This window comes from Cornus florida, unplaced genomic scaffold (assembly GCF_030987335.1).
Source record: "Cornus florida cultivar Cherokee Brave unplaced genomic scaffold, ASM3098733v1 CherokeeBrave_3.0.0_Hap2_Chr06, whole genome shotgun sequence".
NCBI lineage: Eukaryota > Viridiplantae > Streptophyta > Magnoliopsida > Cornales > Cornaceae > Cornus > Cornus florida.
This window is the reverse complement of record NW_026775576.1, coordinates 14,335,041-14,623,398: the sequence shown is the minus strand read 5'-3', so window position 1 is coordinate 14,623,398 and position 288,358 is coordinate 14,335,041. Positions and strand designations below refer to the sequence as shown.

The following is a 288,358-nucleotide window of genomic DNA, read 5'->3' as shown; positions in this document are numbered from 1 at the left end:
GAGCATGTGTCGTGTGGTTACAACCTACTTGTGTATGAAGGTAGTTTTGTGTACTGTTTAATACGTATATAAGTTGTTAACTTAATTATTTTGGAGTCTTGGGACATTGTTACTGTGATATGGCTAAAGTTCGGCTTTAGTACGGGAGGTATGAGTTCTCCCCAATTGAGATAGTGCGTACTAGGGTGGTCTTCCCAGCGAGTTAATGCCCGGAATAACCAATTTGTTCTTGGTTTAGTCCGAGACGTGATGTCCAAGTCTTCCACTATTTGATTTCGCATTCAATTCCAAGTTGACAAACAATGTTTAATTGTGACTTGTGGTTTTGGTAATTGGCGATTTGATGTTGTTAAGTACATCCATACTAAATTGATATATTTAGTTGATTTCACACTTTTAGATTGCTAGTTGATAACCTAGAGAATTTATGTCTTGATGTGTGGTATTAGATATTTTAATTGTGCTAAATTGTTATATTTAGTTGATGTTGCATTTTAGACTTCAAGTTGATAACCTTGAGAACCACTATATTGTTGCTTTGTGTAAGCATGTTCCTATGTTGTTGCTTTGTGTAAGTATGACCCTATATTGTTAAAATTGCATGAATGAGGTGATTGATGCTAAAAATGATCTTAGGTAGCTAGGATGCTCCCTGAGTCTCACCTTGACATAGACGTTAGGTGGAATGAACCACAATAATTAAATCATGCTACTTGTAAAACTTTAGGTCGATGCATGCTCATTTCCTACGAGTAGCTTTATGTTACTCACCCCTACGATACTAGGGCATATTTCAGGTGCAGGATACAAGATTGGAGATTGCAATTGCTTGGGTGATTTGCTGAGTTGAGCTTCTTTAGAAACATTCTTGTTCACATGCAAGTGTTAGCATGTTCATGATTTGTCTATGAAATGTAAATTTTCTAACTTGGAGGTTTGACATGTCAAATGTCGTAAATGTATTGCAATGAGGCCATAGGCCATTGTAGCACATCTATTTTATCATATTACATACACTTGCATGCTCACTTTGGTAAACAATACCTTCCTTGATGAAACAAAAACTCGAAGTAGCATTTTTAGGGAGTTTTACCCTATTCTGTTCCAGGGCATTTCGGGTATTTCACAATGCATTTTTTTTCTTTTTTTCCTACAAATCACGTAGAAAACTCAATTTTGAGGGGGGTTCCTTCTTTGTGTTTTTCTAGAAAACATCATCTTGGCCCTCAAAAATCAATATTTTTCCGAAAAATTCTTGCTGCCAGGTTTTGCAAATTTTTAGTACAAATGTTGTTGGTACTATTCATCGACTTTTTTTTGAAAATCGTCACGACTGATCCGAAACTTCCGGAGGTCTTGTGGGTGTATTTTAAGATTGAATTTTCAATTTAGGCAATTTAAAAACCTCCCGAAGCCCTATTTCCAAAACTTGGGCTGTAGCTCGGATTAGTTTTTTTCCTCTTGACCTGATTTTCTTGGGGCCATTCTGGGCATTTTACAATGCATATTTTTTGTTTCTGTTTACAATCGGGGTAGGAAACTTGATTTTAGGGGGATTTTCTTCTTTGAGTTTTTCCAAAAAAGTCCGTTTAGATGCCCATTTTTACTCTCTGTTGTAGCAGTGGTGCGTTGTCCTTGTCTGGCTGCCACGACATCATTTTTGTTTTTGACCTTTCTTCCCCGTCCGGACTCCAAATTGAGTAAATATTTTTTTGAACTTGACTAATTTGTCATTGTCTTTCCAGCGGTGTGCTCGATAGCACCTGAATCCACTTTTTGTAAAATGACCATTTTGCCCCTAGGTTCTTTTTGTCCGTTTTTGAAATGACACTTCTGCATTTTTTTCCTTTGGGTTCGGTGACCTCATTTAGGGTCACATTGGTGTCTTAGAGACGCATTATATCTTTAGAGACTGTTGTTTCACCTTTCACTTCCGCATTTTGGATCCATTGTCGGGTCATCTTTTGGTTATCACTAACGCACCGGGTTTACAAAACTTGGGCCGTCACAAAAACGCATAATTTTTCATATATTCTCATTAAGGTAAGATTTAACATCCATGACATATATGCAATTCCAAAAGAAGTTTAGCCCTTGGCCTTATGTTATATACATAAAATGAGAATAAAAAAGTGTGTTTAGGCATGCACTACAAGTTTAGAATCAAATATACACATTTGACAAATAAGGTTACAAGCGGCATTTCAAGTCAACCTACACAAGAATTGAACCCTTTAAGTCCTCAAATCATCCAAGCATAATAAATATCTCGAATCTAGTCTTCGTACCTGAAACAAATCCCCAACAACTTCGGGGTGAGTAACATAAAGCTACTCGTGGGAAATGAGCATGCGTCAACCTAGCATTTTACAATTTTATCACCTTAAAGTGAAACATGTTAAAGGGCTCATGCCACCTAATGTCTATGTCAAGGGTGAAACTTAAGGAGCATCCTAAGCTACCTTTGATCATTTCTAGCACAAAATCACATCATCTATGCAATTCAAACAACATGGAAGCATGCTATATAAAGCCACAAGATATAGTCATCAACTTGAAATCTAAAATGAAAAAACAACCAAAGTGGGTCATGCCACCTAACGTCTATGTTCCAAATGAATCTATAGGATCATTCTTAAGTCACATTTGAACAATATAGCATAGATGCACTTAACAACATCAAAACCTGCAATGATTAATTAGAAATCATAAAACATGAATGTACTTAACAGCATTAAAGGCATGCTATGATTCATTCAAAATCATAATGCATAAATATACTTAACAACATTAAATCGCCAATAACCAAAACCACAAGTCACAATTAAACATTGGTTGTCAACTTGGAATTGAATGCGAAAACAAATAGTGGAAGACTTGGACATCAAATCTCGGAGTACCAAGACCTAAATGGTTATTCCGGGCATTAACCCGCTGGGAAGACCACCCTAGTGCATATTATTTGAACGGGGAGAACTCATACCTCCCGTACTAGAGCCAAACTCTAGCCATATCACAGTAACAATGTCTTAAGTGACTCCAAAATAAATAAGCTAACAACTTATACACATATTAAATAGTACACGAAACTACCTTCATGCACAAGTAGGTTGAAACCACACAATACATGCTCTAAATCCACAATTACTAAAGGATGACAATGTCGAATCTTTAGAGTGCGATTCGTTACACGCTATAATAACATCACATGTCGAATCTTCAGTGTGCGATTCGTTACACACTATAATAATATAATCCAATATTGAAAACATAAACTCATAGATCCATTACAAGTCTAAAATCATGATTAAAACATAATACCAATGTCAACCACATGATTTAATCAATAATGCAATAGAAACGGAAATTAATTAAGTAAAACAATCAATTTATCTAAGTTTCAAATCTTAATCAAATGGTCCATAATTAATACATGTTATACAACATAGCTTGATCATTACATATATCAATTCAAAAACTTGATTAGGCCATTTGAACAATAATAGAATTTAATTAAATCACGATAATCAAATCCCTAAATTATAAAACAACATCAGATGGTCTCAAATTAACATATGTTAGTACACAAGCCCTAATCATCACAAATATCAAGTTAAAAACTTAATTAGGCCAATGGAACCTTTAAAATAGATTTTAATTAATCATTTTGATTAAAATCTCTAGATTTTCATACTCATCCAAATGTTCTCAAATTAAAGTATGTTAAAAAACATGCCAAGACTTAATTTAAAAGCATATCACAAGTTAATTTCATGCAAGGTACATTTATGAGAATTAAACTTTCACAAAAGATAATTATTAAATAAAAAGTGCAATTCTTATTTAAATAATTCCAATTTAATATATGTTAACAAACATATCAAATCATAATTTATCATCATGCCACAATTCAATTCTAAGCTATATACATCCTTGTAAATTAAATCTTATACAAAGAAATAAATATTACTAATTTTCTAGATTTGAAACAAGGCATGTAAACAAGTTGTATAATCATGGAAAACACTCAATACAACACATATAAAATCCTAAAACACCCCCTACCTCAATTTGAGATGAAAGTCTCAAAAGCCACCAAAATGAAACTGCTCCGAATTCGACGATACTTCGAGGTTTCGTCGGGGACAACACGGTGTACAAGAACCCCAGGAAGCCCCATCAAAATCACAAATTGACTTCAAACCTAAACTCAAGAAATGACCAAAACAAGATTCCAATCAGTGGAATCAAAGGCCTCGCCAAGACGAACATAAAACACTAAGGCAGTACGGTGTTTCACTAAGGAGAAGAAGCTCAAAAGAGGAGAGAGAAGGTGACAGCCATGGAATCCGGCCAAGAGAGAGGAGAAAGAGAGAAAAATCCAATTTTTCTTTCTAAGACCCTTTATTTATAGAAAAACTCAAAAAGTGCTCTAACGGGCCCCACTGGGTCCGGAAAAGTAGAATTCACGCAGACGTGCTCAAACGGCAAAACTGTGTGAACAAAAAAGAACCAAAATGAGAAAATATGAATAACAAAAGAAATGGCATCGAAAACCGAGTCCCGTGTAGAGAAATATACCCCGAACAAGTTCAGCGGCAACTAGGGCCAAAAACCCTGAAACTGGAGAAAAACAACCAGAAGGAAATTCTAAGAGCTCATGACTCAACAAAAAGTGAAAATGAATCCCGTACAAGGATCCAGGCTCAAAACGAAATATTTAGCAATAACTTTCATTAATTACACAATGGCCCTATAAAAAGTGAAAACTGCACTAATGACCCAGAATGAAAATATCTTCCAAAAATATTTTCTTATAAACCACTGAAATAAAATATCTTCAAAAGGTATTTATGAAAAACACCCCAAGAAAAGAAAATGTTTCTGAAGAGTTGTGCATCCATGCCCCTATGGACACCGGGAGCAACCAGAGTACTTTACTGCAAAAGTAAAAATACGTATTTCGTGGAAACCACTTAGAATGAAGATACATGAAGTCCAAAACCAACTCCGGACACAAAAAGTGTGGTTATGCCAACAAAGTGACAAACGGGGAAAAGACAAAATAGGGAAAAGGACAAAAAGTGAATAGTGTTTGAAAAATGAAAATGTGAAAATGACACAGTCCTCAAAGGAAGTTGTCAATCCAAAGAAAAGAGTCTCGAAAATCATTCCAGAGCACTCGAGACGACACTAAGTGACGAGAAACTGAACTCAGAAAGGAAAAGATCAACGGAAAAAAAAAAATTCGAGAAAATCTGAGAAAAAGGAAAGGAAGGAAAATGATTGGGTCATTACAACCTACTCTCCTTAAAGGGATTTCATCCCCGAAATGAGGAACAAACAAAAGAGAACCGAACAAGATCAAAGCAAGATCAAACCAAAGGAAAAACCATAAGGTACGAAAGGACAACTTTAAAAGCCTGAAGGTCATCCGAAGGAACGCAAAAACCAAGAACTTAGTGACACTCCCCAAACGAATTGGCATATTAACTCAATGTCAATCACCGAGAGAATCCCAAGACAACGAAAAGTCGAATCAAAATAGATGGCTAAGAATGATATGGTAGTAAGAACAATGACTAAAACCCCCCCACATTTACCCGTCAGTAAGGAAGCATGACAGTATAAGGCACTAGTTCATAACATGCCCTTATCAGATCAACCCAAAAAGAAACTTTTTGATACAAATGACATCAATGTCAAAAATAATCATTACCAAAAGCACTACGGGAACTAAGCATCTGTGAGAGTTGGGGTAGCTAATCCCAAAACTTCAACAACAATGTCACTGACACCGTTACGCTTAAGGCCTTAAATCACTAACGCTGACGTACTAATGACTCCCATATCTGAAAATGCCATAACAACAACAATAGTCCCGAATCCATAGCCTGACAAGTCTATGCCCTTAAGCCAATGGATAGAACCCACAAAACCAAAAACCTAAGCACAAATCTGAAGTAGACCTACCGTAAGACTACATACAGAAGACAAAACACTGGGTCAAAATCCCTATAATGGATAACTAAAATCCTCAAAACACAAGTCAACTATATAGCTCACATATCTCTATCCCAACAATTATGGTCACAAAACCCTAACATAAGTGTAGGAAAGATGAAACAGTATAAACCAAATACTCACATAGTGCATACTCGCAAAATGAAATGACATAAATCAAATAATATTATAGTACTAAACACACAGTACACATAAGGTAACCAAATAAACCACGTATCACATAAATAGCAAAATGCTATACATTACCAACGGCACTAACATGGTAAACATATACAGTATATGAAAACGTATCATATATATCCTCATATGAATTACCATATAGTCATATATCCTAAACATGTTTCTAAGGCATACCCGAAAACAATGGGGCTCATAAACATGTAAACGTGATTATACAAACGACAAGTTCGTAAAATCAACAGAAATGAATGGAATGCCTCTCAAAAGACACTATGTAGAAAACATAAAACTGAACCTAGATGAGTCCAATCTCTCATTACGAGGAAAGGAATCATCCCCTAAACTAAGATGCCAACAACTTTGATAGGAACTCTACAAGATTCTATCAGAACCCTAACACAATGCCCCCAAGTCTCCAATGACAAGGTAGAGAAATTAATTGCACTAACGCAATTAATTACACAAAATCGCTCATATCCCAACTGTAACTCATAAGAGCTAACCAAGGCAACACAAAAAGGATCCTAGGTCAACACACCTATCCAAATCCCGAAACCATCATTGTGATGACCCTGTTTTTTAGGCCAGCGCGTCCTGTGATGAACCGAAGATTGACCCGATAACGGATCCGAATGCGGAAGCGAAAACAGAAAACAAGACTCTAAGAAGTCAAAGTAACCTTCCATGAGGTCGTGGAACTCAATGAGAACTGATGCGGAAGCAGCAGATAAAAAATATAACGAATAAGCCCCGAGGGGCAAAATGGTCTTTTTACATGGAAATAACGTCCCTAGAATGTATATCATTCCCAAAACACATCCGTGACTTCCTATGAAGTTACGGAATTTAAAAGAAAGTAGCGGAAGCAAATTACAAGAAAACTGGACAAAAATAGCCTCAAGGGCAAAATGGTCATTTCTGAAAATATGGATTCGGGTGCCACTGAGCACACCGCTGGAAAGACAACAAAAAAATAATCAAGATGGACTCAAAAATCAGATGATTTGGAGTTCGGACAAAGGAGAAACGACATGACGAAGAAAAATGAGCACTTAAGGCTAAAAGGGTAAACTGGTAATTATCTAGGAAGAACCGGGTGCAACCGAGTACACTATTGGAAAGACAGCGAAAAATTAGTCAAGTACAAAAAGAAGTTGACTCGATTTTGAGTCCGAACGAGGGAAAAACGAGTGTTTGAAGTTGCGACGTCGCGGCGGCCCGACGAAGGCCATGGCATGCCCTAAGCGCTCGGCGCCCATGCCGGCGCCCCATTCGGCGTCCAATGACATGCTAGGAAAGAGAAAAATTCAGCCAGAACTGAGAGCTGAAACGAGGTCCGAAACGGATTTTTCTGGAAAAATACGAAAAAGAAACCCCCCTTAAAATCGAATTTTCTACTTGACCACGAGAAAGGAAAAGAAAAAAACTCACTGTAACCCAAAATGCCCCTAGATCAGAACTGGACATGAGGGCAAAAAGTTGCTACAGGATCTGAGATTGAAAACGAGCTTCTAAACGAATTTTTCTGGAAAAACACAAAGAAGAAACTACTCCCGAAATCAAATTTTCTACCTAGTCACGCGAGAGAAAATGAAAAAAACTTACTAAAAAATGGTAAAAATGCCCTCCCAAGAAATTTGGTCAAGAGAGCTAAAAAGCTGCTAAAATGAAAACTGGAAGCTGAAACTTCGCGAGGGATTTCCGGTACCAAAACGACATTTTTTGGAAAAACACAAAGAAAAAACCCACTCTAAAATCACGTTTTCTAAGTGACCGTGTGAAAACTAGAAATTATTTCCCGAATGAAAACCCCAGAATGCCCTAAAATCAGATTATGCAAGAAAATTGAAAAATGATTCCATTGGAGGCTGAAATCACAAAGGAAAGAGTTTTTCTTGAAAACAATCATGCACGCAAACATAATTTACCTATTAGGAGGCGCTACAATGGTCCATGGCTTAAAAATACCACCGATGCATAATTCGACCCCCCAATGGCCAAAAAGGCAAAAATGAACTTGAAATGAAAAATATGGAAACCAAAATTAGGAAATGGTTTCAAATGACCATTTGGCCCTTGGCCACACTTCATACAAGATAAATGAGACCTAGTGGAGGTGCTGGAACATACTTTACACCACCTGATTTGAAAATGAACCCTTATAAGCTCGGTTTATACTATTTAACCCAAAAATGCAATATGTCAACTAAAATGCAAAAATGAACACTAAATGGTGTTTGGCCCTTGGCCACACCTCACATATGGCAAATGAATGTTAAAGGATGAATTACATACACGATGCACACACCGGTGCAAAAATGACATATTGAAACCCAAGTTTTCATGCTTTTCCCATTAAAGGCAAAATTCTACATTTTTCAATATACATGGATTACAAATGAAGTTTGGTCCTTGGTCACATATCATATATATAGAATGAATACCAAAAAGTGTGCTTAAGCACATAATACAAGTTTGGAATCAAATATACATATTTGACAAAATGGCTACAAATGGCATTTCAAGCTAACCTTCACGAGAATGAAAATCTTTAAGTCCACAAATCATCCAAGCATAATGAGAATCTCAACATTGATTCCTGTACTTGAAAAATGTCCCCACTATGTGCGTGAGTAATATAAAGCTACTCGTAGGAGATGAGCATGCATCGATCTAGCATTTTACAATTTTATCACCTTATGGTGAAACATGTTAAAAAGGTTCATGCCACCTAACGTCTATATCAAAATGAGATTCAGGAAGCATCCTAAGCTACCTTAGAGTATTTCTAGCATAAATCACGTCATTCATACAGTTCAACAACATAGAAACATGTTATACAAACCAACCATGTAATGACCTGGTCATTTTCTTCCTTTTCCTTTTTCCTCAAATTTTGCGGATAATTTTTTTTCCGTTGTCTTTTCTTTTATGTGGATGGTTTTTCGTCACTTAATGTCGTCTTGAGTGCTCGGAAATAGTTTCTGAGACTCTTTTCTGTAGATTGACAACTTCCTTTGAGGACCGAGTCATTTCCACAATTTTCGTTTTTTGACACTATTCACTTTTTCGTCCTTATTCCTATTTCGTCCTTTTCCCTATTTCGTCTTTTTCCCGTTTGTCACTTTGTTGGCAAAACCTCACTTCTTGTGCTCAGAGTTGGTTTTTGACTTCACGTATCTTTATCGTGAGTGGTTTCCACGAAATACGTATCTTTACTTTTGCAAGAAAGTACTCTGGTTGCTCTCGGTGTCCATAAGGGCATGAATGCATAATTCTTTGAAATTAATTTCTTTTCTTGGGGTGTTTTTCTTAAATATCTTTTGAAGATATTTTATTTCAGGGGTATCTAAGAAAATATCTTTGGAAGATATTTTCATTCTGGGGCAGTTTTGCAGTTAACCCTTTTTGTGGGGGCCATTGTGCAATTAATGAAAGTTGTTACAAATTATCTTGTTTTGAGCCTAGATCCTCGTACGGGATTCAATTTCACTTTTCGTTGAGTCGTAAACTCTTAGAAGTCCCTTCTGGTCGATGTTTTCCAGTTTCAGGGTTTCTGGCCCTAGTTTGCGCCAAACTTGTTTAGGGTATAACTTTCTTCTCGGGACTCAGGTTTTGACGCCGTTTCTTCTGTTATTCTTATTTTCTCATTTTGAATCTTTTTTGTTCACAGAATTTTTCCATTTGAGCGCGTCTGCTCGAATTTCACTTTTTCGGACCTGGAGGGGTCCGTTCGGGGCATTTTTTGGATTTTCCTATAAAAGGGGGATGAGATATTTTGATTTTCATCTTCCCCACTCATCTTGCACGACCAGAACTCCCATGGCAGCCCAAGGGAGGCTGCCATCTCCTCTCTCCTCTTTTGAACTTCATTTATTTGTTAAAAAGTTGAAGTACCTTTACGTTTTGTGTTCGTGTTGACTACGCGCTTTTTTCACCCTTATTAGAACCCATTTCTGGACAAATTTTGGAGTTTGGGTTTGAGGTCAAGTTGTGTTTTTCATGGGTCCTCTTTGGAGTTTATCGTCCATGGCGTTATCCCCGACAAAACCCCGAAGTATCGTCGGATTCGGAGCCGTTTCATTTTAATGGCTTTTGAGATTTTCATCTAAAATTGAGGTAGGGGGTGTCTTAGGATTATATTTATGTTGTATTGATTGATATATAAGCATATATAACTTGTGAGCATGCCTTTGTTTAAGATTTAAAATTTAATTTAATTAATTTCTATATTTGGGATTTAATTCATATGTTAGTGTATATAACTTGGAATTAAATTGTGGTTTACTAGTAAATTAGGCCTTGGTATGTTGAATAACATATATTAAATTTGGAGCATTTGATTAAGAATTGCAAAACTTATTTAATATTTATTTTTGGTGAAAGTTTAATTCACATGGTCTTAGCAAGCATGAAATCAAGTTATGATGTGATATTTGGATATGTCTTGGCATGCTCTCTAACATATATTAAATTGGGAACATTTGGAGTTGATTGAAAATCTAGAGAAAAATTAATTAATGAGCTTAATTAATTTTATTTTAAGTGTATTGGCCACTTAAATTGTTGTTGGATGTAATAGGTTGATAATCCCATGAAATGTAGTCCATTTAATCACCTTGTGAGCATGTTACTAATTTGATGTAGAATTAATACTTGAGACATCTTGAAATGGTAATTGGACTTAGCATGATATAAAATATCATTGACTTGCATAGCTTGTTTAGATATATCTTGTGTAGGTGTATAGCTTGTTAGAATATTACAATTGTTTACCTTGAAAGCTAGTTACTAAATTGGGACTTATTTAGTACTTGTGGCTCAGTGTGGTAATGTGGTTCAATTGTTGTAAAATATTCTTGTTTTGGTTTATAAATTGCATATTGGAGGCTTGACATGTCATATGCTATCTAGACTTGAATTCTAGGACATGGTTTGTGTGGATTTAACCTTATTTGTGCATGAAAGATGGTTTTATGCATTAGTGGATTTGGTATAAGTTTGGTCTAACTTATTGATTTTTGTATAAGTTTTTGACTTATTGACTTTGGAAAGCTTGTAAGTACATATTTCATGTGATGGCTAGGGTTTGGCTCTAGTACGGAGACAAGAGTCTTCTAAGTCATAAGTGCGCACTAGGTAGTACCTTGTGGGTCGTACTTGCCTGGAATAACTTATGCATGTGCGCACTAGGTAGTGCCTTGTGGGTCATAATTACCTGGAAACACTTGCTTGGTCTAGTGACCACATGTCATAGTCTTTCTACTTTGATTTGGCATTCAATTTCAAGTTATTAATCATGGATTACTTGTAACTTGAGAATTGGTGCTTGCCTATGTATTTTGATCTCATTTAGTATACTTGAAACTGTATACTTGAACTTGTATCCTTGTTGGTGTATCTAAACTCTATCTAGTGTACTTACGCTTAGTATGCTTGTCTTGTGTGTGCGGATTTCATTTTTGTATACTTGTGCCATGTATACTTATCTTATGCGTATTTTGCTTTACTTAGTATACTTGTGCTTGTATACTTGATTTGTGAGTACTCTATTAGCATATCGAATACTTGTGTAGGTATGTTGGATATTGCTCTTCTTGTCTAACATGATTAGTGTACTTGAGCATGTATACTTGTATGTCATTGTTCATTTCAGTTGCATGAGTAGCTTAGGATGATCCCTAAGTCTCACTTTGACATAGACGCTAGGTGGCATGAGCCCCTTTAACATGTTTCACCATAAGGTGATAATTTGTAAAATGCTAGGTTGATGCATGCTCACTTCCTACGAGTAGCTTTATGTTACTCACCCACGTAGTGGGGACATTTTTTAGGTATGAAGACTTGGTTCGTGGTGCTCATTGCTCCTTGGGTGGCTTATAGTTTCTAAGTTTCCATTTTATGCAAGTGTTAGCATAAAATGCCTTTTTGTAGCCTTATTTGTCTAAATTTGTATTATTTGAATCCATGTATGTAAAGTGTACATAATTGAACTCTTTTCAATGTATTTAACATGTATGAGATGAGGCCAGAAGCCAATGACATGTATCTTGCTTTCTATGCACTTTCGTTTTCAAGGCTTAATATGAAAATGTTGAAAAATGCTTAGACATTGTGTCATAACTTTTGCATCGGGTGTGGGAATTTTATTTTTATTTTTTCGTAGGGTCTCATTAATCATGTATGAAGTGTGGCAAAGGGCCAAACGGCAATTTGAAATCATTTGTTAATTTTGGTTTTCAAATTTCCCAATTCTTGTGTATTTTCGCCTATTTGGCCGTTGGGGGGTCGGATTTTGCATCGGGTCTTCTCGGGAGCCGCAGACCATTCCCGCGCGCTTAAAAACACTAAATACACTTGCGTGCACATTCGTTTCAACCTAGAAATGCATTTAGGGCCAAATGCATACTTGGTGCAAAGTTGCATTTTTTTTGAGTTTTTGACCCCTTACTGAGCTAGGGGCATTTTGGGCATTTTACAGTGAGTTTTTTTTTGAATTCTCTAGCGATTCATGTAGAAAACTCAATTTTGAGGGGGGTTTCTTCTTTGTTTTTTTCCAGAAAAATTCATCTACTAGCCCGTTTTTACTCTCTGTTCTGGCTATTTCTGGAAAAAAAATGCTTGTAGCAGCTTTTTGGGTCCCTCTTGACCTACTCTGTTCTAGGGGCATTTTAGGAATTTTATAGCGTGTTTTTTTTTGTTTCTTCCACATAACCGGGTAGGAAACGTGATTTTAAGGGGGGTTTCTTCTTCGTGTTTTTGCAGAAAAATTCGTTTAAGGGCCCGTTTCTAGTCTCAGTTCTAGAAAAAAAATTGAAAAGTTGCTTCCTGTCAAAACACTATTCTTTCCCAGATTTTCGTACCCAGAAAAGTTGGTTTTTTTTGAAACTTTGAGGCTTCATATCTCCTTCGTCCCGACTCCAAATCAAGTGATTTTTGAGTCTAAGTTTATTAACTTTTGCTTGTATATCCAACGGTATGAATGGTTGTATCCAATTTTATCTGAAAAGACCATTTTACCCATTGCAAAGTACCCTTGCCACATTGATTTGAACCCAGAAGTCTATTTTTTTGAAACTTTGAGGCTTCATATCTTCTTTGCCCGGACTCCGAATCAAGTGATTATTGAGTCTAGATTTATTAAATTTTCCTTTTCTATCTAATGGTATGCTCAGTTGCATCTAGTTTTATCTTAATAGACTATTTTACCCCTTATAAAGTACCCTTGCCGCATTGATTTTAACTCAAAAGTTTGATTTTATGAAACTTTGGAGTTTCATATCTTCTTCATCCGGACCCCGAATCAAGTGATTCTTGGGTTTAACTTGGTTAATTTTTTGCTTTCTTCCCAGTGGTGTGCTTGGTAGCACCCGATTCTATATTTTCAGAAATGACTATTTTGACCCCTGGGGGCTTAATCGTTATTTTTCCGATCTCTTGCTTCCGCACTTTATTTCATTGAGTTCCACGACCTCATGGAAGGTCATCAAAGTGTTTTAGAGGTGTGTTGTGCCTTGGGAGATCATTGTCTTGTTTCTTGCTTCCGCATTTCGGATCCGTTACCGGATCATCCTTTCGGTTCATCCCTGACGCACTCGCTTAAAAACCAGGGTCGTCACAAACAAGATATAGATTCTCAAAGTCATCAACTTGAAACCTAAAATACGAAAACAATAAGAGTGGGTCATGCCACCTAACATCTATGTTCAAAATGAATCTATAGGATCATTCCTAAATTACATTTGAACATCAAAACACAAATCATGATATCGATACAATTTAATCAACATTGAAACTTCCAATACAACGCATAAAGCATGATTTCTCAAAGTTAACATCTTGCATCTTAAAATGGTAAATCAAACAAAGAACAACAAGTTACGATATTATCTAGTTATCAACTTGAAAAGAAATGCGAAATCAACCAAAGTAGATACTTGGACGTAATGCTGGATCAGACCGACACTGTAGTTACTTTAGGGTTACTAGCCCACGAGTAACCTCCCTATGTGTGCACTAGACTATATAAAGGGACAATCCCCCGTACTAGAACCAAGTCCTAGCCGTAGCCAAACAACGACATCCCCAAGTTTCCAAAATCAATAAGTTATGCAACAACGTATATATCAACATGTATATACAAGATATCAACTATTTACCAAGCACAACCAAATTTGGAAACACATACAATACATATACTAAGTCCACAACTACTATGGCATGACAAATGTCGAATCTTCAGTGTGCGATTCATTATACGCTATAACAATATCTTTCAACATTGAAAACATAAGCTCATGAATTTAAATATAACAACAATGTTATTAAATGCTTAAATATAACCAAGTGAATACACATCAAGTCCAAGTCCATGATTTAAACATAGAAACAACTTCCAAGAAGCAATTAAATCAATGGAGCAATTAGATATAATTTAATTAAATAAACACAATTAAATTCTCTAGATTCCAATTCAATTCCAAATAACCTCAAATTAATACATATTAAAGGACATAGCATGGTCATCACCTATATCTATTCTAAAACTTAATTAGGTTGTTGGAGCAATAAAGTGAAAATTTAATTAAATCATGCTAATTTAAATCCCAAGGTTCTAAAGCAACTTCAAATGGTCCCAAATTACTATATGCTAGTAAACAAGTCATGGTCATTACAAATATCAAGTTAAAAACTTAATTAAGCCAAGGGAACCATTAAATAGATTTTAATTAATCATTTTAATTAAAATCTCTAGATTTTCAAACTCATCAAAATGTTCTCAAATTAACATATGTTAGGGAACATGCCAAGGCCTATTGTAATATCACATTACAAGCTTATTTCATACAAGTTACATCTATGTAAATTTAACTTTCACCAAAGATAAATATTAAATGAAAGTTGCAATTCTCATTCAAATGATTCCAATTTAATATATGTTAACAAGTATACCAAGGCCTAAATTACTAGCATGTGCCACACTTTAATTCCAAGTTGTATATCATCATGAGGATTAAATCTCAAACAAAGAAATTAATTAAATGAAAGGTTTCAAAATCTAATCAAATATTCTAGATTTAATATATGTGAAAGTATATGGCATGCACATCAAGAATATCAAGTCGGAATTTCAAAGAAATAAATAGTGCACTTGGAGAAAATTAATTAATAATTACCAGATTTCAAAACATCTCCGATTACTTTCAATTTCACATATGTTGAAGAGTCTATTAAAGCCTAATATAATATGCTAACACGTATTGATTTCAAGCTAGATAAGGCCACAAGAATTAAATATTTACTCAAGAAAAATATTAAATAAAATCTTCATTACTTGTCCAAAAATTCTCAATTTAATATATGTCAATGACCATATCAAGGGGTAATATAATTCAATGCCACATGTTTAAACAAAGCTATAATCAACCGGGAAAATCAAATCCTTCATAAGAAAAATAAATAATAAAATCTCCAGATTTGTTACCAAAGCATGTAAATAAGTTGCATAAATATCACTAGCATGCAATATAACAAGAATAATAACCTATAACACCCCCTACCTCAATTTGAGATGAAAATCTCAAATCCCCACCGAAACAAAACGGCTCCGAATCCGACAATACTTCCTGGTTTTGTCGGGGACAACACGGTAAATGTAATGACCCGGTCATTTGCCTCCTTTTCCTTTTTCTTGAAATTTTACGAATGAATTTTTTTCGTTTAATTTTCTTTTCTGAGTTCTCTTTCGTGTCACTTAGTGTCATCTCGAGTGCTCGGAATTGGTTTCTGAGACTCTTTCATGTGAATTGACAACTTCCTTTGAGGACTGAGTCATTTTCGCATTTTCACTTTTCGGACCCTATGCGCCTTTCGTCCTTTTCCCTGTTTCATCTTTTTCCCTATTCTGTCTTTTCCCCGTTTGTCACATTGTTGGCACAGCCTCATTTCTCATGCTCGAAGTTGGTTCTTGACTTCATGTGCCTTCATCTTGAGTGGTTTCCTTGAAATACGTATCTTCACTTTTACAAGAAAGTACTTTAGTTGCTCCCGGTGTCCATAGGGGCGTAGATGCACAATTCTTCAGAATCTTTTTCTTTTCTTGGGGTGTTTTTCGTAAATATCTTTTGAAAATATTTTATTTTAGGGGTATCTAAGAAAATATCTTTTGGAAGATATTTTCATTATGGGGCAGTTTAGCAGTTAACCCTTTTTGTAGGGCCATTGTGCAATTAACGAAAGTTATTACAAAATATCTCGTCTGGAGCCTGGATCCTCGTACGGGATTCATTTTCACTTTTCGTTAACTTGTAAATTCATAGAATTTCCTTCTGGTCGTTTTTCTCCAGTTTCAGAGTTTCTGGACCCGGTTGCCGCCGAACTTGTTCGGGGCATAACTTTCTGTTCGGGACTCAGTTTTTGATGCCGTTTCTTCCGTTGTTTATATTTTCTCATTTTGAATCTTTTTCATTCATGGAGTTTTGCCATTTGAGCGGGTTTGCTCAAATTCCACTTTTCCGGACCCGGCGGGGCCCGTTCGGGGCACTTTTTGAGATTTCTATAAAAGGGGGGTGAAATATTTTATTTTTCATCTTCCCCACTGTCCTTGCACGACCTAAAGTAGCGATAGATGCCCATAGAGCTGCCACCTTCTCTCTCCTTCTTTGATTTACTTTTCCTAAGTAAAAAGTCTTCAGCCTTCACAGTTTTTGTTCCTCTTGACGTGTTCTACCATTCCACCTTATTAGAATTCATTTTTAACCATTTCTTGAGTTTGGGTTTGAGGTCAAGTTGTGATTTTCATGGGGCTTTCTTTGGATTCATGTAGATCGTGTTGTCCCCGACAAAACCCTTCGGTTTCGGCGGATTCGGAACACTTTTTTTTCGGTGGACCTTTGAGGTTTTCATTTCAAATTGAGGTAGGGGATGTTCTAGATTTAAATTCTTGTTATATAGCATGCTTGTGATGCTTATACTACTTGTTTGCATGATTAAATATAAAATCTAGAGATTTTATTATTTATTTTTCTTGTACGGGATCTGATTTTCCCGGTTGCTCGTGACTTGGTTTAAACATGTAGCATGATATTATATTGCCCCATGATATGCTCATTGTCATGTATTAAAATTAGAGCATTTAAATAAGTACTAAAACTTTTATTTAATATTTATCTTAGGTGAAAGATTAATTCACATGGCCTTAACTAGCTTAAAATTAATATGTGTTAGCATATTATATTAGGCCCTAGCATGCTCTTCAACATAGATTAAATTGAGAGAAATCGGAATTGTTTTGAAATCTAGTAATATTTAATTAATTTGATTAATTAATTTATTCCGGGTGTACTATTCATCCCATTGGAATTCCGACTTGACATTCTTGGTATGCATGCTATATGGTTTCACATATATTAAATCTAGAATATTTGGTTAGGTTTTGAAATCTATCATTTATTATTTTTCTAGTATTAAAGTTTAATGCTCATGGCCATTCATTGCATGGAATTCACTTGTGTCGTGTTTTTAAATCATGTCTTGGTATGTTGTATAACATATTTAAAATTGAGATCATTTGGAAGACTTTCAAAAACTAGAGATTTTAATTAATGGAATTAATTAAAATCCATTCAATGGTTCCATGGACTTAACTCACATAGTGGTGTCTTGTATGCAATGAACTTGTAATTTGACATTAAATTCGTCCATGATATGATCCTTGACTTGCCTTGTAATCTTGATAATTTAATCCCTTAAGTAGATTAAATTCCCTTGTATGCTTCCATCGAGTTAATCATGCCTTGTTATTGAATTCTTATTAAGCTTGTGAATTTGACTTCCATTTCAAGAACTTGTACCATTTATCAAGCATCGTGATCCTTTGTATCTTGGTTTCATTAATGTATTTAATGACCTTGCTCATTTGTCTTGGAATGGTTTACTTACACATGTGTTGCTTAGTGAGTACTTGAATCATGTATCTTATACTTGTGGTATATCTACTTCAATGGAATCCTTATGCTATGTACCTTGGTTATAATGTATATAGATGCATGCTATGATTTCTTGACATTTCACATGCCATCATAGTTGAGTACTTAGGGCATAACTTGTATGTTCCAAAATCTTGGTTGTGCATGAAATGTGGTTAATGCATTTCTTGTATTTGATACAATCTTGACTTGCACAACTTGTTGATTTTGGGACTTAGGATATCAATCAAGAATTGTCATGGCTAGGACTTGGTTCTAGTACGGGGGAATGTCCTCTTACAACTATAGTGCGCACTAGGGGAAAGGTACCCATGGGTTAGTAGCCCTAAAGTGATCTCAAGAGTACGGTTTTAATCCGAACGATATCCGAGTTTCCACATTGGTTGATTTCACTCTTTAAATTTCAAGTTGCTCCAATCTTGTTTCATTGCATAGATATTATGCCCCATTCGTGATTTCAAGTATACTCATTTTCATGTCAATTGTATCGATAATGTAATTCTTGTTAACATATGTCCGAGCATACTTATTGTCATGTTATATGGAATGTTCCATCCTTGTATACTTGCATAGATATTGTACCTTGTTCTTGATTCTGTGTATAATTCTTATCTTGTTAATTGGTTTAATTCCAATCATGTAAATTGCATTGATAATGTGATCCTTATATTCCATTATTTTCATGTCGTGTTGTATGGATTGTCCTTAACCTTGTTCAATTGCATAGATAATATGATTCATGGAAGATGGTAAACTTGTCATGTTGATCTGTATTCAAGTATCTTTCTTATCGTGTTCTTTGGATTATCCCAAACTTGACTTGTTTCATATGTGTATATGTATCATGATTCTTGTTGCTTATGCTCCATGATAGCTTAGGATGCGCCTTGAGTCTCATGTTGACACAGACGTTAGGTGCATGAGCCCCTTTGACGTGTTTCACCATAAGGTGATAAAATTGTAAAATGCTAAGTCGATGCATGCTCATCTCCTACGAGTAGCTTTATGTTGCTTACCCCTACGTTACTGGGGCATATTTCAGGTAAGAAGACTTGGTTCGTGATGCTTAGCACTTGTCGGATGTCGTGTATCTTCAAGTTTCCGTTTCATGCAAATGTTAGCATGAAATGTCATTTTGTAGACTTATATGTAACACTTGTATTCTTTGATTCCATGTATGTAATATGTACTTAAGTGCACTCCTTTCAATGTATTCAACACATATGAGATGAGGCTGGAGGCCATTGACATGTATATTGGATTTTTTGTAACTTCTAACTTCTTGAAATATTAGGAAAATATTGAAAAACGCCAAGTCATTGTCTCACCATGGTTGCATCGGGTGTGGGAATTCCATTTTCATTCTTTCATAGGGTCTTATAAATCATGTTTGAAGTGTGGCCAATGGCCAAACGGTCATTTGACCCCATTTTGTATTTTTGGATTCCGAGTTTTCATTCCAAGTTCCATTTTTGCCTTTTGCCCGTTAGGGGGTCGGATTTTGCATCAGTTGTATTTTTAAGTTGTGGACCATTGTAGCACGTTCTAATAAGTAAGATACATTTGCATGCATGGTCGTTTCAGGGTAAAACCTCTTCCTTAGTGATTTGAGCGTCTTGTGAATTCGTTTCGCATTTTTTTTTTTGCATAATCTGACCTAGGGGCATTCTAGACCTTTTACATCAATTTTATTTTCTTCTTTTGACATGGTCGCTTAGAAAACATGATTTTAAGGGGGGTTTATTTTTTGTGTTTTTCTAGAAAATGTCGTCTTGGTGCCATAAATTGATCGCAAAGTTCAGCTTTTTGTTTTTTTTTAGCAGCTTTTTGGACCTCCATGACCAGATTTCATGGAGGGGCATTTCGGGCATTCTACATTGTGTTTTTTTTGAATTGTCTTGAGAGTTATGTAGAAAACTCAATTTTGAAGGGGGTTTCTTCTTTGTGTTTTTCCAAAAAAATTAATCTTCTAGCCCGTTTTTGCTCTCTGTTGTGGGCAGATTCTGAAAAAACTCATGTAGCAGCTTTTTGGGTCCATCTTGACCTATGCTGTTCAAGGGGCATTTTAGGGACTTTACATCGTGTTTTTTTTTGGTTTCTTTCACTATGTCGGGTAGAAAACATGATTTTAAGGGGGGTTTCTTTTTCATGTTTTTCTAGAAAAACTTGTTTAAGGGTCCGTTCATAGCCTCAGTTCTGGAAAAAAAAAATCAAATATGGCTTCCTGTTACAACACTATTCATGCCCAGATTTTTGACCCGGAAAGTGAGTCTATTTTTTTAAAACTTTGAGGCTTCATATCTTCATCATCCGGACTCCAAATCAAGTGATTTTTGAGTCTAAGTTTATTAACTTTTGCTTGTCTATCCAACGGTATGCACGGTTGCATCCAATTCGATTTGAAAAGACCATTTTACCCCTTGTCAAATACCCATGCCGCACTGTTTTTAAACCCAAAAGTTGGATTTTTTGAAACTTTGACGTTTCATATCTTCCTCGTCCGAACTTCGAATCAAGTGATTCTTGAGTCTAGATTCATTAATTTTTCCCGGTCTATCTAATGGTATGCCCGGTTGCATTTTGGTTGGTCTGAAAGGACCATTTCAACCCATGTAAAGTACCCTTGTCGCATTGATTTCAAAAACCCAAAAGTTTGATTTTATGAAACTATAGAGTTTCATATCTTCTTCAACCGGACCCAGAATCATGTGATTCTTGAGTTCGCCTTCATTAGTTTTTCGTTGTCTTTCCAACAATGAGCTCAGTGGCACCCGAATCCATAGTTTCAGAAATGACCATTTTGCCCCTGGGGGCTTAATTGTTATTTTTCTAATCTTTTGCTTCCACGTTAGTTCTCATTGAGTTGCACGACCTCATGGAAGGCCACTTTGACTTCTTAGAGTCTTATTTCTTACTTCTACATCTGGATCCATTATCGGGTCAATCTTTGGTTCATCACAGGACACACTAGCCTAAAAACCAGGGTCGTCACAATGAACAAGAATCCCAAGGAAGCCCCATGAAAATCACAACTTGACTTCAAACCCGAACTCAAGAAATGGTCCGAAATGGATTCTAATAAGGGGGAAAGGTAGAGCACGTCAAGGCGAACAATAAATGTTAAGGCCAAAGATTTTCTACCAAGGAAATCAAGTGGAGGAGAAGAAAGAGTGAAGGCAGCCCCTTGGGCTCCCATGGCTGCCGGCCAAGAAGAGAAAGAAGGTCTAAAAACCTGATTTTAAAAATTAGGGCAACCTATTTATAGAAATCTCAAAAAGTGCCCTGAAATGGCCCCGCCGGTCCAGAAAATTAGAATTTGAGCAAACACGCTCAAACAACAAAACTCCATGAACAAAAAAGATTCAAAATGAGAAAAGATGAACAATGGAAGAAACAATGTCAAAAACTGAGTCCCGAGTAGAGAGATATGCCCCGAACAAGTTCGGCGGCAATTGGGTCCAAAAACTCTGAAACTGGAGAAAAACGACCAGAAAGAAATTCTAAGAGTACACGACTCAACAAAATGTGAAAATGAATCCCGTACGAGGATCCAGGCTCCAGACGAGGCATTTTGCAATAACTTTCGTTAATTGCACAATGGCCCCTACAAAAAGGGTTAACTGCGAAACTGCCCCAGAGTGAAAATATCTTCCAAAAGATATTTTCTTAGATGCCCCTAAAATAAAATATCTTGAAAAGATATTTACAAAAAATACCCCAAGAAAAGAAAAAGATTCTGAAGAATTGTGCATTCATGCCCCTATGGACACCGAGAGCAACCAGAGTACTTTCTTGCAAAAGTAAAGATACGTATTTCGAGAAAACCACTCAAGATGAAGGCACATGAAGTCAAAAACTAACTCTGAGCACGAAAAGTGAGGTTGTGCCAAAAACTAACAAACGGAGATAAGACAGAATAGGTAAAAGGACGAAATAGGGAAAAGGACAAAAAGTGAATAGTGTCTGAAAAGTGAAAATGTGGAAATGACTCAGTCCTTAAAGGAAGTTGTTAATCCATACAAAAGAGTCTCAGAAATCAATTCCAAGCACTCGAGATGACACTAAGCGACGAGAAACCGAACTGAGAAAGGAAAATTAAACGGAAAAAATTTATCCGTAAAATTTCAGAAAAAAGGGAAAGGAAGGAAAATAACCAGGTCGATACAATCATCCTCAGAAAATAAGACAAGAGAACCTCACCCTGCGGCTCCCAAAATAACTCCCGACTCCTCAAGGAAGAACTTAAGTAAGTCATGACTCATCGTCCCACGACGCTAGAAACAAAGACCTCAATGACATCATGACGTCAAGGCCACTATGAAGTCCTAAGAGATGACACCGACACCGACACCTCCAATGCCACCATGACACATCACAAAAGACAAAGAAAATGAGACAAAACGGTGCCTCTGTGGCCTACGTCTCATCTCGCCAGACGGATACTACAACCCTACGCTCACTTGAGCCTTAACGAGAAAACTCTTCGCGAATCAAGACTATGACGCTATGTGCATAAAAAGCAAACAAGATCAATAATAACACGAGTTATTATGATCGAATGCAACTCACACTATGAATGCATGAAACAAATAACATGTCAATGTATGCATCATATAGTCATACTAAAACAGTCAAAGAAAGCTTTTTAGACAGTTAAGCACTTAAGCAAATAAGCATACATGTCGAATAAGAATAATTTTAAACATATAAGCATCTAAGCAATGAGACATGTCATAATACCAAACGTGTTATCAAGAAACACATAAACATGTTATAGCACCAAAACATGTTATCTAAAAGTATGTGAACATATCAAAGCAAATCAACAAAAGTATGAAATGCACCCAAAATCCGTCGTCCAAGGTATTCAAACCTAGGAGCTCTAATACCACCTGTGACGGCCCTGGTTTTTAGGCCAGTGCAACCTGTGATGAACTGAACGTAGATTCGATGATGAATCAGAATGCGAAAGCCAAAGATGAAATAACGGTCTTTAGAGATACAACGCGTCTCTAAGATACCAATGTGACACTCAATGAGGTCACGGAACCCAAGAAAAATAAATGCGGAAGCGGCGTTTAAAAAAGGGACAGGAATGAACCTAGGAAAAAAATGGTCATTTCCAATATGAAAGTGGGTGCCACTATGCATACCATTGGAAAGAAAACAAAAAATCAATAAACTTAGAATCAAGAATCACTTGATTCGGAGTCCGGATGAAGAAGATACGGCTAACGGAAGAAAGAGGGGTAAAAATGTCAAAATAGTCAACCCAAGACCATCTAACTGGGTAGGAGACCTTCCTAACCGGTTAGGAGGCAAAAACAGAAGGTTCGCATTCTACCCCAACTCATCTAACCGGTTATGAGAAGTCTACTACTCGTACACTTGTACTGAAAGTCAGCAAAAAGCTGACAGTAGGGGTTTTTCGGTAAAAAATGGGTTTTTGAGGGCCGAGATGAGATTTTCTGGAAAAACACAAATAAAAAACCCCCCTCAAAATTGAGTTTTCTACTCGACAAAGCAAAAGGAAATGAAAAAAACTAGTTGTGAAGTACCCGAAATGCCCCTCCATGAAATCAGGTCATGAGGGTCAAAAAGCTGCTAAATGAAAAACAGAAGACTGAACTTTACGATGGATTTCCGGTACCAAGACGACATTTTCTGGAAAAATACAAAGAAGAAACCCCCCCATAAAATCACATTTCCTAGGTGACCATTTTAAGACTGGAATTTATTTCCTGAAGGAAAACCCCAAAAGGCCCCTAGACCAGATTATGCAATAAAAATGCAAAATGAGTCCATAGGAGGCTCATTTCACCAAAGAAGAAGTTTTTTATGAAAAAGATCATGCACACAAATGTAACTTACCTAATAGGATGTGCTACAATGGTTCATGGCTTAAAAATATCGCCGATGCAAAATACGACCCCCCGACGGCCAAAATGACAAAAATGAAGCTTGGAATGAAAATTTGGAACTCAAATTATGAAATGGTTACAAAATACTATTTGGGCCTTGGCCACACTTCATACATGATTAATGAATGCTAATGAATGAATTTCATACACAATACATGCTCCGGTGCAAAATAGTATACTAAAACGTATGATTTTTCATATATTCTCATTAAAGGCAAGATTTAACATCCATGATATATATGTAATTCCAAAAGAAGTTTGGCCCTCGGCCTTATGTCATATATATAAAATGAGAATAAAAAAGTGTGCTTAGGCACACACTATAAGTTTATAATCAAATATACACATTTGACAAATAAGGTTACAAGCGGCATTTCAAGCCAACCTACACAAGAATTGAACCCTTCAAGTCCTCAAATCATCCAAGCATAATGAGAATCTCGAACCTAGCCTTTGTACCTGAAACAAATTCCCAGTAATTTCGGGGCGAGTAACAAAAAGCTACTCGTAGGAAATGAGCATGCGTCGACCTAGCATTTTACAATTTTATCACCTTAAGGTGAAATATGTTAAAGGGCTCACACCACGTTACGTCTATGTCAAGGGTTAGACTCAGGGAGCATCCTAAGCTACCCTAAATCATTTCTAGCATAAATCACATCATCCATGCAATTCAAACAACATGGAAGCATGCTATACAAAACAACAAGATATAGATTCTCAAAGTCATCAACTTAAAATCTAAAATATGAAAACAACCAAAGTGGGTAATGTCACCTGATGTCTATGTTCTAAATGAATCTATAGGATCATTCATAAGTCACATTTGAATAATATAGCATAGATGTACTTAACAACATCAAAACCTGCAATGATTCATTAGAAATCATAAAACATGAATGTTCTTAACAACATTAAAGGCATGCTATGATTCATTCAAAATCATAATGCATAACTGTACTTAACAACATTAAATTACCAATAACCAAAACCACAAGTCACAATTAAACATTGGTTGTCAACTTGGAATTGAATGGAAAAACAAATAGTGGAAGACTTGGATATCAAATCTCGGAGTACCAAGACCTAAATGGTTATTCCGGGCATTAACCCGCTGGGAAGATCACCCTAGTGAGCATTATCTGAACGGGGAGAACTCATACCTCCCGCACTAGAGCCAAACTCTAGCCATATTACAGTAACAATGTCCCAAGTGACTCCAAAATAAATAAGCTAGAGCCAAACTCATGCACAAGTAGTTTGAAACCACACAATACATGCTCTAAATCCACAACTACTATAGGATGACAATGTCGAATCTTTAGAGTACGATTCGTTACACGCTATAGTAACATCACATGTTGAATCTTCAGTGTGCGATTCGTTACACGCTATAACAATATAATCCAATATTGAAAACATAAACTCATAGATCCATTACAAGTCTAAAATCATGCATGCTTCAAACATAATACCAATGTCAACCACATGATTTAATCAGTAATGCAATAGAAATGGAAATTAATTAAGTAAAACAATCAATTTCTCTAAGTTTCAAATCTCAATCAAATGGTCCCTAAATAATACATGTTATACAACATAGCTTGATTATTACATATATCAATTCAAAAACTTGATTAGGCCATTTGAACAATAAAAATGGAATTTAATTAAATATCGATAATCAAATCCCTAAATTCTAAAACAACATCAAATGGTTCCAAATTAACATATGCTAGTATACAAGCCTTAGTCATCACAAATATCAAGTTAAAAACTTAATTAGGCCAATGAAACCTTTAAAATATATTTTAATTAATCATTTTAATTAAAATTTCTAGATTTTCAAAACTCATCCAAATACTCTCAAATTAAAGTATGTTAGAGAACATGACAAGACTTAATTTAAAAGCATATCACAAATTAATTTCATGCAAGGTACATCAATAGAATTAAACTTTCACAAAAGATAATTATTAAATAAAAAGTGCAATTATTTTTCAAATAATTCCAATTTAATATATGTTAACAAACATATTAAAGCATAATTTATCATTATGCCACAATTCAATTCTAAGTTATATACATCCTTGTAAATTAAATCATATACAAAGAAATAAATATTACTAATTTTCTGGATTTGATCCAGGACATGCAAACAAGTTTTATAATCATGGAAAACACTCAATACAATACATACAAAATCCTAAAACACCCCCTACCTCAATTTGAGATGAAAATATCAAAAGCCACCAAAATGAAACCACTTCGAATTCAACGATAGTTAGAGGTTTTGTTGAGGACAACATGGTGAACAAGAACCCCAAGGAAGCCCCATCAAAATTATAACTTGACTTCAAACCCAAACTTAAGAAATGGCTAAAACAAGTTCCAATCGGTGGAATCAAAGGTCTCGCCAAGACGAACATAAAACACTAAGGCACTATGGCGTTTCACTAAGGAGAAGAAGCTCAAAAGAGGAGAGAGAAGGTGGCAGCCATGGCTGCCATAGAATCTGGCCAAGAGAGAGGAGAGAGAGAGAAAAATCTGATTTTTCTTTCTAAGGCCCCCTATTTCTAGAAAAACTCAAAAAGTGCCTCGAACGGGCCCCCCCGGGTTCGAAAAAGTGAAATTCATGTAGACGCGCTCAAATGGCAAAACTCTGTGAACAAAAAAGAATGAAAATGAGAAAATATGAATAACAAAAGAAATGGCATCGAAAACCGAGTCCCGTGTAGAGAGATATGCCTCGAACAAGTTCGGCGACAACTAGGGCGAGAAACCCTAAAACTGGAGAAAAACAACCAGAAGGAAATTCTAAGAGCTCGTGACTCTACGAAAAGTGAAAATGAATCCCGTACAAGGATCCAGGCTCAAAACGAGACATTCAGCAATAACTTTCATTAATTGCACAATGGCCCCTCCAAAAAGTGAAAACTATACTAATGACCCAGAATGAAAATATCTTCCACAAATATTTTCTTATAAACCCCTGATATAAAATATCTTCAAAAGATATTTATGAAAAGCACCCCAAGAAAAGAAAATGTTTCTAAAGAATTGTGCATTCATGCCCCTATGGACACCGGGAGCAACCAGAGTACTTTACTGCAAAAGTAAAGATACATATTTCATTGAAACCACTTAAAATAAAGATACATGAAGTTAAAAACCAACTCCAAACACAAAAAGTGTGGTTATGCCAACAAAGTGACAAACAGGGAAAAGACAAAATAGGGAAAATGACGAAAAGTGAAGAGTGTCTGAAAAATAAAAATATGGAAATGACGCGGTCCTCAAAGGAAGTTGTCAATCCAAGGAAAAGAGTTTCGAAAATCATTCTAGAGCACTCGAGATGACACTAAGTGACGAGAAACTGAACTCAGAAAGGAAAAGATCAACGGAAAAAAAAATATTCGAGAAAATCTGAGGAAAAGGAAAGGAAGGAAAATGACCAGGTCATTACAGGAGCCATCATTCTTCTCGAATGAAAATTTTCAAATTTCCCTTCAGTTTTTTGCCTCATTTGCTTAATTTTGGAGCCATCATTCTTCTGCAGTGAAAATTTTCAAGAATACCTTTGCCAACAACTATTCATTTTCCCCCTAAAATTGTTCTACTGTTTCAAATTGAAAATTCTAAGGTTTGAACCATTCTCTTCATCATCATAGCTGTGTCCTTTTCCTTCCTATTTGCCTCTCCAATGTTGAGAAAAAACTCATTATGACAGCCCGAATTTCAAAGAACCCGGTACATTAACCCAAAAATTGACCTGATAACGAGTTTGAAACACGGAAGTAATGAAAATAGAAGAGGTCTCTAGTGATGGACACCACCTCTAAGACAACAAAGTGACCTTCTAAGAAGTCACAAAACTCAAAAAAGAAACGAAAGCAGAAGGTAAGGTTAAAACAAACCAAATAGGGAACTAGGGGTAAAATGGTCATTATACCCTAAAAGAAGGAAATTGGACTCCCAGCAAGTAAAATGAGATCAAAATAACCCAGTGATATCCTTTGGTAACCTTATATAAAGTCCTAAGGTCATTGGAAGTGAAATTCCACGAAAACCTTATCCCGATTCGAACAAAATCCCGACACTATTCCACTAAAATGATCATATCTCTCAGTAGAAATTGAATCTAAAAATGGGATTCATACCATTGGAAATCCAAAAAAATATCGATAAATTTAGGCTCAAGAATCACCTAATTTGGACTTAAAATGAATGAGATATGTAAGTTCAAAGTTTGAGTTAAAAGTTGCCAATAAAGAACCCTATGTGCCCAGGTGCTGTGACGACCCTGGATTTTTCAACCTAGTGTGTCCTGTGATGACCCGAAGCAGATCCAAAATGTGACAGCAAGACAAAACCAAGTCCTTAGAGATGTACATCATCCCTAAGACACAAGAATGGCCCTTCAAGGAATTTTGAGACTCAGCGGAAGCAAAACGAAGACAAGGGTATCCAAACCCTACGAAGGAGGGACCAAGGGGTAAAATGATCATTTTACCCTAAGAAGAAGAAATTTAACTTCCAACAAGTCAAATGAGGTCAAAAACATCCAAAAACATCCTTTAGTAACTTCACATGATGTCCCAAGGCCAAAGGAAGTGAAATCCTAAATGAATCCTATCCCTGTTCGAACTAAATCCGATACCCTCTCATGATATCTTAAGCTAGGAGAAGAATATGAATCTAAAATTGGTACCATTGGAAAGCTTCTTTTGACACGGTCAATTTAGACTTAAGAACGGACCAATTCGGGATTAAAATAAAGAAGTTACATCAGTTTGAAGTTGGAAGGCCAAAGTTGAAATCTCTGGAGAACTTGAACCGGTTCAGCCTCCTTAAACCAGTTCAACATGTGCAGTACGCCCATGCTGGACCAAAAGACACATCTTGAACCGGTTCAACCTTCTTGAACCGGTTCAACTTGACCAGAGTTGAACTTAAATAGCAGAAACAGTAGAATAGTAGAAAATTAAGTTTGGAGTGCGGTTTTCGAGATCAAGATGACATTTTTTGAAAAAATGTCGTGAAGAAACTCCCCTTAAAATCAAATTTTCTATGTCACAAAGTCGAGAACGGAATTTATTTCCCAAAAGAAATCCCCAAAATGCCCTTAAGCCAAATTTTTCAACAAAAAAGTGAAATGATTCCATAGGAGGCACAAAACACAAATGAAAGGGTTTTTTTTCTTCATGAAAACAATCATGCACGCAAACATAAATAGTGATTTTGAGCATGCGGGAATGGTCTGCAGCTCCTGGAAATGGCCGAGTCAAAATCCGACCCCCCAATGGCCAAAAAGGCGAAAATGAACTTAAAATGGAAACTTTGAAAACCAAAATCAACAAATGACTTCAAATAACCGTTTGGCCCTTGGCCACACTTCATACATGATTAACGAGACCTTATGAAAGAATCAAAATGGAATTCGCACACCCGATGCAAACATGGTGAAACAATAACTTGACATTTTTCAATATTTTCATACTATTCCATGAAAGTAAAAGTTACATAGGATACAAGATACATGTTATTGGCCTCCGACCTCATCTCATACATGTTAAATACATTGAAAAGAGTGTACTCATGTACACAATACATGTTTAGAATCATATATACACATTTTAACAAATAAGGCTACAAGTGGCATCTCAAGCCAACCTTTACAAGAATAAAAGCCTTCAAGTCCACAATCATCCAAGCAATGATGATCATCACGAACCAAGTCTTCGTACCTGAATAATACCCCCAGTAACTTTGGGGTGAGTAAACAAGTTTACTCGTAGGGAATGAGCATGCATAGACTCGATTTCTTACAGATTTTTAGACTAACATGAAACAATTCAAAAGGGTCATGCCACCTAACGTCTATGTCAAAGGGTAGACTCAGGGAGCATCCTAAGCTACCTTAGCTCATTTCTAGCATAATTCACATCATGCATGCAATTCCAAAAAATATAAGAACATGCTATACAAAGCAACAAGATATAGATTCTTAAGGTTATCAACTTGAAACCTAAAATACGAAAACAACTAAGTATAACAATTTAGTATAATTAGAATTTCTAACATAACGCATCAAGACATAGATTCTCAAAGCCATCGATTTGAAATCTAAAAGTGCGAAAAATAACTAAATATAACAATTTAGCATGGATGTACTTAACAACATCAATTCGCCAATAGCTAAAACCACAAGTCACAATTAAACATGATTGTCAACTTGGAATTGAATGCGAAATCAAATAGTGGAAGACTTGGACATCACGTCTCAGAATGAACCAAGAACAATACGGTTATTCCGGGCATTAACCCACTGGAAAGACCACCCTAGTGCGCACTATCTCAATTGGGGATAACTCATACCTCCCGCACTAGAGCCAAACTCTAGCCATGTCACTTGTAATAACAATGTTCCAAGACTCCAAAATAAACCAAATAAGTTCACAACTTATACATAATTTATATAATTCATGAAATCACCTTCCATGCACAAGTAGGTTGAAACCACACAATCCATGCCTTAGAGTTTAAATTCTAAAATGGCATATATAATGTCAATTACAAAGTGTGCATTCATTACACAAGGCGACAATATATTCCATAAAGAAAACATGTTCTCATGAAAATAAATATAACAATAATGTTATCAAATGTTCAAAACACAACCAAGTGAATACACAACAAGTCTAAGTCCATGATTTGAATATAGAAACAACTTCTAAAACACAAATAGATCCATGGAGCCATTAGGTAGAATGTAATTAAACAAAAATAATTAAATTCTCTAGATTTCAAATCAATTCCAAATAACCTCAAATTAATATATATTAAACAAACATAGCATGCTCATTACATATATCAAATCAAAAGAGCAAAATGAGCAAGATATCATCATATAGAATTTAATTAATTTAAATCAATTAAATCTTTATATTTCTAAAGTTATTCAAATGATCTCAAATTGATATATATCAAGCACTAAATCATGGTTATACCATATATCAAGTCTAAAATGGAATACAAACAAAACACAATTTACTAGAATTTAAATCAAATTAAATCCATTTAATTTCTAGATTTGAAAACTCATTTAAATCATACCAATTTAATATACAACAAGATCAAGTCATGGCCATGCCATATACCAAGTCCAAAATGAGTTATAAGCACTACCATTAATCATTAATTTCTCAAATTAATACAACACATGCATACAACTTATATTTCATACAAAAGCAAGTAAAATCACTTGGAAAAATAAATTATAACACCCCCTACCTCACTAGAGAAGAGTCTTTCTAGAATTCAAGGCAAATCAACACAAAATGGCAAACCCTTCAAGGATTATGTAGAGGAGGATGAGGGGAACAAAAAGTGTTCCAAGCTTCATGGTCTAAGGTGAGTGGAAGGCCCTCAAAATCAGGGTCAAAGCTTAAGGCTTTAAGCTTGTCTAATGGTGGCTAGGGTTTTCTTTACAAGAGAGGGAAGAGATAGAAATTAAGTGTGAAAGAATGTGAGTGGAGGAAATAGAAATCCTCCACTCACTATGTGATCTTACACCAAGGTCAACACACATAAGTCTTGGTCAATTGCACAAAAACCCTCCTTAACAACATAATTCCAAAGTGGCTCAAAAATAATTGCAAAACTAAATTGTGAGCCTACACTTGTCATAAATCCAAGGCTCCTTCCTAGGCTTGATCTCAAGCCTACACTTATCAACCATCCAAGCCAATAAGTGCACCAATCCTAGGCCAACAAGTGGGTGAATCGCCACCCTCCACATGTCATCATCCTAGGCATTAAAGTGTCCCCACACAAATGTCAAAAAGTGGACCAATAAGAGTGTGACAATTGTCACACTTTTTTGAAAATTGTAAAAAGGTCATTTTTGAAAATATCTTCCAAATTAAATTACAAAATGGTCCTTAAGACGAAAAATAATTACTTTACAGTAATTACATAAATGACCCCAAAAGAAAGAAAAATTCTAAAAAAGTGTGCATCCACACCCCTAAGGAAGAAAGTACACAACTAACATGCTTTTTTTAAAAAAGTAAAAATACACAGAGCATGTAATTTAAATATCATGGATGCATGCAAAACCGGAATCTAATCCGAACACGAAAAGTGAGGTTGTGCCAACAAAGTGAGAAACGAAAAAAAGACAAAAAGTGAATAGTGTCACAAAGTGAAAATGTGAAAACGACTCGGTCCTCAAAGGAAGTCAACAACCCAAAGGAAAGATCATCGGAAACCATTCCCGAACACTCAAGATGACACTAAGTGATGAGAAGCCGAACTCAGAAAGGAAAAGATCAATGGAAAAAAAATATCTATGAAAATCTGAGAAAAAAGAAAGGGAGGAAAATGACCGGGTTATTACAGGTGTGATCGATCGTAAATAAGTTACGATCGATCATAATCGGGTTACGATTGATCATAAATGATGAAAAATAGGTACAAAAAATGATGCTCAGGTGCGATTGACTGTAAATAGGTTACGATTGATCGTAAATGGCTAGGCCGCAAGCTGTGATTTTTTGAAAATGTTTGAATTTCAATGCAAAAATGGGGCTTTTTAGAAAAAGTTTGTGAAGCAAGCCCCCCTCAAAATTGGTTCTAAGGTCACCTATGGTCCAAACCAAGAATAAAAAGCAAAGTGAAATGGGGGAAATGGCCCCCCGAGTGCATGATATGTCAAAGCAATAAAAACATGATACAAAACAACTTAATTCACATACATTGAAAGTCTTTGGCCCTTGGCCTCATTATATACAAGTTAAGTTGCATCAAAAGAGTGCTTGAGTACATATTACACATACAAAAGAAAGCTATGCAATCTTCAAAATAGGTTATACATTATTAACCTTAAAAGAGACATAAAACATGCTAACACTTGCATGCTTAAAATATATAAAAGATGTCCAAATGAAATAGAAGCCGAGCTGTGGATGTTGTGCATCCAAGAAGAGAACTTCCTTACCTGAAAAATAATAATCAACTAGGGTGAGTAATCAAATTACTCAGTAGGACAATGCGTATGCATATACATTAAAGTTTTGAAGGTTTTTGTAAGTGTAATATAAACAATTCATGTGGATCATACTCCTTAACGTCTAATTTCAAGGGGAAGCTAAGGGATCATCCTAAAGCTATCTTTGAAACATTTTGAAAGAAATCCACAATAAGCAACACAATTAAACAATATTGGAACTTCCAATGCCAATAACAAGTTATAACTACTTAGCATTGTCAACTTGAAATAAAATGCGAAATCAAACAATAGGGATGTACTTGTAAGAACAACTACTACAAAGCTAGAAGGATATCAAAGTTTACACCACTCTAAGAACTACAACTCAGCCCACACATAGACTCCGCTATGATGTAACTCACATACATGACTTTATGATGCAATGTGATGTTATGCCAGATTTCTTATATATTTAAAATGACTGGTGCACTTCCGCACCCTACTGGCCGAGTGTGAATAGGGAATTTCAGCCCTTAGACTCGATGTCCACTTTTCAAGTTTGGACAGCTTCTATCCTTCAATCATATTATGTATATCGTATACACAAAACTTATAACCTCATGAACTTTATGAACAAAATGATGACCACTATGCTTCTAAGGCCAAAGTGGCACAAACACACCATGATTCACTCACATGGAAAAATATATCAATAAGTTTATAATACTAAAACAATGTAGACTACTCAAAAGTCATTTAATCAAGTCCTCAATTTGTACACACTTATACTAACATTATGTTATTCATATAAATGATTTAATCCTGCTAGTATTGTAAGCATTAAACATGTAACTACACAATCCATACTCTGTCTTCAAAACTACAATAGCCTTTATAATTCATTTAGCTAGTGAAAAAGTTAGAAATTTGCTTTGTCTTCCTCACATCTCACCTAAGCCACCATTGAAGCTTGAAACCCTAGCCTTGGAAGCTTATTTCCTACCTTCTTCCACTAAACTTTTGGTCTTGCACTTGGAAGATAAAAGCTTCCCCTCACCTTCCTCTACCACACCTTGTTCTTGGATTCCCATTTTACTCTCATTTTCCTTAAGTTATAGAGATACAATTCTCTAGTGAGGTCAGGGGTGTCTTATGTTTATACCCTTAGTGTTTTAATGTGTTATTTGTGGTTAATATACATTGTATACATGCTATTTAAATTCTAGGGTTGCATATAGATGAATATTGTATGTAACTAACCTAGCGTTTCATTTTGTTCAAGGTTTGTATGTGATATACTTCTTGTATATTTGATCTCCTTCGAAAAATAAGCGTTTCCAAAATTTCACGAAGGCAGCCAAACCAATTTTCGATCGATCGCACCTGTGACCATTATTTATTTATTTATTTTGTAAAACTTCCGAAATTTATATCTTCTTTGTTCTAATTACAAATAAAGTGATTTTTGAGTCTAAGTTTACTAATTTTTTGTTATCTATCCAATGGTATGCACAATAGCATCCATTTTTGTTTGAAATGACCATTTTACCCCTAATTCAATACCTTGTCCATTTTAAAACCCTAGCTTCGGCATTTATTTCTTTTGAGCCTCGTGGCTTCTCAGGAAGTCACTTTGGTGTCTTAGAGATGATGTTGATCTCCAGAGACCCCCTTTTATTCTTATTGCTTCCGCATACGGGATCCATTTTCGGGTCAATTTTGGGTTACTCGCTAACCGAGTTCTTTGAAATTCACACTCATAATGGTCATAATGCCTCATATAAAGGTAAACATGTCTTGTGAATGATTCTGACACTGATATAGAGGATGAGGTATATTGTCCTTCCGACCCTATGTCTTCTTCTCTAAAAGATGAAAGTTAGATGAAGAATATGTTGATGAAAGAGTTAGGAGCCCTAAAAAATAGACTGAGGGAGATGTTTCAACATCAACAACAAAGCGTAAGCGAAAATAGTCCGCTTCAACCACAAAGCTCAACCATAAGGTTAGCAAAAAGCGAGACACTTCCCCACAGCCCGCAGGAGCCTTTTAGATTTAGCTCTTTGTCAATGTCACTTTCACTTTCAATTATTTTACCCTGGTTTGATTGTTCAAGAATAAAACAATTATTTGATGAAATGAATAAAGTTGTAATTTAGGATGTTCGTTTTCTATTTTCAAGTTTATGGTTTATAATACTCTATGACATATTTTATTTTATGAATCCGATTCAGTAAAATAACCTAATATGTGTAATTTGTTTAAGAATAGAACAATTTGATGAAATGAATGAAGTTGTAATTTAGGATGGCCGTTTCCTATTTTCAAGTTTAATATTTCCAATACTTTGCGACATATTTTATTTTATGAATCCGATTTAGTAAAATAACCTAATTTATGCAATTTGTATCGTTCATACAATTAAGTCTAAATATGCTAACAACTGGTATTGGTTTATATGCTATTTATCAGGTTTGAATGTTTTAAGAAACACGACGTGAAAAGGAATCAGGAAAAGCATGATTTTTTTTTTTTTTGCGTTGGGATTAGAAAGGCTTAGGATAGTATAGAGCCGGGTGAGAAGAAGCAATATGAGGATGCATTCAAAACTAAAATGGAACAATATAAGCTTGCTCATCCCAAAACAAAGCAAACCAAACAAAAGGTACACGAATTACTTTTTTTTTTGTAGAATTGGTACACTAATATATCATTGAAACAATTCATGGTTAAATTTCTAGAAAAGTAAAACAAATAAGTAAATCATTGTACTAAAGATCTCTACAATGATTTGTGCTTATTTCCACCATTGTTACATTAAATGGAGAGGCACGTTATACACCCCGATACATATAAATGTTGATCCACATGTCTTCATTTAATGTAACAAAGTTTGACATGAGAATGAGAATGAGAATGAGATATGTTATTGTATTACATTTATCATTCAAAATGAGTGCATCATGTTAGACTTTGGGTTTCGAACCTTTTAAATTTCAGCCTTATTTCAATTAAACTTCCACCTAAATATATAAGTACAAATGTTAACCTTTAAATGTTGGGGTCAGTAGGTCTCTTAAATAATATCTCAATTAATATAAAATTTATACAAAGTATGTGTATTACATTTATCATTGACTTCTAAAATATGTACACAATTTAACCTTTAAATGTCAATATTGTTAATCTAAAACACTAATCCTTGGGTTATCGCTAATACTTGTGTTATAAGTTTTTGGTACAATAGCTCAATTGCCATAAAACGTATATAAATTGATAAATATCATCTTTCATTATAGTTCTTACATGTATGAGATATTACTATAAAAGTGAAGCAGGATCTAACTTTAACTTCCACCCAAACATGTTTGGTGCGTGTCATCGATGTACTACCAAATTTGTGCAAAATAGTGTGGCCAAGTTTTAAATTTATAAATGCCACTACTACCTTGAACTAAAAATATAGCTAGGGTGAGTAGGGATCGTCCCAAGGGATTGTAGGTGCACTAGCAATGGAAACAATATATAGGTTAGTAGGTTGAGTGATCAAAAGTGGATTGTTTGGTTGATTAGACTACAAACTAAACTAAACAAGTTCAATGTAAAATAAGCAATTTAAATGAAATTTAGAGAAAACAAGAGAGTGAGGTCTTGGGGTCTAGAGGTCACCACTAACCATCACCATTCTAGACATTCAATGTATAATTAATAAGGGGAAACATGTGTTGCAATTTGAGAGTGTGTGATTGATTGTTTCAACAAGCATGGATGACCAATTAAGCATATATTGTCTAAGCAACCTAGTGAATAGCACAATATATCAAACTAAGCCCTTAATCCTTCCTTTAAGTTCATAATCCAAACACATCACACGGTTAAAGAATAATACTACTTGCATTCATAAGCATGGAACATCAAACAACAAGCATGGATTGTCCTCCCATCTAGCAACTAAGGCAACTACACTATAACTAAGCTAAGGGTATGAAAATTAAACTAAATAAACTAAGGGAGAGGCACAATCCATCAAGATATGAGTATGAACCATCAAATAAACCTCAATAGTATTCTATTAAGCACCATGGCTTGACAATCTCAAGATCCATAGCATCAACGCAGATAGACATGCATCAATAACACAAAAACTAAAGATAAAAACATGAACATCTATTTTAACATACATAGACATATGGATAGAATGAAATGATCAATTGGAAGTACTAAACCACACAAGTCATTGAATAAACAAGATTTATTTATAAAATAAGTGTCAAAACAAGATTACAACACAAATCCCCTCAAAATACAAAGCATTAGAGTCTAGAAGGCATGCTTAGGGCTAACTCTAGCCCCAAGAAGATGTTTAGCCACTCATTAAAGTAGCCATCCAACCCTCAAGGGATAACTCCATGGTAGGTATGACCTCCTTCTTGATGGAAACTGTGATACACCTCGAATCTAAGACACGAGTTGATCAGGCCCAGGCCCAAACCTGAGGGAAATATCAAACAATTAATATATAAACAAACATAGATTACAAAATGAATTAAGAAATAAATAAAAGCTGAATGAATTCTAAAATAAAAACCTTTCAAATTAAATACTTAGAAAATCCAATAATCCAAAACCTCCAATAGTTTAAATAACTCGAGAATCCATCTTTAGTGGACCCCTAATTAAAACCAAACTGAAATGAAAGTAAACTGAAAGAACATCCAAAGTTCAACCATAGAGAGAAGTCCTACATTGTTGGAAGAGTGAGTGATAGTCTCTGCTCAACACGATCAAGCTTACGACTAGAACTGTCGAACACCTGAAAAATAGAAGTGGGTCAGACCCACGAACAAGTTCTATCCTACTACAATCCAAGCAGAGACTCGATACGCATATACATCCTAACCAACTCAACAATAACTATGTAGGCCGTACATATATATATATATATATATATATATATATATATATATCCACACTATGGGACTCTGACTGGACTATGATGAGGGTCTCAACCTGAGTAGAAGGCAATATACAAAATGCATTTGAGTGGGCATGACTACCTAAGCCTGACAGGGTATACCTCAACCAACATAGCCAGCTACGCATCCTACTACATATACGCTCCCTAACCGTTGACTCTGAGACTCAAGCTCAAATCGCAGTACCATAAAAATATATTTAAAGTCTTATCCTCTCCATCCATAAGAAATCCAGTAAGCCGTTTAGCTTGTTCAGCTGCTCTGACTTACATATCCATAGCAAGTAATATAGTTAGTCATTCAACTTTGTTTCAGCTGATCTGACTTAAATATAAGTAACATTTATTTTATAATCCATTCCCATATTTCGTATAGGCAGGATTTAGTATTTTGGAACTAATTCATCCCTAGTATGCCACCGTCCCATACCTATGCATACAATTCATCCATCTAGCAATTGATAATACAGATAATAAAAGTAAATATCAACTAATCCATGCATCCAACAATTGATAATTAAAATATTAAATATAAACATCAATTGTTCCATACTATTCATGATAAAATTTTGTAATTTAAAAGGCTTATTTGACACAACTCCGCACAGTCCAATAATTGATAATATAGATCTTACATGTAAACATCAATTAATTCCAAGTAAGCATAATAGAATATATAAATTCACATGCTTATTTTACAACACTGGAACATGATTTAACTATATAACCATTCTTAAAAAGTTTGTTAAAATCATATTGAACAATTTAAATTCTCTGCATCTAGAATAGTATACCAATCCGTGTAAGAATTGTATATTGTTTAAGCTATAATCCAAGGTGGTTTATTATGCATTAACAAGGCTCTTGGGAGTTTTAATTAAGCTTAGGACACCTTTGAGAACCTCCAGTATAGCTTCTAATTAAACTGGAACATCAAAATCCAAGTACAGGAGTAAAATCCATCGCTGAAATTAAAAACAAATTGAAAATCCACAAAGGAGCAGGCTCCAATTTAAGGTAGAGGAGGCTCAACATTTAGGTAGAGGAGGCTTAACTTAGGTAGAGGAGGCTCAACTTTTGGGTAGAGGAGGCTCAACTTTTGGGTAGAGCAGGCTCAACTCCCTTGGAGCAGCCTCTACATCATGTGGAGCCGGCTCCACTTCAATGGAGCCAACTCCATTGAAGGTTGAAGCCACCTCTACTCTTCCCAGCCTTCGTCTTCCTTAACGCTGGCTATTTTCTGACTTTCTGTTTGTCCTTGCTAGGGTTCCTAACCCTCTGTTCTAGGTTCCAGACAGTCCCAACAATTTATTAAATTCATTATGCATTAATTAACGTTAATTAAAACATGAATTATGCAAGGAAATTTACAAACAAGCAAACACCAATTCATGTAAAGGCATACTGTTATAATTGAAATTAATATGCGAACCAGATTAATCTTTAATGTCTATTTACTCCTGGAGTTGTGTTAGGCATGTAAAGAACATAAGTCAAAGAGAGTGAGTTTGGAATAGAACTTACCTGCGAGATTTTGAATTAAAATCTATACACCGTCTTCCTAAGTTTTCCGGCGATTCCTACTGTTCCTGACTCCTCTGTTGCCCTTGGTTCCAACCATGAACAACACTCATTTCGTCTCACCCTGGTCTGTCCTTTAATCCATGGCCGAAGCACTAACAAGTTCTCTCTGTTTTCTCTCAAGTCCCTCTCTATTTTCCCCACAATTCTCACTGTTAAGTCTTTCTACCTATACGTAAGTAAGGTTTTTGATTTCTAAACCCTAAGCTGACATCTAATGATATATTTATATAGGCTTAAAGAAACCTAATTCCAATCTTAAGAAGAGACTAAGTCGGCTAACCGTGAAGAAGAAAAATAAAACCCTAAAGTTATCCATTATACCATTTAACCTAAATACACAATATATGAAAAACAATAATTCCACGTAAGCATACACGCATTCAATTACGACAAATTAATCATTTTAAAATTAAAACAAACAAAGCAAATATAAACAAATAATTAGATAATTTGCCAATTAACAAATAGCCAAATAGAACGAAAAACCAAACAAACACATCAAGAATGTAAAAATTACAATAAAACCCTAAAATAAACTACCGAGACTATCCTTTTAAAATTAGGGGTATTACATTCTTCCCCCTTAACAAAAGGAATTCCGTCCTCAGAATTCGCTCTTACCTTCTTTCAATATTTCAGGAAACTGCGAGGGAATAAAATCCTCTTGTTCCCAAGTAGACTCAGCCTCATTGTGGTTACCCCACTGAATACGTACTAAAGGGATAACCTTGTTGCGAAGAATTTGATCCCGACGGTCGACAATACGACATGGTGGCTCCAAATATGTTGCATCCGGCTGTAACTCAATCTCCCCAACATCGATATGCTGATATCGATCCTCAGCTCGCAGAAATTTTTGCAACATAGAAACATGGAATATATTGTGTACGCGATCTAAATTATCCGGAAGTGCCAACCGATAAGTGACAGCTCCAACGCGATCCGTATTCATGAATGAACCGACAAACTGTGATGACAACTTCCTTTCTTCCCAAAGCGCACCACTCCTTTCATAGGAGACACTTTGAGTAGAACTTGATTCCCAACCTGAGACTCCAACGCACGAGTACGATGATCTGCATAACTTTTTTGCCTACTTTGGGCAGTACGCATGCGATCCCGAATAAGAGCGATCTTCTCTGAAGTATCCTTAATGAACTTAGGACCCAAGAATCTACTCTCGCCAACCTCCAACCAATAAATAGGAGATCGACATGGTCGGCCATATAATGCCTCAAATGGTGCCATACCAATAGTCTTCTGGAAACTAGTGTTATACGCGAACTCCACAAGTGGCAAATAATCCTCCCAGTGGCCCTTGAAATCAAGAACATACCACCGAAGCATATCTTCCATGATCTGATTAACCCTCTCAGTCTGTCCATCAGCCTGAGGATGATAAGCAGTGCTAAGATGCAAATTTATACCTAAAACCTGCTGAAAACTCTTCCAAAATCCTGACACACAGCTCGAATCCTTGTCCAAGATAATTGACAACGGAATTCCATGCAACTTCACAATCCCTGTAATGTAAAGTCTCGCCAACTGCTCCGATGTGAAGTCAATGCGAATAGGCAAAAAATGAGCTGATTTAGTCAATCTGTCCACGATGACCCAAATAGAATTATGATCCTTGAAGGAATTAGGCAATCCCTCCACAAAATCCATAGAAATGCTCTCCTATTTCCATTCCGGTATAGGTAATGGCTATAGAGCTCCTGGCGCCTCTGATGATCAATCTTGACCATCTGACAAGTACTACATCGAGAGACAAAAATAGCAATGTCCTTTTTCATACCTGCCCACCAAAACTGCCGCTTTATATCCTGATACATCTTATCGCCTCTTGGATGAACAGAAACCTCAGAGTGGTGAGTCTCAGTCATCACATCCTTCCTTAAATCATCAGCAGAAGGTACCACCAACCATCCCTTGTACCTCAAACCTCCATCAGTCCCAACATATTAAAATGGAACCTCCCCAGAAGCTATCTCTGCAACTCTGTCAATGCACTGCTGATTGCGAGTTGTGCTTTCAAAACCTTGTGAATGATAGAAGGTGTAACTACCATGCAAGCCATGACAACATCTGATAACTCATCCACCGTCTTTAAAGCGTTCCACTCAGTGGTGAATAAAGTAGAAAGACTAGCATCAGGTCTGCGACTGAGTACATTTGCCACCACATTCGCTTTCCCTAGATGGTACTGGATAGAGAATTAATAATCTTTCACAAACTCTAACCATCGACGTTGCCTCATATTTAGCCACCACTAAGTGAACAAATACTACAAACTCTTGTGGTCACTAAATAATTTGAAGGACTCGCCCAACAGATAATGCCTCCAAATACATAAGGCAAAGACCACTGCTGCCAACTCCAAATCATGTGTTGGATAATTAAGCTCATGAGGCTTAAGCTTTCGAGACCCATATGAAATCGATTGCTCCTTCTGCATTAAAACACATCCAAGACCTTGCAAAGAAGCATCTGTGTAGACAAGATACTCTTTCCCGCTCTGTGGAGTAGACAGAACTGGTATAGAAGTCAACTTAGTCTTTAGCTCATCAAAAGCTTTCTGACAGTGTTCATCCCACATGAACCTTATACCCTTTTTAGTCAGATGAGTGAGTGGTCCCGCTATCTTGGAGAACCCCTGGATGAACCTCCAATAATATCTTCCCAATCCGAGAAAACTTCGGATCTCGGTAGGTGAAATAGGTTGTCCCCACTCAACCACTGCTAAAACCTTGGCTAGATCTATTGCTATTCCCCTTTCTGACACTACGTGACCCAGAAACTTCACTTCTCGTTGCCAAAATTCACACTTCTCGAACTTGGCATACAACTGGTGTTCACGAAGTGTCTGCAACACTATGCGAAGATGTCTAGCATGATCATCCTCTGGCTTAGAATAGATCAAGATATCATCAATAAAGACAATGACAAATTGATCCAAATAAGCCCTTAGAAGACCCTATTCATTAAGTCTATGAAGACTGCCGGTGCATTAGTTAGCCCGAATGGTATCACACGAAACTTATAAGATCCATATCTAGTGAGAAACACTGTCCTAGGAACAGCCTACTCCTTAACCCAAAGTTGATAATATCCAGAACGCAGATCAATCTTAGAGAAGTACGTAGCTCCCTTCAATTGATCAAAAAGATCATCAATCCTGGGTAGAGGATACTTGTTACGAATAGTAACCTTGTTCAACTCCTTATAATCTATACATAGGTGAAGCGAACCATCCTTCTTCTTCATAAACAACACTGGTGCTCCCCAAGGTGAAGTACTTCTATGAATAAAACCCTGGCTAAGTAATTACTGAATTTGATCCCTCAGCTCTCGCATCTCCACTAGTGCCATCCTATACGGTGCCTTAGTAATAGGCGTAGTGCCTGGAGCTAAGTCAATCACAAAGTCGATCTCGCGACTAGGTGGCAATCCTGAAATCTCCTGAAATACATTCGAAAAATCCTGTACGATCGGTATGCTATCCAAAGATACCGTAATCCCTTCCTCTGTTTCCTCCTCCATATGGAACAAATAAGTGCTAGTGACCTTACTAGAACGTGGCATAGCGACGACGTACATATCCTGACCAGGTATGGTAAATACAACAGAGCTATCAAAATAATTATCTTGGGCGTGGTAGTGCGATAAACAGTCCATCCCAAGTATCACACTATAAGTGTGCATGTCCAGGACCACTAGATTGGCTAGAAATATGAGCTTGCAAATATCTAGTGTCACTAACTAAACTATCCAAACCAGAATGCTGAATACACCGGAGAGCAAAACATAAAAGGTAACCAAAAAACTCCGAAGCTACTCCCTTTTAGATTATCGTGCTATCTTGGGAATTCCTCCTTTGAAAACCAACCTACCATATCAACTTACACAAATTTGTTTATAAAATCCTTGGTAATTGTCCTATCTCAACACAATGTACCCCAAACAAATATTTGTTTGTCTGTCCAAAAACCAAATCACTCCACTATGATAATCATTTATTATCGCAACATACACATTCCAATATAGTTTAATAAGACCATAAGTGTATAAATCATAAAAATACTATCACAAAACACAATAAAAATAGCCAAAACCGCTAGTTTACTTTATTAAGAACTTTTCTAAACCATAAACTGTCAAACAAATAATCGTAAGATATTCCTTAACAAAATACTAGTGCATGTAATTAAATCCATACTATGCTTTTAGTAATATCTCCACTACTACTAGTAATTAAAATTACTCCTAGAAGAGCATTCATCCTTGAACACCGGTGCCCTCTATCTTGGATGCTCCGGTATCTCCTCCATCCAGATCTTCTTCGGGGTCTTCCTCTCCGCTTGGCTCAGCTTCGAGTACCACCGAAGTTGTGTTAGGTCCACAGTATGGTGGCTAATCTCGCACACCAGAAACCTTCCTTGACTTATACTCTGAAGCAACACCTATTGCAACCAATTCCTTGGTCTCCAATTCCGCCTTCTTGGTTGGCCTTCGCAGGGGAATCGTCGGAGTAACCTTCTTTTTCCTTAGGTCCTTCTTTGCTTTCATTGTGGACCACATCCTTTCCCTAGTGCCAAACATTCTAAAATTATAGAATAAGACTGACATCAGTACGTTCTAAGCGAACCGTAAAGGAATACAATGAATCCTAAACTAAAGCTCTAATCAAGAGAAAACGCTACGTGAAAGTCTTAATACGCAACACCCTAGAGCCACTTGAACCTGGAGTGCTCTGATACCAACTGTGATACCCCTCGGATCCGAGACACGGGTTGATCAGGCCCAGGCCCAAACCCGAGAGAAATATCAAACAATTAATATATAAACGAACACAGATTATAAAATGAATTAAGAAATAAATAAAAGATGAATGAATTCTAAAATAAAAACCTTTCAAATTAAATACTTAGAAAATCCAATAATCCAAAACCTCCAATAGTTTAAACAACTCAGGAATCCATCTCCAGTGGACCCTTAATTAAAACCAAACTGAAATGAAAGTAAACTGGAAGAACATCCAAAGTTCAACCACGGAGAGAAGTCCTACATCCTCGTAAGAGTGAGTGATAGTCTCTACTTATCACGATCAAGCCTACGACTGGAACTGTCGAACACCTGAAAAATAGAAGTGGGTCAGGCCCACGAACAAGTTCTATCCTACTACAATCCAAGCAGAGACTCGATACGCATATACATCCTAACCAACTCAACAATAACTATGTAGGCCGTACATATATATATATATATACATATATATATATATATATATCCACACTATGGGACTCTCACTGGACTATGATGAGGGTCTTAACCTGAGTAGAAGGCAACATACAAAATGCACCTGAGTGGGCATGACTACCTAAGCCTAACAGGGTATACCTAAACCAACATAGTCAGCTACGCATCCTACTGCATATACACTCCCTAACCGTTGACTCTAAGACTCAAGCTCAAATCGCTGTACCATAAAAATATATTTAAAATCCTATCCTATCCATCCATAAGAAATCCAGTAAGCCGTTCAGCTTGTTCAACTGCTCTGACTTACATATCCATAGCAAGTAATCCAGTTAGTCATTCAACTTTGTCTCAGCTGATCTGACTTAAATATAAGTAAGATTTATTTTATAATCCATTCCCTTATTCCGTATAGGTAGGATTTAGTATTTTGAAACTAACCCGTCCCTAGTATGCCACCGTCCCATACCGATGCATATAATCCATCCATCCAGTAGTTGATAATACAGATAATAAAAGTAAATATCAACTAATCCATATATCCAACAATTGATAATTAAAATATTAAATATAAACATCAATTGTTCCATACTAAGAATGATAAAATTTTGTAATTTAACAGGCTTATTTGATACAACTCCACACAGTCCAATAATGGATAATACAGATCCTACATGTAAACATCAATTTATTCCAAGTAAGCATAATAGAATATATAAATTCACATGCTCATTTTACAACACTGGAACATGATTTAACTATATAACCATTCTTAAAAAGTTTGTTAAAATCATGTTGAACAATTTAAATTCTCTACATCCGAAACAGTATACCAATCCGTATAAGAATTGTATATTGTTCAAGCTATAATCCAAGGTGGTTTATTATGCATTAACAAGGCTCTTGGGAGTTTTAATTAAGCTCAGGACACCTTTGAGAACCTCCAGTATAGCTTCTAATTAAACTGGAACATCAAAATCCAAGTACAGGAGTAAAATCCATCACTAAAATTCAAAACAAATTGAAAATGCACAAAGGAATAGGGTCCAAAAAGATATAGAGCAGGCTCCAATTTAAGGTAGATGAGGCTCAACTTTTAGGTAGAGGAGGCTCAACTTAGGTAGAGGAGGCTCAACTTTTGGGTAGAGGAGTCTCAACTTTTGGGTAGAGCAGGCTCAACTCCCTTGGAGCCGCCTCTACATTATGTGGAGCCGACTCCAGTTCAATGGAGCCACCTCCATTGAAGGGTGAATCTGCCTCCACTCTTCCCAGCCTTCGTCTTCCCCGACGCCGGCTGTTTTTTGACTTTCTGATTGTCCTTGCTAAGGTTCTTAACCCTCTATTCTAGGTTTTAAACAGTCCCAACAATTTATTAAATTCATTATGCATCAATTAGCACCAATTAAAACATGAATTATGTAAGGAAATTTACAAACAAGCAAACACCAATTAATGTAAAGGCATACTATTATAATTGAAATTAACATGCGAACCAGATTAATCTTTAATGTCTATTTACTCCTGGAGTTGTGTTAGGCATGTAAAGAACACGAGTTAAAGAGAGAGAGTTAGGAATAGAACTTGCCTGCGAGATTTTGAATTAAAATCTCTACGCCGTCTTCCTAAGTTTTTCGGTGATTCCTACTATTCCCGACTCCTCTGTTGCCCTTGGTTCCAATCACGAACAACACTCCTTCACCCTGGCTTGACCTTTAATGCATGGCCGAAACACTAACCAGTTCTTTCTGTATTCCCTCAAGTGCCTCTCTGTTTTCCTTACAATTCTCATTGTTATGTTTTTCTACCAATACGCGAGTAAGGTTTTTGATTTCTAAACCCTAAGCCGACGTCTAATGATATATTTATATAGGCTTAAGGAAACCTAATTCCAATCTTAAGAGGAGACTAAATCGGCTAACCGTGAAGAAGAAAACTAAAACCCTAAAGTTGTCCATTATACTGTTTAACCTAAATACACAATATATGAAAAACAATAATTCCACATAAGCATACACGCATTCAATTACAACAAATTAATTATTTTAAAATTAAAACAAACAAAGCAAATATAAACAAATAATTAGACAATTTACTAATTAACAAATAGCCAAATAGAACAAAAACCAAACAAACACATAAAGAATGCAAAAATTACAATAAAACCCTAAAATAAACTACCGAGACTATCCTTTTAAAATTAGGGGTATTACAAAAACCCTAGAAGAATGGAAGAACTCCCAAGAATGTATCTCTTGCCTCTCCTCCTTTCTTTTCTTCCTCTCTAAGAATGTTTCTATGTATATCTCTTTGTATATGTGTAAAAAGTAGCTCAAATCTTTATATAGGTAGCTCAAGTGTCACACCCAATGGTCTGGACTTGTGCACAAGGGACCTTCCAATGATTGCACCATGAGACAACTTTTAATGAGCTAGAACTTACTTTTTTTTCGGACTTGAGGAGGTTCGATCGATCGAACTGTAGTGAGATCGATCGAACTTAGGTGAGATCCATCGAATGCTGTAGAGATAGATCATCCTTGGCGGTGCCTTTTTGAATAAAGATAATTCTCTGAGATATTTTGGGAAAGAGACAAAAGTGGTAGGTGGGGTGGTGGTGTGGATAAGATCGAATATTTTCGATCGATTGAAGAACGGTTGGATCGATCGAACATGGTGGAATCTTTTGGATAAGGACAAAAGCTTGGATTTATCTTGAAGTGTCCAGATCAATGTTGCTCTGATTGATCGAAGGAATGTTGAAATCGATCGAACTTGCTGATTTCCACACTTTGCTTCATTTTGCTTCCACTTTGCTCATTTCTTCCATCCAGCTTGAGTTAGCTTCTTTAATGCTCTTATTTGGTTGAATTAGCTTATTTTTGGGATAAGCACCTGAAAGGGGCAATAACATGAAATTAGTCTAAGACGGGAAAATAAGATAGATAAAGGTCCTAGAATATCTAAGCTTAAGGGGTTTAAATGGGCACTTTTCAGCGCTCATCAATGTTCAATATGTACACAATTTAAATTGACAAATATCACCTCCACTATAAGCCTTACATGTAAGAGATACTAATCCTTCAATATGAGCCAGGATCTAACTTGAACTTCCATCTAAACATGTTCAATGTGTACACAATTCAACCTTTAAATGTTAACCATGATTATCAATATCACCTGTTTAGAACCTTCCGCTGTTCAGATTCACTATTTGTCCATTTGGTTCATCTTCAAATTCACTATTTGTCTATCTAGTCCCCTCTTTGAGGAAACTTTCTGAAATGGATTGCAAAATATTTTCCTTCCCATATTTTGTTTCTTAAACTTTTGAATTACTAAAAATTGATTTTTCCCCGATATCACCTCCACTATAGGCCTTACATGTATTATGAGATACTGCTATAAAATTCAACATCCACCTAAATATGTTCAATATGTACACAATTTAACCTTCAAAGGTCAACCATGATTATCATGTATGAGATACTATTATAATGCATCACAGAGGCGGGATAATCTCTTCCCAAAACAAAAGTATACCCCAAAATATTTTCCTTCCCATATTTTGTTTCTTATACTTTTGAATTACAAAAAAATTGATTTGTTCCCAATATCACTTCCTCTATAGGGTTTACTTGTATTATGAGATACTATTATAACATTTAGCTTCCACCTAAATATATTCAATATGTACACTTTTTAACCTTTAACTGTCAACCATGTTAATTGAAAACATTGATCCTTGGTTGATGAGTTGGTGGTGTCGGCAGGTCCTTGAATCAATAGCTCAATAAATATGGCATATATGAAGTACTATACAAGAAATATGTCACTTTCTTCTCTTTTCCTTTTCATGAATTGGGAGGATGAGAGTTACCGGGGACTAAAAGCTTACTGGCTTGGTTCGTGGAGATTGTTGCCCAATTTGACGAAGATAAGAGAAAGGCAGTCCAAGATCATGGCTTTGGGAATCTCCTCAAGTTGAAATGTACTTATCTAGATAAGGATTTGCTAAGATTTTTAATACCTCGATTTGACAGTCATGCATGTCGGCTTGTACTTGGTAAAGGCAAGTTAATTGAACTCTCTGCACTTAATGTTCACTATGTATTAGACATGCCTTGTGGAATGAACAAAGTCCCAACCCAAAGGAAATGGTGTGATGCGGCTTGGGCACGTGAAGGTTCATACCTTAGAAAACGAGACTTGCATGTACATACTTTGGCTCATAAGGTGACGAATCTTAAACCTAGCGATGATTTCAAGTGAGCCTTTGTTTTATTTGCTTGTGGTACCCTCTTATTTCCAAATGGCCGATATTGCTGCCATTAACGTTTGTTGAAAGTTGTCGATAATGTCAATGCAATTAAAACTTACAACTGGTGTGCTTATGTTCTAGAATACATGCGCAAATCTTTGCAAGTACATAAATCCGACCAACAGAAAATTTAGTTTAATTGTTGTCTCATTTTCTTGCAATTATAAACCCATTTTTTATGTGATTATATTAATTTTTATAATAATCAATTACTCTTCTACGTAACATTATGTAGTGAATCCCAAATTAAATATAATTTTCCTTTTATTCTGAATAAAGTCTTTGTATTTGATGCGAGTCAAGGTGGAATTTCCTCTATGGGAGGGAATTGTACAACTTATCAGTTTTTGGACTGATGACCATGTGAGGAAACACGTAAAATATGGGCTTCTTATTGGTGGTCTTGGTAAAGGACAGGTAAAATATCTCATTGGTAAGCTTGTTTAATATGATAATGATTCCCCCTTTCTTGATTTAATTTAATTATTTGATTCTCCTTGTAAATAGTTAATTGACAGAGGAAACGAATTTTTCTCGTCAACTTCTGCCCTACCTATGCCATTTGTTATGCATGGCTGCCATTTGTTGAGAAGTAATTAACATTTTAAACAAGGTTCTTGGTGACAAAGTCGTACCAAACAATAGTTCCGACATGCCATCGAATAATGGTACATTGTTGCAGGACAATAATCTTCATGACACTTTTTAACCAGGAAATAGTCTTGTCCATGTTGACGATGGTTGTGACCCCTTCAAGCAAGACAAACATTACGATGCTTCTGATAGAGGAATGGATTTAGAAATTGGTAGTGACATTGATAATACTGTGGATACTATTGTTTATGGAGCTTCCAACTCAGTAAACAGACGTCAGCAAATATAGAATGTTGTTCATATAGGTTCCCAGTCCAAAAACACAGATGACCAAACTAGAATGAAGAACATTAGGGTAGTCTTAATGGTAATTTATAGTCATAAGCCTTCAGCACTAAACCATTTGAAAATAATGGTGAGATACAAAAAATAACGAGGGAAGGTCCTCCTCAAAGAGTCATTGAACAACACATTGTTGGTGACCAACTACGGTTAGAAAAAGTTCAAACCGGTGTTGATGCGAGATTTGAGTCTCAATCTCATTCTAAAGCTGCTAAAACTCAGTTATGTTGTAGTGATTTACAATTGGAAAATAATGAAACTGAACCCCTGTAGGCTCAGCATCGAAGCAAAACTGAGGATGAGTTACGGAACAACGATAATAAACAACATCAAATCGTAGATGTGAATGACCAAACTATTGAAGACAATGAAGGTGTCCCTGTTCTGCCTCGTAATCGAACGATTTCGTATAGGATAACTTTACATAAAGAGGATGTCGAACCCACAGGGAGATGAGATTTGCATTAGTCTTTACTTTAGTCCTAATGGTTTACAGGTAACTTGGTTGGAAAGTTTGTTGGTTGTCACGATTTAACAAACTAAAATTAAAATAAAATATTTACCTAGAGCAAATTAAACAAAATTAAATGATTAGAGAGAGAGATCTTAGGGTTTTGACTTCACCACAACCATCTTATTATGGTTAATTATACTAACTCTAGGAATTTAACAATGATATTTTTCAAATGAATTGAACTCAATAACATTCGTTTAATTCGGGTTTTAAAGAAATATTTTTTACAAAATTAGCTAACTATAACCTATCTGCGGTTAGCGTGGACTATCCGCCTACCTACTCTACCTACTTTAACTACTTTGCAAACGAACCACCTTTCCTAAGCATAGATTATAAAAACATTCTTTTGTAAAAAACATTAGAATACCATTATATGACCTCTATTCTTATGGCCGGCAAGGCTCTGCCAGATACCGTCCAATAAGATAGGTTGAGAATAGAACATAAACTGTTACTATTACATCTAAGACAAGGGAATAATAGTTTTTATTCTACTAAAGCATAAAAACCACTTGATTTGTCTCAAGTTCTCATAGTCATATAATCAAGAAAACATCATATATTAAAATAAACATAGAGTTAAAAAAGAGGGGAATTAGCTACTCATGACGAGGTTAGATATCATCTGTGTTGGAGTTGTCTCCATCGTTACGGACGACACTTCTCTTGTTAGGATCTTCACTTCTAAGGTTATAGGAACCTTAAAAGTCACCACGCTACCAGCCTTCTGAATAACACCATAAAAAGCAATTGAAATTTTGGACCTCTTCTATCAAGGTTTATGCCTTCTTTTATAGAAGAAAATAAGGATCTGGTGGGCTTTTAGGTCTTCTGGCCCATCTGGGATGAGATACAGATAATAAAGAGAGCAATCCCGTACTTTAAATCTGATATGTCATGGAAGGCTCGAGCTTTGGGAACAAAGGCTCGAGCTTTAGGGTTTAGGCTCGAGCTTTAGGAACAAGGCTCGAGCTTCTCTAGATTGATGCTCGAGCTTCAAGAATTTGTGCTCGATCTTCACTTTGACACTTAGCCAATTTTCTTCAACTATTTTTCAAAGAGTCTTTTTCTTCAATACTTAGAATATTTTTGGGATTGAAATCTTTTAACATTGCTCAATCCAAGCTTCGTGGGCTCGAGCACTAAGTACCAGGCTCGAGCATTTGCTGCTCATGGCTCGAGCATCAGTGGATAGTGCTCAATCCTGGAGGTGAGGCACAAGACCTGGGAGCATTGCCTTTCAATTAAAATCAACTCTTTAATTTCTGATGCCTCATGCTCGAGCTTGAGGGTCAAGGCTTGAGCACCCTATGTTAGGGCTCGAGCACCAAGGTACAAGGCTCGAGCTTTTGGGCCTTGTTGACTTTTCTTCTCTTTTTTTGTTATGATGCTCGAGTCTGAACATTTGGGCTCGAGCTCTAGGGCTTGATTGTCTTCAAACTTCACCATTTACGCTCTGAATGACCAGCAACGACTCTGTAAGTTTCGATATCATTATAAAGTTCCGGTTTTAACCATTTCTCTAGGGAAGTACCTACAAACACATATTAAACATAAATTAGTCTAACTATGGATAGAAGTATCACTTCAGGTCTTAACATATACGTATTTAGGGGCTCGAATATGCATATATTTAGTGCTCATCACACCTCCAAACTTACATATTGCAAGTCTCTTAGTAATACAGGACTAAAAAGTCACTTTCGTGAGAATCACGGTTGCATTTAGCTTCTACAACAAGCCTTTAAACCCCTAGGTTACCCCTAGCACTCAAGTTATAGTCTCGTGAGGGTTTCCAGTGAAGATACTGTAATGACCCAGTCATGTTAATTCCTTTCCCTTTTCTCAGATTTTCACGGATATTTTTTTTTTTTTTTTTTTTTTTTTTTCCGTTGATCTTTTCCTTTCTGAGTTCAGTTCTTCATCGCTTAGTGTCATCTCGAGTGCTCTAGAATGATTTTCAAGACTATTTTCTTTGAATTGACAACTTCCTTTGAGGACCGAGTCATTTCCACATTTTTCGTTTTTCGACACTATTCACTTTTTGTTCTTTTCCCTATTTCGTCCTTTTTCGTATTTTGTCTTTTCCCCGTTTGTCACTTTGTTGGCATAACCTCACTTCTTGTGTTCGGAGTTGGTCTTTGACTTCACATAACTTCATTCTAAGTGGTTTCCACGAAATACGTATCTTTACTTTTGTAAGAAAGTACTCTAGTTGCTCCCGGTGTCCATAGGGGCATGGATGCATAGTTTTTCAAATTTTTTTTCTTTTCTCGGGATGTTTTTCGTAAATATCTTTTGAATATATTTTATTTCAGGGGTTTTTAAGAAAATATTTTTGGAAGATATTTTCATTCTAGGGCATTAGTGCAGTTTTCACTTTTTGGAGGGGCCATTGTGCAATTAACGAAAGTTATTGCAAAAATACCTCATCTGGAGCCTGGATCCTCCTACGGGATTCATTTTCACATTTCGTCGAATCGTGTACTCTTAGAATTCTGTTCTGGTCGTTTTTCTCCAGTTTCAGAGTTTCTGACCTTGGTTGCTGCCAAACATGTTCGGGGCATATCTCTTTGCTCGGGAGTAGGTTTTCGACGCCATTTCTTCTGTTGTTCATGTTTTCTTATTTTGAATCTTTTTCGTTCACAGATTTTTTAAAATTTGAGCGCGTCTGCTCAAATTCCACTTTTCCAGACCCGGCGGGGCCCTTTGGGGGCAGTTTTTGAGATTTTCTATAAATAGGTGACTTAAAGAAGAAAAATCAGATTTTGATCATCTTCCTCCCCCTCTTGGCCGGCAGCCATGGGAGATCCTTGGGCTGCCACCTTTTCTTCTTCTCCTTCACTTGATTTCCTAAGTGAAAAGTCTACGGCCTTAACGTTTGTTGTTCCCCTTGTCGTGCTCTACCTTTCACCCGTATTAGAACCCATTTCTTACCATTTTTCAAGTTTGGGTTTGGAGTCAAGTTGTGATTTTGATGGGGCTTCTTGCGGATTCTTGTTCACGGCGTTGTCCCCGACAAAACCCTTCGGTATCGTCGGATTCAGAGCACTTTTTTTTCGGTGGGCTTTTGAGATTTTCATCTCCAATTGAGGTAGGGGATGTTTTAGGATTGTTTATATGTTGTACTAAGTATTTCCCATGATTATACAACTTGTATGCATACTTTTGTTTAAAATCTAAAATTTAATTTAATTAATTTCTATGGGTAAGATTTAATTCTCATGATGTTATATGACTTAGAATTAAATTGTGGCATTCTAGAAAATTAAGTTTTGATATGTTTGTTAACATATATTAAATTAGAATTATTTGAATAAGAATTGCACTTTTTATTTAATAATTATCTTTTGTGAAAGTTTAATTATCATGGACGTACCTTGCATGAAATTAACTGGTAGCATGCGTTTAAATTAAGTCTTGGTATGTTGTTTAACATACTTTAATTTGAGAGCATTTGGTTAAATATGGAAATATAGAGATTTTAATTAAAATGATTAATTAAAATCTATTTAATGGTTCCGTTGGCTTAATTAAGTTTTTAACTTAATATTTGTGATGACTAGGGCTTGTATACTAGCATATATTTATTCGGGATCATTTGATGTTGTTTTTGAATTTTGGGATTTAATTATCATATTTTAATTAAATTCCATCTTATTGATCCAATTACCTAAGTAAGCTTTTGATTTGATTCATGTAATGAATAGGTTATGTTGTTTAACATGTGTTAATTAGGATTCATTTGATTAAGATATGAAACTTAGAGAAATTAATTAGGTTATATAATTAATTTATGTTTCTATTGCATTATTGATTAAATCATGTGTTTAACATTGATATTATGTTTGAAGTATGATTTTAGACCTGTAATGGATTTAGGAGACTACGTTTCAATATTGAATTATATTGTTATAGCATGTAATGAATCGCACACTGAAGATTCGACATGTGATGTTATTATAGCACGTAATGAATCGCGCTCTGAAGATTCGACATTGTCATCCTATAGTAGTTGTGGATTTAGAGCACGTATTGTGTGGTTTCGACCTACTTGTGCATGGAATGTAGTTTCGTGCTGTATATATATTTTTTCTATGTAAGTTGTTAACTTATTTATTTTAGAGCTACTTGGAACATGGTTACTATAACATGGCTAGAGTTTGGCTCTAGTGCGGGAGGTATGAGTTCTCCCTATCGAGATAATGCGCACTAGAGGTGGTATTACCAGTGGGTTAGTCCCCGTAATAGCCGTTGAGGTCTCGGCAGAATTCCGAACTTAGATGTAATGACCCAGTCATTTACCTTCCTTTCCTTTTTCCAGAAATTTTATGAATGAATTTTTTTCGTTCAATTTTCTTTTTTAAGCTCTGTCTCGTGTCGCTTAGTGTCATCTCAAGTGCTCAGAATTGGTTCCTGAGACTCTTTTCCGTGGATTGACAACTTCCTTTGAGGACCGAGTCATTTTCACATTTTTCGTTTTTTGACACTATGCGCTACTCCGTCCTTTTCCCTATTCTGTCTTATCTCCGTTTGTTAGTTTTTGGCACAACCTTACTTCTCATGCTCAGAGTTGGTTTTTGACTTCACGTGCCTTCATCTTGAGTGGTTTTCTCGAAATACGTATCTTTACTTTTGTAAGAAAGTACTCTGGTTGCTCCCGGTGCCCACAGGGGCATGGATGCACAATTCTTTAGAATCTTTTTCATTTCTTGGGGTTTTTTTCATAAATATCTTTTGAAGATATTTTATTTCAGGGGTATCTAAGAAAATATCTTTTGGAAGATATTTTCATTTTGGGGCAGTTTCGCAGTTAACCCTTTTTGTAGGGGTCATTATGCAATTAACGAAAGTTATTGCAAAATGTCTCGTCTAGAGCCTGGATCCTTGTATAGGATTCATTTTCACACTTTTGTCAAGTCGTGGACTCTTAGAATTCTAATCTGGTCATTTTTCTCTAGTTTCAGAGTTTCTGGACCTAGTTGCCACCGAACTTGTTCGGGGCATAACTTTCTGGTCGGGACTCAGTTTTTGATGCTGTTTCTTCCGTTGTTCATATTTTCTCATTTTGAATCTTTTTTGTTCATGGAGTTTTGCCTATTGAGCGCGTCTGCTCAAAATCCACTTTTCCAGACCTGGCAAGCCCCTTTCGGGGCACTTTTTGTGATTTTCTATAAATAGGGGGTTTGAAAAATTAAAATAGAAATTTTCACTTTCCCCACACGTTCTGGACCAGATCTCACAGCCTTCCATGGCTGCCATCTTCTCTCTCCTCTTTTGGTTCACTTTTCTTTGATGAAAGGTCTTTGGCCTTAACATTTAATGTTTGTCTTGACGCCGCACATCTATGCCCTTATTAGAATCCATTTTCGACGATTTTTCGAGTTCGGGTTCGGAGTCAAGTTGAGATTTTCATGGGGCTTCTTGCGAATTCTTGTTCCCGGGGTAGTCCCCGACAAAACCTCTCGGTATTGTCGGATTCGGAGCACTTTCGTTTCGGTGGGGATTTGAGATTTTCATCTTAAATTGAGGTAGGGGATGTTCTAGGTTTAAATTCTTGTTATATAGCATGCTTGTGATGCTTATATTACTTGTTTGCATGATTAAATATAAAATCTAGAGATTTTATATTTATTTTTCTTGTACTGGATTTAATTTTCCCGGTTGCTCATGACTTGGTTTAAACATATAGCATGATTTTATATTGCCCCTTGATATGCTCATTGTCGTGTATTAAAATTGGAACATTTGAATAAGTATTAAAGATTTTATTTAATATTTGTCTTAGGTGAAAGATTAATTCACATGACCTTAACTAGTTTGAAATCAATACGTGTTAGCATATTAAATTAGGCCTTAGCATGCTCTCCAACATAGTTGAATTTGAAAGTAATTGGAGGTGTTTTGAAAATTAGTAATTATTAATTAATTTGCCTCGAGTGCACTATTCACTCTATTTGAATTCCGACTTGATATTCTTGATTTACATGCCATATAGCTTCACATATATTTGATTTAAAATATTCGGTTAGGTTTTGAAACCTTTTATTTAATTAAATTCCATGTTTAAGATTTAATCCTCATGGTGATACACAACTTGGAATTGTATTGTGGCATGCTAGAAAATTAAGTTTTGGTATGGTTGTTCACATGTATTAAATTGGGATTTCTTGCATTAGAGTTGAAACTTTTGTTTTATATTTAACTTTAGTGAAAGTTTAATTCGCATGGTCATAAATTGAATGAAATAAACTTGTAATGTGATATTACATTAGTCCCTGGCATGTTTTCCAATATAGGTTAATTTGAGAGCATTTGGTGAAGTTTGAAAATCTAGAGATTTTAATTAAAAGAATTAATTAAAATCTATTTTGTGGTCCCATTAGCTTAATTAAGGTTTTAACTTGATGTTTGTATTGGCCATGACTTATTTACTAGTATATATTAATTTGGGACTATTTGAAGTTGTTTTAGAACCTTGGGATTTAAATTAGCATGATTTAATTAAAGTTCTACCTTGTTGCTGTATTTAAACACACGAGCTTATGTTTTCAATATTGTATATATTATTATCTTGCGTAATGATTTGCACACTTCATATTTAACATCATTCATGCATAGCTTGTAACAAATCGCACACTGAAGATTCGACATTTATCATATCATATTAGTTGTGGACTTAGAGCATGTATTGTATAGGTTTCCAAATTTGGTTGTGCTTGGAAGATAGTTGATTATCTTGCATATTCCTGTTGATATATGCGTTGTTGCACAACTTGTTGATTTTGGAAACTTGGGGATGTTGTTGTTTGGCTATGGCTAGGACGTGGTTCTAGTATGGGGATAGTCCCTTTATGTTGTCTAGTTCGCACATAGGGAGGTTACCCATGGGCTAGTAACCCTAAAGTAGCTATGTTGTCAGTCTGATCCGGTGTGACGTCCGAGTATCCACTTTGTTTGATTTCGTATTTCATTTTCAAGTTGATAACTAGATGATGTTATAACTTGTTGTTTCTTATTTGTCGTTCCATTTTAAGTTACATGATGTCAACTTTGCAAAATTGTGCTTTATGCGTTCTATTGGAAGTTCCAATGTTAGTTAAATTGTATCGATATTGAAAATTGTGTTTTGACGTTCTAACAAAGCTTAGGATTGATCCTATTGATTCATTTATAACTTAGACGTTAGGTGGCGTGACCCACTTCTATTGTTTTCGTGCTTTAGATTTCAAGCTGATAGATTTAAGAAATTGTATTTTGTTGCCTTGTATAATATGCTTTTATGTGGTTAGATTGGATTGCAGTTGTAAATTGCGTTTTGATTGTTCAGCATGGCCTAGGATGATTCCATAGACTTATTTAGAATATAGACGTTTGGTGACATGATCACTTTAATCGTTTCTGTATTCGAGATTGCAAATTAATACCTTTAAGAACCTATATCTTGTTGCTTTGTATAACGTGCTTCCATATTATTTAAATGGCATAGATGATGTGATTTATGCTAGAAACACTCTAAGGTAGCTTAGGATGTTCCCTGAGTCACATTTCGATATAGACGTTAGGTGGCATGAACCCCTTTAACATGTTTCACCTTAAGGTGATAAATTTGTAAAATGTTAGGTCGATGCATGCTCATCTCCTACGAGTAGCTTTATGTTACTCACCCCTACGATACTGGAGCATATTTCAAGTACGAAGACTTGGTTCGTGATGCCTAGCATTCCTTGGATGTCGTGTAGCTTTCAAGTTTCCATTTCATGCAAATGTTAGCATGAAATGTCATTTTGTAGACTTATATGTCAAAATATGTGAATTTGATTCCATGTATGTAATGTGTACTTAAGTACATTCCTTTCAATGTATTTGATATGTATGAGATGAGGCCGGAGGCCAATGACCATTATATTGTATTCTCTGTACTTTTGAACTTCATGAAATATTATGAAAATCTTGAAAAATTGCAAGTCAATGTTTGACTATGGTTGCATCGGATGTGGGAATTCTATTCTTATTCTTTCAAAGGGTCTTATTAATCTTGTATGAAGTGTGGCCAAGAGTGAAACGGTCATTTGACTCTATTTTATATTTTTGGATTGCATGTTTTTTATTCCACGTTCATTTTTACCTTTTTGCCCATTGGGGGGTGGGATTTTGCATCGGCTATATTTTTAAGCCATGGACTATTGTAGCGCGTCTAAATAGGTAAGTTACGTTTGCGTGCATGGTCATTTTTGGGCAAAACCTTATCGTTTGTGTTTTGAGCCTCTTGCGAATTCATTTTGCGTTTTTGTTACATATTCTGATCTAGAGGCATTCTAGACTTTTTAATTCAGTTTTATTTCCTTCTTTAACTAGGTTGAATAGAAAACGTGATTTTAGGGGGGGTTTCTTTTTTGTGTTTTTCCAGAAAATGTTGTCTTGGTGCCGGAAATCGATCGCAAAGTTCAGCTTTCTTTTTTTTTTTAGCAGCTTTTTGGATCTCCAAGACCAGATTTCATGGAGGGGCATTTCGGGCATTCTACATTACGTTTTTTTTTAATTCTCTTGCCAGTCACGTAGAAAACTCAATTTTGAGGAGGGTTTCTTCTTTTTGTTTTTCCAGAAAAATTCATCTACTAGCCCGTTTTTACTCTCTGTTCTGGCTGTTTCTGGAAAAAAATGCTTGTAGCAGCTTTTTGGGTCCATCTTGACCTTGGCTGTTCAAGGGGCATTTTAAGGACTTTACATCATATTTTTTTTTGGTTTCTTCTGCCTAGTCCGGTAGAAAACATGATTTTAAGGGGAGTTTATTCTTTGTATTTTTCCAGAAAAACTCGTTTAAGGGTCCGTTTTTAGCCTCGGTTCTGGAAAAAAAAAATTTCATTGGTGCTTGCTGTTAAAACACTATTCCTGCCCAGATTTCTTACCCGGAAAATAAGTCTAATTTTTTTGAAACTTTGAGGCTTCATATCTTCTTCGTCCCGACTCCAAATCAAGTGAGTTTTGAGTCTAAGTTTATTAGTTTTTGCTTATCCATCCAACCGCATTCACGGTTGCATCTATTTCTATCTGAAAAGACTATTTTACCCTTTGTAAAGTACCCTTGCCGCACTGATTTTAAACTCAAAGGTTGGTTTTTTTAAAACTTTGACGTTTCATATTTTCTTCATCTGGACTCCGAATCAAGTGATTCTTGAGTCTAGATTCATTAATTTTTCCTAGTCTATCTATCGGTATGCTCAGTTGCATCCAATTTTGTCTAAAAGACCATTTTATCCCTTGTCAATTACCCTTGCCGCACTGTTTTGAAACCCGAAAGTTGGTTTTTGTGAAACTTTGGAATTTCATATCTTCTTCATTCGGACTCTGAATCAAGTGATTCTCGAGTCTAGATTTATTAATTTTTCACTATCTTTCCAGCGGTGTACTCGGTGGCATCCGAATCCACACTTTTTAAAAATAACTATTTTGCCCCTGGGGCTTATTTATCATATTCTTGACCTTTTGCTTCCGCATCAGTTCTCATTGAGTTCCACGACCTCAAGGAAGATCACTTTGACTTATTAGAGTCTTGTTTTCTGTGTTCGATTTCGCTTATCGGATCCCTTATCGGGTCAACCATCGGTTCATCACAGGACACGCTGGCTTAAAAACCAGGGTCGTCACAGATGGTATCAGAGCCTCCGTGTTCGAATACCTTGGACGATGCGTTTTTGGTGCATACCATGCTTACGTTGTTTTGCTTTGATGTGTCATTTATATCTTGATAACATGCCTTCTTTGATAACATGTCTTGTATGATAACATATTCACATGCTTAGGTGTTTTGAGACATCTATTATTTGTTAAGCATACTTTATGTGTATATATGATTTTGATAACATGTTTTGATTTGATAACATGTCTGTTTGCTTATGTGGCACCTTGAGTAGATAGTCCATTGCTATGTTGCATGCTAACTACTTCCTTTATGTCAGGTTTTGACATTGTCTCATAGGATTTGTCGTATTCCTTAGATGCATTCTTTTTTCACGAGTTTTTTCCTTGGATAGGAGAAATTCATTCTGTAAGGACCCATGTCGGGAGCCTTTTTGTCTGTTTTATTGATGCGAGTAAGGCTCATGTGAGCGTGGAATCGCAATCCTTGTCTGGTGGAGTAAGACGTGTGCCAGGGAGACACCGTTTTATTTCTTTTCCTTTGCGGCTTCTAGATCTAAGGCCTTAAGCGTAGCGGTGCGTAGGACGTTGTTGTCAGAGTTTTGGGATTGGCCAAGATGGTCTGGCCAGACATTATTGGACTATACCCCACTTTCGCAAATGCCTGGTTCTAGTAGTGCTTTTAGTAATGATCATTCTGACATTGATGTGATTCGTATCAAAATTTTTCTCAGAGTTTACCTGGTTTGGGGTATGTTATGGACTAGTGCCTTATACCGTCATGCTACCTTCCTGACGAGTAAGTGTGGGCGGGTTCTGGTTGCTATTCGTACTACCTTGTCACTCTCTCCTTTCATCATGAGTCAACGTTCCTTTGTCTTGGGATTCTCTCGATGGTTGACGTTGAGTTAACGTGCCGGTTCGTATGAGGTGTTGTCTCAGTTCATGGTTTCGTGTTCCTTCAGTTGATCTTTAGACTTCAGGATTTGTCCTTCAGTGCGTTGTGAGCTGTCCTTTGATTTGACCTTTTGTTCGGTCATTATTCTATTCTCTCTGATATGTTCCTAATTTCAGGGACAAAATTCCTTTAAGGAGGGTAGGTTGTAACGGCCTAGTCATTTGCTTTCCTTTCATTTTTTCGGAAATTTTACGAATGAATTTTTTTCGTTTAATTTTCTTTTCTGATCTCTGTTTCGTGTCGCTTAGTGTCATCTCAAGTGCTCGGAATTGGTTCTTGAGTCTCTTTTTCGTGGATTGACAACTTCCTTTGAGGACCGAGTCATTTTCACATTTTTCGTTTTTCGACACTATGCGCTATTTCGTCCTTTTCCTTATCTGTCTTATCTCCGTTTGTTAATTCTTGGCACAACCTCACTTCTCATGCTTGGAGTTTGTTTTTGACTTCACGTGCCTTCATCTTGAGTGGTTTCCTCAAAATACGTATCTTTACTTTTGCAAGAAAGTACTTTGGTTGCTCCCGGTGCCCACAGGGGCATCGATGCACAATTCTTTAGAATCTTTTTCATTTCTTGGGGTGTTTTTCGTAAATATCTTTTGAAGATATTTTATTTCAGGGGTATCTTAGAAAATATCTTTTGGAAGATATTTTCGTTCTTGGGCAATTTTGTAGTTAACCCTTTTTGTAGGGGGTCGTTGTGTAATTAACGAAAGTTATTGTAAAATGTCTCGTCTGGAGCTTGGATCCTCCTACGGGTTTCATTTTCACATTTCATCAAGTCGTGAACTCTTAGAATTCCGTTCTGGTCATTTTTCTCTAGTTTTAGAGTTTCTGGACCCGGTTGCCGCCGAAGTTGTTCGAGGCATAATTTTCTGCTCGAGACTCAGTTTTCGACGCCGTTTCTTCCGTTATTCATATTTTCTCATTTTGAATCTGGTTCATTCATGGAGTTTTGCCGTTTGAGTGCATCTGCTCAAAATCCACTTTTCCAGACCCGGCGGGGCCCTTTCAGGGGCACTTTTTGTGATTTTGTATAAATAGGGGGTTTGAAAAATTAAAACAGAATTTTCCTCTTCTTCCCCACACATTCTGGACCAGATCTCATAGCCTTCCATGGTAGCCATCTTCTCTCTCCTCTTTTGGTTCACTTTTCTTTGATGAAAAGTCTTCGGCCTTAACGTTTAATGTTTGTGTTGACGCCGCGCATCTTATGCCCTTATTAGAATCCATTTCCAACGATTTTTTGAGCTTGGGTTTGGAGTCAAGTTGAGATTTTCTTGTGGCTTCTTGCGGATTCTTGTTCCCGGGGTAGTCCTCGACAAAACCTCTCGGTATTATCGGATTCGGAGCACTTTCGTTTTGGTAGGGATTTGAGATTTTCATCTCAAATTGAGGTAGGGGATGTTCTAGGTTTAAATTCATGTTAAATAGCATGCTTGTGATGCTTATACTACTTGTTTGCATGATTAAATATAAAATCTAGAGATTTTATTATTTATTTTTCTTGTACTGGATCTAATTTTCCCGGTTACTCATGACTTGGTTTAAACATGTAGCATGATTTTATATTGCCCCTTGATATGCTCATTGTCGTGTATTAAAATTAGAACATTTGAATAAGTATTAAAGATTTTATTTAATATTTATCTTAGGTGAAAGATTAATTCACATGGCCTTAACTAGCTTGAAATCAATACGTGTTAGCAAATTAAATTAGGCCTTAGCATGCTCTTCGACATAGTTGAATTTGAAAGTAATTGGAGGTGTTTTGAAAATTATTAATTAATTTGCCCCAAGTGCACTATTCACTCTATTTGAATTCTGACTTGATATTCTTGCTTTACATGCCATATAACTTCACATATATTTGATTTAGAATATTCAGTTAGGTTTTGAAACCTTTTATTTAATTAAATTCCATGTTTAAGATTTAATCCTCATGGTGATATACAACTTGGAATTGTATTGTGGCATGTTAGAAAATTAAGTTTTGGTATGGTTGTTCACATATATATAATTGGGATTTATTGCATGAGAATTGCAACTTTTGTTTTATATTTAACTTTAGTGAAAGTTTAATTCGCATGGTCGTAAATTGAATGAAATAAACTTGTAATGTGATATTACATTAGTCCTTGGCATGTTTTTCAACATAGGTTAATTTGAGAGCATTTGGTTAAGTTTGAAAATCTAGAGATTTTAAGTAAAAGAATTAATTAAAATCTATTTTGTGGTCCCATTAGCTTAATTAAGGTTTTAACTTGATATTTGTATTGGCCATGACTTGTTTACTAGTATATATTAATTTGGGACTATTTGAAGTTGTTTTAGAACCTTGGGATTTAAATTAGCATGATTTAATTAAAGTTCTACCTTGTTGCTGTATTTAAAATAATGAGCTTATGTTTTCAATCGTGAATATATTGTTATCTTGCGTAATGATTTGCACACTTCATATTTAACATCATTCATGCATTGCGTGTAACGAATCACACGCTGAAGATTCGACATTTATCATATCGTATTAGTTGTGGACTTAGAGCATGTATTGTATAGGTTTCCAAATTTGGTTGTGCTTGGTAGATAGTTGATTATTTTGCATATTCCTATTGATATATGCGTTGTTGCACAACTTGTTGATTTTGGAAATTTGGGGATGTCGTTGTTTGGTTATGGCTAGGACGCGGTTCTAGTGTGGGGGATAGTCCCTCTATGTAGTCTAGTGCGCACATAGGGAGGTTACCCTTGGGCTGGTAACCCTAAAGTATCCATGTTGTCAGTTTGATACGGTGTGACATCTGAGTATCCACTTTGTTTGATTTCGCATTTCATTTTCAAGTTGATAACTAGATGATGTTGTAACTTTTTGTTTCTTATTTGTCGTTCCATTTTAAGTTACATGATTTTAACTTTGCGAAATTGTGCTTTATGCGTTGTATTGGAAGTTCCAATGTTAGTTAAATTGCATCGATATTGAAAATTGTGTTTTGATGTTCTAACGAAGCTTAGGATTGATCCTATTGATTCATTTATAACTTAGATGTTAGGTGGCATGACCCACTTCTGTTGTTTTCGTGCTTTAGATATCAAGCTGATAGATTTAAGAAATTGTATTTTGTTGCCTTGTATAATATGCTTTTATGTGGTTAGATTGCATTGAAGCTGTAAATTGCGTTTTGATTGTTCAGTATGGCCTAGGATGATTCCTTAGACATATTTAGAACATAGACGTTAGGTGACATGATCACTTTAGTTGTTTCTGTATTCGAGATTGCAAGTTAATGCCTTTAAGAACCTATATCTTGTTGCTTTGTATAACGTGCATCTATATTATTTAAATGGCATAGATGATGTGATTTATGCTAGAAACACTCTAAGGTAGCTTAGGATGCTCCCTGAGTCTCATTTCGATATAGACGTTAGCTGGCATGAACCCCTTTAACATGTTTCACCTTAAGGTGATAAATTTGTAAAATGCTAGGTTGATGCATGCTCAACTCCTATGAGTAGCTTTATGTTACTCACCCGTATGATACTGGGGCATATTTCAAGTACGAAGACTTGGTTCGTGACGCCTAGCATTCCTTGGATGTCGTGTAGCTTTCAAGTTTCCATTTCATGCAAATGTTAGCAGGAAATGTCATTTGGTAGACTTATATGTCAAAATATGTATATTTGATTCTATGTATGTAAAGTGTACTTAAGTACACTCCTTTCAATGTATTTGATATGTATGAGATGAGGCCGGAGGCCAATGACCATTATATTGTATTCTATGTACCTTTGAACTTCATGAAATATTATGAAAATCTTGAAAAATCGCAAGTCAATGCTTCACCATGGTTGCATCGGGTGTGGGAATTCTATTCTCATTCTTTCATAGGGTCTTATTAATCTTGTATGATGTCTTGCCAAGGGCGAAACGGTCATTTGACTTTATTTTATTTTTTTGGATTCCATGTTTTTCATTCCACATTCATTTTTGCCTTTTTGCCTTTTTGCCCGTTGGGGGGTCGAATTTTGCATCGGCTATATTTTTAAGCCATGGACTATTGTAGCGCATCTAAATAGGTAAGTTACGTTTGCGTGTATGGTCGTTTTCGGGCAAAACCTTACCGTTTGTGTTTTGAGCCTCTTGCGAATTCATTTTGCGTTTTTGTTGCATATTCTGATCTAGGGGCATTCTAAACTTTTTAATTCAGTTTTATTTCCTTATTTCAACATAGTTGAATAGAAAACGTGATTTTAGGGGGGGTTTCTTTTTCGTGTTTTTCCAGAAAATGTGTTCTTGGTGCCGGAAATCGATCGTAAAGTTTAGCTTTCTGTTTTTTTTTTAGTAGCTTTTTGGACCTCCATGACCAGGTTACATGGAGGGGCACTTCGGGCATTCTACATTGTATTTTTTTTTTTTAATTCTAGTCACGTAGAAAACTCAATTTTGAGGGGGGTTTCTTCTTTGTGTTTTTCCAAAAAAATTCATCTACTAGCCCGTTTTTACTCTCTGTTCTGGCTGTTTTTGGAAAAAAATGCTTGGAGCAGCTTTTTGGGTCCATCTTGACCTAGACTGTTCAAGGGGCATTGTAAGGACTTTACATCGTATTTTTTTTGGTTTCTTCTACATAGTCGAGTAGAAAACGTGATTTTAAGAGGAGTTTCTTCTTCATGTTTTTCCAGAAAACTCGTTCAAGGGTCCGTTTTTAGCCTCGGTTCTGGGAAAAAAAAATTTAATTGGTGCTTGCTGTTAAAACACTATTCCTGCCCAGATTTCTCACCCAGAAAATAAGTCTAATTTTTTTGTAACTTTGAGGCTTCATATCTTCTTCGTCCTGACTCCAAATCAAGTGATTTTTGAGTCTAAGTTTATTAGTTTTTGCTTGTCTATCCAACCGTATTCACGGTTGCATCTAATTATATTTGAAAAGACTATTTTACCCTTTGTAAAGTACCCTTGCCGCACTGATTTTAAACTCAAAGGTTGGTTTTTTTGAAACTTTGACATTTCATATCTTCTTCATCCGGACTCCGAATCAAGTGATTCTTGAGTCTAGATTCATTAATTTTTCCTAGTCTATATATCGGTATGCTTAGTTGTATCCAATTTTATATAAAAGACCATTTTACCCCTTGTCAATTACCCTTGCCGCACTGTTTTGAAACCCGAAGTTAGTTTTCATGAAACTTTGGAGTTTCATATCTTCTTTATCCGAACTCTGAATCAAGTTATTCTTGAGTCCAAATTTGTTAATTTTTTGCTGTCTTCTCATCGGTGTGCTTGGTGGCACCCGAATCCACATTTTAAAAAATGACTATTTTGCCCCTGGGGGCTTATTTGTCATATTTTTGACCTTTTGCTTTCGCATCAATTCTCATTGAGTTCCACGACCTCATGGAAGATCACTTTGACTTATTAGAGTCTTGTTTACTGCGTTCGCTCTCGCTTATCGGATCCGTTATCGGGTCAACCTTCGGTTCATCACAGGACACGCTGGCCAAAAAACCAGGGTCGTCACAGGTGGTATCAGAGCCTCCGGGTTCGAATACCTTGGATGACGGGTTTTTGGTGCATATCATGCTCACGTTGTTTTGCTTTGATATGTCATTTATATCTTGATAACATGCCTTCTTTGATAACATGTCTTGTGTGATAACATGTTCACATGCTTAGGTGTTTTGAGACATCTATTATTTGTTAAGCATACTTTATGTGTATATATGCTCTTGATAACATGTTTTGATTTGATAACATGTCTGTTTGCTTATGTGGCACCTTGAGTAGATAGTCCATTGCTATGTTGCATGCTAGCTACTTCCTTTATGTCAGGTTTTGACATTGTCTCATAGGATTTGTCGTATTCCTTGGATGCATTCTTTTTTCACGAGTTTCTTCCTTGGATAGGAGAAATTCATTCTGTAAGGACCCATGTCGGGAACCTTCTTATCTGTTTTGTTGATGCGAGTAAGGCTCATGTGAGCGTGGAATCTCAATCCTTGTCTGGTGGAGTGAGACGTGTGCCAGAGGGACACCATTTCATTTCCTTTTCCTTTGTGGCTTCTAGATTTAAGGCCTTCAGCGTAGCGGTGCCTAGGGCGTTGTTGTCAGAGTTTTGGGATTGGCCAAGATGGTCTGGCCAGACATTATTGGACCATACCCCACTCTTGCAGATGCCTGGTTCTCGCAGTGCTTTTGGTAATGATCATTCTGACATTGGTGTCATCCCTATCAAAAGTTTTCTCAGAGTTAACCTGGTTTGGGGTATGTTATGGACTAGTGCCTTATACCGTCATGCTACCTTGCTGAGGATTAAGTGTGGGCGGGTTCTGGTTGCTGTTCGTACTGCCTTGTCACTCTCTCCTTTCATCTTGATTCAACGTTCCTTTATCTTGGGATTCTCTCGGTGGTTGGCGTTGAGTTAACGTGCCGGTTCGTATGAGGTGTTGTCTCAGTTCATGGTTTCGCGTTCCTTCAGTTGATCTTTAGACTTCACGGTTTGTCCTTCAGTGCATTGTGAGCTGTCCTTTGATTTGACCTTTTGTTCGGTCATTATTCTATTCTCTCTGGTGTGTTCCTAATTTCGGGGACGAAATTCCTTTAAGGAGGGTAGGTTGTAACGACCCAATCATTTACCTTCCTTTCCTTTTTTCTTGAAATTTTACGAATGAATTTTTTTCATTTAATTTTCTTTTCTGAGCTCTGTTTCGTGTAACTTAGTGTCATCTCGAGTGCTCGGAATTGTTTCTTAAGACTCTTTTTCGTGGATTGAAAACTTCCTTTGAGGACCGAGTCATTTTCACATTTTTCGTTTTTCGACATTATGCGTAATTTTGTCCTTTTCCTTATTCTGTCTTATCTCTGTTTCTTAGTTTTTGGGACAACCTCACTTCTCATGCTCAGAGTTGGTTTTTGACTTCACATGCCTTCATCTTGAGTGGTTTTCTCGAAATACGTATATTTACTTTTGCAAGAAAGTATTCTGGTTGCTCCCGGTGCCCACAGGGGCATGGATGCACAATTCTTTAGAATCTTTTCCATTTCTTGGGATTTTTTTCGTAAATATCTTTTGAAGATATTTTATTTCAGGGGTATCTAAGAAAATATCTTTTGGAAGATATTTTCATTCTGGGCAGTTTCGCAGTAAACGCTTTTTGTAGGGGTCAGTGTGCAATTAACGAAAGTTATTGCAAAATGTCTCGTTTGGAGCCTGGATCCTTGTACGGGATTCATTATCACATTTTGTCAAGTCGTGGACTCTTAGAATTCTGTTCTGGTCGTTTTTCTCCAGTTTCAGAGTTTTTGGACCTGGTTGCCGCCAAACTTGTTTGGGGAATAACTTTCTGCTCGGGACTCAGTTTTTTACGCCGTTTCTTCCGTTGTTCATATTTTCTTATTTTGAATCTTTTTTGTTCATGGAGTTTTGCCATTTGAGTGCGTCTACTCAAAATCCACTTTTCCAGACCTAGCGGGGTCCTTTTGGGGCACTTTTTGTGATTTTCTATAAATTGGGGGTTTAAAAAATTAAAACAGAATTTTTCACTTCTTCCCCACACATTCTGGACCAGATCTCATAGCCTTCCATGGCTTCCATCTTCTCTCTCCTCTTTCGATTCACTTTTCTTTGACGAAAAGTCTTCGGCCTTAACGTTTAATGTTTGTCTTTACGCTGTGCATCTTATGCCCTTATTAGAATCCATTTCTGACGATTTTTCGAGTTTGGGTTTGGAGTCAAGTTGAGATTTTCATGGGGCTTCTTGCGGATTCTTGTTCTCGAGGTAGTCCCCGACAAAACCTCTCGATATTGTCGGATTCAGAGTACTTTCGTTTCGGTGGGGATTTGAGATTTTCAACTTAAATTGAGGTAGGGGATGTTCTAGGTTTAAATTCTTGTTATATAGCATGCTTGTGATGCTCATACTACTTGTTTGCATGATTAAATATAAAATCTAGAGATTTTATTATTTATTTTTCTATTACTGGATCTAATTTTTTCGGTTCCTCATGACTTGGTTTAAACATGTAGCATGATTTTATATTGCCCCTTGATATGCACATTGTCGTGTATTAAAATTGGAACATTTGAATAAGTATTAAAGATTTTATATAATATTTATCTTAGGTCAAAGATTAATTCACATGGCCTTAACTAGTTTGAAATCAATACATGTTAGCATATTAAATTAGGCCTTAGCATGCTCTCCAACATAGTTGAATTTGAAAGTAATTGGAGGTGTTTTGAAAATTAGTAATTATTAATTAATTTGCCCCGAGTGCACTATTCACTCTATTTGAATCTGACTTGATATTCTTGATTTACATGCCATATAGCTTCACATATATTTGATTTAGAATATTCAGTTAGGTTTTGAAACCTTTTATTTAATTAAATTCCATGTTTAAGATTTAATCCTCATGGTGATATACAACTTGGAATTGTATTATGGCATATTAGAAAATTAAGTTTTGGTATGGTTGTTCACATGTATTAAATTGGGATTTATTGCATGAGAATTGCAACTTTTGTTTTGTATTTAACTTTAGTCAAAGTTTAAATCGCATGGTCGTAAATTGAATGAAATAAACTTGTAATGTGATATTACATTAGTCCTTGGCATGTTTTCCAATATAGGTTAATTTGAGAGCATGTGGTTAAGTTTGAAAATCTAGAGATTTTAATTAAAAGAATTAATTAAAATCCATTTTGTGGTCCCATTAGCTTAATTAAGGTTTTAACTTGATGTTTGTATTGGCTATGACTTGTTTACTAGTATATATTAATTTGGGACTATTTGAAGTTGTTTTAGAACCTTGGGATTTAAATTAGCATGATTCAATTAAAGTTCTACCTTGTTGCTGTATTTAAAATAACGAGCTTATGTTTTCAATATTGAATATATTGTTATCTTGCGTAATGATTTGCACACTTCATATTTAACATCATTCATGCATAGCATGTAACGAATAGCACACTGAAGATTCGACATTTATCATATCATATTAGTTGTGGACTTAGAGCATGTATTGTATAGGTTTCCAAATTTGGTTGTGCTTGGTAGATAGTTGATTATCTTGCATATTCCTGTTGATATATGCGTTGTTGCACAACTTGTTGATTTTGGAAACTTAGGGATGTCGTTGTTTGGCTATGGCTAGGATGTGGTTCTAGTATGGAGGATAGTCCCTCTATGTAGTCTAGTGCGCACATAGGGAGGTTATCCATGGGTTAGTAACCCTAAAGTAACTATGTTGTCAGTCTGATCCGGTGTGACGTCCGAGTATCCACTTTGTTTAATTTCGCATTTCATTTTCAAGTTGATAACTAGATGATGTTGTAACTTGTTGTTTCTTATTTGTCGTTCCTTTTTAAGTTACATGATGTTAACTTTGCGAAATTGTGCATTATGCGTTGTATTAGAAGTTCCAATGTTAGTTAAATTGCATCGATATTGAAAATTGTGTTTTGACGTTCTAACAAAGCTTAGGATTGATCTTATTGATTCATTTATAACTTAGACGTTAGGTCGCATGACCCACTTCTATTGTTTTCGTGCTTTAGATTTCAAGCTGATAGCTTTAAGAAATTGTATTTTGTTGCCTTGTATAATATGCTTTTATGTGGTTAGATTGCATTGAAGTTGTAAATTGCGTTTTGATTGTTCAGCATGGCCTTGGATGATTCCTTAGACTTATTTAGAATATAGACGTTAGGTGACATGATCACTTTAGTTGTTTCTGTATTCGAGATTGCAAGTTAATACCTTTAAGAACCTATATCTTGTTACTTTGTATAACGTGCTTCCATATTCTATAAATGGTATAGACGATGTGATTTACGCTAGAAACACTCTAAGGTAGCTTAGGAAGCTACCTGAGTGTCATTTCGATATAGACGTTAGGTGGCATGAACCCCTTTAACATGTTTCACCTTAAGGTGATAAATTTGTAAAATGCTAGGTCGATGCATGCTCATCTCTTACGAGTAGCTTTATATTACTTACCCCTACGATACTGGGGAATATTTTAGATACGAAGACTTGGTTCGTGACACCTTGCATTCCTTGGATGTCGTGTAGCTTTCAAGTTTCCATTTCATGCAAATGTTAGCAGGAAATGTCATTTTGTAGACTTATATGTCAAAATATGTTTATTTGATTCCATGTATGTAATGTGTACTTAAGTACACTCCTTTCAATGTATTTGATATGTATGAGATGAGGCCGGAGGCCAATGACCATTATATTGTATTCTATGTACCTTTGAACTTCATGAAATATTATGAAAATCTTGTAAAATCGCAAGTCAATGCTTCACCATGGTTGCATCGGGTGTGGGAATTCTATTCTCATTCTTTCATAGGGTCTTATTAATCTTGTATGAAGTGTGGCCAAGGGCCAAACGGTCATTTGGCTCTATTTTATATTTTTGGATTCCATGTTTTTCATTCCACGTTTATTTTTGCCTTTTTGCCCGTTGGGGGGTCAAATTTTGCATCAGCTATATAATTAAGCCATGGACTATTGTAGCGCGTCTAAATAGGTAAGTTACGTTTGTGTGTATGGTCGTTTCCGGGCAAAACCTTATCGTTTGTGTTTTGAGCCTCTTGCGAATTCATTTTGCATTTTTGTTGCATATTCTGATCTAGGGGCATTCTAGACTTTTTAATTCAGTTTTATTTCCTTCTTTCAACATAGTTGAATAGAAAACGTTATTTTAGAGGGGGTGTCTTTTTCATGTTTTTCCAGAAAATGTCGTCTTGGTGTCGAAAATCGATCGCAAAGTTCAGCTTTTTGTTTTTTTTTTTTTGTAGCTTTTTGGACCTCCATGACCAGATTTCATGGAGGGGCATTTTGGGCATTCTGCATTGCGGTTTTTCTTGAATTCTCTCATGTGTTACATAGAAACTCAATTCTGAGGGGGGTTCCTTCTTTGTGTTTTTCCAGAAAAGTTCATCTACTAGCCCGTTTTTACTCTCTGTTCTGGCTATTTCTGGAAAAAAATGCTTGTAGCAGCTTTTTGGGTCCATCTTGACCTACGCTGTTCAAGGGGCATTTTAGGGACTTTACATCATAATTTTTTTGGTTTCTTCTATATAGTCGGGTAGAAAATGTGATTTTAAGGGGGGTTTCTTCTTCGTGTTTTTCCAGAAAAACTCGTTTGATGGTCCGTTTTTAGCCTTGGTTCTGGAAAAAAAAAAATTTATTGGTGCTTGCTGTTAAAACACTATTCCTGCTGAGATTTCTTACCCGGTAATTTTTTTGAAACTTTGAGGCTTCATATCTTCTTCGTCCTGATTCCAAATCAAGTCATTTTTGAGTCTAAGTTTATTAGTTTTTGCTTGTCTATCCAACCGTATTTACGGTTGCATCTAATTTTATTTGAAAAGACTATTTTACCCTTTGTAAAGTACTCTTGCCGCACTGATTTTAAACTCAAAGGTTGGTTTTTTTGAAACTTTGACATTTCATATCTTCTTCATCCGGACTCCGAATCAAGTGATTCTTGAGTCTAGATTCATTAATTTTTCCTAGTCTATATATCGGTATGCTCAGTTGTATCCAATTTTATATAAAAAGACCATTTTACCCCTTGTCAATTACCCTTACCCGCACTGTTTTGAAACCCGAAAGTTGGTTTTTATGAAACTTTGGAGTTTCATATCTTTTTCATTCGGACTCTGAATCAAGTGAATCTTAAGTCTAGATTTATTAATTTTTCACTGTCTTTCTAGCGGTGTGCTCGGTGGTACCCGAATCCATATTTTTTAAAAATGACTATTTTGCCCCTGGGGGCTTGTTTGTCATATTTTTGACCTTTTGCTTCCGCATCAGTTTTCATTGAGTTCCACGACCTCATGGAAGATCACTTTGACTTCTTAGAGTCTTGTTTTCTGTGTTCGCTTTCGCTTATCGGATCCGTTATCGGGTCAACCTTCGGTTCATCACAGGACACGCTGGCCTAAAAACCAGGGTCGTCACATTAGATGTCCAAGTATTCCACTATTTGATTTCGCACTTTTAGATTTCTAGTTGATAACCTAGAGAATCTATGTCTTGGTGTGTGGTATTAGAAATTCTAATTGTACTAAATTGCTATATTTAGTTGATTCTGTATTTTAGATTTCAAGTTGATAATTTTGAGAATCTATATCTAGTTGCTTTGTATAGCATGCATCTATGTTGGTTAAATTGCATAGATATTGTGATTTGCGTCTTGTTGTTCAAATGTAGCTTAGGAATGATCCTATAGATTCATTTAGAACATAGATGTTAGGTGGCATGACCTACTTTGTCATTTTTGTATATTAGATTTCAAGTTGATAACTTTGAGAATCTATATCTTGTTGCTTTGTATAACATGCTCCTATGTTGTTTGAATTGCATGAATGATGTGTTTTATGCTAAAAATGATCTTAGGCAGATTAGGATGCTCCTTGAGTCTCACCTTTGACATAGACGCTAGGTGGAATGAACCACGATGTTTAAATCATGCAAACATGTAAAACGTTAGGTCAATGCATGCTTATTTCCTACGAGTAGCTTTATGTTGCTCACCCCAAAGTTACTGGGGCATATTTTAGGTACAGATACAAGATTGGATATTTGCACTTGCTTTGGTGATTTGTAGAATTGAAGTTTCTTTAGAAGCATTCTTGTTCATATGCAAGTGTTAGCATTTTTAAGTTTTGCCTATGAAATGTAATTTTTCCAACTTAGAGGTTTGGCATGTTAAATGTTGTAAATGAACTGTAATAAGGCCATGGACCATTTCAACATGTTTAAAATGTTATTTTACACTTGCGTGTATGTTCACATCATTACACACTTGCATATAATTAAGTTTGATCATACAATGGGGGATTCAAGCTTTTTCAGTTTTGGTGTACGTGGTCTAGTTTGAACTAGATTTTGTCCCTTTGGTTGTCATTGGTGCCACAGGGTACCATTTGACCCTTTTCATGTTAGTTTTCAATTCCGGTTATTTCTTTGAGCTCCGTGATTTCATGGAAGGTCACATTGGTGTCTTGGGGATGGTTTATATCTCTATAGACTTTGGTTTTATCTGTCGCTTCCGCATTTCGGATCCATTATTGGGTCAACTTTTGGTTCATCACTGACGCACTGGGTTAAAAAACTTGGGCCGTCACAGGTGGTATCCGAGCTCCTAGGTTTGAATACCTTGGACGACGGGTTTGGGTGCATATCATGCTTATGTTGCCATGCTCTATGTGTTTATATGCTTCCTGATAACATATTGTGGTTTAATAACATGTTTATGTGCTTATGTGGTATATATAGTATGCAGTTTGTTTAAGCATAATTTTAATTCTTACGTAAAGAGCATGACATATGATGTATGCTAGATCTGATTTGTATATGCATGATTGTTTTGCATATTTGACAGGACTTAGGATTAGTCATGAGATGTTTGAGTTGAGATTGAGTCGTTTGGTGAGTTTTCACTTAGTACGATGGTTGATGTGTTTGGTTTTGTTTAGGCACTCTTCCTTGAGGTTGTTGGTGATTGTCCACATGGTTTTATGGTAGTGTAGGTGGTGAGACACCTTTTGTTTAGGCTCTCATGAGGTGAGTCATTTGGCATTGTTATAGTGCTGGATTTGTTGGTTTTGAGCCATGATGAGGTTATGGGCCTCTTAGGATCCTTGATTGTTCAAGATGATTCCTGTGGGATTATAATTTTTCGTGGGCGGGTACATTCTGGGCAGGTGCATGGCATTGTCATACTACCATACTGGCTAGCTACAAGTGCAGTTCGGATGGAATCAGTGTCGGTTTTGTTTTGATAGGCGTTGTCCTTATGATAGATGATGATGATGGTTGTTTTAGGGGTCAATCGTAGTGATTGATTTGGTTGTTGTTGATATGGTTATAGTTGCCATTTCTTTGAGTTCTCATTGCGTGATGACGTTTTTGGGATCAAGTTGATTGATTGATGCTTCGGGTAGAGAGAGTATTGCACAGTTAGTGTCACTTGTAGTGTCACCCTTAGATTCGAAGATGGATTGATAGAGTCTTACCATTGTGGTAAGGGCTCACATTTGTTTTGAGATAAGTTGTAGTCGCGTTGGTTTTTGGAGTCAGTTTATGGCTAGGACTGGTCCTTCCTTTCACCTAGACACTCTAGGACACGATGTTCATAGGGTTTATTGTTGCATCATTTTTATTTTCTGCAGTTTCGTTTACTATCATGTTAGTAGTTTGATATATGATATTGCGATGCATGAGTAGGTGGAGGTACGTCCACATTTGCTTTCTCATTGCATGGCATTAGCATGCCTTCCTTATATTGTTACTGTATTTTAGTGACATGATTTTGTGCTTATGCGGAGACGTGCCACATATACCCTTGATTTTATCTATATGAGTAGATTTACTTTCTTAGTAGTTGCATTTCCTTATTATTTGCATGACTTCCATGTTCAGTTTTTCCTTTTTGTTCCCCCCTCGGTCGCACGTAGTGTGTATGTTGGTTTCCGTAAGGGTTTTGTTGTGAGATTCCTTGTAGAGGGGTTGTCACATTTGTTTTGTCTTGAGCTACCCACTTCCTTAAAGTGGGAAGAATGCTCCCCTTTCTCGTTTGTCGTGTTGACACTTGTGGGAGGGAATAGGGTTTCTCCTCTTTTCTTGGTTTGAGTAAGGGGCTTCACAAGGAGTGAGTCTCTTTTCTTCGTTGCGTTGTGCACAACTTTGGGGTTGGATGGTCCGTAAGGACCACTATCGTTGTCTTGAGTCCTTGGTGAGGATTTGGTGGATTTTGGTCGACTTACTTCCATGTAGGGGGTGAAGTCTTTGACATTATTGTCTTTCACTTCAGAGATGAAGTCTTGGTGTTGTCCTTCTTAGGACTAGTGGTTTCCTTTCCTTCGTATCTTCCCTTGGGTGTTTTTGCCGTGGTTGTTGATGGGTTGTGGTGCTCAAAGTGAGTGGGTTGGTGTGAGATCATTTACGGGGACTTGTGTGCATATCATTGAGGAATTGTTTGATTCGTGAGGTGAGCTAGATGCTCTTTTGAGGATGTCTTTTGGAGACTTGCTTTGGTTTTGGAGATCTAGATGTGGTTTACTCTTAGGAGATATTTTGGAGGATCGCTGTTGGATATGGCTTGTTTGTGGAGTTTTCTCGTCCTAGTTATGACTAGGTATTGTTTTGAGGAATCTTAGTTCCAGTGATTGTTTATGGATGGAATTGAGGAATTTTGACTTAACTTGGTGTTGCTAAGTACAGTTTTGAGAGACTCATTTTGAGATTTTGATTGTTGTCAGAATTTTGATATGTGTGCCACTTGGTGGACTTGTGTTTTGAGGATTTAGTTATCCATGATAGGGATGTGGATTCGAAGTTTGATTTCAGTGTAGCCTTGTGGTTGATATGTTTCAAGGAGATGTGTAGGACTGTCGATGAAATGTCTTATGATGGGGTTCATTTTGGTTTTTGGAGGTTTTGATTCGCTTGTCGGGCTTTGAATTCTTTATTGATGTTGTTAATAGGAGTATTTTGAGACATTGGAGTTGTTGATTTTGTTGTATTGAGGATTTAAGGCCTTAAGCGTAGCGGTACCTATGGCATTATTGTCAGAGTTTGGGATTGGCCAGGATGGTTCAGCCAGATGTCCTTGGACCATATCTTAACTCTCACAAAATGTCTGGCCTCCATGGTGCTTTTGGTAATGATCATTTTTAACATTGATGTCATTTGTATCGAGAGGTTTTATGGGTAGACCTAGTGGGGGGCAGGTTATGAACTAGTGCCTTATACTGTCATGCTACCGTATAAAGTTGTGTGTTGTGGGCGAGTGCTAGTTGCCGTCGATGCTACCTTACTGATGAGTAAGTGTGGGCGGGTACTAGGTACTGTCATTGCTACCACACATTTGAGTACGTCGTGGGAGGGTCCTGGTCGCTATTTGTACTGCCATGTCGTCTTTATTCGGTACCTTGATTTGATACGTGGATATTTTGGAGTTCCTTTGGTGGTTGTTTTTGGATCAGTATGATGGTTCGTCAGGAGGGATGCTTATGGTGATTGTCTTCTGTTCCCTCGTCTGACCTCGGATTCTGTATGTGAGTCTTGACTTGTTGTGTGGCCGTGTGGTCACTTTTCTTTTGAGAGTTTGTTTTGTCATGAGCACGTGAGTGCGAATGACATTTGCTTGTACGTTGTCTTTCAGTTTTGGGGATTGCTTTTGTAGCATGTTTAGTGGGATACTCAGAGATGTACTCCGTAGTTATCCTTGTTTCACCTTTTTGTTTTCTTGGGGCTGGATTTCGGGGACGAAATCCCTTTAAGGTGGAAAGGTTGTAATAACCCGGTCATTTTCATTCCTTTCCCTTTTCTCAGATTTTCACGAATATATATATATATATTTTTCCGTTGATCTTTTCCTTTCTGAGTTTAGTTCCTCGTCGCTTAGTGTCATCTCGAGTGCTCTGCAATGATTTCTGAGACTCTTTTCTTTGGATTGACAATTTCCTTTGTGGACCGAGTCATTTCCACATTTTTTGTTTTTTGACACTATTCACTTTTCGTACTTTTTCCTATTTCGTCCTTTTCCCTATTTTGTCTTTTCCCCGTTTGTCACTTTGTTGGCATAACCTCACTTCTTGTGTTCGGAGTTGGTCTTTAACTACACATATCTTCATTCTAAGTGGTTTCCACGGAATACGTATCTTTACTTTTGTAAGAAAGTACCCTGGTTGCTCCCGGTGTCCATAAGGGCATGGATGTATAGTTTTTCAGAATTTTTTTCTTTTCTTCGGGTGTTTTTCATAAATATCTTTTGAAGATATTTTATTTCAGGGGTTTTTAAGAAAATATTTTTGGAAGATATTTCATTCTGGGGCATTAGTGCATTTTTCACTTTTTAGAGGGGCCATTGTGCAATTAACGAAAGTTATTGCAAAAATACCTCGTCTGGAGCCTGGATCCTCGTAAGGGATTCATTTTCACATTTCGTCAAATCATGTACTCTTAGAATTCCGTTCTGGTCATTTTTCTTCAGTTTAAAATTTTTTGACTCCGGTTGCCGCCGAACTTGTTCGGGACATATCTCGCTGCTTAGGACTCAATTTTCGACGCCATTTCTTTTGTTGTTCATTTTTTCTCATTTTGAATCTTTTTTATTCACGGAGTTTTGCCATTTGAGTGCGTCTGCTCAAATTCCACTTTTCCAGACCCAGCGGGGCCTTTTGTGGCACTTTTTAAGATTTTCTATAACTAGGGGACTGAAAGAAGAAAAGTCAGATTTTGATCATCTTCCTCCCCCTCTTGGCTAGCAGCCATGGGAGCTCCTTAGGCTGCCACCTTTTCTTCTTCTCCTCCACTTGATTTCCTAAGTGAAAAGTCTTCGGCCTTAACGTTTGTTGTTCCCCTCGTCGTGCTCTACCTTTCACACTTATTAGAACCCATTTCTGACCATTTTTCGAGTTTGGGTTTGGAGTCAAGTTGTGATTTTGATTGAAGTTGTGATTTTGATTGGGCTTCTTGGGGATTCTTGTTTACGGCGTTGTCCCCCACAAAACCCTTCAGTATCGTTAGATTCGGAGCACTTTTTTTTCGGTAGGCTTTTGAGATTTTCATCTCAAATTGAGATAGGGGATGTTTTAGGATTGTTTATGTGTTGTATTAAGTGTTTTCCATGATTATACAACTTGTATGCATGCTTTTATTTAAAATCTAGAATTTAATTTAATTAATTTCTATGGGTAAGATTTAATTCTCACGATGTTATATGACTTAGAATTAAATTGTGGTATGCTAGAAAATTAAGTTTTGATATGTTTGTTAGCATATATTAAATTGGAATTATTTGAATAAGAATTGCACTTTTTATTTAATAATTATCTTTTGTGATAGTTTAATTATCATAGACGTACCTTGCATGAAATTAACTTGTAGCATGCTTTTAAATTAAGTCTTGGCATGTTGTTTAACATACTTTAATTTGAGAGCATTTTGTTAAGTATGAAAATTTAGAGATTTTAATTAAAATGATTAATTAAAATCTATTTAATGGTTCCGTTGGCTTAATTAAGTTTTTAACTTAATATTTGTGATGACTAGGGCTTGTATACTACCATATATTAATTTGGGACTATTTGATATTGTTTTAGAATTTAGGGATTTAATTATCATGTTTTAATTAAATTCCATCCTATTGATCCAATGACCTAAGTAAGCTTTTGATTTGATTCATGTAATGAATAAGTTATGTTGTTTAATATGTGTTAATTAGGGTTCATTTGATTGAGATATGAAACTTAGAGAAATTAATTAGGTTATATAATTAATTTCTGTTTCTATTGTATTATTGATTAAATCATGTGTTTAACATTGATATTATGTGTGAAGCATGATTTTAGACTTGTAATGGATTTAGACGATTATGTTTCAATATTGAATTATATTGTTATAGTGTGTAACGAATCGCACACTGAAGATTCGACATGTGATGTTATTATAGCGCGTAACGAATCGTGCTCTGAAGATTCGACATTGTCATCCTATAGTAGTTGTGGATTGAGATCACGTATTGTGTGGTTTCGACCTACTTGTGCATGGAATGTAGTTTCGTGCTGTATATATATTTTTCGTATATAAGTTGTTAAGTTATTTATTTTGGAGTCACTTGGGGACATGGTTACTATAACATGGCTAGAGTTAGGCTCTAGTGCGGGAGGTATGAGTTCTCCCCGTCGAGATAGTGTGCACTAGGGGTGGTATTACCAGCGGGTTAGTCCCCGTAATAGGCGTTGAGGTCTCGGTAGAATTCCGAGCTTAGATATCCAAGTATTCCCCTATTTGATTTCACACTTTTAGATTTCTAGTTGATAACCTAGAGGGTCTAAGTCGAGGATACACAACTTAAGTAACTGGAAGCATGAGATGAAGAAGATGCCTATAACTAAAAGATTTCATAGCCCATCTAGTGCGAGGATCATTAATAAATGCCTGATAATCAAAAGTAATTCCATAAGAAATTAGAATGTCTTTCCAAGCACTTGGCAACACATCTTTCATTCCTTTAGCGCACTTAGCAGGAGTAGGATGAACCATTCTTTTCTTCAATGAATGGTATCTTGCACTTAAAATCCCAAAAATCACCCAAAATCCCCAAAATTCTGCAATCTGGAAATTAGTGCTTGAGCTCGAGCTTCCAGGCTCGAGCTTTAACCAATGCTCGAGCTTTGAATATCAAGGCTCGAGCTTCACCTGAACTTTATCAAAGGAATTCTCATAAATCAACGTGCAAATCAATCATCAACAACTTTTTAATTGAATCAAGCAATTATTATAGGCCAAAGATGTATTCGCATTAAAGAATCATTCATCCAAATTTTGTTTAACTCATGCTATTCTCTCTGGATCTAGAAATTCATGCATTCATAGAAGAAACAATGGAAAAAGGAGGAAAAGAATGTTACCTCAATGTATGTTTCTTGCAGATCTGTGACTAGAATATCAAAATTCACCGGACACAAATATGGAGAGAGTGGGGAAGGATCTTATAAGGGGAATGTGGCCTTCATATGTTAGGAGTTGGAGTACCTAGTTTCCTTATTTTAAACTTATAGATCTTAAGGCTTGAGCATGAAGGATTCGAGCTCGAGCATGATGACACAAATCCTTACAATTCACTATGATGGAAGGCTCGAGCTTAAGGTACTGATGCTCAAGCCCCAACTTTTAGGCTCGAGCAATGAGACATATTTTTGGATTTTTCTAAATTTTTCAATTTTATTCAAACCTAAATTAACCTAAACCTAAATGAAGACTAAAATAAACCTAAAATCTAGAAAAGCAAATAATGAAATCAAAACTAAAATAACGAAATAAAAAATCAAAATAAATTATGGTACAACATACAAATGCTAAGTTTAACGTCGATAGCTCGACAAAAACCTGACTTCTCTAGTCTAAGTAAATAGGATCATGAAGTTCTATTGACTTCATTGTGCCTCTCTGCACACTACCCTCTATGTAGGGCTTTAATCTCTGTCCATTGACTTTAGACAATATTCCAGTCTTACAATCTTGTATCTCAATTACATCGTAAGGTGTAACAGAAATAACCATATATAGACCTTCCCAACGTGACTTTAACTTTCCAGGAAAAAATTTCAGTTATGTATTAAACAACCAAACCTTCTTCCCAAGCTCAAAAGTCTTACGCAAGATATGCTTGTCATAAAATGCCTTAGTTTTAGATTTATAAACCTTAGTACTCTCATAAGCATCATTACGTAATTCTTTAGGCTCAGTTAGTTGAATCTTCCTATTAGAACTAGAAGGTATCATATCAAAGTTGAGCTTTGTTATAGCCCAGAAAGCTCTATGTTCTAACTCTACAGGAAGATGGCACCCTTTACCATAGACGAGACGGTAAGGTGACATACCAATCGGAGTCTTATATGATGTTCAGTAAGCCCACAAAACATCGTTCAGTCTAAAAGACCAATCTTTACGATTTGGCTTAACCGTTTTCTTAAGAATTCTCTTAATTTCACGATTGAATAGCTGAACTTGGCTATTTGTTTGGGGATGATAGGGAGAAACAACTTTATGAGTGACGGAATATCTTTGTACCAAAGTATGGAAATACCTATTATAGAAGTGCGCACCCCCATCACTAATAATAGCTCGTGGCATACCAAACCGACTAAAAATATTCATTTGAATGAACTCAATCACGACTGCGTGATCGGCAGTTTTAGTAGCTACTTCTTCAACCCATTTAGACATATAATCAATAGCCACAAGAATGTATTCATTTTTATTGGACTGAACAAAAGAACCAATAAAATCAATACCCCAAACATCAAAAACCTCAATAATTAAGATTGGAGTAAAGGGCATCATATTTGTTCTAGAAATTGATCCCAGCTGCTAACATCTAAGGCATTACCTACAGAATAAGTATGCATCTCAAAAGAGCGAAGGCCAAAAGAAACCACATTGAAGAATTTTAGCTGCAGTTTTCTTTGCACTGAAATGACCTCCACATGCCAAACTGTGATAGAAGGTCAGAATATTATGAAACTCACTGTCAGAAACACATCTATGAATGATTTGATCAGCACAATATTTGAAAAGCTGGGGATTTTCCCAATAATATATCCTAATTTGGGAGAAGAAACGATTTTTTTCTTGCTTTAACCAAGACAAAGGAATTTTGCCTATTGCGAGGTAATTCACAATATCAACAAACCAAGGCAAATCCTTATGAGAAACCTCAAACAGTTGTTCATCTGGAAAGGAATCACAAACTGGAAGTGAAGTTGAGGTATTCTCAATTAGAATTCTGGAAAGATGGTCAGCTACCACATTCTCTGACCCTTTCTTATCCCGGATTTCATAATCAAACTCTTGAAGCAAGAGGATCCATCGAATCAAACGAGGTTTGGTTTCGTTTTTGGAAAGAAGATGTTCAAACGCAAAATAATTAGAATAAACTACAACTTTGGAACCCAATAGATATGATCTGAATTTGTCCAAAGCAAAGACAGCTAAAAACAACTCTTTTTCAGTTGTGGTATAATTTAATTGTGCATCTGAAAGAGTTTTGCTCGCACAGTAAATAACATGAGGAAGTTTATCTACTCATTGTCCCAAGACAACACCCTTAGCATAATCGGATACGTCACACATAATCTCAAATGGAAGAGCCCAGTCCGGAGGATTCATTATAGGAGCTGAAGAAAGAAGTGAGTGAAGCTTTTGAAAAGCTTTAAGGCACGATTCATCAAAGACAAAAGGAGCGTCCTTTGCAAGTAGATTACACAAAGGACGGGAAATTTTGCTGAAATCTTTAATGAAGTGTCGATAGAACCCAGCGTGCCCAAGAAATGATCACACTCCCCTTATGGAGGTAGGAGGAGACAATTTAGAGATCAAATCTACTTTAGCTCTATCAACTTCAATACCTCTCTCTGAAATGATATGTCCTAAAACAATACCCTCTTGAATCATAAAATGGCTCTTCTCCCAACTAAGAATAAGATTGGTTTCCCTATAACACTAAAGCACTAGGGAAAGATTTTAGAGACAGTTTTCGAATGTCGATCCGAAAATAGAGAAGTTATCCATAAAGACTTCAAGAAACTTTTCGACCATGTCCGAAAAGATAGACATTATACACCTCTGGAATGTTACTGGCGCATTACACAATCTGAAAGGCATCCGTCTATATGTAAACATACTGAATAGACAAGTGTAAGTAGTTTTCTCTTAATCCTTAGGATCAATGGCCACCTGATTATAGCCGGAATATCCGTCTAAAAAGCAATAATAACTCTGGCTAGCCAATCGCTCTAGAATCTGATCAATGAATGGAAGTGGAAAATGATCTTTTCTAATAATGGAGTTGAGTTTCCGGTAATCAATACACACATGCCATCCAGTAGTGGTGTGCTGTGGAACTAATTCTCCCTCAGAATTCTCAACTACTGTAATAATTGTCTTTTTAGGTACTACCTGAGTAAGACTCACCCACTTGTTATTTGAGATGGGGTAAATTATTCCCGCATCTAGCAACTTCACAACTTCCTTCAAAACTACCTCATTCATATTAGGATTCAATCTTCATTGGAGTTCCCGAGATGTTCGAGAATCCTCCTCCAAATGAATCTGATACATGCAAATTATGGGACTAATTCCTTTCAAATCAGCCACACTCCACCCAATAGCCTCTTTATTTTGGTCAAGAACTTTTAAGAGGCTACTTTCTTGGGAACTTGTAAAATTAGAAGCAATGATCATCCGGAGGGTGTCATTTAAACCTAAGAAAGCATACTTGAGCTTTTCCGGTAGTGGCTTAAGCTCAAGCTTAGGTGGAGACTCTAAAGAAGGAATAGGTGGAGTACTAAAAAGTGGTGGAAGAGGCTCTAAACTAGATTTCCATGGTGGAAAATCTGTGATAGGAGTGGAATTAAGCAAAAAAATTCACTTTAGCTATTGAAGAATCAATATCAAAATCTTCATAATTGAAGTGATTCAGACAAGCTTCTAAAGGATCCTTGGATAAAATATTTGGGAGTAATTCCTCAACCAACTCATTAATAACATCAAGGAAGAAGCATTCACTATCATCATGGGGGTGATGAATAGCATTAAAGATGTTTAACTTGACTTTCATATTTCCAAAAGATAAATCCATGGCTCCAGTCTTACAGTTAATGCAAGCATTCGTTGTGGCTAGAAAAGGTTGCCCAAGAATGATTGGAATATACTTTTTGGAATCGTGGACCGGTTCTGTATTAAGAACTAGAAAGTCGACCGAAAAATATAACTTATCCACTTTTATGAGTACATCTTCAATAATACCTCATGGTTGTCTGACAGAATAGTCAGCAAGCTGTAGAATAACTGAGGTAGTTTTAACTCTCCCAAACCTAACTTTTCATACACCGAGTAAGGAATAAGATTCACACTTGCTCTAAGGTCAAGAAGTGCTCGTTCTATCACATTATTTCTAATGATGGAAGAAATTGTAAGAGCACCAGGATCTTTAACCTTGAGAGGAGTGTTATACTTAAGAATAACACTGACTTGCTTGGTGAGACAAACTTTCTTTGGAACTTGGCTTCTGGATTTTCTCTTAAAGGTGCACAAGTCCTTTAAAAATTTGAAGTAGGCTGGAATTTGCTTTATAGCATCGAGCAGAGGAAGATTGATTTTGACCTATTTAAAGACCTCCATCATATCTTAAATTTTCACCCCTTGTTTACCAAAGTGAGAGGGTTCTTTGAGACGTTCAGGATAAGGCACTTTTGGCTCATAAGCTATCTTAAGGTTAGGAGTAGATGAATAAGTAACTCCACCTTCAATTTCTCTTGTAGATTGTGGAATAGAATTTGAGGAAACATCCCTGGATGTGGATTATAAATGATAGGAACAATAGGAATCCTAAGCCTTTCTTTTTTCTCCTGTTCTTTTTCAACTTAGTTATCAACCACTCTACCACTCCTCAATGTAGTGATAACCTAAACTTGCTTATGATGAATACTTGAGGAATTGGTTTCATCAATCATGTAAGTCTACCCTTTCAGGTTGCCTATTGGCTAACTTGGCAGCTTTCCATCCTCTCTTCGAGATAGAGTACTCACTATTTGCCCAATTTGTGCCTCTAGCTTTGCTATGGCCTGAGAATGAGTATTAAGAAGTTGGGTATTGGCTTGAATCTAAACAAGAGCATTGAGTACTTGTTCCTCAAAAGCAGAATTTCTAGAAGGAGGTGGAAGATTAGGAGCTTGAGTGGGTTAATTCCTAAACTGAGGTGGACGGTAAATACCAGATTGGTTGAAAGAATTATTTTATGGCATAGGATTGGATGAATTTTGGTACTGCCCCTGAGATTGGGAAGCAGTGTTTCCTTGACTTTGGTTACGCTATGACAGATTGGGATGATCTCTCTAGACAGGATTATATGTAGAATAATATGGATTATAAGTTGGTCTAGAGAATGCAGCATTCACTTACTCTTGTGGGATCTTAGATGATTGTTCCAGTATAGGGCAAGTGTCAACAAAATGATTGGGATTAAGACAGATTGAACAAACCTCCTTTGGCAAGGCAGTTTGTGGATTAACAACAGGAGTGAAGCCAGATGATAAGATTTGATCGAACCTACGGTTCAAGGCTTCTATTTAAGCGGCTAACTCACTAGATTTATCTACCTCATAAAGTTTTTCAACCGTATGCACTCTAAGTGAAGACCTAGACCAAGAGAAAGAAGGGCGTTGCACTGAATTTTCACTTAGGACCTCAAACAGTTCCCAAGTGTCAGTCGGACTCTTACGTAGAAAAGCTCCATTAGTGGAAGCATCAACCATATTTCTATACGAGTTTGTAAGACTAGCATAAAAGATCTGTATTAAGTGCTATTGAGCAATATCATGGTGTGGACACGTTCTTAGAAGATCATTACATCTCTCCCATGCATCGTGGAGCTGTTCTCCAGGGATTTGGGAAAATGCTATGATTTCTCTTCTCATTTGTGTTGTTTTACCGACAGTATAGTATCTCTTTAAGAACTTCTATTGCAACATGTCCCATGTAGATATGGAATTTGTTGGAAGGGACTATAACCAAGTTCTTGCTTTGTCCTTAAGAGAGAATTAGAAAAGACGCATTCTGAATGAATCACTGGTAAGAGTGTTCAACTTGGTAGTTAAACACAGTTCCAAGAATACATCCAAATGCTTATAGGGATCTTCTGTAGCATACCCATGGAAGGTAGGAAGCATTTGGATCATAGCAGGCTTGATCTCAAAATGGGTTGCATCAGCATCCGAAAAAATAAAGCACGAAGGGGAAGTATAAGTGGTAGGAATGAAATGGTCCCTCAATTGTGGTTATGGGGGAGGAACAGGTGGATCCCATTCTCCATTACCATTACCATTATTACCTGGTTTATTACGTTGTTCAGCCATATTATCAGAGGAACTATCTATATTATTCAAATGTTTTTTAAGTTTTCTTAACTAACTCAAAGTTCTCTCTATTTCAGGATTATGCACTAAAGGTTTTGACCTAGTTTGGCGAGTTAACATGCATTGGTTCCACTAATCTTAACAGTAACAAAAATAAAGTATTCCAAGTAACAGAAAACAGTAAAAACTCACAAAAGGTTTAATAAATCGAAGCTTTTTCTCCCTTAAGCATCTTTGTCCTCATTGCTAAATTGTACCTGAAAAGAAAAAGAATTAAGGTGAGATATTAGAAAGTCCGAAGACTCGTAAACCAAAATAAACTAATTAAAATCTAAACTAAAACTAATCTCCCCAGCAACGGCGCCAAAAATTGTTGTGTCTCGCAATAGAATGATTCCGTGTAGGATAACTCTACGTAAAGATGATATTGAACCCATAGGGAGATGAGATTTGCATTAAGCTTTACTTTAGTCCTAATGGTTTACAGGTTACTTGGTTGGAAAGTTTGTTGGTTGTCACGATTTAACAAACTAAAATTAAATCAAAATATTTAACTAGAGTAATTTAAACTAAAGTAAATGATTAGAGAGTGAGATCTTAGGGCTTTAACTTCACCACAACCATCATATTATGGTTAATTATACTAACTCTGGGAATTTAACAATGATATTTTTCAAATGAATTGAACTCAATAATATTCGTTCAATTCGGGTTTTAAAGAAAGATATTTTACAAAATTACCTAACTATAACCTATCTGCGGTTAATGAGGACTATCCGCCTACCTACTTGACCTACTTTAACTACTTTGCAAATGAACTACCTTTCCTAAGCATAGATTATGAAAACAATCTTTTGTAAAAAACATTGGAATACCATTATATGACCTCTATTCTTATGGCCTGCAGGGCTCCGCCAGATACCGTCCAATAAGATATGTTGAGAATAGAACATAAACTATTACATCTAAGATAAGGGAATAACAGTTTATATTCTACTAAAGCATGAAAACCACTTGAGTTGTCTCAAGTGCTAATAGTCATATAATCAAGAAAACATCATATATTAAAATAAACCCAGAGTTAAAACAATCAAACCATAATATTAGATTGGGTTACATTAGTGCCCTAAGAGGGGAATAAGCTACTCATGACGAGGTTGGATATCATCTGTGTTGGAGTTGTCTCCATCGTCACGGATGTCACTTCTCTTCTTAGGATCTTCATTTCTAAGGTTGTAGGAACCCTAAAAGTCACCACACTACCAGCCTTCTGAATAACACCGTAAAAATGAATTGAAATTTTGGACCTCTTCTATCAAGGCTTACACCTTCTTTTATAAAGGGAAATAAGGATCTTCTGGGATAAGATACGGCTGATAAAGAGAGAAATCCGGTACTTTAAATCTGACATGTCATGGAAGGCTCAAGCTTTAGGAATAGAGGCTCGAGCTTTAGGGTTCAGACTCGAGCTTTAGGAACAAGGCTCAAGCTTCTCTGGATTGATGTTTGAGCTTCAAAAATTGGTGCTCGATCTTTATTTTGACACTTAGCCAATTTTCTTTAACTATTTTTCGAAGCGTCTTTTTCTTCAACACTTGGAATATTTTTGGGATTGAAATCTTTTAACATTACTCAATCTAAGCTTGATGGGCTCGAGCACTAGGTACCTGGCTTAAGCATTTGAGGCTTAAGGCTCGAGCATCAGTGGATAGTGCTCGTTCTTGGAGGTGAGGCACGAGACCTGGGAGCATTGCCTTTCAATTAAAATCAACTCTTTAATTTCTGACGCCTTATGCTCGAGCTTGAGGGTCAAGGCTCGAGCACCCTTAGGTAAGGCTCAATTACCCTATGTTAGGGCTCGAGCACCAAGGTACAAGGCTCGAGCTTTTGGGCCTTGTTTACTTTTCTTCTCTTCTTTGTTGTGATGCTCTAGTCTCAATATCTGGGCTCGAGCTCTAGGGCTTGAATGTCTTCGAACTTCACCAAAAAAAATATAATTTGTTCATTTATTAAAGATTTTGAAATATATTCATTACTTTATATTTTTGTAATGGAAATTATCTCATGGATGGTACTCGGTAATAGAAACTCAAAGTTATCTGATGTTTATTTGGAGGACCTCATGTACTTTACTTGTGCATGCTGATTTATTGGTATGAAAATGATAATTAAATATGAATATTAACATGCAACAGACTGTGAAGACGTGGCCAATTGCAAACCTACACGTTTAAAAAAAGACATTCCAATACTTTAGGTCTCCATGGAAATTTCCTGATCATCATAAGACAAAACTTACCGTGGCATAGAGATGTAGGGAAACGTGCTAGTTTTAAAAACTTTTCGAGGGATTTAAATTCATAGATCTTGATTCATTACATAGAGACAAGTTTTATGCAAAAATAAAACATGATGTATCATTCAATTAAAAGATTGAATACTTACATCAAGGTTTGAGTAAACCTTAGATCTCTCCTCTAAAGTGAATGTTCTCACTTATTGTAGATCCCTTAGCAATATGCATTCTCCTTGGATCTCCATCTTCTTAGTAATTGTTTTGCCTTTAGAAATCACTCATATGCCTCCATGAATGACCTTGGAAAACTAGGCTTGTGGGAGCCTCCATTAGATGAGAACATAAACCTTAATTTTCTAGAGAGAGAAAATTTATTCCTTTTTCCTTCTTTCCAAAAATCACACCCAAAATATACATAGACCATGTATATTTATAGGCAACATAAAAATAAAGAAAAGGAAACCACAAATTCTTCTCAATCTCTAATTCATATGTCTCAAATCTAATATGATTCCAATATCAAGTTGGGCTATGAGTGAGAATCCATTGGGCCTATTATTTTATTGGCTACAATGAATTAATAATTGGCCCGGTCCATGGACCCAATTAAATTAATTCATAAATTAATTTCTACTCCACTAAAAGAAATTAATTGAACTCCAATTAAATAATAAATAACCTCTAAGTCAATATTGCACTTTGACCCCTCTATTCTTAATTAGTTATCGGATAAATAAAGCCATCAATCCGACTACTTAATTAATATATTTATTTTGGTACCATTGATTATTTCTGGCTCGATCATAATAAAATATTTGTTTGACAAAAATAATAATTTAAATAAATAAATATATAATAAATCATTTTGTCTAAAAACACACGAACCTTCGAATTTACTTTGTGATCAACCATAATCAATACAAAATAAATACAAGTAACAATGATACAAATATTGAAAATATAACCCTCTAACTATTAATTACATAACTACCCAAAGTGTCGGTCTAAGGATCCCAAAAAATCCGCCGAACAAATCAAAGTAATTATTAATTAATAAAAGAGTCTATAATTTTCTCATGCTTAAGAGTCAAATGCCATGACGATGATAGGGAGCAATTGCATAAGACGGCTCTCACAATATATCTCAACCTAACGCGGATCCAGTTCAAGTCTTAATTAATTATGAGTCCATCTATAATTACCGACTATGAACAATTTATAATTACTATTTATATATTATGCATTGATTGCCATCACTTACATATATATATAAATATTTCTTGTAATCACAGGGACACTATCAATTTCATAATGAATCGAAACATAATACACTGAATTCACCAATTGTATAAAAACATAAATATTTCATAAACGTCAGGAACATATGTCACTTTAATCCAAACAGGAATTTGCTATGCCAGGGCATATAAATCCCAACAGCTCCCACTTACCCTCTAGCCAATTCAAATTGCACCTAACTCCAATGTTATCCAGATGATTATCAAAATTATTGATCAATAACACCTTTGATAATGGATCAACAAAGTTGTATTCCAATGCAATGTCCTAGCCACAAGTACATTTTCCTCATAGCCAATTCAAATTGCATCTAACTCCAATGTTATTTAGGTGTTGATCAAAACTATTGATCGACGACACCTTTGTTAATGGATCAACAAAGTTGTGTTCCAATGCAATGTTCTAGCCATAAGTACATTTTCTTGCCGGACAATATCATGTAGAACATGATACTTCCTATCAGTGTATTTTGTTCATCTATGGAACCTTGGGTCATTGGTTTGGACTACTTTTACACTATTGTCGCAATATAGCTCGATAGGCAAGCTAGCATGCTCCACAACCTCTAAATCAGTGAGATCAAACCAATAGGCTTCCTTTGCCGCCTTTAAGGCTGCAATATATTCCACTTGTAGGTTTGAGTCAGCAGTTGAAATCTGCTTAACAATCTACCAACTGATTTCCCTTTCATTAAGTGAACATACACTAAGTCATGAACCTCATAGTATCTACTTCTGATTGAAAATCAGAATTAGCATACCTGACTAGGACCATATCATCACATCCATAAATGAGTATGATATCATTGGTTCTACTTAGGTACTTAATGATATTTTTCACAATAGACCAGTTATCAAGTCCAGAATTGAACTGATATCTACTGACTATCCCTACTATGTAGCAGATGTCCTGTTTGGTATAGACCATGGCATATATGAGACTCCCATATGCCAAAGCATATAGTTCCAGTCTCATTTGCTCAATCTCCTATGCTAGTCTTGGAAAACTACATACTAGAGAGAGCAATCCATATTAATAAAGCAAGAACTCATTCTTTGAGTTATACATATCAAACCTGGTCAACACTTTATCAATGTAGGATTATTAAGATAAGCCAGTTTTCCTTTTAACCTGATCTTACAAAAGCTTGATCCTTGGAATATAGCTTACATCTTGAAAATCCTTCATTTAAAAGTAATTGAACAACTACCTTTTTATTGATGACAAAACTTCCACGTCATTATAAATGAGTAGGATGTCATCAATATATAGATTAAGAAAAATAATGACATTCCCTTGTACACTGATGATTTATTCACTAAGAAATCTTCTGGTATCTTTTTGTAGATTAACTTGCCTTCCATAGGTATCACCCTACTAGAAAGTTCTACAAGATCCCAGAATTTATTAGAATACATAGATTCCAACTCTGATTTCATAGTAACTCGTCAAAACGATCTGTATCCATATCGGTTCACGCTTCCGTGTAGCTTACTGGGTCTAACTCATGTTTAACAGGGATGTCCATAACGGTCTCACCTAAAAATATAATTCTGTCGGATTGGATAATTATTTTCCCACTACATCAATGTACCGATGAAGGAATCTATGTACTAGATGATGCTGACGCATCAATAGGGAATTCATCTATAATTCTAAATCTCTATGCTAAGTGTGTTCATATGTGGTACATCTGGTACTCATACCATATTCTCTAACACTATGCTACTAGGTATGTGATTCATAATATGATTCTCCTATAGATAAACAGTGAGTGTAAAAAATCAACTTTTATCATTGAGATCATAAAATAATCCGTCCTAGTGACTTTTAGAGTAGCTATCAAATCTATCATTCGTATGATCTGTTTCCAACTTACTTGTCTATATCAAGCGCATATGTGCAAGACTACCCCATATGTGCATGTGATTTAAACTAAGATTTAGTAAAAAACATAGCTCAACGGTATCTTTGAGACAGACTAAGATGGAATGCAGTTCATAATGCGCATCGATGTCATTAACGCTAAACTCTTAAATGAAAGAGATAATGTTGCATAACTGATCTAGATCTAACCATGTTAAGTGGAATTCTGTTATTCCTATTTGACACCTAAATGCATTTAGCGTCAATTGTGAAAAACTGGTACATAACACCCTCATTGACCATATAGTCTTTGCACTATCCCAAGAAATACTCATATCCTCGATCAGATCGAAGTGTCTTGATAAGTTTACCTAATATGTGCTCCACATCAGTCTTAACCTTCTTAGAATATACCAAGAGTTTAAGACTTGTGTTGCATCAGATAAACTTATCCAAAACGTGAGTAATCTTGCTTAGATGTTCATAAGACCACACGTGTCAGTGTGTACCGACTCCAATTGTCCTTTATGTCTATTTCATCTGGCTGATTAAGCCCTTAGAGTTATCTATCCTTCAAAACAGGGTTCACAAGTTTGGTTTAGGCTTCTCTGCCTCACTAGGTAATTAACCTTCTTTGACCAATCTTTGAATCTCATTTTGACTGATTATAACCCAAAAATAGACACTAAAAATACAATGAGTCAGGAATAACAATTTTTCTCTTAACATTCAATCTAGAAAATGCAACATTAGTTTCTACATTCTGCAAATCTTAAGAGCTTGTAATTATAGTATATTAACCATCTTTCAATACACCAGAAGTAATCGCATATCTATTCAATTTTATAAAACCAGTTTTACAAAATAATAACACAGTTTTTATAAACCACAAGTGAAACAAAAATTAGATTGCGTCTAACTTCTGTGCATAAAGATAGTTCTCTAATACTAATATCCTCACACTCTCTAATTTCAGATGTAATACTCCCACTGACCTAACTACAACCTTGGCATCAGGTCAAAAGATAAATATATATCCATATCATCAAGGCTTCTGAATTCCTGAAATCCTTACGATGAATTGCAAACATGTTTAGTGGCTCTAGAATCTATCCATCAGGAATTAATAGATGCAACCACATAACATGGCTCAATGATTAAATATATATTTTCCTATGCCACGTCATTGCTTAGACAATTCGTCCTATAGTGTTTTAGTTAACGGCAAAAGAAACAGTTTTATTCGCCCTCAACATACACTGCCTTATTCCCTTTAACCTTTTAGATACCTATGTTTTGTGCTAGCCTAGTCCTATTATCATCCTTCTTCTTTACTTTGCCTGTCCACTTGGGCCTAGAAGAAGATGGTATAGACTAGGTTAGATTGATAGGAACGCCCAAACTCTTGATTATCCCTTCATCTGTTACCAATTCTATAAGAATATCAGCGAGTGTGAATTCAAACTGATTCCTTATTTAGTTCACTCTAACAGAGTCGAACGAGTTTGGTAACAAGGCAATAATCATGTCAACTTGAAACTTAGCACCCAAGTCAGCCCTATTGATCTCCAGCTAATTTTAAATAATAAACAATCATTTTCCAAAATTCAATTTCATACTGGAGTTCCTTAGGCTATCTTGATACTATTCAAGTTTGATATAGTACTTTAGCATACTCTCTATCTAATCTCACCAAAACATCTTATTGACATTTAACATGATGCTTGAAGAAAATAAAATAATGTAAATGTTAGCTTTGAAGCGTATTCGAGGTAAACTCTAGAATATTGCAGCAATTCATCTCATTTGCCTTATTTCACTTATTCAAAGCATTAATGTTCTCTTGCGTATCTTAAAGTAAAAGGATTAGGTTTTAGGAGTAGCAAATACATTTGTACCACCACGTTGTGAATAAAATATCTAAATTCCTTTTCTAGTCATTATAAATGAAGTCCACATACATTGAAATTAGCAAGCAGATAAAATGGATTAGACATAATTAGTCTGAATATAAATGCATTCATACAATATGCAAGGTGAATTATTAATACTGTCATGCATATTTAAAATTAAAATGAGCTTGTTAACCACATAATACAATAAATCTCAATCGAACAAGAGATCATTATCATTATTGGTGAACAATCCCTTTTAATTAATGCGGGTCCCTTAACTCTGTAGCATAATAAATCAACCAATCAATATGTGAATAACTTATCCTATTGGAGGAGTTCATTATTACTATTGTTGAGATTCATTTACTATTAAGCGAGCACTTCCATTAAAATAGTATGTGGGTCCCTTAACCACTGCATGAAAAATCGAATAACCAATACGCCAATAACTTATTCGGCTAGCGAAGTTCATTATTGCTATTGGCGGGCAAATCCCATCGTTTCCATATCTCTTAAGACAATGCCTTGTCTATCTATATGAAATGATTCCCGATTATGTTTAGTCTTTCTAAAATCACCTAGTATAGACTACTCCGTTGGGGAGCTGACATTATTGATTTTAGATTGAGTGTATAACGTTATTAAAGCTCTAATGAAAAATAAAATATTAAATATCTTGTCATTATAATCTAGACTCTTTAAATCATGCGTAGGGCCTTATTTTTAAAGATCTAATTATAATGAACATTTAATATTATTATTTTCATGAGATAACCATTCTTGTAAAATTAAGACTCTTCAAATCATGCGTGGGGCCTTATTTTTGAAGACCTAATTACAATGGTGTTAATAACGAAGGTCATGGGGCAATGTATAAAAATCCCCGCTCCCACTCAATTTTTAATCATTCATAATTAGGGTTTTCATTTTATTCATTTACATGATATAATGCATGCAAAACGTCTTGATTTTAATCCAATTAAATTTAGAAAATATTTGGACTTTAAATGATTCACTAATATTTAATTTGAGGCACACTTTTTTAAATAATTTACAAAAATAATTTTTCGTTTCCCAATAAGTGCCCTCTAATTAATTAGTAATCAAATCCAATTAATTTTCATAATTTAACTAATATAAATCAAACCATTTAAATAAATATCATGGATTCAATGCATGAACAATAATAATTAGCAATTAATTATTTCATGCATCACATACAACAATAAATGATAGATAAAGCAAATTAAATGGCCAATGGATTCAGCTTTTAACATTTAATTGCTCTAAGTATTGCGCGACGGCCCATCATTAGCCGCGTCACATGGGATTATTTCCCATCAATCCCTCTTGATCTCTGGCCAAAACCTTGCCGCCGACAACTCTCCGGTCGCCGAAAAATCGCCGAAAAATTCCAGAAATTAAATTAAGCCTCCAAAAATTCTAGAAAAATTTCAAAAAATTCGAAAAAATTCCAGAAAATTACTGAAGCATAATTTAACCCTTTTGGACCTTCTTGAAACTTCATAGCATTCTTTGATGAATATTACATGGTTTTAAAAATATTTACAACTTGAAATACAATGGAAAAAATAAATTACATCATTGAACTTTCAAACGGCTAAATCAAAGCCTTAATTACATTCATCCAAAGATAAAATTACATTAATTTAACCTATAAGCTTCATCCATGGCCCAATCATACATCATCATTCATTCATAATTATTCATACATCATCATGTATCAATATATATCAACATATTAAATCATACATCAACATACATCAATAAAAATATATATGAATATAATTTTGGATCCATGAATGATGATTTTCATAAAATCATGATCTCTAGTAATGAATCAAACCATGCTCTGATACCACTGTAGGGAAACGTGCTAGTTTTAAAAACTTTTCGAGGGATTTAAATTCATAGATCTTGATTCATTACATAGAGACAAGTTTTATGCAAAAATAAAACATGATATATCATTCAATTAAAAGATTGAATACTTACATCAAGGTTTGAGTAAACCTTAGATCTCTCCTCTAAAGTGAATGTTCTCACTTATTGTAGATCCCTTAGCAAGATGCATTCTCCTTTGATCTCCATCTTCTTGGTAATTGTTTTGCCTTTATAAATCACTCATATGCCTCCATGAATGACCTTGGAAAACTAGGCTTGTTGGAGCCTCCATTAGATGAGAACATAAACCCTAATTTTCTAGAGAGAGAAAATTTATTCCTTTTTCCTTCTTTCCAAAAATCACACCCAAAATATACATAGACCATGTATATTTATAGGCAACATAAAAATAAAGAAAAGGAAATCACAAATCCTTCTCAATCTCTAATTCATATGTCTCAAATCTAATATGATTCCAATATCAAGTTGGGCTATGTGTGAGAATCCATTGGGCCTATTATTTTATTGGCTACAATGAATTAATAATTTGCCCGGTCCATGGACCCAATTAAATTAATTCATAAATTAATTTCTACTCCACTAAAAGAAATTAATTGAACTCCAATTAAATAATAAATAACCTCTAAGTCAATATTGCACTTTGACCCCTCTATTCTTAATTAGTTATCGGATAAATAAAGCCATCAATCCGACTACTTAATTAATATATTTATTTTGGTACCATTGATTATTTCTGACTCGATCACAATAAAGCATTTGTTTGACAAAAATAATAATTTAAATAAATAAATATATAATAAATCATTTTGTCTAAAAACACACGAAGGCCTTCGAATTTACTTTGTGATCAACCATAATCAATACAAAATAAATACAAGTAACAATGATGCAAATATTGAAAATATAACCCTCTAACTATTAATTACATAACTACCCAAAGTGTCGGTCTAAGGATCCCGAAAAATCCGCCGAACAAATCAAAGTAATTATTAATTAATAAAAGAGTCTATAATTTTCTCATGCTTAAGAGTCAAATGCCATGACGATGATAGGGAGCAATTGCATACGACGGCTCTCGCAATATATCTCAACCTAACGCGGATCCAGTTCAAGTCTTAATTAATTATGAGTCCATCCATAATTACCGACTATGAACAATTTATAATTACTATTTATATATTATGCATTGATTGCTATCACTTACATATATATATAAATATTTCTTGTAATCATAGGGACACTATCAATTTCATAATAAATCGAAACATAATACATTGAATTCACCAATTGTATAAAAACATAAATATTTCATAAACGTCAGGAACATATGTCACTTTAATCCAAACAGGAATTTGCTATGCCAGGGCATATAAATCCCAACAAAAGAAACATACTTGCATATGTTGCTGTTGAAGGTGGCAATCCTTTGTAAGTCAAATTTTAGTTTTTTTTCAATCTTTCTTGTTTACTATATTGGTTTTGGGCAGTACATATGAACTTATATTGGTAAAATATACGACAATTTTGTCCGTGAGACGATAATTTCCACTGCCGGTGAGGAATTATAGAGCAGAGAACTAAATTGTTTGGTTCACAATAACTGGGTCTCGTTTGGAGTAAGATTCCTTTTTTCAACATGATAAATTTATGGGATGTTTTACCATATCTAACTTTATAAAAAAAATAGGTTGTTAATGTTTTGTGAAACTTATGGACGTAAAGCAAAAAGGAAGAAAGCCAGCCATCTATTTCTCATCCCAAGTCATTCTATGGATAGTGGAAGCTAATGTTGCAAATGCGAGGGGAAGGAAACGTCAAAATTTGATGCTAAACGTTTGTGAGAGATACAAATGCAAAACAAATAATGCGCTCCCTGACCTTTGTAATTTCAAATTGGTTAGTGTGCTTGGTTGGATTTATCCTTTATGCTCCATGTAGTATGGTTTAGATCACCTCCCTGCTTGGAGTTTTTCTCACCTCTTTTATATTATATTTTATTATACTTAACTACTTATGTTTTCCCGACTCTTATAGATAAGCATTGGCTACTGTTCGTTGTGAATCGTGATGAGGCTAGGGTTGACTACATTTGTTCATTCGGACCTCCATTCACTCATTCATCTTACCCAAATCTTGTGGTACTTTTATCTGACCAATACTATTGTAATATTAGATTTATTAAATCCATTATTAAATATGATTACCTTTACTTCCAATTGCTTTTATTATAGAAATTGTTCCTCGTGGTTGCTTTGAATGGAGTGTGGCCGAGTTACACAATTGTGAAGCATACCAATTTACCTCGGCAGAAGGATGGGTATGTTTATTTTATTTTCTTTCATGATGAAATTCATCGATCTGTGGGATGGGGACAAGTTATCCTATCAATTCACGGTTAGTTTAATTTATTCTATATGCACATGTCACTTGTTTCACCTTTCTACAAACACGTTATTTATACTAATCCAACCATTCAATTTATATGTTATTACTGCAGACAAAACATGTTATTTGTACTAATCCAACCATTCAATCTACATGTTGTTACTGCAGACAGAACCATCGATTATGCGTGCTCAACTTGTGGTCCAACTTTTGGACTCCGACAGGAATGAATTAAGGAATGCCTTATGCAAGAAAGTTTCTGCTTCTGCTGAACCTAACAAAATTAATTGAGGATATGGGTTATTGTTAAATATTTTGCCAAGTTTTACTTTGGATTAGATTTTTTTTTTTTTCTTTGAGTTCCCCATTTTTTGGCAGATGTATTTATATTAGGTTATATAAGGTCATACCTGTTCAAATTTGGGTGTTGCTTAGCGCTGTTTTAAAATTTTGGTGTACCTTAGGGCCTCTTTTTGTCAACTAAAGGAACATAATCTGAGCACTCCATTTAAGTATTTGTAAATGCAGCCGATTCGTATTTTCATGTTCTAACTAACATACATTGTGAAATTATCTTACCAATTATAATACTTCAATTTGCATCCATCCGGATTTGCTATCCCATTTATTTTTTATAAGTTGTACATGTTCTACTCACTACACATAAAATAACCATAAAACTGGAAGAACCAAATGTTTATATTGGCTTAAACATGTTCTTCTTGATTATTTTGTAGTAAAATGATAGGTCGTTCGGACCTTGGTTTAATATCCAATACTCATCTGATGACAACAATTACACCTGCAAATAAAACACACATCGGTCGCATGTAAGGTTTACGTCTCCAGTATGATGTGGAGCCCAATCATTGCACATTGGGATATAATACAGAAGTAGTGATTTTTCTCTAATAACCGGTGAATGGGAGAATATCAACTTCATTTTTAAACGACTATTCCACATGAATTTTTTTAAGCCACTTCTCTTCATCAAAGTTAAGATTGACAGACCTTTTGCCCTTCGTTCTCCAACGCCCAAAAGCAATCCAATACCGTAAGCAAATAACAAATCAACATGACCCCGTTTAAGATTTTTAGTAATTAATTTCCACCCACTCAAGCCATGTGGATGATGAATGAAATCCACAAAGTACCACACCTAACATTAACGGTTTTGATTTTATCAGTAAATCCAAACTTTTCAAACATTAATATCTAAGCAAATCCATCCTCAAAACAATTAGTATGTGTAAGTTAGATTTGCTCATTAATCCTTGGAAAAATATGGTCTCAGTATTTTCACTTCGAAGACACCTGAGAATTAAGGTAATGCCCTTTGGATGGCATATATTTTATTCAGTGCCTCAAAAGTAAACCGCGGAAGGACTAAGCTTGAAGCTGTGAAATTGTAATACATAAACATTTAGTCCATAATTTTAAGTTTACATAATTGAAGTACCAATGTAAATGTCTGAGTATCCAACGACATACCATTGTAAAAGTCTGAGAAGATCATGGTATGAAGAAGCAACCATGCCCAGCTATATCTGCCAGTAACACATCTGAAAGTCGATTAATTATCTTATACACCGATTGTGTAATGACTCAGTCATTTTCCTCCCTTTTCTTTTTTTCAAATTTTACGGATAAATTTTTTCCGTTTAATTTTCTTTTCTGAGCTTTGTTTCTCGTCACTGGGTGTCGTGTTGAGTGCTTAGAAATGGTTTCCGAGACTCTTTCGTTTGGATTGACAACTTCCTTTGAGGATCAAGTCATTTTCACATTTTTGTTTTTCGACGCTATTCACATTTCGTCTTTTTCTTGGTTGTCACTTTGTTGGCACAACCTTACTTTTCATGCTCGGAGTTGGTTTCTGACTTTACGTATCTTCATTCTATATGGTTTCCATGAAGTACGCATCTTTACTTTTGCAGTAAAGTACTCTGGTTGCTCCCGGTGTCCATAGGGACATGGATGTATAGTTCTTCAGAATCTTTTTCTTTTCTTGGGGAGTTTTCATAAATATCTTTTGAAAATATTTTATTTCAGGAGTTTTTAAGAAAATATCTTTTGGAAGATATTTTCATTCTAGACAGTTTTGCAGTTATCCCCTTTTGTAGGGGCCATTGTGCAATTAACGAAAGTTATTACAAAATACCTCATTTTGAGCCTAGATCCTTGTACGGGATTTATTTTCACATTTCGTTGAGTCGTGTACCCTTAGAATTCCCTCTCGGTCGTTTTCTCCAGTTTTAGGGATTTTTGACCCCGGTTGCCGCCGAACTTGTTCGGGGCATATCTCTCTACTCGGGACTCAGTTTTTGACGCTATTTTTTCTGTTGTTTATATTTTCTCATTTCAGTTCTTTTTCTTTCATAGAGTTTTGCCATTTGAGCGCATCTGTTCAAATTCCACTTTTTCGGACCCAAAGGGACCCGTTCGGGGCACTTTTAGGGTTTTTCTATAAATAGGGTGACTTAAAGTGAAAAATCACTTTTCACCATCTTCTTCCCCTCTCTTTGGCCAGTAGCCATGGTAGCCTAAGGGGCTACCACCTTCTCTTCTTTTTCGGCCACTTCCCTTGCATAAAACGCCGTAGTACCTTAGTATTTATTGCTCGCCTTGACAACGCGCACCTTTCCCCCTTATTAGAATCCATTTCTAACTAGTTTTAAGTTCGGGTTTCAAGTTCAAGTTTGGATTTTCATGGTACCTCCTTGGTGTTTAATGTTCCTCTTGTTGTTCCTGACATAACTTAGGAGTGTCTTCGGATTCGGAGCATTTTTCTTTCGGTGGGGATTTGAAATTTCATCTCAAATGGAGGTAGGGGGTGTTATAATTTATATTATTGATGTATTGCATGCTATTGATGCTTATACAATTCATTTACATGTCTTTGTATTAAATCTAGAGATTTTATTTAATATTTTTCTAGTACGAGATTTGATTTTCCAGATTGGTTGTAGCTTGGTTTAAACATGTGGCATGATAGAATATTACTCCTTGATATGTTCATTGACATATATTAAATTGAGAGCATTTGGACAAGTATTAAAGATTTTAATTAATATTTTTCTTGAATGAAAATTTAATTCATGTGGCCTTATCTAGCTTGAAATTGATATGTGATGTCATATTATATTAGGCCTTAGTATACTCTTTAACATAGGTGAATTTGAGAGTAATCAGAGGTGTTTTAAAATCTAGAGACAATTGATTAATTTGATTAATTAATTTATTCCAAGTGCACTATTCATTCCATTGGATTTCCGACTTGACATTCTTGATGCGCATGCCATATACTCTCACATATATTATTTTGAGAATTTTTGAACAACTTTGATTTCTAGAGAAAGTAACTAATTAGGTTAATTAATTTATACTTAGTGTTCTAATGAGTTAAACTTGTATTTCATGGGGCTTTTGTCTTTTTATCATGTATCTTAACTTGTTGCAACTTAGCTTCATTAATGTAGTTGATGAACTTTCACCCTTACATTGGAATGATTTAATTGTTCAAGTGTTGTTAAACAAATCATTAAATCATTAATCTTATATTAGTGGTATGTTTAAATCAATGGATTCTATGTGCTCTATATCCTAGTTTATAGTCTTTGTAAATGCATACTATGATTCGTTGACATTTCACATGCCATAATAGTTGAGAACTTAGGGCATGACTTGTGTGTTTCCAAAATCTTGATTGTGCATGAAATGTGTTCAATGCATTACTTGTATCTTGATGCCATCTTAACTTGCACAACTTGTTGATTTTGGAAACTCGGGGATATCAATCAAGAAGTGACATGGCTAGGACTTAGTTCTAGTACGGGAGATAGAGAGCTCCCTACATTATTGTGCACACTAGGGGAAGGTACCCTTAGGTTAGTAGCCCTAAAGTGATCCCAAGAGAATGATTTTCTATTGTGCGCACTAGGGGAAGGTACCCATGGGTTAGTAGCCCTAAAGTAATCCCAAGAGTACGGTTTTAATCCGGACGATATCCATGTTTCCACATTGTTTGATTTCACTCTTTCAATTTCAAGCACTGCATTCCTTGAATATTTAAAACTCTTTTCATGCTATTAGAAATGTTCCATCCTTATTTAAACGCATAGATATTATGCCTTGTTCTTGATTTCATGTATAACTCTTGTCGTGTTAATTGGTATGTCCCAATCATGTAAATTGCATTGATAATGTGATCCTTGTATTCTAGTATCCTCTTGTTGTGTTGTATGGATTATCTTAACCTTGCTTAATTGTATTGATAATGCAATTCATGTTGATCTTTATTCAAGTGTCCTTCTTGTCATGTTCTTTGGATTATCCCAACCTTGTTCAGTTTCATTGACATCGTGATTCATGTTGCGTCATGTTGATATGATTTAGGAATGATCCTATATAAGCATCTTGACTTAGATTCTAAGTGGCGTGGACCATACGTAATGATTTATATCAACAAGCAAAATCTCTAAACTCTTAGATTTCAAGTGTTAGCTCTTAAAGATCTAAGAACCTTGCCGTGTTATATGGAGTATTTCTCACCTTGTTTAATTGCATAGACATTATGCTTACTTCGTGTATTTAGATCTCATTTAGTATATTTGAAACTGTGCACTTGCTTCTAGTATCTAGATTCCATTTAGTATACACGTGTCTTGTATACTTGCCTTGTGTGTTTCCGATCTCGTTTAGTATACCTATGTTTTGTATACTTGCCTTGCATGTTTTCATCTTTGTTTAGTACACTTGTAACCGGTATGCTTGTATGTCGTGTATCTCACTTTAATTGTATGAGTAGCTTAGGATGATCCCTGGGTCTCACTTTAACATAGATGTTAAGTGGCATGTCCCTTTTTCAATTGTTTCAAGTTAATGTAAAAATCTCTAAAGAAATCGAGTCTATGCATGCTCATTCTCTATAAGTAAACTTGTTTACTCACCCCAAAGTTACTGGAGATTTTGTTCAGGTACGAAAACTTGGTTCGTGATGCACATCATTCTGTGGATGACTTGTAGCTTTTAAGTTTCCATTTCATGCAAATGTTAGTATGAAATGTCATTTTGTAGCTTTATATGTCAAAACATGTAGCTTCGATTCTATATATGTAATGTGTACATAAGTACACCCTTTGTATTGTATTTGACATGTATGAGATGAGACCGGAGGCCAATAACATGTATCTTGTATCCTATGCAACTTTTAACTTTATGAAATATTATGAAAATATTGAAAAATGTCTAGTATTTTTTTTCACCATGGGTGCATTGGGTGTGGGAATTCTATTTTCATTCTTTCACAGGGTCTCATTAATCATGTATGAAGTGTGGCCAAGGGCCAAACGGTTATTTAACTCTGTTTTATAATTTTAGAATTCAAAATTTCCATTTCAAGTTCATTTTTGCCTTTTTGGCCGTCGGGGGGTCGGATTTTGACTCGGCCATTTCTAGGAGCTGCGGACCATTTCCGCACGCTCAAAATCACTATTTACATTTACGTGCATAATCATTTTCATAAAAAAACTCTTCCTTGGTGAAATGAGCCTCTAGTGGACTCATTTCATATTTTTCATACATGTTTTGGTTTAAGGGCATTTTGGGGATTTTCTTCAGGAAATAAATTCCATTCTTGACTTTTTCACATAGAAAATGTGATTTTAGGGGGAGTTTCTTTATGACATTTTCCGAACAATGTCATCTTGGTCTCGAAAACTGTGCTCCAAAGTTAATTTTCTGCCTTTTTTACTGTTTCTGTTGCATTTACTGTTTCTGCTGCAGTTGAACTGGTTCAAGAATGTTGAACCGGTTCAAGGTGTCAAACTTGGTCCAATATGGACATTCTATCCATGTTCCAGTTCAAGAATGTTGAACCAGTTCAAGTCCTCCAGATCCTATTTGAAGGTCCAGCTTTGGTCTTCCAACTTTGAACTGATGTAACTTTTTTGTTTCAACTCCGAATTAGTCCATTCTTGAGTCTAAATTGACCGCGTCGAAGTAAGCTTTCTAATGGTACCAATTTCAGTTTCAGCTAGCTCAAGATATCATTGTTTTAGTGAGAGGGTGTCCGTTTTGGTTCGAACCAGGATAGGGTTCACTTGGGATTTCTCTTCCTTTGGCCTTGGAACTTCATGTGAAGTTACCAAAGGATATTTTTGGACGTTTTTGATTTTATTTGACTTGTTGGAAGTCGAATTCCTTCCTTTTAGGGTAAAATGACCATTTTACCCTTGGTCCTTCTTTCGGTAAGATTTTGATACGTTTGTCTTCGTTTTGCTTCTTTTGAGCCTCGAATCTCTTCGAAAGTCCATTCTTGTGTCCTTGGGATAACGTACATCCCTATGGACTTGTTTTCGTTTTGCTTCTGCATTCTGGATCCGCTTCGGGTCATCACAGAACACACTGGGTTAAAAAATCCAGGGTTGTAAGATACTTCAACTGCTATGTTGTTAAAATATCTACCATCTTTGATATTCCTCATCGATCTTCATTTATGTTGCTCACTTTCTCATATTCAACTACATTGCTTTAATTTTACATTAAATTGGTAGGTTAGTCCTAAATATGTTTGACACTAAACTCCTCAGCCACCTTACTTCATTGAATTCATATGACATCCTTTACTGGGAGTTGGGCTTCATGGTGAATTCCATGTACAATATGTTACTTCAATCTACAGTCCCAATAATAAATTAAGTCTTCCATAAACTTGGCACATCTTAATTGCCATAACTGCAATGAAAGCCTCATAAACCCTGATAGGTGATGACTAAGTCCTTCATTATTTCGATTGGACCTAAAGGCTATTTGTGTACAGAACTACAGTGGTCAAATCAATTCATTGCTCTGCAAGCAACCTCTTCAAGTTATTTGTTACATCAATTATTACTTCCTGTCCCCATATAAAGTCTTCCACTCATACTTCTTCTTAATATTGTTCAGACCAGAAAGTCATAATTGGAAAGTCATAATTACAGCTACTGTAACTTACTTTTCCCCGGTCAAGTCCTTCACTCTTACTTCCTCTCCCAATTATTGTTCTGCAATCAGTCTTGTGATACCCCCTAATTTTAGAGACATGGGTTCATCAAGTCCATGCTGATAAAACCAGGGGATGTCAAAACAATTAATATTTAGTAAGCAAAAAATATAAAGATGAATAAATAAAATAAATAAAACGCTGAAGAAAACTAATAAATAATAATTCCATTAAATATTAAATCTCCAAAGGTTACAACTCAGGAATCCTATTATTCAAGGACCCCTTAACTAACATCCATTATCCAGAAATCCATAAATAAAACTAAAGTCAAATGACATAATTAACATCCTACTTTGAAATAAATAAGAGTAGATGATAGATAAGCCTCCAAGCTGCGGATCCTCAACCTCGAGACTTGAACTTCTATGAACTTGAAAGATAAAAATAAGGTAGGTCAAAACCTATGAACAAGTCCTTTCTAACAAATCCCTGAAAACCGATGAATAATACATCTCTAACCGCAACCATCCTAAATTTTTGCCTTTATTATATAGTGATAAATAATAATACATAACATCACCAATAACAATTAATACCTCCATAATCCCAAATTGTGGATTAATAAATATATATATAGATTTATATATATACATATGACCATCCCTAACATAAACCGTTCCCATCACATGGAACTCCTCTTTCTCAAAATTAATCCAAATAATTAATTAACCATTAATAATACCATGCTCAATCCTATGAGCATTTTATTTCCTCCTATTCACATAACCATAGCCAAAGATGTTTATTTAATCATCTAATTCATATAGCATTTTATTCATACTTTGGCAACTCATCCATGCCTCCACAAGTATAATATTTATCTATACTTAGCCAATTGACATTCCAATTATATCCTGGTAATTAATCCATCCTTTCAAAGTATGTTTTTGTCCGATACTTAGTTAATGACAACTTATTCATATCTTTGGCAAATAATCCATGCCTCCTGAAGTATGTTTTCTACATACAAAATTAATAACAATATATTTATATCTTGGCAAATAATTGATGCCTCCAAATCAAGCATATCCCATAAGTATAAATTAAAAGCACAATAAAACATACAATAAGTAACATAGGTACAATACAAGAATACACAAAAAGATATAAAATAATATTCTACGCTTTCGATTCCAAATACAGCATGTCAACATATGATAAATATCATAGAACAATTTAATAAATTGTTTAAACCTGCTTCCAAAACAAATAGCCATATAAGCATCCAAACTTTCCTTTAAATGAATTTATGAATTAATTTACTCATTCCTTTGTCAATCCATTTAGTGTTCTTAATATTTATACGCAATCCAATATTTAATTAGGTCTATTGGAACCCTAGAACTCCATTAAAACACCTGGCAACAAGTTTGGAATCTTTAAACCTCGAATCCAAGTAGTAGGGCAACTGAGTCGACTTAGTTACCAACTAAGTCAGCTCTCTGGCCAAATGAGTCGGCTCGGTTAATAACCGAGTTGGCTCAATTGCCAACCGAGTTAGCTCAGTTATAATTGAGTCAGCTCGGTTGAGCCTGGGTCGTCTTCTTCCTCGCGACAACAGCTTTCGGCCTTTATAAATTGTTCGTTTCGCCTTCAATTTGTGTAAGAACAGTCCTAATTAATTCTAGGATGATCTAATGTATCATTATGCATCTATATACATATTATAAACATGATATAACATGATTTCATCCAAATCAAAACAACCAAAAATAATTCATACAAATACATATATACATACACATGCACCCAGTTTCCTTCAATACTTTTAACCCTGTGTTTAGGTGATTAACATGCAATTACTGTCTAGATTATGATACCCAAGGTGTAGAACTCATGGGTTCTAAGAGGAGAGGTAGGGAAGAACTTTCCTAAAGTTTCAAAACGCAACCGATGCACCGTAAGCTTCTCAATTTTGATCTGCAACTCCGGCTTCTCTTTTATGTGGCCATCGTCTCCCCTCTAGTTCGGCCTTCCCCTCTTCTTCTCTCATTCTCTTTCTTCCTTCTCTTTCCTTGGCAACTCTCTCTCTTTTCTCTTTCTCGGCAGACCCTCTTTTAACCTCCTCATTTCTCACGTAAAACCCTCTCCAAGGGTTACATAATAGATATATATATAAATCTATAAACATACACCTAGTCTCCTAACCCTAATCTGACTATTTGTTATATACATACATAAATATGTATATTCTAGAGCATATACATATATATATATATATATATATAACTATTTAAATCCTTCTTAAATAATAGTTTAAAGATACGTATATATAATATATATATATATATATATATAAATAGGAAAGCTCTCATGCGGTCCAAAATAACGGACTTTTCAACGGACCAAAACTCAATTAATCAATTACATTTTATTACCTTATCAGACTTAACCATAATTAATAATGTTAAGTTTAATAGTTAATCTACCATAGTTAGCGAATACCTTTATTCAATCTCTCCCCTCCTTAATTTCTTCCATCTTCCTTGCAATTTCAACCACTACCGCCATATCCACACTATCATTGCCACCATCTTCACCACTACATTCACAACACAACTACCATATTCATTCTCCAACATATGAGAATTAAAAAACAAAAAATATATAAATTAAGAATATTATTTTTTTCTACATAAAAAATAAATACGTGATTTTTTTATGTCTAAAGGTTTCATGATGTTATATTGTAATTATAAAATTAATGGGAGGGTAAAGTAAAGCTTTTGGTTGTTTACAAAAGATTAAAAATGTGACGGCTTAGGTTTTTCAACCTAGTGCGTCCTATGATGAACCGGAGATTGACCTGATAATAGATCCAGATGCAGAAGAAAAAAATAAAACAACGGTCTCCCAAGGCACAACATGCCTCTAAGACACTTTGATGACCTTCCATGAGGTCGTAGAACTCAATGAGAACTGACACGAAAACAAAAGATCAGAAATATGACAAATAAGCCCCCAGGGGCAAAATAGTCATTTTGTAAACAAATTGGATTTGGGTGCTACCGAGCATACCGCTAAAAAGAAAATGAAAAACTAATCATGATGGACTTAAGAATCGCATGATTCAGAGTCCGGATGAAGGAGAAACGGCAAAACAAAGAAATAAAGACATACAAAGCAAAAAGGGTAAACTGGTAATTATTCAGAAATATCTGGGTGTAACCAAGCACACCGTTGAATAGACGACAAAAAATTAGTCAAGTTAAAAAAAACAAATTTACTCGATTTGGAGTCCGAACGTGGGACAAAAGTCAAAAACAAAAACAATGTCGCGGCGGCCCGACTTTTACAGTGCTGCCGATCCACTACTGCTGCAACTGAGTAAAAACGGGCATCTAAACGGACTTTTTTTAGAAAAACTCGAAGAAACCCCCCCCCCCCCCTAAAAAAAATCAAGTTTTCTACATGGTAGCGTGGACGGAAACAAAAAAAAAAAATGCATTGTGAAATGCCCAAAATGCCCTCAAGAAGATTAGGTCAAGAGGGTAAAAATCCATCTGAGCTGCTGCCAAAGGAAAGGAAATGGGGCTTCGGGAGGTTTTTAAATTGTCTAAATTGAAAATAAAATCTTAAAATACACCCACAAGACCCCCAGAAGTTTCGGATCCATCAACACATTTAAAAAAAAAAAAAAAAAGTTGATGAATAGTACCAAGTACTAAAATCTTAAGTTTTAAAACATATTTGTAAACTTTAGAATTAATGGCCCTTGGCCTCATGTCATACATACCAAATAAGCATCCAAAAAGTGTACTTAGGTACACATTACATATTTCTAGGCAAAAATAACATTTTACAACTAAAAGATGCTACTTGCTAACACTTGCATGTGTTCCAAAATACATTAAAATACTTCAAGGTATCAAGGTAACTTAGGGATGTGATGCATCCTAAAACAAAGTTTCTTTACCTGCAAAATAACCCAAAAAACTAGGGTGAGTAATCAAGTTACTCGTAGGATGTGGTGAATGCGCATACCCTATAGTTTCAAGTATAATGTAAACTAAACATAGACCATCACAAGGATGCATTCTACCTAACGTCTATGTTTCCATGGTACTCTAAGGGATCATCTCAAGCTATATAAATGTTTGAAATGATAAACACATAGCATCCAAGTATACATAAACAAGTACACTAACCACATTTAAACTAAGATTACCAAATCACAAGCTACAAGAAATCCATGATTTACAACTTGGAAAGTAATGCGAAATCAAATAATGGAAAGACTAGGATATGTGGTCACGAGACCATACAAGTTATTTCGGGTAATTACGACCCACAAGGTATAATCTAATACGCACTATAACTTAGGAGAATTCTTACCCTCCGTACTAGAGCCAAACCCTAGCCATCAAACATTTCATATCCTTACAAGCTTCCAAAAATCAACAAGTCCATGACATTTATATAATCTCAATGCATGAAACTACCTACCAAGCACAAGTAGGGTGAAACCACACAAACCATGCCCTAAGGTTGCATGTCTAAAGTGGCAAGCTAATGATACTACACATTATGTTGTATGAATTTAATATTAATGTAGGCCATAATTACTAACCATGAAATATAATAATTTACCTACAAGTAATTACAAGTGCTACATACAAGATTTTCATACTAGACTTTCAATGAAATTTTCATTACTTAACACATGAGTGCAATTTCAAGATATTCATAAAACCCTCAATGAAATCACAAGTACTAGGCAAATCATTAAACAATAACTTACCTATACAGTTTAATAGTCATATGCATGCTTTAATCCACGAATCCTACGTTAAGCATATAAAATCTCTATTTATATGCAAGTATAAGAATTTAAAAGTCTTGTAATCAATATATATTAAGCTCCAATATATATAAAACCTAAAGAGGATAAACATACAATCACCCCTACCTTAATAGAGAATTGAATCTCTATAATCCAAAGCAACCAAGCTTAAAATGGTAAACCAATCTAGGGTTTTGTAGATGAGAGTGAGAGGAAGCTAGAGTACTCCAAGCTTTAGGTTCTAAGGTGAGTGGAATAAGGCTAAAATGAAGCTTAAAGCTCCAAACTAAGTTTTGCTTCAATGGTGGCTAGGTTGGGGTTTGAGAGGAAAGAGATAAAATGAAATAAAAACACAAACCCTAAACTAAATGTGGTGGAATTCTCCACTCACTATGTGCTCTTGCACTACCTCTCACACACACACAAATGCAAGACAAAATATGGTGCCTACACTTGTCACAATCCTAAGTAATCATCCAAAGCTTGATATTAAGCCTACACTTGTCAACCATCCATGCCAACAAGTGCTCCTATCCTAGGCCAACAAATGGGCAAATCTCCACCCTCCATGTGTCATCAAACTAAGCCTCTAAGTGGTTCCACCACAATGCCAACAAGTGGCTCCATGGGAGTCCGACACTTGTTAAACTTTCTAAAAATTGCAAAAAGGTCATTTTCTAAAATATATCCCAAATTAAATTGTGAAATGATCCCTAAGATGAAAAATAATTACTTTACATAATTACACTAAAACCCCAAAAGTTAAGAATATTTCCAAGAAGTTATGCATCCATACCCTGTATAAGAAAAATAAACATCTACCATGCTTTTCTACAAAAGTAAAAATGTAGATATCATTGAAATTAAATATCATGGACGCATGCAAGGCCAGAATCAAATCCGAGCACAAAAAGTGAGGTTATGCAAGGAAAAACGATAAACGAGAAAAAGACAAATAGGGAAAAAGACGAAAAAAAAAGTAATTACCAAAAAATGAAAAGAAGGAAAATGACTAGGTCATTACAACCTACCCTCCTTAAATGGATTTCATCCTCGAAATCAAGTCGTACTTGAAAGAGAGAATAAATAGGGATACCGAGAGCAGACCTCCTCGTCGAGCTCCCAGGTAGCCTCCTCTACGCCGTGATGTCTCCACAAGACCTTAACCAATGGAATGGTCTTGGTCCTAAGACCTACTCCCATGAATCAAGAATCTGGACCAAACCTTCCTCGTAGGTCACGTCCTCATCAACAACTACATCAGTCCACCGCAAAACATGTGATGGATCTGGCTCGTACTTCCTCAGCATAGAGACATGAAAGACATTGTGAACCCTATCCTGGTTTAGCGGTAACGCCAAATGATAAGTAACCTCACCGACGCGCTACAAAATCTCAAATGGTCTAATGAACCTTGGAGACAACTTGCTAGTTTGTTAAAATCTCAGAAGCCCCTTGCACAGAGAAATCTTAAGAAAGACATGGTCTCATACCTCAAAAGATAATGATCGTCTCCTCCTGTCAGTGTAACTCTTCTGTCTGCTCTGTACAGTAGCCAACCACTGCCGAATCAACTTGATTTTCTCTATAATCTTAATGACAATGTCAGGAGCTAGGGCAATAGTATCACCGACCTTGGTCCAATAAACTGGAGATCTATAAGGTCTGCCATACAATGCCTTAAATGGTGCCATGCCAATACTGGTCTAGTAACTGTTGTTGTAGGTAAACTTAACCAAAGACAAGTAGTCCTCCCAACTACCTCTGAAATCCAAGATACAAGCCCATAACATATCCTCCAATATCTGGATGGTGCGCTCCGACTGACCATCAGTCTGAGGATGGAATGCCATGCTAAAATGAAGCCTCATATCAAGAGCCTACTGAAAGCCCTGCCAAAAGTGAGATGTGAACTTGGGATCCCTATCCGAAACAATGGATACCGGAACCCCATGAAGCCTGACGATCTGCCTTACATACAGTCCACTCAGTCTCTCTGCACTGTCTATCACTGCCATGGGCAAAAAGTGTGCCGTCTTAGTCAACCTGTCAACTATGACCCAAATGGCATCATTCCCTGCTTAAGACCTCGGAAGTCTCGTTACGAAATCCATAATGATATGCTCCCATTTCCACTCAGCTACTGGTAATGTGTACAACAATCCTGCCGGTCATTGATGCTCTGCCTTCACTTGTTGACAAGTAAGACATCGACCCACAAACTTTGAAACATCCCGTTTCATGCCCCACCACCAAAACTGTCGTCATAGATTGTGATAAATCTTCATACCACCAGGATGAACTACGAGCCGAGAGTGGTGAAAGTCCCAAAGAATGTCTTCACCATAAGACAAAGGAATAAATATCATCCCCTTGTACCTGAGACCACCGTCTGAATGTAAGGTCCAACCCTCTGTATTCTCGCCACCTGAAATCCGAACATAGATGGCCTTCATCTCCCCATCCTCCAACTGTACCTCAATAACTCTTCTAACAAGAGCCGGTCGAGCCACAAGGATAAATAAAATAGCCGATGAAACATCCTTATAAGACTGTAAACCAAGATCTGTAAGCTCTTCTAGCATCTTTCACCTGTGAACGGAAATGCTAGCAAGAGTTCCCCGTGACTTCGTACTCAATGCATCGGCCACTACGTTAGCCTTACCCGGATGGTACTATAACTCAAAGTCATAGTCCTCCATGAACTTGACCAATCTGCGCTATCTCAAGTTCAAATCCTTCTGAGAGAAGAGATACTTGAGACTCTTGTGATCGGAGAAAACCTCAAACTTCTCCCCGTACAAATAGTGTCTCCATCCTTTCAGGGCAAAGATAACTGTTGCTAACTCTAAATCATGTGTCGGATAGTTCAACTCATGAGTCTTCAACTGTCGAAACCCATAAGCAACCACCCGCTCTGTCTGCATCAAGACGCAACCCAAACCTTCCCGCAAAGCATCACAAAAGATCACATAACCTAAACCACATTCAAGAATGATCAAAACTGGAGCTGATATCAACCTGACCTTCAACTCCTGAAAAGCAAACTCACATGCTTCATTCCATACGAACTTGACCCCCTTGCGGGTAAGTCGAGTCATAGGTGCTACTAAACGAGAGAAATCCCGAACAAATCTCCGGTAATAGCTGGCTAGGCCAAGGAAACTCCGAATCTCAAACACTGTCTTCAGATGCTCCCAATCCATCACCGACTCAATCTTTGACGAATCCACAGCAACACCACCCCTTGACACAACATGTCCAAGGAACTTCACTTCCGGTAGCTAAAATTCGCATTTCTCGAACTTGGTGTATAACTGATTATCCCTAAGAATCTGCAATACTGTCCTCAAATGATACTCATGTTCCTTTACTAAAGCTGAGTATACGAGAATGTCGTTGACAAAAACCACAACGAACTGATCAAGATGGTCACTGAATACACGGTTTATCAAGTCTATAAAAGCTGCTGGAGTATTGGTCAAACCAAATAGCATCACCAGAAACTCGTAATGGCCATACCGTATATGGAAAACGGTCTTAGATATATCCTCATCCTTAACACTCAACTGATAGTAACCCGATCTCAAATCAATCTTTCAAAAACAAGTGGCCCTATTCAATTGATCAAACAAGTCATCAATCCTAGGCAAATGATACCAGTTCTTGATCGTAGCATGGTTCAGTTTGCGGTAATCAATGCAAAGTCTTAAAGACCCATCATTCTTTTTCGCAAAAAGAACCAGTGCTCCACAGGGTAAAGCACTAGGATGAATAAAGCCTTTAGCTTTCAAATCATCTAATTGAGCTTTCAGCTCATCAAGCTTTGTCGGTGCTATGCGGTACGGTGCCAAAGAGATAGGTATAGTACCGGGAATGACATCAATGGCAAAGACAACTTCCCAAAGAGGAGGAAGCTCCATCAACTCTTTTAGAAAGACATCCAAAAACTCTTCTACAACTGCCAAAAAAACACGGTCCAAGCTGCTGTCCTCCTCAACTAGTAGGCTAGCCAAGTAAGACCTGTGACGACTCCATTCACCAATACTAAAAACAATCACCAGATGGGAATTGCTCTGATCTCCCGCGAAGTGAAAATAGTCTCCCTCAGGAGTGCAAATAGTGACCCTCCCACAGAAGTAATCGATCGTAGCACGAAAGAAGGATAAATAATCCATCCCGAGAATGACGTCAAAGCCCGTCATATCGAAAACAACAAAATTGAACTCTAAGGTCCGTCTAACTATCTCGATAGCACAACCCCGATAAACATGGTCCAAAAACACTGGACCCCTACTAATGCGTCAACACAAAGGAAACCATCCCGTAGTGTGACTTCTAACCCCAAGGAATGTACAAATGATACAGATATGAATGAATACAATGTACTTGTGTCAACAAAAACTCTAGCCCAAGAACTAAAAACTGGAAAGATACCTCGAACCATAGAAGTTCCTGTAGAGGTATCGGTCTGTAGCAATGCGTAGACTCTTCCCTGAGCCCCTGACTACTGAGAACTGCCCTAGTGACCCGACTGATGTCCGGAAGCAGTAAGTGTAGAGCCTCTGACAGGATATGAACCAACTAGTGGCGCAGCTGATTGCGGTGCCTGAGGTATCCTGAAACCTGACTACACAACTACTGACTGTACCGGTGTGGCCTGTGAACCTATGCCACTCTGTGTCCCGCCTTGCAATTTCGGACACTCTTTCCTGAAGTGACCTGGTTGCTTGTAATAGTGACAAGCTCCACGAACCCTTCTCATTGAAGCTGTAGGCTTGCTAGCCTGAGACTGACTGGCCTGTGGCTGAAGTTATGTACAGTGAGGCTTGATATGCCCTGGCTGCTGACAGTGGTGACAAATCACTCCCTGGGCTGACCCCGAAGATACTGGAGCTGTAGGTACAGATCGAGCCTACTATAACTATCCCTGAGCACGTGAACTATCCTCTGCCTTAGCCTTCTTCCACTGGCCCCTAATAGATACTGATGAAGCCTCTCCACGAGACTGCTATATATGAACCCTTAATCCTGAGCTAATCTCGGTCCTCTACCTCAACCAACATAGCTTTCTGCACTACCTCCCTGTAGGTCCTCAAATCCAACACTGAGATCGTTAGCCTAATATCAAGATGTAACCCACCCTGAAATTTCCTTGCCCTAAGCTCATCGGTAGCTACCATCTCCGGTGCATAGCGGGAAAGAGAAGTGAAACGTGTCTCATACTCAATGACACTTATCCTACCCTGATAGAGACCTGTGAACTGCACTCTCCTGTCCTGCCTCATAGCCCTCGGAAAGAAGCGGTCGAAGAACAATGTCCTGAACTCCTCCCAAGTCATCACCTCCACATCGTGGATGTTGGTCATAGACCTCCACCAGATATTGACATCTCCCACGAACATAGAGGCTGTCAAGGAAATCCTTAATCGGTCAGTAGGTACTGCCATGCTATCGAGCTTGCATACTATAAGATCAAGCGATGCCTCTGAAGTAAGCAGATCCATACTCCCTGCAAATTGGTCGATCTTAACCCTTTTTAACTTCATAAAGTAGTCCAATGCCTCATTAGAAACTAGTGCCGGTGCTGGTACTGGTACAGGAATCTGCATCCCTACCATATGCTGACGAAACATCTGCTGAATGGACTTTGACATCCATAAAGCCACTCCCTATGCAATCTACTCCTCATAAGTCGGCGCTCATGGTGGATTAGGATCCATGCCACGAGGTCGAGCCCTCGGCCTCCCTGGACCCCGTGCGAGCCCGGTGTCTATAACCTGCTCCTCAACCTGCTCATCCACTCTGATGTGATGAGAAGACTCTCCGCGAGTCAAAACCATGGTGCTACAGACATAAGGGACAAGGTCAACAACAACGCAAGTCGGTAAGACCTAATGCAACTCACGCCATGAATGCACGAAGCAAGTAGCAAATAATACAAGAAAGAAATGTATGCAACATACAATCATGCTAAATAAACAAGTATATACAACATGCTAACACCCAATAAGCATATACAAAATGCTAAGGCATACAAGCATATAGAACATACTAAAACAGTTAAGGAAAACTCGTAAACTTACTACCATATAAGCACGTAAACATGTTACTAAATCAAAACATATTATCAAGAAAAACTTATACATATCAAAGTAAGTCAATAAAAGTATGATATGCACCCAAAACCTATCATCCTAAGGTTTTCGAACCTAAGAGCTCTGATGCCACCTATGACGGCCCTGGTTTTTCAAGCTAGTGCATCCAGTAATGAACCGAAGATTAACCTAATAACGAATCCAGATACAGAAGCAAGAAATAAAACAACGGTCTCCCAAGGCACAACATGCCTCTAAGACATTTGATGACCTTCCATGAGGTCGTGGAACTCAATGAGAACTGACACGGAAACAAAAGATCAGAAAAATGACAAATAAGCCCCCAGGGGCAAAATAGTTAGTTTGTAAAAAAATGGATTCGGGTGCTACCAAGTACACTGTTAGAAAGACAATGAAAAACTAAACATGATGGACTCAAGAATCGCATGATTCGGAGTCTGGACGAATGAGAAACGGCAAAACAAAGAAAAACGGACATATAAAGAAGAAAGGGTAAATTGGTAATTATTTAGAAATATCCAGGCATAACTGAGCACACCGTTGAATAGACGACAAAAAATTAGTCAAGTTCAAAAATTTTTTTACTCGATTTGGAGTCCGGACGTAGGAGAAAGGTCAAAAACAAAAACAATGTCGCGACGGCCTAACGAGGGTCATGACAGTGCTGCCGACCCACTATTGCTATAACTGAGAGTAAAAACGGGCATCTAAATGGACTTTTTTGGAAAAATTCGAAGAAGAAATGATGAGCGCTGAAAAGTGCGTATTTAAACCCCTTAAGCTTAGGCATTCTAGCACATTTATCTATCTTTCTTTACCGTTTTAGATTGATTTCATATTATTTTCATTTTCAGGCACTTATCCAGAAAATAAGCTAACTCGGCCAAATAAGAGCTTAATTGAGGCAATTCTAGGATTAAACAAAGAAAGGAGCAAAGTGGAGAAGGAAAGAAGCAAATGAAGCTAAAGGTGGCAACCAGCAAAGTTCGTTCGTTCCAAGTTAAAGGTTCGATTGATCAAACCATGATCGATCTCAGCACTTCAAGATAGATCCAAGCCGTAATGACCCGGTCATTTTTCTTCTTTTTCTTTTTCTCAGATTTTAACAGATATGTTTTTTTCCGTTGTCTTTTCCTTTTTGGGTTCGGTTTTTCATCACTTGATGTCGTTCCGAGTACTCTGGAATGATTTCCGAGACTTTTTTCCTTAGATTTACAACTTCCTTTGGGGATTGTGTCATTTCTATATTTTATTTTTCCGAACACTATTTACATTTTGTCTTTTTCATTTATCCTTTTTCCTTGCACAACCTCACTTTTTGTGCTCGGATTTGATTCTGGTTTTGCATGTATTCATGATATTTGATTTCCATGATAGTGGTATTTTTACTTTTCTACAAAAGCATGTTGATTGCTTACTTCTTTCATAAAGGGGCATTAATGCATACTTTAGTGTAATTATTCTTAATGATGGGGTTTTAGTGTAATTAAATAAAGTAATTCTTTTTCATCTTGGGGACCATTTTGCAATTAAATTTGGAAGATATTTTCAAAAAGGACCTTTTTGTAATTTTTGAAAAGTGTGACAAGTGTCACACTCCCATTGGTCCACTTGTTGACATTTGTGTGGAAACACTTTAATGCATTGGATGATAATATTTGGAGGGTGAGGATTCACCCACTTGTTGGCCTAGGATTGGTGCACTTATTGGCTTGGATGGTTGACAAGTGTAGGTGTGGGATTAAGCCTAGGAAGGAGCCATGGATTAGTGACAAGTGTAGGTTCACAATTTGGTCTTGCAAATATCTTTGGGCCACTTTGGGATTATGGTTTTAAAGGAGGGTTTTTGTGCAATTGACCATAGATGTGTGTGTTGACCATGGTGTAAGAGCACATAGTGAGTGGAGGACTTCTATTTCCTCCACTCACACTTAACTACATTATTTCATTCTCTTCCTTACAAGAAAACCCTAGCCTCCATGGATGGAGCTTGAAGCCTTAGGCATTGACCTTGATCTTTGAGGCCCTTCCACTTACTTTAAACCATAAAGCTTGGAATACTTTTTGTTCCCCTCATCCTCCTGTTCAAAACTCTTGAAGGATCAAGCCTAACTCCTAGTTTTTCTTTGGTATCTAGAGATTCAATTCTCTAGTGAGGTATTGATCTATTATTTTGAAGTATTTTTATGTCATTATTGAGTGTTTTACATTCATGGAAGAGAATGACTTGTATTTTGCCATTAAACTGTTTTAACTTAAAATTAATCTTATCAAATTAAATATAGAATATGAAAATATACTCAATAAGCTTTCATTTAATTTTAGTTTCATGTAATTTGGATTTAAAATGAATTAGTTATGAAATTTTGAAGTTGCAAGCTAGTTACTGGAAATTTGAAGCTTTTCCTTTTCGGTTCGGAAATGAATTTTTATATGGAGCTGTGGTGCTTCAACTGCCTTGAAATTTTTACTAGAACTTCCCCCGTGTTTTACACTACCCAGAATTTTTTCACGATTTTAGAGCATTTCTAAATTTTTTTTAAACATCCGAAACTATTTGATGTCCATGTTTTTATTGCAGCGGGAAAACATATTTTTAGATAATTTATTTCACTAACCTTTTGGCATTGGATCATGGCTTAAATTTCTAGTTTTACACTCTCATATGTTTGTTTCCAAAATAAATTAGGTTTGCCTAATTTGGATGTCAAATGAATTTTTCATGAATTTTCAAAGTTGGAAGCTACAGGCTGAAAATGTGTTTTCTGGGCAGAATTTGTTTCAAAGTTGTGGGTCAAAACTGTTTCAATTGGGAAAATATTTTGTTAAACTAAATTGATATTATCAAATTACAGTGTTTAATATTTCATTGGGCTTTGGATTCGTTCAATTTGGGTTAGAATTGAATTTTTTATCAATTTTACAAGTTAAAGGTAGCAAGCTGAAAAATCTGTTTTGCGGACCGAAAATTTGGGGCGATTTCATTTCGGTGGTAATTGGGATTTTCATTCCAATTGAGGTAGGGAATGTTTTAGCATTATTTGTGTGTTGTATTGTGTGTTTGACTTGATTATACAACATATATGTATGCCTTGTATCAAATCTAGAAAGTTAGTAATTTTTATTTCTTTGTATAAGATTTAAAATTTATGATGATGTATAACTTTGATTTGAATTGTAACATGCTAGGAAATTATGCTTAGATATATTAGTTAACATATATTAAATTTGGATGATTTGATTAAGAATTACAACTTTTATTTAGTATTTATCTTTAGTGAAAGTTTAATTCACATGGTTGTATCAAGCATTAAATCAAGTTGTAATGTGGTATTGAAATAGGCCTTGGCATGTTCTCTAACATAGATTAAATTGAGGGCGTTTGGAATTATTTAAAAATCTAGAGGAAATTAATTAATTAGTTTGATTAATTTTGTTTTAAGTGTTTTAATCACTTAACTTGTCATTTGATGTTATACATATGATGACCATGACATGTCTTTCAATATATATTAAATTGAGGTTATTTAGATTAACTTGGAATTTAGAGAATTTAACTATTTATGTTTAATTGAATTCTACTTTATTACTCTATGGATTTAATTGCATTTTGGAAGTTGTTTCTATATTTAAATCAAGGATTTGGATTTGTTGTATGTTCACTTGATTACTTTTGAGCATTGGATAACATAGTTGTTACTTTTATATTCATGAGAATATGTTTTTCCTTATTGAATATATTGTTGCTATGTGTAAGGAATTGCACACTTTATATTTGACATCTTACATGCCATAGTAGTTGTGAATTTTGAGCATGTATTGTATAAGTTTCCAAAATTTAGATTGTGCTTGGTAAATAGTTGATATCTTGTATATACATGTTGATATATATACGTTGTTGCACAATTTGTTGATTTTGGAAACTTGGGGATGTCGTTGTTTGGTTACGGCTAGGACTTGGTTCTAGTATAGGGGATTGTCCCTCTATACAGTCTAGTGCGCACATAGGGAGGTTACCCATGGGCTAGTAACCCTAAAGTAACTATGTTGTCGGTCTGATCCGGCTTGACGTCCGAGTATCTACCTTGTTTGATTTCGTATTTCATTTCAAGTTGATAACTAGATGATATTGTAACTTGTTGTTCCTTATTTGATTTCCTATTTTGAGCTTAAGATGTAGCTTTGTGAAAGCATGCTTCATGCGTTGTATTGGAAGTTCCATTGTTGGTTAAATTGCATCGATATCATAAATTGTGTTTTGATGTTCAAACGTAGTTTAGGAATGACCTTATAGATTCATTTTGAATATAAACGTTAGGTGGCATGACCCACACTTGTTGTTTTCGTATTTTGGATTTCAAGTTGAAGACTTTGAGAATCTATATCTTGTTGCCTTATATAACATGTTTCCATGTTGTTTGAATTGCATGAACAATGTGATTATGATATAAATGATCTAGGTAGCTTAGGATGCTCCCTGGGTCTCATCTTGACATAGACGTTAAGTGGCATGAGCCCCTTTAACATGTTTCACCATAAGGTGATAAAATTGTAAAATGCTAGGTCGATGCATGCTCATCTCCTACGAGTAACTTTATGTTACTCACCCCTACGATACTGGGGCATATTTCAGGTACAGGACTCAGGATTTGAAGATTCCATTGCTCCTTGGATGGCTTACAGTTTCTAAGTTTCTATTTTATGCAAGTTTTAGCATAAGATGCCTCTTTGTAGCCCTATTTGTTTAAACTTGTATTCGTTGATTCGTATATGTAAAGTGTACGTAAGTGCACTCTTTTCAATATATTTAACACGTATGAGATGAGGCCGGAGGCTAATGACATGTATCTCATTTTCTATGCACTTTTGTTTTCAAAGTTTATTACGAAAATATTGGAAAATGTTAAGTCATTGCTTCTTAACTTTCGCATCGGGTGTTGGAATTTCATATCTTTTCTACCCAGACTCAGAATCAGACGATTCTTGAGTCTAATTTTGTTTATTTTTCGTTGTCCTTCCAATGGTGTGCACGGTGGCACCCTTTTCAGTGAGAAATGACCATTTTGCCCTTAGTTCATCTCTTTTCGGGTTAGGCATTCTTGCTTCATTTGCTTGGCTCATTTAAGTTCCGTGGCTTCATGGAGAGTCATTTTAGGGCCTTAGGGATGACGTACATCTCTTGAGGTCATTTGGCTTCTTTCGCTTCCGCATTTCGGGTCCGTTATCGGGTCAACTTCCGGTTCATCACTAACGCACTAGGTTGAGAAATCCGGGTCGTTACAGGTGGTATCAGAGCTCCTAGGTTTGAATACCTTGGACGATGGGTTTTAGGTGCATATCATGCTTATGTTGCCATGCTCTATGTGTTTATATGCTTCATAATAACATGTTTTGGTTTGATAACATGTTTATTTGCTTACGTGCTACATGTGGTATGTCGTTTATTTAGCATGATTTAATTATTATGTAAAGAGCATGATATATGATGTATTCTAGATCAGATTTGTATATGCATAATTATGTTGCATATTTGGCATGACTCGAGATTGGTCATTGAGACTCGAGTTGAGGTTGATGGTCATTGTAGTCACGGTTGTATTGTAGTTTAGGTTGTTGTTGACCTAGAGTTGGCTTTGAGGTAGGTGGAGAGACACTTTTTGTTTAGGCTCTCGTGGGGTGAGCCATTAGGCACAACTGTAGTACTGGATTTGTTGATTTTAGGCCATGGTTAGGTTTTGGACCTTTGGGATCCTTGGTTGTTTTGGAAGGTTCCTCTGAGATTACAATTTTCGTGGGCGGGTACGTTGTGGGCGGGTGCATGGCATTGTCATACTACCGTACTGGCAAGTTACGAGTGTAGTTCGGATGGAATCAGCGTTAGGTTTTGTTCCGATAGGTGTAGTCCTTTTGATCGATAATGATGATGGTTGTTTTGGGGATCAGTCATAGTGATCAATTTGGTTGTCTGATTATATGGCTAGAGTTGCCATTTTCTTTGAGTTCTCCTTGCGCGATGACGCTTTTGGGGTCAAGTCAGTTGATAGATGCTTTGGGTAGAGAGAGCATTACATTGTTAGTGTCACTTGTAATGTCACCCTTAGATTCAGAGATGGATTGTAAGAGTCTTACCATTGTGGTAAGGGCTCACGTTTGTTTTAAGACTGGTTATTGTTGCATTAGTTTTTGGAGTCAGTGTATGGCTAGGACTGGTCCTTCCTTTTTACCTAGGCACTCTAGGACACGATGTCCATAGGGTTCATTGTTGCGTCACTTTTGTTTTCTGCAGTTTCATTTACTACCATGTTAGTAGTATGATTTATGATATTGTGATGCATGAGTAGGTGGAGGTTTATCCACGTTTGCCTTCTTGTTGTGTGGTAATAGCATGCCTTTCTTATATGCTTCGAGATGCCATGTTGTTACTGCGCTTTAATGACATGCTTTTGTGTTTATGTGGAGACGTGCAGCATGTGCTTTTGATTTTCATCTATGTAAGTAGATTTTCTTTCTGGTAGTTACATTCCTTGTCATATGCATGACTTTCAGGTTTGGTTTTTCTATTCGTTTCCCTTGGTTGCACGTAGTCTGTATGCGGGTTTCCATAATGGTTTTGTGCTAGTTCGTGTTAGGGACTTCACAAGGAGTGAGTCTCTTCCCTCCGTTGCGTTGTATACTGTTTTGGGGTTGGTTGGTTCATGAGGATCATCGTTGTTGTCTTGAGTTCTTGGTGAGGATTTGATAGATTTTGGTCGACTTACTTCCATATAGGGGGTGAAGTCGTTGACTTTGTTATCTTTCATTTCAGAGATGGAGTCGTGGTGTTGTCCTTTTTATGACTGGTGGTCCCCTTTATTTCGTGTCTTCCCTTGGGGAGTTCCTACCATGGTTGTTGACGGTTGTGGTGCTCAAGTGAGTTGATTGGTGTGAGATCATTTTACGGAGACTTATGTCCATATCTTTGAGGATTGTTTGATTCGTGAGGTGAGCTCGATGCTCTTTTAAGAATGTCTTTTGGAGACTTGTTCCAGTTTTAGAGGCCTGGATATGGTTGACTCTTAGGAGGAGTTTTGGAAGATCATTGTTGGATATGGCTTGCTTGTGGAGTTTTCTCGTCCTAGTTATGACTAGGCATGGCCTTGAGGAATCGTAGTTCCAGTGGTTGTTTATAGATGGATCGAAATTGAGGAATTTTGATTTAGCTTGGTGTTGTTAAGTACGATTTTGAGAGACTTGTTCTATGACCTTGGTTGTCAAGATTTTGATGTGTGTGCCACTTCGTGGACTTGTATTTCGAGGATCTAGTTATCTGTGATAGGGATTTTGATCCGATGTTTGATTACAGTGAGTAGTCTGATAGTTGATCTATTTTAGGATGATATCTGGGATTTTGGATATGCTGTTTTGCTTGTCAAACTTTGGATTCGTAATTGATGTTGTTAATAGTAGTGTTTTGAGATGTTAAAATTGTTGGTCTTTTTGTATTGAGGATTTAAGGCCTTAAGCATAGCGGTACCTATGGCATTGTTGTCAGAGTTTTGGGATTGGCCAAGATGGTCCGACCGGATATCTTTGGACCATATCTCAACTCTCACAAAATGTTGGTTTCCGTAGTGCTTTTGGTAATGATCATTTTTGACATTGAAGTCATTTGTATCGAGAGGTTTCATGGGTAGACCTAGTGGGGGCAGGTTATGAATTGGTGCCTTATACTGTCATGCTATCGTAGAAGTTGTGTGCTGTGGGCGGGTGCTAGTTGCCGTCGATGCAACCTTACTGACGAGTAAGTGTGGGCGGACACTAGGAATTGTCATTGCTACCACACGTTTGAGTACGTCGTGGGCAGGTTCTGGTTGCTATTCGTACTGCCATGTCATCTTTGTTTAGTACTTTGATTTGATTCATGGATATCTTAGAGTTCTGTTGGTGGTTGTTTTTGGTTCCTTATGATGGTTCGTCAAGAGGGGTGCTTTCGATTATTGTCTTCCGTTCCCTCGTCTGGCCTTAAGTTCTGTGTGTGAGTTTCGACTTGTGGTATGGCCATGTGATCACTTTTCTTTTAAGGGTTATCCTGTCGTGAGCACGTGGGTGCGAATGACATGGGGTTGTACGTTGTCTTCAGTTTTGGGATTGCTTTCGTAGCATGTGTGAGGGATACTCAGATATGTACTCCGTAATTATCCTGGTTTCGCCTTTTTGTTTTGTTGGGGCTAGATTTCGGGAACGAAATCCTTTTAAGGTGGGAAGGTTGTAATGACCCGGTCATTTTTCTTCCTTTTCTTTTTCTCAGATTTTAATGGATATTTTTTTTTTCCGTTGTCTTTTCCTTTTTGGATTCGGTTTTTCATCACTTGATGTCGTCTTGAGTGCTCTGAAATGATTTTCAAGACTCTTTTCCTTAGATTGACAACTTCCTTTGGGGATTGTATCATTTCTATATTTTATTTTTTCGAACACTATTCACATTTTGTCATTTTCTCGTTTATCCTTTTTCCTTGCACAACCTCACATTTTGTACTCGGATTTGATTCCGGTTTTGCATGCATTCATGATAATTGATTTCCATGATAGTGGTATTTTTACTTTTCTACAAAAGCATGTTGATTGCTTACTTCTTTCATAAAGGGGCATTAATGCATACTTTAGTGTAATTATTCTTAACTTGTGGGGTTTTAGTGTAATTAAATAAAGTAATTATTTTTCATCTTGAGGACTATTTTGCAATTAAATTTGGAAGATATTTTCAAAAAAGGACCTTTTTGCAATTTTTGAAAAGTGTGACAAGTGTCACACTCTCATTGGTCCACTTGTTGACATTTGTGTGGAAATACTTTAATGCATTGGGTGATGACATTTGGAGGGTGAGGATTCACCCACTTATTGGCCTAGGATTGGTGCACTTGTTGGCTTGGATGGTTGACAAGTGTAGGTGTGGGATTAAGCCAAGGAAGGAGCCATGGATTGGTGACAAGTGTAGGTTCACAATTTAGTCTTGCAAATATCTTTGGGCCACTTTGGGATTAGGGTTTTAAAGGAGGGTTTTTGTGCAATTGACCATAGATATGTGTCTTGACCATGGTGTAAGAGCACATAATGAGTGGAGGATTTCTATTTCCTCCACTCACACTTAACCACATTATTTCATTCTCTTCTTTACAAGAAAATCCTAGCCTCCATGGATGGAGATTGAAGCCTTAGGCATTGACCTTGATCTTTGACGCCCATCTACTTACTTTAGACCATAAAGCTTAGAATACTTTTTGTTCCCCTTATCCTCCTCTTCAAAACCCTTGACGGATCTAGCATAACTCCTAGTTTTGATTTGGTATCTAGAGATTCAATTCTCTAGTGAGGTATTGATCTCTTATTTTGAAGTATTTTTATGTCATTATTGAGTGTTTTACATGTATGGAAGCGAATGACTTGTATTTTGCCCTTAAACTGTTTTAACTTAAAATTAATCTTGTCAAAATAAATATAGAATATGAAAATATACTCAATGAGCTTTCATTTAGTTTTGGTGTCATGTAATTTGGATTTAAAATGAATTAGTTATGAATTTTTGAAGTTGCAAGCTAGTTGCTGGAAATTTGAAGCTTTTCCTTTTTGGTCCGGAAATGAATTTTTATATGGAGCTGTGGTGCTTCAATTGCCTTGAAATTTTTACTGGAACTTCCCCCATGGGTTTACACAACCCAGAATTTTTTCAGGATTTTAGAGTATTTCTAAATTTTTTTTAAAAAACCAAAACTGTCTATTGTCCATGTTTTTATTGCAGCTGGAAAACATATTTTTAGATGATTTATTTCACTAACCTTTTGACATTGGATCATGGCTTAAATTTTCAGTTTTATACCCTCATATGTTTGCTTCCAAAATAAATTAGGTTTGCCCAATTTGGATGTCAAATGAATTTTTCATGAATTTTCAAAGTTGGAAGCGACAGGCTGAAAATGTGTTTTCTGGGCAGAATTTGTTTCAAAGTTGTGGGTCAAAACTATTTTAATTGGGAAAATATTTTGTTAAACTAAATTGATATTTTGAAATTACAGTGTTTAAGATTTCATTGGGCTTTGGATTCATTCAATTTGGGTTAGAATTGAATTTTTTATCAATTTTACAAGTTGAAGGTAGCAAGCTGAAAAATCTGTTTTGCGGACCAAAAATTTAGGGCGATTGCATTTCGGTGGTAATTGGGATTTTCATTCCAATTGAGGTAGGGAATGTTTTAGGATTATTTGTGTGTTTGCCTTGATTATACAACATATATGTATGCCTTGTATCAAATCTAGAAAGTTAGTAATTTTTATTTCTTTGTATAAGATTTAAAATTTATGATGATGTATAACTTTGATTTGAATGGTAACATGCTAGGAAATTATACTTAGATATGTTGGTTAACATATATTAAATTTGGATGATTTGATTAAGAATTACAACTTTTATTTAGTATTTATCTTTAGTGAAAGTTTAATTCACATGGTTGTATCAAGCATTAAATCAAGTTGTAATGTGGTATTGAAATAGGCCTTGGCATGTTCTCTAACATAGATTAAATTGAGGGCGTTTGGAATTATTTAAAAATCTAGAGGAAATTAATTAATTAGTTTGATTAATTTTGTTTTAAGTGTTTTAATCACTTAACTTGTCATTTGATGTTATACATATGATGACCATGACATGTCTTTCAATATATATTAAATTGAGGTTATTTAAATTAACTTGGAATTTAGAGAATTTAACTATTTATGTTTAATTGAATTCTACTTTATTACTCCATGGATTTAATTACATTTTGGAAGTTTTTTCTATATTTAAATCAAGGATTTGGATTTGTTGTATGTTCACTTGATTACTTTTGAGCATTGAATAACATAGTTGTTACTTTATATTCATGAGAATATGTTTTTCCTTATTGAATATATTGTTGCTATGTGTAAGGAATTGCACACTTTGTATTTGACATCTTACTTGCCATAGTAGCTGTGAATTTTAAGCATGTATTTTAAAAGTTTCCAAAATTTGGATTGTGCTTGGTAAATAGTTGATATCTTGTATATACATGTTGATATATATACGTTGTTGCACAATTTATTGATTTTGGAAACTTGGGGATGTCGTTGTTTGGCTACGGCTAGGACTTGGTTCTAGTAAGGGGGATTGTCCCTCTATACAGTCTAGTGCGCACATTGGGAGGTTACCCATGGGTTAGTAACCCTAAGGTAACTATGTTGTCGGTCTGATCCAGCGTGACGTCTGAGTATCCACTTTGTTTGATTTCGTATTTCATTTCAAGTTGATAACTAGATGATATCGTAACTTGTTGTTCCTTATTTGATTTCCTATTTTGTGCTTAAGATGTAGCTTTGTGAAAGCATGCTTCATGCGTTGTATTGGAAGTTCCATTGTTGGTTAAATTGCATCGATATCGTAAATTGTGTTTTGATGTTCAAATGTAGTTTTGGAATGACCTTATAGATTCATTTTGAACATAAACGTTAGGTGGCATGACCCACACTTGTTGTTTTCGTATTTTGGATTTCAAGTTGAAGACTTCGAGAATCTATATCTTGTTACCTTATATAACATGTTTCCATGTTGTTTGAATTGCATGAACAATATGATTATGATATAAATGATCTAGGTAGCTTAGGATGCTCCCTGGGTCTCATCTTGATATAGACGTTAAGTGGCATGAGCCCCTTTAACATGTTTCACCATAAGGTGATAAAATTGTAAAATGCTAGGTCGATGCATGCTCATCTCCTACGAGTAGCTTTATGTTACTCACCCCTATGATACTGGGGCATATTTCAGGTACAGGACTCAGGATTTGAAGATTCCATTGCTCCTTGGATGGCTTACAGTTTCTAAGTTTATATTTTATACAAGTTTTAGCATAAGATGCCTCTTTGTAGCCCTATTTGTTTAAACTTGTATTCGTTGATTCGTATATGTAAAGTGTACGTAAGTGCACTCTTTTCAATGTATTTAACATGTATGAGATGAGGCCGGAGGCCAATGGCATGTATCTCATTTTCTATGCACTTTTGTTTTCAAAGTTTATTATGAAAATATTGGAAAATGTTAAGTCGGTGCTTTTTTACTTTCGCATCGTGTGTTGGAATTTCATATCTTTTCTGCCCGGACTCAGAATTAGACGATTCTTGAGTCTAATTTAGTTCATTTTTTGTTATCCTTCCAATGGTGTGTACGATGGCACCCTTTTCAGTGAGAAATGACCATTTTGCCCTTAGTTCATCTCTTTTCGGGTTAAGCATTCTTGCTTCATTTACTTGGCTCATTTGAGTTCCGTGGTTTCATGGAGAGTCATTTTGGGGCCTTAGGGGTGACGTGCATCTCTTGAGGTCATTTGGGTTCTTTTGTTTCCACATTTTGGGTCCATTATCGGGTTAACTTTCGGTTCATCACTAACGCACTGGGTTGAGAAATCCGGGACGTTACACATGCCTTGGCCCAAAAGCATAAAGTCCAAAAGTTCGATGTATCCAACACCACCCTTCGATCGATCAAACACTTTTGTCCTTATTCAAATGATTGATCCTATGCACAACATTACCACCCACTAACCACATATGTCCTTTTCCCAAAAATATCTCTCAAAATATCTCGCATTTGTCTTTTCCTAAAAAGCTCAACTAGTTAGATCAATCCAGCCTAAGTTCGATGGATCTCAGCAAGTTCGATAGATCCAAGTCCAAGGTTCGATCGATCGAACTTCCTCCAGTGCGAAAAAGTTAAATTTCTATCTCATTGAAAGTTGTTCTTTATCCAATCATTTGGGAATATTGTGTGCATGACCCCAGCTCATTTTGGGTGTCATTTTAACCTACCTATATAAGGATAAGGATTGCTTTTTACAAGGGGAACGAATATCATTTTTTTATATCATCTCTTGGAGGGGAAGTTTAGAGGAGGAAGAGGCTAGAAACACCATTGGAGTTCTTCATTAACAAGGAGCAAATCTCTTCCATGGAGTTAGCCCTTGAAGGTTGGAGCAACATCACCATGAGTGGCTAGACATCTTCTTGGGGCTAGAGTTAGCCCCAAGCATGTTTTCTATATCTTAATCTTGTGTATTATTGAGGGATTAGTGTTGTAAATAATGTTTTGACACTTTTATATATATATATCTTGTTTATTTAATGATTTAGGTGGTTTAATACTTCCAATTGATCATTTCATTCTATCCATATGTCTATATATGCTAGAATAGATGTTCATGTGTTTGTCTCTAGATGTTGTGTTATTGATGCATGTCTATGTGTATTGATGCTATAGATTTGTAGATTGTCAAATCATAGTGCTTAAAGTAATGCTCTTGTGATTTTCTTGATGGTTCATGCTTATTCCTTAATGGATTGTGCCTCTCCCCTAGTTTATTTTCATGCTAGTAGTGTAGTTATAGTGTAGTGTTAAATTGGAGGATAATATATGCTTGTTGTTTGATGATCCAAGCTTTTGAATGCAAGTGGCATATGTCTCTAACCTTGTGTTGTATTTGGATTGTGAGCTTAATGGAAGGATTCGTGACTTGTTTTGATCTATTGCGCCTTTCACATGTTATTTATACAATATATGATTCATTGCTTAGATATATTGTGCCTTTTACATGATGTTTAGACAATACATTCTTAACTAGTCATCCTTGCTTGTTGAATCAACCAAACACACACACACCAATATTGCAACACACCATTTGCCCTCATTAATCACTTATCAATGGTATAGAAATGCATTGCTTGGTGGTGATCTCTAAACCCCAAGATCTCTCTCTCTATTACTTACTCTTAATTGAATTCTTTGTTATCACTTAGTTTAATTTAGTTGTTCTCTAATCAACCAACCAACCAATTGTTTGATCGCTCGACCTACTAGCCCTAATAACAATTCCACGACATTGCTCGATCCTCCAAATCCCTTGGGATGATCCCTACTCGTCCTAGCTATATTTATAGTGAAAGGTTGTAGTGGCTTCTATAAATGTAAAACTCTTAGTCCTCGCCTTAAAATCCATACACTCTTTAAGCTTGATGATGTGGCGGTGCGGCACGCCGCACATCAGTTTTTGGCGCCGTTGCCGGGGATTTGATTGATTTGATTTGGCAACGTCGGATTTGTGGAATCAATTAAGATTGGTACTCTTTTGATCGTATCTTTACTTTATTTTTATTTTTCTTTTTGGTTACTTATTGTGTTATTCTTACTTAAGTAGGTGCATTGTTGGAGAGGAAGCAAGCAAAGGAGCATTCAAGCTAAGTAAGCAAGGAAAAGTGCTGAAAAATTCTAAAAATTTGCTAAGCTAAGCTATAAATTTGGAGTTGAAGTGCTGAAGGACCTTTGTGAGACTTTCTTTACTTAGTCCCTTAGTTAAATCATTGGCCCGCGTGGAGGCTTGTTTTTAATTGTTCTTTGCATCATTATTGTTAAAGCATGGGAGTATGAATTAAGTGTTTGTGGAAGAAGTCTAATTGCATTGTTGTGAAGGCATAATGTTTGTCATTCTTTGTATTTGTTGTGTTTTGCATTGTGTATGCATGGACGTCGTTCATTGAGATTAACTCTTGTCCCTTTTGATTTACATCTTGAATCTATCGTTAGAAATCCTAGGGGAAGAGGAAGTTCAAATAGAGCCAATCTATCAATGGATGACCATAATAATGATCATGTTGAGGACCTTGGTCACATAGACCAACAAGGTATCATTCATCCCAATGTGCACAATGAGAACATACAAGTACCATTAGGCATGCCTAAGCCATTCATTCACCAACCACCACAATAACAAGGCCAAGTTCCATATGGAATGCCAAGGCCAATGTATGCTCCACAACCTCCCATCATCAATCAAGGAATTCAAAACCAAGGTGTTCATGTTGCACCTCAAGTAGCTAATCCACCTCTCGCTTTAAGAGACCATTATGTGCCTAACGAGTATAATGCACCTACATGCATCCAATTGCCTCCATTTAGAACACATCATTATGAAATTAAGTCACAAACCATTCAAATGCATCCTAACTATCATGGACTTCCAAGTGCAGAACCTTACAAGCAATTGGATGAGTTTCTTGAAGTATGCTCCACCGTAAAATATACGGACATGCCGGAAGAGGTTTTAAGACTCAAACTTTTTCCATTCACCTTAAAAGACAAGGCAAAGTATTGGTTTAACAATCTTAGGCCTTTTTCAATCACTTCTTGGGCAGAAATGCAACAAGAATTCTTGAAGAAGTACTATCCGGTTTCTAAGACCAATGCCATGAGAACCTCAATTCGAGAATTTTCACATGGGGATGGAGAAATGTTTCATGAGGCATGGGAACACTTCAATGAATTGCTTAGGAAGTGTCCACATCATGACATGCCCAAATGGAAATTAGGTCAATATTTCTTTGAGAGCTTATCGGACAACTATAAGGGTATGGTTGATGCTTCCATGGGTGGCTCATACATTGATAGGCATGAGGATGACGTGTGGCGTCTTTATGAGAGCATGAGTGAAAATTCTTTGCATAGAATACTATCATCCAAGAATATTAGGAATTCACAAGGTAGGAAGAGTGTTGGCTTACATCAAGTCGACCATTCAAATGAAATAGCCGCTGAAATGAAGTCTTTATCTCAAAGGTTTGAACAATTTTTGATTAACCAAAACTCAGCGAACCAAATATCTTCCTTCCCTAACCATTCTCATCGTGCATCAAATGAAACATATATGACTTGTTCTAGTATTCTTCATTCTACTTCTTACTGTCCTCACAGACAAGTGCAAAATGAACCTAATGAACAAGTCAATGCAGCTTTTGTGAACCAAGGGAACAATCCTTATGGTACTCACTATAATCCAAGTTGGAGGAATCATCTGAATTTCTTTTGGAAAAACCAAGGAGAGGGCTCAAACCCTTCCCAAGGTGGTTTTCAAGGGAAGTACATTCCACCTCCACTTCAAAACCAAGGGAAGTACATTCCACCTCCACTTCAAAACTAAGGGAATCAATTTGCTAATTCTCATTTTCCCAACCAATCTTATTCCCAAGGTAATACTAGAAGTCCCGCTTTTGAAGAAAAAGTTTTGAATGCTTTGGGCACTTTAGAGGCTAACACGCAATTGCTTCATTCTCACTGTCAATCTATTATGAAGCTAGAAACCCAAGTAGGGCAAATAGCAGGCACTCTCAATGTAAGAGAGAAGGGAAAAATGCCTATTAATGCCCCACCTAAGCAATAATGTATTATGGAAACCCATTCCTCATCGAAAGGCCACACCATTGAACATGTTAATGCGGTGACTACCTTATGGAGTGGTAGGATTATAGACAATTAAGTTGGAATGTCCAACGAAGAGAGTGAACCAGTGCAACCTCAAGTTATCACCCATTCCGTTTCACATCCCATTCCTCCTTCATTGCATATTCCTAATCTTGTGAATGAGGAAGTCTTGAAAAATGTGTTTGAAAAAGAAGTTTTGAAAAATGATGTCGAAAAGGTTTTTTTGAAAAATGATTTGGAACACAATGATTTGAAAACTTCTTGTGTTGAAGCGAGTTCAAAAGAAAATTTTGAAAAAGTGTTTGAACTAAAAATTCCATTTCCAGATACCTTAAAAGAATCCATTTCAAAAGACAAGCAAAAGGAAAAAACCAATGAAATCATGGAAATGTTTAGGCAAGTGAAAGTTAATCTTCCACTATTGGATGCAATCAAGCAAATTCTGACTTATGCCAAATTCTTGAAAGACTTGTGCACCCAAAAGCAGAAGAGCAAGAGCCAAGCACCAAGAAAAGTGGTTTGACGAGCAAGTAAGCTCAATTTTGCAACATAACACTCTTCCAAAGTTTAAGGACCCTGGTTCACCCACTACATCATGCATTATTGGTGATCATATTATTAATCGGGCACTTCTTGACTTAGGAGCAAGTGTTAACCTTCTTCCATTCTCGGTTTATGTCAAATTAGGCCTAGTTGAATTGAAACCGACGTCGGTAGTTTTATAACTTGCCGACCGATCCATTAAAAAGCCTAGGGGTATAATTGAGGATGTTTTGATTAAGATTGACAAATTATTCTTCCTGGTTGATTTCATTGTCATAGACACGGAACCGGTTCCCAATCGTAAGAGCCAAATTCCCGTTATCCTTGGCCGTCCTTTCTTGGCAACCACTAATGCCAACATCAATTGTAGGACGGGGATAATGAAGATCTCATTTGGCCACAAGAAGGTGAAGTTGAATATATTTTATCCCATACCCAATTCATTTGACAAATATGAAGGAGAGGTTAATGTTGTAGATAAATGTCATGATCTTCAATGTCAAGGAAATGAGCTTTTGTGTAAGACCAAAACTTCCAAAGAATCATCTTCAACCTTGCATTCTCAAAGTCTTGTTTCAAATTCTTGCTTTGAAAGGGCATGGAAGCCCAAAGGTTGTAATTGCATAGACAAAGGAACAAAAGTTTCTTTTGAGCTTAACCCAACAAGTTCTTCAAAGAACCATTTGTTGGGTGGAGTTTAAAGCATCTATCACCCCAATAAGGAGGGGATGCATTATATGATCTTCGATCCAGGCTAAAAGAGCCCAATGTCTTGCTAGAGACGTTAAAGACTAGTAAAAGCATTCGTAGGGTGTCAAAACCCTATTCCTCCCCCATTTCTATCTTAAATTTCATTTCTTGCGAAGTCTAGATACTTGTTTTTGGTTCATATGCATTTCAAAGAACTGTGATAAGGATTGCATGAGCTTTCATGTCATTATTGAGCATTCTGCATAGTTCGATCGATCTCAAACCTGAGTTCGATCGATCGAACTTCATTCTGCATCCAACACTTAGAAAAATTTTCGACCTACAGAAACCTGCATCCAAATCACCTCTCTGTCCCATCGTTTGAACTAACTCTTAGATCGATCAGGAGACCTTTGATCAATCCAACTTCAAAGTTCGATCGATCTCATGATTCAACACTTAGAAAAATTCCAAGATCGAAACATTCCAAGATCGATCTGAAAGTTCTTCGATTGATCCAACTTCCAAGTTTGATCGATCTTCAAGTTCTAACACTTAGCCAATCTTTTGAACCAAAAACCTGCATATTTTTGCTCTTTGTCTGATCGATCGAACTCTTATTTCGATCGATCTCAATTCTTCATTTCATTATTTTGACTTTGTTTTAACTTTTCAAATTTTCAAAAATCCAAATATATTTTTATTTCTATTTTATTTTATTTTCATTTCATTTCATTTTTATTTTATTTTTCAAAAAGTTTTCAAAAAATTAAAAAATATTTTATTTTAATTAGTTTTTAATTATTATTGTTTATTATATAAAATAAAAAAAAAACCAAAAATATTTTATTTTATTTTATTTTCCAATTTTTAATTTTAATTCCAATTTTTAATTTTAATTTTGCAATTTTCAAAAATCCAAAAAAACTTTGAAGAGAGTTCATCAAAGTTCGATCGATCTCAGTTAAAGTTCGATCGATCGAACTCTGTCGGGAATGTTTTTAAAAATAAAATCGAGTGTTCTCAAGATTAATCATGTAGATCGATCTCAGCCTCTCTTCAAACCTAGCATCCCCTCTCTGCGCCACTGTGCATCCATCTTCGTCATCGTCTCCGGCGAACCTCCGGCGTCATCAAGCTCACCCCGAATCACTCTCTCTCTCTCTGTTGCATCTCGGATCTCATCTTCTTCGCATCATTTCCACTTCTCTCCTTCGTTGAGGTAAGATCCGAGGCACCATGATTGATTTTTGGCTAAGATTTCATGTATCCATGCTTTAGATGTTGAATCCATGCTTATTACATGATCAAATCCACCATTGTTGAGCTTCGAAGCATTGTATTTCTCTATATATATATATGTGTGTTGCTTCGTGTATATATTTTGCATATTTTCGGATTTTGATCTCATATTAGGAGTTTGGGCCTCGTTCAGTAATGGGTATTGTTGATTTGATGTGTTGTTGGGCCCACGAACACGTTCGTGTGGGCCCCGAGCATTTCCAGTCACAGATCGGTGACTTTTCGTTTTTCACAAAGCACAGTTCGATTGATCGAACTTGTGTCTCCGATCAATCGAAGTTGTGAGATCGATCTCACTTATTTTCGATCAATCCAACTTTTGTGATCGATCTCACTTTTTATTATGATCGATCGAACTTCACAGATCTCACACACACACTTCATTCATCCTATCTTATGTTCATGCTATCATATCTATGCCCAATGTCTGTGATATTCCACATTGGATGCATTTCATACTTACATTGTTTAGCATGTTTCATATTCTACCACTTGCATAGATTCATGTCATATTTGTTTTGTCTAGTTTACTTGACATACCTGTTTCTATATCGTGCTTAAAATTTCTTATTCTGGCACTAACTCCCATTGCAAGTTTTTCTTTTTCTTTTTGCAGGCCATGGTTAAGAGGAAGACCGTTGCCAACAGGCAACACGGGCCCACCCGACATATTAGGCCACGGACAGAGGAGCCAACAGAGCCCTCTTATGCATAGCAGGAGCCAGCACAGGCTACCCCACCTAAATCACCATCTCATGAGGCTGAGGATGACCACATACCATCCACCTCTGCGGCTCATCCTGCATTCACTCCATCACCATCTCCACCGCGTACTAGAGCTGAGCATTAACCTATACCAACTTAGCCTGCTCAGCCAGCTCATCTGGACCGTGATAGGCCCACGCCTCGATATGCGCATATGACGATCGACCATGAGTCAGAGTTTGACACGGCCTTTTTCTCTAGATCGGTACTGACCCGATCTGCCTACCATGACATCATTCAGAGGGGTTTGGCCGCTATTCTTGCCCCCGTCATAGAGCCGTTCTACCCACGGCTGGTACGGTTATTCTACCAGAACCCCCGACCATCGCCGCGTACCACCTCCGAGATGGTCACTTCTATCGATGGCCATCCGATCACCATCATAGTGGACTCTTTAGCCCGCTCTTGCCGTTGTCCACACAGATGTCCTCCGTAGCTTCAGGACACATATCCGAGGCTATACAGGCCTTCATATGCTGACATGGTAGTTTTTCTCACAGGTCACTATGCCAGTGGCAAGACCTTCGCCACCCGGACATTCCTTCTAGATGACCTTTGGTTTACCGATTCTGTTCTCTATCGGAATATATACATGGCAGGGCACAAGATTCAGAGGAGGGGCGATTATCTGATAGCCCTCTACTCCTTCTGGACCAGGCACTGGGTGTCCATTCCTGCGCTTATCTAGAGCGTGATGAGGAAGCTATATAACGAGTACATTTACAAGGAGACGCCCGGACGGGCTAAGTCTCTTCCTTTCAGCCACCTCATCACCCAAATTCTTATAAACCAGCGTTACCCCATCCATCCTCAAGAGCACCCTAAGAGAGGTTCCTGTCACTTCCTGAAGAAGGACAGGGACAAGAGCTACCAATCCATCATTACTCACCTGCAGGACCACGCAGTAGTGGCTGCAGTGGAGTTAGAGGAGGAGGAGGCACAGGTACAGCCCAGGTAGAGGTAGAGGCAACAGCAGCAGGTCCTGCAGCGGATGATGCACCAGTCGATCCAGCTGCCAAGCATATAGATATAGACTTAGAGCGCCCTGCAGACGACGCAGAGCAGGACTCTCCAGCTAGGTCGCCTATTCATGAGCAGAAGCAGACTCAGGAGCTTTCTTCGAATTCATCTATGCCTGAGGCTCTAGATCTGACCCACGGCTTTGGAGTATGTCTGCAGACGCTTGAGGATGCTATTGTCGCCATCCGAGCTGATCTCATAGCCCACAGAGCTGATTTTACTGCCTTCTGCAAGGATGTCGGGACTATGTTCTGAGATCTATCTCGAGATATCCGCGAAGCCTGACCTGCCCATCCTACCTCATCCTCCTGAGTCCCAGTCCTTTCTATCTCATGATCCCTCTCTCCTATTGATACTTTACTTTTGTCATTGTACATTATTATTTTTACAGCCGGTCTGTCGGCTTTGATATTTTTATTGTACTTGTACTTTATCTGTTTTATATATATCTGTTTTTACACTTGCATGTCCACTGTGCACTGATTATCCCATTTTGTTATCTAATAAGTTTATCCAAGTGCCAATTTTCAGGACCACAGTTAATCCCAAGTTTGGGGGGGCCATGCCACCCACTTCGGATACTTCAGTCCCAATCATTCTTGCTTAGTTGCACTGGTATACTCTTTCCTTTGTTCTCTTTGCACATTAAGGACATTATGCCATTTAAGTTTGGGGAGAATGATGCTTTGCGTTGTTAGTTCTAAATTTTAAATTTTGGGCATGACTTGTGTATTTGAGGGATATTTCTATGATTGGTCCATATCTAGATATGATTTTGATCTTTTGAGGACTATATTGCTTAAAATTTAAAAATTGCTTGACTTGAGAGTCCAATACTCCTTGTATGCCTTGTGAATGCCATTAAGGAGTAAATTTTTCAAAAGATTGATATCTTGCTTACACTTGTGGTCCACATCATCTTGATTTTGTGATTATTTTGAGATTCATTCTAGGATTCTACACTAGCACAGGCGTACACTAGCATTTATTTGTGGGGTACATGCTTTGTTGATTATTGAATTGGTTATATCCCAATTGGACTAGTTGTGCATTGAAGGATTTCATTCTTGATAAAGGTGGAGAACAACCCCTTTTCATTAAGTAGCCGGGATTCTAGCCTCATCAGGCACTGAACTTATCACGCCAAAAGGTGGAGGGCCTAAACTCTAGGTTAATAATTGAACTTGTTTATTCAAAAAAAAAAAAAAAAGAAGTGAGGACTTCTCCCAAAATGTGAGAAGTGGGAAACGATTAGATGGAGGTTATCTTGATTTGTAGCCTAGTTGATTTGAGCTTGTAAGTCCGTAGGGGTGTTTAAACGCTTAATGCCCTAAAGCCGTCTGGTTTGGGAGTCATTAACCTAACGCTCGACCTCATGAATCGCTAGAAAGCTTAATAGATCAACACATTGCACCATGCTTCCATCTTTGATCCTAAAAAAAAAAAAAAAAATATGACTGAAAAGAATAAGCGCACCTAGAACAATGAAGCTTTAATAAAAGGTCCACTTTTTGTCTTGATGATCGGTACTAGATTTGTGTATTAGTTTGAGGGTGAGGATGTGATTAATTCTTTAGTTGGCTAAGATAGCAACACATTTGATGCCGGTCCACTCAAAAGGATTCTAGAGTTGTTTTGATTTGCATGATCATTTTCTTGATGTGTGGAGGATCATACTTGCTTGCTTGATATTAAAATTTTAGGAGATTGCTTGGAAATGTTTGAAACATTACATACTTGAAGTAGTTTTCTCCCAATGCTTGTTTGCAAAATTGGTGCCTCTTTTGAAAGAATGAGCTTAATGTTTGTGGGTATCATTTCTGGAAACCCTCACAAGACTTCACTCGTCCACTAGGGGTAACCTAGGGGTTTAAAAGGCTTGTTGCATATGCTAAGTGCAATCATGTTCCCTACGAAAGTGGCGTTATCCATTTATTGTTTTCTAGGTCATAATTGTATAGTTGTTCATTTCATACCTTTACTTCCTAGTTCATTGCTAGGGACTAGCAATATTTAAGTTTGGGGGTGTAATGAGCGCTGAAAAGTGCATATTTAAACCCCTTAAGTTTAGTCATTCTAGCACCTTTATCTATCTTACTTTACCATTTTAGATTGATTTCATATTATTTCCATTTTCAGGCACTTATCCCGAAAATAAGCTAACTCGGCCAAATAAGAGCTTAATTGAGGCAATTCTGGGATTAAACAAAGAAAGGAACAAAGTGGAGAAGGAAATAAGCAAATGAAGCCAAAGGTGGCAAGCAGCAAAGTTTGATCGATCCAAGTTCAAGGTTTGATCGATCGAACAATTATCGATCTCAGCACTTCAAGATAGATCCAAGCGTTGGCCCAAAAGCATAAAGTCCAAAAGTTTGATTGATCCAACACCACCCTTCGATCGATCGTACATTTTTATCCTTATTAAAATGATTGATCATATCCACAGCTATACCACCCACTAACCACTTTTGTCCTTTACCCAAAAATATCTTTTAAAATATCTTGCATTTGCCTTTTCCTAAAAAGCTCAACCAGTTGGATCGATGCAGCCAAAGTTCGATGGATCCAGCAAGTTCGATTGATCCAAGTCCAAGGTTCGATCGATCGAACTTCCTCCAGTTCAAAAAAGTTAAATTTCCATCTCATTGAAAGTTGTCATTTATCCAATCATTAGGGAATATTGTGTGCACGACCCCAGCTCATTTTGGGTGTCATTTTGACCAACCTATATAAGGATAAGGATTGTTTTTTACAAGGGGAGCGAATATCATTTTTTTATATCATCTCTTGGAGGGGAAGTTTAGAGGAGGAAGAGGCTAGAAACACCATTGGAGTTCTTCATCAACAAGGAGCAAATCTCTTCCATGGAGTTAGTCCTTGAAGGTTGGAGCAACATCACCATGAGTGGCTAGACATCTTCTTGGGGCTAAAGTTAGCCCCAAGCATGCTTTCTATATCTTAATCTTGTGTATTATTGAGGGATTAGTGTTGTAATTAATGTTTTGACACTTTGATATATATAGATCTTGTTTATTTAATGATTTAGGTGGTTTAATACTTCCAATTGATCATTTCATTCAATCCATATGTCTATGTATGCTAGAATAGATGTTCATGTGCTTGTCTCTAGATGTTGTGTTATTGATGCATGTCTATGTGTATTGATGCTATAGATTTGGAGATTGTCAAATCATAGTGCTTAAAGGAATGCTCTTGTGATTCTCTTGATGGTTCATGCTTATTCCTTGATGGATTATGCCTCTCCCCTAGTTTATTTTCATGCTAGTAGTGTAGATGTAGTGTAGTTGTAGTGTAGTGTTAAATGGGAGGATAATCTATGCTTGTTGTTTGATGATCCAAGCTTTTGATTGCAAGTAGCATATGTCTCTAACCTTGTGTTATATTTGGATTGTGAGCTTAATAAAAGGATTCATGACTTGTTTTGATCTATTGTGCCTTTCACATGTTGTTTAGACAATACATGCTTCATTGCTTATATATATTATGCCTTTCACATGATGTTTAGACAATACATGCTTAACTAGTCATCCTTACTTGTTGAATCAACCAAACACACACATACCAATATTGTAACACACCATTTGCCTTCATTAATCACTTGTCAATGGTATAGAAATGCATTGCTTGGTGGTGATCTCTAAACCCCAAGATCTCTCTCTCTATTACTTACTCTTAATTGCATTCTTTGTTATCACTTAGTTTAATTTAGTTGTTCTCTAATCAACCAACCAACCAATTGTTTGATCCCTCGACCTACTAGCCCTAATAACAATTTCACGACATTGCTCGATCCTCCAAATCCCTTGGGATAATCCCTACTCGCCGCGCATCAACAAACCCCCCTCCCCCCCCTAAAATCAAGTTTTCTACCTAGTAGCGTGGATGGAAACAAAAAAAAAAATGCATTGTGAAATGCCCAAAATGCCCCAAAGAAAATCAGGCCAAGAGGGTAAAAATCCGTCCGAGCTGCTGCCAAAGGAAAGGAAATGGGGCCTCGGGAGGTTTTCAAATTGTCTAAATTGAAAATAAAATCTTAAAATACACCCACAAGATCCCCGGAAGTTTCAGATCGGTCGACACATTTTTCTTTAAAAAAAAAAGTCAATGAATAGTACCAAGTACTAAAATCTCAAGTTTTAAAACATATTTGTAGACTTTAGAATTAATGGCCCTTGGCCTCATGTCATACATACCAAATAAGCATCCAAAAAGTGTACTTAGGTACACATTACATATTTCTAGGTAAAAATAACATTTTACAACTAAAAGATGCTACATGCTAACACTTGCATGTTTTCCAAAACACATCAAAATACTTCAAGGTAACTTAGGGATGTGATGCATCCCAAAACAAAGTTTCTTTACCTGCAAAGTAACCCAAAAAACTAGGGTGAGTAATCAAGTTACTCGTAGGATGTGGTGCATGCGCATACCCTATAGTTTCAAGTATAATGTAAACTAAACATAGACCATCACAAGGGTTCATTCTACCTAACGTCTATGTTTCCATGGAACTCGAAGGGATCATCTCAAGCTATAAAAATGTTTGAAATGATAAACACATAGCATCCAAGTATACATAAACAAGTACACTAACCGCATTTAAACTAAGATTACCAAATCACAAGCTACAAGGAATCCATGATTTACAACTTGGAAAGTATTGCGAAATCAAATAATAGAAAGACTAGGATATGTGGCAACGAGACCATACAAGTTATTTCGGGTAATTATGACCCACAAGGTACAATCTAGTGTGCACTATAACTTAGGAGAATTCTTACCCTCCGTACTAGAGCCAAACCCTAGCCATCAAACATTTTATATCCTTCCAAGCTTCCAAAAATCAACAAGTCCATGACATTTATATAATCTCAATGCGTGAAACTACCTACTAAGCACAAGTAGGGTGAAACCACATAAACCATGCCCTAAGGTTGCATGTCTAAAGTGGCAAGCTAATGATACTACACATTATGCTATATGAATTTAATATTAATGTAGGCCACAATTACTAACCATGCAATATAATAATTTACCTACAAGTAATTACAAGTGCTACATACAAGATTTTCATACTAGACTTTCAATGAAATTTTCATTACTTAACACATAAGTGCAATTTCAAGATATTCATAATAAACCCTCAATGAAATCACAAGCATTAATCAAATCATTAAACAATAACCTACACATACAGTTTAATAGTCATATGCATGCTTTAATCCACGAATCCTAAGTCAAGCATATAAAATCTCTATTTACATGCAAGTACAAGAATTTGAAAGTCATGTAATCAATATATATTAAGCTCCAATATATATAAAACCCAAAGAGGATAAACATACAACCACCCCTACCTCAATAGAGAATTGAATCTCTATAATCCAAAGCAACCAAGCTTAAAATGGTAAACCAATCTAGGGTTTTGTTGGGGAGAGTGAGAGGAAGCTGAAGGACTACAAACTTTAGGTTCCAAGGTGAGTGGAAGGAGGCCAAAATGAAGCTTAAAGCTCTAAACTAAGCTTTGCTTCAATGGTGGCTAGGTTGGGGTTTGAGAGGAAAGAGATAAAATGAAATAAAAACACAAACCCTAAACTAAATGTGGTGGGATTCTCCACTCACTATGTGCTCTTGCATTACCTCTCACACACACACAAATGCATGACAAAATATGGTGCCTACACTTGTCACTATCCTAAGTAATCATCCAAGGCTTGATATTAAGCCTACACTTGTCAACCATCCATGCCAACAAGTGCTCCTATCCCAGGCCAACAAATGGGTGAATCTCCACCCTTCATGTGTCATCAAACTAAGCCTCCAAGTGGTTCCACCACACTGCCAACAAGTGGCTCCATGGGAGTGTGACACTTGTCACACTTTCTAAAAATTGCAAAAAGGTCATTTTTCAAAATATCTCCCAAATTAAATTACAAAATGGTCCCTCAAATGAAAAATAATTACTTTATATAATTACACTAAAACCCCAAAAGTCAAGAATATTTCTAAGAAGTTATGCATCCATGCCCGTTACAAGAAAAGTAAACATCTAGCATGTTTTTCTACAGAAGTAAAAATGTAGATATCATGGAAATTAAATATCATGGATGCATGCAAGGCCGGAATCAAATCCGAGCACAAAAAGTGAGGTTATGCAAGGAAAAATGATAACCGAGAAAAAGACGAAATAGGGAAAAAGACGAAAAAAAGAAATTACCGAAAAAATGAAAAGAAGGAAAATGACCGGGTCATTACAAAAACAAAAAAAAAACAAAAAAAGTTGAACAGGTTCCATACTATTTGAGTCTCGTGTTTATGTTTCCCATATGCCACCTTGCTATGGGGAAAACAAAAGAAATGGATGAAGAAGACTCTTATTAAATATATATTCAGATCTAGAATAAATTATTACCTCGACTCTATATATTTGTTTTTTTCTCACTTCTTTCCTTCCTTTTCACTAGTCTAGAAAAATGGCAGATGTCACAAAAATCAATTCATGTGTCAATATCAAAACTATAAAAAATCGTTTTGAATTGGCGACGAATCTGACCTATGTTATAGAATAAATTGACTATTAAAGTTAAAATTATTAACTATTGTTAAGCTTCATAATATAATAAAATATAATTAACTAATTGAGTTTTGGTCCATTTAAAATTTCATTGTTTTGGACCATATGAGAGCCATCCTGTATATTTATAATGTATATTGTAATACCCCTAGTTTTAAAAGGATAGTCTCAGTATTTATTTAATTGATTTAATTATATTTTTATTAAATTATATGATTATTTGGCTTTTTTTTTTTATATGTTTATTTGACTTACTTGTTTAAATTGAATTGTGTGATTTATGTGATTTAATTGCGAATTGATTTGTTATTATGTGGTAGTGAAATGTTTTAGTTATGCGTGTTATTTTATTTTATTTAGATTAAACGACATAGATTTGGACAGTAGTAATGGACCAAATAATTAGGTCACATGCACTACTTGGATAGGAGGTTAATGGGTACGGATATTTACCCATGGATGGATGTAAATATATATATGGGTATATATGTATATAGGAATTTTATATTTATTATTATTAAAAATAATATTAATATAACTATCGTCAGATATATATATTTTATATATAATGTAAATAGTAATTTATATATAGTTATTAAGGTTTTATTAATATATATATGTATATCAGGTTTGACAGACTAAGCTTATATATATATATATATACACACACACACGCGCGCGATGTTATATAGGTAAAATATAAATTGACTATATTAGTTTGATGTTCCTTTTCTTTTCCTTCACGGCTGTTTTAGAGTTGGGGTATGATTAAGTGTAGCGTTTAGTAGTAGGCTATATATATATGTGTGTGTTTGTGTCTGGGTAAGGATTAGAAACCCATTATGCTGACATGTGAGAGGAGGCAAGGAGCAAAAGTTTTAGAGAGAAAGAGAGGTGAGGAAAGAGAAGGTGTGGCCAAAGGAAAAGGCCGAACCCAAGGAGGAAGGAAGGAAGGTTGCTCGTGGGTCTAGCACGGAGCAACAAAGAGGTTTGACGGCAACACAAGAGTCGACAGAAAATAAGAGAAGAAGAAGATTTGAGGTTTTCAATCCGAAACCTTAAAAGATAAGTTTTACTTCTATCTCTTTCCCTTTAGTCTGTGTTCTATACATACCTAGGACAATTCTAGGATCATTAATCAGTAAAATTAATTATGTATGCATGCTTAAAAGATGAATTATAGTATATTACTTGTATGTGTATATGTTTGATTTTTGTTGAATTATATTGCATGATTTTTTTAATATAATTTATTTAAATTATGCATAAGAGGTTCCAATATTGTTTAGGGTTATTCTGGACTTAATACAGTACCCTTAGAACCCTTAACGGAGGAGGATGGAGTCAGCGGAGCTGGAGAAGATGAACAACCCAGTTTCATATCGACCGGTTTAGGGCACACGTCGACTGGTATGCATGAATCGCTCAACGTCTACACACTTTATGTTGACCGGTTTACATGAACCAGTCGACATCTACGATTTTATGTTGATATCTAAGATTTTATGCTGACATCTACAATTTTTATGTTGACATCTACGATTTTATGTTGACAATGATACTTTCCCATCGACATCTATGATTTCCCGTCAATGCCTTGGAGAAAACCGTCAACCGGTTTGGCCCAAAGCAGGGATGTTGGGTTTGCGCTTAGGACGTGTTTGGGTCTAAAATTGTATAAATTGACTTAAATAGAGACTGGAATGCATAATATTCAATAGTATGCTAAGTTTGAAATTTAATTAACTTAAGGGTTAATTTTTGAAAGAATATTTATATTAAACTGTTTTAATCAAATATTTGGCTTTAAATAGTTTAATCATGTTAAGGAGGTTTAAACAATCTATTTGAGATGCATGTTAATTTCTTATAATGTAAATTAAATGCATGCTACTTAGGATTGTTATTGTTGCTTAAATTTATGCAAGGATTGTATATGGTTTTTATCATGTCTTATCTCTAGATTTATTTGATGCATTACTTTATTTGTTGCATCATTTATGGATTGTATGTATTATATGCACCAGTATGGGATGGTGGGATATTAGGGACGGATTAACTAAAAACGTTAAGTCCTACCTATTCATGTATAACGGAATGGATTAACTAAAATGTTAAATCCTACATATTTTCATGTCAGGTCAACTGAATTAGTTAGATGACATACCAGATATTTTATTTTATGTTTTAGAATAGATTATATATATATATATATATATATATATATATATATATATATATATATAGTTATGAGCCATGATATGAGCTTGAGTCTCAGGATCTATGGTTAGGGTGCATATATTGCTAGGGATGTATAGCTAGATATAGTGTAGTTGTGTGCCCTGGTAGGTCTAGGTACTCTTGCCCAATACAAATGCGTTTTGCATGTGGCTTACTATTCAGGTTGAGGCAACCCTATAGTCTAGTGAGGTTCCTTTAATATGTATTTATATATATATATATATATATATATATATATATATATATACGGACTATTAGATATTATTGACTAGGATGTATACGTGTATTTGATCTCTACTTGGATTGTAGTAGAGTAAAACTTGTTTATGGGCTTGACCCACCATTATTTTTTAGGTGTTCATCAGGTATAGAGATGGTTCGTGCTGAGCAAAGACTAGCCTACTTCATTTTTTCGTTTTTACATAGGAGATTCTTTTCTGTTTCATTATTCGGTCAGCTGTAGACAGTTATTATTTTCTAGGGGTCTACAGAGTATGGATTTCCGAGTTGTATTATTTGGAGGATTAGTTGTATCAAAATGATTTTATTATTAATGGAAATTTATTCTGAGGTTTAGTTATTGGATTATTATTTTAGTTTTCTTTCAGCAAATTATTTATTCCTATTTATTCTTTTGTACTCTGTGTTTATTTATTGCCGATTTATTTTTGATATCCCTGGGCATTCGGGCATGGGCCTGGCCAACCCGCATTCGAAAATCCGGAGGTATCACACACACACACACACACACACACACACACACACACACATATATATATACACATTCCATTTAATATGTATATAATAAATTCCAAAATAATGATATTTATATATATTTACGTCATATATATATAATATATATATATTATGTATATTAAATGGATTATATAAGTATATATATATTCATGCATAAATCCATGGGCCTTTAAACCTTCCAAATCCACCAAGGCTTCCCATTATTGTAATGGCCTAAGTTTTTGTAAACCCGGTGCGTTAGCGATGACCAAAAGATGACCCGATAATGGATCTGAAATGCGAAAGCGAAAGGTGAAACAACGGTCTTTAGAGATACAATGCATCTCTAAGACACCAATGTGACCCTCAATAAGGTCACGGAACCCAAAGGAAACAAATGCAGAAGTGTCGTTTCAAAAACGAACAAAAAGAGCCTAGGGGTAAAATGGTCATTTTGTAAAAAGTGGATTTAGGAGCTATCGAGCACACCACTGGAAAGACAATGACAAATTAGTCAAGTTCAAGAAAAACTTTACTCAATTTGGAGTCCGGACGGGGGAGAAAGGTCAAAAACAAAAATGATGTCGTGACGGCCCGACGAGGACAACCCACCATTGCTGCAACTGAGAGTAAAAATGGGAATCTAAATGAAATTTTTTGGAAAAACTCAAAGAAGAAGCCCCCCCTAAAATCAAGTTTCCTACCCCAAACACAAACGGAAACAAAAAAAATGCATTGTAAAATGCCCAGAATGCCCCCAAGAAAATTAGGTCAAGAGGAAAAAAATGAATCCGAGCTACTGCCCAAGTTTTGGAAATAGGGCTTTGGGAGGTTTTTAAATTGCCTAAATTGATAATGCATTCTTAAAATACACCCACAAGACCTCCGGAACTTTTGGATCGATCGTGACGATTTTCAAAAAAAAGTCGATGAATAGTACCAACTACATTTGTACTAAAAATTTGCAAAACCTAGCAGTAAGGATTTTCTAGAAAAATATGGATTTTTAAGGGCCAAGATAACGTTTTCTGGAAAAACACAAAAAAAAAAAAGAAACCCGCCTTAAAAACAAGTTTTCTATGTGAATCGCAAGGAAAAATGAAAAAAAAAACTCATTGTGAAATACCCGAAATGCCTCTGTAACAGAATAGGGTCAAAACTCAAAAATATGCAACTTCAGGTTTTTGTTTCATCAAGGATGGTATTGTTTGCCAAAGTGAGTATGTAAATGCATGCAATATGATAAAATAGATATACCAACATGGCCTAAATCCTCTTTACATTCCATTAACAAGTTTAGCATACAAAGCCTACATTTCTCACAAATAAGCTATAATGGCAATACTTGAATTTTAAAGAGAACATGCTTGTAATCTTTCAAGTTAATGGTTCTTGGCCTCATGCTACACATACTAAACAAGTATAAAAAAGAGTACTTAGATACACATTACATGAAGGAAGCCATCTTAGCTTCTAAAATACCATACATCCATGGTATACAAAAGTATTACATCCAAAAGATAAAACATGCTAAACAAGTGCATGCTAATATACAAAAATGCTTCAATTAGCTCAAAAGCTTCTAAGGATGATGAGCATCCATGTACAAGGTCTCTTTACCTAAAAAACAACCCAAACCACTAGGGTGAGTAATCAAGTTACTCGTAGGAGAAGCATATGCGTATACCCTAAAGTTTCAATATCATTGTGAGATCAATATAGACGAATACAAGGAAGCATTCCACTTAACGTCTATGTTCAAGGTGTGCTAAGGGATCATCTTAAGCTAACTTAAATGATTTTTCAACAACACATAACAATGTTAATGTACTTAACAACATCAATTCGCAATCAACCAAAAATTACAAGTTACAATTAAACATTGGTTGTCAACTTGAAATTTAATGCGAAATCACATAATGGAAAACTTGGACATCTCATCCTGGACTAAACCAAGATCAATATGGTTATTCCGAGCATTAACCTGCTGGGAAGACCATCCTAGTGCGCACTATCTCAAATGGGAAGAACTCATACCTCCCGCACTAAAGCCAAACTTTGGCCATGTCACTTGTAACACAATGTCCCAAGAGAATCCAAAATATATCAAGTTCAAAACTTATATATCATAATTTAAGGCATATAAACCACCTTCCATGCACAAGTATTTTTGAAACCACACAAACCATGTCTTAGGGGTCCAAATCTAGAATGGCATAATAAATGACAAGTTCTTAACATGATATAATGTGCAATATAATACCACAAACTCATCAATTTAAACCATGTCTCAACAATAAGCTTTATATATTAGATTACAACATTTATAGTATTAAGCTTCTAAAATAATTACAATCACCAATAGTAATCAACTTGAATGTAGAATTATCATCACAATAGTATAATAATTCAAATCAATAAGAGTTATATACAACATCAATAATCCTACACAAGATACATACACAATATACATGCTTAAATCAAATAAACCCTAAGTCAATCATAAGGATTTCCTATAATATGCAAGACTATCATATTAGAAGCATGTACATAATATATATTAAACCCCAAATGATTATAAAACACTTAAAATATAAACATACTAGCACCCCTACCTCAATAGAGAATCAAATCTCTATAATCCAAGCAACCAAGCACTAAATGGAAAACAAGCTTATGGTTAATGAAGAGGAGAATGAGAGAAACTTTTACTAGTTAAGGTTCTTAGTCTAAGATAAATGGAAGGGCACCAAAATTGAAGAAGAAAGCTATTAACCAAGCTTTTCTCCAATGGTGGCTAGGTTAGAACTTTGAAGAATTAAGGAAAATGAAGAAGAAAAGTGAAAAATGGTGAGTGAAAGGGCTAGAGATTCTCCACTCACTATGTGCTCTTATACTACCTCTTACACACACTCTTGCAAGACTAAATCTTGATCCTACACTTGTCACAAATCAAAGGCTCTATCCTTAGGCTTAATCTCAAGCCTACACTTGTGAATAATCAATGGTTACATGTGCACCAATCTAAGGCCAACACATGGATGAATCTTCACCCACCAAATGTCAAGAAGTCATGGTGCCAAGTCTCTTCACCTAAATGCCAACAAATGGCTCCATGAGAGTGTGACACTTGTCACACTTTCTAAAAATTACAAAATGGTCCTTTTTCAAAATATCCTCCAAAATAAATTGCAAAAAGGTCCCCAAAATAAAAAATAATTATTTTACAGAATTACACTAAAACCTCAAAAGTTATAAATAATTACACTAAAGTATGCATTCATGCACTTTACAAGAAAAGTACTAATCTAGCATGCTTTTTAAGAAAAGTAAGAATACCAATGTCATGGAAATCAAATATCTTGAATGCATGCAAAATCGGAATCAAATCCGAGCACAACATGTAAGGTTATGCACGGAAAAATGAAAAATGACTAAAAGACGAAATAAGGAAAAGACAAAATAGGAAAAAGACAAAAAAAGAAAATCGCCGAAAATGGAAAAGGAGGAAAAAGACCGGGTAATTACAACCTACCCTCCTTAAAAGGATTTCGTCCTCAAAATCGAGTCGTACCTGAAAGAGAGACCAAATGGGGATACCGAGAGCGAACCTCCTGTTCGAGCTCCCAAGTAGCCTCCTCAATGTCGTGATATCTCCAGAAGACCTTAACCAATGGAATGGTCTTGGTCCGCAAAACCTGCTCCCGTGAATCAAGAATCTGGACTGGACCCTCCTCGTAGGTCACTTCCTCATCAACAACAACATCTGTCCACCGTAAAACATGCGATGGATCCGGCTTGTACTTCCTCAACATAGGTACATAAAAGACGTCGTGAACCCTATCCAGGTCTGGCGGTAATGCCAAATGATAAGCAACTTCACCAACGCGCTTTAAAATCTGAAATGGCCCAATGAACCTAGGAGACAACTTGCCTGTCTGTCTAAATCTCAAAAGTCCCTTCCGTAGAGAAATCTTGAGAAAGACATGGTCCCCTACCTCCAAATATAAGGATCTCCGTCTCTTATTAGCATAACTCTTCTGTCTGCTCTGAGCTGTAGCCAACCGCTGCCGAATCAACTTAATCTTCTCTGTAGTTTCAAAGACAATATCGGGACCTAAGGCAACTGTATCACCTACCTCAGTCCAAAAAATTGGAGATCTGCAAGGTCTGCCATACAATGCCTCAAAAGGTGCCATGCCAATACTGGTCTAGTAACTGTTGTTGTAGGCAAACTCAACCAAGGGTAAGTAGTCTTCCCAACTACCCCTAAAATCCAAAAATGCAAGCCCGTAGTATATCCACCAATATCTGAATGGTACGCTCTGACTGACCATCAGTGTGAGGATGGAATGCCGTGCTGAAATGAAGCCCCGTGTCAAGAGCCTCCTGAAAACTCTGCCAAAAGTGAGACATGAACCTGGATCCCTATCCGAAACAATGGATACCGGAACCCCGTGAAGCCTGACAGTCTGCCCCACATATAGTCCACTAAGCCTCTCTGCGTCATCTGTCACTGCCATAGGCAAAAAGTGAGCCGCCTTAGTCAATCTATCAATAATGACCCAAACGACATCATTCCCTACCTCGGATCTCGGAAGTCCTGTCACGAAATCCATAGTGATGTTCTCCCACTTCCACTCTGCCACTGGTAGTGGTTGCAACAAACCTACAGGTCTCTGATGCTCTGCCTTCACTTGCTGACAAGTAAGGCATTTAGCCACGAACTGAGAAACATCCTGTTTCATACCCTTCCACTAAAACTGTCTCCGCAAATTATGATATATCTTCGTACCACCTGGATGAACTGCGAGTCGAGAATGGTGAAAATCCCGAAGAACATCGTCACGACAAGACAAAGGGACAAACATCCTCCCTGTGTACCTGAGACCATTGTTTAAATGTAAGCCCCAACCCTCTACATTCCCGCCGCCTGAAATCTGATCGTGGATGGACTTCATCTCCCCATCCTCCTATTGTGCCTCAATAACTCTGCTAACAAGAACCGGTTGAGCCACAAGTCTAAACAAAATAGCCGGTGAAACATCCTCATACAACTGTAAACCAAGATCTGCAAACTCTTCTAGCATCTTCTATCTGTGAATGGAAATGCTAGCAAGAGTACCTCGTGACTTCCTACTCAATGCATCAGCCACCACATTGGCCTTCCCTGGATGATACTGCAACATAAAGTCATAGTCCTCCATGAACTCAACCCATCTGCGTTGTCTTAAATTCAAATCCTTCTGAGAGAAGAGATATTTAAGACTCTTGTGATCGAAGAAAACTTCAAACTTCTCCCCATACAAATAATGTCTCCACCCCTTCAGGGCAAAGATAACCACTGCCAACTCCAAATCATGTGTCGGATAGTTTAACTCGTGAGTCTTCAACTGTCAAGACCCATAAGCAACTACCCGTTCTGTCTGCATCAAGACACAACCCAAACCTTCTCGCGAAGCATCACAATAGACCACGTAACCCAAACCACGTTCAGGTATGATCAAAACTGGAGTTGATGTCAACCTGACCTTCAACTCCTGAAAAGCAAAATCACAAGCCTCATTCCATATGAACTTGACCCCTTTGCGAGTAAGTCGAGTCATAAGTGCCACTAAACGAGAGAAATCCCGAACAAATCTCTTATAATAGCCGGCTAGGCCAAGAAAACTCCGAACTTCAAACACTATCTTCGGATGCTCCCAATCCATCACAGACTCAATCTTCGACGGATCCACTGCAACACCACCCCCTGACACAACGTGTCTAAGGAACTTCACCTCTGGTAGCCAAAATTCACATTTCTCGAACTTGGCATACAATTGGTTATCCCTAAGGATCTGTAAAACTGCTCTCAGGTGATACTCATGCTCCTCTCTCGAAGCTGAGTATACGAGAATGTCATCAACGAACACCACCACAAATTTGTCAAGATAGTCACTGAATACACGGTTTATCAAATCCATAAAAGCTGCTGGAGCATTGGTCCAACCAAATGGCATCACCGGAAACTCATAATGGCCATACTGTGTACGAAAAGTAGTCTTGGATATATCCTCATCCTTAACCCTCAACTGATAGTAACCTGATCTTAAATCAATATTTGAAAAGTATGTCGCTCCCTTCAACTGATCAAACAAGTCATCAATCCTAGGCAAAGGATACCTGTTCTTGATCGTAGCTTGATTCAACTTGAGATAATCGATGCAAAGTCTCAAAGACCCATCCTTCTTCTTCGCAAAAAGAATTGGTGCTCCCCATGGTGAAGCATTAGGACGAATAAAGCCCTTAGCTTTCAAATCATCCAGCTGACCTTTTAACTCATCAAGCCCTGCTGGTGCCATATGGTACGGTGCCATAGAGATAGGTGCCGTGCTGGGAATGACATCGATGGCAAAAACAACTTCCCTTAAAGGAGGTAACTCTATTAGCTCCTCTGGAAAGACATCAACAAAATCCTCAACAACTGCCGGAAAAACACGGCCTAAACTACTATCCTCGTCAACTAGCAAACTAGCCAAGTAGGATCTGTGGCGACTCCAGTCACCAATGCTGAAAACCATAGCCGGGTGCGAATCACTCCGATCTCCCACAAAATCGAAACAATCTCCCTCGGGAGTACAAATGGTCACCCTCCAGCGGAAGCAATCGATCGTAGCCCGAAAGAATGACAACCAATCCATCCTAAGAATGACATCAAAACCCATCATGTCAAGAACAACGAAATCAAACTCCAAAGTCCGTCCAGCTATCTCAATAGCACAACCCCGATAAACACGATCCAAAGACACTGGACCCCCTACTGGTGTGTCAACACGGAGAAAACTGTCACAAAGTGTAACCTCCAGACCCAATGAATGTGCAAATGATGCAAAAATGAAAGAGTGTGATGCACCCGTGTCAACAAGAACTCGTGCCCAAGAACTGAAAAATAGAAAGATACCTCGAACTGAAGCGGTGCCTGTGGAAGCATCCGCCTGTGGAAGAGCGTAGGCTCGTCCCTGAGTCCCTGAGCCCTGCTGTGAACTGCCATGATAGCCTAACTGATGTGTAGAAACAGTAGGTGTAGAACCCCTGGCTGGATAAGTGCCAATCGGCGCCACTGACTGTGGTGCCTGAGGAATTCTGAAACCAGACTGAACCCCTATAGACTATGCCGGTACCATTTGTGAATCTGTGCCACTACGTGGCTTATTCAACAATCTTGGACAATCCTTCTTGATATGACTTGGTTTCCTGCAATAGAAGCAAGCTCCCTGCCCTGTCTTCGTAGAAACTGAAGTCTGACTGGCCTGTGGATGAAGCTGTGGGCAACGAGGCTTGATGTGCCTCGGCTGCTGACAATGGTAACAAACCACTCCCTGGGCTGATCCCGAAGATACAGGAACTGTGGGTGTGGAACGATTCTGCTGTGATGCCCCCTGTGAGTGAGTATTGTTCCCTGCCCTAGCCTTCTTCCACTGACTCCCGGAAGATGATGGATTATCTTCACGAGGCTGCTTATGTGAACCCCTGATCCGTAACTGATCCCATTCCTCTACTTCAGCTAGCATAGCCCTCTGAACCACTTCTCTGTAAGTCCTCAAATCAAAAATTGCGACCCGTGGCCTAATGTCAAGATGTAACCCATCCTGAAACTTCATTGCCCTGGCCTCGTCTGTCGCTACCATATCCTCAGCATAACATGAGAGAGAAGTAAATCGTGTCTCATACTCAAAGACACTCATAGTGCCCTGATAAAGACCTACGAACTGTGTCCTCATCTCCCGCCTCATAGCCCTAGCAAAGAAGCGCTCGAAGAACAAATCTCTGAACTCGTTCCAAGTCATCAACTCAACATTGTGGACATTGGTCATAGACCTCCACTAGATATCTGCATCCCCCATGAACAAAGAAACAGTCAAAGAAATCCTCAACCTGTCCGTGGGTACCGCCATACTGTCTAACTTGCGAACTATAAGGTCCAACCAAGCTTCTGAGAGTAGCGGATCTGAACTCCCGTCAAATGGATAAATCTTTACCCTTTGTAGTTGTATGAAGTACTCCAGTGCCTCATTGACTATCGGTGCCGGTGCCGGTGCTGGTGCTGGAATCTGTACTCCTGCCACCTGCCTACGTATCAACTCCTGTAGAGATTCAGCGATCCCCTAATTGATTCCCTGAGCCATTCGCACCTCATAAGTCGGTACCCGTGGTGGATTAACATCCCCGCCACGAACTCGAATCTTTGGCCTTCCTGGACCCCGTGTGAACTCGGTGTCAGCCACCTGCTCCTCAGTGCCCTCACGTGAAGACTCTCTACGCGTGACCACCATGGTGCTAAACGTGTAAAAGAAAGGAGGTCAATAATGACACAAGTTATTATGACCAAGTGTAACTCACACTATGAATGCACAAGACACGAAGTAAGACAAGATATGCAACATACTGTCATGCTAAAGCAATCAAAGAAAGCTCTTAAAATAGTTAAGCACTTAAAGAAAATAAGCATACATGTCAAACTAAAATGCTCTTAACCACATAGGCATATAAGCACAAAGGCATGTCATACTACCAAACGTGTAATCAAGAAACACTTAAACATGTTATAAAGATAAAACATGTTATCAAAAGCATGTAAATATGTCAAAGTAGATCAACAAAAGCATGATATGCACCTAAAACCCGTCGTCCTAAGGTGTTCAAACCTAGGAGCTCTGATACCACTTGTCACGGCCCAAGTTTTTGTAAACCCGGTGCGTTAGTGATGACCAAAAGATGACCCGATAATGGATCCGAAATGCGGAAGCAAAAGGTGAAACAACGGTCTCTAGAGATACAATGCGTCTTTAAGACACCAATGTGACTCTCAATGAGGTCACGGAACCCAAAGGAAATAAATGCAGAAGTGTCGTTTCAAAAATGGACAAAAAGAACCTAGGGGCAAAATGGTCATTTTGCAAAAAGTGGATTCAGGTGATATCGAGCACACCACTGGAAAGAAAATGACAAATTAGTCAAGTTTAAAATTTTTTTTACTCAATTTGGAGTCCGGACGTGGGAGAAAGTCAAAAACAAAATGATGTCGTGGCGGCCCGACGAGGACAACCCACCACTGCTGCAACTGAGAGTAAAAACAGGCATCGAAATGGACTTTTTTTAAAAAAAATCAAAGAAGAAACCCCCCCTAAAATCAAGTTTCCTACCCCATTTAAGGACAAAAAAAAAAAAATGCATTGTAAAATGCCCAGAATGCCCCCAAGAAAATCAGGTCAAGAGGAAAAAAACGAATCCGAGCTACTGCCCAAGTTTTGGAAATAGGGCTTTGGGAGGTTTTTAAATTGCCTAAATTGAAAATGCAATCTTCAAATACACCCACAAGATCTCCGGAAGTTTCGGATCGGTCGTGACGATTTAAAAAAAAAAAGTCGATGAATAGTACCAACTACATTTGTACTAAAAATTCGCAAAACCTGGCAGCAAGGATTTTCTGGAAAAATATGGATTTTTGAGGGCCAAGATAACGTTTTCTGAAAAAACACAAAAAAGAAACCCCACTCAAAAACAAGTTTTCTACATGTCTTAAGAGAAAAAATGAAAAAAAACTCATTGTGAAATACCCGAAATGCCCCTGTAACATAATAGGGTCAAAACTCAAAAATATGCAACTTTCGGTTTTTGTTTCATCAAGGAAGGTATTGTTTGCCAAAGTGAGTATGCAAGTGCATGCAATGTGATAAAGTATATGTACCAACATGGCCTAAATCCTCTTTACATTCCATTAACAAGTTTAGCATACAAAGCCTACATTTCTCACAAATAAGCTACAATGGCAATACTTGAGTTTGAAAGAGAACATGCTTGTAATCTTTCATGTTAATGGCTCTTGGCCTCATGCTACACATACAAAACAAGCATCAAAAAGAGTACTTAGATACACAATACATGAAGGAAGCCATCTTAGCTTCTAAAATACCATACATCCATGGTATACTAAAGTATTACATCCAAAAGCTAAAACATGCTAAACAAGTGCATACTAATATACAAAAATGCTTCAACTAGCTCAAAAGCTTCTAAGGATGATGACCATCCATGTACATGGTCTCTTTACCTGAAAAACAACCCAAACCACTAGGGTGAGTAATCAAGTTACTCGTAGGAGAAGCATATGCGTATACCCTAAAGTTTCAATATCATTGCGAGATCAATATAGACGAATACAAGGGAGCATTCTACTTAACGTCTATGTTCAAGGTGTGCTAAGGGATCATCTTAAGCTAACTTAAATGATTTTTCAACAACACATAACAATGTCAATGTACTTAACAACATCAATTCGCAATCAACCAAAAATTACAAGTTACAATTAAACATTGGTTGTCAACTTGAAATTTAATGCGAAATCACATAATGGAAAACTTAGACATCTCGTCTTGGACTAAACCAAGATCAATATGGTTATTCCGGGCATTAACCCGCTGGGAAGGCCACCCTAGTGTGCACTATCTCAATTGGGGAGAACTCATACCTCCCGCACTAAAGCCAAACTTTAGCCATGTCACTTGTAACACAATGTCCTAAGAGAATCCAAAATATATCAAGTTCAAAACTTATATATCATAATTTAAGGCATATAAACCACCTTCCATCACAAGTATTTTTGAAACCACATAAACCATGTCTTAGGGTTCCAAATCTAGAATGGCATAATAAATGACAAGTTCTTAACATGATATAATGTGCAATATAATACCACAAACTCATCAATTTAAACCATGTCTCAACAATAAGCTTTATATACTAGATCACAACATTTATAGTATTAAGCTTCTAAAATAATTACAATCACCAATAGTAATCAACTTGAATGTAGAATTATCATCACAATAGTATAGTAATTCAAATCAATAAGAGTTATATACAACATCAATTATCCTACAAAAGATACATACACAATATACATGTTTAAATCAAATAAACCCTAAGTCAATCATAAGGATTTCCTATAATATGCAAGACTATCATATTAGAAGCATGTACACAATATATATTAAACCCCAAATGATTATAAAATACTTAAAATATAAACATACCACCACCCCTACCTTAATAGAGAATTGAATCTCTATAATCCAAGCAACCAAGTACTAAATGGAAAACAAGTTTAGGGTTAATGAAGAGGAGAATAAGAGGAAACTTTTACTAGTTAAGGTTCTTAGTCTAAGATAAATGGAAGGGCACTAAAATTGAAGAAGAAAGCTGTTAACCAAGCTTTTCTCCAATGGTGGCTAGATTAGAACTTTGAAGAACTAAGGAAAATGAAGAGGATAAGTGAAAAATGGTGAGTGGAAAGGCTAGAGATCCTCTACTCACTATGTGCTCTTACACTACCTCTCACACACACACTTGCAAGACTAAATCTTGATCTACACTTGTCACAAATCAAAGGCTCTATCCTTAGGCTTAATCTCAAGCCTACACTTGTCAATAATCAATGGTTACATGTGAACCAATCTAAGGCCAACACATGGATGAATCTCCACCCACCAAATGTCAAGAAGTCATGGTGCCAAGTCTCTTCACCTAAATGCCAACAAATGGCTTCATGAGAGTGTGACACTTGTCACACTTTTCAAAAATCTCAAAATGGTCCTTTTCAAAATATTCTCCAAAATAAATTGCAAAAAGGTCCCCAAAATGAAAAATAATTATTTTACATAATTACACTAAAACCCCAAAAGTTATAAATAATTACACTAAAGTATGCATTAATGCACTTTACAAGAAAAGTACTAATCTAGCATGTTTTTCAAGAAAAGTAAAAATATCAATGTCATGGAAATCAAATATCATGAATGCATGCAAAATTGGAATCAAATCCGAGCACAACAAGTGAGGTTATGCATGGAAAAATGAAAAATGACTAAAAGACGAAATAAGAAAAGACAAAATAGGAAAAAGGCGAAAAAAGGAAATCGCCGAAAATGGAAAAGGAGGAAAAAGACCGGGTCGTTACAATTATAACCCAATACCAAATCCTTTAATCCATCTCCAAATCCAGTCCATTTAATAGAAATAAATAAAAATAAAATAATTAAACAACTAATTACACATAACACATACTCAACAAGAATTACAACAGCAAAGGCGTGTCATACAAACAAAGTCAACACACCAATAAATCAATTAACAATCAAGCACATAAACACCCACACAATCATTATACCAATAAATCAAATAAACATTTAATTAATTTAAACAAATAATCCATTAAATCGATGTAGAGACAATTAATTTAATTAAATAATTCTTCCAAAATTTAGGGATATTACAAGTCTCTTCTACTTATTTACAACTTCCTATCCCTATTTAAATTCTTACACTCATATATACTTTCTCTTACTATAGTTTAGACTTGAAAGCCATAAATGAAAAGTCATAATTACGGCTATTGTAATTGAGTCTCCCCAAATAAAGTCCTCCACTCTCTCTTACTTCCCCCATCTATTGGAACTTACTCTCCCCCAATAAATTCCACCACTTTACATCTCTCTATTAAGTGCCACTAAATATAAGACGAAGTAAAACAGAATTTAATATTACATATTTGATATATTTCTTCACTAAATATAAGATGAAGTAAACTGAATTTTATATTACATATTATATATATTTCTCATAAGTAATTGGTTGGGCATAAAACAAAGCAAATAAATTTTACTATATATGGGTTTAGGGTTTAAGATAATCATTAAAACAGTCCACTATATTGTACCATTTATGAATTTTTTTAATTAAATGATATAAATTGTTACTTACAGTAGTTGTTGTAGCCTCAAAATAAAGTAAAGAGAACCATTTATGAATGTATTTGTTACAATTTGTGTCTCAAATTCCTATTCTCATTATGTTTCTTGATGTGTGTCAATAATAAATTAACCACTCAAAATAGAACGAATCCTTGTAGGATAGGGCTATGTTGAGGGTGTCGAACCTCAAGGACTATGGTGGTTTATCGAGTCTTCAATTAATACTATTTTATTTTAAAAGGAAGATTTATTGTGTGTTGTGATTAAAAAAAATATATATAAACAAAAAATAAACAAAATAAAGGAATTGAGATCAAGAGAAGAAATACTTAGGGATTGACTTCACCACAAACCTCATACTATGGTCAACTGTTTAACCTTGGAATTTCAATAATTATGTATCATATGGAGTTAAACTAAATAACATTAATTTAATTTGGTTTTAAAGAAATATGTTTCATGAATTTCAATTAATAATAACCTATCTTCGGTTGGCACGAATTATCTACCTACCTACTTCTAACTAATTTTGCAGTATAACTCGTCTTCCCTAGGCATAGACTATGAAAACATTCATTAATGATAACCATTTGAATACCATTGCATGATCTCCATTTTTATATCCGACAGGGCTCCGCCAGATATCGTCCAATAAGAATGGGTTGAGAATAATTTAAGAGCGGTTATATCTACGACAAGGTAATAACTAGTCAAAAACTATTAATTCATTAAACAACAATTAAGTTGGCTCAATTGCCCAAAATCATGCAATCAAAATACATAATATATTAAATTCCCAAAGTATAGAACAATCAAACCATAGAATTCAGATTCGGGCTACATCAATGCCCTAAGATAGGAATTAGCTACTCATGAAGATGCAAGATATCATCTGGGCTTCATCACTATGGACCGCCAAAACTCCTTTTGGATCTTCTTCTTCAAAACCCTAAAAGCCGCCATGAGAGAGAGATATGAGACAACAGATAATGGATCCCCTTTTCTGTAGCTTTCTCCTCTTCCTTTATTGTGGAGAACAAGTCCCAATCCCCTTTAGATTTGTTTTCTAGCATTTGGTAACAATTGGGCCCATAAGGAAATAAAGAAATATGATTTTTTTTTATCATTCCAACATGTATTTACGACTTCCAGGATGTCCAAGCTCGAGCTCTAGAGTCCCAGGCTCGAGCTTTGAGGTTCAGGCTCGAGCATTTGGGTTTAGGCTCAAGCATCACCTGCCATCAAATTGTTCCGACTTTGTAATGCAATTTTGACCCATTAAAAGTGTGAATTTGGAGATGGCTATTAGAGACAAAAACATCAGGTTTCGAGTCTTCTTTCCGGAGCTTTTACGTTTGCTCAATTTAAAGCTCAGGCTCGAGCTCTGGGAGCAAAATTTGTTTGGAACGTCTTTTTATTGATGGTAATCAATCCTCTCTTCATGGTGCTCGATCCTAAGGTGTTGGGCTTGAGCTTTGAGGTCTGGCACGAGGTCTGGGAGCTTGGAAATCAATTCCTTCAAATTCCAACACCTTGTGCTCGAGCTTAAGGGTCAAGGCTCGAGCACCCTATGGTCAGGCTCGAGCACCCTTTATTCAAGCTCAAGCCTGAATATGCAAGGCTTGAGCTTCAATGCCTTGTTGACTTTTCTTTTGACTAGAAAGGCTCGAGCCTCAAGCCTTAGGCTCGAGCTTTAAATTCTGAATTCTTCCAAACTTCACCATTTAAGCTCTCGGCTTGTTCAGGATGACCGACAACGAAACGGTAAACTTCATTATCATTCTTTTCATCATAAAAGCCCAGTTTTAACTATTTCTTTGTGAAAACACCTAAAAATATGAAATAAACATAAATCAATATAAAACAGGATAGATATACAACTTTAGGTCTTAACATATGCGTATTTAGGGGCTCGAATATGCAATATTCAGCGCTCATCACACCCCTAAACTTACATATTGCTAGTCCCTTAGTAATACAGAACTAAAAAACCGCTTTCATGGGTATCACGGCGGCATTTAGCTTATGTAACAAGTCGTTAAACCTCTAAGTTATCCCTAGTGGACAAGTTATAGTCTCGTGAGGGTTTTCAATGAAGATACCCACAAACTTCTCAAATCAGTGCCTTAATTGCACGATAATCTCATTCAAACCTGTTTTCATATCATAATGTCCCATCAATGCATCAATTAGTCAACTATAACAAGTATAAAGAACTATATTAAATAGGAAAAATCTTCAACTCTCAATATCATATTAGCAGCCATGGTCCCCATATGTCAATTTAATCACATGTTTAACAATCTCGATCCCCAAAATCCTTTTTAATAATGAACAGCTTAGAGGAATGAAATCAGCACCTCACCCCCAAACTTAGTCCTTTGTACCTGACAAAATAATCATAGTCCATAGCACACGTCAGAATATCAAGTATATGGAGTAAAACAGATATATATCATTATGCACAAGTCAATCAAAATTTATTTTTTATTTTTTATTTTTTAAATCAAAACAAAATAAAACAAACCTAATCTAAAAAAAAAAAAAAATACACAAATAAACTAAACTAATTTTTATTTTTATTTTTTTTTTATCAAAACAAACCTAAACTAACCTAATTTAAAAATAAAAGAAAAATAAACAAAAAAAAAAAAAAAAACTGAAAACCTAGAAAAACTAAAAAGAATAAAAATAAACTATGGTATAAACATACAAATGCTAAGTTTAACGTCGATAGCTTGACAACATGCTAAGTTTAACATTGCTAGCTCGACTGTACACCACTCATTAGCCTGTATCCAATAACTCAACTACCTCCCTCATCCCAAAATCAATCCTATGGGTGATTATGAAATTCGATACAAGAGGAATCACTGTGGTTCCATCAAGACCCATAAAAGAATACTCAAGCTTATCCGGTGGTGGCTTAGGCTCAAGTTTGTGAGAAGACTCACAAGATGGACAAGGAATGTTTGAAATCAAAGGAGGAGGATCTTTTGTCAGAAAGATGGTGACTGAATCCTCATCAATAACATCAATAAAGAAGCACTCATCTTTCTCTGAGGAATCTGGAATGGTATTGAAAATGTTTAATTTGAGCTTCATGTTCCCAAAAGATATATCCATAGCCCCAGTCCTACAGTTAATGTTGGCATTCGTTGTAGCTAAGAATGGACGACCAAGGATCATAGGAATATATCTATTTGGATCATAGACAGGTTCTGATACCACGTGGTTGCTTTATAGATCGATCAAAAAATTGCAACACCATTGACGTAGGTTTAAGCTCTTCCAAGCCTAATTGCTCATGTAATGACCCGGTCATTTCCTTTGTTTCCCTTTTTCCTTAGAATTTTACAGATGAATTTTTTTCATTGAAATTTCTTTTTTGATTTCAGTTTCTCTTTGCTTAGTATCATCTTGAGTGCTCGAAAATGGTTTCTGAGACTCTTTCCTTTGGATTGACAACTTCCTTTGAGGATCGAGTCATTTCCACAATTTTCGTTTTTCGACACTATTCACTTTTCGTCTTTTTCCCTGTTTTGTCATTTTCCCTATTTTGTCTTTTCCCCGTTTGTCACTTTGTTGGCATAACCTTACTTCTTGTGTTTGGAGTTGGTTTTTGACTTCACATATCATCATTCTAAGTGGTTTCCACGAAATACATATCTTTACTTTTGTAAGAAAGTACTCCCGGTGTCCATAGGAGTATGGATGCATAGTTTTTCAGAATCTTTTTCCTTTCTTGAGGTGTTTTTCGTAAATATCTTTTGAAGATATTTTATTTTAGGGGTTTTTAAGAAAATATTTTTGGAAGATATTTTCATTCTGGGGCATTAGTGCAATTAACCCTTTTTGGAGGAGCCATTTTGCAATTAATGAAAGTTATTGTAAAATACTTCGTCTGGAGCCTGGATCCTCGTACAAGATTCATTTTCACTTTTTGTTGACTCATAAATTCTTGGAATTTCCTTCTGGTCATTTTTCTTCAATTTTAAGGTTTCTGGCCCTAGTTGCCGCCGAACTTGTTCGGGGCATATCTTTCTGCTCGGAACTCAGTTTTTAACGCCGTTTCTTCCATTGTTCATATTTTCTCATTTTGAATCTTTTTTGTTCATGTAGTTTTGCCATTTGAGCATGTTTACTTAAATTCCACTTTTCCGGACCTAGCGGGGCCCGTTCGGGGATACTTTTTGAGATTTCTTTAAAAGGGGGGTGAAATATTTCAGTTTTCATCTTCCCTACTCACCTTACACCACCAGATCTCCCATGGCAGCCCAAGGGAGGCTTCCACCACCTCTCTCCTCTTTTGAACGTCATTCCTTTGTTAAAAAGTTGAAGTGCCTTTACGTTTTGTGTTCATGTTGACTACGCGCACCATTACCCCTTATTAGAACCCATTTTTGGCCAAATTTTGAGTTCAGGTTTCAAGTCAAGTTGTGATTTTGATGGGACTTCTTGTGGGTTCATGTAGATCATGTTGTCCCCGATAAAACCCTTCGGTATCGTCGGATTCGGAACACTTTTTTTTTCGGTGGGCTTTTGAGATTTTCATCTCAAATTAAGGTAGGGGATGTTTTAGGGTTATATTAATGTTGTATTGGTTTTTATATGAGCATATACAACTTGTGAGCATGCCTTGTTCAAGTTATAGAATTTAATTTAATTATTTTATTTGTTTAAGATTTAATTCTCATGATGCTAGGCAACTTAGAATTAAATTGTGGCATGCTAGAAATTTAGGCCTTGGTATGGTGGTTGATATATATAAAATTGGGGTTATTTGAATAAGAATTGCAAATTTTATTTAATATTTATCTTTTGTGAAAGTTTAATTCACCTAGTTGTGTCAAACATGGAATCAACTTGTAATGTAATATTAAAGTAGGCCTTGGTGAGTTCTTTAACATATATTAAATTGAGGACATTTGGATATGTTTGAAAATCTAGAGAAAAATTAATTAATGAGCTTAATTTATTTTATTTGAAGTGTGTTGGTCACTTAAATTGATATCGGAGGTAATAGGTTATTAATCCCTTGAAACGTAGTCCGTTAAATCACCTTGTGAGCATATTACAAATTTGATGTAGAATTAGTACTTGAGGCATCTTGAAATGGTAATTGGACTTAGCATGATATATAATATCATTGACTTGCATAGCTTGTTTAGATATATCTTGTGTGGGTGTATAGCTTGTTAGAATATTACAATTGTTTACCTTGGAAGCTAGTTACTAAATTGGGACTTATTTATTACTTGTGGCTTAGTGTGGTAATGTGGTTCAATTGTTATAAAATATTCTTGTTTTGGTGTATAAATTGCATATTGGAGGTTTGACATGTCATATGCTATCTAGACTTGAATTCTAGGACATGGTTTGTGTGGATTCAACCTTATTTGTGCATGGAAGATGGCTTTATGCATTAGTGGATTTGCTATAAGTTTGGTCTAACTTATTGATTTTTGTATAAGTTTTGGACTTATTGATTTTGGAAAGCTTATAATGACATATTTCACGTGATGGCTAGGGTTTGGCTCTAGTACGGAGATAAGAGTCTTCTAAGTCATAAGTGCGCACTAGGTAGTACCTTGTGGGTCGTAATTACCCAGAATAACTTATGCATGTGCGCACAAGGTAGTGCCTTGTGGGTCGTAATTACCCGGAAACACTTGCTTGGTCTAGTGACCACATCTCCTAGTCTTTCTACTTTGATTTCGCATTCAATTTCAAGTTGTTAATCATGGATTACTTGTAGCTTAAGAATTAATGCTTGCTTTGAATATTTGAATCTTACTTAGTATACTTGAAACTATATACTTGTTTTGTGCATTTAGATCTCATATAGTGTACTTGAACTTGTATGCTTTCTCTGTGAGTTTAGATTTCATTTAGTATGCTTGTGCCATGTATACTTGTTTTAGGCGTATCTCTTTTAGCTTAGTATACTTGTGTTCATATACTTGATTTACGACATTTTCATATAAAATGCATACTTGTGTAAATATGCTTAGACATTGCATGACTTGTCTTAATGTGGTTTAGTATGCTTGGAAATGTATGCTTGTATGTTGTATATCGTGTTTAACATTGTTTAGTATACTTGAGCATGTATACTTGTATGCCGTTGTTCACTTTAAATTGCATGAGTAGCTTAGGATGCTCCCTGAGTCTCATTTTGATATAGACGTTAGGTGGCATGAGCCCCTTTGACATGTTTCACCTTAAGGTGATATAATTATAAAATGCTAGGTCGATGCATGCTCATCTCCTATGAGTAGCTTTATGTTACTCACCCACGTAGTGGGGACATTTTTCAAGTACCGAGATCAAGTTTTGGGATTCACATCATGCTTGGATGATTTGTAGACTTGAAGTTCTCATTTCATGTAAATATTGGCTTGAAATGCCATTTATAACTTTATATGTCAAAATGTGTAAATTTGATTCTATTTTTATAATGTGTACATAAGTACACTCTTTACAACATATTTGACATGTATGAGATGAGGCCATAGGCCAATGACCTAATTTGTATCCTATGTAACTTTTAACTTCATGAAATATTATGAAAATATTGAAAAACGCCACGTCATTGTCTCACCATGGTTGCATCGGGTGTGGGAATTCCGTTTTCATTCTTTCATAGGGTCTTATAAATCATGTTTGAAGTGTGGCCAAGGGCCAAACGGTAAATTGAAATCATTTGATAATTTTGGTTTTCAAATTTCCCTTTTCTTGTTAATTTTTGCCTTTTTGCCCGTTGGGGGGTCGGATTTTGTAGCAGTGGTATTTTTAAGCCATGGATCATTGTAGTACGTCCAAATAGGTAAGTTATGTTTGTGTGCATGGTCGTTTCCAGGCAAACCTTCTTCTTTGGTGAAATGAGCCTCTTATGGACTCATTTTGAAATTTTGTTGCATAATCTAATCTAGGGGTATTCTAGACCTTTCACATCAGTTTTAATTTCTTCTTTCGATAGAGTTGAATAGAAAATGTGATTTTAGGGGGGGTTTCTTCTTCGTATTTTTCTAGAAAATGTCGTCTTGGTACCGTAAATCCCTCGTGAAGTTTCAGCTTCCAGTTTGCATTTTAGCAGCTTTTTGCCCCTCTTGACCAGTTATGATCTAGGGGCATTTTGGGCATTTTATAGTGAGTTTGTTTTGAATTCTCTTAATAGTCACGTAGAAAACTCAATTTTAGGGGGGGTTTCTTCTTCATGTTTTTCCAGAAAAATTCGTCTTGACCTCCGTTTCAAGCCTCAGTTCTGGACACTCTTTTTTTTTTTTTCTTTCTGTCAACATGTGCATGCCACTGGACGCCGACATGGGCGCCGGCATGGGCGCCAGGCGCGCATGGGGCATGTCATGGCCTTCATTAGGCCGCCGTGACGTCAAAATAACAAACACTCGTTTCTCCCTCATCTGGACTCCAAATTGAGTGAACTTTTTTTTGAACTTGATTAATTTTTCGCTATCTTTCCAACGATATGCTCAGTTACACCCAGATCTTCCTGGATAATTACCAGTTTACCCTTTTAGCTTTAAGTGCTCATTTTTCTTCGTCATGCCATTTCTCTTTCGTCCGAACTCTGAATCGTACGATTTTTGAGTCCATCTTGATTAGTTTTTTGTTGTCCTTCCAGCGGTGTGCTCGGTAACACCCGAGTCCATAGTTTTCAGAAATAACTATTTTGCCCCTGAGGGCTTATTTGTCATATTTTTGATCTTTTGCTTTCGCATCAGTTCTCATTGAGTTCCACGACTTCATAGAAGGTCACTTTGACTTCTTAAAGTCTTGTTTTATGTTTTCGCTTCCGCAATTCAGATCCGTTATCGGGTCAATCTTCAGTTCATCACATGACGCACTGGCTTGGAAAACCAGGGCCATCACAGCTCATACACCACGTAAGGAAGAAGATTAACACTCACTCTAAGATTAAGAAGTGCTCTACCTATCACATTGTTTCCAATGATGCAAGATATGGTAAGAGCACCATGATCTTTGAACTTAGAAGGAGTGCTATGCTGAATAATTGCACTGACTTGCTCAGTGAGATAGATTTTCTTAGAGGCTTGGCTTTTTGATTTGCTTTTTTGAGTGCATAAGTGTAATGACCCAATCATTTTTCTTCTTTCTTTTTTTTCGGTAATTTCTTTTTCGTCCTTTTCCCCATTTCGTCTTTTTCTCGTTTATCATTTTTCCTAGCATAACCTCACTTTTTGTGCTCGGATTTGATTCCGGCTTTGCACACATCCATGATATTTAATTTCCATGATGTCTACATTTTCACTTTTACAGAAAAGCAAGCTAAATGTTTACTTTTCTTGTAAAGGGCATAGATGCATAACTTTTGGGGTTTTAGTATAATTATGCAAAGTAATTATTTTTCGTCTTAGGGACCATTTTGTAATTTAATTTGAAAGATATTTTCAAAAAGGACTTTTTCGTAATTTTTAGAAAATGTGACAAGTGTCACACTCTTATGGTGCCACTTGTCGATCTTGTGGCGGAACCACTTGGAAGCGTTGTTTAATGACACATGGAAGGTGGAGATTCAGCCATTTTTTGGCCTAGGATAGGAGCACTTGTTGGCATGGATGGTTGACCAGTGTAGGCTTGATACTAAATCTTGGAAGTTTGCTTAGATTCATAACAAATGTAGGACTCACCTTTAGTCTTGCAAGTGTATGTGTGAGAGGTAGTGCAAGAGCACCTAGTGAGTGAAGAATCCAACTACATTTAACTTAGGGTTTCATCTCATTTTATTCATTTTTATCTCTTTCCTTTCAAACCCTAACTTGGCCACCATTGGAGCAAAACTTGATTCAAGGTTTTAAGCTTCATTTTGGTGCCTTTCCACTCACCTAAGACCTTTTAGCTTGGAATAACTTATATTTCTCTCACTCTCCTCTATAAAACCCTAGCTTGGTTTCCCATTTTAAGCTTGGTTTCTTTGGTTTATAGAGATGCAATTCTCTATTGAGGTTGGGGGTGTTCTAAACTACGTTTTTGATGCTTTATATGTTTTATAACTTGGTACAAATGAACTACATGTCTTTAATCTAAATCTTTAAATTGATAGTCAATGATACCGTGCATGAAATTAAGTTAAGATATGATTTTTGGAAACGCCATTACTTGATCCTTATTTTGTATTGATTTGGTATAATTTAAATGAGCTTTTAAATCTAGATGATTAATTAATTTAAGTTGACTTAAATTCTAATTATTTGTACCATGCTTGTATTTCATTTTTGACTTGATATATAACATGGTCATGAATTACTCTTTATCATATATTTAATTGGAATCATTTGAAAAACTCTTGAAATCTAGAGAAATTACTTAGTTGGTCTACTTAATTTTTATCATATTGATCTAATGATTTAGTCATGCAATTCATGGAACTTATTGTGTTTTATCACATATTATAACTTGTTGCTCTACTTGTTGATTTTGGAAACTTAGGATATCATCAAGAACTTGACATGGCTAGGACTTGGTTCTAGTACAGGAGATAGAGAGCTTCCTATACTATAGTGTGCAATAGGAGAAGGTACCCATGGGTTAATAGCCCTAAAGTGATCTCAAGAGTATGGTTTTAGTTTGGGCGACATCCAAGTATCCACTTTAGTTTGATTTCACTCTTTAATTTTCAAACTTGATAACCTTGTGATATTGCATCTCATTGTGCTATGTTAAAAGATCTAATGTCATTTTAATAGCACGGACTAAGTTTTATTGAATTGTAAAATTTGTAATAAATTGAACTTATGCATGCTCATTCCATACGAGTAAACTTGTTTACTCACCCCAAAGTTACCGGGTGTTTTTCAGGAAAAAAAGCTTTATTGTGGGATGCACAACACTTTTAGACTTGCTAGATTTCTTGGAGTATTTTTGGTGACATTGAATATGCACTTGTTAGCATATCATGATCCTTTTTGGTGTATTGTATAAAAACGTGTATTTATTGTTCAAGCCATGTAATGTGCACTTAAGTGCACCTTTTGTTACTTTTTAGATGTGTCTATAATAAGGCCAAGGGCCAAAGAGACTCATATGCCATGTATGCTATTTTATTTTCATAGTTTATTTATGGAATACATAGGATTTCATGTCTTGAAGGATCATATTTTGCATATGACATACCATGAGGCCGTAGGCTATTCTAGCGTGTCTAATTCGTCATTTTATATATGCGAGCATGATTACTTCTCAAGGAATACATGGATTTCAACTTTTGAATTATTTTGGGAAGATTTTATAAATTTTCGTGAAAAATTCATGCATTGGACATCATTCAAAGTTTTTTTTTCAATTTATCATGTTATGGACGTTCATGTGAGGCTTAATGATGTTTTGAAAATTGTGTGGATCAAATAGGAAGCATGCATAGCCTTAGGATCGAGCCAAGCATCTTCCCCATGAGTTGCAGCAACTTTTTCTACTGCAGCAGGATGCATCTGCCGGCTGATAACAGAGATCGGTCGGCTGACACATATCGAGTTTGCATTCTAATAGCCTTTTGGGATTTTTGGTGTTTTGGATGACAGATGATTGGGGTTTGGTAGGTTGATGAATGGGTTTTAGTCAGCTAATGATGGGGGTTCAGCCGGCTGATCCTCCCCGAAACCTTTCCCTTTTGATTTTCTTGGACAACTTTGTTGTATCAACTTCAGAGAGTCATAACTCCTTTATTTCTAATCCAAATTAGGTCGTTCTTGAGTCTAAACTCAAGAGCTTAAAGTTATCTTTCCAATGATACCAACCGCATATAAAAAATTTAACCATATTGAGAGTTATTGCAGTTTTAGTGAGATATGGTCGTGGTAACTCCTAAACGGAGAAGGCCATTTTGTTCTAAATTCATATCTTTTCCATTTGGACTCTAAATCAGGTGATTCTTGTGTCTAAGTTCATTAATTTTTCATTTTATTTCCAATGGTATGCTTGGTAGTACCCACTTCTATTTTGCAAAAGACCGTTTTGCCCTTAGGCTCATTCTTGTCCGTTTTTGAAATGTCGCTTCCGCAATTGTTTTCTTTGGGTTCTGTGACCTCGTTGAGGGTTACATTGGTGTCTTATAGACATTTAGTATCTATAGAGACCATTTAACTTGGGTCATTACAAGTGTTATCAGAGCTCCTAGGTTTAAAAACCTTAGGACGATGGGTTTCGGGTGCATATCATGCTTTTGTTGATCTACTTTGATGTATTCACATGCTTTTTGATAATATGTTTGCATGCCTTTTGAAAACATACATAGTATGATGACATGTCTTTTGTACTTATATGCTTATGTGTTTAAAAAGTATCCTTATCCGACATGCATACTTATTCGCTTAAGTATTTAGCCCTTTAAACAACTTTCTTTGACTGCTTTAGCATGACAGTATATTGCACGGCTTGTCTTGCTTCGTGTTTCATGCTTTCATGGTATGAGTCGTATTCGGTCATGATAGCTTGTGTTATTGTTGACCTCTTTCTTTGTGTATGTTTAGCATTATGGTAGTCACGTGTGGGGAGTCTTCACGTCAGGGCACTGAGGAGCAGGTTGACAACACTGAGTTTACAAGGGGTTCGGGAAGGCCTAGGATTCCAGTTCGTGGCATGGGTCCTAATCCACCACAAGCACCGACTTATGAGGAGCAGATCGTACAGGGAGTGACTCTGGGAATGTTAGAGTCTTTTCAGCAGATGTTTTGTCAGCATATTACAGGGATGCAGATTCCGGTACCAGTACCAGCACCGGCACCAGTTGTTAATGAGGCATTGGACTACTTCATGAAGTTTCAACGGGTTAAGATCGACCAGTTTGCAGGAAGTATGAATCCGGTTGCTTCAGAGGCATGGTTTGACCTCATGGTACGGAAGCTTGATAGTATAGCAGTGCCTACAAACCGATTGAGGATCTCCTTGACAGCCTATATGTTTATGGGAGATGCCGATATTTGGTGGAGGTCTATAACCAATATCCATGACATGGAGATGACTTGGGAGGAGTTCAAGACATTATTCTTCGACCGCTTCTTTCCTAGGGCTATGAGGCGGGAGATGAGGATACAGTTCACAGGTCTTTATCAGGGCACTATGAGTGTCATTGAGTATGAGACATGATTTACTTCTCCCTCTCGTTATGCCGAGGACATGGTGGCGACAAATGAGGCTAGGGCAATGAAATTTCAAGATGGACTACATCTTGACATCAGGCCACGGGTCTGAATTCTTGATTTAAGGACTTACAGAGAGGTAGTCCAAAGGGCTATGCTAGCTGAGGCAGAGGAACGGGATCAGTTACGGATTAGAGGTTCACACAAGTAGCCTTGCAGTGACACTCCATCATTGTTTGGGAGTCAATGGAAGAAGGCTAAGGCCGGGGATAGTTCACGCACTCAAGGACAGTCACAGCAGGTTCGATCTGCATCTGTAATCTCAGTATTTTTGGGGTCAGCCCGGGGAGTGATTTGTCACCATTGTCAGTAGCCATGGCATATCAAGCCTCGCTACCCATAGCTTCAGTCACAGACCAGTCAATCACAGGCTAGTACGCCTGCAGCTTCGATGAAGAGGTTTCAGGGGACTTGCAACTACTGCAAGCAACCTGGTCATATGAGGAAGGATTACCCTCATCCACGGAGCAAGGCACAGAGTGGCACAGGTTCACAGGCTACACCGACATAGTCAACAGTTATGCAATCAGGTTTCAGGGTGCCTCAGGCACCACAGCCAGTAGCACCGCCAGTTGGTTCTTATTTGGGTAGAAGTTCTACGCTTACTGCTTCCGGACATCAGTAGGGCCACCAGGGCAGTTCTTAGTAGTCAAGGGCTTAGGGATGAGCTTACGCATTGCCATAGGCCAATACCTCCGCTGGGACTTCTATAGTTTGAGGTATCTTTCCAGTTTTCAGTTCCTAGCCTAAAGTTCTTGTTGACACAGGTGCATCACATTCATTCATATGTGTTTCATTTGCACATTCTTTGGGTCTAGAGGTCACGCAGAGGGATAGTTTCCTTCGTGTTGACACACCAGTTGGGGTCTAGTGTTTTTAGACCGTGTTTGTCAGGGTTGTGCTATTGAGATAGTTGGGCGGACTTTAGAGTTTGATTTCATCGTTTTTGACATGACAGGCTTTGACATCATTCTCGGGATAGACTAGTTGTCTTTCTTTCGTGCTACATTAGATTGCTTCCGTGGGCGAGTATCTATTGGCACTTCCACAGGAGATTGTTTTCAGTTCATGGGAGATCAGAACGATTCCCACTCGAAGATGATTTTTAGTATTGGTGATTGGAGTCGCCACAAGTCTTACTTGGCTAGCCTGTTAGCTGATGAGGACAGTAGTTTGGGCTATGTTTATCCAGCAGTTGTTGTAGAGTTTCTGGATGTTTTTCCAAAGGAGTTAACAGAATTTTCTTCTCTTCGGGAAGTTGTCTTTGCCATCGACGTCATTCCCGATACTGCGCCAATGTGACGACCCTAGATTTTTCAACCTAGTGTCCCTTGTGACAACCAAAACCAGATCCAGAAATACGGAAGCAGAAGAAACCAAATGGCCTTGAGAGATATACATCATCCCTAAGGCATCAAGATGACTCTCCATGAAGCCATAGAACTTAAGGATAACAAGTGCGGAAGCAACGGTTCACAAACGGACAAGAATAAACCAAAGGGCAAAATGGTCATTTCCAAAATGAAATGGGCGCTATCAAGCACACCATTGGAAAGACAATGACAAAAGAATGAAGTTAGGCTCAAGACTCGCCTGATTCTGAGTCCGGACGGAAAAGATATGAATTTAAAACAAAGTGGCCTTCGCCGTTTAAAGGTTACGACGAACCTATCTCACTAAAACTGGAATAACTTCCATTACCGGTGGAGTTCTGATGAGTGGTTGGTACCATTGGAAAGCTGACTTCGAGCTCTTAAACTTAGAATTAAGAACAACCAGATTTGGATTAAAAATGAATAAGATATGATCTCCCAAATTTGGAACAATAAAGCTGTCTAAGAAAATTAGAAGGAGAAGGTTCCAGGGAGGATCGGTCATCCGACGGCAAGGGTTAGCTGACTGAAAGTGCATCATCAGCCGACCGAACCCCAAGGATCAGCCAGCCAAAATAGTCTTTTTCACAAAAAGGCTACTGGAATTGGGTCTCGAGGTTCATCGGTCGACCAGTGGAGCTTCATCAGCTGGCCGACACATCTGTTACAGCTCAGAAAAGCTACTACAATGTGTGTGTGTGTGATGTATAGTCCGTCTTTAAGGCTCTCTAAGCTTTCTACATGATCTGGACATGTTTCAAAACATTTTCTAGCATCATTGAAGCATTTAAAACATACCGAAACAAGGAGGAACTCAAATGACACATATATGGATGAATTTTTCATAAAAATTCATAAAATCGCCTCAAAATAAGTCAAAAGTTAAAACTTAAGAGTTTTGTGAAATGTGGACATGCATGTGAACGTAAAAAGACATTTAAGATGCGTTCCAATGGTCCGTGGCTTTAGAATGTCAAGAATGCAAAATATGACCTCTTAACGGCCAAAAATGCCTAAAAATGGAATAAATGGAACCTCAATGCAAAACCTAGAATGAATGGTGTTTAGCCCTTTTGCCACACCTCATACACGATCACAAATACCCTATGAAAAAGAAAGAATGGAATTCCCACACCCAATGCAAAAGTTATGAAGAAAAACTAGTGATTTTTCAATGTTTTCACAATGTTCTTGAAGTTAAAAAGTGCAATGAATACATAATACATGTCATTGGCCTCCGGCCTCATTTTATATATGTTGAATACAATGAAAAGAGTGTACTTATGCACACTTTACATATTTAGAATCAAAGAATACAAGTTACATACATAAGGCTACGAAATGATAGTTCATGCTAACATTTGCATGAAATAGAAACTGAAAAGCTAGAAGCCATCCCACTGAACAGCAAGCATCACGAACCAAGTCTTCATACCTGATCAAATCCCCCAGTAACTTCGGGGTGAGTAAACAAGTTTACTCGTAGAGAATGAGCATGCATGACTCGATTTCTTTAAGATTTTTAGATAACATGAATCATTTCAAAAGGGATCATGTCACCTAACGTCTATGTCAAAGGTTAAACTCAGGGAGCATCCTAAGCTACCATGGAGCAATATCAACAAGAATCATGATACATATACAGATATGAAACGAATCAAGAATGGAACAATCCACTGAATACAACAAGTTTACAGTTAACATGAATCACGCTATTAATGTAATTAAACAAGGTTTACTATAATCTGTATAACATGATAAGGAGGATACTTAAATACAAGTTAACAAGAATTACATTATCAATGCAATTAACATGATTAGTACATACCAATTAACACGACGGAAATAACACACGAAACCAAGAGCAAGGCATAAAATCTATGCAACTTAACATGATTGGAACATTCCAATTAACACGATAGGAATAGTACATGAAGTCAAGAACAAGACATAATATCTATGTGATTAAACAAGATTGGAGCATTCCAACTTACAAGATATGAATTATACATAGAATTAAGAACAAAGCATAAAATCTATGCGATTTAACAAGATTAGTGCATTTTACATAACATGATAAGTTTAAATCTTCAAGGAATAGCAACATGAAATTTAAAGAGCGAAATCAACCAATGTGGAAACTCGGATATCGCCCAGATTAAAACCGTACTCTTGAGATCACTTTAGTGCTACTAACCTATGGGTACCTTTCCCCTAGTGCGCACTATAGTGTAGGAGGACAATCCCCCGTACTAGAACTAAGTCCTAGATATGACAATTCTTGATTGATATCCCAAGTCCCAAAATCAACAAGTTGTGCACCCAAGATTGTATCAAATACAATAAATGCATTAACCATGTTTCATGCACAACCAAGATTTTGGAACACACAAGTCATGCCCTAAGTTCAACTATCATGGCATGTGAAATGTCAAGAAATTATAATGTGCAACTATATAGACAACAACCAAGATACATATCACATGGAGTTCATTGAAGTAAATATGCCACAAGTATAAGATACATGCTTTAATTACTTTCTAAGCAACACATGTGTAATTAAACCATTCCAAGACAAATGTGTATGTTCATTAAGTACATTAATGAGTTCAAGATACAAGTGTTCACGATACTTGATAAAAAGAATAAAGTCCATGGAATTCAAGTCAAATTCACAAGTCTAACAAGAATTCACTAACAAGGCATGATTAACTCGATGGAAGCATATAAGGAAATTTAATCTACTCAAGGATTAAATTATCAAGATTTCAAGGTGAGTCAAAATGTTCTACGAATAAGTTATTTCAAGGATCATGTCAAGGCCAAGTTCATTGTCAAGTTACAAGTCCATTACGTATAAGATGCAACCATGTGAATTAAATTCCATACAAGGGAATTAATTAAATATAAGTTTGAAGACTTATCCGAATATTCTTGATTTGATACACGTGAAGGAACTTGCCAAGGAAATCATGAATACAAGGTTAGAAACTTAATCTAGCTCATGAAACTATTGAATGGATTTTAATTAATTCATTTAATTAAAATCTCAAGATTTTAAAAGTCATCCAAATGACCTCAAATTAAAGTATGTTATACAACATGTCAAGACTTGTTTTAAAACCATGATACAAGTAAGTTCTAAGCAAGATACTACTTTGAGTATTAAACTTTAATACTAGAAATATAATAATTGAAAAGTTCCAAAACCTAATCAAATATTCTAAATTTAATATATGTGAAGCTATATGGCATGTAAATCATGAATGTCAAGTCGGAATTCTAATGGGGTGAATAGTACACCCAGAATAAATTAATTAATCAAATAATTAATTATTCTCTAGATTATAAAACATCACCGTTTACTCTCAAATTTACATATGTTGAAGAGTGTATTTAGGCCTAATATAATATGCTAAAACATATTGATTTCAAGCTAGTTAAGGCCACAAGATTTAATTATTTACTCAAGATAAATAATAAATAAAATCTTTGTTACTTATCCAAATGATCTAGATTTAATATATGTCAATGACCATATCAAGGGGTAATATATTATCATACCACAAGTTTAAAACATGCTATAATCCACCGGGAAAATTAAATCTCACATATGAAATTTAAATAAATAAAAATTCTAGATTTGATATCCAAGCATGTAAACAAGTAGTACAAGCATCCATAGCATGTTATATAGCAAGAAAGTAAATTATAACACCCCCTACCTCAATTTGAGATGAAAACCTCAAATCCCTACCGAAAAAAATAAGTGTTTTGAATCCGTCGAAACTCCTAGGTTTTGTCAGGGACAACACGATCTACATGAATCTGAAGGAAGCCCCATGAAAAACACAACTTGACCTCAAACCCAAACTCAAGAAATGGTCAGAAATGAATTCTAATAAGGGGGAATGGTAGAACACGTCGAGGGGAACAAAAAACATGAAGGCTGAAGACTTTTCACTTAGGAAAAGTAAATCAAAGGAGGAGAGAGAAGGTAGCAGCTCCATGGACATCCATGGCTGCTTCAGGTCGTGCAAGGGGAGTGGGGAAGATGAAAAATGAAATATCTCATCCCCCTTTTATAGAAATCTCAAAAAGTTCCCCGAAAGGGCCCCGTCGGGTCCGGAAAAGTGGAATTTGAGCAAACGCGCTCAAACAGCAAAACTCTGTGAACAAAAAAGATTCAAAATGAGAAAATATGAACAACGGAAAAAACGGCATCCAAAATTGAGTCCCGAGCAGAGAGATATGCCCCGAACAAGTTTGGCAGCAATCGGGTCCAGAAACCCTGAAACTGGAGAAAAACGACCAAACAAGATATTTTGCAATAACTTTCGTTAATTGTACAAAGGCCCCTATAAAGAGGGTTAACCGCGAAACTGCCCTAGAATGAAAATATCTTCCAAAAGATATTTTCTTAGATACCCTTAAAATAAGATATCTTCAAAATATATTTATGAAAAACACCCCAAGAAAAGAAAATAATTCCAAAGAATTGTGCATCCATGCCCCTATGGACACCGGGAGCAACCAGAGTACTTTCTTACAAAAGTAAAGATACGTATTTTGAGAAAACCACTGAAGATGAAGACACGTGAAGTCAAAAACCAACTCCGAGCACAAAAAGTTAGATTGTGCCAAAAACTGGCAAACGAGGAAAAGACAGAATAGGGAAAAGGACGAAATTAGGAAAAAGACAAAAGTGAATAGTGTCCCGAAAAGTGAAAACGCGAAAATGACTCGGTCCTCAAAGGAAGTTGTCAATCCACATGAAAGAGTCTCAGAAGCCAATTCTGAGCACTCGAGATGATGCTAAACGACGAGAAACAGATCTCAGAAAAGAGAATTAAACGGAAAAAATTTATCCGTAAAATTTCAGGAAAAAGGAAAGGAAGGCAAATGACCGGGTCATTACAACCAATCTCTATGGCACCGTATCGTATGGCACCGGCAGAATTGGATGATCTGAAAGCTCAATTGGATGATTTGAAAGCTAAGGGCTTTATTCATCCTAGTGCTTCACCTTGGGAGCGCCGGTTCTTTTTGCGAATAAGAAGGATGGGTCTTTGAGACTTTGTATCGATTCTCGTAAGCTGAACCATGCTACGATTAAGAACAAGTATCCTTTGCCTAGGATTGAAAACTTGTTTGATTAGTTGAAAGGAGCCACTTATTTTTTGAAGATTGATCTGAGATCGGGTTACTATCAATTAAGGGTTAAGGATGAGGATATATCCAAGACCATTTTCCGCACACGGTATGGCCATTATAAGTTTCTGGTGATGCCATTTGGTTTGACCAATGCTCCAGCAGCTTTTATGGACTTAATGAACCATGTATTCAGTGACCGTCTTGATCAGTTCGTTATTGTTTTGGTCAACGACATTCTCGTATACTCAGCTTCGGTAGAAGAGCATGAATATCATTTGAAGACAGTGTTGCAGATCCTTAGGGATAATCGGTTGTAAGCCAAGTTCGAGAAATGTGAATTTTGGCTACTAGAAGTGAAGTTCCTTGGACATGTTGTGTCAAGGGGCGATGTTGCAGTGGATCAGTCGAAGATTGAGTCGGTGATGGATTGGGAGTGTCCAAAGACAGTGTTTGAGATTCTGGGTTTTCTTGGCCTAGCTGGCTACTACTGGAGATTTGTTCGGGATTTCTCTCGTTTGGTGGCTCCTATGACTCAAATTACCCGCAAGGGGGTCAAGTTCGTATCGAGCGAGGCATGTGAGTTTGCTTTTCAAGAGTTGAATGTCAGGTTGACATTGGCTCCAGTTTTGATCATTCCTGAATGTGATTTGGGTTATGTGATCTTCTGTGATGCTTTACGGGAAGGTTTGGGTTATGTCTTGATGCAGACAGAGCGGGTGGTTGCTTATGGGTCTCGACAGTTGAAGACTCATGAGTTGAACTATCTGACACATGATTTAGAGTTGGTAACAGTTATCTTTGCCCTGAAAGGGTGGAGACACTATTTGTACAGGGAAAAGTTTGAAGTTTTCTCCAACCACAAGTGTCTCAAGTATCTCTTCTCTCAGAAGGATTTGAACTTGAGACAGCGAAGATGGGTTGAGTTCATGGAGGACTATGACTTTGAGTTACAGTACCATCTGGGTAAGGCCAATGTGGTGGCCGATGCACTGAGTACGAAGTCATGAGGGACTCTTGCTAACATCTCCATTCATAGATGGAAGATGCTAGAAGAGCTTGCAGATCTTGGTCTACAATCTTATAAGGATGTTTCATCGGCTATTTTGTTTAGCCTTGTGGCCCAATCGGCTCTTATTGGTAGAGTTATTGAGGTACAGTTGGAGGATGGGGAGATGAGGCCATCCATGTTTAGATTTCAGGCGATGAGAATGTAGAGGGTTGGACCTTACAGTCAGACGGTAGTCTTAGGTACAAGGGGATGATGTTTGTTCCCTTATCTTGTCGTGAAGACGTTCTTCAGGATTTTCACCACTCTCAACTCGCAGTTCATCCTAGTGGTACGAAGATGTATCATAATCTACGGCGACAGTTTTGGTGGCAGGGTATGAAATGGGATGTTTTATAATTTGTGGCTCGATGCCTTACTTGTCAGTAAGTGAAGGTAGAACATCAGCGACCGGCAGGATTGTTGCAACCATTACCAGTAGCTGAGTGGAAATAGGAGGATATCACTATGGATTTCGTAACAGGACTTCCGAGGTCTCAGGCAGGGAATGATACCATTTGGGTCATAGTTGATAGGTTTATTAAGACGGCTCACTTCTTGCCCATGGCAGTGACAGATAGTGCAGAGAGACTAAGTGGACTGTATATGAGATAGATTGTCAAGCTTTACAGGGTTCTTGTATCCATTGTTTTAGATAGGGATCCGCAGTTCGCGTCTTATTTTTGGTAGAGTTTTCAGGAGGCTCTTGATACGGGGCTTCATTTTAGTACGGTATTCCATCCTCAGAATAATGGTCAGTCAGAACGCACCATTCAGGTATTGGAGGATATGTTACGGGCTTGTATCTTGGATTTCGGTGGTAGTTAGGAGGACTATTTGCCTTTGGTTGAGTTTACCTACAACAATAGTTACCAGACTAGTATTAGCATGGCACCTTTTGAGGCGTTGTATGGTAGGCCTTGCAGATCTCCAGTTTATTGGACCGAGGTCAGTGATACCGTTGCCTTGGGTCCTACCATTATCATCGAGACTACAGAGAAAATCAAGTTGATTCAGCAGCGGTTAGCTACCGCACAGAGCAGACAGAAGAGTTACGTTGATAAGAGGAGGCGATCCTTATCTTTTGAGGTAGGGGACCATTTCTTTCTTAAGATTTCTCCGCGCAAGGGACTTTTGAGATTTTGACAGACTAGCAAGTTGTCTCCTAGGTTCATTAGACCATTTGAGATATTGGAGCGCATCAGTGAAGTTACTTATCGTTTCGTGTTGCCGCCAGACCTGGATAGGGTTCACGATATTCTGCGATCGACTAAGGTGGTTGTTGATAAGGACCTGACCTACGAGGAAGGTCCAGTCCAGATTCTTGATTCACAGGAGCAGGTCTTGCGGACTAAGACCATTCCATTGGTCAAGGTCTTGTGGAGACACTATGGCATTGAGGAGGCAAGCTGGGAGCTCAAGCAGGACGTTCGCTCTCGGTATCCCTATTTGTTCTCTCTTTCAGGTACGATTCGATTTTGGGGACGAAATCCTTTTAAGGAGGGTAGGTTGTAATGAGCCGGTCATTTTCCTTCTTTTTTTTCGGTAATTTCTTTTTCTTCCTTTTCCCTATTTTGTCTCTTTCTCGTTTATTATTTTTCCTTGCATAACCTCACTTTTTGTGCTCGGATTTGATTCTGACTATGCACACGTCCATGATATTTAATTTCCATGATGTCTACATTTTTACTTTTGTAGAAAAGCATACTAAATGTTTACTTTTCTTGTAAAGGGCATGGATGCATAACTTTTGGTAATTTTTTTAACTTTTGGGGTTTTAGTGTAATTATGCAAAGTAAATATTTTTCGTCTTAGGGGCCATTTGGAAGATATTGTCAAAAAGGATTTTTTTGCAATTTCTGAAAAATGTCACAAGTGTTACACTCTCATGGTGCCACTTGTCGATTTTGTGGTGGAACCACTTGGAAGCCTTCTTTGATGACACATGGAGGGTGGAGATTCATCCATTTGTTAGCCTAGGATAGGAGCACTTGTTGGTATGGATGGTTAACAAATGTAGGCTTGATATTAACTTTTAAAAGTTTGCTTAGATTCATGACAAGTGTAGGACTCACCTTTAGTCTTGCAAGTGTATGTGTAAGAGGTAGTGCAAGAGTACCTAGTGAGTGGAGAATCCCACCATATTTAACTTAGGGTTTCATCTCATTTTATTCATTTTCATTTCTTTCCTTTCAAACCCTAACTTGGCCACTATTGGAGCAAAGCCTGATTCAAGGTTTTAAGCTTCATTTTGGTGCCCTTCCACTCACCTAAGACCTTTTAGCTTGGTATACCTTATATTCCCGCTCACTTTCCTCTATAAAACCCTAGCTTGGTTTCCCATTTTGAGTTTGGTTGCTTCGGTTTATAGAGAATCAATTCTCTATTGAGGTAGGGGGTATTCTAAACTATGTTTTTGATGTTTTATATGTTTTATAACTTGGCACAAATGAACTACATGTCTTTAATCTAAATCTTTAAATTGATAGTCAATGATACCTTGCATGAAATTAAGTTAAGACATGATTTTTGGAAAGGCCATGACTTGATCCTTGTTTTGTATTGATTTGGTATAATTTAAATGAGCTTTTAAATCTAGAGGATTAATTAATTTAAGTTGATTTAAATTCTAATTATTTGTACCATGCTTGTATTTCATTTTGACTTGATATATGACATGGTCATGAATTACTCCTTATCATATATTAAATTGGAATCATTCGGATAACTTTTGAAATCTAGAGAAATTACTTAGTTGGTTTACTTAATTTCTACCATATTGATCTAATGATTTAGTCATGTAATTCATGGAACTTATTGTGTTTTATCACATATTATGACTTGTTGCTCTACTTCTTGATTTTGGAAACTTGGGATATCATCAAGAACTTGACATGGCTTTGACTTGGTTCTAGTACAGGAGATAGAGAGCAACCTATACTATAGTGCGCACTAGGAGAAGGTACCCATGGGTTAATAGCCCTAAAGTGATCTCAAGAGTACGATTTTGGTCCGGGTGATATCCAAGTATCCACTTTAGTTTCATTTCACTATTTAATTTTCAAAATTGATAACCTTGCGATATTGCATCTCATTGTGCTATGTTAAAAGTTCCAATGTCTTTTTAATAGCATGGACTAAATTTTATTGAATTGTAAACTTTGTAATAAATTGAACTTATGCATACTCATTCCCTACGAGTAAACTTGTTTACTCACCCCAAAGTTACCGGGTGTTTTTCAGGAAAAAAAGCTTTATTGTGGGGTGCACAACACTCTTAGACTTGCTAGATTTCTTAGAGTATTTTTGGTGACATTGAATATGTACTTGTTAGCATATCATGATCCTTTTTGGTGTATTGTATAAAAACTTGTATTTATTGTTCAAGCCATGTAATGTGCACTTAAGTGCACCTTTTGTTACTTTTTAGATGTGTATGTAATGAGGCCAAGGGCCAAAGACACTCATATGCCATGTATGTTATTTTATTTTCATAGTTTGTTTATGGAATACATAGGATTTCATGCATTGAAGGGTCATAATTTGCATATGACATGCCATGAGGCTGTAGGCTATTTTAGCGCATCTAATTCATCATTTTAAACATGCGAGCATGATTACATCTTAAGGAATACATGGATTTCAACTTTTGAATTATTTTTGGAAGATTTTATGAATTTTCATGAAAAATTCATGCATTGGACATCATTTAAAGTTTTCTTTCGATTTAGCATGTTATGGACGTTCATGTAAGGCTTAATGATGTTTTAAAACTTGTCCAGATCAAATGGGAAGCCTGCATAGCCTTAAGATTAAGCCAAACATCTTCCTCATGAGTTGCAGTAGCTTTTTCTGCTGCAGCAGGATGTATCGGCTGGTTGATAACAAAGATCAGTCAGCTGACACATATCGAGTTTGCATTCCAGTAGCCTTTTTGGGATTTTTGGTGTTTCGGTTAACTGATGATTGGGGTTTGGCTAGCTGATGATTGGGTTTTGGTCAGCTAATGATGGGGGTTCAGCCGGCTAATCCTCCCTGTAACCTTTCCCTTTTGATTTTCTTGGACAACTTTGTTGTGTCAACTTCAAAGAGCCATAAATCCTTCATTTCTAATCCAAATCAGGTCGTTCTTGAGTCTAGACTCAAGAAATTGGAGTTAGCTTTCCAGTGGCACCAACCGTGCATCAAAAATCCAACCATAGTGAGACTTATTGTAGTTTTAGTGAGATAGGGTTGTGGTAACTCCTAAACGGAGAAGGCCATTTTGTTCGAAATTCATATCTTTTCCTTCTGGACTCCGAATCAGGTGATTCTTGAGTCTAAATTTATTAACTTTTTGTTATCTTTCTAATGGTATACTTGATAGCACCCACTTCCATTTTGGAAAAGACCGTTTTGCCCCTAGGCTCATTCTTGTTCATTTTTGAAATGTCGTTTCCGCAATTGTTTTCTTTGGGTTCTGTGACCTCGTTGAGGGTCACGTTGGTGTCTTATAGACATTTAGTATCTCTAGAGACCATTATTTTACCTTTTGTATCCATATTCTGATTCATTGTTGGATTTACGTTTGGGTTACCGCTGACGCACCGGGTTGAATAAAAATTTGGGTTGTTACAATAAGTCTTTCAGAAATTTAGCATAAGCAGTGATTTTATTGATAGCATCTAGGAGAGAAATATTAACTTTTACCTTTTTGAAGACATCCATCATGTCTTGGATTTTCTCTTCTTGCTTACCAAAGTAAGAGGGTCCTTGAGACATTCATGAAAAGGCGCTCTTGGCTCATAAGCTATATCAAGGTTGGGAGTAGATAAAGAAGTGACTTCACCTTTAACTCCTTTGGAGCTTGATAGAATAGGATGTGAGGGAACATCTGTGGGATGTGAATTTGGAAGACTATGATTGATAGTAATTGTATGCTTCTTTTTTTCTACCACTTTTTCCTCAACTTTATTATCAATGATCTTTCCACTCCTGAAGGTAGTGATGGCATTAACTTGCTTATGACGAGTACTTAAAGGATTAGTCTCATCAATCCTGTAAATTTGCCTTTTTGGATTTGCAATTGGCTGACCTGGCATTGTTCCTTTATCTCTTTGAGTCAACACTTTAATTATTTACCCAACTTAAGTCTTTATCTTCACTATAGATTGGGAATGGGAATGTATCAACTGAGTGGTGGACTTAAAATCATTAATTGTAGCCAAAACCTTCTCTTTAAATCCAGACGAGTACCTAAGAGGAGGAGGATCAAGATTACCTTGGTTCCTAAATTGAGGAGGAGAGTAGATGGAAGATTGATTGAAAGAATTATTATGTAGAGGATTGGGTGAATTATGGTACTGTCCCTAAGATTGGGGAATAGTATTGCCTTGGCTTTGATTCTGCCATGATATATTGGAATGATCTCTCCAGCTAGGGTTATAAGTATTGGAATTTGGATTATAACACGAACTGGAAAATGCAGCATTGATTTCTGCTTGTGGATTTTCAAAAGAGTGGCCTAAGAGAGGACAACTGTTAGCATAATGAGATGGACTAACGTAGACAAAACACACCTCTTTTGGCAAAGAGGAATGCTGAGAAGAACTAATAGTATTGACAGTTAACAAAACTTGGTCAAACTTTCGATTCAACACTTCCATTTTGAGTGGCAAGCTCTCTAAATCTTTCTACTTCATACAAACTTTTAACTTGATGGATAGCAGGAGTGGACCTAGACTTAGAGGAAGAAGCATGTTGAATAGAATTTTCACTTAGGGCCTCAAACAGTTCCCAAGCGTTATCTGGGCTCTTATGCAGAAAACCACCATTACTAGAAGCATCTACCATGTTCCTATGTGGATTATATAATCCATCATAGAAGATTTGCACCAAATGCCATTTAGGAATATCATGGTATGGACACTTTCTCAGAAGATCATTGTATCTCTCCAAAGCATCATGAAGTTGTTCACCCGAGATTTGGGAGAATGCCATGATTTCTCTTCTCATTTGTGTGGTTTTACCCATAGTGTAGTATTTTTTTTAAGAACTCTTGTTGCAACTTATCCCATGTGCTTATGGAATTATGAGATAGGGAGTGCAACCAAGTTCTAGCTTTGTCCTTAAGAGAAAATTGGAAGAGTCTCAACATAAAAGCATCATCAGAGATAGTGGACAACTTGTTAGTTGAACATAATTCCAGAAATTCATCTATATGCTTATAGGGATCTTCAGTAGTAAAGCCATGAAAAGTTGGAAGCATTTGGATCATAGCAAGCTTGATCTCAAAGTGGGTTACATCAGATTGTGGAAATTGAAAGTAATAAGGGGATGTATATGAGGTGGGAATGAAGTGATCCCTCAATTGTGATCCATTTGGATTATCACCATTATTAGCCATATATGATTTAAAGAATTCTCCTAACATTTTAAGCTAATTTCAATGGTGACAAGTAGTAACAAAAAGAAAATTTTCAAGTGAAGAAAAACAATAAAAACTTACAGAAGGTCCTGAAACCGAAACTTCTATTCCTTAGGCGTCTTCGTCCTCGCTGTTAGATTCCTACACTCGAAAAGAAAAAGAAATAAGGTGAGCTATCAGAAAGTCCTAAAGCTATAAATCAAAATAAAACTAATCTCAAACTCAACAAAACCGTGACACAGTCCTCGACAACGGCACCAAAAATTGATGTGTGTCAATAATAAATTAACCACTCGCAATAGAGCCAATCCTTATAGGATAGGGCTATGTTGAGGGTGTCGAACCTCAAGGACTATGGTGGCTTATCGAGTCTTCAATTAATACTATTTTAATTTAAAAGGAAGATTTATTGTGTGTTGTGATTAAAAAAAATAAAAAATAAACAGAAAATAAATAAAATAAAGGAATTGAGATCAAGAGAATAAAATACTTAGGGATTAACTTCACCACGAACCTCATACTATGGTTAACTATTCAACCTTGGGATTTCAATAATTATGTATCATATGGAAGTAAACTCAATAACATTAATTTAATTTAGTTTTAAAGAAAGATGTTTCATGAATTTCAATTAATAATAACCTATCTTCGGTTGGCACGAATTATCTACATACCTACTTCTAACTAATTTCGTGGTATAACTTGCCTTCCCTAGGCATAGACTACAAAAACATTCATTCATGAAAAATGTTTGAATACCATTACATAATCTCCATTCTTATGTCCGACAAGGCTTTGCCAGATATCGTCCAATAAGAATGAGTTGAGAATAATTTAAGAGCAGTTATATCTAAGACAAGGTAATAACTTGTGACGGCCCAAGTTTTTCAACACGGTGCGTCCTATGATGACCCAAAATGGATCTGAAATGCGGAAGCGAAAGCTAACATGAAATGGGTCAAATGGTACCTTATGGCACCAATGACAATTAAAGGGATAAAATCTAGTTCAAACTAGACCACGTACACCAAAACTGAAAAAAAGAAACTTTAAGCCTCACTTGAATCCCCCATTGCATGATCAAACTTAATTATATGCAAGTGTGTGATGATGTGAACATACACGCAAGTGTAAAACAATATTTTAAACATACTGAAATGGCCTATGGCCTTATTACAATTCATTTACAACATTTAACATGTCAAACCTCGAAGTTGGAAAAATTAGCATGTTTAAGTTTTGCCTATGAAATGTAATTTTTCCAACTTTGAGGTTTGACATGTTAAATGTTGTAATTGAATTGTAATAAGGCCATAGGCCATTTCAGTATGTTTAAAATATTGTTTTACACTTGCGTGTATGTTCACATCATCACACACTTGCATATAATTAAGTTTGATCATGCAATGGGGGATTCAAGTGAGGCTTATAGTTTCTTTTTTTCAATTTTGGTGAACGTGGTCTAGTTTGAACTAGATTTTGTCCCTTTGATTGTCATTGGTGCCATAGGGTACCATTTGACCCTTTTCATGTTAGCTTTCACTTCCGCATTTTAGATCCGTTTTGGGTCATCACAGGACGCACCGGGTTGAAAAACTTGGGTCGTCACAAGTGATATTAGAGCTCCTAGGTTTGAAAACCTTAGGATGATGGGTTTTGGGTGCATATTATGCTTTTGTTGCCATGCTCTATGTGTTTATATGCTTTATGATAACATGTTTTGGTTGATAACATGTTTATTTGCTTACGTGCTACAAGTTGTATTTCGTTTGTTTAGCATTGTTTTATTCTAATATAAAGAGCATAACATGTGACGTATGCTAGATTAGAATTGTATATGCATAATTGTGTTACATATTTGGCATGACATGGGATTGGTCATTGAGGCATGAGTTGAGGTTGATGGTGATTGTAGTCACAGTTTCGTGGTAGTATAGGTTGTTGTCGACCTAGTATTGGTTTTGAGGTAGGTGGATGGTCACCTTTTGTTTAGGCTCTTGTGAGATGAGTCATTTGGCGTTACCGTGGTGGATTTGTTGGTTTTGGGCCATTATGAGGTTATAGACCTCTTAGTATCCTTGATTATCCAGGAATATTCCTCTAGAACTTGCATTTTTCATGGGCGGGTACGTTTGTGGGCAGGTGCATGGCACTGTCATGCTACTGTGCTGGCTAGCTACAAGCGCAGTTCGGATGGAATCAGTGTTGGTTTTGTTTTGATAGGCGTTATCCTTTGATCGGTGATGATGATGGTTGTTTTGGAGATCATTTGTGGTGATTGATTTGGTTGTTGTTGGTATGGCTATAGTTGCCATTTTCTTTGAGTTCTCCTTGCACGATGACGCTTTTGGGATCAAGTCAATTGATAGATGCTTCGGGTAGAGAGAGCATTACATTGTTAGTGTCACTTGTAGTGTCACCCTTAGATTCAGAGATGGATTGTAAGAGTCTTACCATTATGGTAAGGGCTCACGTTTGTTTTGAGACAGGTTGTTGTTGCATTAGTTTTTGGAGTCAGTGTATAGCTAGGACTGGTCCTTCCTTTTTACCTAGGCACTCTAGGACACGATGTCCATAGGGTTCATTGTTGCATCATTTTTGTTTTCTGCAGTTTCATTTACTACCATGTTAGTAGTATGATTTATGATATTGTGATGCATGAGTAGGTAGAGGTCTATCCACATTTGCCTTCTTGTTGTGTGGCAATAGCATGCCTTTCTTATATGCTTCGAGATGCCATGTTGCTACTGCGCTTTAAGGACATGCTTTTGTGTTTATGTGGAGACGTGTAGCATGTGCCTTTGATTTTCATCTATGTGAGTAGATTTTCTTTCTGGTAGTTGCATTCCTTGTCATATGCATGACTTCCAGGTTTGGTTTTCCCATTCGTTTCCCTTGGTCGCATGTAGTCTGTATACGGGTTTCCATAATGGTTTTGTGTTGGTTCGTGTTAGGGACTTCACAAGGAGTGAGTCTCTTACCTCCGTTGCGTTGTGCACTATTTTGGGGTTGGTTGGTCCATAAGGATCATCATTGTTGTCTTGAGTCCTTGGTGAGGATTTAATAGATTTTGGTCGACTTACTTCCATGTAGGGGGTGAAGTCTTTGACCTTGTTGTCTTTCATTTCAGAGATGGAGTCGTGGTGTTGTCCTTTTTAGGACTGGTGGTCCCCTTTCTTTCGTGTCTTCCCTTGGAGAGTTCCTACCATGGTTGTTTTTGGTTGTGGTGCTCAAAGTGAGTTGATTGGTGTGAGATCATTTTACGGAGACTTATGTCCATATCTTTGAGGATTGTTTGATTCAAAAAGTGAGCTCGATACTCTTTTGAGAATGTCTTTTGGAGACTTGTTCCAGTTTTAGAGGCCTGGATGTGGTTGACTCTTAGGAGGAGTTTTAGAGGATCATTGTTGGATATGGCTTGCTTGTGGAGTTTTCTCGTCCTAGTTATGACTAGGCATAGCCTTGAGGAATCGTAGGTCCAGTGGTTGTTTATGGATGGATCGAAATTGAGGAATTTTGATTTAGCTTGGTGTTGTCAAGTACGATTTTGAGGGACTCATTCTATGACCTTGGTTGTCAAGATTTTGGTGTGTGTGCCACTTTGTGGACTTGTATTTCGAGGATCTAGTTATCCGTGATAGGGATTTCGATCCGATGTTTGATTACGGTGAGTAGTCTTATAGTTGATCTATTTTAGGATGATGTCTGGGATTTTAGAGATGCTGTTTTGCTTGTCAGACTTTGGATTCGTAATTGATGTTGTTGATAGTAATGTTTTGAGATGTTAAAATTGTTAGTCTTTTTATATTGAAGATTTAAGGCCTTAAGCGTAGTGGTACCTATGGCATTATGGTCAGAGTTTTGGGATTGGCCAGGATGGTCCGACCGGACATCTTTGGACCATATCACAACTCTCACAAAATGTTAGTTTCCGTAGTGCTTTTGGTAATGATCATTTTTGACATTGGCGTCATTTGTATCGAGAGGTTTCATGGGTAGACCTAGTGGGGGTAGGTTATGAATTGGTGCCTTATACTATCATGCTACTGTATAAGTCGTGTGCTGGGGGCGGGTGCTAGCTGCCGTCGATGCTACATTACTAACGAGTAAGTGTGGGCGAACACTAGGAATTGTCGTTGCTACCACACATTTGAGTACATAGTGGGCGGGTTCTAGTCGCTATTCATACTGCCATGTCGTCTTTGTTAAGTACTTTGATTTGATTCATGGATATCTTGGAGTTCTGTTGGTGGTTGTTTTTGGTTCCTTATGATGGTTCGTTAGGAGGGGTGCTTTCGATTGTTATCTTCTGTTCCCTCATCTGGCCTTAAGTTCTGTGTGTGAGTTTCGACTTTTGGTGTGGCCATGTGATCACTTTTCTTTTGAGGGGTTGTCCTGTCGTGAGCACGTGGGTGCGAATGACATGGGGTTGTACGTTGGCTTCAGTTTTGTGATTGCTTTCGTAGCATGTTGTGAGGGATACTCAGAGATGTACTCCGTAGTTATCCTGGTTTCGCCTTTTTGTCTTGGTGGGGCTGGATTTGAGGAACGAAATCCCTTTAAGGTGGGAAGGTTGTAATGACCCAGTCATTTTTCTTCCTTTTCTTTTTCTCAGATTTTAACGGATATTTTTTTTCCGTTGTCTTTTCCTTTTTGGGTTCGGTTTTTCATCACTTGATGTCATCTCGAGTGCTCTGGAATGATTTCCGAGACTCTTTTCCTTGGATTGACAACTTCCTTTGGGGATTGTGTCATTTCCATATTTTATTTTTCTGAACACTATTCACATTTTGTCTTTTTCTCGTTTATCCTTTTTCCTTTCACAACTTCACTTTTTGTGCTCGGATTTGATTTCGGTTTTGCATGCATTCATGATATTTGATTTCCATGACAGTGGTATTTTTACTTTTCTAGAAAACCATGTTAATTGCTTACTTCCTTCATAAAGGGGCATTAATGCATACTTTAGTGTAATTATTCTTAACTTGTGGGGTTTTAGTGTAATTAAATAAAGTAATTATTTTTCATCTTGGGGACCATTTTGTAATTAAATTTGGAAGATATTTTCAAAAAGGACTTTTTGTAATTTTTGAAAAAGTGTGACAAGTGTCACACTCTCATTGGTCCACTTGCTGACATTTGTGTGGAAACACTTTGATGCATTGGATGATGACATTTGGAGGGTGAGGATTCACCCACTTGTTGGCCTAGGATTGGTGCACTTGTTGGCTTGGATGGTTGATAAGTGTAGGTGTGGGATTAAGCCTAGGAAGGAGCCATGGATTGGTGACAAGTGTAGGTTCACAATTTAGTCTTGCAAATATCTTTGGGCCACTTTGGGATTATGGTTTTAAAGGAAGGTTTTTGTGCAATTGACCATAGATGTGTGTGTTAACCATGGTGTAGGATCACATAGTGAGTGGAGGATTTTTATTTCCTCCACTCACACATTTTCACATTTCATCTCTTTCTTCCTCACCACAAAACCCTAGCCTCTATGGATGAAGCTTGAAGCTTTAGGCATTGACCTTGATCTTTGAGACCCTTCCACTTACTTTAGACCATAAAGCTCGGAATACTTTTTGTTCCCCTCATCCTCCTCTTCAAAACCCTTGAAGGATCTAGCCTAATCCCTAGTTTTGCTTTAGTATCTAGAGATTCAATTCTCGAGTGAGGTATTGATCTATTATTTTGAAGTATTTTTATGTCATTATTGAGTGTTTTACATGCATAGAAGAGAAGGACTTGTATTCTGCCCTTAAATTGTTTTAACTTAAAATAAATCTTGTTAAATTAAATATATAACATGAAAATATAATCAATTAGCTTCCATTTAGTTTTGGTTTCATGTAATTTGGATTTAAAATGAATTAGTTATGAATTTTTGAAGTTGCAAGCTAGTTGCTGGAAATTTAAATCTTTTATTATCCGGTCCGGAAACGAATTTTTATAATGAGCTGTGGTGCTTTAATTACCTTGAAATTTTTATTGGAACTTTACCCATGGATTTTACACTACTCAGAATTTGTTCACGATTTTAGAGCATTTCTAAATTTTTTTAAAAATCCAAAACTATCTGCTATCCATGTTTTTATTGCAGCTGGAAAACATATTTTTAGATGATTTATTTCACTAACCTTTTGACATTGGATCATGGCTTAAATTTCCAGTTTTACACTCTCATATGTTTACTTCCAAAATAAATTAGGTTTGCCCAATTTGGATGTCAAATGAATTTTTCATGAATTTTCAAAGTTGGAAGCTAGAGGCTGAAAATGGGTTTTCTAGGCATAATTTGTTTCAAAGTTGTGGGTCAAAACTGTTTCAATTGGGAAAATATTTTGTTAAACTAAATTGATATTATCAAATTACAGTGTCTAAGCTTTCATTGGGCTTTGGATTCATTCAATTTGGATTAAAATTGAATTTTTTATGAATTTCCCAAGTTGAAGGTAACAAGCTGAAATATCTATCTTACGGACCAAAAATTTGAGGCGATTTCACTTCGGTGGTAATTGGGATTTTCATTACAATTGAGGTATGGGATGTTATAGGGTGTTAGTTGAGTTGTATTGATTGTTTTATTAGCATATATAACTTGTAAGCATGCCTTGTTTAAGTTCTAAGAATTTAATTTAATTATTTCTTTGTATAAGATTTAATTGTCATGATGTTGTGCAACTTAGAATCAAATTGTGGCATGCTAGAAAATTAGGCCTTGGTATGTTGGTTAATATATATTAAATTGGGAGCATTTGATTAAGAATTGCTAAATTTATTTAATATTTATCTTTAACAAAAGATTAATTCACATAGTTGTATTGAGCATGAAATCAACTTGTAATATGATATTAAAATAGGCCTTGGTGAGTTCTTGAACATATATTAAATTGAAGACATTTGGATATGTTTGAAAAATCTAGAGGAAAATTAATTAAGTAGCTTAATTAATTTTATTCTAAGTGTTGTAGTTGCTTAAATTGATTTTAGGTATAATGTATGTGAATACCATGTTATGACCTTCAAAATGTATTAATTTGAGCTTAATTGGAATTGATTTGAAATCTAGAGACTTTCCATGTTAGGATGAAAATCTCTTGAAATGTAATGTGTTTAATTACCTTGTGAGCATGCTACTAACTTGTTGTATAATTAGTACTTGTAGTCTCTAAAGATGGTAATTTGACTTAGTATGATGTGTGATATCATTGTCTTGAATAGCTTGTTTAAATATATCTTGTGTAGTTATATAGCTTGTTAGAATATTACAATTGCTTACCTTGAAGGCTTGATACTAAATTGCAGCCTATTTAGTACTTGTGGCTTAGGATGGTAATGTGGCTCAATTGTTGTAAAATATTCTTGCATATATGTAAATTGCATATTGAGGACATGACATGTCATATGTTATTTAGACTTGAATTCTAGGACATGAATTGTGTGGATTCAACCTTACTTGTGCATGGAATGTGGTAACTTGCATTTCATTTTGTATAAGTTTTGAACTTATTGGTTTTGGAAAGCTTGCGAAGACATAATTTATGTGATGGCTAGGGTTTGACTCTAGTATGGAGACAAGAGTCTTCTAAGTCATAAGTGCACACTAGGTGGTACCTTGTGGGTCGTACTTACCCGAAAATACCTACTTGGTCTAGCGACCATATGTCCTAGTCTTTTCCACTATTTGATTTCACATTTAATTTCAAGTTGTTAATCATAGATTACTTGTAGCTTGAGAATTAATGCTTGCTTTGGATATTTGAATCCTATTTAGTATACTTGAACTTGTATACTTACTCCGTGAGTTTAACTTTCATTTAGTATACTTGTGCCATGTATACTTATCTTATGTGCATTTTGTTTAGTTTAGTATACTTGTGTTCGTATACTTGATTTATGAGATTTTCATATAAAATGCATACTTATGTAATTATGCTTAGACGTTGCATGACTCGTCTTAATATGGTTTAGTATACTTGAAAATGTATGCTTGTATGTTGTATTACATGTTTTAACATTGCTTAGTATACTTGAGCATGTATACTTGTATGCCGTTGTTCACTTGAAATTGCATGAGTAGCTTAGGATGCTCCCTGAGTCTCATCTTGACATAGACGTTAGGTGGCATGAGCCCTTTTAACATGTTTCACCTTAAGGTGATAAAATTGTAAAACGTTAGGTCGATGCATGCTCATTTCCTACGAGTAGCTTATGTTGCTCACCCCAAAGTTACTGGGGTATATTTCAGGTACAAGATTCAAGATCTGGAGAATTGCACTTTCCTTGGGTGATTTGTAGATTTAAAGTCCATTTAAATGTATTCTTGTACACATGCAAGTGTTTGCATGTTTGAGTTTGCCATTGAAATGTAATTTTTCTAACTTGGAGGTTTGACATGTCAAATGTTGTAAATGAGTTTTAATAAGGCCATGGGCCATTGTAGCATGTTTAAAATACCATTTTACACTTGCGTGTATGTTCACATCATCACATAACAGCATATAATGCAATTTGATCATGCCATGGGGAGTCATTTTGATGCCTTAGGGATGACGTACATCTCTAGTGGCCACTTAGTTTCCTTCGCTTCCGCATTTCGGATCCGTTATCAGGTCATTCTTTTGGTTCATCGCAAGACACACTGGGTTGAAAAATCTAGGGTCGTCTCATAACTAGTTAAAAACTATTAATTCATTAAACACCAATTGAGTTGGCTCAATTGCCCAAAATCATGCAATCGAAATACATAATATACTAACAATCAAACCATAGAATCCAAATTCAGGCTACATCAATGCCCTAAGATAGGAATTAGCTACTCATGATGACGTAAGATATCATCTGTGATGTTATGGTCTTCATCGCCATGGACCACCAAAACTCCTTTTGGATCTTCTTCTTCAAAACACTAAAAGCCACCGTGAGAGAGAGATATGAGACAACAGATAATGGATCCCCTTTTTTGTAGCATTCTCCTTTTCTTTTATAGTGGAGAACAAGTCCCAATCCCCTTTGGATTGGTTTTATAGCTTTTGGTAACAATTAGGCCCATAAGGAAATAAAGATATATGATTTTTGGTCATTCCCGTATGTATTTATGACTTCCAGGATGTCTAGACTTGAGCTCTAGAGTCCCAAGCTTGAGCTTTGAGGTTCAGGCTCGAGCATTTGGGTTTAGGCTCGACCATTACCTGCCAGTAAATTGGTCCGACTATGTAACACGATTTTGACCCATTTAGAGTGCGAATTTGGAGATGGCTATTAGAGACAAAAACATCAGGCTTCGAGTCTTTTTTCTAGAGTCACTGAATTACTAAATTTAGAGTCCCGAGTCAAAAGTTATGGCCAAAATACTGAAGCAGGTTTAGAATTTTCAGCCATGCTCGAGCCCGAAGTGTTGGTGCTCAAGCTTTTTGATTCGTGCTCGAGCTCTGGGAGTAAAAATTTCCTGCAACATCTTTTTATTGATGGTGCTCGAACCTCTCTTCATGGTGCTCGATCCCAAGGTGTTGGGCTCGAGCTTTGAGGTCTGGCACGAGGTCTGGGAGCTTAGAAATTAATTCCTTCAAATTTTGACACCTTGTAGTCGAGCTTAAGGGTCAAGGCTTAAGTACCCTATGGTCAGGCTCGAGTACCCTTTATTCAGGCTCGAGCCTAAATGTGCAAGGCTCGAGCTTTAATGCCTTGTTGACTTTTCTCTTAACTGGTAAGGCTCGAGCCTCAACCCTTAAACTCAAGCTTTAGATTCTGAATTCTTCCAAACTTCACCATTAAAGCTCTCAGCTTGTTCTGGATAACCGGCAATGACGCGGTAAACTTCATTATCATTCCTTTCATCATAAAAACCCGGTTTTAACTGTTTCTTTGGGAAAACACCTAAAAACAAGAAAGAAACCTAAATCAATATAAAACAGGATATATATATCACTTTAGGTCTTAACATATGCGTATTTAGGGGCTTGAATATGTAATATTCAGCGCTCATAATTTCTATTTTAAAGTTGTATTATGTTTTGTAATTTCTTATTTGGCAAGTCTTAGCGTCTAAGGAATTATAATCCTTCTCCAACAAGAAATTGTGTTTATAACTCTATATATAAGTACATATGTTATGGGTTGAGACTTATGAGAATGAGAGAGATGTAATCTCACGAGAGAGTTGATGGGTAGAGGTAGTATATGAGTTGGTAGAGTAGGAAAAACTAAATCAACTGAAAGCTAGTCTAAGAAACATAATGAGGGATATTATTGTGGAACTATTTAAGGAAACAAAGCAATTCTTAGTTAATTATAGTTGTCACATGTTTTCTTATTCCCTAAATAATTCCTCCAATCATGTAATTACAATTGTGATTGATTTATGTACGTGTATATAATTTTATAAGCACTCAATGAAAAAGTGTGCTTCAAAATATTCATTTTCTTCAAAAACTTTCAATCTTCCTAATACTCTGATTCCCAAAGTAATATGGTGTGTGCCGTACCAATGCACCAAATTGCATACAAAAGTGTGTAGTGTGGCCAAGTTTGAATTTATAGAGTGCCATTACTACCTCTAACTACTAATATAGCTAGGGCGAGTAGGGATCGTCCTAAGGGAAAAAGGAGCAGTATTGATATGCAAACAATGTTGGATTTGTAGGTCGAGTGATCAAAAGATTGTTTAATTGATTAATTAAACTATAATTTAAACAAAATGAAAGCAATGTAAAGCAAGTAAATTGAGTAAAGTGTAGAGAATAAGAGAGAGGAGTCTTGGGTCATAGAGTTCACCACTAAACACCACCTTTCTAGAAATTCAATCTTTGATTGATTAAGGGGAAATTGTGTTGCAAATGATAGTGTGTGCCATTAATTGAAAATTAGCATGGATGGCCATCTAAGTATATATTGTCTAGCCAATCTAGTGAATAACACAACATATCAAATTAAGTCATTAATCATTCCATAAGCCCACAATCAATGCACATCATCAAATTAGAGAAATATACCACTTACATTCATAACATGGAATATCAAACAACAAGAAAGGATTATCCACCTATCTAAGAAAGTAAGGCAACTACACTACAACTAAGCTAGTGACATGAAAATTAAACTAATTAAACTAAGGTTATGGCACAATCCATCAAGAAATAAGTATAAACCATCAAATAAACCTTAAGAGTATTCCATTTAAGCATCATGCCTTAACCATCACTAGATTCATAATATCAACACACATAGACATGCATCAATGCAACAAAATCTAGAGATAAACACATGAATATCTATTCTAGCATATATAGACATACGAATAGAATTAAATGATCAATTAGAAGTATTAAACTACACAAATCATGGTATAAACAAGATTTATATATATATCAAAGGTCAAGACAAGAATTACAACATTAATCCCCACTAATTACAAAGCATCAAAGTCTAGGAGGCATGCTTAGGGCTAGCTCTAGCCCCAAGAAGATGTTTAGCCACTCATTGATGTTGCCTTCCAACCGTCAAGGGCTATCTCCATGCTAGAAATGATCTTCTTCCTCCTTGGTGGAAACCCTAGAAGAGAGGAAGAACTTTACCTCTCTAATCACTAATCTAACCAACCTTTTTTACTCAAAATAGCCAAAAATCCTTATATTGGTAGCTCAAATGTCAAACCCAATAGTTAGACCTCGTGCACTAGGACCTCCCAATGATTGCAGCACGAGCACACATTTAATTTGGCTTAAAATTAACTTTTCACGCAACTCGAGGTAGTTCGATCAATCTCAAGGTTGGTTCGATCGATCGAACCTTGGCGGCGCCTTTTTGGAATAAAGACAAGGCTGAGATATTTTTGGGGAGAGGACAAAAGTGGTAGGTGAGGATAAGATCAAAGATGTTCGATCGATCGAAGAATTGTTGGATTGATCGAAGAAGGTATTTTGCTGAAGATAAGGACAAAAGGCTCAATCCATCTTGGCATTGTTGGAACGATCACTGTGAGATCGATCTGAGCTTTATTCGATAAAATAAAGAGTGCTTGCTTTCACCAACTTGCTTCCACTTTGCTCCTTTCTTCTATTGAGCTTGAGATTGCATTTTTTATGCTCTAATTCAGCTGGATTAACTTATTTGGGGATAAGCGCCTAAAAAGGGAAATAACATGAAATTAGACTAAAACGGGGAAATAAGATAGGATAAGGTACTAAAACTTTTAAGCTTAAGGGGTTTAAATGCCCATTTTTCAGTGCTCATCATAATGGGCTATGAACAGTTCGTAAAGTTAGTCGAAGCTCAAGATTAATCTTTGAGGAAAGTGGCTAAATCAGCTGAGTGCTAGTCTAATAAGGCTTGTGGGGAATACCTTACACATCAGGGCGTCATGACTGGTGTCTAACATCATCTTCTGTTGGACAAGGTAAATATTCTCCAATGGATCTTTCATTCTATTGAACGATATGAACATCAACATCGTGAACTTCTTTCATTTTTTAGATCGAAGGATTTCTTCTATGAATGTGGACTCAACCATCCAAGAAGACACATATGCTACTAGATCGGTTGGAGTGAGAGATTTCAAGTTTCTTATCTGATCTCCCACCTTTTTTGGACTTGGGCTTTCAAATCTAGTTTTAGATTTTCGTCTAACACCTAGTCCGCCATTGAGTTTCACACTTTATGGCGCCTAGTCTCCACATGCTCTTCTCCTACCCTCCTTCGTTCGAGGTTTGCTTCGTCCCTCTCATGAGTTAAGGTGGACAGATCTAGCTAGTCTTAGCAGTAGATCAACATGGCCGTCAGCAGCCACAATCTTTGCCGGTGGAGGTGGTGGCATCTTCACTTGCTCTAGCCTTGCTCTGAGATTTGCGTTCTCATAGCGTAAGGTTTCAACCAGCTACTAGAGCTTTTCTTATTGCTTTTGTACATTCTCTTATTGTCGTTAGGAGTTCTATTATCCGGTCATCATCCCTTATTACAATTGTGCCATTAGTAGATCATAAAACATTCCGACCTACAGACCTTTTTCGTCCCACAGACGGTGCCAAAGTGTTGGTATAAAAGTTCCACCACAATCAGAAATGAAAATTTTCTTATACAACACTTAATGGTCATTTCTTTCTTCCTTTTCCTATTTATCTTTCACCCTAAATCCTATTTTCTTGGAGCACAAATAGGGACTTCATGGATCCAAGCCTTTTTCTTTGCTCGTTTCATTCCTCGAGCTCCGTTGGTCAAGTCAATTAGCCCACTCAATCTTTCTCTGGGACGACCCACTTCACCTTGGGCTGTTGTCGTCTTTGACGCATGGCACGTTGTAATTGGTGGTATATCTTATCTAGATTTTGATTTCTCATTGGTGGAAATTTTCATTCCACATCTACAGTAAGATTTAAACAACAACTCATCCATCGGGTAAGAAACAAATTGATTGACACTTTTTTGTCCAAATAAAAATTGAGGTGCCAAATTTATAAATTGAAGTAAATATATATATATATATATATATATATATATATATATATTAATTTCCCAAATTCTGATATAAGTGATTTTCAGAAAATTAATTCACAGATTAAAACATATATGAAATAATAGAACTTTACTAATATCGCCATAATATATGAGTCCATATAGATATTGTTGGGGAGAATTAACTCCTTCCAACCTACTCAACGGTCGGTTGTTGTTGAGAGATAATCCTTCCTTCATCACACACAGCGGAAGTATCATCACATCACATCAACATAAGCATACATGGAGATAACAATCACACACATCCACTCACAACACAATATTTTACATGGTTCACCCAACTCTAGGGTTATGTCCATGGGAGAGAGATTTCACTATTATGAATCAAGAAAGAGAATATACAATCACATGTCAAAACCCCACTCACTCACTCATCATCTCTTATGAGGCTACATGTATATACTTGGGAATTACATATACTCACTTCTCTCCTCACAATACTCACCCTTAAACACTTTACATCTTTTCTCTTTTCTCGCTCTCTAAACCTCTCATACTGATCTTTATTTATAAAGTCATCAAACCCAATTCTTTGTTGGACAAGTATTCCTCAACTTGCCTACAAGGAGTTACTATAATGATAAAAACTCTAAAATAGAAACATAATGGGATACAATTTCCTCTACGGATTTCAACCTTCAAAAACAAAAAAGGAAACTAATTTTCTGCACACAATTTTTGAGCCATAAACCCAACAATCTCCACCTTGGCTCAAAATTCAATCTTCGCGTGCTTTTCTATAGCTCCACCTCGAATAAGGATATCTATATAGCTCCACCTCAACTGAAGATTTCTCCACCTCAAATAAAGCACTATGATGAACTTGAGAAACACTCTGACAATCTCCACCTTTTCTCAAATTCATCATTCTTTATTTTTTCTTCTATCTTCTCTATCCACCCCGTTGGTGTTCAATTGTTCACGCATGGCAACCCACCAATCTTTAACTCATCCTTATCAATTGCTTTTCTGGCACAAAGTGACAAACCTCTCCTCTTCACTCTTCATATTCCCCTTTGCTCTTTATCGGGTTTAGAGCAAACCCCTTCATTCTTCACACCCATTTCCCCATCTTGAGAACTAGCACCACTCTTGGCTTGTCCCCAAAACTTGATCCTCGTAGGCTTCATCTTTATCACCTTTGCCCTATCTTAAAAACGAGCATCCTCTGGCATGTCACAAGACTTGTTCCTCGTGGGCTTCACACCATCACCTTCTTCATATCTTCGTGTCATCATCAACTTTAATTGAATCTCCATAGCACCTCACGATCATCTTCTGCTCTGACAAACTTCACAGCAATTATCTGCTATTGATCTTTAGGACCAATCATAGGCTCTGACACACCATCGGCTCTGATACTAGTTATTGGGGATAATTAACTCCCTCCAACCTACTCAACGATCGGTTGTTGTTGAGAGTTAAATCCCTCTTTCATCACACATAGCAGAAGTATCATCACATCACATCAACACAAGAATATATGAAGATAACAATTACACACATTCACGCACAACACAATATTTTACATGGTCCACCCAACTCTAGGGTTACGTCCATGGGAGAGAGAGATTTCACAATTATTAATCAGGAAAAAGAATATACAATCACATATCATAACCCCACTCACTCACTCATCATCTCTTATGAGGCTACATGTATATACTCAGGAATTACATATACTCAATTCTCTCCTCACAATACTCACCCTTAAACCCTTTATATCTTTTCTCTCTTCTCTTTCTCTCTAAACCTCTCATACCCATCTCTATTTATAGAGTTATCAAACCCAATTCTTTGTTGGACAAGTATTCCTTAACTTGCCTACAAGGAGTTACCATAATGAACAAAACTTTAAAACAGAAACATAATGGGATACTATTTCCTCTATGTATTTCAACCTTCCAAAACGAAAAAGGAAACTAATTTTCTGCAAACTAATTTTGATCCACAATCCCAATAGATACATATACAAAACAATGAAGTCATATAAAGAAGCAAATTTTCAAAAACATCAACCACCTAAAAAATATATATGGCCTAAGATGGTACATGTTTATTAATTTAATTTTTTTTTTTTGGGAAGTTAGGAAATTTTATAAATAAATAAAATGGTATTGTCATTTTAGAGTTTTGTTTCTATTACTAATCATTACACTTTGAGTTGCGCTTTGCAGAATGGTTGTGGAATAATTCTTGAAAAACAAAAATTAGGTTGAACTTGCCATTTTCTTTAATTTTTGCTTATTTCAATTTCACCAAAATAAAACTAAATAACAAATTCACAAAACAAAAATAAAGTGCAATTAAAGTAAACAAAGAGTTAGAGATTGACATCGACGTGTGTAGAGACTTTCGCAGTATCGTAGCTCGATCGAATCATCGTTCATTCAAGTTTTGAATTTATGAAGGCAAAACGAAACTCTACTTTTCTGATCAACCAAGATAATTCGAAAAAGCTCTATATGCCATTAATTATATTGAGAACACCATCCCAAGATCACTCTCATGTATAACTGTGTGCTCTCAAATAAAGAAAAATACTCAAAAAAAATTTAGAGATGATTTTTTGGTGAAAAATTATTCAAAAGCTCTCTTAATTGTAATAATATTATATATCTCATAGCTTCATAATTTTTTATGAGTGAAAGAGAGTTTTTATAGATGTCAAATACTCATTTCCTAACTTGAAAAAGAAGACAAAGTCATATTAGGATGTCTTCCACAAGTTTAGTTTGAAAAGGAAACAAATTTTTAATTCTTACCAAAATATGAATTCTTACCAGAACATAAGGAACATTGTGATTGATCATAAAAAAGTGCCACCGGTCAGACTTGCCCAAACTATAACAGAATCGGGATTCCCACAAGTGTGACTGGTCAGACCATGTTGGATCGGTCAGACTTTGACACATATCACGAAAATAACCTCATTCTAATGAAATGTGATTGGTGGGAAAGAAGTTGGACTGGTCGGACATTTGCATTTTTCGATAAAAAATAAGTTTTTTCCCAAGTCCTACCTTACCAAACTGAAAATATAAAGTTTTGTCACTCAATATACGTTCTCTAAATGATGTTCTCATCAAATTGAAGTTAAACACACATTGGTTGTACTTGTTGTTCCACTTTCGACATCTAAACTGAAGGTAAAACAAAAATTATAACTCGATCAGACATGTTTCGACACCAAAATTTATGAATTACAATAAAATATCTCACATGCACTTCCCATAATTTCATTCTCAAATTTCATTTTAGAATAGTAAATAGTAGATCTCTTAGCATGTGTATCTGGCTGCTTTATATTTGTTTCAATTATTGATTTCCTTTTTAAAAGTTATTATTTCTGTATTTTAGAAGCAACTAAATTATTTTTCTTTTGGTATAGATAATATTGAATAAGTGATGAAATTAAGCTTAGACTGTAGTAAATTTTTACATTATTATATTGGAATTGACTAACATACTATATGGTTATACATATATGATATATTGATATATGATTATGTGAAGAACATGCACTTGGTAGACTACGAGAAGAACATGCATGCACAGGGGCGGAGCTAGGATTTTATTTCAAAGGGGGCACAATGCACTTAATGAAAAAAAATAATCAACAGATATGACAAAAATAATTTTTTAAAATAAAAAGACAAATAAGAAAAAAAAAATAGTTGGAAAATAATATGTTAAATAAGTACTGTAAAAAAAATATATATACTTACAAATATATAAATCAAAATATTGATTAATAATATTTTAAATAAATACAATCACAAATGTCATCGACAAAAAGAAAGAAGTGGAAAAAAACATGGAACAATACATAATTATACATAAGTGAAAAAATAAATTTTTTGAAAAAATATATGGTGTACGAAGGGGGATATGTGTAACTTTTTTTTTTTTTTTTTTCAAATGAAAATTAGAGGAATTTGAAAATTTTAGGGGGCCACTATTTAAAATTACCATATAAGTATATGTATGTAGGAAAAATATATACATATGTATATTCAGTTGGAGCAAGGGTAAGGGAGCACATCCCCCTTTGGGCCTTAATTGGCTCTGCCCTATGCATGCAGTAATAATGTATGTGGACTATGACATACGTACATCTAATAAAATCATAGTAAAATAAAAAGATACACACACACACACACACACACACACACACACACACACACACACATATATTAGAAGATTGGACAAGTTAATTACCAATAAACCCTTTTTCTCTCTGGCCAATGCGAATTAGGGTTTCCGACGCAGCTAAGTCCGCTAGGGTTTTCCCAAATCCAGTGGGCATAGAGGTTGCTATGGGATTGGTGTGTGATTGATGAGGGAGGAGGGATCCTCCTCCATACAGCCAGTGGGGGTGGATAATCCGCATCCACCCGCTCCCAAGAAAACCTTATGGGCAAGTTTTGTTCAATCCACTATGCAACAGGCAAAGAAGCTACTGTTGACCTTAAGGATTTCATCCAATGACAATCTAGGTGTTTTGATGATAACAAACCATTAATGGTGTTTAAGGACTGATGTTTACATTGAGTGTTATATATATTATTCACATTCAAAGAATGACCTCAATGAAGCACTAAAGATCATTCAAAGTATTCCATTATTCAAGATCACATCAAGGAAAGAAATGGATACAGTGAAGACATGAAGTTGCAAGGAACAAAATGCAATGTCCAAAGATAGCTTGGACTTCAATGAGTAAGAAAGCAACTCAAAGGAAGAAAGAAAGCAATACTACCTCAAGCCTAAACGATCATGGACAATGCATGAAGAAAAGGGGTAGATAGGATGGTGAGTGTTTTGGATTCAATGTCAAAGTATTTATGAATCCATTTGAAGCTCATCTCTATAGGATCATGCATATTATCATCATTCACATATTCGTATATCCTTAGTAATAGACTTTGCACTTCATTCATAGATATTGTCATATGAAGTTTTTGCTAAGAAAGGGTTAGTTCAAGCTTGCATAAGCTTTGAAAGAACTCGCAACTTGAGCTAGAAATGCTAGGACCATGCACACTAATCATAAGATTTACTTTGGTGTCTAGAAAGAAAAGGAAAAGGCATTGAACTTAATATTTCATCTCTAAAGCCTTTGTTGCCATAATTTAGTAAATGACTCTAGGACACAATGAACTTGATATTTATCATCCTTATATGTCCCTAGACTCTTAGAAATAGGTCTTGAACTAAATTGAACCATTCATCAAAGTCCTAGGTGCTAGAAAGATGGTTATCTCAAAAGAAGCAATTTTCAGCCTAGAAAATTTCCAGACCAGCCTATGCTAAAACTGCTATAACTATTTTTTTAGCTGGAATTTTTAAGTAAGGCTAGGTGCATTAGAAAGCTGACTTCGATCTCTTGAGTTTAGACTCAAATTTCACCTAAAAAGGATTTGAATTGAATGAGATATGAGCATTACAAAATGCATATCTCTGGTCTGCGAAAATTCTGACCAGGTTGCACTAAAATGACCATAACCATTTCTGTGGTTATAATTTTTGAGCAAGGCTAGTGGATTTAGAAAGCTGACTTCAAGGCAATAAATTTAGACTTAAATTTCACCTTATTTGGAGTTTCATGGACTGAGTTATGTCCATTTGAAGTCATGCCATTTTCTGTCAAAATCCAAAACAAGGTGTTGCCTCCATGAAAACTAAAGCAAGCACATTTTATCAATTGGAGCTGCCTCCCATTTTTATTGGAGCCGCCTCCCATTTTTATTGGAGCCGCCTCCCAATTATAGGAGCCGCCTCTTTGCACTCCAGTAGCCAAATTGTGTGTCGTAGAATGCATTTTGTGAATTGGAGCCGCCTCCCAGTTATTGGAGCCGCCTCCCATTTATTGGAGCCTCCTCCAATTTTTTGTAGAGCCGGCTCTTCTAAGTTATTTGAATCTACAATGGCACTTTTCTGCATTTAAGTCTTCCAACTACTTCTAACAGACATATTAAGCTACGGCTGTCTATATAAGGAAGGCTCATTTTGCTAAAGCAAATAGACCACCATTTTGAGAGACATAATATTACATTTCAAGAGAGCTTTTGTTCTCTCATCTTCTCATCTCTCTCATTCACTCTTATTCTATCTTGAGAGATTCTAGCAAAGATTAAAAGGGCTTTTGCTCTTGCTTTAATCTTCATAGAGTTTTTGCTCTATTATTCACTTGAGAGATTATAAAAGCTTACATTCTTCACTTATATCATCTTCTCTCATTCATATCATTTATAGAGTTTGAACTTCACTTATATTCATATATACTCTAGTTGAGAGCTAAAGTTTGTACACCAATCTTTGAGAGATATTTCTTGTGAGCTTGCACTTGTATATCTATCTTGAGAGAGATTCAATCTTGTATTTCAATTACAATCTTTTCTAAAAACTTGTAAGGGTTGGTGTGACCCAAAAGAAGCCTAGGAGAAGGGTGTTCTCCTAGCAAGGAAAAGAAGCAAGGTCTTGCTTCATGTAAAGGTTTGCTCTCCACCCGCAAGGAGAAGCTATATTGGATTGGGAAGTCTCAAGAGGGATCTTGAGCCGAGGAGTAGGAGTTTCCGAACCTCGCAAAAATTGCCGTGTTGTAGTTTGCAATTTCTTTTCCCTTATCTCTCTTATAATTATGCTTTAATTGCTTATTCCATATCTTGATCTCATATCTTGATTATTGCATAATTACTTAAATTGTTGAATAGAAATTGTATTTCTATATATTGCGAAATTTATCCATTGTTTGGCATTGACTCTATTCACCCCCCCTCTAGAGTCAATTCTTGGGCAACAATTGGTATCAGAGCCTAACTCTAATTAAAGGACTTAATCGTCTTAGAGTACGATCATGGCCAACAATGGTAGTATCACCCACTTAGAAGGACAACCCAATGATAAACCTCCTTGTTTTGATGAAAATGATTATATCTATTGGAAAATTAGAATTAGGGCATTTCTAAAAAGTATTGATATTGATTTATGGAAAGTTATAGAATATGGTGGTCATATCCCAACCAAAATTATTGAAGGGATCAAAATTCCTAAATCGAAAGAGGAATGGGATGAAAATGACCATAGATTAGTTAAATGTAATGATTTAGCCATATGTTATCTTTTTTGTGCATTAAGCAAAAATGAATTCAATAAAGTTATCTTTTGTAAAACGGCTAAAGAAATTTGGGACTTGCTTGAATTAGCCTATGTTGGATCAAGTCATGATAATGAATCAAATATAAATGAACCCTCTTACATAAATGAGATGCATTGTAGTTTTACTAACATTACTAATCATTTGAATGTTATTGGTAGAACAACTCATCCACCTATAGTGAAGAAAGTGATGAAATGCAAAAGAAGAGTATAGCTCTCTAAGCTTCTACCAAAGAAGCAAGTAACATCAAAGAGTTGGTTAATCATTGTCTCATGGCCAATGAAGATGAGGTAAATTCTAATCATGAATCCTTTGATTTAGAAACTTCCTATAATGAATTAGTTGATGAGCACAATGAATTACTTGATGCATTTAAAGAGTTACAAAGTGTGCTAGAAAATATGCTTGTAAAATGTGCTTCCTTTAAAAAGGAAAACCATGATATCATTCAAAGACATGAAAAAGTTCAAATAGAAAATGACTTTTTGAAAAAGGAAAATCATCATCTTGTGCAAAAATTAGAAAAGATTCAAATTGAAAATGAGTCATTGAAAAATGAAATGAAATGTGTATTTTCTAAAGAATCTTCATCAATTGATCTTATTCCCGAAAATGAGTCTTTAAAGAAAATAATTCATGATCAAAATGACATGTTAGCAAAGCTTACCAAAGAAAAGGAGAATTTGAGTACTATACTTAGAAATCAAAGAGATGTCTTTTTCAAAAATGAGATACAATATGATCCTCACACTAAAGATGCATGTTTGTTAAGAATAAAAAGGCCTTTGAATGATCACTTTGTCAAGAGTGGTACCCAATCCTCTAAATGCAATTATTGTAAAAGATTAGGACATAAGATTCATGATTGTCCATTTAGAAAGAAGTTGAGATCAAAGAAGATTTGGGTTCCAAAAGGAACTTATGTTCCATTGCCTAACTTATATGGACCCAAGAAAATTTGGGTACCAAAAGAAAAATATGCAACCCTTTCTTATAGGGTTACTTAAGGGCATCAATTAAGGATTATGAAGGAAGCATCACTCTTGGGAACAACTTCAAGGGCAAGGACAAGTGAATTCTCAAGTTGGTGCCTAGAGCACAAAAGAAATATCATGCCAAGAATTTCTCAATCACAAAATAGAAAGGATGCATCACATTGAGAAACAATTCCCAAGCTAATGAAGTTAGCACCATGGGTAAAGAATTTCTTTCTCATTAATGTGCTTTTATATAAAGAATTCAATCGTGAAATTCTAAGCATGACATTCTTAATATGCTACTAGTTGCTAATAGATGTAAAAATGTACATGTTATAGATTTTGATAATTTTGCATGAAAGTAGTTTGTTTTGGCATATGAGTTATGAACATACTAACACAAAATGATACTCTTCTTCCAAATAATCTTTAGATTAAGTATTCTCAATCTTTGTGAAAGATTTACCTTTTGGAAGATATGCTACCAAAGGAAAGCATACACTATCTCATGAAGACCATTAATGCTATTTCATTTGAACCTTATCAAATCTATCAAAGTAACAATGTCTAAAACATCATCTATATGCCTTTGTGATCTTAAATGCTTTATCCATTTTATTGTGTCACTTCCATGCATATAGAAAATGAGGTTGTTCATCTTGAAAAGGTTTAGTTGGACTTAACAAAATAAGAAATCAAATAAGTTTTCAATTGAAAATCTCAAGGAACAAAACTCCATGGAAGAGCCATCTCATAAAATCTAAGAGTGAGAGTTTATAATGCCTTCCTAAGAGTGTTTGAATAGTTCACTTCATTATTTTGATCCATCATTGGAGAACATTCTATATGTGCTTGATAAAGATCTGATTCTCTCTTAAAGTTGTAAACTTTTATCTATGTTTCTTTTCATTCACATCATGATAGTTAACGTGTGTCATCATTGGCAACTAGGCTAGAATATCTCTCCAAGTCTTCAACCTTGAAGAAGGAATTGAATGAATGACTTTGTGCACATGTGACTTTGATTAAAGGAACAAAAATGCTATATGTTTTTGCATGAAATGATTTTTATCAAATGCATTTTTAAGTGACTTTAAATTCAAAGGTCTCTAAAAATAAACCACACGGATTTAAATTGCACTACATGCTTAAAATGATCTCTAGCCTATGTGTTTAAAAATAAGCTCCTAGAGCTCCTTTCAAAAGGCTTTGTGGTTTTCTAAAGAATGATGGCTTTTGAACAAACTTAATATCTTCATATATTATAGCTTTCAAAACCATTGCTGAAAATATGTCGATTGCACTTAAATTTTATCCTTGAATCAACATTCATGATTTACGCAAAGATGTTTACCACTAGCATGCAAAATGATTTAACTTAGCATGTTGAGTAAACATGATTTCTTCTAAGGATTAAAACTCCTTAAGTTCATAAAAATAAAATTCACATATCTATTTGACAATTTAGTCTTGGGAATAAGTTATTCAAATAACAATTTGTTCTAGCTTAGATGACTAATGTGATAATTCAAGTGTAATATGCATTTCTAAAAATCCTATTCAACATTCAAGGACAAAGCATATAGAAATTAGATACCATTTTCTTAGGGATCATGTTTCTAAGGGCAATATTGATCTTATATTTGTGACTACTAAAAAGCAATTAGCTGACATATTCACAAAACCACTCCAAGAGGAGAGATTCTGTCTACTCAGAAGAGAAATTGGAATGATCACAGAGCAGAATGTCATGCAGTGAAGTAGCAGCAGCAGAGCCGGCTCCAATCTAAATAAGAGCCGCCTCTATAGAAAACAAGAGCCGGATCATCTCATTGAAGAGCCGCCTCTCCAACCTGCATCCAAGAAAATCACAAATCCTAACTCTCGGTATCTTTAGAGCCGGATCACCAAATTTCATGAGCCGGTTCCCCAAAACCTGCATCCAAGTCCTAACTCTCGGGATCTCTCAAAACTCATCAAGAGCCGGCTCCAAAAAGCTCTTGAGCCGGCTCCAATTTCCCATGAGCCGGCTCCAATCCATTGTCCCTCATTTTAATACCTCGGCAGTAGGCTTTTTTTTTAAATAAACCATCTTCATTCCAGAGAGCATTTTGGCTAAGCAACATTTCATCTTTCTTGGGCATCTTCACAAGTAAGTTTCTTTCATCAAATTTCCTTTAAAGTTCTTGTGTTCTAGCTTTTTAGATGAACCTTCAGTGATTAATTTTTGAAATTCATCACTTTTAATCCATCATTCACTAAACCTTGGTACACACTGTAGCTTTTCTCTCTCACATGTAAAAGACTCATTCTAATAAGAATTGCTTAATCTATGGTTTCAATTACCTTTTGAAAATTCCAAACTTCTAGTATTTATGCAGAAACTACCATGTGTCTTTTGTTTAATCTATTAATTCATTATATATAGATCATATTTTAGAGACATATTGCATAAAGTTTATTATCAAACCCCATCTGTTTTGAATTTATCTTTGAATAAGTTATAAACATGTGTTGTTATGGTTCATTTGGGTAGTGTGTTGCAAGGTTCTATTGAATTTATATGCTTTTGTGATTCTAATTGCGTATCTACATTTTATTGGTATCACTTCTTGCATATATGAAATGAGGTTTTTCAGACTTAAAAATGTTTATATGGACTTGAGATAGTGAGAAATCAAATAAGTCCTCTGTTAAGATCCTCAAGGATAAAATCTTCTTTGAAGAGCCATTTCATGAGAAGTAAGAATAGGAATTTATAATGCATTCCTTAAAATTGTTGAAGTCTTCATCACTTTAATCAATCATTGGTGAATATTCTATAATGGCTTGCTAGAGAAACCAATTTTTTTGTTATGTTTTTTTTTACTTTGCTCTTATACTATGAAAATCTACATCATAGTAGGTATTATGGGTCATTCTTGATAACAATTGGCATAATTATGATTATCCTTAGGCATAATTATTTATTATGATAATCTCATCATGATACTCATCTTAAAATGTTTATATGCAGATTTTCATAAAAAGTGGCTTGTTTTGGATTATGTGATTTGAATTTGCTAGCATGATTCAACTCTCTATCTTATCACGTTATGTCATTGCTTCATTGTTCCATTAGTTGGACAATCATTGAATAATATATGATGGGAGCATGTTCATAGGGGGAGATTATCAATAATCTCTTATGTATAAACATTACATGTTATACTAAGCTTAAAGGACTTATCTTTTTTTGTTAAACATGTCTTAAAATGACTTATTGGTCATTATATTCATTCCTATGAACTTTCATGATTTTGATGATATTTCCCTCTTTCTTGAGGATATCAAATGTGAAAAAATATATTAGGGTAGAAGTAGTCTTGAGTTCTAAAATTTGCCTCTAAAAGGTTGTTTGCCTTTAGGCTTATTCTAGTTTATGCTTCATTTTTGTTTCACGTTTGATTATGTATACTTTTGTATATGACATGAACCTTAAATGATGATTCGAACTCATGTTGTCAATAAAATTGGCCTCTTATGATATAATTGCTTATATGTTTCATCCTAAAACATATTATAGTAACAACTACTATTGCCAATTCTTGATTATCATTACGTCACCATGTCAATTCTCTATACTAAATGATTAATACTAAAAGAAGATGTCCTGACCTCCCACCTTTTTGAGATGCCAAAGGGGGAGAGAAATGTGATGTGTTAAATGATCTAAAATGATTTATGATATATCAAGCATGCCATTTTATAACATTATGTTCAATGAATGCACTTTGATAGGGGGAGCATTTTTCAAATGCTACTCCATTTGCTTATGAGCATGCCATTTTATAACATTATATTCAATGAATGCACTTTGATAGGGGGAGCATTTTTCAAATGCTACTCCATTTGCTTATGAACACATCAATGTTTTGTCATCATCAAAAAGGGGGAGATTGTTAACCTTAAGGATTTCATCCAATGACAATCTAGGTGTTTTGATGATAACAAACCATTAATGGTGTTTAAGGACTAATGTTTACATTGAGTGTTATATAGATTATTCACATTCAAAGAATGACCTCAATGAAGCACTAAAGATCATTCAAAGTATTCCATTATTCAAGATCACATCAAGGAAAGAAATGGATACAATGAAGACATGAAGTTGCAAGGAACAAAATGCAATGTCCAAAGATATCTTGGACTTCAATGAGTAAGAAAGCAACTCAAAGGAAGAAAGAAAGCAATACTACCTCAAGCCTAAACGATCATGGACAATGCAGGAAGAAAAGGGGTAGATAGGATGGTGAGTGTTTTGGATTCAATGTCAAAGTATTTATGAATCCATTTGAAGCTCATCTCTATAGGATCATGCATATTATCATCATTCACATATTCTTATATCCTTAGTAATAGACTTTGCACTTCATTCATAGATATTGTCATATGAAGTTTTTGCTAAGAAAGGGTTAGTTCAAGCTTGCATAAGCTTTGAAAGAACTCGCAACTTGAGCTAGAAATGCTAGGACCATGCACATTAATCATAAGATTTACTTTGGTGTCTAGAAAGAAAAGGAAAAGGCATTGAACTTAATATTTCATCTTTAAAGCCTTTGTTGCCATAATTTAGTAAATGACTCTAGGACACAATGAACTTGATATTTATCATCCTTATATGTCCCTAGACTCTTAGAAATAGGTCTTGAACTAAATTGAACCATTCATCAAAGTCCTAGGTGCTAGAAAGATGGTTATCTCAAAAGAAGCAATTTTCAGCCCAGAAAATTTCCAGACTAGCCTATGCTAAAACTGCTATAACTATTTTTGTAGCTGGAATTTTTAATTAAGGCTAGGTGCATTAGAAAGCTGACTTCGATCTCTTGAGTTTAGACTCAAATTTCACCTAAAAAGGATTTGAATTGAATGAGATATGAGCATTACAAAATGCATATCTCTGGTCTGCGAAAATTCTGACCAGGTTGCACTAAAATGACCATAACCATTTCTGTGGTTATAATTTTTGAGCAAGGCCAGTGGATTTAGAAAGCTGACTTCAACGAAATAAATTTAGACTTAAATTTCACCTCATTTGGAGTTTCATGGACTGAGTTATGTCTATTTGAAGTCATGCCATTTTCTGTCAAAATCCAAAACAAGGTGTTGCCTCCATGAAAACTAAAGCAAGCACATTTTATCAATTGGAGCCGCCTCCCATTTTTATTGGAGCCACCTCCCATTTTTATTGGAGCCGCCTCCCAATTATATGAGCCGCCTCTTTGCACTCCAGTAGCCAAATTGTGTGTCGTAGAATGCATTTTGTGAATTGGAGCCGCCTCCCAGTTATTGGAGCCGCCTCCCATTTATTGGAGCCTCCTCCAATTTTTTGTAGAGCCGGCTCTTCTAAGTTATTTGAATCTACAATGGCACTTTTCTGCATTTAAGTCTTCCAACTACTTCTAACAGACATATTAAGCTACGGCTGTCTATATAAGGAAGGCTCATTTTGCTGAAGCAAATAGACCACCATTTTGAGAGACATAATATTACATTTCAAGAGAGCTTTTGTTCTCTCATCTTCTCATCTCTCTCATTCACTCTTATTCTATCTTGAGAGATTCTAGCAAAGATTAAAAGGGCTTTTGCTCTTGCTTTAATCTTCATAGAGTTTTTGCTCTATTATTCACTTGAGAGATTATAAAAGCTTACATTCGTCACTTATATCATCTTCTCTCATTCATATCATTTATAGAGTTTGAGCTTCACTTATATTCATATATACTCTAGTTGAGAGCTAAAGTTTGTACATTAATCTTTGAGAGATATTTCTTATGAGCTTGCACTTGTATATCTATCTTGAGAGAGATTCAATCTTGTATTTCAATTACAATCTTTTCTAAAAACTTGTAAGGGTTGGTGTGACCCAAAAGAAGCCTAGGAGAAGGGTGTTCTCCTAGCAAGGAAAAGAAGCAAGGTCTTGCTTCATGTAAAGGTTTGCTCTCTACCCGCAAGGAGAAGCTATATTGGATTGGGAAGTCTCAAGAGTGATCTTGAGCCGAGGAGTAGGAGTTTCCGAACCTCGCAAAAATCGCCGTGTTGTAGTTTGTAATTTCTTTTCCCTTATCTCTCTTATAATTATGCTTTAATTGCTTATTCCATATCTTGATCTCATATCATGATTATTGCATAATTACTAAATTGTTGAATAAAAATTGTATTTCTATATATTACGAAATTTATCCATTGTTTGGCATTGACTCTATTCACCCCCCCTCTAGAGTCAATTCTTGGGCAACAGCTACCTTTTGTGGAAGAGAGTAGAGACGAAGAAGTAATTTAGACCTTGATGAAGACATCCAAGAGGAGGTGGAGTACTGGAAACATTTGGTGGTAGGATATTTCATTAGAAACCGTCCATATTTTCCCATTTTGATGAGTTTTTCATAGAGTTTGGAAGAATATCGGCTCTTTTAGCCTGGTTTCCTTGCCAAATGATTCTTCATAGCCAGGTTTGAAATAGAGGAGGCAGTTAGCTTTATCCGCTAGAGGATTCACACATATCAAAGGCGTCCAATGATCCTAAAAAAAGGGGACAAAAACGTGAATCATGAGAAAGAAGTATTAGGGTCTATCCCTGTATGGGTTTATTTAGTTGGTTTGCTTATGCATTGTAGTAGCTCTACGGTCATTTCTAGGGTTTACTTGAAGTTTTCTAATCCTTTTTTTCCTGATGAAATGACTATCACTTATAAAAGAGGAGGTTTTGTAAAAGTCTTGGTGGAGATTGATGTGTATGAGGAGATCCCCAAAGTAGTGTGGTGTGAATTGTCGCCTTCAACCAAATCTTGAATTATGATAAAATGTGGCCAAGTTTAAATTTGTAAAATGCCACTACCACTGCTAACTACTAATGTAGCAAGAATGAGTAGGGATCGTCCCAAGGAAAAAGCAAGGTATTCTGGAATTAATGTTAGATTAATAGGTCGAATGATCAAATAGGGGTTTGGTTTGATTAATTAAACTAATGGTTCAATTAAAACAATGCAATTAAGTGACAATCTAGAAATTAGGGAAAAGAGTATGAAAGAAAGGTCTTGGGGCTTAGAGTTTATCTTTAAGTTTGACTACACCAAACACTAGCAATTGTAAATTATTGGGGAAATTCATGTTGTAAATTATGTGTGTGTGTGTGTGTGTCATCAATTAAAAACAAAGCGTGGATGGCAAATAAGCATAGCTTGTCTAATCAATCAAGTGAGTAACATTACCTATAAAATGAGACCATTAACCATTCAATTAAACTACAATTAATGCACACACAAAAATCTATAGAAATATACTTTTTGCACTCAAAAGTATAGAACATCAAACAACAAGAATGGATTGTCCACCTTTCCTGAATTCTTCCAGGTCTTCTCCTTAGCTCAAAAACTGAGCTAAAAGGCTCTTATTAGCCTGCTTGAACCTTATTGACTTGAAATAGACAAAAACACAAATAAGTACTAAAACGAGAAAATAAAGATAGATGAACAGACTAAAATACCCTAGCTTAGGTGCTAAAATGCATCACATTTGAGCACTCATCATAGTGAAAATCAATGTCCATGGCACATAATGTGTTATTAAGGTGGAGTGTGATTAGAGGCCAAGGTTATGCAAGAAACGTAAAGGTTATGATCACTCAGAAAACAAGTGCCCATCGTAAATGCCAAAAAAGAAAATCACCACTGAATGGGTAGTTAAGCAAAAAGGAAAATTTGTAGCAGTTGATGTTCGAGTGGTGGAGGTTGAGGTAACCTCAATTTCAAAGAATGATAATGGTAAACCAAAGTCAAAAGAAGACCATAACGAATTAGACATTCAAGGTGATGATAATGTTGATTCAGGTTTACAATTGGTATTATTTGAAAATCCCATTAATGCAACCCCATTGGAAGTAAAGGATCATAGGTAAAAGGGTGGGGGTGTTAAAACTTACTCAGTAAAGCTACAAAAGGGAGAAATGATTGCTACAGGTGATCCCAATTCAGAGTTTCCCCCTATGGGGCAAGATATCAAAGAAAATACTTCAACATCTAACCATAAAGAGATAATAAAACTGGATCTCCTAAAACAGTGTCAAAGAAGCTGTAAAAGAAGAAGAAGAATAAGAAAGTGGAGCTTGATCCTGAAAAGGTTAGGCTTACTAAAGGTATGGTGACTAACAGTGCCAATCCACTAGACCAAGATCTTTTATATTAGATCTTTGGAATACAAGGGGGTTTAACATGAGGCAAATGCAAGTGGAGGTTCCTAACTGGTTGAGCAAATTCCACTTATCCTTGGTAGGCCTAGTAGAGATTATAGTGCATGAGTAAAAATTTAATGTAATTTTTTATAGACTCAAATAAGGGTGGTGTTGGGAGAATAATTATAGTGCTCATCATAGAGGTAGGATTTGGTGCAGTTGGGATCCTTTTAAGTTTGATGTTCAGATTCGTGAGGCTCAAGTAATGCTAGTGGAAGTTAATGTTCAAGCTTCTATAATCAAGTTTTGTGTGGCTCTTGTGTATGCTACTAACATAGTGATAGAGAGAAGACAATTGTGGAAGGATTGTTGGAGTTTGCTCAAACTGTACAAGGGGCTTAGGTTTTGATTGGCGACTTGAATATAATCAGATTCAATCAAGAAAAGAGGAGAGGGGTTGATTATCCACCTTGGGTCCTAAGAGAGTTTAATCATTTAACTGATTCATTAGGCCTTACTGATATACCAGTTTTGAATGGGAAATAAACATGGTATAATAATCAATTTAGGAGACATATGATTTATAGTCAGTTAGATAGAGCTCTCATGAATGCTACTTGGGATAATGTGTTTCCATCCTCCCAAGTCTTGCTCACTCCACAACTAATTTTTGATCAATTGGGGTTATGTGTTCAAAGCCAAATACAGGTGGCCTCTGGACCTAAGCCATTTAGATTCGTCAAGTATAGAATTTACAGCCTGCTCTCCATTAAGTTATGTAGGAGGCTTGGAAGAGAAAGGACAAGGGACGTCATATTCAGAGACTTATGCAAAAACTCAAATACATTAAGGTTGTTGTTAAGAATTGGAACACAATGCAGTGTGGATCTGTGTTTGAAGCTATTTACAAATCCAGGAAAATACTTAAAGATTGTCAAATTGTTGTATATCAAAATCCTATGGATGATGAAAGTATTAGGAATTAATTTAATGTTAGGATGGAGTCTGAGTCTACTTTAACTAATGAAGTTGTAACCCTAACACAGAAGGCTAGAATTAGATGGGTTAAGGACCAAGACAGAAATTCAAAGTTTTTTTACTAAAGGGTGAAATAACATAGAGCTAGCTTGTAATAACATCACAGTCTTAAAGGATGGAAATGGAGTTTTTACTTATGATCTTACCTGTGACGGCCCAAGTTTTGCAACCCGATGCGTCAGTGACGACCCAAAAGTTGACCCGGTAATGGGTCCAAAATGCGGAAGTGAAAGATAAACCACAGTCTCTAGGGATATAAATCATCCCTAAGACACCAATGTGACCTTCCATTTAGTCACGGAACTCAAGGTAAATGAAAGAGCAAACGAAAGTCAAAACAGGTAAAATCCGTTAATCAAGGGACAAAATGGTTAATTTACAAATGAGAAGGGAAATTTGACTCCAAGCAAGTCAAATGAGGTCCACAAAATCTAAACTAATCATTTCATAACATTCCAAGAGGTTCTAAGAACTTTGGCTAAGAATCCCACAAGACTCACATTCCCGGTTTAAACAAAATCTGACATTGTCTCACTAAAACATGATTAACTCCCACTATGATTTTAATCTAAGAATTTCATTGGTACCATTGGAAATTTGACTCAAAGTCCTTCAGTTTAGACTCTAGAATCACCCAATTTAGACTAGGAATGAAGGAGTTATGACCATTTAAAGTCAGAGAATCAAAGTTCATACAAAACTGAAAGGCAGGAGTGCCTGAAGCTTTTCGGTCGGCCAAAATGAACCCAAAATGATAAAAAACTGAATTTTTAGGAAAATTCACTTCGGTCGGCCGAAATGATGAATTGGTCGACCGGTTGTGACCAAAACAATACCTAAGCTATTGGAAAATGAGTTTTTACTATACAATTAAATACAAAATGTAATGACCCAGATTTTCACAGATATTTTTTTTCCGTTGTCTTTCCTTTCTGAGTTCAGTTCCTCTTCGCTTATTGTCATCTCGAGTGCTCTGCAGTGAATTCTGAGACTCTTTTCTGTGGATTGACAACTTCCTTTGGGAACCAAGTCATTTCCACATTTTTCGTTTTTTGACACTATTCACTTTTCGTCATTTTCCCTATTTCGTCCTTTTCCCTATTTTGTCTTTTCCCCGTTTGACACTTTGTTGGCGTAACCACACTTCTTATGTTTGGAGTTGGTTTTTGATTTCATGTATCTCCATCTTGAGTGGTTTCCACGAAATACGTATCTTTACTTTCTTAAAAAAGTACTCTGGTTGCTTCCGGTGTCCATATGAGCATGGATGCAATGTTCTTTGAAATTATTTTCTTTTCTTGGGGTGTTTTTCGTAAATATCTTTTGAAGATATTTTATTTCAGGGGTTTTTAAGAAAATATTTTTGGAAGATATTTTCATTATAGGCCATAAGTGCAGTTTTCACTTTTTGGAGGGGCCATTGTGCAATTAATGAAAGTTATTACAAAATGTCTTATTTTGAGCCTGGATCCTTGTACGGGATTCATTTTCACATTTCGTTGAGTTGTGTACTCTTGGAATTTCCTCCTGGTCGATGTTTTCCAGTTTCAGGGTTTCTGGCCCCGGTTTGTGCTAAACTTGTTTTGGGTATAACTTTCTACTCAGGACTCAGTTTTTGACGTTGTTTCTTCCGTTATTCATATTTTATCATTTTGAATCTTTTTCATTCACAAAGTTTTGCCATTTGAGCGCGTCTGCTCAAATTTTACCTTTTAGGACCCGGCAGGGCTCGTTCGGGGCACTTTTTGAGATTTCTATAAAAGGGGGGTGAGATATTTCATTTTTCATCTTCTCCCCTCTTCATGCATGACCTAGAGCTCAAATGGCAGCCCAAGTGGTGCTGCTATCTTCTCCCCCTTTTTTGGTTCACTTTTCCTTGATGGAAAGTTTTTGGCCTTAACGTTTGTTGTTCCCCTCGGAGTTTTACCCTATTCTGGGTTGTCCTCGTCGGGCCGCCACGACATTATTTTTGTTTTTGACCTTTCTCCCCCGTCCGGACTCCAAATTGAGTTAAATTTTTTTTGAACTTGACTAATTTGTCATTGTCTTTCCAACGGTGTACTCGATAGCACCTGAATCCACTTTTTACAAAATGACCATTTTGCCCCTAGGTTCTTTTTGTCCGTTTTTGAAACGACACTTCTGCATTTGTTTCCTATGGGTTTCGTGACCTCATTGAGGGTTACATTGGTGTCTTAGAGACGCATTGTATCTCTAGAGACCGTTGTTTCACCTTTCGCTTCCGCATTTCGGATCCATTATCGAGTCATCTTTTGGTCATCACTGACGCACCGGGTTTAGAAAACTTGGGCCATCACACAAAAAGCCATCGGTCGACCGAAATGACATTTTAGTCAACCGAAATGACTTGAGAAGGTGTTGAAAGACCTGCTATACACCAAAAATGTTGAGACTTAACCCAAGCCTCAATTCCCATCATGAATTGGTCCAAAAACAAACTTTAAAGCTGTGCAAGCATACTAACAAATGTACTTTACATACTAAAATGTGTTACAATGGCCCATGGCCTCATTACATATCATTTACTCCAAATCACATGCCAAACCTCCAAAGTTAGAAAAATTACATTTCAAAGGCAAAACTTGAAATTTAAATGCATACAGTTGAACTTTAAAGTTTGTGGCCCTTGGCCTCATGTCATACATATCAAATAGGTTCCAAATAGTGTATCTAAGTACATTTTACACATCATAAGGCAAAAATGACATGTTGAACCTAGTTAAGTATTATAATTTTAAAAGTAAAACTTAAACATGCTAACACTTGTTTTGAGTTTCATTCATTGGATGTAGAGCCACAAAAGGTCCATGATTTATTTCGTGATTAGCTATGAATGCAAGAAGCATGTTGTAATGACCCGGTCATTTTCATTCCTTTCCCTTTCTCAGATTTTCTTGGATATATTTTTTTTTTCCGTTGATCTTTTCCTTTCTGAGTTCAGTTCCTCGTCACTTAGTGTTGTCTCTAGTGCTCTGGAGTGAATTCCGAGACTCTTTTCTTTGGATTGACGACTTTCTTTGAGGACCGAGTCATTTCCACATTTTTCGTTTTTTGACACTATTCATTTTTTGTCATTTTCCCTATTTCGTCTTTTTCCATATTTTGTCTTTTCCCCATTTGTCATTTTGTTTGCAAAACCACACTTGTTACATTAGGAGTTGGGTTTTGACTTCATGTATCTTCATTCTAAGTGGTTTCCACGAAATACGTATCTTTACTTTTATAAGAAAGTACTCTAGTTGCTCCCGGTGTCCATAAGGGCATGGATGCATAGTTCTTTGGAATTATTTTCTTTTCTTGGGGTGTTTTTCGTAAATATCTTTTGAAGATATTTTATTTAAGGGGTTTTTAAGAAAATATTTTTGGAAGATATTTTCTTTCTAGGGCATTAGTGCAGTTTTCACTTTTTGGAGGGGCCATTGTACAATTAACGAAAGTTACTGCAAAAATACCTCGTCTGGAGCCTGGATCCTCGTACGGAATTCATTTTCACATTTTGTCGAGTCGTGCACTCTTATAATTTTCTCCTGGTCGTTGTTTTCTAGTTGCAGCACTCGTTGCCGCCGAACTTGTTTGGAGCATAACTTTCTGCTCGGGACTCGGTTTTTGACGCTGTTTCTTTCGTTGTTCATCTTTTCTCATTTTGAAATCTTTTTTGTTCATGGAGTTTTGCCGTTTTAGTGCGTCTGCTCAAATTCCACTTTTCCAGACCCAACGGGGCCCTTCTGGGGCACTTTTTGAGATTTTCTATAAATAGGGGACTTAAAGAAGAAAAGTCAAATTTTGATCGTCTTCCTCCCCCTCTTGGCCAGCAGCCATGGGGGCTCCTTGGGCTGCCACCTTTTTTTCTTCTCCTCCACTTGGTTTCTTAAGTGAAAAGTCTTCGGCCTTAACGTTTGTTATTTCCCTCGTCGTGCTCTACCTTTCCCCCTTATTAGAATTCATTTATGACCGTTTCTTGAGTTTGGGTTTGAAGTTAAGTTGTGATTTTGATGGGGCTTCTTGGGGGTTCATGTAGATCGTGTTGTCCCCGACAAAACCCTTCGATATCGTCGGATTCGGAGCACTTTTTTTTCAGTGGGCTTTTGATATTTTCATCTCAAATTGAGGTAGGGGATATTTTAGGATTTTATATGTGTTGTATGGAGTGTTTTCCATGATTATACAATTTGTATGCATGCTTTTGTTTAAGTTCTAGAATTTAATTTAATTAATTTCTATGGTTAGAATTTAATTCTCATGATGATGTATAACTTAGAATTAAATTGTGGCATGCTAGAAAGTTTGGATTTGATATATTTGTTAACATATATTAAATTGAGATTATTTGAATATGAATTGCACTTTTTATTTAATATTTTTCTTTTGTGAAAGATTAATTCCCATCGTCATACCTTGCATGAAATGAACTTGTAATATGCTTTTAAATTAAGTCTTGGCATGTTCCTTAACATACTTTAATTTGAGAGCATTTGGATAAGTATAAAAATCTAGAGATTTTAATTAAAATGATTAATTAAAATCTATTTAATGGTTCCATTGGCTTAATTAAGTTTTTAACTTGATATTTGTGATGATTAGGGCTTGTATACTAGTATATGTTAATTTGGGACCATTTGATGTTGTTTTAGAATTTATGGATTTAACTATCATGTTTTAATTAAATTCTATCCTATTGATCCAATGACCTAAGTAAGCTTTTGATTTGATTAATGTAATGAATAAGTTATGTTGTCTAACATGTGTTAATTAGGGTTCATTTGATTGAAATATGAAACTTAGAGAAATTAATTAGGTTATATAATTAATTTCTATTTCTACTGCATTATTGATTAAATCATGTGTTTAACATTGATATTATGTTTGAAGCATGATTTTAAACTTGTAATGGATTTATGCGATTATGTTTCAATATTGAATTATATTGTGATAGCGTGTAACGAATTGCACATTGAAGATTCGACATGTGATGTTATTATAGTGCGTAACGAATCGTGCTCTGAAGATTCGACATTGTCATCCTATAGTAGTTGTTGATTTAGAGCATGTATTGTGTGGTTTCAACCTACTTGTGCGTGGAATATAGTTTCGATCTGTATATATTTTTTTGTACATAGGTTGTTAACTTATTTATTTTGGAGTCACTTGGGACATGGTTACTATAACATGGCTAGAGTTTGGCTCTAGTGTGGGAGGTATGAGTTCTCCTTTTTGAGATAGTGCGCACTAGGGGTGGTATTACCAGTGGGTTAGTCCCCGTAATAGCCGTTGAGGTCTCGGCAGAATTCCGAGCTTAGATGTCCAAGTATTCCACTATTTGATTTCGCACTTTTAGATTTCTAGTTGATAACCTAGAGAATCTATGTCTTGACGTGTGGTATTAGAAATTCTAATTATACTAAATAGCTATATTTAGTTGATTCCGTATTTTAGATTTCAAGTTGATAACTTTGAGAATCTATATCTAGTTGCTTTGTATAGCATGCATCTATATCGGTTAAATTGCATAGATATTGTGATTTGCGTCTTGTTGTTCAAATGTAGCTTAGGAATGATCATATAGATTCATTTGGAACATAGACGTTAGGTGGCATAACCCACTTTGGTTGTTTTTGCATTTTAGATTTCAAGTTGATAACTTTGAGCATCTATATCTTATTGCTTGGTATAGCATGCTTCTATGTTGGTTAAATTGTATAGATATTGTGATTGTGTTTTGTTGGTCAAATATAGCTCAGGAGTGATCCTATAGATTCATTTGGAACATAGACGTTAGGTGACATGACCCACTTTGGTTGTTTTCGCACTTTAAATTTTAAGTTGGTAACCTTGAGAATCTATATTATGTTGCTTTGTATAGCATGCTCCTATGTGGTTTGAATTGCATGGATGATGTGATTGATGCTAGAAATGATCTAAGGTAGCTTAGGATGCTCCCTGAGTCTCATCTTGACATAGACGTTAGGTGGCATGAGCCCCTTTAGCATGTTTCACCTTAAGGTGATAAAATTGTAAAATGTTAGGTCGATGTATGCTCATTTCCTACGAGTAGCTTTATGTTGCTCACCCCAAAGTTACTGGGGCATATTTCAGGTACAGGATACAAGATTAGAGATTTGCATTTGCTTTGGGTGAATTGCAGAATGGAAGTTTCTTTAGAAGCATTCTTGTTCACATGCAAGTGTTAGCATGCTTAAGTTTTGCCTATGAAATGTAATTTTTCCAACTTAGAGGTTTGACATGTTAAATGTTGTAAATGAATTGTAATAAGGCCATAGGCCATTTCAGCATGTTTAAAATATTATTTTACACTTGCGTGTATGTTCACATCATCACACACTTGCATATAATTAAGTTTGATTATGCAATGGGCGATTCAAGTGAGGCCTAAAGTCTCTTTTTCAGTTTTGGTGTACGTGGTCTAGTTTGAACTAGATTTTGTCCCTTTGGTTGTCATTAGTGCCATAGGGTACCATTTGACCCTTTTCATGTTAGTTTTCGCTTCCGGTTATTTCTTTGAGCTCCGTGACTTCATGGAAGGTCACATTGGTGTCTTGGGGATGGTTTATATCTCTATAGACTTTAGTTTTATCTTTTGCTTCCGCATTTCGGATCCATCATCGGGTCAACTTTCGGTTCATCACTGACACACCGGGTTGAAAAACTTGGGCCATCACACATGTTCTCTTTTCATGGACGAAAATGAATTCATTTTTATACCAATACTAGGACATTTTCTATATATGCCTTAAACACAGTGGTGGAAAGAAGAGTTTTATGGGAGGACATAAGACACTATGCCTTAATTTTTTTTCAGTGATTTATTACACCTGTATCCTTCTGTTCCTTTTAATAGGCAAAAACCAACATGGAAATATCAAGACAGAAAAATAAAGAAATATAGGAAGAATTAGTATCTGCTTAAGTATTTGATTTTATTAATTTGGTTATCTCAAATTCTATCAACTTTTCTTCATTTCTCTTTGAAAAAGTATTTAGAATCCTAAATGAATTTTATAGCAGCATAACTTATATATGTCATCTTTTCAATAGTACAAAAATTTGCTTTGGTTGGTGATGAACAATGAATATTGCATATTCGAGCCCCTAAATATACGTATGTTAAGACCTAAAGTGATACTTCTATCCATTGTTAGACTGATTTATATTTATTGTGTGTTTATAGGTACTTTCCCAAAGAAACGGTTAAAACCGAGACTTAATGATGAAAAGACTGATATCGAAGCTTACAGAGTCGTTGATGGTCATTCAAAGCAAGCTGAGAACTTAAATGGTGAAGTTTAGAGGAATTAAAGTGCCAAAGCTCGAGCCTCAATTCTAAGGCTCGAGCTCTGCAAGAAAAAGGAGAAAATCAATGAAGGCATTAAAGATTGAGCCTTTGACCTCCAGAGCTCGAGCCGTACACAGTGGTGCTCGAGCCTTACCCAAGGGTGCTCGAGCATGAGGCGTCGGAATTTGAAGAGTTGATTTCAAGAAATCTAAGCTCCCAGGGCCTCGTGCTAGACCTCAAGGGATCGAGCACTATCATTCAGAGCTTGAGCCTTAAGTCAAAAGCTTGAGCTTTGTACCTAAAGCTAGAGCCCTATGAAGAAAGGATCAAGCAATTTTTGTAATGACCCGGTCATTTTCCTTCCTTTCCTTTTTCTCAAATTTTACGGATAATTTTTTTTTTCCATTTAATTTTCTTTTTCGAGTTTTGTTTCTCGTCACTGGGTGCCATCTTGAGTGCTTGGAAATGGTTTCTGAGACTCTTTCATTTGGATTGACAACTTCCTTTAAGGACCGAGTCATTTCCACATTTTCACTTTTTGGACACTATTCACTTTTCGTCCTTTTCCCTATTTCATCTTTTCCTCGTTTGTTACTTTTTGGCACAACCTCACTTTTTGTGCTTGGAGTTGATTTTTTACTTCATGTGCCTTTATCCTAAGCGGTTTCCACGAAATACATATCTTTACTTTTGTAAAAAAGTACTCTGGTTGCTCCCGGTGTCCATAGGGGCATGGATGCACAGTTCTTTGGAAACTTTTTTCTTTTCTTGGGGTGTTTTTCATAAATATCTTTTGAAGATATTTTATTTCAAGGGTTTTTAAGAAAATATTTTTGGAAGATATTTTCATTCTGGTTCATTAGTGCAATTAACCCTTTTTAGAGGGGCTATTGTGCAATTAATGAAAGTTATTGCAAAATACCTCGTTTTAATCCTGGATCCTCGTACAAGATTCATTTTCACATTGTGTCAAGTCGTGTACTCTTAGAATTTCCTCCCGGTCGTTTTCCCCAGTTTTAGGGTTTTCTGACACCGGTTGCCGCCGAACTTGTTTGGGGCATATCTCTCTGCTCGGACTCAATTTTCAACGTCGTTTCTTCTGTTGTTCATATTTTCTTATTTTAGTTCTTTTTCATTCACAAAGTTTTGTCGTTTGAGCACGTATGCTCAAATTCTACTTTTTCGGACCCGACGGGACCCTTTCGGGGCACTTTTAGGGTTTTACTATAAATAGAATGTCTTAAAGTGAAAGTCATTTTTTCACCATCTTCCTCCCTCTCTTGGCCGGCCATCCATAGCAGCCATGGCTGCCGTCCTTCTTCCTTCTTTTCTGACCACTTCCCTCGTGTAAAACGTCATAGTACCTTAGTGTTTTATACTCGCCTTAACGATGAACATCTTCCCCCTTATTAGAACCCATTTCTGACCATTTTTGAGTTCGAGTTTCAAGTTCAAGTTTGGATTTTCATGGTATCTCAAAGGTTAAAGTTGTTTCCCTCGTTGTCCCCGACATAACCTAGGAGTATCGTCGGATTCAGAGCACTTTTCTTTCGGTGGGGATTTGAGATTTCATCTCAAATTGAGGTAAGGGATATCATAAGTTTATTTAAGTGTTATATTGATGATTTTATAGACTTATACAACTTGTATGCATGTTTTTGTTAAAGTTCTATAAATGAATTTAATTTGATTTAAATTCTACTTAATTGTACCTTGCTTGTATTCCATTTTTCACTTGATATATGGCATGGCCATGACTTAATCCTTGATATATATTAATTTGGGATCATTTAAATAACCTTTGAAATCTAGAGATTTAATTAATTTTAAATTAATTAAATTATACATGATGATATCTTGCTCATTTTGCACTTTTGATTTGATATATTCAATCACCATGGAATGGACATTCACAAATATTATTTTAAGAATTTTTGGGTAACTATTGAAAGTTAGTAATTTAATTATTTTTATGTTAATTAAATTCCACCTGATTATATCTTGCTCATTTTGTGGAATTGATGAGATATTTGCAATCACCATGGAATGGACATTCACATGTATTATTTTGAGAATTTTTGGACAACTTTGATTTCAAGAGAATTAATTAATTAGCTTAATTAATTTATACTTAGTGTTCTAATGATTTAGACATCTATTTCATGGGGCTTTTGCCTTTTTATCAAGTATCATGACTTGTTGCAACTTAGCTCCATTAATGTAGTTAATGAACTTGCACCCTTACATTGGAATGATTTAATTGTTCAAGAGTTGTTAAACAAATAATTAAATCATTAATCTTATACTAGTGGTATATTTACATCAATGGGTTCTTTATGCTATAAATACTAGTTTGTAGTATATATTGATGCATACCATAATTTCTTAACATTTCACATGCCATCATAGTTGAGAACTTAGGGCATGACTTGTGTGTTCCAAATCTTGGTTGTGTATGGAATGTGGTTTAATGCATTACTTGTATCTTGATACACTCTTGGTTACACAACTTATTGATTTTAGAACTTGGGATACCAATCAAGAATTGACATGGCTAGGACTTGGTTCTAGTATGGGAGATAGAGAGCTCCCTATACTATAGTGTGCACTAGGGGAAGGTACCCATGGGTTAGTAGCCCTAAAGTGATCCCAAGAACACGGTTTTAATCCGGGCGATATCCAAGTTTCCACATTGGTTGATTTCACTTATTAAATTTCAAGTTGCTATTCCTTGAAGATTTAAAACTTTTCGTGTCATGTGAAATGCGCCAATCTTGTTTCATTGCATGGATTTTATGCTTCATCCGTGATTTCACTCCTTAAATTTCAAGTGTTGTATTCCTTGAAGATTTAAGACTCTTTTCGTGTTGTATGGAAGATTCCATCCTCGCTTAATTGCATAGATATTATGTCTTGTTCTTGATTTCATGTATAACTCTTGTCGTGTTAATTGGAATGCTCCAATCAAGTAAATTGTATTGATAATGTAATTCTTGTTAACTTGTATCCAAGTATGCTTCTTGTCGTGTTAATTGGTATGTTCCAATCATGTAAATTGCATTGATAATGTGATCCTTATATTCTAGTATCCTTCTTGTCGTGTTGTATGGATTATTCCAAACCTTGTTCAATTATATTGATAATGTAACTCATGCTAAATTATAAACTTGTCGTGTTCCTTAGATTATCCCAACCTTGTTCAATTCCATATATATATCTTGATTCATGTTGTTTCATGTTGATATGACTTAGGAATGATCCTATATAAGTATTTTGACTTAGATTCTAGGTGGCATGAACCTTTTTAGTAGTTATCGCATTCTAAGTTAAAAGTTGATAACTTTGGATACCTAGGTTTTGTTACGTTACACAATGTGCTCCTATGTTGTTTAAATTGCATGAATGATGTGGTTTATTTTAGAAATACTCTAAGGTAGCTTAGGATGCTCCCTAAGTCTTATCTTGACATAGATGTTAGGTGGCATGAGCCCCTTTAATATGTTTCACCCTAAGGTGATATAATTGTAAAATGTTAGGTCGATGCATGCTCATTTCCTACGAGTAGCTTTATGTTACTCACCCTAAAGTTACTGGGGATTTATTTCAGGTACGAAGGCTTGGTTCCTGATGCTCATTATTCATTGGATGACTAGTAGCTTTTAAGTTTACATTTCTTGCAAATGTTAGCATCAAATATCATGTTGTAGCTTTATACGTCAAAACTTGTATCCTTGATTCCATGTATGTAATGTGTACATAAGTGCACCTTTTGCAATGTATTTGACATGTATGGGATAAGGCCGGAGGCCAATGACACGTATATTGTATTCTATGTAACTTTAAAACTTCATGAAATATTATGAAAATATTGAAAAATGCCAAGTCATTGTCTCACCATGGTTGCATCGGGTGTGGGATTTTCATTCTTATTCTTTCATAGGGTCTCATTAATCATACATGAAGTGTGTCCAACGGCCAAACGGTAATTTGAAATCATTTGTTAATTTTGGTTTTCGAATTTCCTATTTCTAGTTCATTTTTGCCTTTTTGGCCATCGGGGGCTCGTATTTTGCATCGGCGGTATTTTTAAGTTATAGACCATGTAGCACGTCCAAATAAGTAAATTACATTTGGATGCATGATCATTTTCAAGAAAAACCCCATCCTTGGTGATTTGAGCCTCCTATGGACTCATTTTGCGTTTTTATTGCATAATCTGATCTAGAGGCATTCTAGAATTTTTATTGCAGTTTTTTTTTTCTTCTTTTGACATAGTCCAATAGAAAACATGATTTTAGGTAGGGTTTCTTCTTCGTGTTTTTCCATAAAATGTCATCTTGGTACCGAAAATTCCTTGCAAAGTTCAGTTTTCAATTTTGCATTTTAACAGCTTTTTAACCTTCATGACCTGATTTCATGGAGGGGTAGTTTGCACATTTTACAGTGAGGTTTTCTCATTTTCTTCCGCGCAGTTGAGTAGAAAAATTGATTTTTTTTTTTTTTGGGTTGGGGGGGGGGGGGGGGGGGGGGAGAGTTGTGTTTTTTCAAAAAATGTCATCTGGGCTTGAAAAACCTATTTTTTCTCGAAAAACCCCTGCTGTTAGCTTTATGCTGACTTTTAGTACAAGTGTATGGGTGAGATCATTCTCGTAACCGGTTACATGTGCTTGGGCAGTGTAGTGGTCATCATTTTTGCCTTCTAACCGGTTAAGAAGGCCTGGTAACCGGTTAGATGGTCTTGGGTTGACCATTTTGACTTTTTTGCCCCTTTTTCTTCCGTTAGCCATATCTTCTTCATCTGGACTCCAAATCGAGTGAACTTTTTTTTGAACTTCACTAAATTTTCATTGTCTATCTAACGGTGCGCTCGGTTGTACCCAGATATTCTTTGTTAATTACCAATTTACCCTTTTAGCCTTAAGTGCTCGTTTTTCATCGTCTTGTCGTTTCATCTTCGTCTGGACTCCAAATCATGCGATTCTTGAGTCCATCTTGATTGTTTTTTCATTGTCTTTCCAATGGTGTGCTTGGTAGCAACCATTTTCACCTTGGAAATGATCATTTTGCCCCTAAGTTCATTCTTATCCCTTTTTGAAACGTCGCTTCCACAATTATTTTCTTTGGGTTCCGTGACCTCATTGAGGGTCACATTGGTGTCTTAGGGACATGTTATGTCTCTTGAGACCATTGTTTTATCTTTTACTTCCTCACTTCGGATCCATTACCAGGTCAACTTTAGGGTCATCTCTGACGCACCGGGTTGAATAAAAACTCGGGTCATTACAATTTTGAAAGAAAAAATAAAAATATTCTAAGTGTTGATGGAAAAGACGTTTCAAAAAATAGTTAAAGAAATTTTACTAAGTACAAAAGTGAAGATCGAGCACCATTCTTCGAAGCTTGAGCCATATTTCAAGAAAGCTCGAGCTTTGCTTCCAAAGCTCGAGCCCGTGCCAAATAGCTCGAGCTCTGCTTCTAAAGCTCGAGCCTTCCATGACAAACTATATTTAAAAGTTACGGGAATTATTCTTTTTCAAGTCTTAATTCATTCCAGATGGGCCAAAAGACCTAAAAGCCCACCAGAACCTTAATTCTTCTATAAAAGAAGGCACAAGGCCTTAGTAGAAGAAGTTCTTTTTCCTCGTATTGTTTAGAGTTCAAATATTGTAGTGGCGGTTTTTAGGGTTTCCATAACCTTAGAAGGTGAAGATTCTGAGAAGAGAAGTGTCGTCCATGACGATGAATATGACAACAACATAGATGATATCCTGCATCATCATGAGTAGCTAATTCCTCTCTTAGGGCACTGATGTAACCTGATCTAAGTACTATGGTTTGATTGTTTCAACTTTGGGTATTTTTAATATATTATATTTTTGATTATATAATTCTGAATAATTGAAACAACTCAATTGGATTTTAATGTTTTAAATAGTTTTTGAATAGTTATTACCTTATCTGAGATATAACTGCTCTTAAACTATTCTCAACCCATTCTTATTAGACGGTATCTGGTGGAGCCCTACCGGACATAAGAATGGAGATCATGTAATGGTGTTCCAATATTTTTTATAAATGAATTTTTTCATAATCTGTGCTTAGGAAAGATGGATTGTTTGCAAAATTAGTTAAAGTAATTAAAGTAGGTAGGTAGACAGTCCATGCTAACCGCAGATAGGTTATAGTTAATTGAAATTTATAAAACATCTTTCTTTAACACTGAATTGAACGAATGTTATTAAGTTCAATTCATTTGAAATATAACTTGGTAAAACCCCAAAGTTGAACAGTTAACCATAGTACAAAGTTCATGGTGAAGTTAAAGCCCTAAGACCTTCTCTCTCTGATCTCTTTAATTTAATTAAAATTTAATTTCGTTTTATGTTCATGACAACCAATCAATCAAATCCAATCAGTTACCTGTATACCAAAAAGAATTAGATTAGTTAAAAACAAAGCAAAGAACACTCATCTCCTTGTGGGATCAACACCCTTTATATAGTCATATCCTACAAAGATTCGTACTATTGCGAGTGATAATATAAAACACACATCAATTTTTGGCGCCGTTGCTGGGGAGATTTGTTTATTTGTTTAGTTTTAAATTAGTTTATTTTTGATTTACCAATCTTCAGACTTTCTGATATCTCACCTTAATTCCTTTTCAGTGAGGACAAAGACGCTTAAGGGATAAAAAGTTTCAGTTTATAAAACCTTTTGTGAGTTTTTGCTGTTGTTCTTTAACTTGGAATTTTTGTTTTTGTTACTAGTAGTGTTAGTAGAATTGGTGCATATTAACTCATCGTTCTCAGTCAGAACCATTGATATTGTACGATCCTGAAATAGAGAAAACTCTAAGGATATTATCCAAAATCTAAATGTACCATGTGTTTTAATCACCAATCAGGTACGAGACTAAATTCCCTCTTTAATTATTGAAATATTCTTTGATTTTTATATGTTGATTATTTGATTAAAACCCAATAATTAGTATAGAGTTGTGGTTAAACTAGGTATTTTTAGAATTCAAAATTGAAGTAATTAAATATATCATTTAAACTCACGTGCTCGTAATTTATAGTGTCCGATTATTGTCTTTGGTTCACTGTTCTTTCTTGTCATGGACATTCGTTGTATCCATTACACTGACATTATTCAAAATTACATATGGGCAACTTCCTTATATATGCTGATCAATTTAAAGGATTTTGTTACCTGTGAAAACTATTGTTGCGTGTCATATAATTGATCAAAACACAAGGGGTCGCTAGTAACCACATGGACGACCCGACCTTTATCCGCAGTTATCACAATATTAGAAAATTATGTTTACTGCAAAGTTTTGGTAGATCCATTTGATTTGGTTTGGCAGACATATTATGTCCTTTGTCTTTTGTTTAAAACCAAACATATACAGTAGTTTGAAAGCTTTAATAACTTTATATATGTTTTGGCTTAAAGACTATTGCTTGTATGTACAGAGATGCCACTGTATATACCTCAGTTGATGGCAATTGAAAAGTTTCATTGTTTATGGAATTTTTGCATGGGGTATTACTTTTCTGGCATACCTATATTGGACACATTATTTGAGTTTTCGTATCTTATCTTGATAACACTGCTGCATGAGTAATTTTAAGACTATGTTTGGCTGGGCTTTTTGGGGCTCCAAAACGGGCTTTCATGTTCAAAAAGGCATTTCCAAAAAATTAGCATGTTTGGTGAGTGTTTTTAAATGGGCTTTCCCTAAACGCCGAAGTCAGTCAAAGCCCATTAGAGTGAAGCCGCGCTTTCTTGGGAAGCTGAACGGCACTTTAAGTAATAAATTTTGATTTCCAAAATTATCCTTATATATAATAAGATATTGTAGTACCATATTCACTTACTAAATTACAACATTTATTTTCTCTATGCGTTTTTAGGATAGGAAGAACACCAACAGATCATGAAGAAGAAGAAGATTATTGGTTGACGCCGGTGAGCAAAACTTAAAGAAGAAGTTGCTTGAAGTCAATGATTATTGCTTAACTTGATGCCCCAAGTATTTTCTGGTTCTGGTGAATTTTTTTATGATGCCATTAATCCTGAATTTTATTTACATATCACATGTGTGTGTGTTTATATATACATGGAGAGAATGATGTATTGGGCAGTTATTGAAAGAACAACTGATATTATAATAATTGATTAAGGAACAACTGATCAATAACTATTAATTAATGATATATTTGTTTGTTATATAGAGAGATACGGATGATTGGGGTGTTCTGAATAATGATGATAATTAATTAAGGGTTAGCGTTGCTGTTAATTCCATATTGAAAATAGGGTAAAACTATATTATTCTTGTATAAGGGTTTAGATAATGATTAGAAGGTGATTGAAAAAGGAGTGGAAACTTATCTATAGTGTTGTGATTACTTTTAATCTAATTATTGGTGAGATGTGAGACTCTTACAATTAAATTATTCTATGAGCAGAAATTATACTCCTAAATGACTTATAGTATCTGTCTACGACAAGTTGTTTAGAGTGCATCATCATTCTCAAATTCTTTTATGACTCTAGGTTTGTATTATTATCTCAATTATTCACACTTTTGTTCAATTGTTATTTTCTTATTTAATTGTTGTTGCTTGTTGAATGATACTTTTTTTTTTTTTTTTTTTTTCTTCCCCATAAACAAATTAATAGTAAATTTGCATGTGCTTCAAGATATATATATATTCGGTTGTTTTTTTCAGCTCAACATGTGATTAAGAATTTCAACATCATTGTGAAGATTTTGAAAGTCTATAGAGTTTATTGTATTCACATGAAGTGGTCTGCATTTCAATTTTTAATGTGAGTAAAGTTCATAATCTGGTAAATATGGCATAGTCAATGGGATGGGTTTCTTTGCCAATTGACTGGTTATACAATTTAGCAAATTCACATTTGTCATTAGAAATTTATTATCTCTTTAAATAAATTTACATTATTTATTTGATAATATAATTGTCATGCAATTTTATTGGTGCAAATACTTTTATGTGATTTTTTCTTTAATGACAAAATAACAAGGAGGCTCATTTATAGCCCATAGCTATAGGAAAGAAGATAAGCGAGCAATACTCCCACCCAGCAAGGCTATAATTTTTCCATGTATTCCGAGCATGGTAGCTACACAATTTATTTGCCACTTAAATCTTATTGCAAATATCACCAACAAACAATAAAAGGGTCTGGGAAAGGTGTAATGCCCAGTTAAGACCAAAAGAAAGAGAAGTCCTACTCAAATACAGTTAAATACTTATATAAGGGTATTATCGTAAACTTATTTTATTTTATATCAAAAGGACTTTGGTCATTTTGTTTCCAAATGAGTAAAATGATTTTTGCATCTCAAACAAATTCTCAAAAGTCACGTTCACCAAACGCCCTTTTTTTTTTCTTTTTTTTTTTTTTTTTTCAACAAAGTCATTCCTATAAGTCCTTTATAATAAAAGGAATTTTTTATTTTGAAAGCTTCTCCAAACACAACCTAAAGCTTGTAATAACTCTTGTTACTGTTTTGAAGAAACCCACTGTGATACCTAATGGTGTATCAATTTTTTGTCCAATGGTTTGAATTGATTATTGTTATTATAAGGGTAAAGTGTAAAAAAAAAAATCCCCTGAACTAGTTTGAATTTGTAAATAATTCTCTAAACTTCATTTTGTGCATAATACCTCTTAAACTATCACATTTTGTTGCAAAATACCCAAATGCCTATACCATATTTCATTAAATGACCATAATGCCCTTCTTATTGAATTACACTTAATCTATTTTTTTTTATTTAAATAAATAATGAAAAAAATTCATACAAATTTGATGACATATTCTCAATTATATTTGCATAACTTTAACTTTAATTTTTTAAATTTATGGTTTAAATAAAAACCTGTAGTAGAAAATTTTAAATAAAATAATTATTATTGTTTTTAATTTTCATGAATATATTACATGAAAAAGAATCCATTTTTTTATTTAAGTAATTTATTAACTTTTTATTAATATATTGTATGTGGTTGCTTGTCAAGCCCAAAGCTCGAATTGTGATAAAAATTGGCCAAGTTTAAATTTGTAAAATGCCACTACCACTACTAACTACTAAGTAGCAGGAGTGAGTAGGGATCATCCCAAGGGAAAGAGGAAGGTATTTCGCAATCAATGTCGGATTAGTAGGTCGAATGATCAAAAGAGGGTTTTGTTGGTTTGATTATACTACAATGTAAGCTAAAGTACTGCAATGTAAAACAAATGAGATGTAGAGAATGAGAGAGGGTTCTTGGGACATAGAGTTCACCACTAATCATTGCTTTCCTAGACGTTCAACATTTGATAAATTAGGGGGATTATGTGTTGTAAACAATGGGTGTTGTGACGGCCCAAGGTTTTTCAACCCTGTACGTCAGTGATGAATCGGAAGATGACCCGATAACGGATCCGAATTGTGGAAGCAAAAGATGGAATGACATCCCTAGGGACACAACATGTTTCTAGGACACCAAAGAGACCCTCAATGAGATCATGGAACCCAAAGAAAACAAATGCGGAAATAAGATCTCAAAAATGGATAAAAGAAACCCAATGATAAAATGGTCATTTCCATCCTAAAAGTGAGTGCTACCAAACACACCGTTGAAAAGACAACAAAAAATTAATGAATTTAGACTCAATAATCACTTGATTCGGAGTCCGGACGGCAAAGATATCAAGTCTTGAAGTCGACGGAAGAAAAACCCTATCCCAGTTCGAGCCAAAAACTGACACCCCTCCATTAAAACTTGAATAACTTGAGCTACCAAAGGAATCTGAAACTGTAATTGGTACCATTGGAAAACTTATTTCGATGTGGTCAATTTAGACTCAAGAATGGACCAATTTGGAGTTAAAACGAGGAAGATATGACAATTTAAAGTTTGAGGTGCAGTGCTCAACCAATACACAAAAACACTCTGTGAATAGTACTTTGAGCGCTCAAACATAGGAATTCGAGTGCTCGAACAGTACCTGCCCGAGGCCAAAACTTTCTGCCCAACTTCGAGCACTCGAACTCCCATTTAGAGCGCTCGAACTCCTGTAGCTGCATCTGAAATGCGACCTTGAAATGCCATTTTGAGGACTTTCTGGGACTTTTTTGAAAAAAAGTTGTGAAGTAACCCCCCTTAAAATCATGTTTTCTGGTCAATCATGTCAAGACCAACATTTATTTTTCAGTTAAAATACCAAAAATGCCCTTGAGGTCTCATTTAGCAAAAATATGTAAATGAATGCTACTCTAAGTGTTCATTTCTTCAAGAATGGTGTTGTGTGCCAAAGTGAACATGCACACATATGTAAAATGAGAAAATGCATGTGTTCCAATAGCTCATGGTCACATAACATGTCATATACAAAATACAACCTGTCAAACCTCGAATTCTCATCATTTCAAAAGACAACTATGGGATTAAACTAGCATACATGTGATATAAATGTACATGGCACTTGGCCTCATGTTATGCATACAAAATAGACATCTTCAAGTGTTCTTAGATATACATTACACATTAAGGAAGCCATTTTAGCTTTTACAATACCATACATCCATGGTATGCAAAATTAACATCCAAAAAGGAAGGCATGCTAAACAAGTGCATGTCAATATACAAAAATGCTTCAAATAACTCAAAATCTTCTAAGAATGATGAGCATCCAAGAACATGGTCTCTTTACCTGAAAAATAACCCAAACCACTAGGGTGAGTAATCAAGTTACTCGTAGGAAAAGCATATGCGTATACCCTAAAGTTTCAACATCATTGCAAGATTAATATAGACGAATACAAGGAAGCATTCCACTTAACGTCTATGTTCAAGGTGTTCTAAGGGATCAACTTAAGCTAACTTAATTGTTTCTTAGCAACACAATATCAAAATGGATGTACTTAGTTACATCAAACCGCATATAACAAAATTTTCAAGTTACAAATAGCATTGATTGTCAACTTGGAAATGAATGCGAAATCAAAAAAAATAGAATCCTTGGACACCTAAGCTCGGAATTCTGCCGAGACCTCAACGGTTATTCCGGGCATTAACCCGCAGGGAAGACCACCCTAAGTGCGCACTATCTCAATTGGGGAGAACTCATACCTCCCGCACTAGAGCCAAACTCTAGCCATGTTACTAGTAACCATGTCCCAAGAGAATCCAAAGTATATATCAAGTTCAAAACTTATATATAGATAACAAGACATATAAACCACCTTTCACGCACAAGTACTTTGAAACCATACAAACCATGTCTTAAGGTTCCAAGCCTAGAATGACATGATAGATGACAAGTTCTTAACATGATATTATGCACAAAATAATATCATTAACTAACCAATTTAAGTATGCCTCAACAATAAGCCATTTATACTAAATGTTTGCATTTTAGCAAATAGCTTCTAAAACAACCATGATTATTAATAGTAATACACTAGAATGTAAGATTTCCATCACAATAGCACAATAATTCAAATCATTAAGAATTCTATACAACTTCAGCAATCCTACTCAAGATATATACACAACATACATGCTTGATCAATGAAATCCTAAGTCAATCATAAGGATTTCCTATAGTATGCAATACTACAATTCTAAAAGCATGTATACAATATATATTAAACCCCAAAGGATTTCAAAACACTTAGAAAAGAAACATACTGCCGCCCCTACCTCAATAGAGAATTGTATCTCTATAATCCAAGCAACCAAGCACTAAATCGAAAACAAGCTTAGGGTTAATGAAGAGGAGAATGAGAGGAAACTTTTACTAGTTAAGATTCTTAGTCTAAGATGAATGGTAGGGCACCAAAATTGAAGAAGAAAGCTATTAACCAAGCTTTTCTCCAATGGTGGCTAGGTTAGAACTTTGAAGAACTAAGGAAATGAAGAGGATAAGTGAAAAATGGTGAGTGGAAGGGCTAGAGATCCTCCACTCACTATGTGCTCTTACACTACCTCTCTCACACACACAATGCAAGACTAGATCATGGCCTTACACTTGTCACTAATCCAATGCCTCTTCCAAGACTTAATCTTAAGCTTACACTTGTCAACAATCCAATGGTTACTTGTGCACCAATCTAAGGCCAACACATGGATGAATCTCCACCTACCAAATGTCAAAAGATCATGGTGCCAAGTCTCTGCACCTAAATGCCAACAAATGGCTCCATGAGAGTGTGACACTTGTCACACTTTCCAAAAATTACAAAATGGTCCTTTTTCAAAATATCTTCTAAAATAAATTGCAAAAAGGTCCCTCAAACGAAAAATAATAATTTTGCATAATTACACTAAAATCCCAAAAGTTATGTATAATTACACTAAAGGAAGCATTCATGCCCTTTATGAAAAATGAAAGCAACTAGCATGCTTTTCAACAAAAGTGAAAATACTAATGTCATGAAAATCAAGTATCATGAATGCATGCAAAATCGGAATCAAATCCGAACACCCGAAGTGAGGTTAAGCGAGGAAAAACAATAAACGAGTAAAGGACGAAATAAGAAAGAAAAAAAAAAAAAAAAACTGGAAAAAGAAAATCACTGAAAATGGAAAAGGAGGAAAAAGACCGGGTCATTACAACCTACCCTCCTTAAATGGATTTCGTCCCCGAAATCGAGTCATGCCTGAAAGAGAGAACAAATGGGGATACCGAGAGCGAACCTCCTGCTCGAGCTCCCAAGTAGCCTCCTCAACACCATGATGTCTCCACAAAACTTTAACCAATGGGATGGTCTTGGTCCTCAAAACCTGCTCCCGTGAATCAAGAATCTGGACTGGACCCAACTCGTAGGTCACATCCTCATCAACAACAACATCAGTCCACCATAAAACATGCGATGGATCCGGCTCATACTTCCTCAACATAGATACATGAAAGACGTCGTGAACTCTATCCAGGTCTGGTGGTAATGCCAAACGATAAGCAACTTCACCGACGTGCTCCAAAATCTGAAATGGCCTAATGAACCTAGGAGACAACTTGCCTGTCTGTTTAAATCTCAGAAGTCCCTTGTGTGGAGAAATCTTGAGAAAGATATGGTCCCCTACCTCAAAAGACAAGGATCTCCTCCTCTTATCAGCATAACTCTTCTGTCTGCTCTGAGTTGTAGCCAATCGCTGATGAATCAACTTGATTTTCTCTGTAGTCTCAATGATAATGTCAGGACCCAAGGTGACTGTATCACCTACCTCGGTCCAACAAACTGGAGATCTGTAAGGTCTGCCATACAAAGCCTCAAAAGGTGCCATGCCAATACTGGTCTGGTAACTGTTGTTGTAGGCAAACTCAACCAAGGGTAAGTAGTCTTCCTAACTACCCCCAAAATCCAAAATGCAAGCCCGTAGCATATCCTCTAATATCTGAATGGTACGCTCATCAGTCTGAGGATGGAATGCCGTGCTAAAGTGAAGCCCTGTGTCAAGAGCCTCTTGAAAACTCTGCCAAAAGTGAGACGTGAACCTGGGATCCTTATTCGAAACAATGGATATTGGAACCCCGTGAAGCCTGACAATCTGCCCCACATACAGTCCACTAAGTCTCTCTGCATCATCCGTCACTGCGATAGGCAGAAAGTGAGCTATCTTAGTCAATCTATCAACAATGACCCAAATGACATCATTCCCTGCCTTGGATCTCGGAAGTCCCGTCACGAAATCCATTGTGATGTGCTCCCACTTCCACTCTGCCACTGGTAGTGGTTACAACAAACCTGCCGGTCTCTGATGCTCTGCCTTCACTTGCTGACAAGTAAGGCATTTAGCCACGAACTGAGAAACATCCCGTTTCATACCCTTCCACCAAAACTGTCTCTGCAAATTGTGATACATCTTCGTACCACCTGGATGAATTGCGAGTCAAGAATGGTGAAAATCCCGAAGAACATCATCACGACAAGACAAAGGGACAAACATCCTCCCCTTGTACCTGAGACCACTGTCTGAATGCAAGGTCCAACCCTCTATATTCCCGCTGCCTGAAATCTGATCGTAGATGGACTTCATCTCCCCATCCTCCTGCTGTGCCTCAATAACTCTGCCAACAAGAGTCGGTTGAGCCACAAGGCTAAATAAAATAGCCGGTGAAACATCCTCATACAACTGGAAACCAAGATCTGCAAGCTCTTCTAGCATCTTCCATCTGCGAATGGAAATACTAGCTAGTGTACCTCGTGACTTCCTACTCAATGCATTCGCCACCACATTGGCTTTCCCCGGATGATACTGTAACACAAAATCATAGTCCTCCATGAACTCCACCCATCTGTGCTGTCTCAAATTCAAATCCTTCTGAGAGAAGAGATATTTGAGACTCTTGTGATCGGAGAAAACTTTGAACTTCTCCCCATACAAATAGTGTCTCCACCCCCTAAGGGCAAAGATAACTGCTGCCAACTCCAAATCATGTGTTGGATAGCTTAACTCATGAGTCTTCAACTGTCAAGACCTATAAGCTACCACCCATTCAGTCTGCATCAGAACACAACCCAAACCTTCCCGTAAAGCATTACAATAGATCACATAACCCAAACCACGTTTAGGTATAATCAAAACTGGAGCTGATGTCAACCTGACCTTTAACTCCTGAAAAGCAAAATCACAAGCCTCATTCCATATGAACTTGACTCTCTTGCGAGTAAGTCGAGTCATTGGTGCCGCTAGACGAGAGAAATCCTGAACAAATCTCCTATAATAGCCGGCTAGGCCAAGAAAGCTCCGAATCTTAAACACTGTTTTCGACCACTCCCAATCCATTACAGACTCAATCTTTGACGGATCCACAGTAACACTGCCCCCTGACACGACGTGTCCAAGGAACTTCACCTCCAGTAGCCAAAATTCGCATTTCTCGAACTTAGCATACGTTTGGTTATCCATAAGGATCTGCAAAACTGCTCTCAAGTGATACTCATGCTCTTCCCTTGAAGCTGAGTACAAGAGAATGTCATCAACGAACACCACCACAAACTTATCAAGATAGTCACTGAATACACGGTTCATCAAGTCCATGAAAGCTGCTGGAGCATTGGTCAAACCAAATGGCATCACCAGAAACTCATAATGGCCATACCGTGTACAAAAAGCAATCTTGGATATATCCTCATCCTTAACCCTTAACTGATAGTAGCCCGACCTCAAATCAATCTTCAAAAAGAATGTCGCTCCCTTCAACTAATCAAACAAGTCATCGATCCTAGGCAAAGGATACCTGTTCTTGTTCGTAGCTTGATTCAACTTGCGATAATTGATGCAAAGTCTCAAAGACCCATCCTTCTTCTTTGCAAAAAGAACCGGTGCTCCCTATGGTGAAACACTAGGACAAATAAAGCCCTTACCTTTCAAAACATCCAACTGACCCTTCAACTCATCAAGCTCTGCCGGTGCCATATGGTACGGTGCCATAGAGATGGGTGCCATGACGGGAATGACATCAATGGCAAAAACCACTTCCCTTAAAGGAGGTAACTCTGTCAGTTCCTCTGGAAAGACATCAACAAACTCCTCAATAACTGCCGAAAGAACACGGCCTAAACTGCTATCCTCGTCAACAAGCAAACTAGCCAAGTAGGATCTGTGGCGACTTTAGTCACCAATGCTGAAAACCATTGCCGGGTGGGAATCGCTCCGATCTCTCACAAAATGGAAACAATCTCCCATGGGAGTACAAACAGACACCCTCCCACGGAAGCAATCGATCGTAGCCCGGAAGAATGATAACCAATCCATCCCAAGAATGACATCAAAACCCGTCATGTCAAGAACAATAAAATCGAACTCCAAAGTTCGTCCAACTATCTCAATAGCACAACCTTGACAAACATGATCCAAAGACACTGGACCCCCTACTGGTGTGTCAACACAGAGAAAACTATCCCGAAGTGTGACCTCCAGACCCAATGAATGTGCAAATGATGCAGAAATGAAAGAATATGATGCACCCGTATCAATAAGAACTCATGCCTAAGAACTAAAAACTGGAAAGATACCTCGAACTGAAGAGGTGCCTACGGAAGCATCTGCCTATGGAAGATCGTAGGCTCGTCCCTGAGCCCTGTTATGAATTGCCCTGATAGCCTGACTGATATGTAGAAGCAGTAGGTGTAGAACCTCTGGATGGATAAGTGCCAACTGGCGCCACTGCCTGTGGTGCCTGAGGAACTCTGAAACTAGACTGAACCACTGCAGACTGTGCCGGTACTATCTGTGAATCTGTGCCACTACGTGACTTATTCAACAACTTTGGACAATCCTTCCTGAGATGACCTGGCCGCTTGCAATAGAAGCAAGCTCCCTGCCCTATCTTTGTAGAAACTGAAGTCTGACCGGCCTGTGCTCGAAGCTGTAGGCAACGAGGCTTGATGTGCCCCGGCTGCTGACAATGGTAACAAACCACTCCCTGGGTTGATCCCGAAGATACATGAACTATGGGTGCAGAATGATTCTGTTGTGATGCCCCATGAGTGAGTACTGTTCCCAACCTTAGCCTTCTTCCACTGACTCCCAGAAGATGATGGATTATCTCCACGAGGCTGCTTGCGTGAGCTCCTGATCCGTAACTGATCCCGGTCCTCTGCTTCAGCTAGCATAGCCTTCTGAACCACCTCCCTGTAGGTCCTCAAATCAAGAATGGAGACCCGTGGCCTGATGTTAAGATGTAGCCCATCCTGAAACTTCATTACCCTGGCCTCGTCTGTTGCTACCATATCCTCGGCATAACGAGAGAGAGAAGTAAATCGTGTTTCATACTCAATGACACTCATAGTGCCCTGATAAAGACTTGCGAACTGTGTCCTCATCTCCCGCCTCATAGCCCTAGGAAAGAAGTGCTCGAAGAACAAACCCCTGAACTCATTCCAAGTCATTAACTTAACATTGTGGACATTGGTCATAGACCTCCACCAGATATTTGCATCCCCCATGAACAAAGAAGCAGTCAAAGAAATCCTCAACCTGTCTATGGGTACCGCCATACTGTCTAACTTGTGAACCATAAGGTCCAACCAAGCTTCTGAGACCAGCGGATCTGAACTCCCTGCAAATGGATCAATCTTGACCCTCTGAAGTCGCATAAAGTACTATAGCGCCTCATTGACAATCGGTGCCGGTGCCGGTGCTGGAATCTGTATCCCTACCACCTGTTTGAGTATCATCTCCTGTAGGGATTCAGCAATTCCTTGAGTGATACCCTGAGCTACTCGCTCCTCGTAAGTTTGTACCCGCGGCGGATCAGCATCCGTGCCACGAACTGGAATCCTGGGCCTCCCCGGACCCCTCGTGAACTCTGTGTCAGCCACCTGCTCCTCAATGCCCTGACGTGAAGACTCTCCACGTGTGACAACCATGATTCTAAACGTGTAAAAGAAAGGAAGCCAACAATAACACAAGTCATTATGACTAAATGCAACTCATACTATGAATGCAACGAAGCAAGAAGCAAGACTAGGTATGCAACATACTGTCATGCTAAAGCAATTTACAAAAGCTTTTTAAATAGTTAAGCACTTAAACAGATAAGCATACATGTCAAACAAAGGCACTCTTAACCACATAGGTATATAAGCATAAAGACATGTCATACTACTAAGCATGTTATCACGAAACATCTAAACATGTTATAAAGTCAAAACATGTTATCAAAAGCATGTGAATGCATCAAAGTACATCAACAAAAGCATGATATGCACCCAAAACCCGTCATCCTAAGGTGTTCAAACCTAGGAGCTTTGATACCTTGTGACGGCCCAAGGTTTTTCAACCCTGTGCGTCAGTGATGAACCGGAAGATGACCCGATAATGGATCCAAATTACAGAAGCAAAAGATGGAATGACATCCCTAGGGACACAACATGTTTCTAGGACACCAAAGAGACCCTCAATGAGATCATGGAACCCAAAGAAAATAAATGCGGAAACAAGATCTCAAAAATGGATAAAAGAAACCCAAGGATAAAATGGTCATTTCCATCCTAAAAGTGAGTACTACCAAGTACACCGTTGGAAAGACAACAAAAAATTAATGAATTTAGACTCAAGAATCACTTGATTCGGAGTCCGGATGGCAAAGATATCAAGTCTTGAAGTCGATGGAAGAAAAACCCTATCCCGGTTCGAGCCAAAAACTGACACCCCTCCATTAAAACTTAAATAACTTGAGCTACCAAAGGAATCTGAAACTGTAATTGGTACCATTGGAAAGATTATTTCTATGTGGTCAATTTAGACTCAAGAACGGACCAATTTGGAGTTAAAACGAGGAAGATATGACAATTTGAAGTTGGAGGTGCAGTGCTGAACCAATACACAAAAACACTCTGTGAACAGTACTTTGAGCACTCAAACTTAGGACTTCGAGTGCTCTAATAGTACCTGCCAGAGGCCAAAACTTTCTGCCCAAACTTCGAGCGCTTGAACTCCCATTTAGAGCGCTCGAACTCCTGTAGCTGCACCTGAAATACGACCTTGAAATGCCATTTTGAGGACTTTCTGGGACTTTTTTGGAAAAAAGTTGTGAAGTAAACCCCCTTAAAATCATGTTTTCTACTCAACCATGTCAAGACCAACATTTATTTTTCAAGTAAAAAACCAAAAATGCCCTTGAGGTCTCATTTAGCAAAAATATGTAAATGAATGCTACTCTAAGTGTTCATTTCTTCAAGAATGGTGTTGTGTGCTAAAGTGAACTTGCACACATATGTAAAATCAGAAAATGCATGTGTTCCAATAGCTCATGGTCACATAACATGTCATATACAAAATACAACCTGTCAAACCTTAAATTCTCATCATTTCATAAGACAACTATGGGATTAAACTAGCATACATGTGATATAAATGTACATGGCACTTGGCCTCATGTTATACATACAAAATAGACATCTTCAAGTGTTCTTAGATATACATTACACATCCAGGAAGCCATTTTAGCTTTTACAATACCATACATCCATGGTATACAAAATTAACATCCAAAAAGGAAGGCATGCTAAACAAGTGCATGTCAATATACAAAAATGCTTTAAATAACTCAAAATCTTCTAAGGATGATGAGCATCCAAGAACATGGTCTCTTTACCTGAAAAATAACCCAAACCACTAGGGTAAGTAATCAAGTTACTCGTAGGAGAAGTATATGCGTATACCCTAAAGTTTCAACATCATTGCAAGATTAATATAGACGAATACAAGGAAGTATTCCACTTAACGTCTATGTTCAAGGTGTTCTAAGGGATCCTCTTAAGCTAACTTAAATGTTTCTTAGCAACACAATATCAAAATGGATGTACTTAGCAACATCAAACCGCATATAACAAAATTTTCAAGTTACAAATAGCATTGATTGTCAACTTGGAAATGAATGCGAAATAAAAAAAAATAGAATCCTTGGACACCTAAGCTCGGAATTCTGCCGAGACCTCAACGGTTATTCCGGGCATTAACCCGCAGGGAAGACCACCTTAAGTGCGCACTATCTCGAATGGGGAGAACTCATACCTCCCGCACTAGAGCCAAACTCTAGACATGTTACTAGTAACCATGTCCCAAGAGAATCCAAAGTATATATCAAGTTCAAAGCTTATATATAGATAACAAGGCATATAAACCACCTTCCACGCACAAGTACTTTGAAACCATACAAACCATGTCTTAGGGTTCTAAGTCTAGAATGACATGATAAATGACAAGTTCTTAACATACTATTATGCATGAAACAATATCATTAACTTATCAATTTAAGCATGCCTCAACAATAAGCCATATATACTAAATGTTTGCATTTTAGCAAATAGCTTCTAAAACAACCATGATTATCAATAGTAATACACTAGAATGTAGGATTTCCATCACAATAACATAGTAATTCAAATCATTAAGAATTCTATACAACTTCAACAATCCTACTCAAGATATATACACAACATACATGCTTGATCAATGAAATCCTAAGTCAATCATAAGGATTTCCTATAGTATGCAATACTACAATTCTAAAAGCATGTATACAATATATATTAAACCCCAAAGGATTTCAAAACACTTAGAAAATAAATATACTATCACCCCTACCTCAATAGAGAATTGTATCTCTATAATCCAAGCAACCAAGCACTAAATGGAAAACAAGCTTAGGGTTAATGAAGAGGAGAATGAGAGGAAACTTTTACTAGTTAAGATTCTTAGTCTAAGATGAATGGAAGGGCACCAAAATTGAAGAAGAAAGCTATTAACCAAGCTTTTCTCCAATGGTGGCTAGGTTAGAACTTTGAAGAATTAAGGAAAATGAAGAGGATAAGTGAAAAATGGTGAGTGGAAGGGCTAGAGATCCTCCACTCACTATGTGCTCTTACACTACCTCTCTCACACACACAATGCAAGACTAGATCATGGCCTTACACTTGTCACTAATCCAATGCCTCTTCCAAGACTTAATCCTAAGCTTACACTTGTCAACAATCCAATGGTTACATGTGCACCAATCTAAGGCCAACACATGGATGAATCTCCACCTACCAAATGTCAAAAGATCATGGTGCCAAGTCTCTTCACCTAAATGCCAACAAATGGCTCCATGAGAGTGTGACACTTGTCATACTTTCCAAAAATTGTAAAATGGTTTTCAAAATATCTTCTAAAATAAATTGCAAAAAGGTCACTCAAACGAAAAATAATAATTTTGCATAATTACACAAAAATCCCAAAAGTTATGTATAATTACATTAAAGGAAGCATTCATGCCCTTTATGAAAAATGAAAGCAACTAGCATGCTTTTCAACAAAAGTGAAAATACCAATGTCATGAAAATCAAGTTTCATGAATGCATGCAAAACCGGAATCAAATCCGAACACCCGAAGTGAGGTTAAGCGAGAAAAAACGATAAACGAGTAAAGGACGAAATAAGAAAGAAAAAAAAAAACTGGAAAAAGAAAATCACTGAAAATGGAAAAGGAGGAAAAAGACCGGGTCATTACAGGTGTGCCATTAATTGAAATGTTAAACTTGGATGGCCAAGTAAACATACATTGTCTAATCAATCTAGTGAATAACACAACATATCAAATTAAGCCATTACTCCTTCTATAAGCCCACAACCAATGCACACCCAAGAATCTAGAGAAATATACTACTTGTACTTATAAGTATGGATCATCAAACAACAAGAATGGAATGTCCATATATGTAGGAAATTAAAGCAATTACACTACAACTATGCTAATGACATGGAAATTAAACTAATTAAACTAAGGAGGTGGCACAATTCATCAAGAAATAAATATAAACCATCAAATAAACCACAAGAGTAATCCTGTAATGACCCGGTCATTTTCTTTCCTTTCCTTTTTCTCCAATTTTATAGATAATTTTTTTTCATTGATGTTTCTGTTACGAGTCTGGTTTCTCGTCTCTTGGTGTCGTCTCGAGTGCTCAGGAATGGTTTCCAAGACTCTCTCCCTTGGATTGACAACTTCCTTAAAGGATTGCGTCATTTCCACATTTTTTGTTTTTCGACACTATTCACTTTTTGTCTTTTTACTCATCTGTCACTTTGTTGGCACAACCTCACTTTTCGTGCTTGAAGTTAAGTTTAACTACATGAGTTTTCATTCCAGTTGTTTTCCTCAGAACACGTAGCTTTACTTTTGGAGAATAGCTCGCCGATTGTTTCTTTTTTCCGCATGGGCGTCGATGAAAGGAATCTTCAAAAACATTGATGTTTCTTGAGGTGTTTTTCGTAAATATCTTTTGGAGATATTTTAATTAGGGGTTTTTAAGAAAATATTGTAGGCCAGTTGCGCAATTATCCATTTGTGTAGGAGCCTTTGTGTAATTAATAAAAGTTAATTACAGAGTGTCTCCTTGAGGCTAGAATCCTCGTATGGGATTCATTTTCATATTTCATCAAGTCGTATACTCTTAGAATTGTCTTGCGGTTGATCTTCCCAGTTTTTGGGTTTTTTACCCTAGTTGCCGCTGAACTTATTTAGGGCATATCTCTCTGCACGGAACTCAATTTTTGACGCTGTTTCTTCTGTTGTTCTTCTTTTCTCATTTTGGTTCTTTTTCATTCACAGTGTTTTGCCATTTGAGCGCATCTACTCAAATTCCACTTTTCTGGACCCGGTGGGGCCCATTCAGGGCACTTTTTGGGTTTTTCTATAAATAGGGGGTTCTAAAATGAAAATTCGAACTTTCTCATCTCTTTCCCCTCTTGGCCGATGATCGGTATGACAATTATACATCAACCTTTGCAATAGCACAAATCATTGTAAAATAGAGCTATTGGTCGGGTAAGTCGAACCACTGGGATTGCCAGTTTATGGCAACTAAGGTCTTTAAATTCCCTTTTAATTTGGTGAAGGGTGTAAATAGAGGTTTGTTGGTTTGTAATTAAACTTAGGAATTTAAAATGCATAAAACAATGACTTGCAAGAACTTTAAAGAAAAGAAATTCAGAAATAGAGGACTAGGGAAATGAATCCACTCCAATCATTTACACATGCTAGAAAAAGACTAAATTGGGGATAAACAATATATATAATGGTCAAGAATTATATAGCAACCTATGGTTACCAAATAATCGTCAAGAAGTTCATTAAATCAAAAATAAAAATGATCCATCAAAAGTTCATATAATTGAACTACCTAAACTAGGGTGTAATATCAAGCATACTCTCTTAAGCAAAAGATCATCAAGCCCTTAATCAAATGGTAAAGCACATGAAGTTAGGAATCAAGCATAAACCATCAAAGGGATTACCTAAGCAATGGACTATCAAGGCTCTCTATCAACATGCCATTAAAACCATTCCACAACGTTATTTCCATTGTCACCATGAAAATGCAAGCATTATGATTAAGATAAGAAATCGTCTAAGACAAGATAATTAACTTAAAACAATCATTAATATACATTAGAATCCATTACAACAAGTAATATGCTCTAGATTATGAAAATACCAAAACTATACATCATTATCCCCAAAATAGAATTTAATCTAGAACATGCTTACAAGGGAGGGCTTCATCACCTCCCTAGATAAAGGTTTAATTACCCAAAAGAACAAGGAATGAAGGAGAAGAAGCAAATCCACCCTCCATTTTCGTGCTCAAGCAAGCTAGCACTCCAAACCCTCCAAAAACACTACTTTCTCTCTCTAAAAATTAGCTAAAATTTTGAGATGCATGAGAAGTCATGCTTTGCCCCTTCTTATCCACCCAAAATCTACTCTCGATCCCCCCAATCCCAAGCTCTAACCACCATAGATGAATTAGAACCACATAAATTGCATAGGAGACCAAAATCAGCCTGAAATCCGGAGCAGGTAAGATGTCATCTACAGATCCGCGGGCACCTGCGGGCTTTCATGGCTCGAGGGAAGCTATTGGCATAAACGGCGGGCACCCGCGGTGGCGCGGTGGGTGCCCGCGGGAGCTCAGCGGGGGCCCGCGAACCTATGGCGGGGCCCCGCGAAACAAGGCATTGAGTTGTGGATTTGGCGGGCGCTCGTGGAGACTTGTAGCTACAACACTTAAGCAAAACTTCTCGTGCCAATCCATTGCCACGATTTCCATTATGATCATTATGCCCCGAACTCCACATAAACAGCGACTGAAAAGGCTCGGTCCAAAAGATGGCTCCCAGCAACAACGCACCTCCTTCAACAAGAGATTATCAAAACTGCTTCTATAACTATATTTGGGGAAACTGACCTGAAAGAAGACAAAAATACAAAAATAAAGTTAAACTGTACATTAAACTCCACTAATGGACTTAACTAATGCAAGTAAGGGTGCTTGAATATGTAATATTCGGTGCTTATCAGCCGATAACCATAGGAACCCAAGGGGCTGCCACCTTTCTTCCTTCTTTTCCAGCCACTTCCCTCTTGATAAATGCCGTAGTGCCTTAGTGTTTATCATAGGCCTTGGCGAGGCGGTCCTTTTTCCCTTATTAGAATCTGATTTCGGCCATTTTTCGAGTTTGGGTTTGAAGCCAAGTTTGAATTTTGGTGTGACCTCCTTGGGGTTTAATGTTCACCTTGTTGTTCCCGACAAAATCCCAAAGTATCGTAGGATTCAAAGCAGTTCCATTTCGGTGGGATTTGAGATTTCATCTCAAAGTGAGGTAGGGGATGTTGTAGGTTTATATATATGTTGTATTGATTGTTTTCTAAGCATATACAACTTGTAAGCATGCCTTTGTTCAAGTTTTATAATTTAACTTAATTTTTTCTTTATATAAGATTTAATACACATGGATGTATATATCATAGAATTAAATTGTGGCATGCTATTAAATTAGGTCTTGATATGTTCGTTAACATATATTAAATTAGGAGTATTTGAATAAGTATTGCAACGTTTATTTAATAATTTTCTTTTATGAAAATTCAATTCACATGGTTGCAACTAGCATGGAATCAACTTGTAATGTGATATTAAAATAGACCTTGGTATGTTCTTTAACCTATGTTAAATTGAGGACATTTGGAGTTGTTTAAAAATTTAGAGAAAATTTATTAATTAGCTTAATTAATTTTATTATAAGCATTTTTATCACTTAAATTGATATTTGACGTAATATATGTGAAAACCATGCTATGTCCTTTAACATATATTAATTTGAGGCCATTTAGAATTGATTTAAAATCTAGAGAGTTTAATTATTTTATTTAATTAAATCCTATTTACTTGTTCCATGGATTTAACTATGCTTTAGAAGTTGTTTTTTTGTTTAAATCATGGTAATTGGACTTAGCATGATGTAGGATATCATTGTCTTGCAAATCTTGTTTAAATATATCTTACATAGGTATATAGTCTGTGACGAACCCCTTCCTATGTGCTTAGAAAATGGACTTTTTAATGCGAGAGGTCGCTTTGCAAGGTCAAAATATGAATGTGGTTTTGGAAGCCTTTCTAGTCAAATTTACATTTATAAAAACCATTACTACAACTAGTGAAGTATAGCGAGTAGAGATCGTCCGCAGGGATTATACGTGTTGGAATTTAACTTCAACTCTAGTGTATCAAAAGATTGCAAAGGAGGGTCGGTTGTTTGATTACACTAAGATGCAATTAATTAAAATACAATTAAAGTAAACTAGTGAGAGATAGGGATTTAAGAGATAGGAAGAGAGGTCTTAGGGTGTTGGAATCACCACTAAGCTCATGTAATTAACCTTTTGCTTTCCATTAATGGGGAATACATTATTGCAATCTAGATGTGGCCATAAACATAAACACAATTTGCATGTAAAAGTGTGAACTATCTCATGCAAGAGTGAATTGTCTACCTAACTAATAAGTAAACTAAGTGTAGGACAACCCACCAAGACAAAGGCATAATCCATCAATTAGTTAACAAATGGGTCTAATGAGAGCACACATCAATCTAGAGAATCATGGAATTTGCAATAATAAGTGTGGAGTATCAAACCAAGCAAAGATTGTCTATCTACCTGCAAGTATGAATTAAATTGTAGAACAACCCATCAAGTGTAAGCATAATCCATCAAATTAATTTACAAACCTATTCAATGAAAACCATGCTTAGTCATCACTAAATCCTTAATTAATCACACATAGACATGCAACCAACATAGAAAATCTAGTGTAGAGATCAATTCCCAAATAATCACACATAAGACAACATGTAATTAAAATAGAGAATCACTAGGAAGAATTGAATTAACAATCACAAGGCTAACCACTAGTCACAACAATATATATATATATATGTATATAAATCCCTAAAAATAGAAATATAAGGATTTAGATTACACAAGACTTAGGGCTTATCCAAGCCTTAAGTGTTGATATAGCCAATCATGGAGGAGGTGGAGGTGGTCATGAAACTGTGATACCCCCGGATTTTTGGATGCAGGTTGGCCAGGCCCATGCCCGATTACCCGAGGATATCAAACCAATTAGCAATAAATGAACACAGAATACAATTAAGAAAACAGGAATAAATAAAACTGCTGAAAAGAAATTAGAATGATAATCCAAATATTGAAACCTCATAATAAAATTTTATAAATAAAGAAATATTCTGATACATCCAACTCTCCATTTCTAATACAACTCGGGAATCCATCTAGTGGACCCCTAATAAACTCCAACACTGAAATCAACAACTGAAGAACTCCAATGCTAAATCTCGAAGAAATTACTACGTCGTCGGAAGAATGAGGAGCTGTCTCTGCTCAGCACACGAACAAGCTCTAAGACCTGGAACCTTCCGTTACCTGAAAAATAAGAGTGGGTCAGTCCCACGAACAAGTTCTATCCTAACTACAATCCAAACAGAGACCCGATATGCAGATACATCCTAGATGTCTCAACCATATCTATATAGTCTGTAATAGATAAATATATATCCACACTACAAGACTCTCACCAGACTATGCTGAGGGTCTCAACCTGAATAGAAGGCAACATGCAAAACAAACCTGAGTGGGCATGACTACCTAGCCTAACAGGGTATACCTCAACCAACATAGTTAGTTACGCATCCTACTGCATATACACTCCCTAACCGTCAACTATGAGACTCAAGCTCAGATCGCGGTACCATAATTTATATATATAAATTCCCATCCAAACCAATTTAGTGCCACTCAACCGTTCGTTGCCATGACACAACATAAAATTAGGATTTAAATGTTTTAAGTAAATCCCCATCCTTCCTATTAACAGAAAATATAAACAACCATCCAATATGTTGTTCAACTGTTATAGTTGACAGAATATGAAACTATGTAGGATTTAACTGTTTTAGTTAATCCATTCCGTATGTATGAATGGGTTGGAATTAACGTTTTGATCTAATCCGTCTCTCCGTATGTCACCGTCCCATACCGGTACATGCCATGCATATGATCCGTAAATGATGTAACATTTTAAGCAGTACATCAAATAAGGTCCACATAATCCAAATAGTTGATAAATGCGGAATTTAAACAGTTCATCAACTACAAATCCAGAATCCATTCACGTAACTTAACGAGACAAAGTTTAATAGTGCATCAAGTTACAGTCCAGCATCCATCCAGGTAATTGATAGAAAATATATAATTAATTCTTCAATTACTTCCAGGCCAATATCCAATTAGGTTGACAGAACCTAAGTATTAGTTCAGCAATTTAAGTCCAAACCATAATCCAAATAATTTCAGGGTAGTGCTTAATATTATAGCAATTATAGCCCAAGCTCCAAACCCTGTATTGCAGAAAAGAATATAGTATTTCAACCATTAACATCCAAGGTATGCATAAACTTGTTAATTAAATAATCCTAGCATGCAACCAAAATAAGATTTATAAATATATACACACTCCATGAAATTGCTAAGATTAAATTAGGCAATTAAACTCATTCCATCCGTTAACCGTCTGTACCGTTGTATACTTTCCTACGGTTAAATCCATGAGTACCAAGACCTTAATTTATTAAAGGTGGCTCTAATATAGCATGGTAATATTGTTTGGAATCCATGTTCCAACCCTTTTTAATTTCTAGACATAGTTTGCACAATTAAATCCTTCCGGTCCGCTAAGTCTGTAAACTACCTCCGACTTTCTTTAGATTTTCCTATGGTTTAAAAAATTAGCATATAGATAAATTAATGCATCCTAGGGTCTTAATACTTCAAGAACTAAGGTTTAAAACCATCACAGTAACCCAAAAACAGCTAAAAACAACCCAGTTGCAACCAAACAAGGCGTATTCAAGCTACTGTAACACACAAAACCACAGAGCCTGCTCTAAAATCCTAGAGCAGGCTCTAATCAGCCTAGAGCTGGCTCTCCCACAAGGGGAGCTGGCTCCCCTTGCCCTAGAGCTTGCTCTCTCCTTGAGAGAGCCGACTCTCCCCCTTTTGAGAGCCTTCTACAACCTCTACGACTTCCACAGCCTTCTGCTTCGTCTCTGGATAATTTCCAATCTTCTGTTCATCTGCAATACTAAACCTCTTAGTCCTATTTATACCTAATATCATCCCCATGACTTGTTCACAATAGTTTAAATCAATTACAGTGATTAAAGTCGTTACCGATTTACATGCTTTTAACGCAGACTAGAACCTAGAGATACAAGAACTACAATAGAACAATTCCATGCATACAGATATCTGATTTAGCATATAACAAGCATGTAAACTTTAATTAATAATCAATTAAAACCCTAGAGACAGTCTAAGGATGCACAGAACATAGGCAATGGGAGAGAGAAATGAAAGAACTTGCCTTTACAGTTTTGGATTCAAAACCATGTCGCCGTCTTCCGAAGCTTTCCGGCGACGTCCAATTCTCTATTCAATCTCCTATGGCTTAATCTTTCCTTCTCCTATGTCTGTTCTTCAAGCCACGGCCAAGCCCTCACCAAAGTTGCTCTGTTTGTTTCTCACAACCTCTTTGTTTTCTCTCAATATCACAGGTACGTGAAAAAAGTTTGTTCTAACCCTAACAGACCATTCTGTTCTATATATATGCTAAGACAGACCCAGTCCATGTATAATTAGAGTAAAACCCTAATGATAATCCTAGTCGGCCCATAGAACAAAACCTCAGTTATCATCTACGACACCTAAGTTATAATCTACAGCTCTACATATGTGACTTCCAAAAGTCTGTAAATAATTAACGTAATAAAAAAAACCTTATTTAACTTAATTACCTAATTATAAAAATATAAAAAAAAAACACTCAAGGACACACCATCAAATAGGTTAAATCCAATAATGTAATTAATGCAACTAATTCAAATAATGACAATTAAGTCCATAAACACAATTAATGTAACTACAGAAAATAAAAATCAAATTTAAACAAATTAATTAATTCAAATAAACACAATAAAAAAAATAATTCATTTAAGTAAAACAATTAATTAAAATAAACCACTATTCACTAAACAATTTGACAAATAGAATCAAATTTAAATTCCAATCTTATCCTTTTGAAAACTTGGGGTATTATAGAAACCCTCAAAGACAAGCTCCAAACATGGCTCTATCTTCTTCTTCCTCTTCTTTTTTGAAGCTCAAGAGATAGAGAGTATGTGGATCTAGAGATGTGTTCTTGAGATGTGCCTCTATTTCCCTCTTTCCTTCTAACCCTAATATCTAACTTTCTAGAAAGAGAAAACTAATGAAAATATAGAAATTACAATGTAAAAATATAAATCTCCCTACAAAAATGGTTTAATCCCTCTTATATATAAGGCTTTTAGAGCCCAAAAATGTGAGAACTCGGCCCAAGGATCTCCCCTTCCAAGTACAGCCTGAGTTGGTTTGAAAAGAGCTTTAGATCTGCTTTTTAATAACTTCCGTGAACAGTTCGATCGATCCAACCAACAATGTGATTGATCAGAGGTATGGTGTGATCGATCAGAGGTATGGTGTGATAGATCCAACTTTTCTTCGATCGATCCAACTTGGTAGTTTTCAGCATCAACCTCCTTTTTGCTCTAGATCAGTCTCCTTTTGCTCAAGATTCTCACCAAGACTTAGTTTGATTCCAAAAAGGCCTTAATGGACCAAAATTAGCCCGTTTTAACTTTATTGACCGAAAATAGACAAAAACACAAATAAGTACTAAAACAGAAAAATTAAGATAGATGAATGCACTAAAATGCCCTCACTTAGGTGCTAAAATGCATCACATTTGAGCACTCATCACACCCCCAAACTTAGATATTACTAGTCCCTACAGTGAACTACAAGGATAAGAAAGAAATAAACATCTAAGTAACTATGAACTAGAAATCAATAAAAGGATAGGGCCACTTTTGTAGGGAACACGATTGCATTTAGCAGATGCAACAAGCCTTTTAAGCCCCTAGGTTACCCCTAGCGAACGAGTGAAGTCTCGTGAGGGTTTCCAGAAATGATACCCACAAACATTAAGCTCTTTCTCACTAAAGAGGTGTGATACCCCTCGATTCTAGAACCACGGGTGATCAAGTCCGGGCACAGATTCGAAGGATACCAGACAATCAATATATAAACAAGCAGGAATAAAATTTGAATTAAGAATAAAATAACAAAACGCTGAAAGAATTCTAAAATAAAAAACCTCAACTTAAAAATAATAAATTAATAACATTTAAATCCTTCAAATCTGTACAACTCGGGAATCCATCTAGTGGACCCCTAATAATTCCAACTGGTAAAACATTTACAGATTTAAAATCCAAAACCAAAATAAGAAAGAAAATCCTATGTAGTCGGAAGAGTGAGTGACTGTATCTGCATCACCACGATCAAACCCTAAGCCTGGTACTCACGAGCACCTGAAAAATAAAGGTGGGTCAGGCCCACATGCAAGTTCCATCCTACTACAATCCGTACATAAACCCGATACGCAAATACATCTTAGATAGCTCGGCAATATCTACAATAGTCCATAGATATATAAATACACACTATAGGATGCTCACTAGCCTATAACATAGTTCAGCCTGGGTAGAAGGTGACATATAAAACACGCTTTTCAGTGGCCAAGTACCTAGACCTACCAGGGAACATTAGCTATATCTAGCTACTCAACCTTTGCAATATACGCACCCTAACCGTGATCAGGAGACTCAAGCTCGTATCACGGTACCATAAAAATATATATAAATTCTTTCCTAATGCAGAAAAATAAAATAAACATCCGTTATGTCGTTCAACTGTTTTAGTTCACAGGACATGCATCCATGTAGGATTTAACTATTTTGGTTAATCCATTCCGTATGTATGAAAGGGGTAGGACTTAGCTTTTTGATCTAATCCATCCCTGATATGTCACCGTCCCATACCGGTACATATAATGCATATGATCCACACATGATGCACACTCAAAATGAACATCAAGTATATCCAGAACCAACATAATAGAAATCAGATATAAATAAGCTCCTATCATGCATCCAGTGTATGATTATATTCATAGATCCTCCTTTTAAATTGTTAAAATAAGAATAAAAAATTTAAACCATCCATTTCCATGTAATTGACAGAACAGAAAATTAAGACAGTTCAGCAATTATCCTTCATAACATAATATAATGAATATCAGAATTTTAAACTGCACATTATACTAGAATTCCAAAACAACACATCCATACTAGTTCATTTAAGATGTTAAAATGATGACTAGCATTTAAATCCTCCCATATCCTTTACGGCATGCAAATTTATAATTAAATCTCACGGCATCTATGTAATTCCCCATTATAAATTCTGTGTCGGATATAATGACACTCCAAAGTTTAAGTACATCATATGAAACTTCAAAAAGTATTTTATATGAGTTCCATTTAATTTGCTAACACAAAACTAGCAACTAATCTTCCACTACTCCCGATAATATGCAGCTTATTAGATAAGGGTACATGACATCATAACCAACATTCCTGGAACTGAGCTATGCTAAATATATCATTGATATAAATTATAACAGTAATTATAATGTCAGTCCAAATTAAGTTGTCAAAACAACTTAGCAAAACAAGCATTCCTCCTTCCTTGACAGTAGGCCTATTATAAGCTTATGTTTTATGACATGCATTTAGGTTTAGCACCTTAGCATAAACCAACTATTTGAAGGCTTTAACAAGTTAATTTTAATCATTTAAAACCCCCCATCACTTTTCAGTAATTACCTTTAAGCCCCTGAACTTCAGAAAAATTGCAGAAAACACCTCGTAGGGGTTTTTTTCCCATGGGAGCCGGCTCCCCTTTATTGGAGCCGGCTCCTAGGCTTCTAGAGCCGTCTCCCCCTCATGGAGAGCCGGCTCTCTCTTCATGGGAGCCGGCTCCCACCATTTAGGAGCCGGCTCTCACCCCTGAGAGCCCCTCTCTGCTTCACTGCTTCGTCTTTGCTTCCGGCAGAAGTTCCAACTGTCTGTCCTAAGTTTCTTAAGGATTTTAAGAGTTCAATTTAAGCCCTAATACTCCTAGAAACTCCTTTGATTTCCCTAAGAATAGTTTGGTAAAAATCTAATTTGAAGACAAAAGTTTATGCAAACAACCAATTCAGTTCTTATTCGCTTCCGGCGAAGTCCAGTGTCATATCCCAAACCTTTGTAGCATTCTTTGGATTCTATTTAAGTTCTTATAGTCCTAGAACCTCTCATACTCCAGTGTAAATCAAACGACAGAAATTAAACTCACAATAGAATAGTTTAAGCAACAACAGGTTTAAACTTTAAAAACACAGAACAGATTTCAGAAATCATCTAGCAATGCATAAAATCCGTTTTTAATAGTTTAATTAAGTTCCTGGAGTCTATATAAGATGCACAGAACACAAGTTTATGGGGAAAGAGATAGTCTGAAACTTGCCTACGAGATTTTGAATTAAAACCTCTACGCCGTCTCTACGTTTCAGAATTCCCCAGCTTGTTTTCCTCCTTTGATAAACCTTCCATTCCTCTGTTGTTTCTTGACTTACCCACGAGCAACTCCTCTGCTCGTCCTCTATCCTTCCTCCATTAGCCTCACAGAATCTCTTAAGAACCCTCTCTGTTTTCCCCTCAAAATACTATTCCGTGAATAGGGTTTTGTTTTTGTTTCTCCAACCCTAGCAGACCATACAGTTTTATATATATAGGCTATTATTTAACCTATGTTTAATTCAATTAAATTTAGCAGTCGGCTACACCATGAATAAATGAAACCCTAACTTAAATTAAAATAACCCTAAAATAACCCTAAAATATAAACCATATAAGCCACAAACAAGACACGTCAGTTAAAACTAATTAAATTAAAATAAATAAATAATTAATTTAAAATACCAATTCAATTAAACAATTAATTTAAAACCAATAAACAATTAAAATAAATCAATTAATCTAAAACAAATAATTCACACTTAATCAATTAAACAAACCAATTCACTATATAACAATTAAATTAAATACACACAAATAATAATAAATCAACTAATTTAACCAAATAACAAATAAGTCCAATAATTTAAATAAAAATGAAAAACAAACCAAAATATTCCCATTTTATCCTTTTGAAAACTAGGGGTATTACATTCTTCCCCCCTAACAAAAGGAATTCCGTCCTCGGAATTCACGAAACTCTGAATTAATAACTTTACAAAATTCATTTCCGTTTTCGTATGGCACAGCCGCTTATATGAGCTCCACCAAATTCCTAACATAACCAACAACATACCAAGTTTCTATGTAAAAAAAAATAGTAGAAAAAAAATGTGCAACTCCTAGGTTGTATCTAGCAATGATCCAATCTTACCCAATATTTAATGAAGGGTAACCATCCCTCGTCCTTCCAATGCCATAGAACTAACACATAAAAGTCCTATGCATCCAGCGCTAGTTATTTAGTAACGCTAAACAAGAGGCTACATCCTAACTCGAGTGACAACATCCTGGAAAAGTCAGTGTAATACATAAATCTGACCTTCCTCTCAAAACATTGTTTCCAATACGGAAGTCCTCCCAACAACCATTTCCTGATAGAAAACACTCATGCACGAGTTCAACGATCTATAAAATCCGACTGCTGCCTCCAAACCGTGCGCAATCATTACCAAAAGAGAGCATGGTTCTCCAATGTATCCTTACATAAAGTCAAGGTCTTACTAGATAACCTCGCTTCCATGTTGGACCAACCAATAAGAGATCGACACAACCCGACTATCTAAAATCCCAAACATTATCGCACGAACCTCCTTGTGCCAACAATAGCACATATAATATCTGAAACGGTAAGTAACGCTTTCAATTATCCATGCCAACCTAGGATATGTATCCTAAGCATATATGCCATGATTAAATAGAATATCACGATCCCATTTCCTGTCTAGAGATGCAAAGCATAGTTGTTGCTCCAACACCTTCAGAAAGCTCCTTTGACATAGCACCGGTTACCTTCCATATTGAATAACCACTTCAAGAAAATGATCATGCAAATCAAAACAACTCTAGAATCATTTTTGAGTGAACCGGTATCAAATATGTTGCTATCTAAGCCAACTAAAGAAATGACCACATCCTTACCCTCAAACTAACACACAAATCTAGTACCGATCATCAAGACAAAGGATGGACCTTTTATTAAAGATTTATTCATCTAGGTGCGCTTATTCTTTTCACTCAATTTTTTTTTTTTTTTCTTTTCCCGATCCCTAAGGATTAAAGATGGAAGTATAGTGTAATGTGTTGATCTATTAAGCTTTCTAGTGATCCATGAAGTCGAGCGTTAGGTCAATTACTCTCAAACCGGATGGCTTTAGGGCATTAGGTGTTTAAACACCCCTAAGGACTTACAAGCTCAAATCAACTAGGTTACAAATCAAAACAACCTCCATCTAATTAGGACACTTTTTTTTTTTTTTTTTTTTTTTTTTGCTCAAATCAACTATCCACTTCTCACCTTTTGGGAGAAGTCCTCACTTTTTTTATTTGTTTGTTTTTTTTTTTTTTTTTTTTTTTTTTTTTTTTTGTAGCAAGTTCAATTATTAACCTAGAGTTCGGGCCCTTCACCTTTTGACGTGAGAAATTCAGTGCTTGATGAGGCTAGAATCCCGGCTACTCAATGAAAAGGGTTTGTTATCCACCTTTGTCAAGAATAAAAGCTTTTAATGCACTACTAGCTCAATTGGGATATAACCAAATCAATAATCAACAAAGCATATACCCTATAAATGAATGCTAATGTGCGCCTGTGCTAGTGTAGAATCTTAGAATGAATCTCAAAACAATCACAAAATCAGGATGATTTGGACCACAAATGCAAGCATGATATCAATATTTCAAAACATTTACTCCTAAATGGCATCCACAAGGCATACAAGGAGTATTGGACTATCAAGTCAAGCAAATTTTAAATTCTAAGCAATAAAGTCCTCAAAAGATTAAAATCATAACTAGTCATGGACCAATCATAGAAAATCCCTCAAATACACAAGTCATGCTCAAAATATTGAATTTAAAACAAACACTGCAAAGAACACACATTACCCCCAAACTTAAATGGCATAGTGTCCTCAATGTGCAAAGAGAACAAAAGGAAATAGTATACTAGTGCAGCTTTAACAAAGAATAGCCGGGACATATGTATCTGAAGTGGGTGGTATAACCCCCCCCCCCCCCTAACTTGGGATTAACTAAAGGCCTGAAAAGATGGCACTAGGATAAAAGCTCATCAGATAACAAAGGGGATAATAATGCTGCACAGTGGACATGCAAGTGTAAGTGGGATAGTAAATGAAAATAAAGAGAGAGGGATTAGGGTGGTCCTGAAAAAGTATGGGCTACAATCTCTCACTGAAGTCACTGGGATGCACCTGATAATGGAGTCAATGACAAATAGTTAAATCAATATAATAATGTGACGTCTAAAAATAACATGCATAAAATATAGAAAATAAAAACAGTATATGGTACATCACATAATCGAGGCCAACATACTGGCCGCAAAAAATATAACAACAGTATCAAAATGTCAAAATAGCAGGCAAAGATCACAGATATATATAAATGACAAAGAGAAAGACATGTCAGTTAGATGAAGTCGGTCTGGCAGGGCGTGAACCGCGGATATCACTGGAAATGCTCAGCAACGCAGTTAGGATGTCAGCACGAAGAGTAGTCACACCGGTGCTAAGAGAGGCCACATCTGCTCGGAAGAGGTAACAACATCCTCCAATGCCTAGATACGCTCCCCTAGGCTGGGTATCTAAGCTGGAGTGTCAGGAATGGCAGGATTAGAGAACTCGGCCTGACTATGCTTTTGGGAGAGAAATGGTGACCCCGCCAAAAAGTGATGTGGTGACTCTGCTGGAGGCTCCTGCTCCAAGTCTATGTCCATAAATGCACCCTCAATTGCTGGTGCTACTGCTGCTGCCTCTGCGTCAGCCTCATCTACCTCCTCTGCTGCTAGGATTGCCTCCTCCTTTAGTCTTTGAATTAGAGCATTGTAGCTTTTGTTCCAGTCCTTCTTGCTATAGTGGTAAGACCCTATCTCAGGATGCTCCTCTACGTGAAAAGGATAATGCTAGTCATGGAGGATCTGAGTGATCAAGTGTGCAAAGGGAAGGAACTTAGTCTGCTTGGGTTTTTTCTTACTGATGAAGAGTAATAGAACTTCATCATGACAGTCCAATAGAAGGCAGGGATTGAGAACCAATGACCAGTATAGAAAGCATAGAGGGCTACTAGAAAGTCTACCCGTCTCTGAATCTTATACCCCACCATAAAAACATTTCGGTACAATACCGAATCAAAGAACCATAGGTCGTCAGGCAAGTAGGTCCTGATGGCAAATGTCTTGCCGGCACTAGTAGGGCCATTAAGCACTGTAGCCATGGCTGAATAAGGTGGCCATCAGAGAACTGGATAATCAAAGCTAGGATGGCAAATGTGTGGGCACTAAGAGGCTGTAGCAAGAGTCTCAACTGTAATGCGGATGGGATAGCCATCGATAGTGGTTCGCAACTCTGCCAGGTTACTCGGGGCTAGCCGGAGGTTCTAGTAGAATAACTGAACGAGCCTTGGGTAAACCGAATTGGTTACTAGGGCCAAGATAGGGGAGATGTTACGCCGGTAGATCTCATCATAGGCCCACTTGGTCATGGACGACCGGGCAAAGAAAGTCTCATCAAACACTGACTCGTGTGCCACTGAAAGTCATAGAAATTTAGGCTCAACCTTGTCACGAGCCATGCCAAGCTGTGCCGGTGGTGCTGGAATAGGTGCAGAAGGTTGCGTGGGTACGGCCTCTAGAGCTAAAGAAGATGAAGAGGTAGTTGCAAAAGAGGGGGAGTGTGCGGCCTCTTGAGCAGGAGCTGGCTCCTCAAGCTCCTTTACCCACTGTCGGACTCAACAATCATATATCCATTTCGCTGTGGTCTTGTACCTAGTCATAGTCTGCAAAAAAAAAAAAAGAAACACTTGTAAATAAGTCAGTAACAAGAAATAATATTTGAGATATAGAATTAAAAGCACAGTAGATAAAAGCATGCTTGTCAAATGAAGATAGACAACTCAGAAGGTATGCACAAGAATATATCTATGCAAGTGATAATGCAGCCAAATATAAGTATTGAATGATCAAATATATGAGACATGCTAAACATTATAAGTACGGAATACAACCAATATGGAAAACACAAGCATCGGGCATAATTATAATAGCATGTACACAAATGAGAGGGGGGCATCAACATGAAAAGTAGTGAAGTTCCATCAATCATGAACAAATGAGATCGATCCAAGTTGGATTGATCATGACATGTTTGAGATTGATCTCGCTCAGATCCATCTAAGCTTGGGTTTGATTGATTGAACTGATGGAAAAACATAAATAGTCACGGATCCGTGACATGGACGACACGGGGGCATCCAATTGGTCTCGTGAGCCCCTCTACACGTTAACAAGTCATAAATGGTCACTTAAATCGGCACGTGACCCCCGAAATCAAATTCGGAAACAAAATATATACAAATATATATATATATATATATATATATATACATGCTTCGAAGCTTCAAACATGGCAACAAATCAACATGGTACCTCTAGATTCAAACATGGAAACATGGACAACACAAGATTGAAGCTCGAAAATGAAAATAAAATCAAGAACTTACCAAAAATGAAGGAGAGAAGTAGACCGAGAGAGAGATGATGAGATCTAGTGCGAAGATGGAAGTTTTGAAGCTTTGAGAACTCGCCGGAGATTCGCCGGAGATGGGAAAGATGAAAAATGGTCATCAGGAGAGAAAGAGAGCCTTAGATCGATGTAGGAATTGATCTAAATGACCCTTGGGTCATTTATAATAAAAAAGCTAATCTCGACATGTTCGATCGATCTCAGGAGTGATTTGATCGATCGAAAATGGATCGATCATAAAGATGAATGGATCGATCGAATTCATAAGACAACAAAAGTATTTTTAAAATTTTGAATTTTTGGAAAATTGAAAATATTTTTAGATTTTTGAAAAATATTTATAATGTTTTTGGTTTTTTTTTTTTTGGAAAATATTTTTGGATTTTTGAAATTTGAAATTGAAAAACTCAAAAGTCAAACAAGAGAATGCAGATTGATAAATCAGGTAAAAACCTACAGGGATTTTTGAACGATACATAGTGAGACATTTTTCAAAGTTTCAAATTTTTTTTGAAGTATGGAACTGAGATCGATCCAACGGAAAGTTGGATCGATCGAAGAATACTTAAATCGATCTGAGGGAAAAAATTTGCACGATACACAGAGAGATGAAATATGCAGGAAATTTTCGCATGGCGAAACTGAGAGAAGGAAGTATGCAGAGATGATGTTCAATCGATTGAACTTTCTTTTCAGATCGATCGAATAGGCACTAAATGCCTAATTTGAAAATGAAAGTGCAAGAATTCTCTATCAAAGTCCCAAACAATGTTTATGATCCCAAAACATATCTAGACGACGCAAGAAATAAAAGTAAAATAGAAATGAAAGAGGAATAGGGTTGTAAACCCTCTGAATTACTAGTGTTTAACGTCTCTAGTAAGACGTTGGGTGGATCGAATATCTTGTTGTGCATCCCTTCCTTGATGGGGTGAAATGATTTTTGAGCCCCACACAATAAACTATTGCCTAGGGAACTTGTTGAATTGGATTTAAAGAAGATTGATGGTCCTTCGTTAATACAACTCTTGGGCTTCCATGCCCTTTCAACACTTGGTTTTAAAACTTTCTTCCTTGAAATCATATTGGAAAACAAATCATTGAAGTCTTCAAACTCAAGTAAAGACTCAGCTTTTTCAATTTCGTTGTCAAGGCACTTTTCCACAACACACACCTCCTCATGCTTATCCATTGAACTCGGGGTTGGATTGAAAATGTTCAATTTCACCTTCATATGCCCAAATGAAATTTTCATTATCCCCGTCCTACAATTGATGTTGGCATTATAGGTTACCAGAAAGGGATGGCCAAGGATAACTGGAATTTGGGTCTTGGGATTTGGGACCGATTCCCTGTCAATGACTACGAAATCGACCGGGAAAAAGAACTTGTCAATTTTGATCAAGACATCCTCAATAATACCCCGGGGCTTTTTGATGGATCGGTCGGCTAGTTACAAAACCACCGATGTCAGTTTTAAATCACCTAAGCCCAATTTGATATATACTGAATATGGAAGAAGGTTAACACTAGCTCCTAAATCAAAAAGAGCCCGGTTAATGACATAGTCACCAATAATGCAAGAAGTAGTAGGCGAATCGGAGTCCTTGAATTTTGGGAGTGTGTTATGTTGCAATATTGAGCTTACTTGCTCAGTCAAGACAACTTTCTTTGGTGCTTGGCTTTTGTTCTTCCTCTTCTAGGTGCAAAGATCTTTCAAGAATTTGGCATAAGCCAGAATTTATTTGATTGTATCTAAGAGCGGAAGATTTATCTTCACTTGCCTAAACATTTCAATTATTTCATTGGCCTTAGTCTTTTGATTTTCAAGAGAAATGGATCCTTTTAAGTCATCCGGAAATGGAGCTTTTGGCTCAAATTTTTTTTTTTTTCAAAATCCGTTTGAGAATCACTTTCAACACAAGAATTTTTCAAATCATCTTTCAAAACTTTCTCAACAAAAGGTTCATGCACATGCAATGAAAGAGGAATAGGATGTGAAACGAGACAAGTGTCAACTTTCGGTTGCACTAGTTCACTCTTTTCATTGTGAACTCCAACTTGATTGTCAATACTTTTCCACTCCTTAGGGTCGACACCGCATTGACATGCTCAATCAAGTGACCTTCCGATGAGGAATTGGTTTCCACAACTAAATGTTGCTTTGGTGGATTCAAAGGCATCTTCCCTTTTTCCCTAGCATTCAATGTGCTAGCTATTTGTCCTACTTAGGTTTCTAGCTTCGCAATAGATTGGGAATGAGAATGAAGTAATTGGGTGTTTGCCTCCAAAGTACCTAAAGTGGTCAACACTTTTTCCTCAAAAGTGGGAATCCTTGAATTTCCTTGAGAATAAGATGATTGATTAGGAAAATGAGAGTTAGAAAATTGATTTCCATGTGATGATTGAAAAGATGATCTAAAACCTTGGGAACCTTAGCTTTGCATTGGGGGTGGAACATACTTGCCCTGAAAACCACCTTGGGGAGTGTTTGAGTCTTCCCCTTGGCTTTTTCAAGAGAAGTTTGGATGGTTCCTCCATCTAGGATTGTAATGTGTGCTATAGGGATTATTCCCTTGGTGGGCAAATGCAGCATTCACTTGTTCATGGTGCTCACTTTGCACATGTCCATGGGGACAATTGGAAGCAGAATGTAAGACATTAGAACAAGTCATGCATGATTCATTAGATGGATGATGAACATGATTAGAGGAGGAAGACACTTGATTCACCGAATTTTGGTTGATAAAAAATTGATCAAACCTTTGAGATAAAGACTTGACTTCAGCGGCTATGTCATTGGAATTGTCAACTTGATATAAGCTGACATTCTTCCTTCCAACTAGATTTCTACCATTTTTGGAAGACAAGGATCGATGCATTGAATTCTCACTCATGCTCTCATAAAGATGCCATAGATCATCCTCATGCCTATCAAGATATGAGCCACCCATGGAAGCATCTACCATTCCTTTAAAATTATCTGACAGACTTTCAAAGAAAAATTGCACTAATTGCCATTTAAGAATGTCGTGATGTGGACACTTCTTAAGCAAGTCATTGAGGCTCTCCCATGCCTTGTGAAATAATTCCCCATCCCCTTGTGAGAATTCTCTAATGGAAGTTCTCATTGCATTGGTCTTTGAAATAGAATAGTACTTCTTCAAGAACTCTTGTTGCATTTCTGCCCAAGAAGTTATCAAAAAAGGCCTAAGATTGTTAAACCAATATTTTGTCGTGTCTTTAAGGGTGAAAGGAAAAAGTTTGAGTCTTAAGACTTCTTCTGGTATGTCCATATATTTCACGGTGGAACACAGTTCAAGAAACTCATCTAAATGCTTATAAGGTTCTTCACTTGGAAATCCATGATAGATAGGAAGCATTTGAATGGTTTGTGGTTTAATTTCATAATGGTATGCTCTAAATTGGGCCAATTGAATGCATGTAGGTGCATTATATTCATTTGGCACATATTGATCTCTTAAAGTCAGAGGAGGATATACAATTGGTGGCTCTACACGAACACCATGATTCACTTGAGCAACGGGAGGTGGGGGTGGAACAAAAATTGGCCGAGGCATTCCCAATGGAACTTGGCCTTGTTGTTGTGGTGGAATGAAAGGCCTTGGCATGCCTAATGGTACTTGGATGTTGTCATGATGCACATTAGGATGGAGGATACCTTGTTGGTCTATGTGACCAAGGTCTTCCACATGGTCCTCATTACTGTCCTCCATTGATGAAATGGAGTGATGAGAGCTACCCCTTCCCCTAGGATTACGAACAACCGATTTGAGATGAAAATAAAGTGGGATAAAAGTAGGATTAACGACCTACGACTATGCATGCACAAACAAAGCAACAACTAGCAGCAAACACGTAACGAATAACAATCACTTCGCCTCCACAATAAATCAATCAACAAACCTCCACATATATTTATCTCATACTCCTATGCTTTGAACAATATGCAAAGAAAATAAATTACCTCCATGCAAATTTTTTTAGATTTTTGAGCTTTGCATGCTTTTGCTTGCTCCTTGCTTTAGAATTTTCCTTTGCTTCACTTTCCTTGGCTTAATACACCTAGTCAATCAAGAACAAACACAATAAGTAACCAAAATAAAGTAAAAATAAAGACACGATCAAAAGACTACTAATTCTTAATTGTTTCCAAAATACGGCATTGCCTCTATCCCTGGCAACGACGCCAAAACTTGGTGTGCTTAGGACCAAGTCACGCAAATTGCATGCAAAAGTGTGTAGTGTGGCCAAGTTTAAATTTAGAAAATGCCACTACTACCTTTAACTACTAATATAGCTAGGGTGAGTAGGGATCGTCGTAAGGGAAAGAGGGTAGTATTTGTGCGGAAACAATGTTGGATTAGTAGGTCGAGTGATCAAAAGATGGTTTATTGGTTGAGTTAAACTACAAATTAAACTAGACAAATACAATGTAGAACAACTAAATTGAGTAAAGTGTAGAGAATAAGAGAGAGGTCTTGGGAATTGAGGTCACCACTAAACATCACCTTCCTAGACATTCAACATTTGATGGATGAAGGGAATTATGTGTTGCAATACTAGTGTGTGTGTTATTGATTGAACCAAAAAGCATGGATGACTAGATAAGTATATAATGTCTAGACAAACTAGTTAATAGTACAACATATCAAATTGAGCCATTATTCCTTCCTTTAAGCCCACAATCAACAAACATCATCAAATTATAGAAGTATATACTACTTGCATTCATGAGTATAGAGCATTAAACAACAAACATGGATTGTCTTCCCATCTAAGTAAACTAAGTAAACTAAGGAAGAGGCCCAATCCATCAAGAAATAAGTATGAACCATCAAACAAACCACAAGAGTATTCCATTTAAGCACCATACCTTGACCATCACTAGATTCATAGCATCAACACGCATAGAAATGCATCAATATCACAAAACCTAGAGATAAATATATGAACATCTATTCTAGCATACATAGACATATGAATATAATGAAATGATCAATTGGAAGTATTAAACTACACAAATCATGGTAGAAACAAGATTTATATATATCAAAGGTCAAGACAAGAATCACAACACTAATCCCCATTAATTACAAAACATCAAAGTCTAAGAGGCATGCTTAGGACTAGCTCTAGCCCCAAAAAGATGTTTAGCCACTCACTGATGTTGTCATCCAACCCTTAAGGGCTATCTCCATGCTAGAAATCATATCCTTCCTCCTTAGTGGAAACCCTAGAAGAGATGAAGAACTTTCCCAATTTGAGTATTCTCTCTCTAATCTCTAGCCAAGCCTCCCTAATCTCACCCCCTTTTTACTCAAAATAGCCAAAATCCTTATATAGGAAGCTCATATGTCACACCCATTGGTTAGACCTCGTGCAGTAGGACCTCCCAATGATTGCACCATGAGCACACATTTAATTTGGCTTGAAATCAACTTTTCACGCAACTCGAGACAGTTTGATCGATCTCAAGGTTGGTTCGATTGATCGAACCATGGCACGCCTTTTTGGAATAAAGACAAGGCTGAGATATTTTTGGGAAGAGGAAAAAAGTGGTATATGCGGATAAGATCAAAGATGTTTGATCGATCGAAGAATTGTTAGATCGATCAAAGAAGGCACTTTGCTAATGATAAGGACAAAAGGCTCGATCCATCTTGGAATTGTTGGAACGATCAATGTTTGATCGATTTGAGCTCTGTTTGATCGATTGAAAGGGGCATCCTTTCACTAACTTGTTTTAACTTTGCCCTTTTCTTCCATTGAGCTTGAGATTGCATCTTTTATGTTTTAATTCAGCTGGATTAACTTATTTTGGGGATAAGTGCCTGAAAAGGGAAATAACATGAAATTAGACTAAAACGGGAAAATAAGATAGGATAAGGTACTAGAACGTTCAAGCTTAACGGGTTTAAATGCGCACTTTTCAGTGCCTATCACACCCCCAAACTTAAATATTGCTAGTCCCTAGCAATGAACTACAAAGTAAATGAATGAAATGAACAATTGTACAACTATGAATCTAGAAAGCAATAAATGAATAATGCCATTTTCGTAGGGAACACGATTGTATTTAGCGTATGTAACAAGCCTTTTAAACCCCTAGGTTACCCCTAGTGGATGAGTGAAGTCTCGTGAGGGTTTCTAGAAATGATACCCACAAACATTAAGCTCATTCTCACAAAAGAGGCACTAATATTCCAAATGAGCATTGGGAGAAAACTACCTCAAGTATGCAATTTTTCAACCCTTTCGAAGCAATCTCTCAAAATCTCAACATTAAGCAAACAAGTATGGTCCTCCATACATCAACAGAATGATCATGCAAATCAAAACAAGTCTAGAATCCTTTTTAAGTGAACCGGCATCAAATATGTTGCTATCTAAGCCAACTAAAGAAATGACTACATCCTTACCCTCAAACTAGCACACAAATCAAGTACTGATCTTCAAGACAAAGAATAAACCTTTTATTAAAACTTTATTCATCTAGGTGCACTTATTCTTTTCACTTTTTTTTTTTTTCAATTTTTTTTATCCCTAAGGATCAAATATGGAAGCATAATGCAATGTGTTGATCTATTAAGCTTTCTACTAATCCATGAGGTCGAGCGTTAGGTCAATGACTCCTAAACTGGACGGCTTTAGGGTATTAGGTGTTTAAACACCCCTAAGGACTTACAAGCTCAAATCAACTAGGTTACAAATCAAAACAACCTCAATCTAATCATTTCCCACTTCTCACCTTGTGGGAGATGTCATCACTTTTTTTATTTGCTTTTGCAACCTTTTTTTTATCAAGTTATTAACCTAGAGTTTAGGCCCTCCACCTTTCCCCGCAAGAAATTCAGTGCTTGATGAGGCTAGAATCCCGGCTACTTAGTGAAAAGGGTTTGTTATCCACCTTTATCAAGAATGAAAGCTTTCAATGCACTATTAGCTCAATTGGGATATAATCAAATCAATAGTCAACAAAGCATGTACCCCACAAATGACTGCTAATGTGCGCCTGTGCTAGTGTAGAATCCTAGAGTGAATCTCAAAACAATCACAAAATCATGATAATGTGGACCACAAATGCAAGCAAGATATCAATCTTTCAAAAAATTTACTCCTAAATGGCATCCACAAAGCATACAAGGAGTATTGGACTCTCAAGTCAAGCAATTTTTAAATTCTAAGTATCATGGTCCTCAAAAGATCAAAATCTTGGCTCAAGACTCTCAATTTATACCACATGCATAGAAAGTAAGTACGACATGTAAAATATGCTAACACACCCCTAAACTTAATCAGTGTATTATCCTTAATATGCAAAGAAGCAACAGATAGTGGAAAGAGTATACTAAATAGGTGTAGTAAAAGAGACCCAACAATGGAAGCTTAGCTTTGGAAGGCGCACCCCCAAACTTAGATTTCAAAAACCTGTCAGAAAATGGTCACATTGACAATTGTCAAAGTATATGCATCAATGATATAAATGAGAGGTGAAACTGAGAATTGGGTAAAAATCATGGCATCTATCAATGTAAAGCTCAGAATATCCAAAACTGAAATCAAAATCCCTAAAATCCATATATAACAAGTAAATCCAAAACCATAATCCAAAGAGCAATGTATAGCAGTTCAATGCAAAATATCCAAAACCAGTGTAAGTCTCAAGATAGTGTAGAAAATATCTTAATAACAGCAGTGTATCAGATAATAAGTATTAAAGAGAGAGAGAATGGTAGAATCAGGGAGTAGGATTTAGAGTCATCATGTTAGCAATGTGCTGCAGCATGTCAGACATCTCATGGCTGTGCTGAGTGAGAGAAGCTGTAAGGTCAGTCCGCAATGCTACAAGCTCACGCCTCACCTCGGCTACATCTGCTCTCAAATCATCGTGCCTCCTCAGTAAATAATCATGTCTCCTTACTAAATCATCATACCGCCTCATGATAGCCTCATGCCGCCCAGTCGTATCAGCTTTGAATGAAATAAAGTCTGTGTGTAGTTGAAAGATACCGGATCTATAACTGGAATCAGTGTTGGCATATATCGGGATCGAGTGTCAGTCTGTGCTATCGGCTCGGTGGGAGGGACAATAGAGGGGTCATCATGCTGAGATGTAGTAGGTACATCTGGCTATGAGGTAGAAGCTAAAGTGGTAGTGCGACGCCTTTGTCTGGGAGGTGATCTATCGGCTGTATCCTCCATATTTGCATCTGCCTCTGCTGCTCATTCTGCCGTTTCATATCCTTTTTCTTTCTGTTCTTGAGGCAAGAATTGTATGTATTTGTCCACCTGGCCTGATTATAGGCTCTCCTATCTCTCTCTGCATCAATATTTGGAATCTCAGCATGGTCAAACTGATAAACCTGGTCAAGCAGCAGCTGAAGACCAAGTCGCTGCTCTAGAATTGCGTGTAAAAATTAGATTCTTCCATAACTTGTGGATGAGCTCCCAGATAAGTGCAGGAACAGAAATCCAATAACCCTGGCTCAAATAGTATAGAGCCTGAAAAATCCCCTCTCGCCTCTAAGTACCATGGCCTGATGGAAAGGCATTGGGTATAACACGAAATCAATAAACCAATACCGGGGATTAATGTCGACCCGGTCTGCAAAGGTGTTGCCCTCAAAGGCAGCATGTGGAGATAGTGTAGCTACCATAGTCAGCAACAGCTATGGCCGGGAGAGACATGTCGATCTGATGGCCATCAGCAGTGGTATGCAATAGTAGCACTATCTGGGGATAGACGACTGTGTCGATTGGTGTCAGGATGGCATCAATGCCCCTACGAACAAGCTCATCATAGGACCGCTGAGTCTGGTCCAACTCAGAAAATAGATCACGGTCGAATCTGTGCTCGGGCTCCAGCTTCTGTCGAGAGTAAAAATTAGTAGGAACCTCTCGGATAATAGAATGCCTGGCCTCCATAGAAGATGGCTCTGAATACGCTGTTGTAGATGTAGAAGATGACGATGACGAAGACACTGCCTCTGGAGATGGAGGAGGTTGTGTAACTTTTTATACTCTTTTCCTAGCAAGAGTCTTTTATCTATGTTGCATCTGCAAAAGCAATAATAATAAATTAGTGTACAGGTATAAGATAAGGTAACCAACTGATAAGAAAACACAAATCATGCCTGAATCAAGTAGAAATAGAGAATAAACAACTAGGATCAAGCTTGTGTAAGAAATGATTAATAAAACTTCACAATTATCATTCAAATACCTCAACTAGATAGAATAGATCAAAGCATAATAAGCAATCTCAGATATGCAATGATGACATAGAGGGCAGAAAAAGTCACATTTGGAACATTTTGAGCAGAAATATGATTAATAGGGCAAGCATAGGCTGTGATGTGTATAAATGATGCAACATGCATTCACAAACCTAAACTCAAGTAGATGCTACAATGACATGACAAGTAGACCCTAGGATGACATCGTATCAGTTCTTAAGCAAGAATGTCTGCAAGTGCAACAGTGAAGATCAAATGGAGCAAGCAGAATAAGATGGAGCACATAATCATGGAAAATGTCAACCTAGGACTCAAGAAGCATGCATGTCATGTAATAGAGAATAAGTGGAATACATGGTTATAAAACACTTCAATCCAAGGCATGTTATAACAGATAAGTTCAAGAATAAATCCTGGATATGGTATGCAATTAGATGGCATATATCTGAATGATGCACATATATCAACAAACTTTAGACAAAGAAATATCCCGTACTTTAATGCAACAAAATCAACATCCTATGATCACTCATGGCTTGTGACCCCCTTTAAGCAATAGATAAGTAGAAAAATGAACGCTTATGGCTTGCAATCCCCTTTAAAGCTTAAATGAAGCAAAAGAATGGTCAAATACTGAGAACACAAGAAGTTTACCATTATGGAATCAAAATCAGGACCAGAAAGAACCTCGGTCAATAGCCTTTAATTCGCTCTCAAGAATGGATCACAAGTGTATAAGATCAAGTAAATGGCATTGAAATAGATAATATCCAAGACAAAGCAAACATATCCTTAGACTTAGGTAAAATATCATTTTCAAATTCAATTGAAGCTCAAAAAGTGATACTAAGGACAAAGAACAAAAACATCATCTAAATTATGCATTTTAAACTCCAAACATCCAGAACACACACACCCCCCCCCCCCCCCCCCCAAACTTAGTTAGAAATCAATTCTAGGAAGATAGGCTCAAAGGATGCACAGAAACACTCAAAAACTGTCAATGTGACATAAGTGTGTGCAAAACGGTGTATATAAAAGCAACAAGATGCGATTATTCCAAAGTGCACACAATTATTTAAAAATGAACACATTTAATAAGTTTCAAGGTCAATAAGCAACAATGGAATCATTTAACTTCAAAAATTTGGGTTAGAATGGCAATTCAATTCATTTTGTAAGAGACGATCAAAATCATGACAAGGAAGGTCAAAAGACATCAAACTTGCGCCCTAACATTACAGGAATCAAGAATTGCATCACAAACAAGTTCAAAGGCACTTAGAGCATGCAAATGGATGGAAAAGAACCAAATAGAACAAGCTTCAACTCAAACAAGTGCATTTTGGTCAACTTTGGAATTACTTTACACTTTTGGGGCAAAATTGGAATTTTTGAAAACTTTGGGGTCAAAACATTCAATTGTATTGTAGAAAAGATTCATGACAAGAATCATGCAATGAATGAATAACAAAAAAAGGAATTAAGAAACTTAACTTCTCATTTTCAAAACAAAGTTCAAAAAATTTCTTTTTAATCATTTGAAACCCAGCAAGTGTGATCACAAAACATTTTAACATTTAAAGGTCATTTGACCAAAATAATGCACTTAATTTAGGAGTTAAAATCAAATAGGTCCATTTGAAACACTTGTATGCATTTAAGACAAGATTTTGCATTTTCAAGTTCAAAGATACAAGATTTAAGTCAAAACATAATTTGAATGCATTTAAGATCATTTAAAAGCAACACATCCAAGCATTTCATATTCAAGACAATCAAATGAAGCAAGTTGGATTACGATCACAACAATTCAAAATTTCAAGAATATTTTAAGTTCAAAGAAAATTTCCTTTCATTTTAAATCTCAAGACAAGAATTTCATTTTGACATTCAAATTTGCACTAAAAATCAACAAACAAAATTTACACAATCATGATATTTCCAAAGGCAAGAAATACACCTTTCAAAGCAATTTGCAAAAAAGTTGACATTTTTCTTTCTTTTCAACTCAAATCAACACCTTACCTTCAAAATCTTTCCAAATTCAAATTCAAGTTTTAAAAACAAACCACATGCCTTAGGAATGAAACATCAAAGCTCAAATCTAATTTTTTTTTTAAAATCCGGCATGGTTTCCCCTTAAAAATGGACATTTCCAAAATTTTCGAACACAATAAAAACATATGCATTTCAATCACAACAAATACATATGTATTTCAATTACAATAAACAATGAAGTAGCATGTGGCATTTAAATCTTCATTCAATCAATTCAACAAGGGTCACCACCCACAACATCAATCTAAATCCAAAATATAAATTGCCCGTTCTCCTTCTAAACTACGCCGAACTCCATTTATCAAAGTATTCCCATCACCGGTTAATCCAACATCAAAGGTATGCAATCTAAAGATACTTGTTCCAATTTTTAAAACAATTTTTGCATATTCATTTTTATTTCCTTTTGATTCTTTTCAATTTTTATTTGTTTTCAATTTTTATATCTACAAGCATTTATACAAATGTAAATAAAAATGGATAATACAAAATAAAATGAAACAAAACAAAATACAAAAATAAAATAAACAAAATAAAAATAAATAAAAAGAAAATGATTTGGAGCATACCCGATCTACAAGAAAGTATAGAAGAGTGAAATGAAGAGATTCGGGTGAAGATGAGGAGTTCTGGCCTCACCATGGCCGAAGAAGATGACCGGAGACTCGCCGAAATTTTTAGAAAATCACCGGAGATGGTGACCATGTTCTCGTTGGCCTAAATTGGCCAGAGATGACGGATAAAATGGAAACTGAGAGAAAATAGAGAGGTTGGATGATGGATTTGGCCTTTGGGCCAAAAATCTTCCACCAGTAAAAATGGAGGTTCAACGATGGCGAGATGGAGCTTTGGGCTCGCCGACAAAAGAGGAGAAAGGGGAGGAAGAGTGGTGGTTTGGTTGTTGGGGAAATTGAGGGAGAAAGATTGAGATTGAAATGAAGGGGGAGAGATTGAAATCCGGAGAGAGGAGAGCGGTTTGGCCGAAAGGGAGAATATGAAGAGAGAGAGAGAGAGATATGGAGGAAGAGAGAGAGAGAAAAAAAGAAAAAGAAAAAGAAAAATAAGGGAGAGAAAAAAAGGAAAAAGAAATTATGGTTAAGGGGGGAAGATGAACGGCCAAAGTATTTTTCGAAATTTCAAAAAATGCATTTTTGGTCGATTGAAGGGTTTTCAATCGATCCAACACTTACTTCGATTGATCCAAATGGATTTCGATCAATTGAGATGGATTTCGATAGATCAAAATGGATGGTTAAAAGTCACAAATTCAGTAGGTTTGATCGATCGAAGTGGAATTTCGATCAATCGAACTGAACTTTGATCAATCAAAAATTCACTAGAAGTACACAAAATACAAGAACTCGCCCAAAAGCTGGATTTTTCCATTCAACTCATATCTAGACGACGCAGAAAATATCAAAACAAGAAATGAGGGAGGAATAGGGTTGCAAACCCTACGAAGCACACTAGTCTTTAACGTCTCTAGTAAAACCTTGGTTCTTTTAGCCCAGATCAAAAATCTTTGTACGCATCCCCTCCTTGATGGGGAGAATGGAACTTTGAACCCCACCCAACAAAATATTCCCAAGGAACTTGTTGGATTTGATTCAAATTAGATTGATGGCCTTTTATCAAAAAACCTTTTGGGCTTTCATGCCCTTTCAACACTTGATTTGAAAACAACATCTTTTGAAATCATTTTGGAAGATAAACCATTTGATGTTTCAACACTAAGGAAAGACTCATTTTTTTCAAATTCATTTTCAAGACATTTTTCAATAACACATACATCTTCATGCTTGTCCATAGAATTGGGGGTTGGATTAAAAATGTTCAACTTCACTTTCATGTGATCGAATGAAATCTTCATTATCCCCGTTTTACAATTAATGTTAGCATTAACGGTAGGTAAGAAGGGCCGGCCAAGGATAACGGGAATTTAGCTCTTAGGATTTGGGACCAGTTCCGTGTTGATGACAATGAAATTAACCAGGAAGAAGAACTTGCCAATTTTAATCAATACATCCTTAATGATACCCCGGGGCTTCTTAATTGATCGATCGGCTAGTTGCAAAACTACCGACATCAGTTTCAAATCACCTAAGCCCAATTGAACATAAACCGAATAAGGGAGAAGATTTACACTCGCTCCTAAATCCAAAAGAGCCTGATTGATAACATGATCACCAATACTGCAAAAAGTGGTTGGTGAACCGGGGAACTTGAATTTTGGGAGGGTGTTGTGTTGCAAAATTGAGCTTACTTACTCAATTAAAACAACTGTTTTCGGTGCTTCGCTTTTGTTCTTCCTTTTAAGGGTACAAGGATCTTTCAAAAATTTTGTATAAGCCAAAATTTGTCGAAGTGCATCCAAGAGAGGAAGATTGATTTTAACTTGCCTAAACGTATTAATGATTTCATTAGCCTTATTTTGTTGCTTTACAAGAGAGGTGGATGCTTTTAAAGCATCCAAAAAATGGAGCCTTAGGCTCAAAAACTTTCTCAAAATCATTTTTAGAAACATTTTCAACAATAGATTCTTTCACATGCATTGAAGGATGCATAGGATGTGAAACGAGACAGGTATTAACTTTTGGTTGTACCGGTTCACTCTCTTAATTTGGAACACCAACTTGATTATCAAAAACCCTTTCACTTCTCAAAATGGTCACCACATTCACATGTTCAAGTGTATGACCTTCCGAAGAGGAATTTGTCTCTACAACAAATTGTTGCTTGGGTGGTGGATTTAAAGGCATTTTTCTTTTTTCCCTAGCATTCAATGTACTAGTTATTTACCTGGCTTAGGTTTCTAGCTTTGCAATCAAATGGGAATGAGAATGAAGCAATTGGGTATTTGCTTCCAAAGTACCTAAAGCAAATAAGACTTTTTCTTCAAATGCAGGACTTCTTGAATTTCCTTGAGAATATGAAGATTGATTTGGAAAATAGGAGTTTGAAAATGGGTTACCATGTGATGCTTGGTAAGATGAACGATAACCTTGGAACCTTGGCCTTGCATTGGGGGTGGAACATACTTGTTTTGGAAACCATTTTGGGGAGGGTTTGAGCCTTCCCCTTAGCTTTTTTAAGAGAAGTTTGGATAGTTCCTCCACCCGGGATTATAGTGAGTACCATAGAGATTATTCCCTTGGTTAACAAAAGTGGCATTCACTTGTTCATGGTGTTCACTTTGCACATGTCTATGGGGACAATTGGAAGTAGAATGTAAAACACTACAACAAGTCATGCAAGATTCATTGGAAGGATGATAAGTATGATTAAGGGAGGAAAACACTTGACTCGCTGAATTTTGGTTGATCAAAAATTGATCAAACCTTTAGGATAAAGACTTCACTTCGGCGGCTATATCATTAGAATTGTCAACTTGATATAAGCCGTCATTCTTCCTTCCACCTACATTTTTACCATATTTAGATGATAAAGATCGATGCATTAAATTCTAACTCATACTCTCATATAAGCGCCATACATCATCTTCATGCCTATCAAGATAAGAACCACCAATAGAAGCATTTACCATTCCTTTATAATTATCCAACAAAGTTTTAAAGAAGAATTGAACCAATTGCCATTTAGAAATGTTATAGTGTGGATATTTCCTAAGCAAATCGTTTAATCGTGATAAGCGCCGAATAATGTATATTCAAGCGCCCTAAATTACATTAACAAAGTCCAGTTATTAATTATTTTATGTAGATTAACTCCAATTCTATGTTTTTATGCATTTTCAGGTTCATTGGCCAAAATGGAACAAGAATAAGGCCTTGTGGAGTCTTGAGCAACAAAAGGGTGCCAATGCTGAATTCTGGCAGCAGTAGAGCCTGGTCTTTGCTTGCCATTTTGACCTTCCAAACTCGAGAACTGGACTTCCCTCATAACATGAAAGATTTAGAGCTCTGAATCAGCTTTCCAAATCTTCAAGTGGTTCATCATTCGGAGTTCGGAGCAGAGAGTTATGATCTTCACAACAGAGGTGCGCAGAACTGCCTGGCAGCACTGATGTACTGCCTTTCTCCCCATTTTCGACCAACCAGACTTGAGATTTGGGTCTTCATCAAAACATGAAGTTTTTAAAGCACTGAATCAGCTTTCCAAAGTTTCAAACAGATCGTCATTCAGAGTTCGGGGCACAAAGTTATAGCAGTTTTCCCAAAATAGGTCAGCACTGAGCAAGAGGAGCATGTTGCACATTGCACTAAGTTAGAGTGCTCGAAGTCACCAAGCGTGCGCTCGAAAATCAGGCAGAATGCCCTTCGGAAATGGCTCATTTCAGCCCACTTGCACATTGGTTTCCTCAATGCCATCTTCCCTCTTTATGAAGTGGTTGGAGGTGTTCCTTGGAGGAGAGAGGGTATGGTTGGAGCATAAAAGGCTACCCAAAGGCCACATATATCATTAAGCTTTATCTTGAGCAAGAGAAAGGAGAGAGAAGAGAGCAAGGAGAAGGGTGTTCTTGAGTGCTACAGTAGGAGCTCGAAAATGGAGATGAGGATGATGCTTCTTCCTTCTTCTAGCTCACCAATGGGTAACTAAACCTCATCTAGGGAGGTGATGAAACCCCTCCCTTGTAAGCATGTGTTAGTATAGTTTATTTTTGGGGATTACAATGTATTTTTGATAGTCTTTCCATGGTCAAGAGCCTCATTTTTGTTGTAATGAATGTTGAATGTTTTAAATGATTATTGTGAGTTATTCATCTTGTCTTGGATGGTTGCCTTTCTTAATCATATTGCTTGCACTTCCATGGTGACAATGGAAGTTAGATCATGGAATGGTTTTAATGGCATGGAGTTGGAGAACCTAGATAGTTCATGGCTTAGGGTTTCCCTTTGATGGGCTATACTTGATTCTTAGCTTTATGTGCATTCACCATTTAAATTAGGGCTTGATAATCCTTGGCTTAGTAAGCATGTTCTAAGCTACATTTTAGTTTAGGTAGTTGATCATGTGAACCTTTGATGGTTTATTCTTGCCTTTCTAATTAAATGAACTTCTTAAGGATATTATAGCAACCTAGTATTGTTATGTATCATGACTATCATATATGTTGTTTTCCCCTTAAATTAATCTTAACCTAGCATGTGTAGAGGGATGGAGGTGGATTCATTTCCCTAGCCTTCTTTACTTGTACTCACTCCCTTGAATTCTTGCAATTTATTGTTTTATGCACTTTTAATTTCCTAGCTTAAGTGACATCCAACAAAACCTCTATACACCCTTCATCATTCTAAGAATGATTCTAGACATTTAGGTTGTATTAGACTAGCGTAGTCCCTGTGGTTCGACTTACCCGACCAATAGCCCTATTTTACAATGATTCGTGCTATTGCGAAGGTTGATGTTAATTGACCAACCGATCAATTTTTGGCGCCGTTGCCGGGGACTGCAAACGGTTTAGCAACCGAAGTTTCTAGGGTTAAATTTAGTTTGATTGTGAATATTGTGTCTTGTGAATATTCCTTGTGTGTTTTGACCACCTTTGTGTTTTAAGTGTTGTAAGATTCTAGGGACTCGAAGCTCGCCGTGGGAATGCTAGCAAATTGTAAGTCTAGAGGACCCCAGGTAAGTCTCGTGACTTCTAGTTTCGAGTTGTGAATATTGTGCATGTGTTAAATTTAGTTTTAGTTTAGTTGTGAAGCCCTTGTTGAGGCTCTTATCCTGTTTAAATTTTGTGTTAAAGCATCGGTCCTTGTCGTGGCCATTTACATTTTCCGTCTTGATAATTGAGGAGAAAGGGAACATCGTATGTGGAGTTGTGGTTGATGAATTGCTTTGTTGAGTATATGCTTTATTGTTGATGTTCGGTCGTAGGTCACTTTCCTTACCCACAATCGATTCGCCCATTGATATCAATTCTCTTGAAAGAACTCTTAGACGGAACCTTAGGGAACCCACTCTTATAAGGGACCTTGAAACTGAATTCAATATAATGGGGGATAACGTAGGAAATCCGGGGAATGAAAGGGCTGAAATTCCTAATATCGAGCCAATGACTCTTAGAGATCATTTCATCCCTACCACCTATGCTTCTCCATCTTGCATAGTGATGCCAAACATCGATGCAGCTCAATATGAGATCAAGTCTAGTACCATTCAAATGCTTCCATCATTTCATGGCTTTGATAATGAAGATCCATACAAGCATCTTGATGAGTTCCTTGAAATCTGTTCAACCATCCGGTTGAGAGGTTTTTCGGACAATGCACTTCATCTCCATCTCTTCCCATTCTCCCTAAAAGATAGGGCAAAATATTGGTTGAACTCCCTCGCTCCCAACTCTATTACTTCTTGGGCTCAATTGCAACAAGAATTTCTTAAGAAGTATTATCCGGTGAGTAAAACCAACCAAATGAGGCGTTCCATTCTAAGCTTTTCTCAAGTTGATGGAGAACAACTCCACGAGACTTGGGAAAGGTTACAAGATCTTCTTTGGAAGTGTCCTCATCATTTGATCCCAAAATGGCAATTAGTGCAAGCTTTCTATGCCGGCTTGACCGAAACCTATAGATTCATGGTTGATTCTTCTTGTGGTGGGATGTTCATGTCCAAGAATGCGGATGAGGCTTGGACCTTACTTGAGAATTTGAGTGAAAATTCACTTCAACACAATTCTCGTAGGGCTCCGACCGCAACCACTCCAAGCAACACCAACCCTTGTCAACCAAAGTCAATAAGGGAGGAATCATCTCAAGTGGATGCCATCGCTCATAAATTCTATCAATTGATGGCACCACATCTTCCTCCTTCATTGTCTCAAAATTCGGCAAGTTCAGTTTGTGCTTCATGTACTAGTCCATTCCATCTCTCGGAAGATTGCCCCACATCGGAGCAATTTCCTAGTCCCAACCAAGAGCAAGCTAATACCATGTTCTCGCGGCCCGGGAACAATCCATATTCCAACACCTACAATCCGGGTTGGCGTGATCATCCGAATTTCTCATGGCGGCAACAAGCCCCACAGAATTCCCAATTCCAAAACCAAGGGCGGCAAAATCAGCCCTCTTCTCAATATCAAGGTAGACCTTTCCAAGCCTCTTCAAGCTACCGTCCTCCTTACAATCCAAATGTCTCCAATCAACCTCCTGTGTGTCCAACTGACGAGATAGTAGCTGCAAACAAGCAAATGATGGAATCATTAAATAAGCAAATAATGGATGCCAACAAGCAACTCTTGACATCCTTGCAGCCTACTCTCCAAATGGTCCACTCTCATACTCAATCCATAGCTAATCTCGAAAATCAAGTGGGCCAAATAGCTAACTCGGTGAATCAATTGCTTCAAAAGGACAAGGGCAAGCTTCCCTCTCAACCTTTTGAAAATCCTAGAGGAATGCATGTGATTGACGAAACCCCTCCTCCGAGTGGGCCGACTCATGAACAAGTTCAAGCTATCACCACCCTTCGGAGTGGTAGAGTGGTGGACAACAAGGTCGATGGAGACAAAAGTGAAGAAGTTTCGCCGTTGAAAAATCCAAATTCAAGCTCTTCTAATCCAAATTCTTGTCCCAATACCATTCACGGATATCCCACACATGTCTCCCCAAATGTGGAAACTACTTACGAGCCAAAAGCTCCGTTTCCTCAACGTCTTCAAGAGTCGACACACTTTGGGAACAAGAATTGTAAAATTCAAGACATGTGGGAAGTCTTCAAGCAAGTGAAGATTAACTTGCCCCTGTTGGATGCTATCAAGCAAATCCCTCCCTATGCAAAATTTCTCAAAGATTTGTGCACTCAAAAGCACACTTCTAAAAATCATTTGCCAAAAAAAGTGAGGTTGACTGAAAATGTTAGTGCTATTATTCAGCACAGCACTCCCCCGAAGTATAAGGATCCGGGTGCCCCCACAATCTCGTGCGTCATTGGTGACAGCAAAATCGAGAGGGCCCTCCTTGACTTAGGAGCTAGTGTGAATTTAATTCCATACTCGGTCTACCTACAACTTGGTTTGGGCGATCTTAAGCCGACTTCCGTGGTTTTGCAACTTGCCGATAGATCGGTCAAGCATCCACGAGGTATTCTTGAGGACGTCATCATCAAAGTGGACAAATTCTACTTCCCGGTAGATTTTGTGGTTCTTGATACGGAACCAGTCCATGACCCAAAAAAGCACATTCCCGTGATCCTTGGTAGACCATTTTTGGCTACGGCTAATGCATCAATTAATTGCCGAACCGGGGTGATGGACATTGCTTTTGGAAACATGCAAGTCAAACTCCACATCTTTCATGCAACTCAACATCCCTCCAATGAGGATGATTGTTTTCTTGTGGATGTCATTGATGAAGTGGTCGAAGAATCTCTCCCCTTCATCCTAAGCAAAGATCCCCTTGAAACTTGCATGTCTCATTTTGACTTCTCAAACTTTGATGTTGATCAAGCCATTCAAGAAGTCAATTCCTTGCTTGATATTAATGCTATCATGGATGTACCTCCTTGGAAAATTCCAAAAGAACCACTTCCCCAACTTTCCACCACTCCTCCGGTCCCATCATTGTTATATCCGCCACAACTTGAGCTTAAGCCGCTCCCGGCCCATCTCAAGTATGTGTTCCTTGGTCCAAAGCAAACCCTTCCGGTCATTATTGCCTCGGACCTTCAAAAAGACCAAGAGACCAACCTTTTAGCGGTGCTCCAAGAGCATAAAGAAGCTATTGGTTGGACAGTGGCAGATTTGAAAGGAATTGACCCCTCCATTTGTATGCACCGCATTCATATGGAGGATGACGCAAAGCCTACTAGAGAGGTCCAGCGCCGGTTAAATCCAAACATGAAGGAAGTGGTCATGAAAGAGGTGATCAAATTGCTAGATGCGGGAATCATCTATCCTATCTCTGATAGCAAGTGGGTGAGCCCCACACAAGTTGTCCCCAAGAAATCCGGGCTCACCGTTGTTGAAAATTCAGCGGGCGAGCTCGTGCCACAACGAACCACCACCGGGTGGCGTGTGTGCATTGACTATCGTAAACTCAACTCATCAACTAGGAAGGATCATTTCCCACTCCCATTTATTGATCAAATCCTAGAAAGGTTAGCCGGCCAAAGCTTCTATTGTTTTCTTGATGGTTATTCTGGCTATAACCAAGTGGCCATCGCCCCCCAAGATCAAGAGAAAACAACATTCACATGTCCCTTTGGTACTTTTGCCTATCGACGCATGCCTTTTGGTCTATGCAATGCACCGGCAACGTTCCAAAGGTGCATGATGTCCATATTCTCCGATATGGTTGAAAGGTTCTTGGAAGTTTTCATGGATGACTTTTCCGTATTTGGCTCCTCCTTTGACTCGTGTCTCAAAAATTTATCTCTTGTGCTCCAAAGATGCAAAGAGACGAATCTCATTCTAAGTTGGGAGAAAAGCCACTTTATGGTCCAAGAAGGCATTGTTTTAGGACATGTCATTTCTAAGCGGGGAATCGAGGTAGACAAGGCAAAAGTTGAGTTAATCTCTAATCTTCCTCCTCCGAATTCCGTCCGTCAAATCCGTTCTTTTCTTGGCCATGCCGGATTCTATCGTCGCTTCATCAAAGATTTTAGCAAAATCTCACGGCCCTTGTGTAATCTCTTAGCCAAGGATGTTTCGTTCAATTTTGATGACGCTTGCATGGAAGCTTTCATCAAACTTCGCATTCTCCTCTCCTCTGCCCCGATCATGAAACCCCCTAATTGGTCTCTTCCCTTTGAGATCATGTGTGATGCATCCGATTATGCATTAGGGGCGGTTTTGGGCCAACGTGTGGATAAACTTCCGCATGTCATTTATTATGCTAGCAAAACTCTCTGTGATGCCCAATTGAACTACACCGCCACTGAAAAAGAATTGCTAGCTGTGGTGTACGCCTTGGATAAATTTCGCTCCTATCTTCTTGGCTCCAAGGTCATCGTCTTTTCAGATCATGCCGCTCTTAGGCATTTGTTAGCGAAAAAAGAGACAAAACCCCGCTTAATTCGATGGATCCTCTTACTTCAAGAGTTTGACATTGACATCCGGGACAAAAAAGGGACCGACAATGTTGTCGCCGATCATCTCTCTCGCTTACTTATTGAGAAATCTTCAGAATTTGCAGCCATCCGTGATTCCTTTCCGGATGAGCAACTTCTTCAAGTTTCACATTCTACTCTTCCGTGGTTTGCGGATATTGTCAATTATCTTGCGGTTGGCAAAATTCCAGCTCATTGGTCCAAACAAGAGAGGGACCGGTTTTTCTCCCAAGTCAAGCATTTCTTTTGGGAAGATCCGGAATTATTCAAGTATTGCCCGGACCAAATCATCCGGCGATGTATTCCTGAAACCGAGGCCACAAGCATTTTAAATTTTTGCCATACTCTTGCTTGTGGAGGCCATTTCAGTGCCAAAAAGACCGCTAACAAAATCCTTCAAAGCGGATTCTTTTGGCCTACCTTGTTCCGGGATGCATACAATTTTTGCAAATCGTGTGAACGATGTCAAAAACTTGGATCCATGTCCCGAAGAGACATGATGCCCCTCACCAACATTTTAATTGTTGAAATTTTTGATGTGTGGGGGATTGACTTCATGGGACCATTTCCATCTTCTTATGGCTATGAGTACATCCTTGTAGCGGTGGATTATGTGTCTAAATGGGTTGAAGCCGCGGCTACCAAAACCGATGATCATAAAGTCGTGATCCATTTCATTCAATCTCACATCTTTAGTCGTTTTGGTACACCCCGAGCAATCATTAGTGATGGTGGATCTCATTTCCGAAATCGTTATCTCAAATCCGTCCTTGCTAAGTATTCAGTCATTCATAAGGTTGCTACACCTTACCACCCTCAAACGAGTGGTCAAGTAGAGATTTCTAACCGGGAGATTAAGCACATTTTAGAAAAAACGGTTAGACCGGACCGCAAAGATTGGTCATTACGGCTAAACGATGCACTTTGGGCTTACCGGACAGCTTATAAGACACCCATTGGCATGTCACCATATCGACTTGTCTTTGGCAAAGCATGTCATCTCCCGGTAGAATTAGAGCACCGTGCTTATTGGGCCGTAAAAAGGTTCAATTTTGATCTCAAACAAGCCGGCTCTAATCGTGCGTTGCAATTAAATGAACTTGAGGAATTGCGTAATGACGCGTATGAAAATGCAAAAATTTATAAGGCAAAGACTAAAGCTTTCCATGACAAACACATCGTCAAAAAGTCTTTTGCCCCGGGACAAAAGGTCTGGCTTTTCAATTCCCGCTTGAAACTCTTTCCCGGTAAACTCCGGTCAAGATGGGATGGTCCATACATTGTCACTACCGTCTTTCCTCATGGAGCAATCGAACTTCATGATCCTGCAAGTGGATCACTCTTCAAGGTAAATGGCCAAAGGCTTAAGCCTTGCATTGACAGCACAATTCTAACCCAAAAAGTTGAGGAAGTCCCCTTGACGGATCCCATTTATGAGGAATAGTGCCTGCTCTAACTTCGTCTAGCTATCGACATTAAATTTAACAAAGCAAGGGAATAAATTCTTTCGATGTTCCAAGCTTCTCTACCTTCTTAAATTGCTCGTGCCTTGAAATTTTCTGGGAAATGGTTTCGATAAGCCAAAAATTTGATTTTTCTAAAATGGTCTTCAGTTGTGTTTCACAATTTTAGACTGGCCTCTTAGACCTTCTTAGCTCTAATTTTCATTCCCGGAAATTTCTATCGCTTTTGAGCAATTTCATAGGATCTTTGGCATGCAACTCATGTGCACAACCTCTCCTTTTCAATGCATTGTTGAATCATGGTTCCTCAAAAATTTTCATGCATTAGAGAGAAGCTGCAAGGTTTGAAAATTTTCTCAAAACTTTCCAGGCATTGGAAATGAAATGCAAAGTTTGAAAAATTTTCATCCAGGCATTAGAAATGTTGAGCAATTTGACAATTTTTCCAAAAATTTTCTATCCATGCATTGGAGAGGTGTTACATTTTGAAAAAATTTCCAATTTGATCCATGCATTAGAAAGAAGTTGAAAAGTTTTCCAAATTTTTCTAAAAATCCATCCATGCATTGTGTGCAGTGCAAAGTTTAAAAAAAAAAAAAAAAAAAATTTCATCCATGCATTGGAATGGAATGAATTTGCAACGTTTAAAAATTTTCTTCAGAAATTTCATTCATGCTTTGTGTGATGTTGTAAAAGTTGTAAATTTTTCCATGCAATTTAAATTCATGCATGCATCATTAAAGAAAAAAATTTCCATGAAAAGTTTCCATGAAAAAAAAAATTTCATTTCCTATGAAAAATTTCAATTTTTTCCATCCATGCAAAATTTCAATCCATTTCATCCATGCACTCATTGAAAATAAAAAAAAAAATTTTCCATGCTGTAAACAAAAAAATTTGCCTAGTTGAAGCATTTTCCAAATTTTCCATGCATGGCATGAAGTTGCCAAGTTCTTGATTTCCATCCATGCATTGGTTTGGAAAAATGCATCCAAGGTCTGAAAATCCATCTATGTATTGCTTGGCCTCAGGTGCAGCAGTTGCAAAAATTTTTTCCATCTAATTTGCATAATGTTGCTCACATTGCACATTCCATCTCCATGTTGCCTAATGAGCTCACTGCCTCATTTTCGAGCCCTCTCAAGTTCCTTTGGAGTGCTCGCAGCCACCTCCCAGCCAACCCTCACTCTCTGCCACAATATCGAGCACTCGAAAAGGCCATTTCGAGTGCTCCAACTCCCATTCTCGCAGCCAACTCCCCATCCACACACCAAACCCACCTCCCTCACCACCCAGCTCACCACACTGCATGCATGCCAAACCCACCACTAAGCAATCACCTTCCATCTATCAACCCTCCTCCCATGCATGCATGAATGCCCATGCATGCATGCAAACCCTCAACTCTATCTCACACCATGCACACCAACCTTCCTCTCTCTCTCTTCCCAAACCAAACCAAACATGCCACCCAACTCTCATCAACCCACAAAACCTGTATGCCGAGTGCTCGATCAACCCCACCATCAACCTCCCTCCCACTCACCCATGCTTGCACCACCTCACCACCTCGCACACATAGAACCATGCAACCATGCATGCCTCAACTACAACCTCAACTCCTATCTCTCTCCTCAACCCAACGCACCCAACCCCCACATCCAAACCCACCATCTCTCTCTCTCTAAACCATACATCACCACCCTGCATGCATGCATGCACGTCCATGCATGCATGCCACCTCTCAAACCCACATTCTCTCTCTCGGCAACACAACAACAACACACCCTCCAACACCATGCACCACTACCACCTTCCTGCATCCACCCTCTCGGCATGCATGCATGCAGGCCCATGCATGCATGCCACCCCTTCCACCCCTCACCACTCAGCTCACCACCCTCCTACCAACCATCACAACCAACCATCACAACCAACCTCAAACCCTCACACTGCTCAAATTTCGAGCACTCGAAGACCCAGCCTCGAGTGCTCGAACTCCCCTTCCCACACCCGAGCCCCTCACCCAACTCTCTGCCCCCATTTCGAGCACTCGAAGTGGGCCTTCGAGTGCTCGAACCAAGCTCTCACTCTCTCTCTTTTAAACCCCGAAGCTACCACCTCACTTTCCTCCCCCTCTCTTGGCTCCAACTTCCCCACCCTTATTGCACCCACTTTTCACCTCTCTCTCTCTCTACCTTCCCCAACCACCTGCTCGACCCTCTCACACACCACACCAGCTTTTCTCTCTCTCCCACTCACAACCAAGTGCACAACCACCAGCATGCACCACACCTTGCATGCATGAACATCCAACACCCATCATCCTCGCAGCCAACTCCTCCACCCACCACCTTCAGCATCCACTTGCATAACCAACCCACCTCCATACCTCACCACCCCATCCTCTCACCTCCCTCTTCCTGCCTTCCTTCTTGCTCTCGGATACCCTGACATTCAGGTTTGTGTCCTCTTCCTTAGTTTTTCTTTTCCTTTGTTCATTCATGGTGTTTTACACGGAGGATGGGCTAGTAATGTTGGAGTTTGGTTTTGTTGATGATTTGTTGTTGCTTTGTCAATGCTAGTGCTTGTTTCTTTGTTAAAAATTTTGGGTTTGCTCCTCCATCCCACTCACTTTCCTCTTCTCCTTTTTGTGGTGCACGCCAGGTGTTCGCTGAAATTCCTCAACCAAGTCCACCTCTCTAAATGTCTCGTGCCGGTCCTTCTCGCCCTCCTCGACCCTCTTCAGGTGCCCGTGCTGTCACTCGTGAGCGACCACGTGATCCTTGGGATCGCAAACAACTCAACTACGAACTCTCATTTCCGCTCACGGATGCCTTTGACATTCTACCCACAACTTCGTGGGCTGTCGCCGAATTGACTAACCGGCGTCTGCAACACATTTGCGCACCCCTTGCCAGGGTTGCCTACCCCTGTGTAGTGCGCCTCTTCTACCAGAATCTCCAGTGCCCTGAAGAGCCACCCATTTCTCTCACTACATCCATTGACGGCACCACCTATGCTTTCACTATGACCGACATCATTCAGGTTTCTGGTTGCCCCATTGAGTGCCCCGATGACATTGTCAATCGTGAGAATCTCCCTTTATATGAGGAGCCGGATACATTAACTGTGGCGCAGATTGCCGCTGCCATTTGCCCTATTGACGATCCTACTCGGCCCCGGTC

General features: G+C 36.6%; 1 non-coding gene and 1 pseudogene across 1 annotated transcript; one reads left to right on the top strand and one right to left on the bottom strand.

Annotated features, from left to right (window-relative positions):
- The first annotated feature begins 86,184 nt into the window (after positions 1 to 86,184).
- Positions 86,185 to 86,290, top strand: LOC132315396 (small nucleolar RNA R71). Its single transcript, XR_009483638.1, has one exon. It is a non-coding gene; the product is annotated as a small nucleolar RNA R71 (small nucleolar RNA).
- Positions 86,291 to 131,622: 45,332 nt separating this feature from the next.
- On the bottom strand, positions 131,623 to 131,721 carry LOC132315377 (small nucleolar RNA R71; annotated as a pseudogene).
- Positions 131,722 to 288,358: the final 156,637 nt, after the last annotated feature.